Source organism: Cetorhinus maximus, chromosome 17 (genome assembly GCF_964194155.1).
Source record: "Cetorhinus maximus chromosome 17, sCetMax3.hap1.1, whole genome shotgun sequence".
Taxonomy (NCBI): domain Eukaryota; kingdom Metazoa; phylum Chordata; class Chondrichthyes; order Lamniformes; family Cetorhinidae; genus Cetorhinus; species Cetorhinus maximus.
In genome coordinates, this window is record NC_135895.1 from 44,323,716 (window position 1) to 44,580,772 (window position 257,057).

General features: G+C 40.9%; 3 protein-coding genes across 9 annotated transcripts in view; 2 read left to right on the forward strand and 1 right to left on the reverse strand.

Annotated features, from left to right (window-relative positions):
* osbpl9 (oxysterol binding protein-like 9) overlaps positions 1 to 17,222 on the reverse strand; it is a 279,318-nt gene extending 262,096 nt beyond the window's left edge. For all 5 annotated transcript variants that reach the window (XM_078561122.1, XM_078561121.1, XM_078561120.1 and 2 more), the window contains exon 1: positions 16,611 to 17,222. In XM_078561122.1, the coding sequence (XP_078417248.1) occupies positions 16,611 to 16,721 (111 nt within the window). In that variant the 5' untranslated portion in view covers positions 16,722 to 17,222. The remainder of the gene's footprint in view (positions 1 to 16,610) is intronic.
* Positions 17,223 to 32,311: 15,089 nt separating this feature from the next.
* On the forward strand, positions 32,312 to 55,708 carry LOC144692366 (calreticulin-like). Its single transcript, XM_078561129.1, has 9 exons — positions 32,312 to 32,402; positions 34,105 to 34,206; positions 35,363 to 35,566; positions 36,131 to 36,225; positions 44,546 to 44,755; positions 46,889 to 47,002; positions 49,436 to 49,579; positions 49,675 to 49,767; positions 51,879 to 55,708. Exons 1-9 carry the CDS (start codon positions 32,312 to 32,314, stop codon positions 52,005 to 52,007), a joined length of 1,182 nt encoding a protein of 393 aa, XP_078417255.1. The 3' UTR covers positions 52,008 to 55,708.
* A 7,050-nt stretch (positions 55,709 to 62,758) lies between these two features.
* Positions 62,759 to 240,408, forward strand: eps15 (epidermal growth factor receptor pathway substrate 15). 3 transcript variants are annotated; one of them, XM_078561141.1, is made up of 25 exons: positions 62,759 to 62,830; positions 91,021 to 91,062; positions 97,410 to 97,499; positions 102,216 to 102,263; positions 102,420 to 102,515; positions 103,090 to 103,155; positions 103,599 to 103,724; positions 106,318 to 106,377; positions 112,778 to 112,978; positions 114,659 to 114,813; positions 122,505 to 122,652; positions 125,962 to 126,047; positions 146,598 to 146,670; positions 176,181 to 176,342; positions 186,923 to 187,120; positions 191,806 to 192,012; positions 196,239 to 196,328; positions 197,935 to 198,025; positions 207,965 to 208,009; positions 210,221 to 210,366; positions 212,363 to 212,432; positions 214,247 to 214,323; positions 220,512 to 220,674; positions 220,914 to 221,089; positions 239,571 to 240,408. In XM_078561141.1, the coding sequence occupies exons 1-25, from the start codon at positions 62,804 to 62,806 to the stop codon at positions 239,715 to 239,717; spliced, it is 2,790 nt and encodes a 929-aa protein (XP_078417267.1). In that variant the 5' UTR covers positions 62,759 to 62,803; the 3' UTR covers positions 239,718 to 240,408. The 3 variants fall into 3 exon arrangements, with proteins under 3 accessions (XP_078417267.1, XP_078417268.1, XP_078417269.1); XM_078561142.1 differs by having other exon boundaries at positions 220,992 to 221,089; XM_078561143.1 differs by lacking the exons at positions 103,090 to 103,155; positions 103,599 to 103,724.
* Positions 240,409 to 257,057: the final 16,649 nt, after the last annotated feature.

Sequence of the window (257,057 nt, forward strand, 5' to 3'; positions counted from 1 at the left end):
GAGGGAAATCATGTTTAGCAATTTACTGGAGTTCTTTGAAGAAGTAACATATACTGTGGATAAAAGGGAACCGGTGGATGTAATGTACTTATTCAGAAGGCATTTGATAAGGTGCCATGTCAAAGGTTATTGCTGAAAATAAAAGCTCATGGTGTAGGGGGTAACATATTGGCATGGACAGAAGATTGGCTAGCTAACAGGAAACAGGGTGGGCATAAATGGGTCATTTTCTGGTTGGCAAAATGTGATGAGTGATGTGCCACAGGAGTCAGTGCTGGTGCCTCAGCTCTTTACAATTTACATAAATGATTTGGATGAAGGGACCAATGATATGGTCGCTAAATTTTTTTATTCATTCATGGGATGTGAGCTTCGCAGGCTGGGCCAGCATTCATTGCCCATCCCCAATTATCCTTGAGAAGGTAGTGGTAAGTTGCAATCTTGAACCACTGCAGTCCATGTGATGTAGGTACACCCATGGTGCTATTGAGGAGGGAGTTCCAGGACTTTGACCCAGCGACAGTGAAGGAACGGTGATATATTTCCAAGTCAGGATGGTGAGTGGCTTGGAGGGGAATTTCCAGGTGGGGGTGTTCTCATGTGTCTGCTGCCCTTGTCCTTCTAGATGGTAATGGTCATGGGTTTGGAAGTGCTCCCTAAGGAAGCTTGGTGAGTTCCTGCAGCGCATCTTGTAGATGGCACACACTGCTGCATCGGTGGTGGAAGGAGTGAATATTTGTGGTTGGGGTGCCAATCAAGCGGGCTGCTTTATCCTGGATGATTCTGGAGTGTTGTGGGAGCTGCACTCATCCAGGCAAGTGGAGAGTATTCTATCACATGCCTGACTTGAGCCTCGTAGATGGTGGACAGGCTTTGGGCAGTCAGGAGGCAAGTTACTTGCCACAGAATTCCTAGCCTCTGACCTGCTCTTGTAGCCATAGTATTTATATGACTAGTCCAGTTCAGTTTCTGGTCAATGGTAACCCCCTAGGATGTTGATAGTGGGGGATTCAGCAATAGCAATGCCACTGAATGTCAAAGGCTGATGGTTAGATTCTCTCTTGTTGGAGATGGTCATTGCCTGGCACTTTTGTGGCACAAATTTTACTTACTACTTGTCACACCAAGCCTGGATCTTGTCCAGGTCTTGCGGCCTTTGAACATGAACCACTTCAGTATCTGAGGAGTCACCGGTGCTGCTGAACATTGTGTAATCAACAGTGAACATCCCCATTTCTGACCTGATGATGGAAGGAAGATTATTGTTGAAGTAGCTGAAGATGGTTGGGCCTAGGACATAATCCAATTAACAGACGATGACAGAAAAATGGAAAGACATAAGACATAGGAGCAGAAATTAGGCCATTTGGCCCATCGAGTCTGCTCCACCATTCAATCATGGCTGATAAACTTCTCAACCCCATTCTCCCGCCTTCTCCCCGTAACCTTTGATCACCTTACCAATCAAGAACCTATCTATCTCGGTCTTAAATACACTCAATGACCTGGTCTCCACAGCCTTCTGTGGCAATGAATTCCATAGATTCACCACTCTCTGGCTAAAGAAGTTTCTCCTCATCTCTGTTCTAAAAGGTCTTCCCTTTACTCTGAGGCTGTGCCCTCGGGTCCTAGTCTCTCCTACTAATGAAAACATCTTCCCCACGTCCACTCTATCCAGGCCTTTCAGTATTCTGTAAGTTTCAATCAGATCCCCCCTCATCTTTCTAAACTCCATCGAGTATAGACCCAGAGTCCTCAAATGTTCCTCATATGTTAAGTCTTTCATTCCTGGGATCATTCTCGTGAACCTCCTCTAGACCCTCTCCAGGGCCAGAACATCCTTCCTGAGATACAGGGCCCAAAATTGCTCACAATATTCTAAATGTGGTCTGACCAGAGCCTTATAAAGCCTCAGCAGCACATCCCTGCTTTTATATTCTAGTCCTCTCGAAATAAATGCCAACATTGCATTTGCCTTCCTAACTACCGACTCAACCTGCAAGTTAACCTTGAGAATCCTGCACTAGGACTCCCAAGTCCCTTTGCACTCCAGGTTTCTGAATTCTCTCCCCATTTAGAAAATAATCTATGCCTCTATTCTTCCTACCAAAGTGCATGACCTCACACTTCCCTACGTTGTATTCCATCTGCCACTTCTTTGCCCATTCTCCTAACCTGTCCAAATCCTTCTGCAGCCTCCCCACCTCCTCAATACTATCTGTCCCTCCACCTATCTTTGTATCATCTGCAAACTTAGCCAGGATGCCCTCAGTTCCTTCATCTAGATCATTAATGTATAAAGTGAAAAGTTGTGGTCCCAACACTGACCCCTGCGGAACTCCACTAGTCACCGGCTGCCATCCCGAGAAGGACCCCCTTATCCCCGCTCTCTGCCTCCTGCCAGACAGCCAATCTTCTATCCAAACAGTAAAAGAATTGAGGGATAGAAAAGTAGGAAAAGTAACAAAAGTATACAATCACAGAACAAAATGGAAGTGGGAGAGAAAACTGAAGGAGTAATTTGAAAGTAAGCCAAAATTACATTTATCTTGTATTCTCACTTGTTGCATATAAAAATGTACAGGAACAGACAAAAATGACAGAGAGGGATGAATCAGTTGATCCATTGGACGTGTCTCATAATGCAACTGAGCATCATGATCCCCAACACCCCTCAACCTTCATCACCAGCAATGTAATCTGATGATGAGAGAGGCAAAAGCAATTACAAATCCTAACTTAATTTACAGAAATAAAAATCTGAGAAATTCCTCTCCAAGGCAATAAAAAAAAGTTCAACACGATTGCAATGACCATGACACACAATGCGCAACACTCCACCTACTTTTTGTGATATCAGCTATAGCTAGGATATTGTCCAACTACATCTCAGTTTTCTCCTCTTTCTCATGAAAGGTCATGGATCTGAAAAGTTAGCTCTGTTTTTCTCTCTCTAGATGCTGCCTGACTCCGAGTATTTCCAGAATTTTCTGTTTTATTTCAGAATATCAGCCAGCCCCCTTTGAATGCTTGCTGTAAATCTGCACAAGTTGTGAAAATACTCTAGGTAGATGAAACCGCACCTCCCCTCTTTCGCTCCTAACTCTAAGGTTCGGCCTGAACCCATCCAGGTGGAGCAAACGGTGGGCAATGCTCATAACTCTTCCGTTTAATAGTTTATTGCAACATGGATAAACTTACAAACCTCAGTATCTTGCTCCCTTAACTTAGATCAGTATCATACTTGTTCTGACCGATGCAGTTGGTAAAGCGAAGTTATTTAAAAATCCCAGAGGGAAACTTTAAACAACTGTCATAACCTATAATTTTAAGTATTATGTTTGAGATGCGACTCTAAAATGCAGGATCAGACCACCAGTTCGAGGTTTTACTTTAAACTAAAGGAAACATTTTATTAATTTACACAGGTTAAAATAGATATACACAAGGCTACAAATTACTGTCATAACTTTTAATAAATTCCCAAACTAATCTCCATTAAGGCAACAGCAACCCATAGACTTAACCAAACACCAGGCAAAGCATTTTCAACTTACAAATTCAAAATGAGGTTCTTTCTCTTGGTTCCTGTGGAGCCAGTTGGAGGCTTGCAGCTACCTTTTGATCTCACATTGCCTCTGCTCTGCACACCCGAAAACTACTGAAGTTATACCTAGCAGCCCCAATGAATGTTAATTCTCATTATATCAACAACCTCTGAACTAAACCTCTCTAACATTAAAACCCTTTCATTGTACCAACTCTATATTAAACATATTGCTTTGTAGCCGCTAGAAAGTCATCAGTTTTCACCCCACTTCTTGAATTCTCTATTCAAAAAATGCAAATGCACGCTATCTCTCTTACATATCAAAACTAGAAACCCATCAAAGCACCCAGACTAGCTGGCTTTAATCCAATTAAGACACACCCACAGACTAAACCTCTATTTTAAAAGAAAAATATTCTCCAAACTATTATATACATTAATAACTTCATGACATATTCACAAACACTCTTCCCAAAACTTCTGAGCTGCACTCACACTTAACCCTTGAATTGCTGACACTGAAAAGTTGCTGCTTCTGTTCCAGCTGTTCCTTTAGCATAGTTGTCACGTTTTAGTTCATCCAATTCTCTCATTAAACTTAAATATATTTGCCAAGGGCTTTATACTGTGCAGTGTTGCCACTGCTGCAGCTCCTGCTTTTACTGTCATCTGCTTCGGCTGTTACTGCTATCTGCTACCACTACTACTTTTACTACTAAACATACATTTCTTAAAGCTACCAAAAAAAAAAATCACACCCATGACAATGATTGCCAAATTGCCTCTCCAAATCGGTGCCTTCTTACATTTTGCAGCAATCTTATATCCTGCCTCATGAATAGACCATTAACATATGAAGATGGTTTCAACAGGGGAAGATTCTGGTCACCATATCAGCTAGGATTTGCTCTAATCGAAAGGTTCCCTGAGATGAGCATTTCCAAGGAATATGGGTGCACATTCAGACACAGTGGCTCCAAATCTGTAGGTATTATTTACAGTTCTACAGTTTGTAGACACATGCCCATTGCATGGTCTGCTGGCTTCATCAGCTATCTCTTGACTAATATATTTAAAAAGTTATTCATTGGTGTCTGTCAGGTTTGAAAAGGACCCATGAAATGCTGGGAGGTGCAGTTTGGCCAATTTCTGAAGACTGTCCATTACAAACAGCCTTTTTAGAGTACCTTTTTGGGCTTTTAAATGTTGGCTTTTTAAAAATTGAATGCATTCTTACTGAAGGACAAGTTACAGGACTCCACCCCCAAGTTACTTATGTCTGACTCCTCAGATCATCTGTCACTTTTAAACCACTTTTCCTTGGTGAAGCTCTTGCTGAGCCAAGACCTCACACAATAGTTTTCACTCAGCTTTTAAAATTAAACGTATTCTTGATGACGGACCGGCTACAATACTTCCTGATATCTAATCTAGTACTATGCTTACGCAAGTTATGAACAACAGAAGTTGGCCTTGCCAGGAACACCCCATCCTATGAACAAATGATAAAAAAGGCACGCCCCCTGGTTCTGCCTAACCTATCTAATTCAAAGTCCAGTCCCTTCCTTATTTTAAAGATTTCAATCAATTCTCTCCAAAATGCACACTTTTCCAGAGTAAAAGTCAAAGTCTATGGCACTAACAAAGGACTTTTAAGCTCAGTATTAACCTCCTATGGTCATGGCTAAAATTTTTCCAGGACCTAAATATCACCCACAATGTGAGGAACCTAAAACTGCCCACCGTATTCAAATTGAGTCTGAACCAAGATCTTCTACAAGACAATTGATTTGTTTTATATTGTTCTCAATTGTGTTTTTAAATTTTGCGTATCAATAGGGAAATCTAAAAGAAAATTGGGATAAGGTGATAACAGAAAATGTTTGACTGATCATGAGTTTGTGAAATTAGAAGCTGTGAAGGTGCATTTCATACAGAATTATAGGTTATGTACATAACTTTGAAACATCATTGGATGTCAACAAATACAATGTCAGCAAATACATATTTCTTAATCTGGGTTAATAATATTTAACTGTACACTGATGCACAAAACTTTACAGAAAGAGTTTAAAAATTTAAAGCTGACCTTTGACTAGTCATTACAACATACCTCAAGAAGTAAACTGTAACATTGTAAAGAATTCAAAAGACGTAAAACCAAAGAATTGATTCTCAATAAGTTATAATGTACCAGGCTTTACCAGGCAAGAAAAGCCCTGATGTGGTTAGTTAATATTAACAATACCAATTTCCAATGCTGTTGCAAAACACAATTTTGACTCCCCATCCTGTTGTCAATCATACATTTTTCCAATCTCCTCATAACATACATTTTCAATCTATCATCCCATCCAAAAAGATACCTGCTAGGACCTCAAAAAATATTTTATTTAAATACTGATTAAACAGAAATACCGTGTATCGCAGCATTTAAGTTGACCTGGTGCATAAGACAATCCCTGTTTTTGAACACCAATATGCTGGTTTAGTCCTATACTATGTATACAACCCCCATTTTTCAGCTAATAAACACATGTTTAGGATGTCAGGAAGATAGACACAGATACCACTATTTTACAATAAATTGTGTGTGTGTGTGTGTGTGTGTGTGTGTGAGTGAGTGAGAGACTTAATTGGATTAAAGGCAGCTGGTCTGAAGGCTTTGATGTGTTAGATGATAAACTGGGTTTGAAATGTTAAGTAGGTAAACATGGGGGAAGTTTAGAATGTCAGGTCTAAAAGAACATTTGCATTTTTAAATAAACCAAATTAGATTGTTTTTAGAGGGGTGAAATGTGTCACCTAGCCAGGTGAAGTTCAGAAACAGTGTATTTATTTTTCCCAAAAGATTAAAATTGATACTTTGATAAATTTTTATTATCAGGGAGATAAAGTCCAAAGACATAGTGAAACAATGGGAATTTGCATTCAAAGGGGAAAATATGCATGAAGGAGAGAAGGCTGTGTGTGAAGGTCTAACAAGTATGAAAAGCCTTCAGCATCTACGCCTCAAGCTGCTGTCCACAACGAACTGAAGTTAAGAAAACTCACTTTGAATTGGATAGTTCAGGGTATCATGTTTCTTTGCCTGCATCTTTTAAAATCTGTGTGTCTTACTGTTGCCTTAACAGAGGTGTAACTGGGAGATTTAGAAGTTATAATAGTAACTTGTAGACATATGTATGTGTTTAAAATCATTTCTCTCATTAATAGATGTTTAATCTAGTTTTGCAAAAACCCATAAGGCTCAGTGGTCTTATTACTACTGAATTCAAAGCCCACATCTCGAAACATACTAATTGCAAAAATGGATTGTGGCAGTTGTCTCAAGTTTCCCTCTGGGATTTGAACTCAGCATTTACCATCGGCTGTGTCATAACAAGGATTATACTTGCATTAACAGTCAGCCTCAACTTTTCACTTAGAAATACATGTTTAGGGTTATATTTACCTTATAAGTTGGCACATGGGATCAAACAGACAATATGGACTGTGTTACCAAGAAGATGTGGTAGTTTAAGACACACCCAAACAGAGTAGACTCCACATAGCAACCAATGAACAGAAATTCTCTCTCATTTCAAAATGGCAACCACTCAACCTTTCATCCTCGGCATTCAAGTCAACCCCAGTTTTTGGGAGGATTTTTCATCGATTCAAAGGTCAACCCATATGCCGCAATCTACAGTATTAAGCAGTGATAAAGAGAAATTATATTAAAGTGTGATTTTGCTACCTCTCCCCCGTGCATGTTTCAAATCCTGCTTTCATTACTAGGCTAATTATTTTCTGATGAGTAACATTTCATTTTGGTGAAAATTATTTGATATTGGAACACAAACAAAATGTACGTATTTTATGGACAATTGTTCTAAACCACTATACGGCAAAATGCTGGATGAAAATGATGAATTTTTCAGCTACAGTTCCTCAAATTGCCATTAGCAATGTTAATCTTTTAACTAATCTCAACATTAGTCACAGAAAAAAAAAAGTGTTTGAAAGAGGAATTTTTCTTTCAATGTAAATGCAAATTGCAGTGCTTCTCAATATTTGATGCCCCGCTAATCTTAGTTCCATTAATTTTTTTTAATCTCAGCTACATTGTTGAAAGATTGCATTAACCAGAAGGAATCATTAAGCAAGAATATAGAATTGGAACTTTATAGAAACATAGAAAATAGGAGTAGGTCATTCAGCCCCTCAAGCCTGCTCCGCCATTCAATATGATTACGGCTGATCCTTTATCTCGGCATCATACTCCCGCTCTCCCCATGCCCCTTGATGCCTTTAGAGTCTAGAAATCTATTTCCTTCTTAAATATATTCAGTGACTTGGCCTCCACATCCCACTGTGGTAGAGAATTCCATAGGTTCACCCTCAGTGAAGAGGTTTCTCCTCATCTCAGTCCTAAATGGCCTACCCCGTATCCTGAGACTGTGACCCCTTGCTCTAGATCCCCCAGCCAGAGGAAATATCCTCCCTGCATACAGTCTGTCTATCCCTGTCAGAATTTTATATATGTTTCAATGAGACCTCTCATTCTTCTAAACTCCTTTGAATACACACCTAGTCAGCCCAATCTCTCCTCATACAACAATCCGGCCATCCCAAGTCTGGTGAACCTTCGCTGCAATCACTCAATGCAGGTATATCCTTTCTTAGGTAAGGAGACCAAGACTGCACACAATACTCCAGGTATGGTCTCACCAAGGCCCTGTATAGCTGCAGTAAAACATCCTTGCTCCTGTACTCAAGTCCTCTTGCAATGAAGGCCAACATACCATTTGCCTTCTATGCAAAACATAAGCTACCAAAAAATTCCAATGCAACTATTACTTGCAGAAAACAGCCAATATTAATTAAGTTATAATCTGGTGTATGGAAATAAAAAGAGCTAAATATTTTTTTTAAATTGGGACATCTTAATTCTGCATGGATAACAAGACACAGTCTATAGCTTCTTCTCATGTTTTTGCTCTCAGAAAGCACTAACTTTTATTTTGCTGTTAACACCTACTCTGGGCCAATGCTTTGTGTCTTTAATACTACCATTACCACTCTCTTTTTGGCTTTTGTTCCATTACATCTTTATCATTTAATCTCCCCCACCCTCTAACCTATTCCTGACCTTCTCTTTTGCTCTACCTGCCCCTCCCCACTTTTTCCACAGCATGAAACCCATCATCTTTCTACCTCTCTTTAGTTCCAAAGAGTCATATTGGACTCCAAACATTAACTCGGTTTCTTTCTTCACAGATGCTGCCAGACCTGTTTTCCAGCACTTTGTTTTTATTTCAGGTCCTCAGCATCTGCAGTATCTTGCTTTTATTATAGACAGTTACCCATGTTTGTTTAATAAAGCCAGAAAACAAGAGATAGGGCTATAATATTTAGCTGGAGAAATAGTAAATGAGGGATAATTAGCTTAAAAGGTCGGTTTGGGCTAACTCAGAGATAATTAGCTTAAAGGGCGGTTTGAGGATAGCCCAGAGCAGGCTATGTTGTTACGGAGGTGGGTGGAGCTTAGGAAGGCTCTCTGGTTCCAGTTCATCTGGGTATTTTCTGGGAGAGGTTTTTAGTTGCAGTTTGAACCTCATGTGGTTTGCTGCTCACTAAGAGAAGTTAACCAAAATAAATATAGTTCGATAGACCTGCCTGGTGAGGCTTAACCTCAGTTTGAGTCTTGTCAGGAGCAGAAGCTTTAAGATTGTCTAGTTTGAAGCTTGTGGAAAAATAGAGCCATAGAGTCATGGAGGTCTACCACTCAGAAAAAGACCCTTCGGCCCATCAAGTCTGCACCAGTCAAACAACTACCTAACTATTCTAATCCCATTTTCCAGCACTAGGCCCATAGCCTTGTATGCCATGGCATCACAAGTACACATCCAAATACTTCTTAAATGTTATGAGGGTTTCTGCCTCTTTCAGGCAGTGAGTTCCAGATTCCTGGGTGAAAAAATTCTTCCTCACATCCCCTCTAAACCTCCTCCACCAAGGGGAAAAGTTCCTTTCCTGTCTACCCTATCTATGCCCCTCAATTCTATACACCTCAATCATGTCCCCCCTCAATCTCCTCTGCTCCAGGGAAAATAACCCCAGTCTATCCAATCTCTCCTCATAACTAAAACTCTCCAGCCCAGGCAACAGGCTGGTAAATCTCCTCTGCACTCTCTCTAATGCAATCACATCCTTCCAATAATGTGGATTCCATAACTGCACTCAATACTCTAGCTGTGGCCTAACCAACATTTTATACAGTTCCAGCATAACTTCCCTGCCATATTCTATGCCTCGGTTAATAAAGGCAAGTATCCCTTATGTCGTCTTAACCACCTTATCTACCTGTCCCGCTACCTTAAGGGAGCGGTGGACATGCACACCAAGGTCCCTCTGATCCTCGGCACTTCCCAGGGTCCTACCATTCATGTGTATTCCTGTGCCTTGTTTGTCCTGCCCAAGTGTAAGCCTCACAATGTCTTATTGCAAAAGTAGGTAACCAGCCTATTAGCTTGGAAGTATTGGAAAAATAACCAGAACAAAGGACTGAGTCAAGTCCACAGTCAAGAGAAGACAAATAAAAGTTTCATCTCCGAAATAGCTGCAGCTGAGGAAAATTCTCCCGAGAACTGTGACATACATACAGAAGTAATTAACTTTAAGATTGATGTGTCTGATAACAGAATTCTTGGCAGAAGTAGGAAGTAAACTTGAGCATATAACATATATAGTTATAAACCATATTGTGAAGTTAATAGTGCATGTTTTAAGTCTTTTTACATACACAATTCAAGTTGTTTTGTTTAAAAAGTGAAATCCTGTGACATAGTTTGTTGGTTAAAACAAGGTATTCGGATTTCTCGTTAAATGTTAACGGTCCATAACCGGATTGTAACACTCAAAAAAGTAATGGCAAGCTTAGTCCAAACTGCTGCAGTCCTCATGTTGATGAAACCTACAATGGCATTAAGTAGGTAATTCCAGTACTTTGATCCAGCAATGATATAAAAATAGAAGTATATGTCCACATCAAGATGATGTGACATGGAGGCAGTATTGTTCCTGTGATATTTCTACTCTTGTCCTTCTTGGTGGTAGAGGTTGCAAGGCTGGAGGTCGGTGTTGAAGTAAGACTGGCGAGTTGTTAAAACACACTCTGTAGATAGTATATCCTGCAGCTACAGTGCACCAATGATGGAAGTGATGGTTATTTTGTTCAGACGCAGGGGCTGTTGAGTTTTCATTGTATTGCTGAGGCTGCACCCATGCAAGTAGAGTGTATACCATCAAACAGGTAACTTGAATTTTGAAGCATTAAGCCCTTTGTTACCCACCCTCTGCCCTGCTCTTCAAGCTATGGTGTTGATAATGCTAATGTAGTTTTAAAAAAATGGTGATGGCATTAAGGAGGGGGCAGGAAGTTCAGACTTTTCAACAACAACTTGTTTTTATATATCACTGTTAATACAGTCATACATCCAACAGCGATTCAAAAGAGTCATAAGGAGATTTTAGGACAGATTACCAAAAGCTCTGTAATGGGTAGGTTTAAGCAATACCTTAAAGCAGCAGAGCTGGAGCTCTAGTTAGGAGATTCCAGAGTTTAAGACCTAGACAGCAAAAGGCACAGCTGCCAATGGTGAGAGAAAAAGGAGTCAAGGATGCACAAGAGACCAAAATTGGAGGAATATGAGTTCTCAGAGCGTTTTGGTGCTGGAGAAGATTACAGAGATAAAAAGGGATGAGGCTATGGAGGGATTTGAAAAAAGGTGAGAATTTTAAAGTTTGGTGTTGCTGCACTGCGAATCAATGTAGATTAGCGAGCGCAGGGGTGATGAGTGAATTGGAACTCAGTGCAAGTCAGGATTCAGGCTGCGGTTTTTGGAAGCGATAAAACTTGTGGAGAATGGATGATAGGAGATTGACCGGCACAGAATGTTACTGAATCAAATGCAGATTTTTAATTGAAAGTTTCACTTGGTAGAATAGCAATTATATTGATGGTTTCACTTGTGTGATAAAGTAGGGTATTTGTACCAGCTGATGGAAAAATAAGACTTCATTAAAATTATTTGTAAGTGATGTCAATTAAATTCTTATCAGGGATGAGAGTGGCCGAACACGATAATGGTCTGAAAATTAGTGGCTGAAGCCAAAATAGTCTAAATTTTTTTGTGACAATGAATCATGTACACATTATAGCACAAAGTGGCAAAGTAACTGCAGTGTGAGGGGACAGGAAATTACAGCACTTTTTAATCATTTGTGGTGAAATGCAGATCCTCTAGGCCACTTCAAATGGGTGGAATTGTAAAAGTACCATGAGGTGAGCAGTTACGAACACCTCACAAAAGATCCAACTATCTTAGTCTTGAGAAGTTTAAAATCACTGGAAGATTAGGTATTTATGCTTGCACTGAGATTTCAGTAGTTAAATATTATATTCAAAGCACAATCTCACTTACTGGAAAACAATTTAATCCATGCTTAGAAATTGTGAAAGTGGGGGTAGAGAAGGAGGAAAAGATAAAAGTTCCCTCTCTCCCACCCTTGATGTTCCTCCAGCATGGATTTTTTTCTTTGGAGGAGCAGCAAACAGGAGAGAGGGAACCTGTGATTGGAGGAGCTGGAGCAGCAAACGAGGGAGAGACAGGATCTGTGATTGGAAAAGCAGTTCTGTTTCTCCAGCACTTGCTGCTCTTCCAATCACAACGCTGCAGTCAATCCTGCTCTTACCAACTGACAGAGGTGCGATTTTTTTTTAAGCCCCTTACTAGCCCCAAACGTCAGAACATATATTTAAAATGACAGATTTCCAAAACGTCATGTCAGAAATCAACCAAATCATGGAAATTTCTCATACCCGTCTGAGTTACATTTTAACTTTCATATAATTATGTAATGCATAATTGTCACAGAGGGAATAAGAAAAATGTCTAAATACTAGCTGTTGTAATGAGCATTGGATTTGCAAAGGCTTAAGGTACTGAGCTCAGAACTACAACATTTTTGAATCCCCAAGCAAACTATTAGGTTTAGTTATAAGCAATGCCTTTTATGTGTATTGTCATGGCCCCTGCGCTTTTGGGGAAAAAAAACTATATTTCATGTTGGGGTGGTGATCCCTTTAAGAACACGGTTTCTCTGGAAGATGATTTCTTGTAAAAAGCAATTGCTTCCAGTAACAGATCATGTGACCAAGCTGCCTGTGAGATAAATGATAGCAAAAAAAGGTAAATAAGTAGTAAATTACAGGTGGGTGCTTCTTTTTTCAAACTATTTAGTTCTGAACAAACTGGTTGCAAAGAGCATATCTTTCGAGCTGAATTCAGTTGAACTCTATGTGCTGGCTAAAATGCTTTAAACCTTTTGTTAACTGAAGGATTCTAACAATGAGTTGGACTTCTGGGATAGCCAAGCTGAGAAGAGAGTGCACCAGAGTATGTGCAATCCTTGGTGCAATACTCCAGAGTTAAAAAACATTAGATCCAAGTGAGCTCTGACCAGAGGTGGCTATGCTTAAGATGCTAGCGATGCCTGCGTTGAACTGATGCATAAATGTGAGACGGTTGGGGGAGATCTGAAGGGAAAACCTTGCCAGAAGTAAGCAGAAGGCCCCTGAAGTCTCAACCCTTATACGAATCTTTCAGACAGCACTCAGAACAAGTGCTTAACCCTGCATTTTCTGATAAATATTTAACATGAGGTTTTTGGGGGTGTAAGTCAAATGGATATAGAAGGAAATTCGAGTTAAGAAGTTTGTTTGAGTATAAATAACTGTGTTCATTGTATTTTTAATATCTTTAACGGTTCTGACTAGTTAAGATAGAGCATTGTTATTAGTGCTCATGTTCTTTGATTTTTTGTAGTAAAATTCTTTTTTTTTTAAAAACAGTGAACCCTGTGGCGTCATTATTTTAGTCAATACCTGGGTTTTCAAATTTCCAAAGCAAGTTACTGATCTCTACCAAGATCATGACAATAAGTTTAGGTTCTATTGCGTTTATTGTATACTGAATAATTCTGTGATACTTGATTTTCAATGTTTAGAACATTACTGATTTCAGGAATAAATTAGAAATAAGAATCTCTCTTCTAACAATAGACCGACAAGATGCAATAGCCTGACAAGATGCAATAGGATTTGGTAACACAAGTGAAAGAATAATTTAAATGTTCAGCATCTTCAAAAAAAAAATGGAGGAATAGAAATATTTAGGGTACAGAATCATGAAATAGCCAAAGAAAGGTAAATGGTATTCTGGACTTTAAACAGATATCCATAAAATAGAAAAAGCAATGAAGAATTTATACAAGATGTTGGTTAGCCCACAACTGGAATAATCATGTTGTTCTGGGCATACTATTACACAAAGGAGATTAAAGCCAAAAACCTAACAGTGAACATTTAGTCGAATTATACCCGGTATTTGATGTTAATTATATAGAAGTACTCGAGTGTATTTTTTTACTTTAGTAAAAGTATGAAAATTATGAATTAGTAGTTAGAAGTATCGCTGAAAAAACAAAGCTGGATGTCTGTCAGAAGAATGAGAGAACCAAATAGATACTTGAAAATTAACTTTAAATGGTAAATTGAAAGAGCAAGAAAAATAGACAGCTTCAGTTAAATAAGCTACGACTGGCATAGCCACAATATGCCAAATGGTCTTTGGGTACTGTAAATTCTACGATTCCTCAATGGCTGCTGCTTTCTACACAGTTGGCCATCCTTCGTCTTCCATTGCATCTTCACTGCAGGACTTACTTGCGAATCTACTTCTAGCTGTCGCAATAGTCATTATATCTTCTCTCATGCCAGCAGTGTGCCCAGTTCCATCTTCAATGCCCTCCTAGGCCCATCACACATGGTGGAGTCATTCTTCACTGATATATCATTCATAGCAGCTGCTCAATGGCTGAACACTGAAATTTATACACACAGATGGGAATATATTTTAACTGTTTCCCGTACCCAAAATTATATTAAGTTTAGGGAAAGAGAAGCATATGTAACCTCAAGTATTTCACCCACCCCAAACTCAAAGTAATGTGCATCACTACATTTTCATCTTTGATCATGGACTATTTTAATCAGGGTCGCACTGGTTCACATCAGTAGGCAGGGGAAAATCAAATTGAGAGTCTGATATCAAAATGTAGACTGTTTCATTTGGCTGTCTCTTCCAATAGCAGAATTCTTCCTAGGGAGGCACTGGGATTGTTAATGTGTTTGCTGCGAGATCCAATAATTAATATTTGGTGAAAGGGAGTTTTGAGGGTGCATGTGTGTTTTATGCAATTTCAAAGAATTACTGCGAAGTGAGTTTTGTTGGGAATGCAAATGCATGTTTTCTTACTGAACAAGCAATTACTGCTAAGTGGTAGTAGAGTTCGTGAATATAGTTTGAGAAACTGTAATTATTGCTCCATGAAGGGATGTGAATGCCCCTCTCCAAGATATCATACATGAGCATGGAAGCATATTATCTATCATTCATTGTCTACTGTAGAACAGCGCAGGGCTGCCATTACTGGTGTGGGTTTACTTGGCTTGAAAGCTGCTCAGCATATGCTGCTGCATTTACACTGCTCCAATTCCAAAGCTTCCAACTGGTTTTAATTGATATCCACACAATTGTGTTAGACTTCACTGCTTTTCTAACTTTTGCTGCATCTCTCTTACAAAATTTGGGAACATTCTGATAGATATGCATTTCTTTTTCTGACTTTTCCTTTTGTTCCGGCTCAACAAATGTCACGTTCACATTGCACAGGTTGCTTTAAGAGTATTTGCAAATACTTGGGGATTACTGAGTGTGCTTTTTGAGGTTGTCACCTTAACACTAGATGCTGCCTCATTGTTCTCATTTCATCACGTAAAACTGCATTCACTGTCATCTACAGATAACATACCAAATCAAAAATTTTTCAAACCATTAACAGATAGATTTATATTGTGCACACACAACTGCACCCAAGTGTTTACTTCTCCACATGAGCAGAAACATAAACTGAAGAGTGATCATTTGTGCTCACCTTCAACCAGATCAAGAGCATGAAGCCAAGAAATAGAAAGTCGCCTGTCTTTTCTAGCCAATAATAAAAGCCAGGCATAAAGTAATAATTTTAAATAAGACTAATAATATGGCATAATTCTTGACTCAAAGTTGCAAATATTTTAGTGTTTTCTAAGAACAAGAGCAAAGCACAGTTCTACACGCCCCACAAATAAAAACTCTTCCTTTATTTAACCTTTCAAAAGGTTTGGATTTAGCAGTTTTAATTGAGTATTTTTTCCCTCAAATAATGATTCGCACTGGAAAACTTGCAAACGAGGTTATCGCTAAATTAGATGTCGAGTGGATTACTACAACGTTTTCATGAACGAATATTGATCAAACTTTGCTTTTGCTTTGGGAGGTGCCTCAATTCAATTGCTATGCGTTCATGGACAAAGGAAACAAGGTTTGGCAAAGGTTTTAGGATAATTAATGGGTCCGTGTAATAACCGACTAAGCCGCGTATCTCTACCACATCTTAAAATGTGTAATGCAGGCCAGGCACTCAAAAAGAACCAAGCACCAAAATTCCTGTTTGATTATGTGACTCTACCGAAGCTCTGCACAGTGTATTGCACACCGAGAAGAATCCTACCACTGTCTGTCAAGGCTGCAACCGCTCATTTGAAGCGCCACCGTTACCACAGCACCGACTAATCTAGCCTGCCAACGACTGACCCTTCAACCTAAAGTCCCACCCTTCTTCCACACGCTGATTGGTCACCGACGTTCAATTGACAGGCCAACTTTACGGAGCGTTAAAGTTAATTGGTTAATTCCGCCGTCACACGCTCTCTAGCCCAGCCCACGAGGGGCGGGGCCTTTTTCCAGCCGCTATCAAGTTTGTGTGTCGCCCTCCGTGAAGGGGGTGAGGGAGAGAGAGAGAGAGAAAGAGAGACACACACACAAGAAAAAAGCCTGACTGAGTGCACAATATCCAGCAGCTCATAGCTTCGGCCCTTCGAGGTCGTTATGGCAGCTCCAGCTCCACTCACCGTGTAGTAAGAGAGTAAGCCAGCGTTATAGTCCAACACGAACCAGCGGTACTGCCATCCTTTCATGACGTTGGTCCATTTGCTGAGAGGTCCTTCCATGATGGACGCCATCTTCAGGGAATGAAAACAAACCCAGCGCTACGTCAGCGCTGGTTGCTCATTGGAAAAAGATCTGGGCTTGGGGGAGGAGACTGAGAATTTAATATGGCTTGATTTTTTTTAAAATGGGGCTAGGTTTACATCCTCATCAGTTTATACACTTTTTTGTTGTTGTTGATCTATTTTAACGAATCTCACTCTAGAATTAACCCCATCACTCACGTTTTAACCTCTCGACTGTTAACAAACTCGACAAAACTTCCGTGGAGAAAGCAGAGCTCATTTGGGCGCTATTTCAACTCATTCAAACTCCATCCACTTAAAAGCTGGAGCCTATTTATAATGTTTCAGGTCGACGGTTCGGAATTAATTAAGGTCGATGGCCTGAAAAAAATGTACCCAGATTTTCGGGGTTTATTGCAGATTTCCAGCACTGCAGTTTTTTTCCACAAAACTTCCGTCTCCCAGAGGACTAAATTTGCTGGTTCATATCCTCTACATCAGTCCTGCAATGAAACAAACAAATATTAACTGCTCAACTACCAGGAGTCGGTAATTTAAAAATCTGAATTGCCACATCAGACCCCTGAAACAATAACATTTTAAAAAAACGGTATCTGTGCTCACTTAAGGTTGTTGACAACTCTGGAAGCAAGAATTGTGCTTCAGGATTACAGATTGAGAAATGTTATAGATCATCAAGAAAAGATTAACATTCCAATGTCCTGTTCAACCTTTTGGCTAAAACCAAGTGGCAGGAGAGAGACCATAATGATGGTCGCTTCTGCATATGTGTAAGTGTTATTTTTGTGGGTATCATTTCTTTTAGTAGGGGGTTTCAACAAAGATTTTGGCCTTTTTGCCCTTTGGTATTGGAAGCTCTTCTGTGGTTGTTTGTTCTCCTTTGAAGGGACTTAAGTGCCTAACGTTGGGAACTTAAAGAGGTGATGGTTGCAACCAGTCAAGCCCCAAACAAGGGGGTACATAACACCGTTAGGGTGGCGGTAAAAGACAGCGAAGGAGGTACATCCATTGACCGTGCCTACTTCATCAAGAGAATCCTTTTGGAGTCCTGTCAATTTGAAGCTGCGGAGATTTACTGTCTGTAGGACTTCCCCAGAGAGAACATTGAGGAACTCAAGAGGGATTACAAAGGTTGGAGAACCATGAAACCCCTCTTTGAGCCCCTGACACACTGGTGGGAAGCAATCAAAGAATACAGCAAGAGGTTTTTCATCCTCAAAGGTGTCCAGAAGCCTAGAAAGGAACAGAGAGAAATGTCCCAACTCCAGAAAAACATGCAGAACCTGCTCCGGCTGCAGTCGATGGGGATCAATGTCAAGGAGGAACTCCAAGAGGTGAAGAGCCAGCAAGCCTCGGTCTTTGCCTTGGAGGCCTCCAAGATCATCTTCTGTCCAGAGTCCACTCTGAGGAGCAGGATGAGATGTTTTCACGTTTCTTCTTCCAAAAGGTACACAGAGAGAGCTCTGTGATCAGCAGCCTGAAGGAAGAAGACGGCTCAGTAAAGCCATTGCAGTCCAACATTTTGGGGATCAGCAAATCCTTTTATGCCGGATTGTATGACGTGTACCCCACAGACAGCACGGCCTCCCAGTCCTTCCTGTCCCTATCATGCAGGTCTTAAACAACAGTACACGGGAGAGTCTGGACAAACCATTAGCTCCTGATGAATTGACTAATGCCCTTGAGTCCTTCGAGAAGAATAAGACTCCCCGAAGCGACGGCTTACTGGCTGAGTTGTATTTGGCTCTGTGGGACTGGACCAGCCCAGACCTGCTAGAAGTGTGTGAGAGTATGCTTCTAGCAGGCAGCATATCAGAATCCATGAGGAAAGGCATCATCACCCTCATCTACAAGCGGAAGGGGGAAAAGGAGGAAATTAGAAATTGGCGACCCATCTCACTGTTGAATATGCACTATAAGATTCTGTCCAAGGTCATCGCCAGTCGGGTCAAGTCTGTTCTGGAGTTGGTGATCCACCCTGACAAGACCTACGCTGTACCCAGCAGGAAGATCAGCCTTACACTGCTCAGGGATACGATTGACTATGCACGGGACAAGAGAGCGGACACCTGCCTCATCAGCCTGGATCAGGAGAAGGCTTTTGACAGAGTATCACACATCTACATGGTGGATGTGCTCTCCAGAATGGGTTTTGGGGACGGGATCTGCAACTGGATCCAACTGCTCTACATGAACATCAGTAGCACGGTTTTAGTCAACAGGTGGGAATCAGAAAGCTTTCCAATTAAATCTGGAGTCAGGCAGGGCTGCCCTCTCTCCCCTGCCCTGTTTGTGTGTTCCATAGAACCCTTTGCTGAGTCCATCAGGAAGGATCTGGGCATAAGAGGAGTGACAATCCCAGGCAGTGGAGGCACTCAGATCAAAGTCTCCCTGTACATGGACGATGTCACCATCTTCTGCTCTGATCCACTGTCAGTGCACAGACTGATCAACATCTGCAACCAGTTTGAACTGGCCTCAAGAGCCAAGGTAAATCATGGCAAGAGCGAGGCCTTGTTTTTTTGGGAACTTGGCCGACCAATCCTTTATCCCCTTCACCGTCAGGTCAGACTGCCTGAAGTGCTGGGGATATGGTTTGGAGGGACAGGGCATGCGTGAGAAACTGGAAGGAGCGAGTGGCTATGGTGAAAAGAAAACTGGGCTTGTGGGAGCGACGCTTCCTTTCCATTGCAGGTAAGAACCGGGTCATCACTTGTGAGGCGCTCTCAGTGTTGCTGTACATGGCACAGGTCAGGCCCATTCTTCACTCCTGCGCAGTGGCGATTAAGCCATCTTTCACTTTATCTGGAGGTCAAAAATGGATCATGTTCGCAGGGACAGGATGTACAAGCCTCTAGTTAAAGGGGGAAAAATACGTGCCCAACATCGCCCTCATCCTGATGGCCACCTTTGTGTGTGGCTGCATCAAGCTGTGCGTAGATCCTTGGTATGCAAACACCAAGTGTCACTATGTGCTGAGGCTCTACCTGTCCCTGGTGTTGCAAAGGATGGGTCTGGCCGTGCTGCTGCTCCAAGTATTTGGACCACCTGTCCCTCATGGAAAAATTTATGCAGAGAAACACTTTTGACCACAAGTCCATTAGGCAGTGGTCAGCATGTAATGTCCTAGAGGCCCTGTGGGAAAAGGAGATGGTGGACCCTGTCAGATGGTTCCCCGAGCACACTGTCAAAGTCATTTGGCAGAATACCACATCACCAGAACTTTCCAACAAGCACTAAGATGTAGCTTGGCTGGTGGTGAGAAAGACCCTCCCTGTCAGATCCTTCCAACATGCCAGGGGTCTCACCCCCTCTGCGCGTTGCCCTCGAGGTGGCTGTGGTGGGGAAGAGACCGTTGTTCACCTCCTTGTGGTATGTGCCTTTGCAAAGAAGGTCTGGAGAAAGATGCAGTGGTTTTAGTTGAGGTTCATCCCGAGCAGTTCTGTGACACAAGACTTTGTGTGCTCTATGGACTGTTCCCAGGGACACACACCGAGACAAACATCAACTTCAGCTGAGGATCATCAACTCAGTGAAAGACTCTGTTTGGTCTGCCCGAAACTTGTTGGTCTTCCAGTGCAAAGAGTTGTCCCCAACCAAGTGTTGCAGACTGGCAGATTCCAAGGTCCAGGACTACGTGCTGAAGGATGCACTAAAGCTTGGGGCAGTCGCTGCAAAGGCGCAATGGGGTAAGATCTCTGCCTAGGACCTTTCAGCCAGAGTGCACCGAGGGGCTGGGAATTGTATAGACCCGTCGGGCTGTATGAGTCACATTGAATGTATGCAGTGAATACTACATGTATCACAATTGTATTGAAGCACCTCAGAGTGCAACATGATCTATGTAGATAACTTGAATACCATTGCACTGTCTGACTGTCTGTAATGACCATGTTGAAATGTCCGTTGTTCATTGATTGTATTGAAACACCTCATGGTCTGTGTGAAAAAGTTGAATATGATTGCACGTTTTGTGATGGCCGTTTTGAAATTCTTTATAATGTTCTTTCAGATATTTTGTGAATAAAGTATATTTTTCCAAAATAAAATATAGGAAATTCTAGATAAATAGTGCATAATTGAATATTTTGAAGTCACAAAATGTATTGATGAGATGCAAATGGTTCTATATATTAATTTTCAGAAAGTATTTGATAAATTATCATATAAGAGACATGTTATGAAATTTAAGATGGACTCGCCAATCATCTACTTTGACATTCCACATGGGAAGTCAAGACCAAGTGTAGAGAATGAGAAGTACAGGAGAAGGCGGTGGAGCTCAGAAAGTTGTCATCTCTTTCAGCAGACTTGGATTCTAAAATATCATCAATGTTGGGTAGGCTGCCTTTTCCTCAATCAGTCTTTATTTCTTTGTTTACAAAAGGAAAAGGGTACACATTTCGTCACCATGCCTCAAATTTGCTCTGTTGGGATTTGCATGAAGCACCCTTTCCGTCACCCTGGTCATCCATTTGTTCTCAATGGGGTTTAAAATTGGTGGGGCATCTTGGCTGCCCCAATTATGCTCAAGGCCAGACACCACATTTAGGCAGATCTTTAAATGGACAAGCAACATGGCTACAGGTAGGTTGAAACAGGCATACAGCTGCTTAAATATGCAAATCAGAATTCCACACTGATTGCAAAATTAAGATACAACAGAAACAACTTACATTTATTCAGAACCTTTAACGTAGTAAACTGTCCTAAGGTGCCTCACAGGAGCGTTATAAACAAAATTTGACACTGAGCCACATAAGGAGATATTAGGGCAGATGATTAAAATCTTGATCAAAGAGATAGATTTTAAGGAGTACCTTAAAGGAGGAAAGAGATGTAGAGAGGTATGTGAAGGAAACTCCAAAGCTTAGGCCCATGGCAGCTGATGGAATGACTGCCCATGCTGGCGTGATTAAAATGGGGCATGTATAAAAGGGCAGAGTTCGAGGAGTGTGGATATCTGAGTGTTGTGTGGCTGTGGGGGTTACAGAGGTGGGGAAGGGCAAGGCCATGGAGGAAATTGACAGAAAAGATGAGAATTTTAAAATTGCAGCACTGCTTAACCGGGAACCAGTAGATCAGCGAGCACAGGGATAATGGGTGTACAGGACTTGGTGTGGGTTAGGATGTGGGCTGCAGAGTTTTGGATAGCCTCAAATCTATGGTGGGTGAAAGATGGGAGGCCAAACAGGAGTGTGCTGAAATAGTCAAATTCAGGGTAACAAGGACATGGACATAGGTTATAAGTGGGTAAAGCATGTGATGTGCACACTCAGCATACGTGTTGCAGACATGAAGCAGCCTAACCAATGGATCTTAAAGGGACTGCTGGAGACCACTCAAAAAATGCTTAGAAAATTTTGAGTTTTATTTTTGTGAGTTCAAAAGTAGGTGTGCACTTCTGGGCCAACAAAAAACCTCTGGCCTACTGTTGGCCGATTTGAGGTTTCTCCTAAGATTGCTTTCCCTTTGACCTACTAGCCTAGCTTAGGGGCTGTTTGATTTTCTACCCTCCTTCCCCAATAAACTGCTGTGGGCACACATTTGAGGTCTGAAGCCAATGTTTGGTTGGGTCCTCAGGCTGACACAGACTAGTTCATGGATTATTCACTCCACTGACTTTGCTCCCATTTTGGCTATTTCACCACATTCACAGAGTATGTGCTGCTTATTTTTCCTTCCACTTACACACTGGGAATGCAGGGTGGAGAAAGAGCCTGGAAGATAACATATTTGAAACTTATAAACAACAAGAGAAAATGTTCAGAGGCACACTGATTACAGTAGCATCAACAAAATAAAAATAAGTTCACTACAATGAAGAAAGAAACTTTACTCTTCCTCAGTAACAGTTGCATTTCCCTCAATTTTTTTTAAGTTTCAAATAATTACCTTACTCCTGCCTTCCAGTTCCAACTCCCTGTTTTGGAGCTGGAAAGAAGAAACTGTTTTAAACAAGTTTTCATTAACTGCTTAAGAAGAAAGAAATCAAAGGAAGCATGATTGGGTGACAGGAAGGGTAGGAGACAGGAGAAAAGGGCCAAATGAAGAAACAAACAAGAAGTAATGGGCTAGTGTAAAGCACATACAAAGCAAATCAACAAAACTTAATAGCCATGCACACAATAACCGTGGTGGGAAGTTTTATAATGGTAAGCTACTTAGAAGTACAGAGTGCCAGAGCCAATGAAAGCCTTGAAGCTATCAAAACCAAGTGATTCATAAAAAATTCAAATGCAGAATTTCAGAGGTTTATAGCATAAACAACAAAGCTTATCTGTCGAATAGCTATGTTAAAATTATACGAATAATCTTGGATTAGGCTGGAATTGTTTAGGTGGTGGATAATTTGAAAGGTAACAGCAGCTTCCAGTACTTTAGAAAGTACTGATGTAGGTTAATGGGGTTGGTAGTTAGAAAGTTAACAGTCACCTTTATTAGGAATTGGGTGAACTATTTCCCGGTGTCATCTGACGAGGAACGAGAGATAGAGTCAGGAATAAAAGAGGTTCAAGATCTAAGATGTGAAGAACTTGTATAGAACAATACAGGAGGCTTCACATTGACATTGCCACCCTAAGTGAAACACAATATGCAGGAGAAGGCCAGCTGAAGAGCAAGACTGTGGGTACTTTTTCTGAAAGGGCCTTGCAGAGGAGGAATGACACCTCCATGGGATGGGCTTCGTCATCAAACATGAGATTGTCTGGCATCTCAGTGACACCTTTTGTGGGATAAGCAAGGGTCTCATAACTGTCCAGCTCACCCTAATGAAGAATCAGCATGCCATGATCATCAGCGCATATTCTCCTACACATAAAGCAACAGATGAGGCAAGGGAGGGATTCTGTACCTATCTCAAGCAATCTCTAGCCCAAGCCCTGGCAGGTGGTACACTGGTTCTCAGCAGTCTCAACACTGGGGTCAGGAAGGATGTAACTCTCGAAGGGTTTGATTGGCATGGATAAAGTAGGGAAAGCAAACTCTAATAGAATCCTCCTCTTGGCAGAATATCTAGAATGCGACCTTGTAATAACCAACACACTGTTCCACCAGTGGGACAAGCACAAGTCCTCATGGTAACACCCAAAGTCCAAACCCTGAGTAGCTGCTCGACTACATGATCATTCAAGCAAGAGACCACAAAGATGTCCACATTACCCGCCAAATGATAGGTACTGATGACTGCTGGACCAATCACTACCATACCTGATCTCCATCTCAGCCTGGCCCCAAAGAACAGAGGCAACAGAAGCAATTTTGCAAGGAAATTAACATCAGAGGCCTCAAAGATCCCAGCAAGGAGGTCATTCTCAGTCACCACCTAACTGCCAATGTCTCAACATCCAGCCACCAGTGTGTTCATAGTTAAAAACAAAAAACTGCAGATGCTGGAAATCCAAAACAAAAATAAAAATACCTGGAAAAACTCAGCAGGTCTGGCAGCATCTGCGGAGAGGAACACAGTTAACGTTTCGAGTCCATATGACTCTTCAACAGAACTAAGTAAAAATAGAAAAGAAGTGAAATATAAGCTGGCTTAAAGGTGGGGGGGGGGGTGGTGGAGAGGGGGTGGGGGACAGGTAGAGCGAGATAGAGGGCCAGTGATAGTTGGAGATAGCCAAAAGTTGTCATAGACAAAAGGACAAAGAGGTGTTGAAGGTGGTGATATTATCTAAGGAATGTGCTAATTAAGGGTAGAAAGCAGGACAAGCAAGGTACAGATAGCCCTAGTGGGGGTGGGGTGAAGGGAAGGGATCGAAATAGGCTAAAAGGTAGAGATAAAACAATGGATGGAAATACATTTAAAAATAATGGAAATAGGTGGGAAAATGGGTACCTGCATGGGCCCCAGTTATGCCTGTCTCTTTATGGGGTATGTGGAACATTCCTTGTTCCAGTCCTACTCCGGCCCCCTCCCACAACTCTTTCTCCAGTACATTGATGTTTGCTTCAGTGCTGCTTCATACTCTTGTCTGGACCTGGAAAAATTTTATTAATTTTGCTTCCAATTTTCACCCCTCCATCATTTTCACATGGTCCATCTTTGACACTTCCCTTCCCTTGCTTGACCTCTCTGTCTCAATTTCTGGTGATAGACTGTCCACCAATATTCATTACAAGCCTACCGAGTCCCACAGCTACCTCGACTACAGCTCCTCACACCCCGCTTCCTGTAAGGACTCCATCCCATTCTCTCAGTTCCTTCACCTCCGTCGCATCTGTTCTGATGATGCCACTTTCAAAAACAGTTCCTCTGACATGTCTTCCTTCTTCCTTAACCAAGGTTTTCCACCCACAGTGGTTGACAGGGCCCTCAACTGTGTCCGGCCCATCTCCCACGCATCCGCCCTCACACCTTCCCCTGCTTCCCGGAACCATGATACGGTTCCCCTTGTCCTCACTTATCACCCCACCAGCCTCCGTATTCAAACAATCGTCCTCTGCCATTTCCGCCAACTCCAGCATGATGCCACCACCAAACACATCTTCCCTTCACCCCCCCCCAGTGGCATTCCACAGGGATCGTTCTCTCCAGGACACCCTGGTCCACTCCTCCATCACCCCCTACACCTCAACCCCCTCCCACGGCACCTTCCCATGCAACCGCAGAAGGTGCAACACCTGCCCCTTTACTTCCCCTCCTCACCGTCCAAGGGCCCAAACACTCCTTTCAAGTGAAGCAGCATTTCACTTGCACTTCCCTCAATTTAGTCTACTGCATTCATTGCTCCCAATGCGGTTTCCTCTACATTGGAGAGACCAAACGCAGACTGGGTGATCGCTTTGCGAAACACCTTTGGTCTGTCCACAAGCATGACCCAGACCTCCCTGTCGCTTGCCATTTCAACACTCCACCCTGCTCTCATGCCCACATGTCCGTCCTTGGCCTGCTGCATTGTTCCAGTGAAGCTCAACGCAAACTGGAGGAACAGCACCTCATCTTCTGACTAGGCACTTTACAGCCTTCCGGACTGAATATTGAGTTCAACAATTTTAGATCATGAACTCTCTCCTCCATCCCCACCCCCTTTCCGACCCCCCTTTTTTTTCCCCAATAATTTATATAGATTTTTCTTTTCCCACCTATTTCAATTATTTTTAAATGTATTTCCATCCATTGTTTTATCTCTACCTTTTAGCCTATTTCGATCCCTTCCCTTCACCCCACCCCCACTAGGGCTATCTGTACCTTGCTTGTCCTGCTTTCTACCCTTAATTAGCACATTCCTTAGATAATATCACCACCTTCAACACCTCTTTGTCCTTTTGTCTATGACATCTTTTGGCAATCTCCACCTATCACTGGCCCTCTATCCAGCTCTACCCTCCCCCACCACTTAAACCAGCTTATATTTCACCACTTTTCTATTTTTACTTAGTTCTGTTGAAGAGTCATACAGACTCGAAACGTTAACTGTGTTTATCTCCACAGATGCTGCCAGCCCTGTTGAGTTTTTCCAAGTATTTTTATTTTTGTAGTGTGTTCATAGTGTCTGGTCTAACCTAAAGTTCACCATTACAAGCACCTGTGAAGAGGTTCTTGGTGTCTCTACCAGGAAACATTGTGATTTGTTCGACGAAAACAACCAAGAGATACAGTACCTACTCGAGCGTAAGTGCAAAGCTTTCACAGGCTACAAACTTCATCACATCCCAAGAGGAAAGCAGCTGTCCCACAGGCATCTGAAGGTAATGGTACAGCATAAGACAAATAACATAAAAAAAAAATGGTAGGTAGAAAGAGCGCAGGAAATACAACACCCCATAGACAGCAATGACATGCGTGGATTCTTCAGCGCTGTCAAGATGATCTATGGGCCAAGCACTCAAGGACCCATTATGCAGAGGGCCAAGCAAGGAGGGGACAGAGAGACTATTAGTGCTCATTGGAGAGAACATTTTAAGAACTCCTCAACTGAGACTCCATCTTTGACTTCAATTTCATTCCTCAATATCTCATCCAGCTCAGTTTCAACACTATCCCAGTCCAGAGTGAAACTTCTTGAACAGGTGGAATCCCCAACAAAATTCTGAAACCTGGTGGAGATACAGTCCTAGCATGGCTGCACAACCTCATATCCCTCATCTGGGAAGAAGAGTGAATGCCAGCGGCTTTGAACACTGATCATGACTGTATTCAATAGGGAAGACAAGTCTGATTGCAGTAACTACAGAGGACTCTCCCTGATATTTGCCACAAGGAAGACCATTACAAGGATCCTCCTCAATCGCCTCCTCCCAGTAGCCATAGAGTTCCTTCCAGAGTGCAGTTTTCAGCCATCGGGAGACACCACAGACATGATCTTCACTGCACGGCAAATCCAAGAAAAATGCAAGGAACAGCACCAGCCATTCTACATGACCTTTTTCAGCCTCACAAAAGCCTCTGACACTGTCAACCAGGAAAGCTTATGGAATATCCTCTTCAAATTTGGCTGTCATCAGATATTTGTCACCATTGTCTGCCTATTATACAACTACATGTAAACTGTGATTCTCACCAATGGTCCACATTTGCGAGGATCTCACCATTGATCTTAATTGCTGGAGGAGTTGTGCTGTTGGAGCTGGTTGGACATTAGTTTTCTGGGTGTTTAGTGAAAGTCCAGTTTTCTCATATGGTTTGGAGGAGACATCAATGACCTGGAGCTTAGTTTCTGAGTGAATGTATATACAAGCATTGTCTGCATACTGGAGGTCAATGAGTGAAGTTGGAATGATTTTGGTTTTGGATTGAAGGCATAGGTTGAAGAGATTCCTGTCTTTCCTTAAACTATCTCCACACTTGTGGGTAGTTTGCTGGAGGTCAGGTGCAGTATGCAGTGAGGAAGATAGAGAAGAGAGTTGGTGCGATGACACAGCTTATTTGACCCCAGTTTTCACTGAGATGTGCGATCTCACTGTGCAAACAATCCATAGGCATGGAGGTAATTGACACAAAATACAGGAATCCATGACTTGTGACGACCAAAATGGAAACGGTTAATTTGGGAAGGCACCAAACACATTGAGAGGCTTCATTGGGAACATGCAGAGGTGAAATTGAGGTGTCAGAGAAAACACACAAACCTCCAACAACTAATCCACCAGACCCTTCAAGCACCGCCTTGTTATGGCACAACTGATAGTAAATGATGAGCTGCTCAAATCCCAAAGGGAAACTTGAAACAACTGCCACAACTGTTTTGCAATTTGTATAATTTTCGAGATGTGTATCTTGAATTCAGTAGTAATAAGACCACCGAGTCTTATAGGTTTCTTACAAAACTAAATTAAACCTTTATTAATAGAAGAAATTATTTTAAGTACATACATAAGAACTAGGAGCAGGAGTAGGCAATTCAGCCCCTTGAGCCTGCCCCGCCATCCAATACGATCATGGCTGATCTCATTTTAGCCTCAACTCCAATTTCCCGTCCTCTCCCCATAACCTTTCAACACATTACTAATTAAAAATTTGTCTATCTCCTCCTTAATTTTATTCAGCGTCCCGGCATCCACTGCACTCTGAGGTAGTAAATTTCATAGATGCATGACCCTTTGAGAAAAATAATTCCTCCTCATCTCTGATTTAAACCTACCACCCCTTAGCCTAAAACTATGGCCTCTCATTCTAGAATGCCCCACAAGGGGAAATATCTGCTCTACGTCTACTTTGTCTATCCCCTGTAGCATCTTATATACCTCAATTAGACCTCCTCTCATCCTTCTAAACTGTAGCGAGTATAGGCCTAAACTGCTCAATCTCTCCTCATAAGACAAGCTGCGCATCTCTGGAATCAACCTCTGAACCGCCCCAATGCAACGACATCCTTCCTCAAGTAAGGGGGCCAAAACTGTGCACAGTGCTCCAGGTGCGGTCTCACCAATGCCTTGTACAGTTGCAACAACACTTCCCTATTTTTATACTCTATTCCTTTAGCAATAAATGCCAAAATTCCATTTGCCTTCCTTATTACCTGCCGTACCTGCACACTAGTTTTCAGCGATTCATGCACAAGGACACCCAGATCCCTCTGCACTGAAATATTCTGAAGTTTCTCTCAATTTAAATAATAAGTCGCCTTTTTATTCTTCCGACCAAAATGGATAACCTCACACTTATCCACATTAAACTCCATCTGCCAAATTTTGGCCCATTCACCTAACCTAACCTGTCCATATCCATTTTTAAATTTCTTATTTCTTCATTGCAACTTACTTTCCCACCTATTTTGGTGTCATCTGCAAATTTAGCTATAGTACCTTCTATCCCTGAGTCCAAGTCATTAATATAGATTGTAAATAGTTGGGGCCCAAGGACCGAACCCTGTGGCAACCCACTAGTTACAGCTTGCCATCCAGAAAAAGACCCATTTATCACAACTCTCTGCTTTCTGTTGGTTAGCCAATCCTCCATCCAAGCTAATATATTATCCCTAACTCCGTTTGATCTTATCTTGTGTATTAATCTTTTGTGCGGCACCTTATCAAAGGCATTCTGGAAGTCCAGATATACTACATCTACAGGATCCCCATTATCCACTTTGCTTGTCACATCTTCAAAGAACTCTAGCAAATTAGTCAAACACAATTTATTCTTCATAAAACCATGCTGACTCTGATGGATTGTATTTTGACTTTCCAAATGCTCCATTACTACTTCCTTAATAATGGATTCCAACAATTTCCCAATGACAGACGTTATCCTAACTGGTCTATAGTTTCCTACCTTCTGCCTCTCCCCCTTTTTGAACAAGGGTGTTATATTAGCGTTTTTCCAATCCACTGGAACCTTTCCAGAATCCGGGGAATTTTGGAATATTAAAGCCAATGCATCCACTATCTCCACTGCCACTTACTTTAAGACTCTGGGATGTAGGCCATCAGGTCCTGGGGACTTGTCACCCTTTAATCCCAATAGTTTGCTCAGTACTTTTTCTCTAGTGATGGCGATTGTTTTAAGTTCCTCCTTCTCTATACCCTCTGCACTACCTGTTACTATTGGGTGGTACTAGTGTCCTCCGGCGTGAAAACATGAATCTACAAATTACTACTATGATAACTTCTAAATCCTCTAGTTAATCTACTTCCCAGTTACACTTTCATTAAGGCAACAGTAAGACACACAGATTTTAAAAGACCCTGGCAAAGAAACACAATACCCTGAGCAATCCAATTTAAAGTGAGTTTTCTTGACTTCAGTTCTTTGTAGACAGCAGCTTGAGATGCTGGGGTTTTTTCACGCTTGTTTTATATCTTAGAATGCCTGCCCTTATGCACAACCTTCGCTCCTTTATACATACCTTCTCCTTGTTTCACTATGTCTTTGGACTTTATCTCTCTAATAATAAAATCCATCAAAGTACCAATTTTACCAGTAATCTTTGGGAAAAATAAACACACTATTTCTTAACTTCTCCTGGCTAGGTGAAACATTTCACCCCTCCTTTGAAATCAATCTAGTCTGGTTTATTTAAAAATGTAAATGTTCTCTACATCTATGTCTACCGATTTAACATTTCAAACCTAGCTTATCTTCTGTTACATAAAAGCCTTCAGACCAGTTGCCTTTAATTTAATTAAGTCACACACACACACACACACACACAGACATAGACACAGACCTCACTATTACTCTACAATAAATTCCAATAATATTATGAAAATTATTATATCTTCCTGACAACCTGCCCTCCATGCAGTAGAGTGTGCAGATTGCACATTGGATTTATCAGCCACCTCAGAACCCATGAAGGTGGAGTAGAATTAACATATGAACTAGGAGCTGGAATAGACCACCCGGCCTGTCAAGCCTGCCCCATCATTCAATAAGATCATGGCTGATTTGATTGTAAGCTCCTGCCTACCATCAATAACCTTTCACCCCCGGTTAATCAAGAATCCATCTAGCTCTGCCTTAAAATATTCAAAGACTCTGCTTCCACAGCCTTTTGAGGAAGAGAGTTCCAAAGACTCATGACTCTCAGAGAAAAAAATTTCTCCTCGTCTCTTTCTTAAATGAACGACCCCTTATTTTTAAACCGTGACCCCTAGTTTTGAGATTCTCCCACAACAGGAAACATCCTCTCCACATCCACCCTGTCAAGACCTCTCACGATCTTAAAGGCTTCGATCAAGTCACCTCTTACTCTTCTAAATTCCAATGGATACAAGCCAAACAAATCATCCTCCCGAGGGACTGCCTAAGAGGAAGAAGAAGATATATATCATTTAGAACTAAGGTCAGGCACCACATCTGGATGCAGGGCAGGGTGAGGAGTTGGTAACAGCTTTAGGACTTGCAGAAGCAACATAAGAGCTCATTTGGATAAAAAAAGAAGCCAGTAGGTCATCAGGACTCAAGGCAGGAAGACTTGGCAGAGCATGAAGAATCATAACAAGGAGATACAACAGACAACTGAGCCCTAGGAAAGGTATGAATTTCAGAACTGGGATAGCAGATTATAGTGCCTTTAATGCAATAAAACATCCCCAGGCTCTTCACAGAAGCATGATAAAGCAGTGTGACACCTTGACATATAAGAAAATATTAAATCAGATGACCAAAGGCTTGGTCAAAGAGAAAGGTTTCAAGGGGGTGTCTTAAAGGAGGAAAGTGAGGTTAGAGAGGTAGAGATAAAAATAAATACTGAACAGTCTTTGGAACTCCCTGAATCCTGGAACTCCCCTCCTAACAGCACTGTGGGTGTACCTGCACCACATGGACTGCAATGGTTCAAGATAAATAAATGGAAGATAAATCATTGCAAGTGATTCCAGAGGCTGGAATAGCCATAGAGCATGGAGTCTTGAGGCAAGAGAGGATTAGGATGGTGGGGGGAGAGAGATCGTGGTAGGGAGAACTAAACAATGAAATATTTTCACCTGCCTGCTGTACTGCCACCATGATAGTTTGTTTTTTTCTGTACATGTTCCCCCAATGCAGGAGAGCTAGCAGGCTATCAAACTGTTTGGAACATGATAGCCAATTCCCATTCACCATTTACACAGTGGTCTCAATAAAGCCATCAGGAGCTGTAACCCAAGCTTGACCCAGTGGTGCCATGGTCAATCACAGCAATTCTCTTACTACCTCAGGGATGAAATCAACCAGTGCCACACAAGGATTGACCTTGGGACATTGCTGATTTGTGTGTATCAATAACTTTAATTCCAGGTAATTGGGATATGGGGGAATGATACAAATTCCTTGTGCTTTATAATTTATTATCAGGGCTTTTGCACATGTATGTTATTAATGCCTTTTTAGTTACTAATTTCATGTATGAAAAATGTTGCTTTAATTTTGAAAAAGGTCATGCCTCTCTCTCAGGGTCTCTGTGAACCTGGCAATTACTTCACAGAGCCCAGCTTCCTCCTCATTGGCTGCTGGCTGTCTCGCCGTCAGATAACATTGTTCACCCAATGGCTTGTATTAATTTAACTGCTGGGCAGCAATTTTATTGTCGGGCCAAACGGCAATTTTCTATCGTTAACAAACAGAGAACGTGAAGCTTAAACCCTTGACCGGCTCTGAATAACGACGGGAAGAAACAAACAACACAACGAAACAACCTAATAAAAGTGACATGAAGGTAGCCATCCTACTGCTGGTGGCTTTAGCCGCCCAGTCGCTGGCAGAGCCCCTGATCTACCTGAAAGAAGAGTTCGCAGATGGCGGTAAGCGGCAGAGTTTGCGCATTAGGGAAGAGGTGAAAGGCACAGTTTGGCTGGGCGGAGGCACAGCTTGGTTCATTGGGCGAGGTTAATGATAACGAGCATTTAATGCCAAACGTTCATTCCTGCCCCAAGTTTATTTTAAAACCGGTTATTCCCTTGACGTTTGCATTCTTAGAACCCGAATGAGTTATTCTTCCACGCCCCCACAAGACTCATCAAGAACTGCTGTGATTGACCATGGCACCACTGGGTCAAGGTGAAATTTTGTATGTATGCTAAGTGGTACAGTGGGTCCATTAAAGGTACAGTGGGCACCTTTAATTTTCCGATCATTTGGTACAATCCATTTTCCAAGCCAGGAAAATTCTGCTAATGAAATAAGAATAATTTTTTTCAGGTGAGTCCAGAATAAAAAGTCCAGTGGTGTGTTCCTTCAGAGAGGTTAGCTGTCTGAAATTGATAACAAAAACAGAATTACCTGGAAAAACTCAGCAGGTCTAGCAGCGTCGGTGGAGAAGAAAACAGTTGACTTTCGAGTCCTCATGACCCTTCGGTAGAACTGAAGTATAGTTAGGAGAGAGGTGAAATATAAGCTGGTCTAAGGTGGGGGGCGGGGGGAGAGAGAAGTTGAGGGTGGGGTGGTTGTAGGGATCAAACACCAGGAGAGAAATGGAAAGCAATGAAGGTGAACAGGGCAGAAGAGACAGGCGGAAATCCTGTCGGAGAACAGAGCAGTACTTCTTCCTGGTGATCCACTTTTCCAGTAGTGCTGACTTCCAGTTGGGAGAAACCAGTAGAGATGAATCAGTTTTAGAGGAGGCACTGGTACAGAAGTTCAGATGTTCCAGTAGAAAACAATATAGATGAAGGCCAGGCAATTTAAAACCTGGACAGGGCTCTGTTCCTGGTGCTGCTCTGTTGACGAAAGATGGCAGACTGCCTGGATTTAGCTTCACAGGGCAATATTACAGATTCTAGCAATTTGGGGGAGGGGGGGTCATGTGACAACTCCCACTTCTTCCCCTTGGTTTGTCCAAAGGACATAGCTTCCTGGTCTGGAGTCTTGAGATGGTAAATGTTGCATCCATTAACAAGTTTCAGTGGTTTCAGGGCCCCTTTGTTCTCACAGACATATTGTCTCTGTTGGCCAGAGCTCTGCCTTAGAAATGCAAAGGATCTTTGTGCATTTCCTTGGAATTTGATTTCTGTAGTCACAGGGGACATTAAGACCTCTATAGAGATAACAAGATTCTTGCTGTTTTTTTGAAGCCCAAAAATTCCTTTTGTGCACGGCCATAGCTATTATATATATATCTGGGTATGACATCTAATACCTGAATTTAAAATGAAATTGCTCCCAAAATTAGTTAATTTAAGAGTGACAGCACAGGTCATTACAACCTAAAAGGGTGGAGAGGGGCCAATAGTCAATAAGCCTGGTGGTTGCAGCAGTAATGCATTAGGCTTTGTGGACAACCATTTTTTAAAACAGCCTTCATTCTTGGGCCAGTTACACTGGTCTTACCAGAAGTTTAGTTTTCTCCATCAGGTAGGCTGCAACATCAGAAAAGGAATTTATTATAGTACCTAATTTTAACTTATTACAACCATTATCCAGTTTCAAAGCTTTCTCAATCATGTAATAATATATGTATAGTTTTTTAAGAAGCTTTGTGTTGCATTTCCATTTTTCCCTTTGCAGATGCTTGGGAAAACAGATGGGTAGAATCAAAACACAGGTCTGACTATGGTAAATTCATACTCCATACTGGAAAGTTTTATGGCGATTCTGAGAAGGACAAAGGTAAATACTGAAAATAGATTAAGCAACAATGAATGTACATTAACTCATTTCCCTAATCTGCCTACAGTTTTCCCCTTCCATTCTTTTCTCCCTACCCATAATGATGGTGTGTATAGTACATGTGCAACAATCCTTTGGTCTCTACCCATATTGATTCTGTAGCTCTCCTTCCTATGTTAATATTGCCTTTCTTTCTCCTTTCTTATATATTTACTTCCTAAAAATATTATAGCCCACTTTATATTTGTTCATATTTAATGCTGCTGCTTTTCCCATGATACTTTGATCAAACATGCTTCCTGCTTATAACTGGTTGATTTGATTTTGTTCTCTTGTACTTTTATTCATTCTGCATATTATTCATCTTTTATATATCAATCTAATCTAATTCTAATTTTTTTTTCTTTTTTTTTTCTAATTGTTTTTTATTTGCCCTGCTCCTTTCTTTCCTAGTTTAAATGGCATGAGTTTCCTTCCTATTAAGATGTAGTGTATCCTTGCAGAATAGCTCCATCTTCCCCAGAGCTGGTGCCAGTGTACCACAAAATGGAAACCTTTTTTCACTCCTCTAGCCACATGTTGAGTTCTCTAATCTTCAATCCTTTCCTCTTCTAGCACACGGTGGGGGAAGTAATCCAGAATATTCTGTTCCAAAATCCACTGCCTAAATTTCTTTTGCAAAAATGTCATGCCTTTCCTCTATCTTTGACTCTACAAGGACCACATTGACTGTTCCCCTGCTCCCTCTGTAATCTTTTCCAGCTCTTCTGAAATGTTCCATGCCCTAACACCAGGGAGGCAACAAGTTCTGATTTTCCAATGATAACAACATCCACCACAGACATTCCTACACAAAAACCTATTTTTTTTAAAGACAGAATAACAAATGCCTTAAGTTCTGTGCCTCCAGCCTTCATTTTGGAGTTTGTGCAGTTACATGACCTGTTTTTTACTTACGGCCTTCTCCACACATCACCGCCAGCCCCTCCCCCAGACAGCTTTTCACGTGCTACCTCGGACAGTTAAGGTTATACAACAAAACTCACCCCAATGTGGCAGCTGTCTAGGAATGGCTATTTTAGTTAAAGTCCTTGTACTAAATTTTTGGTCTGCCCTCCAAAGGATCTGAAAATATATACTTTATTTCTCCTCCTAGGAATCCAGACAAGTCAGGATGCCAAGTTCTATGCAAGGTCGATTAAATTTGAACAATTCAACAATGAAGGACAAACATTAGTCATACAATTCACTGTAAAACATGAACAAAATATTGACTGTGGTGGTGGATACATTAAGCTCTTTCCTGCTAATCTGAACCAGGAAGATATGTCTGGAAATTCTCCTTATTATGTAATGTTTGGTAAGTGGTAACAACAAATCAACTGATTCCCACTCTTCAAAATGGTACTATTTAATATGTCACTGGATCTACCTTAAGTTCATCAAACATGAGTGCAACTATAAAAATAAATTAGGTGCCCTTCATCAGAACATTCCCTGTTAGGGAAGGTGAATGAAAAGGAAGACGTAGAAAGGATCGTTTTTTTAAGAGCAGGTTGGAAAAATAGGGAGTTTTTTTTCATTACGTTTAATTTGGATTAAAATTGATCTAAACTAATGTAAATCTGAGACAATTTAGTTAACAGAAGTTTGGTGGTAAGCATTTATGCGTATTTCTATAGCATTAGGGTATATAGCATTGGGCTTCTCCATGACTTGGGGCTGGAATTTCCTGTGGCAGCATAATCAGAAAGTTATGCTAGCATTGATACAAAATTCACGCCAATTTCCCAACAGTAATTGGTGCTGAAATTTGCTGCCAATCGCTAGCTTATGGCAGAATGTGAAAATCAGTGTTTTTCTGAAAGCTTATAATTTATTTAAGAACTCAATAGTAAAGTCCTAATATTATTACATTCCTTAGGTCCTGATATTTGCGGACCAGAAACTAAAAAGGTTCATGTGATCTTCAACTACAAAGGAAAATACCATTTGATTAAAAAAGATATCAGATGCAAGGTAATTATTTTTTCAAACAACGCTAAGCTTGAGTTTTACAAACTGGTAGGTATGTAGAATAAACATGCGAACACAAGAAATAAAAATAGGAGTAAAGCATACTCCACCATTCAATATGATCGTAACTGATCTTAGGCTTCTACTCCACCTTCCTGCCTGCTCCCCGTATTCCTTGGTTCCCCGACAGACCAAAAGTCTGTCTATTCCAGTCTTATGGGATGGAGCATCCACAACCCTCTGAAATAGAGAATTCCAAGATTCTCCTGATCCTGGTCCTAAACTGTCAGTCCCTTATTGTGCCTCATGTTTTAGATTCCCTGACCAACATTTAACCTACCAAGCCTCTTCGGGATTTTGTATGGTTCAATGAGATTGTGTCTCATTCTTCTAAACTTCAGAGAATATAGACCCAATTTATTCGACCTCTTGTCATAGGACAAGCCCTTCATCCCAGGGACCAATTTAGCGAACCTTCACTATACTGCCTCCAATATAAGTATATCCTTCCTTAAATATGGAAACAGAAACTGCACATAGTATTCCAGATGTGATTTGACCAAAGTCCAGTAGCAAGACTTCTTCATTCCTGTACTCCAATCCCCTTGCCATAAAGGGCAACATGCCAATTGCCTTCCTAAATGCTTGTTGTATCTGCATGCTAACTTTCTCCATTCCTTGTATGAGCACACCCAGTAAGGGGAGGTGGTGGCATAGTGATGTCACTGGACTAGTAATCCAGAGGCCCAAGCTCTGGGGCATGAGTTCAAATCCCACCATGGCAGCTGGTGGAATTTAAATTAAATTAATAAATCTGGAATTAATGGTAATGGTGACCATGAAACCATTGTCAATTGTCATAAAAATCCATCTTTTTCATGAATGTCCTTACCTGGTCTGGCCTACATGTGACTCCAAACCCACAGCAATGTGGTTGACTCTTAAGTGCCCTCTAAAATGGCCTAGCATGCCACTCAGTTGTATCAAACTACTACAAAGTAACTCCTTCCTAACAGCACTGTGGGTGTACCTATACTACATGGGCTGTAGCGGTCCATCACCTTCTCAAGGGCAGCCAGGGATGGGTAGTAAATGCTGGCCTAGCAAGCAACACCCCACATCCCATAAAAGAATAAATTTTTAAAAACACCCAAGTCTCTCTGAACATCAACAAGTTTCACACCTTTTAAAAAATATTCTGCTTTTCTATTCTTACAAAGTGAATAACTTCACACTTCACCACATTATACTCCACCTGCCATCTTGTTGCCCACTCACTTAATCTGTCAATATCTCTTTGTGGCCTCTCTGTGTCCTCCCCACAGCTGACCTTTCCACCTAGTTTTGTATTGTCAGCAAACTTAGATACATTGCTCTTTGTCTCTTCATCTAAGTTATTAATATGGATTGTAAATATCTAAGGCCCCAGCACTGATCCTTGTGACACTCCACTAGTCACAGCCTATCAATCTGAAATGACCCAATTTAAACCCCTCTTTGCCTCCTATCTGTTAAACAATTCTCTATCCATGCTAATATATTACCCCTAACTCCATGAGCCCTTATCTTGCCTATTTACCAACATCTGGCACCTTATCGAATGCCTATTGGTTCCCCGTTTTCTGCCCTACTAAATCCTCAAAAAACTCTAATAATGCATTGGGAGTGAAATCCACCTTTCAAGGTAATGTAAAGCAAATGGTAGTGAATCGTCAGCTTGTTTTACATTTGACCCATTGGTGTTTTCCATTGAATTCATTGGAAAGATAAATTGAGTGGAGTGTAAATGGGCTATTGATTCACTACTACCATGGCAAATTTCACCCCATTATGTTTTGCACAATTAGTGATTGATGTTACTCACTATTAATCAATTTAGGGTGTTTTGTTTAGCTGTTGACTTAAAATTTTACACTGAGATTGCTTCACATTGTAGGATTAAGGTATGCCAAGAATGGAATTTTGTTTGCATTGTTCTTCATTTTTGCTTAATTTATAAATTATAATTTTAAATATCACACCTCCAAAATAGAGGTTAAAAGTCAGGATATTTGTTTGTGGGCAAGGTCTTTTGTTCACTGCCACAATAATTTGTTGAAGGTATAAAGTACATTGGCACTGTAATATTTTGATTGATAAAGTGTCAAGGAATATGCCTGCAAGAACATTTCTGTAATCCCAATTTGGCCAGGCTGTTGGAGGGTGGTACTTGTTTCTAATGAAGAAAATCAATTTAAGTTAATCATTTTGAACCTAGAGTGCAATGTAAAAAAATCCTTTCTGTGCAATCTAACAATCCTTTCTGATTGAAATGATCAAACAATGGAAACCCAGAAGACCATGTTTTTTGTAGTCCTCATAATCAACTCAGATAATCCTTATTTAACTTTGGTAAAAGATTGGTATTGTTTAGCTGATCACTGTCAGGCTGGATTTCAAAACAAGTGTTTATTCTTGAAAGAAATTCAGTTGTGTTTTTTTTTAAAAAAGCACATTTGTGACTGAGCATTTGTTTCTCCTGGAGGGGGCACTCTGATAAGATTATGATTGTATTTTCTTTAAAGGCTATTTTGTTTTTGTTGTGCAACATGATTGCTTATTCTGGGAGTACTTCATCTCGAGTGTCACACTGTTTCCAGACATCCAGCACTGTATTGTGTATAACTTGTGTATGTCATTAACTCTAAGTAATTATTAGAAACTTGCTTAATAATTTAGCCTGTTAAAAAGTGTCTGCTAAACTGATGTTAAAAGAGGCTTCTCTAAAGAAGATGGTGAGTCACTTCTGGTTACTCCTGTGCAGTTTCCAGCAATTAATGCCTCAGACCTTGAATCAAGTTGCTCAGCACCCTTTGACAGGAAATTAAACCAAGAAGGGGGGACTAGGAACTTTTTATTGACTAAAATTTTTTATTTTATTATTTGTTCATGGGATGTGGGCAATGCAAGGCCAGCATTTATTGCTTATCCCTAATTGCTCTTGTTCAGAGGACATTTAAGACAGTCACATGTAGGCCAGACCAGGTAAGGACAATAAATTTCCTCCCCTAAAGGACATTAATGAACCAGATGGGTTTTTACGACAATGGTTTCAGGGTCATCATCAGACTTTTAATTCCAGATTTTTATTGAACTCAAATTCCATTATCTGCCATGGTGGGATTCGAACCCAGGTCCCCGGAGTATTACCCTGGGTCTCTGGATTACCAGTCTAGTGACAATACCACAATGCCACCACCTCTCTCATTGTTCTCAAGTTTTAGCAGTTTTGCTTTTTAAACATTTAGTAAATCGTTTGCTTCTAAAATAACTTGGTATATGCATATTTTTTTCTTGCAGCACACTTCTATGTTTATGTTTGCAAATAGTATGGTAGTTTCCACAATGTAAGTAGGAGCCAGGTGACTTAGTGCCTTAGCATACTGTCTTCCAGATCTGAGTTTTAATTTAGTCCAAACCAATAAGGTGAATTCAACTCTGCTGGCTAAATGGTTCTGTCTAAAACTAGTTATGGCCAAGTTCCTACCCAATTGCAATTCAATAGAGATCCACCATTCTAAACTTGCAGTTTCTCTTGGGCATAACAATAGCTATTTTGGGGAAATGGAAAATCCACTCGGGTAGGGTGGAGCTTTGCTTGAAATCAACAATGCTCTGTCTGATCCAGGATTGCTTGGCTCTGATGGGAAGTTTCCAGATACAAAATAATTATATTCCTGATCTTTCATTTTGAGCATAAGTCAATAAAAGAATTGATTTGTGCAGAGAAGTTTGACTTGCCTTTTTTAAAATGTCTCAGAAATCTTTGTCCATTATGGTGGTTGTTACATTTGTATCTTCGCACAATTGCTTCGGAGAATAATACGAAGCAGTGGAAGGATTTGCAGGCAGATTGACAAGCTGTGACATGAATGCTGTTTTCATTGTCATAACCATATTTATACTATTCAATGGCATGATTAGTCCTATACAGTATCATGGGCTTCTATGACCCAAACAATGAGGAGGGTTACCCACATCCACCAGATGCATGTATACTGCTGGATGTCAACACAGAATTCATAAGACCATAAGATGTAGGAGCAGGAGTAGGCCATTCGGCCCATTGAGTCTGCTCCATCATTCAATGAGATCAAGGCTGATCTGTTATTCCTCAACTCCACTTTCCTGCCTTTTGCTCATAACCCTTGATTCCCTTACTGATTAAAAATCTGTCTATCTTAGCCTTGAATGTACTTAACAACCCAGCCCCTACAGCTCTCTGCGGTAAAGAATTCCACAGATTCACTACCTTCTGAGAGAAGAAATTCCTCCTCATCTGTGTCTTAAATGGACGACCCCTTACTCTGATATTATGTCTCTGGTCCTACACTCTGTCACAAGGGGAAACAACCTCTCAGCATCTACCCTGTCAAGCTACCTGAGAATCTTTTATGTTTCAATAAGGTCGCCTCTCATTCTTCTAGACTCCAGTTAGTACAGGCCCAACCTACTCAACCTCTCCTCATGAGAAAATCCCTCCATACTCGGGATCAACCTAGTGAACCTTCTCTGGACTACCTCAATGCCAGTATATCTTTCCTTAGATAAGGAGACCAAAAACTGTTCACAGTATTCTAGGCGTGGCCTAACTAGCGCCTTGTATAGTTTTAGCAAGGCTTCTCTATTTTTATACTCCATTCCCTTTGAAATAAAGGCCAACATTCCATTTGCTTTCCCTTTTACCTGCTGAACTTGTTTGCTAGTTTTTTGTGATTCATGCACAAGGACCCTCAAATCCCTCTGTGCTGCAGCTTTCTGCAGTCTTTCTCTGTTTAAATAATATTCAGCTCCTCTATTCTTCCTGCCAAAGTGCATAACCTCACACTTTTTCCCCCATCTTTCAAGTTTTTGCCCACTAGCTTAACCTAGACTCTTTGTGTTATCCTCACCGCTTGGCTTCCCACCTATTTTTGTCATCCGCAAGCTCGGCAATAGTGCATTCACTTCGTTCATCCAAGACTTTATATATATTGTATATAATTTTAGCCTCAGCACTGATCCCCGTGGCACTCCACGAGATACAGGTTGCCATCCTGAAAATGCCCCCCCTTTTTCCAACTCTGTCTTTTAGTTAGCCAATCCTCTATCCATACTAATATACTACCCCAACACCATGGGCTCTTATGTTATTAAATAGCCTTATGTGCAGTACCTCATCAAACGTCTTTTGGAAATCCAAGTATATGACATCTACCGGTTCCCATTTATCTATCCTGCTTTGTTACCTCCTCAACAAATTCTAATAAATTTGTCAGGCATGATTTCCCCTTCATGAAGCCATGCTGACTCTGCTTGTTTATATTATGCATTTCTAAATGCTCTGCTATTACATCCTTTATAATAGACACTAAAATTTTCCCAATGATGGATGCTAAGCTAACTGGCCTATAGTTACCTGTTTTTTGTTTCCCCTCCCTTTTTGAATTAGGGTGTTACATTGGCAGTTTTCCAATCCTCTGGGACTTTTCCAGAATCTAAGGATTCTTGGAAGATTACTACCAGTGCATCCACTATCTGTGTAGCCACTTCTTTTAATATCCTATGATGCAACCCATCAGGTCCAGAGGACTTATCAGCCTTTAGCCTCATTAGTTTCCCTAGTACTTCTTTCTCTTGTGATAGTTATTGTATTTATTTCCTCCCTGCCCCCTCCCTCCACACACTTTTGCCCCTTGATTATTTAGCAAAGTATTTATTCAACTCCTCTGTCATTTCCTGGTTCCCCATTATTATTTCCCCAGCTTCATTCTCTAAGGGGCCTATGTTCACTTTGGCTTCTCTCTCTTCCTTTTGTGCTCTTACTGTTCTTTTTTATATTACTTTCTAGTTTACTGTCAAAGTTTATTTACTCCTTCTTTATTATTTTTTTGTCATCTTTTGTTGGTTTTTAAAACTTTCCCAATCCCCTGGCTTACCACTAATCTTTGCCACATTGTATGTTTTTTCTTTCAATTTGATGCTATCCTTAACTTGCTTGGTTAACCATGGTTGGTTTATCCCCTTCCTAGAATCCTTCTTCCTCACTGGGATATACCTTTTGTTGTGAGTCATGACTTATTTTCTTAAACGTCTGCCATTGTTCATCAACTGTCTTTTCTGCTAAACTCCTTTCCCAGTCCACTCCAACCAACTCTGCCTTCATTCCTTTGTAATTACCCTTATTTAAGTTTAGCACAGTTGTTTCCGACCCAAGTTTCTCAGTTTCAAACTGAATGCTAAATTCCACCATATTATGGTCATTGTTTCCTAGGGGATCTTTTACTCTGAGAACATTTATTAAACTTGCTTCATTACACATAACCAGATTCAAAATAGCCTGACCCCTGCTTGGATCCACAACATATTGTTCTAGGAAACGGTCCCGAATACACTCTATGAATTCTTGCTTGTGGCTACTTCTGCCAATTCGATTTTCCCAATCTACATGAAGATTAAAGTCACCCATGTTAAATGTACTGCCTTTTTTACATATCCCCATTATCTCCTGATTTATTTTCTATCCTACAGTATAGCTACTGTTCGGGGGCCTATAGACTACTCCCACCAGTGTTGTCTTCCCCTTGTTATTCCTTACCTTCACCCATATTGATTCTACGTTTTCTGATCCAAGATCATTTCTTGTTATTGTACTTATTCCATCTCGTACTAACAAAGCTACCCCACCACCCTTTCCTTCCTGCCTGTCCTTTCGAAAAGTCACATACCCTTGAATATTTAGTTCCCAGCTTTGATCTCTTTGTAACCATTTCTCTGTAATGGCTATAAGATCATACCCATTAAGCTCTTTTTGTGCCGTTAAATAATTTACTTTGTTCCAAATACTACATGCATTTAAGTAAAGAGCCATTAATTTAGGCCTTTTACCATTTTTTCCCCCTTTGACCCTATTTGCTGCTTTTTTTTGTTTGTACACTCTGTCCCTTCCTGTTACACCATGCAATGCTGCCATATCCTTTTGCTTTGTAAGCCTACATATCCCCTCTCCAAACCTCCCCTCCCACCCCTGCCGCCGGCCTCTATTTAGTTTAAAGCCCTCTGTACAGTCCTAGTTATTCGATTTGCCAGGACACTGGTCCCAGCACGGTTCAAGTGAAGCCCACCCCACTGAAACAGCTCCCTTCTGCCCCAGTACTGGTGCCAGTGCCCCATGAACTGAAACCCATTCCTCCCGCACCAATCTTTGAGCCACGCATTTAGCTCCTTGAGTTTATTTACCCTATGCCAGTTTGCCTGTGACTCAGGTAGTAATCCTGAGATTACTACCTTGGAGGTTCTGCTTTTTAATTTAGCTCCTAACTGTTCAAATTCTTTCAGCAGAACCTCCTTCCTAGTCGTATCAATGTCATTGGTACCAACGTGGATGACAACAACTGGATCCCTCCCCTTCCACTCCAAGTTCCTCTCCAACCCTGAGTAGATGTTGTTAACCCTGGCACTGAGCAAGCAACTCAGCCTTCAGGACTCATGCTCACAGCTGCAGAGAACAGTATCTATCCCCCTAATTATACTATCCTGTACCACTACTATGTTCCTATATCGTCCCCCCGTTTGAATGTCTCCCTGTACCATGGTGCCATGGTCAGTTTGCTCATCCTCCCTGCAGTCCCCGCTCTTCGCCACACAGCTTGCAAGAAGCTCGTAACTGTTGGACAATTGCAGGAGCCGAGGCTCCTCAAACGCTACCCCCTGGGTCCCCATACTTGCCTCACCAGCAGTCGCACCCTTTGTCCCTGATCACAGACCAAATTTGAATTACCTAATTTGAGGGGTGTGACTGCCTCCTGGAACAAAGTGTCCAAGTAACTTTTCCCCTCCTTGACGTGGTGCAATGTCTGCAGCTCGGACTCCAGCTCCTCAACTCCAAAGTTCCTTGAGCTGCAAACAATTAACTATAGATGTGTTTGCTCTGGATCACCTATGTGTCCAGTAGATCCCACATGCTGCAGCCGCAACACATCACCCATCCTGCCATCACTATTGTATTTTACTTTATTTATTAATTAATTACTGTAGTATCCCTGCTCTTTATACTTTATTGAAATTAATTTTCAGAGCTGGAGTTTCCACTCACCTGGATTGCCTGGGGCAGTGTTCAAACCCCCTCCTTTTCAACCTGGAGACAGATAATTCTACTACTAAGCCAAACAATTTTGATTTGCTAGAAGTGGTAAATTAGTAAATGAAAGGAAACATTTTCTGATTATTTTGCAGTTGAGGGGTGGAATTTGATCATTGAAGAAGTCATTTCTTTTTTTGAATTGAAATAACATTTTGCCCATAGGACGATGAATACACACATCTCTACACCCTAATAGTTCATTCTGATAACACTTATGAAGTAAAGATTGATAACAAAAAAGTTGAATCTGGGACTCTGGAGGATGACTGGGACCTACTGCCTCCTAAAACAATGAAGGACCCAAATGCTGAGAAACCTGAAGACTGGGATGATCGGGAGAAGGTTAATGACCCTGATGATGTGAAACCAGAAGTAAGTGGGCATCACAAACTCTGAAGAATTTAAATAATTTATAACTACCTTAGTGGCATTTTTTAAAAATTGCATAGATTTAACAGGATTCCAGTGAGTAAGCCACTCGGATTTTGAATGCTATACCTGATAATTGTGTTAAAGTTTCCCTATGCACAGAGCTTAGAAATCATGGATGGGCCGTGTGAGCAAGATCAGGACATGAAGAACCATTCAAGGCTCCTCCGCTTCCTGTTGTCACTTTGGTCCTTTCAAGGGTCTCTTGGTAACTTCTCAGCTCCTCAGGCAGTCTTAGTTCTTACATCTGGCAATGTCTTGATTTTATTCTTGTTCTCATTCTTGTTTTCAAACCCCTCCATGACCCATCTCCATCTCTGTAACTCCTCCATCTCTACAGTTCTCTGAGATTTCTGTACTCCTCTATTTTGGCCTCTTGTGCACCCCCACCCCCCATTTCCTTTGTTCCATTACTGGTGGCCATGCCTTCAGTTGCTTAATCTCAGGAATTCCTTCCCTAAGGCGCTCTGCCTCCCCACCTCGAAGTAACTCCTTAAAACCTACCTCTTTGACTAAGCTTTTGGTCATTTGTTATATATCTATAAGCGCCTCAGTATCAAATTTTGTCTGAAAACACTACTGTGAAGCACCTTGGAAAACTTTACTATGTTAAAGGCTCCATGTCAATGCAAGTTGTTGTTGTCTCTTTGTCTACATTTATTGTTTAATTGCGCCAGAACTAAGGGAATGTTAATTGGAGCCAGTCTTGGGATTTACATTGCTAAACATGATTCTTCTATCCATATGTTGGACTTATACCTAATTATTTCATGGGTGCATCCAGTTTTGGACCCTTCACATAGAAAAGCCCTGGAGAAAGTTCAGAATTGGCCATTAAATTGGTACCTAACTTAAAAGCCTACAGCTATCACAATAGGCACAGATTTTTATTTTGCAAAAATAAAGACTTTTAGGAGATTTGATATGAAGTATTTGAAAATAACAGAACTAGGCTTTTATCTATGAATAGGCTATTTGAATTATGTTGGAGAGAAATAGGTAACATGCATAAATTACATTAGCATAGAACAAGGCTCGATATTAGTATGCTCTCAGAGGTTATCATTAATGTTACTGGCTTGTGCAGTGAGTGCATATTTGATACAAGCATTCAAAAGGGAGCTGAACGAATTTTTGGTTGAGGTTGATATTGTTGATCACAGATGGTCAACAATAGCAAGCTGTTTTAATATATGGTGATAGAAGGATGCAGCTACAAAACTGTTTTGCTCAGCAAGTGGTAAATATCCATTCCTGAAAAATTCTTGGTGCTAATGAGATTTATTCCTGGGTGGAATTTTGCAACCCCCTGCCCACCCCAGAAATAGGTTGGCAGGTGGTGGGGCAAGGGGTGTAAAATTAGGAGGCACAACAGGGGTGCTGTGCCTGTCACCTACCCACCCCCACTGGTATTTTAACAGCAGTGGGCAGGCATCAGATAGCATGCATTGGCCACTTAAGGGTCTCCGCCTGTCATATTTTACCAGTGCGGTGGGGGGGGTGTCCATGCCACGTGGCGAGGCCTTGCTACATAATGGGGAAGGGATCTCTCCTGGTCGGATGCCCTGTAACCAACAGAAGCCTCCCCCAACAATGTCAGTACCCCACAACTGCTTCGCTGGGGCTGCCAGACCGGCCATGGCAGAACACCCCACTCACCACCTAACCTGGCACCTGTGCCGATTGTTGTTGGAGACTGCTTGTAGTCCCGGCAGTGGCTGCTACTCCCAGTGATGTTACTGAGACAGGAGAGCTGTTCTGGGAGTGAGGACTTCCAGATGGGGTGGACGTATCGCCCTGAGCCAATTATCGACCCAACGACTGTAAAATCAGCTCAGGGCTTCCAGCCACACTGAGGCAGGCTTGCCGCCACCTTATAAGTTGGGGTGGGGCCTCTGCCTCTGTGTAATATTCCACCCACTATTTGAGAAGTGCTTTGTAATCAGGCGAAGGAAATCTAGGCATTTCCTTTACATCTAAAAACCTTAGGCTCTGGAGATGCTTTCAGAAAGTAAATATACATTTTTTCACCTTCTTTCCAATTTTCCTCTTTCTCGCTTAAAAACAAAAATTGAGGCCTGGGAAAAGGCAAAAACCATTCCAGATCCTGATGCCAAGAAACCTGATGACTGGAATGATGTGATGGATGGTGAATGGGAGCCTCCTATGATTCAGAATCCAGAATATAAGGTGAAAATTGAAAATGTGATTTTATTTTTCATGGCGTATATTTCTTTCATGTTACTCTATGTTTAAATTATTTTGCTTATGATAACTTGTTTTCTAGTTTATGGATGCATGTGTCTCCAGCAATTGAAACATTGCACAAGGAGAAATTAGATGTTAGACAATCTTAGGCCATAAATGTATGGCGGTGTTAACATCCACGTAGAGACCAAAACTTTGATATTTGAACTTCCAGTGAAGGACTGAAAGGATCACATGTCAAGATTTCAAGTTTTAAGACTTTGACTGCAACCAATAAACTAAAAGCAACATTGACTAAACAATATTTCAGTAGGTAACTTATACTCTAAACTACAGAAAAAAAACCCATTTAAATTTTACCACAATGAAAATTTCACTGCCACAGTTATATTTCGCTCTGTTCCTTAAATGGACACTTATTCTCCAGGAACCGGTCCAAAGCTATCCTTAGCTCCTTTATCATTTTCCAGCTAGATAACTTCTACTCCTTGGACTGGGATGAATTGGAGATTCCCCCACCTATTGTCAAAGATAGCAAAATCTTCTAGCTTCATTTAAAAACTCATGAATTTAATCTCTTCAGTCTGACCGTGAGCTCCCACCCACATCTTGCTTGGTGAACAAGAGAGATTTGCTGCCTCCATCTCTCTGCGCATGCTTTCTCTCTGATTCTTGCAGACTTACCCTGTCTGAGAGATTCAGGGATATTTTTAGAAAAACATACAATGGCTTCCTATGGACTCTTCCCTTCTCGAAGCCCATCTCCATGGCGACATGAATCAATTGGGCCTTGTATCCAGGTAGAAATTCTAATTAGCTATCCTCTAGACCCCAAACTTCATTCTATATTGGAATTAAATAGACAGTTTAAGGTATAACTATTTATAAAACCAGACTACCCTAACACCTCCATGGGATTTGGAGACTGACAGTCCCCCTGCCATCAGCACAGCTGATCTGGTAATTGTTTACAGATGTGAATATTGTGCACCTTCTTCCTGACAAAACAACCTGCCCCAACCCTGCCCTTAACCTTTAACAACATACTTGTTGGGCTATTCAGAACAGGTCACATGACCCTTTCATTACTCCATTTTACCCTAAAAGAGACAGTCCCAAATCATAACAATCTTACAAACTTCATATTTGTAACAGGTGTTTTCCAGGAAAATATTTTCATCGCTGAATTAGTCAAGCTATGAAACATTTATTCCAGAAAGCCAACAAATTTATATCGGGATGTATGAATTAAAAATGTAAAGTGCATTCCTCTGGAAAGTTTACTGTATCTTAACCAACCCCATAATGCTTACTAGAGAGTAAATTGGCTAACTTTGAAGGCTCCCAGGCTTGTGGAATGACCACATTCCACAAGCTGCAGCAGACATACTGTAGTTGTGGCAAGTGAACCCACCCCTATTTATGCCAAAGGTACTTATGGATTGATGGTAAACAAGATCAAACTTGTGATGATCTTATGGTACCCACTTTCATTGTCTAGACTTGTGATGAAACATTACCATTTGGATAAGGCACCAGGTGCAAAAGTTTACTATGAAGCCAATAGGAAATAGCATCTTAGGAGAAAATGGGGGACACCTGAGAAGCTAGGAGGGTAGAAAATGCACTTACAGCATCCTCTGGAGGTGTCAGCTGTGGCTCAGTTCATAGCACCCTCGCCTTTGAGTCAGAAGGTTGTGGGTTCATGTCCCACTCCCGGAAAAAAAAAAGAAACAAAAAACCCAAGAACTGTGAATGTACTCGAAAGAGTTACAAGGGACTGCTGCACCAATCTGCGAGGTTTCAGCTGTGGCTCAGTTCATAGCACCCTCGCCTTTGAATCAGAGGGTTGTGGGTTCATGTCCCACTCCCGGAAACCAAGAACTGTGAATGTACTCGAAAGAGTTACATGCGATCTGTTGATAACTCGAAAGAGTTACAGCATCCTCTGGAGGAAACTAATCTCTGACAATTTCACCTCTTCATCTCAAAATTGCTTCTCTCCTCACTCAATTTAGTGCAATTTGGGTTCAGATTAGCAAGGTCTGGATCAGTCAGGAACATATTTAGCATTTCGCAAAAGAAATTCCAGCAAACTACTGCTCAGTAGAATAGCAAGCGTGTTTTAGCCTTGGACTGGTAGGATTACTTGATAATTGTTAATCAGTTGAATGACTAGCTTTTCAACAATACAGTGCCCAGCATGATATTTTTCCTTCTCAAGGACTCTGTAAAGGTGAGTGTTACTAGGTTTTTCTTCCTCATTCTCCCTTTTGGATAAACATTCAGTTTGTAAACAATATAGCACAATGCATTAATAGGAAAGAATTTGTTTAATTTCTAATTGTGCTTGTTGCGATTGTCTTAATGGTCAAATGAACCTCAAATTAATTTTAAAAAATACCTTGTGCTCAGGGTGAATGGAAATCTCATCAGATTAACAACGCTAACTTCAAAGGAAATTGGGTCCATCCAGAAATTGATAATCCCGAATACACACCAGATGCCAACATGTACCAATATAATAATATCGGTGTTCTTGGCCTTGATCTGTGGCAGGTATGTATGTTGAGGGTCAAGGTAGTGATACTTTATTGAAGTGAGCCAAACGTAAATTATACATTGTAAATTTTCTAACTTTTTGTCTGTCATAGGTGAAATCTGGAACAATCTTTGACAATTTCCTTATTACAAATGATGTAAAATATGCTGAGGAATATGGCAATCAAACATGGGGAATAACTAAGGTAGTTGATTAATTTATTTCGAAAGATCTTTTGCCAGTGCCTGAATGCCATCAAAAACACCAGCAACTTGCATTTATGCCGCCTTTAATGTTATAAAATGTCCCAAGGTACTTCACAGAAATGTAATTGGACAAAAGTTGACATCAAGACAAAGAAGGGAGACAGTAGGACATGTGACCAAAAGCTTGGTCAGGGAGCTAGATTTTGAGGAAAGAGAAGCAAAGAGCTTTAAGGGAGGGAATTCCAGAGCTTAGAGGTTAGACCAGTAAAGACATGGCTACCAATGGTGGGATGAAGGAAGTTGGAGATGTGCAAAGGTCAAAATTGGAGGAGCACAGGATTCTGTATAGAAGATTTTGGGGATGGAGGAAGTTGCACAATTATATCCCAGTATTATACTCATCACATAATACTATTATGTTTCAAGTCAAATGTCATAATAAATATTAATGGCTCTGGCTCCATGCCATATTACCTCAATAGCTCAATTTGTACTGAATTCTCCTTGCTGAAAATACATTAACACACCTGAGTTAAAAGCATTAATTCAAGCAGTTTAGATGAAAAACCGATGAACTTTTCAGTTTAATTGTAATTCAACTGCAGCAACTTCTGTTGCGATAAATCTTGACAGCATTGTTTTAGCTGTTGTGTTTTAAATATATTGGGATGTAATGTGTTGATAACAAGATAAGTTTGAATTTATCGTACGCTGTCCAATATACAAAAGCAATGTTTGATGAGCAGATTTGTATTCCTCTAAAAGCTGTTCTTGTATGACAGATCAATCTGGCTGCATCTCCTTAAACTGAGATTGACCATTAGTCTCCGGCTGGGTAAATCAGTGCATTTAAGGCCCAGGACCCAACCTCCCCTGTTTACATTTCCATTAAGCAAAAGCAGAGATTATAAATTTGGTGGTAGATTGTAAGGCACACTGTGTGCCTCCGTTGAAACCAGAACAAGGTAAGTTGGCAATTGATATTTCCAATCGATGCTTGACAGTAGGACAACCTGGTGTTCATGATTAAGTGTGATGCTTAAACATCAGATCATATTTAGAACAAGTATATAGAGTGACTCCACTGTCTGATTTATAGAGCCTCCAAACACATGACTCTTGCCCTCAAGTTATAGATATTTATCCTGAATGTTATGGCACAGCTGATGGTAAATACTGAGCTGCTCAAGTCCCAAAGGGAAACTTGAAACAACTGCCACAACTGATTTGCAATTTTTATAAATTTCGAGATGCGTGCCTTGAATTCAGTAGTAATAAGACTACCAAGGCTTATAGGTTTCTTACAAGACTAAATTAAACCTTTATTAATAGAAGAAATGATTTTAAGCATGCACACAGATCTGTAAATTACTACCACGATAACTTCTAAATCCCCCCTGGTTAATCTAACTCCCAGTTACATTTTTGTTAAGGCAACAGTAAGACACGTAGATTTTAAAAGACCCAGGCAAACACGATACCCTTAACAATCCAATTCAAAGTGAATTTTCTTAACTTCAGTTCTTTGTAGACAGCAGCTTCAGGCTTAAATGCTAGAGGCTTTTCACATGTTTTAGATCTTAGAATTCCTTTCCTTACACACAATCTTTGCTCCTTTATACATATTTTCCCCATTTGAATGCAAATTCCCATTGTTTCACTACATCTTTGTAATAATAATACCTACACCTTTCTAATAAAAATCTCTCATAGTACCAATTTTACCAGTAATCTTTGGGAAAAATAAACACACTGTTTCTTAACTTCTGCTGGCTAGGTGTAATATTTAACTTCCTCTTTTGAATTCAATGCAGTCTGGTTTATTTAAAAATGCAAGTGGTTCCCTTTAAAGCCTTCAGACCAGCTGCCTTTAATTCAACACACAGATACACATACACACCTCTCCGCTACAATAACATTACGACAATTATTTTATCTCCCTGACATGAACTACAAAACTCCTGGAGTATAAACACCTGATGCATGTGTGTTGGCAAGACATAAACCTTGGACAGCTGCATTTTTGATTTTGATTGTAACTGGCATTTGTTTTTAAACTACATAATGCAAAGGGTTTCACAAGGTAACACATTTTGCTGTTTTATAATAGGTTGGTGAGAAGAAAATGAGAGAAAAACAGGAAAAAGAAAAGAAGGAAAGAACGGAGAAGGAAGAGGGAGAAGAAAAAGAGGAAAAACAAGAAGATGGGGCAATGGATACACATAAATATGAATTGTAAACCTCTAAAACACGTTGAATGTTCAGCTAGACAATTTGTCTACTTTTAGAATGTTCATCCTGTTCCAAAAGGATAGCTCCAACAATTGCACTGTTGTACCTTCATAAACAAATGTGTCTTAAAGGTGAAAGGGTAGCATTATTTTCTCAATATATATTGCACTATAATATTGGTGGGAATTTGCAGCAAATGCAAGAGCATAAGGTATGAAAATTAATTAATGTACAATGTTAAATATCACAGTTTTGGTTTAGGATGTAATTTAGTATTAACTTGTGGTTATTGGACTGATATTCAGAAGCTCATTGGATTAGATAGTTTCTTTGTGGTCAGTCTGCCTATGTAATACCTATCAAAGTGCCAACCTTGCTATCACATTGCTGGCTCAATTGACAAATTTGCTGCCCAATATGAAACTGACCCTAATAGTCCATAAAGCTCTAGGTTTGTCTGTACAAGGTTTGTACACTCAATAGAGGTGCTAATATTGGTCCAGGAGAAATCAGTGAGGGCTCCGGGGCTCACCAATACTATCAAACTCCTACCAGAAAGGGTATGTTTTCAGCCAATTGGATTTTGATGCCAAGGACTATACATAAATGTAGGATAAATGCTCTAAGAAATGCCTTAAATGTGTCCTTAAAAAGTGGTTAAACTTTATACCACAAAGGGAAAGGCTTAATACTAATTAAATCACAGTGGCTCAGACAAATAAAACTTCCCTTACTAAATCAAGCCATCAAACCCACAGGCCTGGAGAAGGCACATTAAGATGGCCTGCTCTATCTGTACTTGTGCGAGACCCCTTATTAGAAAGGACCTGAAGAGCTTGGAAATCATTGAGTAACCTGGCATATCTTGGAGCAACACCAACTAGCGCTGACCTTGGAGAAAGCTGTGTTGAGAGATCTAGCGATCTCTGTGGCCAGAACTTTACCACTGCAATGATGTCAAATTGTCTAAGCAGCCAATTGCATTAAAGAATTTTCATGATCAGAAAATTTTCATGAAAACCAGGAAATGAAAAGCACAAATTAAAAACTTCACTGAAATAAAATATTTTTAAAATTTAAAAGTCTAGTTTAAAAAAATTCAGAAATTATTTATAATGGAGAAATTTAACATCATTCCACTAATTTTCAAGGTCAGATTGGTTGTTCAACAGCAGCTATTATTCAGATTGCCATTAAAAACCCAATTATGCCTCACTGAACATGGTTTAACTTTTTATGAGATTTCGAAAGGTGATATTAGAGCAGCATAGGGGAGTGCGCAAAAGTTTTCAAGTTAATCAATTGATTTTTCTGATTGCTGGCTTGCTGTGGTGGTGGTGGGGTGCAGGAGTGATGCCAGAGCAGTAAATGGTGGAGAACAGCCTCAGCATTTCCATGTTAATCTGTTTACACATTAAATTCTGAAGTTGCAATTAGTTTCAGAGGGGTTATGAGATCTTCTGATGCCAGATTTTAAAATAGAATTAAGAGGATTTGGAAATTGTGGATGTTTACGATAGTATTTTGGCACTAAATTTTATGTTTTTGTTCCTTGGTTTAGTTCTCATTCTTGTCCTTATATTCCCACCGCTTAGTGCTAGTGCATTCCTGCAATTGCAATTTGCCCACCGATATGCAATGGTCAGTATAACAGCTAAAAGTGAAGCCAGAACTGCCTCACTATGTTGAATGTAAATTTAACATCTCTTTACAAAAAATGAAAAAAAACCAGCAGACAGTAATATTACCAAAAGTTGTTCCTGTGTGCAGATCATTTTTCAAACATAATCTCAATAATTAATGTTTAATTTCAAAACAGAGGCAGAAAGTATCAAACTCAAAAAGCCAGCAAGGGCTCAGATTATTGGCAAGGGTTCTGAGGTTTTTTAAAGTAATTTCCTTTTGTTAAACTTGAAGAAACTATTTTAGTGAGGAGAAATTAAGTTAAAAAATACTCAGAACAGAAGTTCCTGCTCGCAAACAGTAAGTAACTTAATGACAAGTAATTGCAAGGTCAGAGAGAGTTACAGATATTAAGATCGTATAGCTTTATCAGCCAGATATGTGAAACACTGAATTGTGAGTTTAAGGGAGAGGAGATTGAAACCAGCTAATTCAGACACAACTACCAGCAGAAGAAGACTACCCAGGAGCAGAAGATTCAAGAAAAATTGAAAGCAGCTCTACACATGGAGGTATATCACCCTCATGTCTCAGACAGCTAACACCAACCTCCCAGAAGAAAGTGAGTTAACTGGTTCATTCACGGTAATTCAAAAGGACAAGGTCATATAAGTTGTAAAAATATTGCTAGTTGCGAACACAGGCCTGAATTTTGCCGATTGAGTGAAAGGCCCGACAATGCCAGTAAATGTATATTGCCGGTGGCCGGCGGGCCTTTTCTCTCAATCTTATAGGCGGCAGCCATTTAAGCCTTTTCAGGATGCCATCCACCCCTGAGAGCTGCTGGCCCAATCAGAGGTCTGGCAGCTCAGCAGCGCCACCAGAAGTGGTGGCCATTGCTAAGGCAGACAGGGGCTATGCAGCAAAAAAATATTTTTGAAAATTCCAGGGCTGAGTACTGGAGGCAAAACCCCTGTGGGAATATTGTTGGGGCTATGGGGACTGTAACCCTTTTTGCTTTGGCATGGTAAAATGGCTCTTAATAAGGCTTTTATATATGTAAATTGGCTCTCGCCTCCTTCGGGCAGGCAGCATGTCTGATTTCAGTCCTGCTGTCAGTAAAATTATCCGATGTCAGGAAATGGTCATGGAGCCGATCCAATGCGGCTCCCTGCTACTTTACCAGTGACCTCCCACCTCCCAGGGGCCAGTAAAATTCAGCCCAATGAAGTTGAATCCATTCTGTGGACTAGCGATCTAATGTCATAACTTGTCTACTATCTTCGGAAACTTTTAAAATTAATTTTCAGGATGTGGATGTCACTGGGAAAGCTGGCATTTATTGTCCATCCCTATTTGCCCTGAACATGGTGATGGACTAGCTTCCTGAAATACTGCAAGCAGTTTTATATGATATCAGAGGGCAGGTAAGAGTCACCAACACATATAGATTAGACAAGTAAGGAAGGTAATTTTTGTTCTCTAAAGTACATAGGTGAACCAGTTGGGTTTTTAGGACAGCGCGACATCTTCATGGTCACGTTTACTGATTCCATCTTTTTATTTGCATATTTTGGAAACTGAATTTAAATTCTCAAATTGTCATACTGAAATCTGAACTTCCATTCTCTGCGTTATTTAAGTACACTTGCCTCTCATAACAACCTGTACACAATTCTACTCCCAAATTAATGCCAATCAATTTCAGACTGATCTCAACTGTAAGTTCATGATCAGCAAGTAGCTAATGCTGAATTACCATGATCTAACTGAATTACCTTTGTAACCTCTTATTTATTTTGTTAACTAACCCTATCGCCTTGCTCCACGCTTGCTGAATGATGCACTAAAGCTTGGGCAACCACAGCAGAGGTGCAACGGGGAAAGGTTGTTGTCTAAGGCCTTTCAACTGTAGTACGCCGAGGGCCTGGAATCTGTATATAACCCTCGGGCTATATTCCGAACATGTAATGTACATTGTAAATATCTAGAGTATTACAATTGTTTTGATGCAAATGTTTTGTGGAAAATACTGTATGGAGACAAGTTGAATTTCATTGTACTTTCTGTAGTTTTGAAGTAACAAAGTTTTATGAATTTAATGAATAAAATATATTTTTGGAAAAGAAACAAGTTGTTTACAGCACAGAAATAGGTCATTTGGTACAATGGGTCCATACCTGTGTTTATGCTCCACAAGGCTCTTCCTATCCTTCTTCATTTAACCCCCTCAATATATCCCCCTAATCCTTTCTCTCTCTTGTGCTGATCTAGCTTCCCTTTGAAGGAACTTATACTATTTGTCACAATTATTACCTGGAGCAGTGAATTCCACATTCTAACCACTCTGAGTAAAGAAACTTCTCTTGAATTGCCAGTTGGATTTATTTATGACTTTTATATTCATGGTTCTAACATATCTCATGTCAACAAACATAGCGTAGGTGAAGGTCCCTCGTTCTAAAAGTGTCTGTGCTAGCAAACCCCAAGAAACATCACAATGATATGCAAATACTTGAATAAAGATTTTGCTGGAAGGTTTCCGAAGCACAGCATGTAATACCTTGTATGATACAGCATGAAAGAAGGCATGCATCAGGGTGATCAGAATCCAGTGGTGTCTGTTTGGAATGTCACCAATTATTTCTCAGATTCTGGCAAATCCACATAGGAACTTCCATGGAGATTTGTCTTGTCAGGAACTGGGTCATTTCTAAGGCAGACATCAAGTTGTGCCAACTGATGTAAGGCCATGTGCATCTACCTTGCAGCAGAGGGCTTGCAGTTGCAAGGACAGTAATACTCAGCATATGGCTTGAAACTTAATTGCACCTTCTTGCTGCCCTGTGCAATGATGCCATGGATTGGCACAAAGAGTAGCCCTTCTTGTAAGCAACTGATACAACATCACCTCAGCTCAGCTCTCATCAAACAAGAGTCAGGTGCTTAATGGTCTATTATTTTTCTATAGAATCATTCCCACACCTAGGGCAGTCTTTCCCTTCAAATTCAGTTTGAGGGTGAGCAACTCGTGTCTCAAACCAGTGTCCTCAACTTATATAAGGGCAATTACAGAGGTATGAGGAAGGAGTTGTGTAAAGCCGGCTGGGAAAATAGACTAAGGGGAAGGTCAGTGGATGAGCAGTAGCAGATATTTAAGCAGATATTTCGCAAAGCTCAGCAAAAATTTACCCTTGTCAAAAGGCAGGACTCGATGAGAAGGATGAACCACCTGTGGTTAACAAAGGTTGTCAAGGAGAGTATCCAATCAAAAACTAAGGCATACAAAGCAGCGGAAACTAGTGGTAGACCAGAGAATTGGGAATTTTTTAGTCATCCGCTGCTGGTTCCTAAAAAGCTAATAAAGAGGACAAAAATTGATTATGAAAGTAAATTGACGAGAAATATAAAAACAAACAGCAAGAGCTTCTATGGATATATAAAAAGAGTGGTCAAAGTGAGCGTGGGACCCTTGGAAGATGCGACTGAAGAATTGATATTAGGGAACAGGGAATGGCAGATAACTTGAACCAATGTTTTGCATCAGTCTTTATGGTGGAGGACACTATAAACATCCCAAAGATGTCAGATAAGTAAGGAGCTAATGGGAGGACAGATCTTGTATCAGTCTCTAGCATGAGGAACAAAGTATTTGAGAAACTAATGGGACTAAAGGCAGACAAGTTGCTAGGACATGATGGCCTGCATCCAAGGGCTTTAAAGGAAATGGCTGCAGATATAGTGGAGGCATTGGTCGAAATATTCCAGAACTCGCTGAATTCCAGGAGGGTCCCAGCAGATTGGAAAACCGCTAATGTGAGGTCCCTGTTCAAGAAGGGAGGGAGACAAAAAGCAGGAAATTATAGGCCAATCAGCCTAACATCTGTCATTGGGAAAATGCTAGAGTCCATTATTAAGGAAGAAATAGCAAGACATTTAGAAAAGCTTAATGCAATCAAACAGTGTCAACATGGTTTTGTGGAAGGGAAAACATGTTTGATGAATTTGCTAGAGTTCTTTGAGGATATAACAAGGGGAACCGGTAGATGTAGTGTATTTGGATTTCCAAAATGCATTCGATAAGGTGCCACATAAAAAGTTATTGCACAAGATAGGAGCTCACGGTATTGGGGGTAATCTATTAGCATTGATTGAGGATTGGTTAACACACAGAAGACAGAGAGTTGGGATTATTGGGTCTTTTTCAGGTTGGAAAGACGTAACTAGTGGAGTGCCACAAGGATCAGTCCTAGGGCCTCAATTATTTACTATCTATATTAATGATTTGGAGGAGGGGGCAGAATGTAATGTACCCAAATTTGCTGATGATACAAAAATAGGTGGGAGGGCATGTTGTGATGAGGACAAGGAATCTGCAAGGGGATATAGATGGGTTGAGTGAGTGAGCAAAAACTTGGCAGATGGAGTTTAATGTAGGAAAGTGTGAAGTCATGCACTTTGGTAGGAAGAATCAAAAGGCAGACTATTATTTAAATGGAGAGAGACTCCAGAAAAGTGCAGCACAGAGGGATCTGGGTGTTTTTGAGCATGAAACACAAAAAGTTAGCATGCAGGTGCAGCAAGTAATTAAGAAGGCAAATGCCTGAACTTTTAGGGGATTGGAGTTTAAAAATTGGGAAGTCTTGTTACAATTGTACAGGGTGTTAGTGAGGCCTTACCTGGATTAGTGTGTACAGTTTTGGTCCCTGTATTTAACAAAGGATATACTGGCATTGGAGGCAGTTCAAAAGAGATTCACAGGCTGATTCCTGGGATGAAGGGGTTGACTTATCAAGAACAGTTAAACAGGTTAGGCCCTGATTCATTAGAGTTTAGAAGAATGAGGGGTGATCTTATTGAGATGTACAAGATTCCAAGGAGGCTTGACAGGGTAGCTGTGGAGAAGATGTTTCCACTAGTAGGAGAATCTCGAACGAGGGGACATAGTTACAGAATAAGGGGACACTCATTTAAAATGGAAATGTGAAGGAATTTCTTCTCTCAGAGGGTAGTGAATGTCTGGAATTCTCTACCTCAGAGAGCTGTGGAGGCTAGATCACTGAAAGTATTTAAAGAGAAGGTGGATAGATTTTTGAAGTAGCAAGGAGTTGAGGGCTACGAGGAGCTGGCACGAAAGAGGAGTTGATCTGTCTGGGCAGATCAGCCATGATCTTATTGAATGGTGGGGCAGGCTTGAGGGGCCAAATGGCCTAATCCTGCTCCTATTTCATATGTTCTAATGTTGGGCTGTCACTTCCTAATGCCAGTTGACTGAATTTTTCACCAGTATTGCGATGCCTTTGATTCTTCCCACCCCTTTATAATTCACTTACACATAATTTTCTTCTCTAACTCCTGGTGTCATTTCTAGACCTGACTTATTTATTTACAATGTTAATGTAACTATATAAATTCATTCATTATGAGCACAGACTCTACTAGAGCCTGCTTGAAGCCAGCACAATTGGAGTAGAAACAGGGACACAGGGTAGAACAGTTAATGTGCCAAAGTAATGTGTCAGATAGCGCAGGGATGTAGATTCCTACTTGATTCCCTGCATATGAACTTCCTGGGTTTATCAAGGCAGGTTATTGGGTAAATATAATGCAAAAAGAGACAAAATCAGGGAAGTTCATCCTGGAGTACTCCATCAACACCTCCTGCGTTATTTAGAACTATGTGAGTAATTTGTTTATTTAATGGTTCAAGTATTTGGACATGACCCAAGGAGATTGAACTGGGGAGAATAAATACAAGTTTTAAAATGGAGGAAACTTGGGAGTAGGGAAGAACTGTATTTTCTTGACCTAGTGTTCCTGCACAGTGCTACCCCAAGTGACCGTAGCATGGCTGTGAAAGGCTGCTGACAGTGGGGGAGACTGCAAATGGCCTTACAGGATGCCCTAGAGCAACTCTTGGCCTAGAAGGCCTGGCTTTGGACTTCACCTTGGCATGGGTGACAGCAGTCTGAGCTGACTGGCAGACAGACAACAGCAGGGGCATTGGTGCTGCTGTGATTCCCCCCAGGTTGTGCCTCAGCAATCCTAGTAATCTGTTGGAACACAGATTATCGGACTGCTTTGAGAGGATTTGAGCTCTCGTATCTGTAGCCACAATGGCAGCAGTCTGAGCCTGCATGACGACAAACTGAGACTCCATGGCCTCAGTCTGAGCTTCCACTGAGCACTCAGATGTTGGGTGGCTTTTGCTTGGGCTGTAATGGAAGCTGAGACATTGGTCATCAGGCACTGTATCATGGTTGGGTCCACAAGTGTTCTCATTGAGTTGGCCACTACTTTCACAGTGAAAGAGAAGGGTTCCAAACTCTGTGTAAAGCCCTGTGTCAATTTGGAGCTGGACTCTCCCATGCTCTTTGACAGTGACTGCAGGCTTTCCATCAGTTTTTTCCTGTACGCTGTCCCATAGAAACTATCCTTTGGTAACAGAATTTGTGTGTGATCTCACCTCTGGCAAGCCAGCACCTGCACCTTTCGCCCCTTCCTTGCCACAGGTCACTCCTACCTGGTGACTCACAATGTGCAGATACTGCCACTATGCTACCTGGTAAAGTGTCTGTACTGTCAGTACCTGAGCTAGTGTCTGTGGGTGAACAATCAAGTGATAGTGTTTCATCATCATGTGTTCTGTTCTTCCTAGCCTTTATGCCTGACCAGGTATGGATCTTGGGTATCTGAAAGGAAGGGGGTGGCAGAAGAAGTGCATGCTTAGGCCAACTGCAGCTTGTATATCAGAAGAGATTGTGGGATGACAGGGGAGTGGGATTTGAAAAGGTAGAATAAGCAGGAACATACCGTCATCTTCTGTGATTTCAGTTTGTTCTTGGTCTTGGCCTCAGTGACAGCCGCCCCAATTATGGCAACCTCCATCTCCTACATGAGGCTAAGGATATGCAGCCCTACCTGTGCCCCGTCGGTTAACTGCCGCTGCAGGTTATGTACCATTTTGACCCACTTCCCTCTCTCTTGAAGAGCAATGAGTGTGGAGAAAAGAGTTTGGGTAATGTGTCTATCATTGTTGAATAGGTAGCAACATATACAAGCTGTGAGGTGTGGCTATGAGGCTTGTAGTGGTGCTAGGTGTATGAGGGTGAGGCGAAGCAATGTATGTGATGTGCTTGATAGATATTGTTGGTGGATAAGTCGGCGGGGTGTGGTGAATTGAGCAATGTCTGAGGTTAATGGATCAATTGTAAGGATATGGCATTTGAAAGTGAATTCAGTGACCTTTGACCACTTGTGCGATTAAGCATCTTGCATCACTGTATCCAGGTCTTAGAATAATACTATGTGCATTGATTCCTAAAGCTATGTGCATCCATTTCATTCTAACTGTTTATCTGGAGGGCCCCCTGTGGCTACAAGACATCTGTCCTCCTGTCCACCTCCTGCACCAGGGCCTCGAGTGCTACATCAGAAAATCTGAGAGCCCGCACTCTACTGTGTCATGTCATTTTCACTCGTCGTGTACACTTTTCTACAATTAGGCCAGTATCTGCTGTAGCCAGAATGCACCTCTGTTTTAAGAGGTACAAATTGGCTTTAAATAGCGCCGGTTAGCTTTAAGTGGTATAAAAACAAAAAATGCTGGAAATATTCAGCAGTTTTGGCAGCACTGGTGGAGAAGGAAAGTTAATGTTTCAGGTCAATGACTCTTTGTCAAAACATTCTGATGAAGGGTCATCAACTTAAACATTAAATCTGTTTCTCTTTCCACAGATACTGCCAGATCAGCTGAGTTTTTTTCAGTATTATCCATTTTTATTTCAGATTTCCATCATCTGCAGTACTTTACTTATATACTAGTTTTAAGTGGGACTAGCGTTGTACAAGTTTAGACTTCCTACTAGGGCATGCAGCCACTCAACAGCATGTTCAGGGCTGGGCTACGTGCCACAATTATTTAAATTAGCAGGCAGCACCAAGTTTGAATGCTACATGTATTACTTTAGAATGGACATAGGTTAATGAGTTTTGTGATCCATGTCTATTAAGATTTTAGCTAAACTTTGAAGTTTAATTTCTGTTTTTACGTAGACAAATGTGGCAGCAAGGTCCCACAAACAGCAAAGATAACTCGTTAATTTCTTTCAGAGATAAATATTTGCCAGGTCACCTTACCTACTTTTCTTCAATTACAGACATAAATTTCCTTACATCTGCTTCAACAACCTGATAGAACCTTGGCTTATCATCTCATCCAAAAGATTGCAATTCCAACAATACAGAACTTCCTCAGTATTACACTGGCATGTCAGCCTAAATGATACAATCAAATTCTTGGACCAACAACCTTTTGACTCAGAGGGCCAGGATGCTGCCACTATCAAGATGGCACAGGAGAAAACTTTTTATTTATTTGTCCATGGGATGTGGGCATCACTGGTAAGGCCAGCATTTATTGCCTATCCTTGCTTGCTCTTGAGAAGGTGGTGTTGATTCACCTTCTGAAACCACTATAGTCCAAGTGGTGAAAGTATTCTTCCAAAGCTATTAGGAAGGAAGTTCCAGGAGTTTGACCCAGTGGTGATGAAGGGATGGCAGTATACCTCTATAAATCAGGATAGTGTGTAACTTGCAGTGGAACTAGGAGGCTGAAGTGTTTCCAAGTGCCTTAGCTGCTGCCCTTGTCCTTCCAGGAGGGCCTGAGTTTGGAAGCTGATGTCAAAGGAATCTTGGTAAGCTGCTACAGTTTATCTTGTAGATGGTACACACGTGGTGCACCTGCCAAGGGAGTGAATGTTTAAGATGGTGGATAGGGTGCCAGTCAAGTGGGCTATTTTGTTCTGAACGGTGTTGAACTTCTTGGGTGGTGTAGAAGCTGCCCTCATCCAGGCAAATGGAGAACATCCTATCACACTCCTGACTTGTGCTGTAGAGATGGTGAGCAGACTTTGGGGGGTGAGGTGAGACATATGACAGAACGAAAGATTGAGAGATAAAGGTCCACCTGGCTTGCTCTTAAGAACTGAAATGGGCAGCTAGAATGGGGCGGGGGTATTGATGTTTTTTTTTTAGTTTTCATTTGTTTGTGAGCAAGCTGCATGCTTAACCTCCTGAAGTGATGTATTCCATCTGAAAATCCAGCGCCAGGTTTTATTTGTGATCCTAAAGTTCACGAACTTTTTTCAGTGCATGATGGGCTAAAGTGTAGGAAACAGCATGGCGGGGCAGTTTACACTCACTCAGGTAAAAACTGGGCCTTCTCCTTTAAAACATTGGCGTTATCACAGCGTTTGCGATGATTTATGATGGGGAATAAGGAGTGGGCGCGGAAGGAATGCGGTCCCGGTGGTTGAGAGGAACTGAGTGTTTATTCTGTAAAGCTCGCCTTGCGGTGGGGCTGGTGCGCGGGCAGCGACAACCGGGAAAGAAGAAACAAACCTGTGGGCGTAGTTGGTGGGAAACTGCGATTTAGCTGAGGGTTTGGAGGAATTGCCGGGCCTACATCACCCCGCTGGGCAAAGACAAGTGTGGGTGGGTGGTTACTTTACTGCAACTGTGGGAGGGCGAGACCGGCAACATTTAAACTGTATCAGGAACATGTTACACTGATTTGACTTTAATGTGACACTTCATAAATAAATGTCTCATTTAGGGGAAACGGCAATGTATTCGCATCCAGATCTGATGTCCGATTACTGGTGTTTTTTATTTCCTTGGCTCTTTCTCATTATATTTACGCCGAGCTTCAAGCCCAGACTTTATTTACCACATAAATAGTGCATTACACAGGTTGAGGCTTCGCCCTGCTAAAACACTGCTTTATGGTGAGCAGTGCTTTCGGAGCAGATTGCCTGAAATGTTACTATCGCTATGTCAAATGATATCACAGATAGAATCACAGAATGATTACAGCACAGAACCAGGCAATTTGGCCTGTTGTGTTCATCTGCAAGAGCAATAACTCAGTCAGTCCTATTCTCCTCTTTCCCTATAGCCCTGCAATTTTGTTCTCTTTAGCTAATTATGCAATATCTTCGTGAAAGCCGTGGTTGAATCTGCCTCCATCACCTTATCAGCTGTGACACACGGCAATTAGGCACCCTTTGGCCCTAGGCTGAACTGCAGAAGATCACAGAGGAATCTTTGACCCAGAGATGTGATATACAGACCCACCAGCATGTCGATGTGCCCTGGTGACCGTTAACCAGGTCCCAGCTATGGGTAAAATCTAGCCACTGCCTCGTGGGTCTGGCTTGGGAGAGTCAAAGCTACTGGAGTGGAGCCCTATAGGCAGCAGGTGACCCTTTTAAGCAAGCAACTTCTGCAAATGAATGGTCTCCAGATGTAGGGGCTCCCACTCTTCCTCTTCAGGGCATAAGGTTGAGAGGGAGATGCAGATTCTGGGCAAGTCTGGGTCTCCAAATCCTGCCCAGCTACGCAGACAAAAAATCAAATAGAATACTTCATCTTTGCTCTCACTTCCTGTATGGCACATAGATTTTGAACAGATCTCGCAACTGAAGAATAGGCATCCATGAGGTACTGTGAGCCATCAGCAGCAGCAGCAGAATTGTATACAACCACAATCTGTAACCTTATGGCCTGGCATATCCCCCACTCTACCATTACCATAAAGCTATAATACAGGACTACTTGCATGCCAAACAGCGTAAGCAACAAGCGATAGACAGAGCTAAGCGATCCCACAACCGTTGGATCAGATCCAAGCTCTGCAGTCTTGCCACATCCAGTCATGAATGATGGTGGACAATTAAACAACTCACTGGAGCTGGAGACTTCACAAATATCCCCTTCCTCAATGATAGGTGAGCCCAGCACATCAGCGCAAAAGATAAGGCTGAAACATCTGCAAAAATCTTCAGCCAGAAGTGCTGAGTGGATTGTCCATCTCCACCTCCTTTGGAGCTCCCTAGCATCACAAATGCCAATCTTCAGCCAATTCGATTCACTCCACGTGATATTAAGAAACAGCTGAAGGCACTGGATACTGCAAAGGCTATGGGTCCTGACAACATTCCAGCAATAATATTGAAGACTTGTGCTCCAGAACTTGCCACCCCCCTAGCAAAGCTGTTCCAGTACAGATAAAACACTGGCATCCACCTGGCAATGTGGAAAATTGCTCAGGTATGTCCTGTACATAAAAAACAGGACAAATCTAATACAATCGGACAAATCTAATCCAGTCAATTACCGCCCTATCAGTCTACTCACGATCATCAATAAAGTAATGGAACAGGTCATCAACAGTGCTATCAAGCGGCACTTGATTAGCAATAACCTGCTCATTGATGCTCAGTTTGGGTTCCGCCAGTGCCACTCAGTTGCTGACCTCATACAACCTTGGCTCAAACATGACAAAAAAGGCTGAATTCCAGAGGTGAGGTGAGAGTGACTGTCCTTGACATCAAGGCAGCATTTGACCAAGTATGACATCAAGGAGCCCTAGCAAAACTGGAGTTGATGGAAATCAGAGGGAAACCTCTCCACTGGTTGGAGTCATATCTAGCATAAAGAAAGATGGTGGTGGTTGTTGCAGGTCAGTCACCTCATTCCAGAACATTACTGCAGGAATTCCTCAAGGGAGTGTCCTCGGCCCAAACATGTTCGGCTGCTTCATCAATGACCTTCCTTCCATCATAAAGTTAGAAGTGGGGATGTTCGCGAATGATTGCACAATGTTCAGCACTATTCGTGACTCAACAGATACAGAAGCAGCCCATGTCCAAATGCCAGAAGACATTTCTAGGCTTGGGCTGACAAGTGACAAGTAACGTTCGTGCCACACAATTGCCAGGCAAAGACCATCTTCAACAAGACAGAAACTAACATCGCCCCTTGACATTCAATGGCATTACCATTGCTGAATCCTCCACTATCAACACCCTGGTGGTTACCATTGACCAGAAACCTAACTGGGATAACCATATACATACTGTGGCTACAAACACAAGTCAGAGGCTAGGAATCCTGTGGCAAGGGCAAGTAACTCACCTCCTGAACCCCCCCCCCAAAACCTGATCACCATCTACAAGGCACAAGTCAGGAGTGTGATTGAATACTCTCCACTTGCCTGGATGTGTGCAGCTCCAACAAAACTCAAGAAACTTGACACCGTCCAGGACAAAGCAGCCCGCTTGACTGGCACCCCCCCAACAAGAATTCACTCCCTCCACCACCGACGCACAGTAGCAGCATCTGCAGGAACATGCCAAGTCTCTTCAGACAGCACCTTCCAAACCAATTACTGCTATCATCTAGAAGGACAGGAGCAGCAGATGCATGACAAAACCAACACCTGGAAGTTCCCCTCCAAGCCACACACCATCCTGACTTGGAAATATATCGCCGTTCCTTCACTGACGTTGGGTCAAAATTCTGGAACTCCCTCCCTAAAAGAACTATGGATGTACCTACACCACATGGACTGCAGCGGTTCAAGCAGGCAGATCACCACCACCTTCTCAAGGGTACTTAGGGATGGGCAGTAAATGCTGGCCTACACCCAATGAATGAATATTAAAAAACAACCTTGTGCCTTTCCAGAAATGGCTTCTTCAGCCATACAAAGAAGTGTAACATCTCATCTCGCCTCCCCAAAGTTTTGAGGCTGTATTCTCATCATCTCCCGCAGATGACAGGATGCCAATCTGACATTCTTGGGATGTGCATTCCAGATCTTCAACATTATTTTGTAATGTGTTTTTCCTCCTATTGCCTTTGGTTCTTTTGCCGTTCACCTTAAATCATTGTCCTTTGGTTCTTGACCCTTCGGCCGGTGCAGACAGCTTCTCCCTATCTGTCCAGACTCCTCATGATTTTGAAGACTGCTATCAAATCTCTGCTTAATCTTCTCTTCTAAAAGCACAACAGCCCCAGCTTCTCTAATCTATCCTCATAACTGAAGTCCCTCATCCCTGGAACCATTCTTGTAAATCTTTTCTGTACTCTCTCTGATGCCTTCACCTACTTCCTAAAGTGCAGTGTCCAGAATTGGACACTACTCCAGTTCAGGCCGAACCAATGTTTTATAAAGGTTCACTATAATTTTCTTGCTTTTGTATTCTAAGCCCAGGATCTCATATGCCTTTTTAACTGCTTCCTCAATTTGCCCTGCCAACTTCAATGATTTGTGCGCATAAACTCCCAGGTTTCCTTTGCTCCTGTACCCATTTTAGAATTGTACCCTTTATTTTATATTGCTTCTCCTCATTCTTCTTCCCAAAATTAATCACTTCACACTTCTTTGCTATAAATTTAATTTGTCATGTGTTTGCCTATCTTTTTTGAAGTCCGTCTCCATTCTCCTCACAGTTCACAATACTTCCAACTCTGGTGGCATCTGCAAATTTTGATATTGTGCCCTGGACAAGTCTAGTCCTTTAGATCAAGAAAAGCAGTAGTCCTAGTACCAACCTCTGGGGAACCCCACTATATCCCTACCTCCTGTCCGGAAAACAACTGTTCACCATTACTCTGTTTCCTGTCACTCAGCCAAATGTCTCTTTTTTTCCATGGGCTTCAACTTTGCTGACAAGCCTGTTAAATGGCACTTTATCAAACATCTTTTGGAAGTCCATATGCTTTACACAGGAGCATTATATCAAGTATTGCACAGTGTTTTCTGTTGTGTTCTTTTGGGGTCACAAATTGAATTGCTGTTAAGTGAACATAGGGTGAGGTGAGAATTTGACGTGTTCAGGCTACAAGTCAGACCTTGGCTTTCTCCTTGTTTGAAAAGTGTGACAGGTAAAAACATTCAGGAGTTGGAGATATTCTGATTCTGTTGACAGTTAAGGTTTTTTTAACATATAAAATGACCTCCTTTCTCTTTGCACTGAGAAAAAAATTGTAACATAGATACATCGTAGCCTATTGATTCTGGGAGACCAAAACACCACCTGAATCCTGCATACGTAGCACATGATTTCTGGGCATGAAGGTTGATTATGTTAGAAATTCAGAGGACTTTGTGAACGTTGAAATTTAAGATTTACGCAGTTTATTACAATCTCACTTTGGTCAAGCAGTCACTGTTATATTTTTGTTCTGTACATCTTTTTGGCCTTTTTGCCATTTAGTTTGTATCTTCTGTTATTGTCAAAACAATTGCCATTTATATTTTGCCTTGCCACTTTTTTTTTTTGCCTTTTGAGTCTGTTTGATGCTTATGCCAATATTTTACTACATTGGAATAAGTAGTGTTCGTTAAGTCATCTGACAGGAAGAGCGTTATTGTTTTCTAGGCTGACCCACCTCTTTTAAATGCAACATTAGATATCACCATTATACAAAAAATATTCATACGTGGCCTGAGATTGTAAGTACCCATCTATAGTTTTAGATACTAAATGATAACATTGTGACACAGCAGGGGTTTGAGGGGAAAAAACTTGCATTTATATAGCACCTTTCATAACCACCAAATGTTCCATAGTACTTACACAACTAATGAAGTGCTTCTGGAAGTTTAGTGATGTTCTAATGTAGGAGACGGAGCAGCCAGTAGTCACACAGCGAGCTCCCACTGCGATGTGATAATAGCTTGATAGTTTAGTTTTGTGATATTGATTGAAGGATAAATATTGACCAGAATACCGGGGATAACCTCCCTGCTCTTCGAAATAGTGCCATGGGATCTTTTATGTTCACCTGAGAGGTCAGACGGGTCCTTGGTTTGATGCATCATCAGAAAGACGACACCTCCAACAGTGCAGCACGCACTCAATACTGCATTGGATGTGAACCTGGATTGTTAAACCCCCTGCTAACTTGGAGGTCAGAGTGGCAGCAACTGTGACATGACTTACTTTGATGCTGTTGTGAAAAGATGTGATGTGAAAGATTAGGCTAGCTTTGTTATTATATAATCTGCTTCTGTCCTTTCTTGTGATTTTGCTCATCTAAATCTCTGTATGGTATGTTGCCATGCAGTCCTGACCCAGCATTGAATTTCAGTATACCATACAATCTCCTGCCTTTAATGCAGATTGACAGCTAGTATCTCAGTTAGCAAGATGATCCAGGATAGTGTTGCTGTAGGGAGAAGTTTTCCGCTAGTTAGTCATCTTTCAATATCTTACCTGCCAGTGTTGTTACAAGATTTCATGAAGTGTAATAAATAAGTTTTGTCCTTTTATTATTTTGTAACATCTAGCCTTATCTATTGATTTACTTTTAGATTTGTACTCTGTTCCTTCCTGCCGTGGTCTGTTTATCATTTCCCACATTAATACCTCCCTCTCTTGCCTTGTCTCTACTCTTGAATTTACCACGTTTTCCTAAATTTGATCCCTTGCCCCCCCAATATTTAGGTTAAAACCCTCTCTACTTCCCTAGTTATGCGGCTCGTAAGAACACCGGCCCCAGCATGGTTCAGGTGTAGACCATCCCAATGGTACAGCCTCCACTTTCCTCAGCACTGGTGCCCACAAGCCATAACTCACTTCTCCCACACCAGTCTTTAAGCCTTCTCTCATCTAGAGTTATCTCTCTAATCTTATTTGCCTTATGCAAATTTGCCTTCTAGAGATTGTTACCTTTGATGTTCTGCTTCTTAATTTGGTGCCTAGCTCCTCATACTGATTATGCAGAACCTCCTTCCTTATCATGTCCCTATGCCATTGGCACTACATTACCATGACAACTGGATCCTCCCCCTCCCACTCTGAGTTCCTCTCCAGCCCTGAGCAGATTTTCCGAACCCTGGCACCGGGCAGGTAACAGCCGTCTGGACTCTTATTCTTTGCTGCAGAAAATTGTGTCAATCCCCCTCACTGTACTGTCCCCTATTACCATCACATTGCTTTTTGCTCCCCGCTTGAATAGCTTCCTGTACCATGGTGCCATGGCCAGTCAGCTCATCCATCTTGCAGACCTTGCTTTTGTCCACACAGGTTGTGAGCACCTCAAACCTGTTTGACAATCGCAAAGTCTGAAGCTCCTACACTACTGTCTGCTCGATCCCTTTATCTACCTCACTGCCAGTCACATCCTCCTGTCCCTCACTGCTGACCAAAACAGACGACCCTATTCTAGGAGGTATGACCGTCTTCTGGAAAAAAGTGACCAGGTAGTTTTCCCCCTCCCTTACATTGCACAGCGTCTGCAGTGTGGCTTCCAGATCAGTATTCCTGATTCGGAATCCCTCTAGCTGCTTACACTTTCTGCAGGTGTGTTTGTCCTGGATTGCTTTGGTGTCCATAGGGTCCCACATTCCACAGCTGCAACATAACACCTGTCCTGCCAGTGTTACTTATGTTATTTAGTTAATTTAAACTAATTACTTTCTGAATTAACTTAGAATAATTCCTATGTATCTAGAATTTACTGTGCTTATTAAATGCTTGCACCATGTACAACTAAAAGTTATACTTAATTACACAGGTATGTGTGTTAGGTATTTTAATTATTTTATTTTTAAATTATCTTAAACTTTTAGTTCTTATATTTATAGATATACTTAAACTCTTGTGTCCTAAGCTAGCTATTAATATACTGTCCCTTACACCAAGCAGTTACTGGCCAATCAGTTTAGTAGTTTCCTGGGATGCCACGGTTGTATTTTTTAATTCAGTTTCTTCAGCAGTGGAAATGGTTTTTAGACTCACGCTGCTCTTTCCTCTTGCACTGTTTTCAGACTCCGCTGCTCTCTCCTGTCTCGCTGCTTTCAGACTCCCGCTACTCTCTGCTCTCACGCTGTTTTCAGACTCCCACTGCTCTCACCTCTTGTGCTGTTTTCAGACTCCTGTGCTCTCTCCTTGGGGATAGGCAGGAGTGGGGAGTTGAGGCCACAATCAGATCAGCCATGATCTTATTGAATGATGGAGCAGGCTTGAGGGGCCAAATGGCCAACTCCTGCTCCTGATTCATATGTTTGCATGTTTACTGCATGTGTACTTGCCTTTGGAGAAGGAAACAGCCTACATTTCAAGTTGATGACCTTTTGTCAGGAAGTATCTGAGAATTTTGCTTTCCTATCTTTAGACTAGATTGCTGTGTCCCTGGAGGGAAATTTAGAAGTAGTTCCCTTGCGGTTTCTGCTCTTTGTTGATGGTAAAGGTTAGAGGGCTGTTAGATATTGTTGAAGTAAGCTTGATGAGTTGTTGTAGTGTTTTCTATAGATAGTTGCTTCAAGCAGGTGAGTGAGGCAGAATGGCTCCACATTTTTTCTGACTCCTCGTTTGCTCGCAACGGATTTGTAAAAAAGAATATGGTTGCCACTTCAGTGAGTGTTTAACTGTTTACGTGCTGTGACTGTAAAAAAAACTTAGGCATCCTTGAGTTTTTAAAAAGAAAAGAGGATAGTATTTATTCTACTTAACTCGGTCTAAGAAAAACAATAAAAATGCTCCAACTTTCATGTACACGCACGTACCAGTAAGTTACAGAGTGAGAGGTTAGATTAAGTGATATTTTAAAGTCCAATAAAGGCTAATGTTATATGGATCTCATAGGTTGATGACTTGGATGGATCCAGGCTAAGCTCAGTGATCCCTCAGGATTTGTCATTGAAGCAGTTTAAAGATATTGGTGGAGACAGCAGCTGCTGGATTAATGTTTTAAAAATCTCTATCTGTGGCATGTGGATAGTCAAAAAGCAGACAGGGTTGAGCTTGCAGGATGGTTGAAGAGAGGGGGAGAGAGAGGGTGTTGACTCGGGGACCTTCTGTTCTGTTCGTCTCCAGACTGGCTTATTTCCCCTGGTTCTTGGAGTAATAAGGTTTGTTATCTGAAGTCAGTTTGGATCATGAGACCACATGATCAATACCTCTCTTGTCCACACAAATAATTCAAAGTCAGTAACCATTGCTACACAATGTGGAATGCATGGTAGCTGTTCACACCTGTTATGATGCATTGGTTTCTCTGCAGCTCTCTTTATTAAGTATCAAGCTTAGAGACAGTGAGTCTCGGAGCCAATGGATTTTGAGTTTGGGAAGTGCACAGACAAGAAGAGGTGTAAATTCGACAAGTGGTTTCATTTCCAGCATGCCCATTCAAGGGAGGGCACCCCACCTGTGGTCATTAATTAAAAACTTTCCGGAGACTTGAGATAATTCTGAGTCTGTGCAGAAATTAATGTACTTTTAACACAAAGAATAAAACGTTTATTAAACAAGAAAAAATGAACTATATTACACCAGACAAAAAGGTTGTAAAGATTTCAATACAAACCTCGGGAAATGATTCAAATCACACCTATTCCTCCACCCCTTTACATATACATACAAATTCATAAAGATAACACAATTTACAAATTACCTGACTCTCGGCAGTCTTCTTAGCAACTGCTGTTTTAGTCTTTAAACTCAACCGGTGGTTTTCAGTCAGTGAATACATAAAGTAATTTTTGATATAAAGCATGACTTTGCAAATAGTACATAGTGGAGGAAGTGGATATTGAGTTCAGTGGCAGGGACATCAATCTAGATTTTTGTCATGGTCAGATTAACCAATAAAGAATAATTGCTCCAGCCCAGTAGAAGCTAGCATGCCTAATGAATGACGAGCGATTACAACACGGCACAATGGCAAAAGACAAGGAGTGTCCTGGGTGCAGAACAGGGACATGCCTCACATATCTTATTGTGTGAATCATTATTCTCAGCAAGCAATGTGAAGTCAAAGTATCACTTGCAACTGCTGGACAAAAACCCAGCAACTGCCCCAAGATGTGCTATGCCTGACGAATTCATGCCAAAATTCCAAACTTTAGTGAAAGAAAAAGACTTCAAAGTTTCACACTGAATGATGGCAGATTGTTATGACCAGCTGATGTTAATACTGGACAAGTCAGACCCCAGAGTGAAACTTGGCTTGATAGATCCTAACTTTTATTTTGTTTTAGAAACCATGGAGGGCAGTTACTGAACACATGCTAATGTACTTTTAACACAAATAATAAAACGTTTATTAAACAAGAAAAAATGAACTATTTTACACCAGACAAAAAGGTTGTAAATATTTCAAAACAAACCTCAGTAAATGATTCAAATCACACCTATTCCTCCACTCCTTTACAGATACATACAAATTCATAAAGATAACACAATTTACAATATCTATCTTATACTCTAATATTCAGGGTAAGTATGAACTAATGTGAACTAATAGGTGAACTGTGGTCGGACACACCACACCCCAAAATGAGTGACAGATGTTACCATTGGATTTCTCATCAACCCACCCCTCCCACAGATGCTTGTTACACTGTGAGCCAACTGGCCTTTCTGAAACTCTGTCTTTCTCTCAAGGGCTTCCAATCTCCACACTTGGAATTATTTGGAACTCACCTTGGAATTATTTCCTAAATGTCGCTTCCACTCGAGCGCCTTCAACAAGGATCCACCTCCAGGTTTTCAATCTTGCTTTCCGATGTCCCCTTTTCCGTGGATTTGCGCATACACCTGAGCTTCACCTTCACCTTCCAAGCACAATTTCAGCTATTCAGCCATGCCAAGCAGAGCACCATTGCTCCAAAGACTCTCAGCTGCCTCCTCAGATCTTCAAGCTTCTCCTGAGCTCACTTTGCTTTAAGTCTGCTCCACGCAGCTTTCTTTTTAACTTGGAGCCAGTTGCCCTGCTCCTTTCTCTCAACTTTGTTCGACAGGATCTATTTATGATCTCTGTCCTTGTCCTTTACCTAGGACTGTCTTCTGGGATTTGTTTCTGACCCATGTCTTTATCACTGCCTTGGGACCTTCTTCTGGGAGCTTCTCCCGATGTCCTGCTCCGTGGGACACCTTCTCTCGAATGGCGCTCCTCTTCAGGACACCTGACCTCCAATTTTGTGCTCTTTCACTTTTCCTCCTTTTTTTTGCGCAGGCGCGCAGGACCAGCTGCCAACTTAAAAGAATTTTTAAAAATGAACTGTGCATTTGCACAGTTCCCAGCCTGAAGACTGTGAAATCAGCAACTGCGCATGTGTGGCCATTCTACAGACGGCGCATGCACAGAAGTCCCGAAGCCGGCTGGGAACTGTAGTTCCCACACTCCAATTTAAACTTAAGGTAAGCTTTTTTCCTCTTGGGGGTTTTTCACAAGATATTTAAGTAAATGCACACATGAAGTACATTTGCAATATTGTATATATAACATCTCCCAATAAAATTTGTTTATGCAGCTAAAATGGTGCCACTTTAGCCATGTCTCTGGCTGGTCAGTGGTTTTTCTCTGGACAACACTGCTGTAAGTTAATAGCCATAAACCTTTCAGCTGTTCATTCCTATTCACTTCACTCTTTCATTTCTGTCACAGTGCCTCTACTGCACATTTCATCTGTCTTTTTAGGAAATAAAGTTGTATGACATGGGGGAGACGGTTGCATAGTGGTAATATCACTGGACTAGTAATCCAGAGGCCCAGGCTAATATTCTGGGGACGCGGGTTCAAATCCCACCAAGACAGCTGGTGGAATTTAAGTTCAAATAATTAATAAATCTGGAATTAAAAGCTAGATGGTGACCATGAAACCATTGTTGATGGTCTTAAAAACCCATCTGATTCATTGATGTCCTCCAGGGAAGGAAATTTGCTGTCCTTACCTGGTCTTGCCTAAATGTGACTCCAGACCCCCACAGGTATGGTTGACTGTTAAATGCCCTCTGAAATGCCCTAGCAAGCCACTCAGTTGTACTAAACTGCTACAAAGTCAAAAAGGAATGAGACCGGATGGATTACCCAGCATCGACCTAGGAAACAGAAATGACAATGGCATACCCAGCCATGTCGACTCTGCAAAGTCCTCCTTAATAATACTGGAGGCTTGTGCCAAAATTGGGAGAACTGTCCCACAGACTAGTCCAGCAGCCTGATATACTCATACTCACCAAATCATACATTGCAGGCAATGTCCCAGAAAATACCTTCACCATCCTTGGATATGTCCTGTTCCACTGGCAGGACAGATCCACCAAAAGTGGCGGCATAGTCAGGAGGGAGTTGCCTTGGGAGTCCTCAACGTTGACTCTAGATGCCTTCAAGTCTCGTAGCATCAGGTCAAACATTTACCGCCCCTCTCAGATGATGAATCAATATTCTTCCATGTTGAACATCAATTGGAAGATGTATTGAGGTTGGGGGACTTCATGTCCATCAGCAGGAGTGGTTTGGTAGTACTACTACTGACCGAGCTGACCAAGTCCTGAAGGGCGTGGATGTTAGACTGGGCCTGCAGGAGGTGGTGAGGGAACCAACAAGAGAGAAAAAAATGACCTCATCCTCAAAAACCTACCTGTCGTAGATGCATCTGTCCATGACTGTATTGGTAGGAGTGATGACCACACAGTCCTTGTGGAGACAAAGCTCCGTCTTCACATTGAGGATACCCTCCATCGTGTTGTGTGTGGCACTACCCCTTACCAAATGAGATAGATTTAAAACAGATCTAGCAACTCAGAACTGGGCATCCATGAGGTCCTATGAACCATTGGAATTGTATTCAACCACAATCTGTAACCTCATGGCCCAGCATATCCCACACTTCGTCATCACCATCAAGCTGGGGGGGGGTTAAACCTGGTTCATTAAAAAGTGCAGGAGGGCATGCCAGGAGCAACTCCAGGCATACCTAAAAATGAGGTGTCATTTGTCTGGTGAAGCTACAGAGCAGGACTACTTGTATGGCAAACAGCTGGAGCAGCATGCGATTGGCAGAGCGAAGTGTTCCCATAATCAGTGGATCAGATCAAAGATTTGCAGTCCTGTCTCCAGTCATGAATGGTGGTGGATAATTAAGCAGTTAACTGGAGGAAGAAGAGACTCCACAAATAACCGCATCCTTGATGATGAGGGAGCCCAACACATCAGTGCAACAGTGTTTAGCTATAATTACTAAATGGATGATGTACCTTGGCCTTTTCCTGAGACCCCCAACATCACAGATGCAAGTCTTCAGCCAATTCAATTTACTTTTGATAGCAAGAAATGGCTGAAGATATTGGATACTGCAAAGACTGTGGGCTCTGACAACATTACGGCAGTAGTACAGAAGATTGTGCTTGAGAACTAGCTGCACCCCCCAGCCCAGTTGTTCTAGTACAACACTGGCATCCGCCCAACAATGTGGAAGATTGTCCCGTTATGACCTGTCCACAAAAAAGCAAGACAAATTGAAACCAGCTAATTACCGCTCCATCAGTCTACTCTTGATCAAGAGGAAAGTGATGGAAGAGGTCATCAACAGTGGTATTAAGTGGCACGTGCACAGTACTAACCTGCTCACTGACGCTCAGTTTGGGTTCTGCCGGGGCCACTCAGCTCTTGTTCTCATTAAAATCTTGGCCAAACATGGACAAAAAAGCTGAACTCAAGAGGGGAGGTGAGAGCGATTGTCTTTGACATCCATCCAGTTTGACCAAGTTGTGGCATCAAGGAGCCCCAGCAAAACTGAACTCAATGGAAATTGGGGGAAAACTCTCCACTGGCTGGCATCATACCAAGCACAAAGGAAGATGGTTGTGGTTGGTGGAGGTCAATCATCTCAGTCCGGGACATCACTGAAGAGTTCCTCAGGGATGTGTCTTAGGCCCAACTATCTTCTGCTGCTTCATCAATGACCTTCCATCATAAGGTCAGAAATGGGGATTTTCGCTGATGATTGCACAGTGTTCAGTACCATTTTCAACTCTTCAGATACTGAAGCAGTATGTGTCCATATGCAGCAAGACCTGGACAACATTCAGGCTTGGTAAGTGGCAAGTAACATTCATATCACAAAAGTGCCAGGCACCAACTATCTCCAACAAGAAAGCAGTTAACCATTTCCCCATGATATTTAATGGCATTAACATTGCTGAATCACCCATCATCAACATGCTGAGGTTATCATTTGCCAGAAACTTAACTGGGCCAGCCATATAAATACTGTGGCTACAGGTAGCATTTCAGAGGTAGTGAATTCTATGCTGAGGAACTCACTTTCTGGCTCCCCAAAGTCTGTCCACCATCTCCAAGGCACAAGTCAGGAGTGTGATGGAACACTCTCCAGTTGTTTGGATGAGTGCAGCTCCCACAACAGTTGAAGCTCGACATCTCCCAGGGCAAAGCAGCCCACCTGATTAGCACCCCATCCACCACCTTAAACATTCACTCCCTTCACCACCAACGCACAATGGAAGCAGTGTACACCATCTACAAGGTGCACTGCAGGAACTCATCAAGGCTCATTAGGGAGCACCTTCCAAACCCGCAACCTCTACCACCTAGAAGGACAAGAGCAGCAGATGCACGGATACACTGCCTGCAAATTCCCCTCCCAAGTCACCCCAGTCCTGAATTGGAACTGTATACCGTTCCTTCATTGTTGCTGGGTCAAAATACTGGAACTCCCTTCCCAACAGCAATGTGGGTGTACCTACACCACATGGGCTGCAGAGGTTCAAGAAGGTGGCTCACTGCCACCTTCTCAAGGGCAATTAGGCCTAGCCAATGACACCCACATCCTGAGAAACAATTAAAAAACATTGTCTAATTTTTTACTTCAGTTGAAAATCTGATGATTCACTCTTGTTAGCACTAAATTCTTTCCTGAGTATTTATGTTGTTTAATTCAAATTGGTGGATAAATCATCTTTTTAACCAAAGAAAAGCATCTTTGAATTGTTAGGAGTAGACTCTAATTGATTGTGAACCTTCAGGCAAAGTTCAATTCCGGCCATTGTGCTATTATGTAAACTGTTGAAACCAAGGATTGTATTGTCAACATGTGTTATCCTGTACAGAATTGATCCAGTATGTTTTCAGTGCATTAGACTGTAGAGCACCACAGTGTTCAGTGAATAGTGTTCAGAATTTCCCAACATTAAATATTTTGAGGGCAGAGATTTGCTGATTGAAAAGAATAGTAAAAAAGAATTGATTACAGTTTAGCTGTGATTGAGAAACTTTTCTAATAATAGATCTGGTGCTGCACTGTTTGTGAGTTATTCAAATATAGTATCAGATGGGGGCATGGTGAAGCAAATATGCCTAAAACTATCTGAAGAAGGCTAAGATGCTTGAATTAGAGATTGAATTTACCTTGGTTGGATTTGTGCTTGCATTAAAACATGATTTTCCAAGCTGCTGTTTTTCTGCTGTTGATTAGTGTACTTCATTCTTGACACAGCGAAAAAAAAGACTTGCATTTATATTGCACCTTTCACAACTGCAGGACGTCCCAAAGCGCTTTACAGCCAATGAAGTGCTTTTGAAGTGTAGTTACTGTTGTAATGCAGGCAGTGCGACAGCCAATATGCACACAGCAAGCTCCACAGACAGCAATGTGATGATGTCCAGATAATCTGTATTTGCAAAGTTGATTGAGGGATAAATATTGGCCAGGATACCAATATAAACCCCCTGCCCTTCAGCATGGTTCCATGGAATCTTTTATATCCACCTGAGAGTTCTGACAGAGCCTCTGTTTAATGTCTCATCCAAAAGACAAAGAGGGAATGAAGGAGACGAAATGAACAGAGAGAGGCACAGACAGGGAGAGAGGACTGGGTTTGGAAGAAGAATATAGAAGCCAAGAGTTGATGATAAACTTGTATAAAACCTTAATTGGTTCTCAGTCAGAGAACTATGCAGTTTTGGACTCCATACTATTGGCAATGTTATTGTGCCTTTAGCGGGGTAAACACAGAGAGTTAGGATACTGCCTGGTACGAGAAAATATAAACACAAACTTGAACAATTGAGATATTTTGTTAGCGCAGTGCAGATTATGACATAATAAAATAAAAGAGAGTGGTTGTTGAGACAGAAATTATGTCAACATTCAAAATTAAATTGGACGGGTGAAGGGATATGGATTGGGTAATGGTGATCAGGACAATTTGCTGACATGGGAGGTCAAAGTTTTTCTACTTCTATCCATTATTAAAGACAGCATCATGGAGATAGTTCCAGGGTCACCTCAGCATCTTCTCCAAGTGTCTGATATTATGAGAGGGCCTCAGGCTATTTGCAATCGATATTAAAGAATTAGATGAAGAGACAGAGTAAAGTATCTAAGTTTGCTGATGATACAAAGATAGATGGAATGGTATGCTGTGGAGAAGACACGGAAAGGTTGTAAAGAGATATAGACAGGTTAATTGAGTGGGCAGCATGATGGTAGATGGAGAATAATGGAGGGAAGTGTGAAGTTATTCACTTTGCTTGTAATAATAGAAAAGCATAATTTTTAAAAGGTGAGAAACTTGTAAGTGTTGATGTTCGAGGAGACTTGGGTTTGTTTGTATAAGGAACGCAGAAGTTAGCATGCATGCACAGCAAGCAATTAGGAAGACAAATGGCATGTTGGCCTTTATTGGAAGGGGATTAGAATATAGGAATAAGGAAGTCTTGCTACAATTATACATGGTTTTGGTGAGACTGTATTTGGAGTACTGTGTGCAGTTTTGGTCTCCACATTTAAGAAAGGATATACTTGCACTGGAGGCAGTAAGGCAAAAGTTCATTAAATTGGTTCCTGGGATGAGGGGGTTGTCCTATGATGAGAGGCTGAGTAAACTGAAACATAGGAACATAGAAAAAAGGAGCAGGAGTAGGTCATTTGGCCCTTCACGCCTGCTCCGCCATTCAGAATGATCATGGCTGATCCTCTATCTCAGCACCGTACTCCCGCGCACTCCCCATACCGCTTGACGCATTTAGAGTGCAGAAATCTATCAATTTTCTTCTTACATATATTCAGTGACTTGGCCTCCACAGCCTACTGTAGAGAATTCCATAGGTTCACCACCTTCTGAGTGAAAAAGTTCCTCCTTATCTCAGTCCTAAATGGTCTACCCCATATCCTGAGACTGTCACCCCTTGTTCTAGACCCCTAGCCAGAGGAAATATAATCCCTGCATCCAGTAGGTCCATCCCTGTCAGAATTTTATATGTTTCAACAAGATCTCCTCTCACTTTTCTAAACTCCAGTGAATACAGGCTTAGTTGGCCCAATCCTTTCTCATATAACAATCCTGCCATCCCAGGAATCAGTCTGGTGAACCTTCGCTGCACTCCCTCTATGGCAAGTATATCCTTTCTTCGGTAAGGAGACCAAAATTGCACAATACTCCAGATGTGGTCTCACCAAGGCCCAGTACTGCTGCAGTAAGATATCCTTGCTTCTGTACTCAAGTCCTCTTGCAATGAAGGCCAACATACCATTTGCCTTCTTAACTGCTTGCTGCACCTGCATGCTTGCTTTCAGTGACTGGTGTATAAGGACACCTAGGTCCCTTTGTACATTTCCCAATCTATCATCATTTAAATAATACTCTGCCATTCTGTTTTTCCTACCGAAGTGGATAACTCCACACTTGTCCATGTTCTAGTGCATCTGCCATGTATTTGCCCACTCACTCAACCTGTCTAAATCGCCTTAAAGCCTTTTAAAACCCTCCTCATCACTGACATTCCCACCAAGTTTTGTGTTGTCAGCAAACTTGGAAATATTACATTTGGTTTCCTCATCCGAATCATTGATATATATTGTGAATAGCTGGGGCACAAGCACTGAATCCTGTGATACCCCACTAGTCACTGCCTGCCACTCCGAAAAAGGCACATTTGTTCTTACTCTCTGTTTCCTGTCTGCTAACCAATTCTCAATCCGTGCCAATATATTATCCCCAATCCCATGTGCTTTAATTTTACACACTAACCTCTTATGTGGGACTTTATCAAGAGCTTTCTGAAAATCCAAATACACCACATCCACTGGTTCTCCCTTATCTATTCTGCTAGCTATGTCCTCAAAAAACTTCAGTTGGTTTGTCAAGCATGATTTCCTTTTCATAAATCCATGTTGTCTTTGTCTAATCCCGTTGATATTTTCCAAGTGTCCTGTTATCACATCCTTTATAATAGACTTTATTCTCTGGAGTTTAGAAGAATGAGAGGTGACCTCATTGAAATATACAAGATTCTGAAGGGATTCGATAGGGTGGATGCTGAGAGATTGTCTCTACTGGTCAGGGAATGCAAAACATGAGGACACAGTCTCAGGATAAGGGGCTGATCATTTTGGACTTGAGATGAGGAGAAATTACGTCATTGAAAGGGTTGTGAATCTTTGAAATTTTCGACCCCAGAGGGTTGTGGGTGCCCTATCGTTGAACACTAGGATAGACAGATTTTTGGTTTCAGGGAATGAAATGATATGGGTAGTGGGCAGGAAAGTGGAGTTGAAGCCTAGGATCAGCAGTGATAGTATTGAATGGAGGTACAAGTTTGCTGGGCCATGTGGTCTACTCCTCCTATTTCTTCGTGTTCTTGTGAGTGACTCACTCAATTATTGTAATCGTGATGAATATCTTGTGTCTTTTAAATCTGTGCTTGATAATTCCAGTGGATATAAAAAGAATTCAAACTAAGCAAACAAAACATACCAGGCAGAATGCAGTGATAGGTTTTCAGAGAGGTCAGTCTGGTGCAAGGTAAATTAAAGCTAAATACAAGAGGTATTAAAAGGAATCCTATAATAACACTTCTTTAAAATTGACATGCGCAGCATTATATTTTCAGATTTGTAATATTAGTATATAATTAGTGAAACAATTGAGTATCGTAATTTGGCTCCAAAAGCCAGTTGTGTGCCTTTTTCTTCTATCCCTGTCCCTGAACAACCAACTCATGAAAATATTCCCTTGCTAGATTGCTGCTTATGCAGTCTGAATTTTGGTGTTAGTTTATTATGATTAAATTTCCAGTTCTGCCCCTTTAACGGCCAAATGTTTGGTTCCAGCTCCTATAGTTATTCTCTTTCATTGAATTCTAAGCAGCTTGGTCAGTTGCTTTAGTCATCAACTAGTGCCCATATTTGTGTATGTGGAATGGTGGTGGAGAGAAAGTGGGGAGGGAGGAGTTGGATTTCTTTACAGTTGAGTTGGGTCCAAGATAACATGCCTGGCAATGGAAGATTGCTAATTAATCAATCTTCCTTGGCAGTCTTAGTAATCTGATAACTGAGTCAGATAAGTCTGCGATACTCTTAAGGTCCTGTTTGTGATTAGACAGACAAATTCATAGTGCAGGTCAATAACACGGTTGTAAAAAATAGAAAACTGGTCTGGCAGCATCTTTGGAGAGAGAAACAAGAGTTAATGTTTCAGATTGATGACCTTTCATCATAACTCCAGCATTTGCAGTATTTTGCTTTTGAAAAAAGATAGAATCTGAAGTTGATTGCTGATTAAAATAAGTAGGGGATAGGTTGGATAATATATGAAGAAACTTATTGTGAGAGACAGCAGATTTATGTTTTTGGGTTGTGTGATACATCATTTCTTTATAAACCATCTTATCTTGTTTGCCTGTCATTGTTTTATGCAAATCTTCGATTCTATACGAATATTCTTATATCATTATTTGAAAAGCATTTTTTCCATCTCTTTTCACTCCACTAGAGTTTGTGAGAGGTAACATTGGAGATTTTCTTTTTTACCACCTGGGTATTAAAGGTCATCTGAGCACAGTGCAGAAAGAGAAATCTGATGAGTGATGTTGTGGAGGTGAAGTAGACTTCTTGATAATGAGTAAGATTTGGCTTCGGGCTAAGCAGTACACCAAAGTTGGACATCATCGAATTTGGTCTAAGCAAATAACCAGGGAGTAAGATGAGTTGGGCACCGGGTATATTGTTTTTGACTGCCATGTGGAGGTATAGAGCAGAGGAGGATGCAGGTGACAAATCACCCTGAGACACATTTGCGCCATCTCAGGAGCCATGGAAGATCTCTGACTCACCCTTTTCTCATGATAATGGTGTTGTAGCTTGTGAGCGACTCACTAAAATATTGTAATCAAGATAAGTACTTTGTTTTCATTTGACATCCCTGGTCCTATTTCTCCTATTTGTTGGTTCCCATGAAGAGTTTGTAGAGATCAGAGGGGCAACTTGATGCAGTCTATATCTGAAAGCCATTATACTGACAAATGATTTAGTGAAAAAAGGTTGGATAATTCTCTGCAATAATCCTAACAACAACTAAGTATAATGCATGTTGTTCAGAACAATTCACAAGCATAAAGCTAATTTTAAGAAGTTGTAAATGGATGTATTCCTTTGTATCCTCTGTTACTGAAATTGTTAATACGAGCATTTGAATACACTGTTGGTTAATTATGTCCTTAGACACTAGTACTAAAATAATAAGAAATCAAGATGGTTAAGTGTTCTACTCCAGAAAGCCAGTTGGTGAAGGATAGGACTGGAGTCAATCTTTACACACTTCAATATTTATATACAGAGTTACATTGCAAGCATACATCTCCTTAACCCAGCCACCAGCATTTTAGTTTATGTCTATTTATGCAGGGCTCAAGTGAGTGGCCAGTTAATGCCCACTACCTGCATGCAATTAAACACAATTAATGCACATCTAACAATAAGCCTCCACTTATTTTTTGAAGTAGCCCACTCTTTGGTGAAGTTGGCTTTTTATTGCAATTCAACATGATCCAAGTTTTTATAAATATAAGTATGTCATATTGACTCTTCCTTACTGCATCTGTCTGCATCCACTGAAACTAGATTAAGACTGCCCAAACTTGCCTATAGTGGGAACCCTTAGAGCCAGCAAATAGGAGATATTCACCTGATTATTCTGGCTGGATTTGAGCCCTGCTTCCAGAGGTAAAAGGCATTATTCAGCTCCCTTATATTGACAGTGAGGGCAAATATTCTCTCAAATATTAGCTGATTTAAATACTTGAAATAACTTTTATTAAATCAGTATTTAGTGAAGTACTTTTCTATAAATGACTTGTACTTTTAAGGAAGAAAGGAGGAAGAACTTGCATTTATATTATATTTTTGACATTGTTAGGACATCCCAAAACACTGTACAAATAAAGAAGTGCATTTGAGATACAGTCGCTGTTGTAATGCAGGGAAAGTGCCAGCTAATCTGTGCATTATCACGTCCTAGAAATACTGAGATGTATGATGTGTTTATCTGTTTTATCAATGTTCTTAAATGGGGGATAAATATTGGCCAGGATACAGGGAGAATTCCTCTGCTCACCTTTGAGTAGGTTCATTGATGGGGAGGTGGCATAGTGATATTTTCACTGGACAAGTAATCCTGAGGATGATGCTCGAATCCCACCGTGGCAGATGTTGGAATTTGAATTCAATTAAAAGCCTAATGATGACCATGAAACCATTGTTCATTGGCGTAAAAACCCATCTGGTTCACTAATGCCCTTTAGGGAAGGAAATCTGCCATCCTTACCTAGTCTGGCTTACATGTGACTGAGTGGTTGAATCTTAAATACCTTCTGAAATGGCCTAGCAAGCCACTCGGTTGTATCAAACTGCTACAGAAAATTGGATAAGGAATGAAACCAGGCGGACCGCCCAGCATCGACCTAGGCATGGGAAACGACAATGGCAAACTCAGCCCTGCAAAGTTGACCCTGCAAAGTCGTCCTTAGTAACTAAAATTTGGAGAGCTGTCTCACAGACGAGTTAAGAAACAGCCTGACATGGTCATACTAACAGAATCTTACCTTACAGATAATGTCCTGGACACCACTATCACAATCCCTGGGTATGTCCTGTCCCACTAGCAGGACAGACCCAGCAGAGGTGGCAGCACAGTGGTATACAGTCGGGAGGGAATTACCCTGGGAGTCTTCAACATCAACTCCATACCCCATGAAGTCTCATGATGGCATCAGGTCAAACATGGGCAAGGAAACCTCCTTGTACTACACACACACACACCCCCAGCTGGTGAATCAGTGCTCCTCCATGTTGACCACCATGAGGGTGACAAGGGCATAGAATGTACTCTGGGTGGGGGACTTCAATGTCCATCACCAAGAGTGGCTTGACACCACTACAGACTGAGCTGGCCGAATCCTAAAGGACAAGGCTGCTAGACTGGGCATGCAACAGGTGGCCAGGGAAGCAACAAGAGGGAAAAACATACTTGACCTCATCCTCACCAACCTGCCTGCTGCAGATGCATCTGTCCATGACAGTATCTGTAGGAGTGACCACCGCACAGTCCTTATGGAGACTAAGTCCTGTCTTCACATTGAGGGTACCCGCCATCATGCTGTGCGGCTCTAGCACTATGCTAAATGGGAAAAATCTCAAACAGATCTACCAACTCAAAACTGGGCAACCATGAGGCACTGAGAGCCATCAGCAGCAGCAGAACTGTACTCAACCACAATCTGCAACCTCATGGCCCGGCATATCCCCCACTCTACCATGACCACCAAGTCAGAGAATCAACCCTGGTTCAATGAAGAGTGCAGGAAGGCACGCCAGGAGCAGCACCAGGCATACCTAAAAATGAGGGACCAGCCTGGTGAAGCTACAACACAGAACTACTTGTGTGCCAAACAGTATAAGCGGCAAGTGATAGACAGAGCTAAGCATTCCACAACCACTGGATCAGATCTAAGCTTTGTAGTCCTGCCACATCCAGTCAGCAATGGTGGTGGACAATTAAGCAACTCACTGGAGGAGGAAGCTCCACAAATATCCCCATCCTCAATGATGGGGGAGCCCAGCACATCCAGTGCAAAAGATAAGGCTGAAGTCTTTGCAACAATCTTCAGCCAGAAGTGCTGAGTAGATGATCCATCTCGGCCTCCTCTGGAAGTCTCCAGCATCACAGATGCCAGTCTTCAGCCAATTTGATTCACTCCACATGATATTAAGAAACGGCTGAAGACGCTGGATATTGATGAAGCTATAACACAGGACCACTTGTGTGCCAAACAGCATAAGCAGCAAGGGATGGACAGAGCTAAGCTAAGCGATTCCACAACCAACAGATAAAATCTAAGCCTTGACGATATTCTGGCAATAGTACTGAAGACATGTGCTCCAGAATGTGCTGCATCCCTAGCCAAGCTGTTCAAGTACAGCTACAACACTAGCATCTACCCAGAGATATGGAAGATTGCCCTGGTATGCCCTGTACACAAAAAGCAGGACAAATCCAACCTGGCCAATTACCGCCCCATCAGCCTACTCTTGATCATCAGTAAAATGATGGAAAAGGTCATCAACAGTGCTATCAAGCGGCACTTGCTTAGCAATAACCTGTCACTGATGCTCAGTTTGGGTTCCAGCAGAGTACTCGGTTCCTGACCTCATTACAGCCTTGGTTCAAACATGGATGAAAGAGCTGAACTCCAGGGGTGAGGTGAGAGTGACTGACCTTGACATCAAGACAGCATTTGATCAAATGTGGTATCATGGAGCCTTAGCAAAACTGGAGTCAATGGGAATCAGGGAAAAAAACTCTCTGCTGGCTGGAGTCATACCTAGCACAAAGGAAGATGGTTGTAGTTGTTGGAGGCCAATCACCTCAGTTCAAGGATATCACTGCAGGAGATCCTCAGGTAATGTCCTAGGCTCAATCATCTCCAGCTGCTTCATCGATGACTTCCTTCCGTCATAAGGTCAAAAGTGGGGATGTTCCCTGATGATTGCATGATGTTCACCATTCGCAACTCCTCAGATACCGAGGCAGTCCATGTCCAAATGCAGCAAGACCTGGACAATATCTGGGTTTGGGCAGACAAGTGACAAGTAACCTTCGTGCCAGACGAGCTAAAACCATCTTCAACGAGAGAAACTAACCATTGCCCCCTGACATTCAGTGCCATTACCATCGCCGAATCTCCCACTATCAACATCCTACAGGGTTTCCATTGACCAGAAACTTAACTGGACTAGCCATATAAATATTGTGGCTAAAAGAGCAGGTCAGAGACTAGGAATCTTGCAGAGGGTAACTCAGCTCCTGACTCCCCAAAGCCTGTCCACCATCTTCAAGGCACAAGTCAGGAGTGTGATGGAATGCTCTCCACTTGCCTGGATGAATGCAGCTCCAACAACACTCGAGAAGTTTGACAGCATCCAGGACAAAGCAGCCCGCTTGGTTGGCAACCCATCCACAAACATTCATCCCCTCCACCACCGACACACACTAGCAGCAGTTTGTACCATCTACAAGATGCACTGCAGGAATTCACCAAGGCTCCTTGGGCAGCACCTTCCAAACCCACGACAGCTATCATCTAGAAGGACAAGGGCAGCAGACACATGAGAACACCACCACCTGCAAGTTCTCCTCCAAGCTACTCACCACCCTGACTTGGAAATATATCGCCGTTCCTTCGCTGTGGATGGGTCAAAATCCTGGAACTCTCCTCCTAATAGCACTGTGGGTGTGCCTACACCACATGGACTGCAGGGGTTCAAGAAGGCAGCTCACCACCACTTTCTCAAGGGCAATTCGGGATGGACAATAAATGCTGGCCTAGCTAGCGACGCCCACATCCCATGAATGTATGAAAAAAAACTTTGGAGTGGGGGCTTGAGCTATGACCTTCTGAGTCAGGCAAGAGGTCTACAAGGCTGATTCTTTTTTGTGAAAATATTATTTGTGACTTCCTTTTTCTTTTCCTCACCCTCCTACTGGAGGAGAAGAAAAGAAATGTTTGCTTAGCCTAGCCAGGAATGAGTCTAAAGTTTAAAACATTTTTCCAGTAACATAATTTTATCTGAGTGGTTGGTGTTGCTCTTCATTACTTTGGGGCAGCCTACAAAAGATTGCATTGTTTAAATGCAATGCTATTTTATAACTTTGTGAGGGAGCATGCAGGAAATAACATTTGTGAAAAAAATTAAGTTAACCAAAGTTTAGCAAGTATTCTGCACTTCGTGAAAATTTAATGTTCACACTGTGCTTTGCTTTTGTCATTGAAGCAAGCCCCAATTTCTTTTGTTCAACTTGTCAACCATTGTTATAATTTTCTTTGCTATGCCTCAGCTGTCTAGTTCCTAAGCTCTGGAATTCCCCGCCTAAGACTCTCCATTTCTGTACCCCTCTCTCCTCCTTTAAAGTGCTCCTTAAAACTTTTCGACCAAATTTGGTCACCTGCCCTCATTCAGTTGACCGGTTGTCTGATTTTATACAGGGCAGTCCAGTTATTAGCTGGTCTGCCCCTTATCCAATGCTGGATTGTTTCATCCCTGGTGTACTCTAAGGTTAGGAATGAAGAATCATTTAAAGAGGCATGCAACTAAAGTAATCATACAAAAACAAAAATACCTGGAAAAACTCAGCAGGTCTGGCAGCATCTACGGAGAGGAACACAGTTAACGTTTCGAGTCCCAGTGACTCTTCAACAGTTCTGTTGTCTGCTGCCAGACCTGCTGAGTTTTTCCAGGTATTTTTGTTTTTGTTTTGGATTTCCAGCATCCGCAGTTTTTTGCTTTTATCTAAAGTAATCTGGTCTCATCAATGGTTTTCACTTGAAATTAAGAAATTATATTCATAAACATGGGTATTTCTCGTGAATTTTTTAGTCGTGGGCTTGTGGATGGGAGGCCTGTGATGAGATCGCCATCATGCGTTTAACGTCTCTCCCCACAGCCACAGCGCTGCTGGTCTGGCATCCAGTACTCTTGGCCTCCGGCAGTGGCCACACTTGTCCTAATATCTCCTTCTGCAGTCAAGCGTCAATTTTTGTCTGATAATGCTTCTGTGAAGTGCCTTAGTGCATTTTACTATTTTAAAGGTGCTACATAAATGTAAGTTGATTTTGTAATGATTTGTGTTATTAAATCTTGATTCTCTTCTGTCCTTGTGGATGTGACTGCATATTCAGGGCTCCATATAATAAAGGGAATGCATGTAACTGGGCTATCATTCATGTTCTATCGAGATGTGTTTTATGCTATGATTGATACAGTGGTGCCTTTGAGTGTGGGTAATTTAGAATGAGGCCTATTATCATTTGCCTGGGACATTTTCTTGGGAGTTCTTCAGGTAAGTGTTCTCATCCTAGCTATCTTCACATACTTCATCAATAGTAGTTCCTCCACCTTAAGGTCAGGAATGGGGCTGTTAGTTGATGATTCCGTAATGTTCAGCTATTTTCACAACTGCTCTGATAATGAAGCACCCATGCAAGCACAGGACACGAATAACCTCCAAACTTATACCACTTAAATCTACCAGCTTTACCTGGGCTGACAAATTGTAGGTAATATTTGAGCCACTTATGTTCCACATAATTACCATTTTATGTAAGAGAAAATCCAGCCATCTTCCTTTGCCCTTAATGACATGATGAGTGCTGAATTCTCTACCATCATTGATTTGGGATTATCAGTGGACAAGAAACTTAATGGGACTAGCCATTTCAGCAAATAAATACAAGAGTGGGCATTGTTGCTTAAAGCCCAGCACCCGTCAAGGTTAGAACAATTCACTTGATCAGTGCCTTTGCACTGGATCTCATAACGAAGTACCCGCATCGTTGGCATGCTAGGGCTGCACAATGCACAATTTACTGGATGTACTGCACTAAATCGTAAAGGTTATTTCAACAACACCTTCCCACCCTGCGACCTTTATTACCAAGAAGGGCAAAAGCAGCAATGTTGTCTAAGTTCATCTCCATGTTCTCCTCCAAGTAATGTCATCCTGACTTGGACATTTTCCACTGATCCATCATTGATGGTTGCTCATTTTCCTGGAAGCCCTACCTTTTTCATTTTCATTATTGTTTTCCTTTCATATTAACGTTTGACTTTTCCAGGAACTGTTTGTACTGGAAGTTGGAAAACAGCTGATTTTGGGCTCTGAGAAGCCTTTCTCTAAGCCACCAGGGCTGACCTGTTCTGTGGATGCATACTGTTTCAGCATGTGCGCATAAATAGTGAATCCTAGTTTATAAGGCAGAATATTATCTCTCTTCCAATCTCTAGCTGGGAACTGTTTGTGTAGGTATGTGAGCTGAGAATTCAGGTTCTCAGTTACACTGAATGATGCTAATTGAAATCTTTGAAACAATAGGAGCATTAGATTGCATGTGAAGGTTACCCTGCCTGGGCAAGATTTTCTTTTATTGTCCTTTTACTCCCACATTGCAAGTCAACCTAATTCTTCTATCAGCAACAATCCCCCCAAAAAATCCTTACAAAATATTAGTTTTGACTTTATCCATTATAGTCCCCTTAATGGCAGTGGATTCCCATTGACTTATACTCCAAATCTTACAATTTATTTTGATGACTTTGTCCATATCTCTTCACTGAAAGCCGTCCTGTCATATCACTATGTTGGATAAATTGCAGCCTCTAACTCAGGCCAAAATTCCCTTCTACACACACCCATACTTGTTTCCATCAGCATCTGGTACTGACAATGTTTTGGGAATCTAGTTAACATGTCTTCATTTGCTAACACAAATCAGTGCGAGCAGGCTCCCTTTGCACCCCTATCAAGCACCTCAGGAGCCCTGTGGCTAATGCCCTAAATAGGTCTCATCTCACTTAAGAGGGCCCCAACACTAATGGCGTAGATTGGTGTCTTGGTACATTGGAGTTGTGAACTTTTGTGAGAACAGGAGTTTGTAATCAGGGCTGTGAGCACTTTGTGTACAAAGTTGGGGAGTGGAGACTTTCTTGTGCATTAGCCACCGAACATAAGTGAGAAAAGATGGGTGGGGGAAGAACAAGGATCAGGCACAGAAGGAGAAAGAAGAAAATATGAAGGGTAGGGCAGTGGTAATGTCACTGGACTAGTAACCCAGAGGCCCAAGCTAATGCTCTGGGGATATGGCTTTGAATCCCACCACAACAACTGGTGGAATTTGAATTCAATTAATAAAACCTGGAGCATAAAGCTAGTCTCAATAATGCTGACCAAGATAACTACCATCGATTATTGTCAAAACCCATCTGGTTCACTAATGTCTTTAGGAAGGAAATTCTACCACCCTTACCTGGTCTGGTTTACAAGTGACTTCAGACCACAGCAGTGTGGTTAAATCTTACCTGCCCTCTGAAATGACCTAGCAAGCCACTTAGTTCAAGGGCAGTTAGGGATGGGCAACACGTGTTGGCCTTGTCAGCGACACCCATATTCCCATAAAAGAATAAAGAAAAAAAGTGCACCCACAGTTGCTCATTCATAAGAGATTTGAGTCGAGTTTTGATGGCTCTCTGTTGGTTGAGAAGCCTGCTGACATTTGTGAAAAATGGCCACTTGTACAAAGAATATGTGCATATGGCTTGAATTCAGCAAGAGTTGCTACTTTGAGGATGGAAGGGATAATATAGGGAAAATTGGACTTGAGATTTAAAAGAAAAGATAATCTATTGAATTATTTGTCTTTTGATATTAAATTTATGCTAGAAATGTGTTGAGTCATGATAAGTAAGTTCAATGGTTTTGCCTATTGAGTAAACATGTATCAACAATGGAAAATCAAATATTTCAGGAATCAAGAATGGTAACTTTTAGCAGTAAACAACTGGTTATATCAATTTTTTTCATAACTAGCCTCCAGTATTTTTGAAAATGTTGGTGTTGATTATCATACATTGTTTTTAACTTTAGTAATTAAGATCAGAATGCTTATTGTTTTTTATTCCTTTACAGCTTTCGAGTGGAAATCCTTTATATGAAAAGTATTATCGTCAGGTAAATTAAGCTTTACTTCGTATTCAGAGCACATGACAATAACTTTTGTAAGTCTTTGGACACATTTAACTGCATTGACTATTCTAAAAAATAATGTTACAATAAACATTTGAATGCTTTGTAAATGAAAAAAGGCTGTTTACTCAAAGGTGTAAACTAAACCATGATTTTAGTAAAAGGTTTCAAAATTATTGTTTTGTAAGCAAACAATGTTACAGTCTGCATAGATGGTTTCAGAGATCTACATAGTTCTATTCTTTCTATGTTTATTTTTCTCTCCTTATCCTAATAGAAGGTACTATTCAAGTGGTGGTACATTTTTACAGTTGGTGTAGCTTTTGGTAACTTGCCCAAATAACTGCATCATACATGTGTTTAAATCATGAATAGTAGCAACCTATTCAACCATGGAGAACATCTGCAGAGCCCAACCCTTCTTGCTACATATCCAAATATATGCACTTTTTAGCAGGGGTCAGTGGAGAGCAATCATGAGTGGAAAATCTGCCTGATTATTTTTTACCACCTCTGTGGGCTAAGGGTATTAAGTTAAATTCTATTACACAGCATAGATTCATCCGGTGATGCCAGTGATTGGAAATAAGTTATGAAGTGAGACATGAGACACTGGGACCATTTTCATTGGAGCAGAGAAAGCTAAGAGGAGAATTAAGAAGTTTCTAAAAAATTATGTTGAGATGTGATTGAGTGAAACGGAAAGCCTATTTTGTCTTGCTGGAGAGATGATGATGAAGAGTCAAGACTGTCACCAGAAGAGTGAACAACAAGTTTAAGAGATTTCTTTATGCAGACGGCTGGTGGAACATGGACTGCTTTGACAGCGATTGAGGCAGAGACCAATGGGGTTATAGGGAGCAACCAAGCATTGGGATTAGTTCTGCTCTAGCAAACAGTTGGCACAAACACAATTAAATGGTCAAATGGCTCTTTCTGGGCTGTATGCCACTATGGTACTCCTGCCTCAACTGTGATCAGCTGATTCATGTATCAGGTGCTACTTTTATTGAATTGGAGGAACTCTGCTATTCATTTTTGATGAATGATCCATCAGTCTGAGCTAAAATGCCACAACCTTTTTGTCCTATGTGTTCTTCGCAATGGAGCTCCCACAAGAAAGTTATATTGATTTTAGATATGGTTAATTATTCTTGATTAAATACCTGTAATAATTGAGGACAAGAGACAAAAATTAGTCATAGAAGCAACTTCAAAAACAACTTCGTTATGAAGCCCTTAACAAAAGACTTAACCAGATTTTTAATATGCTGGTCATGATGTATTTCAGGTCCCTGATACTCATTATTCTGGTGACCTGACAAATTTGACATTGTCTTCTTAATTAGCGTAGCCACACCTCTAAGCTTGCAATAAGTGTTTGATTATTTGATGCACTCGGAATTTGAAGATCCCCTTTGTTTTGTATGCATGGAGTTGAGGCCCCAGCACTGATCCCTGTGGCACACCGCTCGTCACATCCTGCCAACCAGAAACAGACCCATTTATGCCAAATCTCTGCTTCCTGTTAGCTAGCCAATCTTCTATCCATGCCAATATGTTACCCCCTATACCATGAGCTTTTATTTCCTGCAATAATCTTTGATGTGGCACTTTATCAAATGCCATCTGGAAATCTAAGTATAGTACATCCACTAGTTCCCCTATATCCACAGCACATGTGACTCCTTCAAAGAACTCCAATAAATTGGTTAAACATGATTTTCCTTTTACAAAATCATGTTGACTCTGCCTGATTGCCTTGAATTTTTCTAAATGTCCTGCTATAACATCTTTAATAATAGCTTCTAACATTTTCCCTATGACAGATGTTAAGCTAACTGGCCTGTATTTTCCTGTTTTCTGTCTCCCTCCCTTTTTGAATAAAGGAGTTACATTTGCTATTTTCCAATCTAATGGAACTTACCCTGAATCTAGGGAATTTTGGAAAATTAAAACTAATGGATTAACGATCTACCTTAGGGTGAAGTCCATTCAGACCTGGGGATTTGTCAGTCCACAGCCCCAATAATTTGCTTATTACCACTTCCCTGGTGACTAACTCATCCCCTGACTTCCCTAAGCCTGTCCATCATCTACAAGGCACAAGCCAGGAGTGTGATGGAATGCTCTCCACTTGCCTGGATGAGTGTGGCTCCAACAACACTCAAGAAGCTCGACACCAGAAGCCGGCTTGATTGGCACCCCATTCACCACCTTAAACATTCATTCCCTCCGCCACTGACGCACAGTGGCAGCTGTGTATACCATATACAAGTTGCACTGCAGAAACTCACCAAGGCTCCTTCAACAGCACCTTCCAAACCCAAGACCTCTACCACCTAGAAGGACAAGGGCAGCAGATGCATGGGAACACCACCAGCTGCAATGTCCCCTCCAAGCCACATGCCATCCTGGCTTGGAAATATGTCACTGTTCCTCCACTGCCACTGAGTCAAAACCCTGGAACTCCCTTTCTAACAGCACTGCGGATGTACCTACGCCACATGGATTGCTGTGGTTCAAGAAGGCAGCTCACCATCACCTTCTCAAGGGCAATTAGGGATGGGCGATAAATGTTGGCCTAGGTAGTGATGCCCGCATCCTGTGAACAAATACATTAAAAAAAATGTTCTCTCTTAAGTTTTTTCTATAACAAGAGAGTCAGGAAGACAGAATTACAATAGTTTTTAATTAGTGCCTATTAGATCACCATACAGTTCGCTGATACAGAGAAGGTACACAACAGTTTATTTTGGTACGTAAATGATCAGATATTTAGGGTTTGTGTTTTTTAAGTTAACCTGATATAACCTGATGTTAAATAATCTGAGAAGAATTGAAATCAGCAACTAAATTTATGCATACAGGATTTAATTATTAGATTCTTACAAATTTTAATTTTGATGTGAAGGATTAGAGGAAAAATGTTTGACCCCCAGGCGGGATATCTGAAGTTGACAAACAGCATCTGCCATTCTTGCTTGATTATGCTCAGGTTTTCACTTGAGGGGGTCAGAGCTGTGGGGGGTCAGGGGTCGTGGGGGAAAGAAACATGAAAATTAGTGCAAATGGAAAATAGTTCAAACTATGAATGAAAAGCCAGAAACCATTCAGATACTCCATGATCCTGTCAGCACTCTCGCAGAAATCTATTCACCTGTTGTATTGCAAAAACATAACAGGCCATAGCTTCCAAGCTCCCCAGCTGCGGATTAGGGGTGGGGGAGGGGGGTGTGGTATCCCATAGATCCGCTGGGGAATCCCCTTCGGAAGTTCACAGGTAAGGTTTACACCGCATTGCCCGGAAGCGCAAGCCTCCCCTGGGAAATTGCCCTGCACTGGGAACAATCCTAAAATGTGAGTTAAATCACAGATTTCGGATGGTTCCGACTGGGTTGCACCGATAGTTACCCAGAAAACACTAGAAGAATTAAAACCACTTCTAACTTCTGGTAACTATTGTACAGACCCAGACTAACCCCCAGGGGACTCCCCTGTACCCACCCCCCCATGGGACTTCCCATGTCCGACCCCCCAGGGGTCTCCCCCCACCTTCCGACTACCCCAACCAAGGGACTGCTCAAACCTTTCGGACCCACCAGGGGTCTTTCCTCACCCCCCAACTACCCCACCTAAGGGATTCCCCCAACCTGCAATGGACTCTTCCCCCACCCCCCCGGCAGTCCCAACCCAACCCGACCTGATCTGACGCCTGACATCCCCCCCCCCCCCCCCCCCAACCGGCATGACCCAGGGAGAGCAAACAAATTCAGCTCAGGTTCTCAACCTTGATCATTGTCAGTGACCTCCCTTAGAGACTGTGTATACATGTAGACATTGGGTGGGTACAGAGGATTTGACTTGGCTGTGGAATCTCCTGGGAATATGCAGTCTCGAGGTTTGCAAATAAAGGATGGCTGCTTGGGATATTGGAATGCTAATGCATTGAACTGTACCATTTATCTGACACAAAAATAATTTAAAATATTTGCAAACTAATTCCTGCATCCTTTTTCCTTAGTAAAATGCCTACAGCATATATCTGATGGGGCCTTAATTTGAAAATGTTTAGTTTACAGTAACCTCTTGTGTAATTGTTGACACTATTTTAGTTCCTTATTGGATGATTACCACAATAATTTCTTTCTTCACTGCTTCTGTTTTTAGTTGCTGCTTTTCATTGAACAGTGTTTTTTTCTGTTCTAAGGTCTCATTTTGAATTTCCTTCATTTTGGAGATTAGTAAGGAGTTTCCAACATTAACTCAAAACAGTACAGACAGACAAGAACTTTGCCATATATCTCCCCAGACCTTTCTAATAAGGGATGACTTCTGGAAAAGAAGTTGACATTTATCTGAGAGCAGTGTAGTTTACCTAGTCTCAAATGTTCAGAAACAAAAATTTCGTTTATATTTATTATCTCTAAGTTTTTCCTTTAAATTAATTTTGTATGATATGCTTCAATTGGCATTTATTTTACAGGAGCAGCTGGCTAATAGAAGTGTTGTGTATTGGTATACTATTGGTAGTGGGGAAAATTCTAGAGTCCATTATAAAAGATTTAATAGCTGAGCATGTGGAAAACAGTGGCAGAATCGGACAGAGTCAGCATGGATTTACGAAAGGGAAATCATGCTTGACAAATCTACTGGAATTTTTCGAGGATGTAACTAGTAGAGTTGATGAGGGGGAGCCAGTGGATGTGGTTTATTTGGACTTTCAGAAGGCTTTCGACAAAGTCCCACATAAGAGATTGGCGTGTAAAATTAAAGCGCATGGGATTGGGGGTAGTGTATTGAGATGGATAGAAAACTGGTTGGCAGACAGGAAACAAAGAGCAGGAATAAACGGGTCTTTTTCCGAATGGCAGGCAGTGACTAGTGGAGTACCGCAGGGATTAGTGCTGGGACGCCAGCTATTCACAATATATATATTAATAATTTAGATGAAGGAATTAAACGTAATATCTCCAGACTTGCAGATGACACAAAGCTGGGTGGGAAGGTGAGCTGTGAGGAGGATGCAGAGATGCCTCACTGTGATTTGGACAAGCTGAGTGAGTGGGCAAATGCATGGCAGATGCAGTATAATGTGGATAAATGTGAGGTTATCCATTTTGGTAGCAAAAACAGGAAGGCAAATTATTATCTGAATGGCTATAAATTGAGAGAGGGGAATGTGCAACGAGACCTGGGTGTCCTTGTACAGCAATCGCTGAAGGTAAACATGCAGGTGCAGCAGGCGGTAAAGAAGGCAAATGGTATGTTGGCCTTCATAGCCAGAGGATTCAAATACAGGAACAGGGATGTCTTGCTGCAATTGGTGAGACCATGCCTGGAATATTGTGTGCAGTTTTGGTCTCCTTATCTGAGGAAGGATGTACTATAGAGGGAGTGCAGCGAAGGTTTACCCGACTGATTCCTGTGATGACATATGAGGAGAGATTGAGTCGATTAGGATTATATTCACTGGAGTTCAGAAGAATGAGGGGGGATCTCATAGAAACCTATAAAATTCTAACAGGATTAGACAGGGTAGATGCAGGAAGGATGTTCCCGATGGTGGGGGAGTCCAGAACCAGGGGTCACAGTTTGAGGATATGGGGTAGACCATTTAGGGCTGAGATGAGGAGAAATTTCTTCACCCAGAGAGTGGTGAGCCTGTGGAATTCGTTACCACAGAAAGTAGCTGAGACCAAAGCATTGTATGTTTTCAAGAAGGAGTTAGATATAGCTCTTGGGACGAAAGGGATCAAAGGGTATGGAGAGAAAGCGGGAGCAGGCTATTGAGTTGGATGATCAGCCATGATCATAATGAATGGCGGAGCAGGCTTGAAGGGCCGAATGGCCTACTCCTGCTCTTAGTTTCTATGTTTCTATGTTTATGTTGGCTTCCTATGATGGCACATTCTCCTTTGTTCACACTTGCAGCTATATAAGACCATGTGTATTTTGTTACCTTTTCTTTCCCTTCCCCCCCCCCCCAGTTTTTATTTACTTCTCCCCTCTTAGTCTGCAACAGCATTATATGCTTGAAAGAGTTGATAGGTGACTGACACCAAGACTTTGGCCAACATTACCCTGCAACTCTACTGGCAAGTGGGTGAGCATGACCAGGGCTAACTCGCCTTAAAGAATTTTATTTTTCAGTTTTTTGTCTTGCAGCTTATTGTCTTGGAGATGAGTGCACAGCTTCACTTTTGGTGCTTCTTCCAAGTTCAGGCACTGTTCTTACCACCAAGGGACATTCTGTTTTAAACATGTGTGTAGAATAGAGCAGAACAATTCCATGCTTAAAACTTCCAGTGTTCTGTCTTTCACTTCTACAGATTGATACAGTGAATGGTGGAAGAGTCGGAGCAGCAGAAGCTGCCTCATTTTTAAAAAGGTCTGGCCTATCTGACCTCGTGCTTGGAAAGGTACAGCTTTCTTTTTGTTATCGTTCTGGTTCCTGTGCTGAACTTAAATCGTTGATGAATGGAGTTTCATAATCTGTACGTCCCATAGTACTGAAACAAGTAAATTATTCATTTTAGTAAATAGTTGTAGTATTGTAATATTAAACCTTTAAAAAATTCTGTTTGCCATTTTCCCTTCTAAATTTCCATCTTGTTCCCTGTTTGTCATTTCCCTATTTTATCTGGACTAACTTTATTCTCTCCTACCTGGTTTACCTACATTCATCCTATTATAGCTCCTTTTGAGTAATCTGTAGAATTTAAAACTTGCTTTTCTTGTTCAGTCTTCCACTTGAGGTGTTGCTTTTAATATGTTGTGAACCAGAATGTCAAATCCCACTGATCATCATATTATTTAGCTTTACCCCATTCAATGAATAATTATTGCCTTAGATTTTGCTGGAGCAGGGCACTTGGAAATGTGCTCCATAAGTTAGATTTTCTCCATCGCCCTTCAGCTCAAATTATTTGCGCATAATTTGAGGAAAGTGCAAACTGATAAAGGGGAATGAGAATTTTAAATTTTGAACTTTGCTTACAACAGTTTACTACCTTTAGGAATTAGGTTCCACAGTTTAAATTGTTCCCTTTCTGGGCCAGAGAGGTTGAGTGGTATTGCAGAAACATAAGAACATGAGAAATATGAGCAGAAATTAGCCCCTTTGACCCTACTCTGCCATTCAGTAAGATCTTGGCTGATCCACCTCAACTCCACCTCCCTGCATTGTTTTCATATCTTTTAATTCCCTTAATACCTAAAAATCTATCCACCCCTGTCTTGAATAAATTGTCTTGAATATACTCAAGGACTGAGCATCCACAGCTTTCTGGGGTAGAATTCCAAATATTCACAACTCTTTGAAGAAATGTCTTCTCATCTCAGTCCTAAATGGCCTTTGCCTTACTTTGAGACAATGCCTCATGTTCTAGATTCCCAAGCCAGTGGAAACATTTTCTCAGCACCTTCCCTGTCAAGCCCCTTAAGAATTTTGTATGTTTTCAATTAGATGACCTCTCATTCTTCTAAACTCCAGGGAACATTCACCTCTCAGGAACCAGTTTAGTGAACCTTCATTGCACTCCCTCAAGGGCAATATGTCCTTCCTTGCTTGAGGAACCAAAACTGCACACAGTACTCCAGGTGTGGTCTCACCATTGCCCTGTATGATTGTAATAAAACCTATTTACTCTTATACTCCAATCTCTTTGTAACAAAAGCTAACATAGCATTTGCCTCCCAGTAGGTTACTGTAACTGCGTGTCAATTTTCTCTGATTCATGTGCAAGAATGCCCAGGTCTCTCTCAGTGGAAACATTTTCCAGTCTCTCCATTCAAAAATACTCTGCTTTTTTCATTTTTCCTACCAAAGTGAATAACTTTATATTTGGCCATGGAGAAACATAAATCTCCTCATTAAAAATATACTTGCACTACTAAGTAGCAGTCTTGAATTTCTGCAGCGGGCTTAATTAGGAGTTAATGAGCAAATGCAGCAATTTCATGAAAAAAAACTGAGGAGCTGGTGTTTTCACGAGACTATTTTGCATGCCTGTTTGTTTTGTTTTGAGCTAGCATCCCCCTGTACCTGTAGCATCTTCCTGTTCGTGTGTATGAATTTACATTAAAAATGCTAGTTCATTCTTGTTTGCTCTTAAAATAATGAATTGTCTTTTTAAGCGGGTGAATTGGATGCAAGATGTGAATTAACTGCATATATTAAATGATCTTTCATGTCACTGTGCACATAATCCAGAGGAAATGTCATCAGGTGGTGACAATCTTCATGTTAAAACCATGCATTCTGCTTTTATTTTCACAATTCCATTATAAGTAATATGCTCACATTTATAAGGAAAACTGCTTATGTTGCACTGTAAGTATATACTCTTACTAGTGGTGATTATGCAGCACCTCCATTAATGGAAAGGTGTTAACATACCATGACGAGTTTATGCCAGTTTCCATTTTTTTAATTAACTCTGAGATGTGGGTGTCACTGGCATTTATTGCCCATCACTAATTGCCCATGTTTCTTGACAACTGATTGGCTTGCTAGGCCTTTCAGAGGGCTGTTAAGAGTCAACCACATTGCTATGGCTCTGGAATCACATAGAGGAGAGAACATGTAAAGATAGCAGATTCCGCCCCCCCCCCCAAAAAGACATTAATGAACCATTTGGATTTACAATAATCTGGCAGTGACATGGTCACCATTACTGATGCTAACTTTTTATTTCAGATTTATGCAATTCACTGAATTTAAATTCCCCAGCTGCTATGGTGTGATATGAACTGATCTCTCTGGATCATTAACCAAGGCCTCTGGATTACCAGTCCCAAAACATGATCATTGTGCTACCATTCCCATTTATAAATGTGGATGTGGGGTGAATTTTCATTCCGAAAGTGGGGACCAGTTACAGGTCCTGACCACTCATGGCGTATTCCACAACTATTTTTAAAGGAATGGCTAATCGAAAGCCAGGGAATGGGCTCACCGTCCAATAAGGGATGGCCAATGGGCTCCAAAGATTGGAGGGCTAATGGGGGGCCTACCATACTCTCAGTTCGGCAACCCCTCAGGCTAAGGTGGTGCTGCCGATCTGAAGATGGAAAGCGAGAGGGAGTAGGCCAGGTAGTTTTTATTTTTTAAACAACCACTACCTCCATGGGACAGCCAGTGGCTGCAACTGTGGCCTTGCAGTCATTCCAGTGCAGGGGTGTGGTGGTTCCTGGTGGATTCAGGCACAGCCACCTTTCCTGACCTGAGCCCACTATGTTGGCTTTGGCTGTGATCCAGGCCAATGTCGGCTTCCCATATGGAATGGGGCCATAATAAACTCCATAATTAAATTAATTTGCTCTAAACTGGCTACCCGCTTCTTACAGGCGGGTAGTTGTTTGTGACCCAACCTGGCGTCTCTGAAATGGCTTGTGGTGGCGCTGCACTGACATAATGGCAGGAGTGCCAAATTGTTGGCCCGCTCACCTCCAATCCTGACCCTGACTTTGAAATTTCAGACCACGAATTTATAATGGAATAAGTCCAGTGTTTGCAGGTGCAAGTTTTTTAATATTCCTGGTCAATCTCCATGATGTTGCATGCAGTAAGTCAGAGAATATGAATTGTATTTGTGTGTACTTAAATAAACTAGGGAAGAAATGGAGGAAAAAGTACAAAAGTTTAACAGAAAAATGATTAGTGCTAGAGGACTGAACAACACCAAATGCAATTATAATATAAAAGCAAAATACTGCGGATGCTGGAAATTTGAAAGAAAGAACAGAAAATGCTGGAAAAACTCAGCAGGTCTGACAGCATCCGTGGAGAGAAAAACAGAGTTTATGTTTCGAGACCAAATGCAATTCCTATTTTCAAAAATGGAGATAAACCCCTCCCGGGATCTAAAGACCAGGCATCAGTGGTGGGAAAGATGCTAGAATCATTGCTAAAATAAGACGGCAAAACACCTAGCAACAGAGAATATAATGAAAGAAAAGTTAGCATAAATTTCTAAAAGGAAGGTCATGTTTAACTATGCTTACTGAATAATTTCATGAAATAACAGAACAGACAAGAACAATGCAGTGGATGTGATACACCTAGACTTTCACAAGACCTTTGATTTATCAGAACATGAGGAGTCAGGGGCTGGGGAGCAGAATTGATTGAAAATTGGCTGTAAAGCAGATAACAGAGTAAGATTTGACTGGCAGTCTGAGAGTAGGAACTAGTGTCTATGATGATCTGTGCTGGGATCATTTCTGTTCACTATGTACGTAAATCATTTGGACTCAAAATTGGAGGTAGGGCATTGAAATTTCCAGATGATACCAAACTGGGCAGCGTGAATAACGTAGAGGACTACAGCAGTTATATGGGATGATATAAACAGACTTGCTGAGTGAGCAGATAAAATGGTAAATGAAATTCAATATGTCCAAGTATAAGGTCTTTCGTCTTGGTAGGAGGCATAAGGGGCCGCTTGTTTGTTAACATGGCTACTTTTTCATCAATTTTTCCTCTTTTATATCTGTCATCTTCACTTGCCTTTTTTTCCATTTATTTCTTTCTGTCTGCTCTTGTTACTTTTTGTTTCTATCGCCAAGTGTGGACTATCAGAAGTTCTGTTTCCATACCCCTTTTTTGTCTATCGTCTATCCAATTTACATTTGATGCTTTGCTATCAAAATAATGCGAATGTGGATTCGCCTTGCTCTTAAGTGGACTGCTTAATCAATACAATAAGTATTGTATGGAATCAATAGCGGCCTTATTATACTTCCTTAGACTGCAAGTATATCATAACTGTCTCTTTATAATCCTCTGCTGTATCATGTCTGAACCAACTTGAGGGTATCCTACCTTTTTGCTATTTTATTCTGATTGTAGCTTTGTATGGATGACTAATAAAGATCCCAAAGTCAAAGGCAAAAAGAATAGCATGGCCTAAAGTATATTTAGTTTTTAGGTCACTTTTGATAAAATGTATTGGTAAAATTCGTTGACTGAATTTTGCCTTATTTTTCTGAACTTTACTGTAGTTTTCCGAAGGTTGCAGGTTGCAGAATACTGTTATAGTAATTGTGAATACCAATCAATAGACTGTAGTAACATTTAAAAGATCCTAGGAAAATGTGCAATGTATTTAATCTACCAATTGCGTATTTTTCAGATATGGGATTTAGCTGATGCGGATGGAAAGGGGTTTTTAAACAAACAGGTATTTTTGTTTAGATTTTAAATTCAGAAAAATTTTAACTGCTGCTGGATTTACTTAGTATTGTACAATAGCATGTATCCTTAGAACTGTTGCAACTTGACTGTTTTGATCATACGATGAGTCAATTTATTTAATTGTTCATTTTATTTTCTTTAGGAATTTTTTGTTGCCTTAAGGCTTGTAGGCTGTGCACAAAATGGACTTGAGGTTTCTCTGAACAATTTGCACCTTGCTGCCCCAGCACCAAAATTTGTAAGTAAATTCATTTATTATATTCTTTGTAATCTGAAATGGCAGCAGAGTTTTGACCTTTTGGCTCCCGTTCAGGAATTCAGCCTGGAATTTACATGTTCTCATTTCATTCAAAGGGGAACTAATGCAGTAAGTATCTTTTAGTGTCTGAGTACTGTTCTTAAATTCAGTCCAGACTGATGGAATGTAAACTTGCTTCTTTTTCTTGTCTCTCTTTCTCTCTCAGCTATTCTTTCTCTCTCGTCCTTTCCCCCACGTTTCCATCCCTTTGCCCTACCCACCTTTTCCCCATCATGCTCTTCTCTCCCTCATCCTGTCCTTCCCTCCTGAATCTCTTCCTTTCCCCCCGTCTCCTCCATTGCCTCCTACATCAAAAAAGTCTTTGTTTCAAATGATCATGATTTTTGGTCCCTCTCCAAACTTCCAAACTAATTATGCATTAAGGAGCTAAAGCAAGAGAGTCATGAGATTGATTTATTTTTGCAGAACAAAATGAGGATATTGTTGACTTGACTTTTGTTCTACCAAGATCACTGCAAATCTTAATTATGAACCTTGTCATTTTTATTTTTAGAATGATAGAAACAGTCCATTACCGACTAGTGGCTCAGCACCTATTGATGTTCCCTGGGCTGTGAAGGTACTGCATTTTAAATGTTGAGTTTTAACATAGGCCTCTTTTGAGATTTTTGACTATCTAATAAAAGACCTGTGACTGAAAGTGGGATGTGCTTGACAAATTATCTTTTAAGAATAATTTTTAAAAATAAAATGCTACATGCATCGAGTAGAGGTTTCGGTGATTAGGTTTTTAATTTTCTTTCTGGAAATCTCTCCAATATTCCATTGTTAATACCTAGAAATTTATAAAACAGTTACTAAAATTGTGAACATTTCCAACCCTTAGAGTTTTTGTATGTGAAATATCAAACTTGTGAATTAAGTTGTTTTCCTTTAAATGCCTTCAGTTATAACATTGTAAATAGTTTTAGTTAAAATATGAATGTAAATTGACATTTGTAAAAAAAAAAGAGTTCTTGATTTATAGTTATTAACTTATATATATTAATTTATGAATTGCAGTTGGAAGAAAAGGCAAAGTATGATATAATTTTTGACAGCCTTAATCCTGTGAATGGTTTCCTGTCTGGTGATAAAGTGAAACCAGTGCTTCTCAATTCTAAGCTTCCTGTGGATGTCCTGGGAAGGGTAAGAGCAATATAATGCTTGCATATTGTGTAACAGTCTAAAGGTAATTCGGGTTATGTGCTATTTGTTGCTGGAGAACCATAGAACAGTACACATAGAAGGAGGCCATTCAGTCCAACAAATCTAAGCGGCTTCTTTGAAGAGCAATCCGGTTAGTGCTACTCCGCTGCTATTTCCTGATATATCCCTGAAACATTTTCTCCTTCACGTACTTATCCAATTCCCATTTGAAGGGTATTATTGAATGTGTATCTACTACCTTATCAAACAGTGTGTTCCAACTGCTAACCACTTGTTGTATAAAAAGATGATTTCCCGCATGTTGCCTCTGCTTCTTTTACCAGTCACTTTGAATCTCTGTCCTCTGGTTATCAACCCTTCAGCCATTGAAAACAGTTTCTCTTTATTTGCTCTATCTAAACCCTTTGATATTTGAAACACCTCTATCAAATTTCCTCTTAGTGTCTCTATTTAAGGAGAACAACCCCAGCTTCTCTAGTCGATGCATGTAACTATAATCTGTCATCCCTGAAACCATTCTAATAAATCTCTCGCGTACCCCTTTCAAAGCCTTCATGTTCTCCCTGAAATGGGGTGCCCAAATTGGGCATAATACTCCAGCTGGAGCCCAACTAGCATTTTATGTAGGTTTAGCATAACTTCCTGGCTTTTGTACTCTGTGTCGCTATTTATAATGTGCAGGATCCCATATATTTTATTAACTTGTCCTGCCATCTTCAGAGATTTGTACACAAATGCCCCCAGTCTCTCTTTTTGTACCTCCTTTAAAATTATACTAGTTAGCATGTATTGTTTCTCCTCATTCTTCCTACCAAAATATGTCAACTCACGCTCTTCTGCATTGAATTTCACCTGGTATGTGTTAACCCATTCCGTCTGTGTCTCCTTGAAGTCTATTACTATCTTCCTTATTGTTTACTAGACTTCCAAGTTTCGTGTCAACTGCAAATTTTGAAATTGTACATTTGTTGTAGGAAATAATCACACCAAAACTTGCATATTTGAATTATGGCGGCCGTGATATTGCCACTATCATGCTGTTGTGAAGTGTTCTTGGATGTGCATCAGTGCAAAATTGGCAGTATAACTTGGATATCAAATTCTGACTAGTCCAAAGCCTAGCTATATGAGGTTCCTCTTTGGAAAGCATCTGATACTGGTTTTAGTTCACATCAGCTGCAGTATAACTCCAGCAGAATGTGAAGCCAAATTTTAAACCTGCTGTGTCAGTTCCAGAACTCTTAAATCCTTATGTATGAAATACTTTTAATATATGAGAGAACATGCTCATACTTTTAAAAAAATCTTTCATGGGATATGGGCATTGCTGGTTAGGCCAGCATTCGTTTCGCATCTCTAGTTGCCCTGAGAAGGTGCTGGTGGCTGCCTTCTTGAACCTTTGCAATCCAAGTGGTGTGGGTGCACCCACAATGCTGTTAGGGAGGGAGTTCCGGGATTTTGATCCAGTGACAGCGAAGGAATGGTGATATAATTTCAAGTCTTGATAGTGTCTGGCTTGGATGGGAACTTGGCAGGTAGTGGTGTTGTCTGCTGCCCTTGTCCTTCTAGGCGCTGTTGAGGGAGGCTTGATGAGTTGCTTCAGTGCATCTTGTATATGGTACACACTGTTGCACCATACATTGGTGGTGAAGGGAGTGAGTGTTTAAGGTGGTGGATAGGATGCCAGTCAAGTGGGTTGCATTGTCCTAGATGGTGTCAAGCTCACAACAAGATTTCTTGCACGCACCTGCAACCATGCCTTAAACACGTTTACATTTAAGCATACTGAATTCCCGATTGGATTTTTTGGTGACTGTCTTATATTGTTTGCCTCTTCCCCACAAGAGGAAACATTGTCTCTGTGTCCACTCTGATCAAAACCTTTCATAATTTTCAAGATTACTATTAGGTCACCCCTCAGCCTTATCGTGAGAGAAAGGAGACCCAACCTATCACTCTTTTCCTGGTATTTACACTCATGTATTTCTTGTATTACAGTATCTATGAAACCCGTCACAAAAAAGTCAGAACTTTATACATTCTAAATTTCTAATGACATGATAAGCCTTAATTGCTACCAAATAACCTCTCTGGCACTGAAAATTTTACAAGTGTGGAGTCTCATTTCTTCAGGTTTTAATTATTGTTGGAGATTTCAAAAAAAGAAAAGGTAATTTTAATTTTTCTTGGTCTTATTTATCTCTCTCACTTAATCCCATCTTTCTTTCCCTCTCTTTATTTTGCTTTCTGTAACTGATTTGACATTGGGTTAACTATTCTAACCGTTACTTCCTGGTTCAGATTCTGTGTTGCTTAGAAACAGTCCTTTGATTTGATGGTCCTGTTTCACAGGTTCCAAACTTTTGTCGAAGGCACTGTGCTGGAATAGCTTTCTAATCACTGTAAGTTTGAGTATAAAATTCCATAGAAAGTCAATGAGCGGTGTAATAAACAGCTCACACCATTTGTTCGCAGCTGAGAACAAATTCTGGCCCTGGATAATTTGAGTTAGAAAGAATGTTCAGTATTGAGCTGGTTAAAACCTTACCTTCCTTTTTTAATTGTTTTTTAGGTCTGGGACCTCAGTGATACTGATCGTGATGGATTATTAGACCGAGATGAATTTGCTGTTGTAAGTTGCAAATTAATTGTACAGATATCTGTTTTGGTGCAACAGGCTGTCTGATGATTTTATTTACATATTATAATATATATATATTATATTTACAATATAGAATGTGCAACAAGGCTGTATTGAGTTTAAAAATAGCCTCTGATATCTCACTCAAGTACCCAACATTCTTGGGTCACTATTCATATGCAGTGTGGCCAAGGATATTTCGCTGCTAGGCGCATTAAGTCCAATCATGTCTACACATCGACAGTGATCTTTGAATAGTGAAGGGAAATAGCAACTCTGCAGATCTTGAGTAGTATGGCCAAGTAGTGGTAGTACCACCACCCTAAACCCCATCTCAGCTGAGAGTAGCTAAAGCAGTGCAAAGTGGAATTGAATTTGGGATCTCTGTGGTTTGTATGATTCAGTTATCTGCTTTCTGACATGTGGAAAGTTAAGAATTCTAATATCAAACAGGGAGAACAACTGCCAGTTTATAGTGCCTCCTGATCCTAAAATTTACTATTTCCTTAAAGTTTATTCCAGCATTTGTGTTTTATGGCTGGAATTTATGGTTTGGTTCTTTTGTACTTTAAACGATGCACATGTATCTCTGGGCTAATTTTTGGCAGTAAACGTAAACCCAAGCTTTGGAATATGATTGTAGGGAGGGAGGGAATATGTTTTTCTAATAAAATTTCATAGATTTGACTTGGATATTTATCCACTGATGTTCAGTCATGAATTATTTTATCAGCTCTTGATGCTAAAGATTAAAATTGCATTCCCTGAATAGCTAGACAGTGCCAAATATATGCATGCACTTTTGCCTGCTAGCAGAAGCTAACAGAATTTGAAGTGTATTCCTGTAATTGAGTTTTATGGATTGTACCTCTGTTCTTGTGGAAGTGAAAATCAAGGAATATTTATTTTTAAATTAGAAATGAATGAACTATGTTGTAATTGGTAAGATATGTCTTATTTTCTGCAGTACAATTCACAGCATTTTTGTGTGGTGCAGAAGTTAATAAACTCAGTGCCAGATTATATATAAAAGCAGTTTTCTTCGGTCCTTTGCTCGTTTCCTTGAGATTTAGCGATGTTGCGAATAAATATTACTTGGGTTTTTGATCCGTTTCTACTCGCAGGTTTTTCCTTCTTGCTTTCTTATGACACTGCAGTAGAACCTGGAAACTTTCAGCTTTTTATTTGACAGTTAAAAACAATTTTAATGACATTTTCCTATTTATCATCTGCAAGTTGCACCTTGGTCACATTATCTGTAAACAGGGACAGCTTCCATCAATATCTGCCTTTACCGCTCTAGCCACCATCTTCTAGTTCACACCTGAAAATCACTATCTGACTACTTGGGTCCAGATTTCGAATGAAGAAAAATTTTCTTCAGCTACATACTGACAAAACTAAAGCATTGAAAAGCAGAATACTGCAGATGCTGGAAATCTGAAATAAAAACACAAAATGCTGGAAATACTCAGCAGTTTATGGCAGCATCTGTGGAGACCTTTCATCAGAATTTGGAAAAGTTAGAAATGTAATAGGTTTTGAGCATGGATTGGATGAGACAAGGACAAAAGAAAGGATAGGGTGAAAGATTAGAGAGACTGAAGAAGAGACAGAAGAGTTAGTCTTCAGGGCCAAAGGGAATGGTGATGGGGCAAGAAAAGAAACAAAAGATATGCCTCGACCTGGTGTGGTGCTGACTGAAGCAAAAAAATAGAGAAAAACCAAAATATGCAAAGAAAAGGAAACAAAATGGGTGCTGAGATTATGGTCTGAAATTGTTGAACTCTGTGTTGAGTCCAGAAGGCTGTAAAGTGCCTAATTGAAAGATGAAGTGCTATTCCTTGAATTTCTGCTGATCTTCACTGGAAACAATGCAGTAGGCCAAGGACAGAAATGTCAGCATGAGAGCAAGGTGAAAAATTAAAATGACAGGCCACTGGAAGCTCAGGGTCATGCTTGTGGAGTGAATAGAGGTATTTCATAAACAGGTCACCCAGCCTGTGTTTGGTCTCCCCACTGTAGCAGAGACCATGCTGTGAACAATGAATACAGTAGACTAGATTAGAAGAAGCACAGGTAAATTGCTGCTTCACCTGGGAGGAGTGTTTGGGGTCTTGGACGGTGATGAGAGAGGAGGTAAAAGGGCAGGTGTTACATCTCCTGTGTTTGCATGGGAAGGGAAGAGGTTGTTGTGGGTGACTGAAACATTCCTGTTCAGATTCTTCCAGAAAATACACATTCACCCCTGTTCCTATTCCCCTTGCTGTATACTCTCTTGGGCTCAACAATTGTGCACAATTCCAAATCCCTTTGCTTTGCTGCATTTCTCACCGTCTTCAACAACCACCTTAAACCTAATCCTGTGATTGTGCCTTTGGATGCATTCAGTCCTTCCTACTTGGGTCTGATCCCCAACTATGAAATGACGTAATGTTTAGCTAAGTTAAAGACACTATTTAAATGCATATTATTGTTTGTGTAATATGGAGGTATGGCATCCAAAGTGCATGTAAGAAATGGATTCAACTTGGTTTGCGGGGGAGCAAGTATGGAGTCGTAGCCTGTGCAGGGAAGATGAGCAGAATCCATGCGTGTGTACAGTATGTGGAGCGTTTGTAAATGCTTGCGAGACTTAATGTCAGAAAGTTGAATTGAAGTACAGCACTTGCAGGATTTCAGAAACTGTTGCTTGCCTTGAAAGCTGCAAAGAACATTGTACAAAAAAAAGAGAATATATTAACTGCAGTGGCCAAGGCTGTTTGTTGTTGAACAGTATTTTCTTTCCACCTCTAAGCAGTCAATCTCCTAATGCTCTATCCTTGTTTCTCCTCTTCCTTATCCTCATTCTACCACTTGAAAACCCCATGCCTGCCAATGATGGTCAACTTCTATATGTTTGCTGATGATATTCACTTTTATCAAGCTCCTTGAGTGTTGTTGGAGCTGCACTCATCCATTCAGGTGGAGAATATTCCATCACACCCCTGAATTGTGCCTTGTAGATGGTGGACAGGCTTTGGAGAGTCAGGAGTTGAGTTATTTGCCACAGGATCCCCTGCGCTTGCAACCACAGTATTTGCATGGCTTGTCCAGTTCAGTTTCTGGTCAATGGTAACCTCCAGGATGTTGATAGTGAGGGATTCAGCGATGGTAGATCTATTGAATGTCAAGGAGTGATGGTTAGATTCTCTCTTGTTGGAGATGGTCATTGCATGTAACATTTGTGCCACACAAGTGCCAATCAATGACCATCTCCAACAAGAGAGAATCTAACCATCGCCCATTGACATTCAATGGCATCCCCTCTGTCAACATCCTGGAAGGTTACCATTGACCAGAAACTGAACTGGACTAGCAATATAAATACTGTGGCTACAACAGCAGGTCAGAGGCTAGGGATCCGGCGACGAGTAACTCACTTCCTGATTCCCCAAAGCCTGTCCACCATCTACAAGGCACAAGTCAGGGGTGTGATGGAATACTCTCCACCTGCCTGGATGAGTGCAGCTCCAATAACACTGAAGGAGCTTGATACCATCCAGGACAAAGCAGCCCACCTGATTGGCATCCCATCCACAAATATTCACTCTCTCCACCATCAACGAACAGTGGCAGCAGTGTGTACTGTCTACAAGATGCACTGCAGCAACTCACCAAGGATCCTTAGACATCATATTCCAAACCTATGACTACTACCATCTAAAAGGACAAGGGCAGCAGACACATAGGAACACCACCACCTGGAAGATTCCCTCCAAGCCACTCACCATCCTGACTTGGAAATATATCGCCGTTCCTTCACCGTTGCTGGGTCAAAATCCTGGAACTCCCTCCCTAACAGCACTGTGGGTGTACTTACACCACATATACTGCAGCGGTTCAAGAAGGCAGCCCACCATTACCTTCTCAAGGGTAATTAGGGCTGGGCAATAAATGCTGGCCTGGCCAAAGGTGCCTACATTCCATAAATGAATGAAAAAAAGAAAAACCCATCTGTGGGACAGCTCTCCTAATTTTGGCTTAAGCCCCTGGATGTTAGTGGGGAGGACTTTGCAGCATTGACTGGACTGTGCATACTTTTTTGTCTTTAAATTTGGTGGCTAGGTCAATACGAGTGGCCCATCTGGTGTATTTATTCTTAAAATTTTTCGTAGCAGTTTTGATACAACGGAGTGGGTCACTAGGCCACTTCAGAGGGCAGTTAAGTGTCAGCCACATCACTATAGCTGTGAAGTCATGTATAGGCTTGACCATATCTGATGGCAAATTTCTTTCCCTAAAAGGCACCAGCAAACCGGGGAGGTTTTCACAACAACATGTAGTTTCCTGGTTACCAGTACTGATGTAAGCTTAGTATTCTAGATTTATTTAATTAATTAACTGAATTTAAATTCCCCAGCTGCCTAGATGAGAGTAGCATTCATGTCTCATGATCATTGGTCTGGTAAGATAACTGCTATGCTATCATACCCCATAATGTCATTATTAAGTCAATTCCAAACTTTGTACCTGAGTGTATTTGATTGAAAACGAAAGACTTGTATTTATAGAGCACTTCCCACAACCTCAGGACCAATGTTCACTCTAAACTACAATGGCTACACAGGCCATACAGAAACTTTAAAATCCCCACCCCGGTTGCAAAAATCAACCCCTTTAAATTACCGTCCATACATGGTGGTGCAAAAGAATTTAAAGGGGCCATGCACTTGAAGAAATCATCCACGCATTCAAAGAAAATCATAGGGAACGTTGCTCAGGACGTCCCAAAGCGCTTTACAACCAGTGAAGTACTTGTGAAATGTAGCCACTGTTGTCAAAAACATGGCAGCCACTGAGCCAAGGCTGACATCTCTCAAATTATGACTGTTGAGCTTGACAATTTTACTGTGCAGAGAAAATGGCTTACCGCCATTGCGATGTGTAGCTAATGGACAGTAAACAATTTGGGCATAACGTCTAAAGATAATTTCTGCATTGGTACACCCTGCTTTGTCATGGAGGTTGTGACTGCCGATATTACAACTAAAAATAGAATTGAATTGCAGGCTGAAGGTATTTGTGGTTCACCACATGATGAATTCTGCATCCAAGCTGTGTTGCCTGGTAGCTTGGTGCTTCCCTGTAGAGACTGATGATAATCAAAGGGAAAAACACCAGGGCTGTTTTTGAGATATCTGTACTCCCAGTGTGGAAGTGTTCCATTTCCCCACTGGGTGCTCAGAATTAACCCTACCATCTTCAGAATAACCTTGCACATTTAATGATCTGCTCAAAATCAGCACTGATAGTGGGCTGGAGCATCAAAATAATGTTTTATTACTAATTACTATATTTTTTGTATTTACACTGCCTGACTACACCATGAACCTGGTATCCAATATTGTAGATACCTTCCGCATTGAATATGTGCAGCCCACCGCTTTGCTGTCCACCATGATGGTAATTGTGAAAACTGCCTCAAAATAGAATGCAGCCTAATCAGCTCCTAAAAACTCCAGAAAATATGTTCATTCATTATAAAAAATGGTTATATGGGATGATTGTAATGCTGTAATCTTTGGCTAGTTTCCCCTCAGTTTGATGATATTTCATGCCGTCTATGTAGTTTTCCATCAGGCTATTGTAGTATAGCTGTCACTTATTTAGTTGTCTCTGTGTACCCATATATAGATGTTAAAAGAATATATTTCAGGTGTATCGAGACATGTGGTAGAGAAAAAAGCCAAATATATTTCCTTTATTGGATGCAACCAAGTTTATCCAAGCCATTCATAAAATATTCAAGTTTATAGGATATCACAGCTGTGCCCAGTCTTGTCATATTGATGTGTTTAAGAAGGGGCAAAAGAGACTCAAACTCTCATGCAATTTCTGTTGGGAACACATTGAAATCTAAAATTTGCTGTTAGGAATACAATTGATTGTTCCCTGAATTTTGTTGACTATTTAATTCCCACATATATATATTCCCTTGTGTAGATGTGTGAAAGCAGGCAAGATTCACATTACAGAAATCAAGTAACTCAATGGTCACCATTACACTTCCTTCAGTGAAATAAATGTGGGCTATGATTGTCTAACAACCCTGTTGTAATCTGTGAAATGTATGGATTCTAATTAATATTTTATATTGAGGCATCTGATGAAAGTGCAAGCATTTCTCAGGAGTTTACTAAGGACATAGTTCATGGGTACCATTACAACTTATTTTCTGCCATTCCTGTCCCTGATGTACTAGTTAGATATCATTGTATAAGTATGGCTGTTGTCCTGATTACATCCATAGTTAGGTTTCTTCGTTAGTCTGTGCTTCATTTAGTATTTTTGTGAACTGTAATATAATTGTTTTAATATAATGACTCAGTATAATTTTTCTCTAATAAAGGCCATGTACTTGGTTTACCGTGCTCTTGAGAAGGAACCTGTGCCATTTTCCTTGTCGCCTGCCTTAGTACCACCTTCAAAGAGGAAAAAAGCTAGTGTTCCATCTTCAGTGCCACTCATTCCATCTCCACCTACTTCCAAGGAAAGCCGACAGCCCTTGCCCTCTGTGGGAATTCTACCTTCTAAAACACCAGTTGTCCAGGTAGTACATGTAATAATGGTGTTTTCTTTTCAACACCATTTTTCCTTTGTTGATTTTAACGAAATACATTGTTGATTGTGCAGTTCACAAGAGATTCTGACACATCTCCCCCAAACCAGGTTTGACATGCTTGTATGTTTGCCCTTTGCTTGAAAGCAACTGATATAGAGATGTGCCAGTTTGCAAATTTATTCTGACTTTGGTGTTCAGTGACTGATATTACTTCAAAATTAGAGACAGTATCATTTCTGTTTTGATCCAATTACAAACTTCTGGTGGTTTGTTAACCTAACTTGCGTTAGACCTTACATTGATTTGGATGACTTTTGCCACCTAATTTACAATCCTTATCTCCCACTGTTTGCCAAAAAACCCACAACTTAGGAAAGTTGGAGCAGAATACCAAACGAGAAAGCAGGCTGAACTTCAACAACATTTGTAAGACTCTGGGTATTGTTATATTCCTGATAGCCAGTTGGTGAAGGCAGAATTCAAAGCCAGTCTTTACTTGGGATAGATTATTCAGAGTGAAACATTATAGGGATATACCCCGTTACTCCACTCTTGTGCCATTAAATGTCTCTTTATATGTGCTCAAGTAACCATTCAATCACTGCTTTCCACCTGTATGTCCTTAATTTCAATTTATACAATTAACAGGTATGTGTGATCTTAATCTGTGGCATTTAAGAAGAATTGATTTTAGCACAAAGCTTTTTCTGCTCAAATTTATGCTGGAGTGTGGTCCCACAGGTCTCTGTAACCTTTGAGTGCCCTCCACAAGTATTCATTCTTCCTGAGTGGCCCTCAGTATTGTGTCAGCTGTTCAAATTTGGCAGTTATCGTAGCTGAGCCTGATCTTGTTTACTCACTATTCACTCATGCAAAATTTTATACAAAAAAATGCTGAGGGCAAGTAAGTGTAATGCCGTAAAACTTGGTGTTAGTGTTATCTTGTTTACTGTGCAATCAATGTAGGTAAAGAATAATGTGCTCTTTTTGTCTTAAACTCTCATTTTTGTCTCAAATTGTAAAATGCAAGGGTTTCTAACAGCGTATGTTGTGGATTCCAGGGATAGTTTCACTTGATTTGGATTTCTCCCCAATATAACCCGCTTTCTTTTTGTACAAAACACAATCATAACCTATATGTTGCTGGTGATCCATTTTCAGGCATGGTGCACTATGTCGAGTGATGTATCATCTGAGCCTGGAGGTGTGATTATTTTCATTGTAATAATCTTCACTCAAATATCATCTTTAGCATCATACTCACTGAATTTTCATAATTCAAAGTAAAATCAATATGTTTACACATCCAATAAAACCGTCTTTTGAATCTTTACTTGCCCCATTGCCACCCCTTTTTGCCTTGCATCACCATCCCTTTGCCATTTAATGTCCCCTGCTTTCCATCCCATCATAGACCTTCCCTTTGTTCTTCTGCATCACCTCTTTCTCTCCCTCTGCACTTGCTTAATATCTGTGACATATCTGTTTTTCCCTTTTCTGGCAAAAGGCCATCATTGACACTGTTCTTCTCTCCATAGATACTGCCAAAACTGCTGAGTATTTCTGGCATTAAGATTTCCAGAATCAGCAATATTTTACTTTAGTATAAAGTGTATCATGTGATTTCTGAACTTTGTTAGTTTTAGCAGTGTTTTCTGTTTTTTCCAGGCCGTAAAATGGGTTGTCACACCAACTGACAAAACAACATATGATGAAATCTTCATGAAAACTGACAAAGACCAGGATGGATTTGTCTCTGGGGTAGAGGTCAAAGACTTCTTTCTCACCACGGGTCTACCTCCAGCGACACTGGCTCATATCTGGTAAGTGTTCAGTATGTGTTTAGTGATAATTGTGGTATCTCTTTCATCTACTAATTAGAACTAGTTCTAAATGTCCCTTTGACTTGTTACAGTTTCAGTTTATTTTTAAGAAGTTTTAAATTTTTTTAGTGCTGCAATTAGCCTGATCGTCATTAAGCTTAAGGAGGGCAAAATAAATCATCTGTTCCTGATTACTATTCAGCAAAGTTGTACGTTTCTCAAGATATATTCAACTTGTATGATCTCAGCTTTCCAGGTTACCAACTCTATTGTATTCTTTGTATCAATGTGTTTCATAAATGAATTCATTGTCATGAGCATTAGGTGAAGACAGAATCTGGCTCAGCTGTGAAGTCCTATATAGTAGAATAGTTTGCCAGCGCACTTTATCTGGGTCACACGCAAACAATGAAATCGCCTTCAAGACCTATGTGAAGATAAATGGTAGATGTAATGACTCTTTCTTAGACTTGGTTCCTCTAGTCCAGTGTAGGACAATGGGCAGCAAGACTCGACCAGTGGCCCCAATCCATCACAATCCCTTTCACCCCAGCCCAGGCGGTATCCTGCTTTTGAAGGTCCTCCTTAAATGTCCTCCTTTACTAGGTCTTCTTTGGCCGGCCACCTTCTTTTTCCGCCTGGTGGTGTCCATTCTACTGCCACTCTGACAGGGTGTTAGCCCAGAAGTCGAAGTATGTGTCTTGCCAGTCGCAGTCATCTCTCCATCATGATGTTCCGCAGGTGCTTCTGACCAGCTGTCTGTAGGCCTTCTTCTTGGTGATGCTATCTCCATGTGATGCCCAAAATCTTATGTAGGCAATGCTGGTAAAAGATGTCCAGCTTAAGTGACACCTTTGCTGTTCTCTTCCATGCCTCACTGGCATAGATTGCTGTTGGCACTAATATGGACGTTGAGTCATAGCTTCATGGCCATGTTGATGGTGTTGGATGCCCTGACCTTGTGGAACCGCTGGAAGATCAATGCTGCTTTGCGGATTCTTAAGTGGACATCGATCTCTACATCGACTCCCCTGGATATGTTGCTTCCTAGGTAGGAAAAGTGGTTGACATCCTCCATGTTCTGTTGCCTGATGGTGATGGGAAGGCCTTGCTGCCGTCCAGCCGTCACTGTCCTGGTCTTCTTGCAGCAGATGCGTAGACCAACCTTGGTGCTGCTACTCTCAAGACTGCTGGTCTTGTCTTGGAGCACACACAATTCTTTGACCAGCAAGGCGATGCCGTTTGTGAAATCCAGGTTTATCATCCGGTTTGCCAAAGGATACCCAAGGCTATACCCACACCCACCTTTCTCATGATGAAATCAATAACCAAGAGGGAAAAGAATGGGGAGAGTATGCAGCCTTGCTGTACTCCTGTGATGATGTTGAAGGAGTCTGTGGTGCCCGTGCTGGTCTTGAAGCAGCAGCTGGAGTTGTGGTGCAAGGCTTTGAAGATGTTAATATACTGCTGCAGGATGCCATACTGTTGTGCAATGTACCAGAGTGACTGCCGATGGATGCTATCGAAAGCCTTCTTGAAATCATTGGAGTTGATAACAATTGGCTTCTGATACTGTAGGCTCTGATCTATGATGTCCCTGAGTGTAAAGATCAGCTGGCAGCATGATCTGCCACCTCGGAAGCCTGCCTGTTATTTGCGAAGGGCACTGTTCACTTCAGCTTTCAATCTGTAGAGAAGCACCATGCTGAAGACCTTGCCAGGTACTGACAGTAGTGTTATGCCCCTCCAGTTGTTGCAGTTGCTGATGTTCCCTTTGGCAGTTTGGCAATTACTCCTCATCTCCAGTTGTCAGGGACATCCTCTGCTGTCCAGATCTTGTTGAACAGATCTTTGAGCTTTGTTGTGACGGTATCCTTGCAAATCTTAGTAGCACTGCTGGTTTCTTGTTGATCAACTTGTTCTTCAGGTTCTTGATGGCTTTTTGGACCTCTGACCTGCAATTTCTCCCAGGTTGATGTTCAGGTGCTGAGATGCAGTACTGTCATGCAGTACTGTCATTGAACCCGAATCTAGAGTTGGGGCTAGGCTAGGCTGAGCTGTATCTCATTCAGCAGGAAAAAGAGTGCAACAAGGTTTCCTGTGGCTGCCAAGTCTTTGATGCCTTTAACAAAGAAGTGGTATGTGACATCAGAAGCAATGTTCTCAGAACTGTTCGTTCCAGGCATTTCTGTAGGAATTACAGCATCTACTTTTGTAGATGATGTTAACAGACTTACCTGGGATTTTAATGGATGATAGTTTTAGCTTGATGCAATTCTTTAGAATTGTAGCAAGAATAGAAAGAACTTGTATCTATGTTGTCCCTTTTGTGTATACAAGATGTCCCAAAGTGCTTCACAACTTATGGATAAATTTTGACGTACAGTTAGTATTGTATTGTAGGTTTCTTAAATCCCTCTCCCCTGTCTCTTCAACCTTTACTCCAGCAATAAGAGTGAGGAGCTCATGGACTTCTATGTCACTAAGGTCATGACTTTCCAATCAGTTGCCTCTGTCGCATCCCTCCCTTCCAGTAGCCCACGGGGCCAAACTTCCATTAAAGTTCCCCATGTAAACAAAATATAATTTTTCCCAGTATTATTGTGGGATACTGTGAAGCAGTCTTGTAGGGGCTGTGTGTGTGACTAATTTAATTAGACTGAAGACAGTCAGGCTGCAAGGTTTAAATCATCAAAGGGTTAGGTGTAAAGCAAGCACTTTTGAAGTGGAGATGGGTGAGCTAAGATGGGATACCAGTAGATACAGCATGAATAGGAATTTGCATTAGGAGATAAATGAAGAATGAATTTTTAGCTATTGAATTTCAGAGAGAAAAGGAAGTTTTACAACTGGCAAAGATCATAAATAAATAAAGCAAAGTTATTAAGTTTATTTTTCCTGAAAGTAGTGGCCATAAAGACAATGTGAAAGATTTTAGATTCTGGGAAAGGTAACTTTCAGAAGACAGTTAAGAACACTGGGTTTAAAGATGAAAAGGAAAAAAATGTATTTAAGGAAAGATTAAAAACAATATGAGGTGTGTGGCCATGTGATTTTGAAGAGCATGCTGTCTGAGCAGAGTCCTGTGAAGGAAGCAGCTTCTAGCCACCCCAGAGAAGTGTCTGGTTGTTCCAGAAAGCAAGATTTTGTTACAAGCTTTGGATTTTGATTGTCAAGTGAGAGGGAGAGAGAAGCTGGTGAAATACCTCCCTTATAGCAACAGTAGTTGCCCTTTGGAGGACTGTTGCCTGGAAAAGGGTGTTATTTTGTGAGTCTAGCTAAGTACAAATCTTTTGAGAAATGTTATAAGACTAAATTTAACTGTGTAACTGTAATATTGCATGTTTAAGTTTTATTTTCTTTAATAAATGTTTTAATTTAATATTTAAAATCTCCAAAAATGGTCGTGGAATCTTTACTTCTGACTTCAGTACACATACCCTCTCGGAATAAAAATACAAATTGCAAATTGTTATGATAGTTTGGCTAAGTTTCCCTTTGGGGTTTGGTCAGTCTGGCAGTTACCATCTGCCATATCATAACACCCATCTAAATTTCTCCATGCTGGAGTTTTTCATCTTCAGCTGCTTTAACCATGATGTTCCTGCTATCATAACGTCAGAAATGGGGACGTTCGCTAATGATTGACACAATGTTCAGTGCCATTCATGATCGCTTAAAATCTGAAATAGTTTGTGTCCATTTGCAGCAAGACATGAACAACATTAAGGCTAGGCTGATATGTGGCGCGAATGCACTTGCCACTTGAGTGCCAGGCCAAGAGCATCTCTAACAAGAGAGAATCTAACCATCACCCCTTGACGTTCAATGACATTTCCATCACTGAATCCCCTACAATCATCATCCTGGGGATTACCATTGATCAGAAACTTAACTGAACCAGCCAAATTAATTCTGTGGCTACAGGAGCAGGTCAGAGGCTGGGAGTTCTGTAGTGAGTAACACACCTCCTGACTTCCAAAAGCCTATCCGCCATCTACAAGGTACAAATCAGGAGTGAGATGGAATACTCTCCGCTTGCCTGGATGACCGCAGCTCCAAAGACACTCAAGAAGCTCGACACTATCCAGGGCAAAGCAGCTCACTTGATTGGCACTCCATCCTTTACCTGAAAGATTCACTCTCTCCACTACTGATGCACAGTGGCAGCAATGTGTACGATAGACAAGATGCACCATAGCATCTGCTAAGGCTCAATCAGCAGCACCTTCCAAACCCATGACCCCTACTGCCTAGTAGGGAAGGGTAGCAGACAAATGGGAACACCATTACCTGGAGGTTCCCCTCCCAGTCACACACTATCCTGACTTGGAACTATATTGCCGTTCCTTTACTGTCGCTGGGTCTAAATCCTGGAACTCCGTCCCTAACAACACTGTGGGTGTACCTACACCAGATAGACTGCAGCAGTTCAAGAATATGGCTCACCACCACCTTCTCAAGGGATGGGCAATAAATGCTGACCTTGCCAGTGGCGCTTACATCCCATGGAAGAATTAAAAAACTAAGGATTTCCAGCTTTGTTACATCGCCCTATCTCAGCTCCTGTCTTGTTACCTCCAGACTTGACTATCCCAACGTATTCCACATTCAACCTTCTGTAAACTTGAGGTCATCCAAAATTCTGCTTCTTGGGTCTTGTCTTGCATCAAGTCCTGTTCACCTGTCATCTCTGTGCTTGCTGGCCTACATTGGCCCCCAGTCAGGCAATGTCTTGATTTTAAATTTCTCTTCCCTGTTTTCAAATTCCTCCATGGCCTCGCTCCCCCACTTCCATAATCTCCACAAACCCCTAAGACATCTGTGCTTATCAAATTCTGGCCTTTTTAGCATCCCCAAGTTTATTTGCTCCATCATTGGTGTATGTGCCTTCAGTTGCCTAGGATCTAAGCTCTGGAACTCCCTTTCTATATATCTCCACCTCACATGCCTCCTTTAAGATGCTCCTTGAAACCTACCTTTTTGACCAAGATTCTGTTCACCTTACTTAATATTTTCATATGTGGCCTAGTGCCATATTTTGTTTTATAATCTTCCTGTGAAGTGCCTTGGGAAGTTTTATTATACTAAACATGCTATATAATATAAGATGATGTTGTTGTAGGCAAATCTAGCAGCCAGTTTCCACCCTGCAACATCCCTTGAGCAACAAACGACCAGAGAATCAGTTTTTGCTGATACTCCCGTCTCTGAGTTGGAAAGTGTAGTTTTTGAGTTCTGTTCCAGACAATCATGGTGTATAATGACTGGCCGTGAGGTCTGGGTTGGCATCTATTGGGATACTCACATCCAGCGGATGATGGTGATTTTGCCTCATCTTATGGGTTGTGGGAGGCAATAAATCTTTCCTGTTGTTATGATCTTGGTAGATACCAGTAACTTTTTTTTAAGAGTCAATGTTAAAAATCCCAGTTATTTATGAAGGGAATGAAGTCACAAGATTCCACTGTTTAAAACAAGAAAAAAATTGCTATACAAGAGTCAACAATGTAAACACTAAATACTATCTATCCTAAACCCTAACATCTAGAATTAACACAAATTAAACATGAATTAACAGGCAAATTGTGGTTGAATATAAACTATAATTTGTACATTACATGGCAATACAACTAAGATAGATCATATGAATTGGCTAAACAGTCCACTCAGATTTTTAGTGATCACAGCGAGTCATAAAGTCCTTCAAACTATGACTTCCTGATGAAGAATTTTAGCTCCTCTCCTAAGAGCTAGCCTGACCCCTAGCCAACAGCAGCACACAACCGACCCGAATTTCACAGGCATGGTATTCACCACAAATGGCACATGTCGGTGGAACCTGCTCAGCCCGGCCTGGATGATATAGATCCACCAATGTTATGTTCAAATAACATAAACAGCTGCAGCAACTGTATCTTTGCTTATTCTCAGCATCTGGATCTAGCCTCTTCTTGAGTCTTCCTCAGCTTGTTACTCTGCTCCATTGAACTTAACAACTGCTACTACTGCTGGAATGATCTGTGTCCTTTTATGTCTTTCTGTTTCAATTTCCCAATTTCAGTTTGTTTTTAGTTTCCTTAGAAACTAGGAAGTTGAATTTCATTTCTAGGCTTACCTTTTCTGCTTCCCTTTCAATTTCATTTTCAGTTCAGTTTCTGTTTTGCCTCAAAAACATACAAATCAAATATAAAAATATAGATACCCTCACAATATTTGGAATTAACCACCCACCAGCTGCCATAAAGATGATTCTGGCCATGGAAGCAGTATTTCTGTTGAGGCTTGTCAGACTGCTAATCAGTCTGCAACGCTTTCCAATGTTTCACACTGTTCTTCAAGGGACGAGTGTGAAGATATGAAAACAACAGAAAAGTTACAGTGCAACTGAAGCAGTTAATAATTCTGTCCAAAGTTTGTCTTCACGGTCCACAATCTACACATGCAGTGGAAGATCTTCCTTTGGCCATGTGTGAGATGCAAAATTATGGTGTGAGTGGGTTTTGTGGGAAGAAAAGGGAAATGTTTGCAGGGAATTAGGTGATTTCTGCTGAAGCTCTGAACCATCTGGTGGATCAGTGTTTAATGGGATATGGTTTTTGTCCATTTTAGAGTCAGGGAGTTGGCAGCAACATACTCAGTTTTATGGTGAATAATGTCACTGGAAAAGCCCTTGGGACTACCAGTTTGTCTCCTGAGAACTCAAAACCATTATTGTTAATTTCCTGGTGACTAATTAATGAATATCTTTGAATTCAGAGGAAAGGAACTAAGAAAAACTAAGTGATGACACTATAAGGTCAAATTGAATCTTAACTTATAGACCTGACAGGAAATTGCAACAGTGTCATCTCTGGAAAACTTGGTAATTTGATATTTGAACTATGCATGTCTGCATGGTGGTGTTGACGATTAGCCCGCTAGCCTAGTTTACTGAAGAAGAGTTTTCCACACATCAGACATCTGAAGTTATGACTAAAGCAGCTTAGACAAGATATCGCTGGATCATGTGGAACTCAACTCCCTAGCATGTATCGTCATCTTTGGCAGGGAAGTGGGAAATCATTGTCTTTCCCCTGAGGAAAAATTACACTGAAGCCAGTTTGTTTTTAATGTTTTTCTATGAAATTGTTAATTCATCACCTCTACTCACTTTCACCAGTGAAGGACCAAGCAGCACTATAACTCAATATTCTCTTTCTCAAAACACAACCAAGCTTGGAAGGAATCAGTGATTGTACTGCTGGGTATTTCTCCACAGTTCAAATGGATTTGATGCAAATTTTTCATGGGCCACTGATTAGCGATTGGCACTGCATAGTTTGTGGCTCAGAGGGGTTAAGAAATATATTAAAAATTAATATTTTGACGACTGTGCAGTTAAACTATGTTCATTTTTGTTGCTTCAAGCTTAGTTTAAATGTGCAAAACTATATGACAAAAGCAGAATTTTATGACCCTCCCATCGGCAGGATCTTCCAGTCCAGCCAAAGTCAATGGAATTTTGAAGGGCTCATTGCATTTTTAATGCCCCACCCCCGCAACGACAGGGCCATAAAATTCCACCCATTATTGCAATTTCAACCGTGGGAATTGAAAGTAAAATGACCCAAATCTAAATTAAGTTAATCCTGCTTACTTGATACAAATTAGCAGACCTGTTGAGCTGCCTTAATTTTCTCCCTTCACAGGGCACTCTGTGATACAAATGATTGTGGAAAACTTGCAAAGGAGCAGTTTGCCTTGGCATTACATTTAATAAACCAGAAGATAACAAAAGGCGTTGATCCACCTCAGGTTCTCACAGCAGAGATGATGCCTCCTGACAGTGCACAAAAGGTAAAGAGTTTTTTTGGCATGACTTTAGCACTGCAGTGATGTGACCAGCTTTGAACAGCTCTTATGAGGATGATGTGGGCTAACCTACTTGTTCCAACACTGGCCCTTAACTTCATTTTCAGGATAAATAAAACTAACTGCGCTGATCTGAACAATGATTCAGATTTAGGTATGTCCAAAACAATTCAAATAAAATTATTGTTGAATTCTTATCGTTCTAATCTTGAATCTTGTGATATTTTTGTTGATTTAGGAAAGTGTGCGATTGCATGACTGGTGTAAGGGATTGTGAATATATTAGTGAACAACTGTTACTTCCACTAAAATGCCCCATTCCTGTCATATGATGGTTTCATACATTCTTCTTATACATCTTCTGCCCTTTCCATTTCCTTCCTGCCATATAATGCAAGGCTAAAGGTGGAAACTCAGCAGCCATAAACGAAATGGACATTTCTTTAGAAAATACTTGAGGAATACTTCCTGTTTGAGGAAATGGAAGAAACAAGTTTCATTCAAAAGTGTATCAGTAGAAATATGAAACTGGTGTAATACGTGCTATAAAATTGATTCCAGCAATAATATAGATTGCAAAATTCTTGATGAATAAGAATTTCAAAGCTGATTCTGAGCTGTTACAAGCTTTTTGCATATTTTCTAGATTCTGCTGACTATATAAACAACTCATGATAGTCCCATCCATCTTGCTTTTAATTTTCTGTATTAAAGAAAGCTAACTGCTCTTAATTTGTTTGGTATCCTTGTGAATCATAGAATGTAGAGTTTTGTCACGCAAATGGTAGACATCATGAGTTTATTATGACAAAAAAATTGCTGGGAACACAAGCAAGTCAGTATCTGTCAGAAAGAACAAGACAGGTTAACATTTTGAACAACAGCCCTCCTCAGAACGGAATACTGAGGGGAAACAAGCATCTTAATAGAATCAGAAAGAAAGAGGAGGAGTGAAAAACACGAGTGATGCTGGGGACACAAAAGTAGAAGACACTTTCAAACAAGAAATAGACACATGGAACACACTAATATAATGAATGCTCCCCTTCAAAACAGCAAAAAATGGTGGATTTTTTTTTAAGAAAGGAAAGTCAATCAAGACAGATTTGAAAATATAATCAAAATGCTGGCATTCAGATGCAGCCAAGTGCCGAAGTTACTCAAGTCCATATTAAGAATTGGTATACCCAGCAGAAATATCAAACCCTGTTTCTGAAGCTTCTGCTAAACTTGGCCAAAACACTGTACATTTACAGTGCTTGCACTCTCAACCACTTCCTTTCACAACAAAGAGATTGCTCTTCACTTTCACTTGATTCCATATTCCTGCTCTGACTTTCCTTTGGTCTTATATGCTATTCTGGTCATTCAATTTTAATTCCAGTTTGTGTGCTTTTTTGTTCAGTTTTTAAAAATTTTTTGCATTTTCCAAGGTTAAGTTTCTCATAGCTTTAATTAATTGTAACTTCCTGTTGTGTTTTACCATTTATCTATTGTGTATTTAGAATTATTCCTCGTATTATCTAACAATCTATTGATTTTGTTAATGTTTCCATTTATGATTGTGGTGCTATTTGATTGAGTTTTCCATCCATTCCCTTTCTTCCCTCTTATTCTGACAATGTTTTGTATATCCCTTGATCTTCTGAAGAAGAACACTGTCCAAGACACCAACATTAGTTTGTCTTTCTCCTTTCAAGTGTTAACTGCTGCATGTTTCCAGCATTTTCTATTTTTGTTTGTGATTTTAAATTGTTATATTTTAAAATATGTATTCTTTTGGAAATGTTGTTATTTTGGTAACCTATAAATTAGGAATATTATAGCATAGTAATTCTGTTATTTTAGCTGGTGGTACAACATTTTTCTCCAATTGTTGCACATTGGTTTGGCGGGCAGGAGATTTAATCCTCTTTTCCTGTTGCAATGTCTCAAGAGTAGGGCTCCAGTAAGGGGAGAAAATAAACAGTGGAGGGGAAGAACTTTCTGCAATTAAATAAAAACTTCCACCAGAAATTCTCCTGAAGGAGAAAAGTGTGTTGGTGACAGTCTAATGCTTCCTTTGTCTCAGGGTTCTCTTATTAATTCCTTACTGAATTTCAGGTCACTTTGGACATTAATGTATCTTAGTGAAACAGTATGATTACAAGTAAAAATACATTTTCTGGGTATGTGACTGATTCTTTTGAATAATTGTGTTTTATAGTACTCCTTGTTCTGGAACTTCTGATTCTCATTTTGTTGAGATGCTGCTTGACCCAAAGCAAAAATTCATTAAGAATGTGGTTCTTGGAAGTTTGATTTTCCATAATTAATCCAATTCTGTTTTGTAGCTTTACTAATTCTTGCTAAACCTTTCTTTCTTGCATTCTACTGGCCTCTGCTTTGCTACAGGCTCTATGCCTTTCTCACTGTGCCAGTCATCCTTGCTGCACTGCTTTGATGTCCATAATATGTGAATAACGTTGGAAGCCTATTGTAACACTTCTTCGTTAAAAACGCAAGGTTAGCATTATTATTTACTGTTTAATCTATCACCTTTGTTCATCATCTTTTGGTCATGAAAGCAGACATTTCTTTTTCAGACTGCTCTTTTTTATTCACTTAAGATTTTCATCAAGCACAATTTTGGTAAAAAGTTATTTAATCTACCAAGAAAAGAATTCAAGTTTCACAATCTTCCAAAGGAGTTCCGTGCTAAACTAAACTTTTCTTCCCATTAAACTAAATAATCTGTTATTGTTTTGAATTAACACATTAACTAACAAGATTAAAGAACAGTGCTACGGGTGCAGGGAGAACTGGCAGAGGACAGCATTAATAAACTCTTGTTCAGACTGGACAAACTCTTGCCCAGTTTCTCTGTGCTTCCAGTTAGCATTAGGGTCATGTGTAGGATATCTAACATTGTTATAGTTGTCTTTGGTTACAACCAATTGTTGTGCTGCTTCATTGGCAAACAGATACATGTACTTTAATCTGGTGCACAGAATTAAAGTATACATGTCATTTGGTAGGTCATCCCATTGGATTTGATGCCTGATGGTGTTGTTGAGCCAATTTTGGTCACTTTGTGTTGGTTGATATGTTGGAGCAGCAGACTGTTTGTTGGGTGAGTTCAGACCCAGAATTATGCCTTAGAAAGTTGATTTTACATAAGTTCTTATTAAGCTACAAAATGATAATTTATTTCATGGATGAACTAAAGTATTGAACTTAAACCTGTTTATAACTTAAATGCTGTGAAGTGTTAGAAGTTAGATGCTTAAATAACCTAAAACTTGCTTTTCACAGAATGGAGCAACCCTGAACACTATAACTGACTTTTCAGCCATCAAAGAACTTGATTCTATACACAATGAAATTGCTGATCTTCACAGGTAAACAAAATGTTGTCACTTTATATATGCAGCTGCATTGTACAAAAGTACCTCCAATGGGCAAAGCTGTGTCAAATTGTGTGATTGTTTAACATTGTAATTATTTGCCATTCTATAAAATAACTCTAAAAGTGATGGCAATTATTCTTTTAGTTCACTTAGGCCTTATATTATAATTACTGGTAAATACATTCAAGTACACATTATTGTTTTTAGACTGCAACAGTTCAAGAAGTTGGCTTGCCACCACCATCTTAAGAGCAATTAAGGATGGGCAATAAATACTGGGCTTGCCAGTGATACTCTCATCCCATGAACAAATTAAAAAAAACAACCTCATAATTGTGTGCACAAAGCAAAATGTCACTAAGAGTTGCTGGATCAGCATAGGATATTTTTATTGGCCGACAAAACGCTGCATTCACCCTTTGCCTTCTTCCTTATCACAACCTGCAAAAATTGCAGACCTGTTGAGGAGATGAGAGCATTTTAATGAAGGATCTGCTGTTTGATGATTTTTGACTCTTGAGCATATTTAAAATCAGGTTTTATGAGCACAGTATTTTAGAATAAGTCTTCACAGAATCACAGTGTAGAAGAGGCCCTTTGGTCCACCGAGTCTGCACCGACATGTGAGAAACACCTGACCTACCTACCTAATCCCATTTACCAGCACTTGGCCCATAGCCTTGAATGTTATGATGTGCCAAATATTGTATTGTAAAGCACATTTACAAGTAAAAACTCATGAATTAATTATACAATTAAAAAAATTATTTGTCTCTTCCCCTTTCCCTATTTGTAGTTATGTTTTGCTTGACCCCATCACAACTGAGAAAGGGGAAGTAAACAATCTGTTCAGATGGCTGTGACAGTAACATTGCTTAATCAGTCACCAGGGGAACTTGAGAGCAGTACAAGTTGTTTTAGTTACTAGTACATATTTTTTCACATTTTCTGTTGGGAAACATCTAAATTCCACTAGGCACTGATGACGTCTCCATCTCCAATAGCTCAGCTGAGATCAGGAAAGATGTGGGTGAGTTGTCAGCAAAAACCCCAGTATCCAACAATTGTATTTCCTGGCCCCTGAAAATGTTTAGTACCTTCTGGGTTCCTGTGGTGCTCTATTTTTGCATAAACATAGAGTGATGTTGTTTTGGGCTATCCAGTTTTCTCAGACAGTCTTAAAATAGTTTTATATTTTGTTTGTAAATCCAATCAGAATTTTAATGGCACAGAAGGAGGCCATTCAGCCTATTGTGTCTGCACCAGCTCTCCAAATGAGCATTGTGACCTAGTGCCATTGCCCTGCCTTTTCCCTGTACCCTTGCACATTGTTTCTATTCAAATAATCATCTAATGTCCTTTGAATGCCTCGATTGAACCTGCCTTCACCACACTTCTAGGCAGTGCATTCCAGACTCGAACCACTTGTTGCGTGAAAATGTTTTTTCTCACGTCACATTTGCTTCTTTAGCAAATCACTTTAAACCTGTGCCCTCTCATTCTTGATCCTTTTACTAGTGGGAACAGCTTCTACCTATCTACTCTGTCCAGGCTCTCATGATTTTGGAACACCTCGATCAAATCTCCTCCTAACCGCCTTCTCTCCAAGGAGAATAGTCCCAATCTCTCCAATCTATCCTCATAGCTGAAGTTTCTCATCCTTGGAACCATTCTTGTAAACCTCTCCAGCACTCTCTAATGTGTTCAGATCTTCCTATAGTGAGGCACCCAGATTTGTACACAATACCCAGATGAGGTCGAATGAGTGTCTTATATAAATTCAGCATAATCTCTCTGCTCTTGTACTCTATGCCCCTATTAATAAAGCCCAGGATACTGTTTGCTTTATTAACTGCGCTCTCCACCTGTCCTGCCACCTTCAATGATCTATGCATGTATACACCCAGGCCTTTGTGCCCCTGCACCTCTTTCAAAATTTCACCCCTTATTTTATATTGTCGGTCCGTGTTCTTCCTACCAAAATGCATCACTTCACACTTCTCAGCAATGAACTTCATATGCCACCTATCTGCCCACTCCACCAACTTGTCTATGTCCTTTTGAAGTTCTACACTGTTCTCCTCACAATTTAAACACTCCGCAAACTTTGAAACTATCCCCTGCACACCAAGATCATTAATATACATCAGGAAAAGCAAGGGTCCCAATAACGACTCCTGGGGACCTCCACTACAAACCTTCCTCCAGCCCGAAAAATATCCACTGACCATTACTCTCTGCTTCCTGTTTCTCGGCTAATTTTGCATCCACGTTGCTACTGTCTCTTTTATTCCATAAGCAGTAACTTTTCTCACAAGTTGGTTGTGTGGCACTGTATCAAATGCCTTTTGAAAGTCCATGTACACCTAATCAACATTGACCTTTTCTGTTAGCTCTTCAAAAAACCCCAGCAAGTTAGTTAAGTACGATTTCCCCTTTAGAAATCCATGCTGGCTCTTCCTTATCAACCCATATTTTTATATGTGACTACTAATTCTACCCCGAATAATTGTTTCTAGAATCTTGCCCACCACTGATGTTAAACTGACTGGCCTGCAATTGTTGGGCTTATCCTTGCAACCTTTTTTGAACAAGGGCATAATTTTTGCAATTCTCCAGTTCTCTGGCACCTCCCCTAGGAGGTCTAGGGGAGGGTCCAGGGAAGACTTAAAAATTGTGGCCAGTGCCCCTGCAATTTCTACTCTCACTTCCTTCAATATCCTTGATGCATCTCGTCCGGTCCTGGTGTCTTGTCAACTTTAAGTACCAACAGTGTATTCAACACTTCCTCCTTATCAATTTTGAACAGTCTCCTCGTCTGTCACCGTATCTTGGGTACCTCCTTGGTAAAGGTGGCTGCAAAGTATTCATTTAATACCTTAGCAAAGGCCCCTTCGTCCATGTGTAAATTCCCTTTTAGGCCCCTAATCGGCCCTACTCCTCCTTTTACCACTCTTTTACTATTTATATGCCTATTGAAGACTTTGGGATTTTTATGCTTTATGCTGGCTGCCAGTCTTTTCTCATAATCCCTCTTCACTTCTCTAATATGCTTTTTCACCTCCCCTCTGAACCTTCTGTCTTCCTCTTGGTTCTCAATTGTATTTTCTACCTGACATCTGTCATAAGCGCACGTTTTCTTCTTTATCTTAATTTCTATCTCCTTTTTCATCCAGGGAGCTCTGGATTTGTTTGCCTTGCCTTTCCCTTTCGATGGAATATACCTTGACTATCTGTACAATGATTGTGTTTTGAAGCTAGCAGATAGAAAGGTACTAAAACCATTTCTGGGTATGTGCTAGATATTCTATATTACATGTTTTTAAAGAAGCAATAAAAAGCTTGTATTTTTATGGAGTCTTTTGTGTGCACAGCATGTCCTAAAGCCCTTCAATTTTGAAGTATAATCATAGTTTTGTAGGCAAACATAGCTAATTTGTGCACAGCAAGATCCTTCAAACAGTAGTGAGATAGCCAATCAATCTTGCCATTTACCAGTCCAAGCCTGAATGTTGTCTCGGTCTTGCTGTATGCGGGCACGGACTGCTGCAGTATCTGAGGAGTTATGAATGATACCAAACATTTTGGAATCATCAGGGAGCATCCCCACTTCTGACCTTATGTTGGAGGAAATTTATTGATGAAACAGCTGAAAATGATTAAGCCCCAGTCACTATCCTCAGGAACCCTGCAATGATGTCCTGAGGCTGAGATGATTGGCCATCAACATTCATAACTTCTTCCTTTGTTCTAGGTATGACTCCAGCCAGTGGAGAGTTTTCCCCTGATTCCTATTGACCTCAATTTTGCTAGGGTTCTTGATGCCATACTCGGTCTAATGCTGCCTTGATGTCAAGGGCAGTCACTGTCACCTCACCTCTGGAATTCAGCTCTTTTGTCCATGTTTCAATCAATGTCATAATGAGAGCTGGAGCTGAGTGGCCCTGGCGGAACCCAAACTAAGCGTTGGTGAGCAGGTTGTTGCTGAGTAAGTGTTGCTTGATAGCACTGTTGATGACATCTTCCAATGCCACTCTTTTGATAAATGGGAAGCAAGGGTGGAAAATCACTAACTGGTTGAGGGCAACATCACTCTAATGAAACATGTCATTGAAGCCAAGCACTCTGCTCTCATTAATAGCGAGAGAGATCTAAGTGAAAAGACCCTGAATACATTAAGAGCTGCCGAAGTAAAGTCCGACAAACTGCCAGGTACTGCGCCATTAACTACTGGTTACAACTTTGCACTTGATGCTGCATTAACATTCCATACTAAGGAACACCTTCAGCGGCAAATGGGCAGGCTCTCTCACACCTGTAAGGAGTTTGGTTTGATTATCAGCTTCAGGAAGACAAGTCAAGGTCCAGAATGTTGCCATATCACCATCAATCAGCATTGATAATGTGACTTTGGAGGTTGCTGATAGCTTCACCTATCTAGGCTCCGCAATCATCAGCAATCTGTCATTCGATGCAGAAGTCTACGTTTACACTGCGAAAGCTGCAGCTGTTATGTCCAAGCTGAGAAAGAGAGTGTGGACCAACAGCAACCTGACTGAACACCAAACAGCGAGCCTGCCAAGCCTGTGTCCTGAGTGCACTCCTCTAAAGTAGTGAGACCTGGACAACATATGCTGGGCGAGAGAAAAGGCTGAACCGTTTCCACCCTTGTTGTCTCAGATGTATCCTTAGGACAAGGTCACATACTCAAGAGGTCCTGGAGCATGTTAATTCCATAAGCATAGATTTAATACTAAGCCAATGATGTCTGTGTAGGGTCTGCACAGAGTACATAGGGAGAAACTGATTCCATTGGTGGAAGGATCGAGAAATAGAGGACATCGATTTAAAGTGATTGTCAAAGCTTCTTTACACAGTGAGTGATTAGGATTTGAAATGCACTCCCTGAGAGTGTGGTGGAAGCAGATTCAATCAAAGCCTTCAAAAGTGAATTGGATAATTGTGTGGAGAGAAAAAATTTACGGGACTATGGGGAAAGGCAGGTGAATAGGGCTGGGTGAGTTTCTCTAGCAGAGAGCTGGCATGGATATGACAGCTAAATGACCAGTGCTGTAACCATTCTATGATTCTATTCTATGATTGATTCAATCCTCATTTACCATTCAATTCATGCACACTCTCATACTTCCTGCAGGAGTCACTGGTTAATGATCAGTTGTGAGAGTTTTGTCAGCATAGATTGGAGATAGAACCTAGTCTATAAGGTTCGCACATTTCGTGTCAGCTCACAAAGCCATTAGCAGCCTTGTAACTAATACTTTAGCCCAACTACAAGCTACTTTACTTATTAACTTCAAAGTTGAGGTGTCAGCTGTGGCTCAGTTCATAGCACCCTCGCCTTTGAATCAGAGGGTTGTGGGTTCATGTCCCACTCCCGGAAACCAAGAACTGTGATTGTACTCAAAAGAGTTGCAATCTGTGACTGTTGATAACTCGAAAGAATTTTTTAACTTCAAAGTGCTGCTAAAATGATGTTTTTTGTAAAATGATTTTAACTTCCAAAAATTAATTGTCATTTCATTGTTTGCTTTTGGGTGCTTTCTGTTTTTTTAAAAAAAAAACTTTGTCAGAGTTTTTCTGTGTCTAGTTCTCTATCTTTATCTCACATGCATGCTCTTGCTCTCACTGTCACATGTGCCTGGTTGTTCTTTCTTTCTTTGCAATTGTGCTGCAACAGTCTCATTTGACAACAAAGCAAATCAATGTAATAAATTAAGTGCATAATTTGCATTGAAACATAATCCCTGAGCCATTTTGCACATCTTTACCAAATGCAGCTATATCGGCCATTCATTTCATGCTTGATAGTCAAACCTTTCTATATAAGGTGCCCGTGCCAATATTGTCACACTTCTCAGGACTCTCTGTGCTAACTTCAGGAAAAAAATGCTATTATAGAATTTTTTCAAGCAGTATGCAAAAGTGAACGTTTTGAATGAATTCTGGGTCTGGGGACCCTGGTTTGAAAATGTATGATTTAGCCATGATGAATAGGAGTAGGAATAAGAACTAGTCTATTTCAACACAGAGTTTACTAGTGAGTTTCTCATGAGAATGAATTGCTTCTTCTTTTAGGGAAATGAATAAAATTTATTCCAGTAAGATGACCACTTGAATTTGTGAAAAGTCAATATCTTGTAAACATAACAAAGTATGTATTTTACCCAGTGATTGATTAACCAGTTTGGTCACCAAGGTGTCTGACACAAACAGAAGGCAATCACCATGCTTGATTCTCCAAGAGTTTAAACAGATAGTGTTTCTATTTGAGTGTGTGCTCTCCTTGTAAGGACTCACCCAGTAACCCAAATCCAGAGAGCTTAGATACAGATTTGCAAAGACAAGATTTGGGAGCAACCCCCCCCCCCCACCCCCACAGATCTACGCAAAGATACTAATGATGCTTAATCAGCTAAAAGTTAGCAGTTTATAAATTCACTTACAGGTTCATGTGGAACTAAATGAAAAGGATCCTTGCTCCCAGTGACATTTAGCCCTTTAGATCCTATTACTAAGCCACGCTAATTGGTCAGACACTAAAGAGGTGTCAGCTGTGGCTCAGTTCATAGCACCCTCGCCTTTGAATCAGAGGGTTGTGGGTTCATGTCCCACTCCCGGAAACCAAGAACTGTGATTGTACTCAAAAGAGTTGCAATCTGTGATTGTTGATAACTCGAAAGAGTATCACTAATTGAGCCCTCACTAAGTGAACTGCAGGCACCAGAAGAAACATGATGATTAGTGTAGATGATGACTACAGGATTTAAATGTGAGTGTATTACAATCATTCTCCTGAACACCGCCTAAATAAGCTCATACTGTGCCCCTTAAAACAGATGAACTAGCTGAACCTTGACACAACAGCTATTGGAAAGCATTTCCTGAAGGCTGAACAAAAATATCCTATCTCCAGGGTTTGGTGCCAATCATTATTAGGTTGCAGAAAGGTCCCTAAACTTTCACTGTAATATTGGTAAGTGGGACTAGTTAGAAAGTGGCTTATAATACTGTTTTGATGATCTGTAAATTGAAGGATAGGGTTTTAAATCCCCATTGACACTATATGGGAGAAGTTGTATCTGTGTTACAGTTAGACCATAAAAGAGACACTTTGTGGTAATGGGTGCTCTATCTTGGGGAGAGTGGAATAGGCACAACCTCCACAGCTGAACTTTTGTCCATCGTTTACTGAACAATGATTGCTACAGCAATGATCTAGTGGTCTTGCCCTCCTGACAGGAAAGGGAATGTGCAGATTAGTGGCAGCAGTTCATAGGTGTTGTCTTTTTTTGGATTTATACTGCACGTTTTCTTGGGTTTAGCATTACCTACCATTCCTATAAGTGGACCTACATTTCCTACAAACCAGAACTTGTCTTCACATGCCTAATATACACTGGTTATTTGAATGCTTCATGAATTAAAATTCAACAAAAATAAAAATACATTTTTTTCATCACCAGTGTCTTAAGTCTTCTTGAGTGGCATTAGTTTGGCATCAAGTGAAATATTTGCAATTATTTTTCCTAATAACTTCCTATGTCATTAATGTTGAGGTCATTGGGTGGCTTTTCCACATTTATCATTAGAATTACCAGGTTGGTAATGCCGTACAACTAAGCAGGCTAAGTATAGAAAGTTCAGACATGATGTGACAAAGGACTTAAGAGAGGCAAAGAGAGAGTATGAGAAGAGACTGGCAGCTAACTGGAAAGGGAATTCAAAAGTCTTCTATAAGCATATAAATAATAAAAGGATGGTAAAGGGAGGTATGGAGCTGATCAAGGACCAAAAGGGTGTTCTACTCAAGGAGGCAGAGGGCATGACTGAGGTACTAAATGAGTACTTTGCATCTGTCTTTACTAAGGAAGATGATGCTGCCAAAATCATGGTGAAAGAAGAGGTAGTTAAAATACTGGATGGGCTAAAAATTGATAGAGAGGAAATATTAGAAAGGCTGGCTGCGCCTAAAGTTGATAAGTCACCAGAATGCATCTGTGGATACTATGGGAAGTAAGGGTGGAAACCGTGGAAATAATGGCCATAATCTTCCAATCCTCTGTAGATACAGGGATTGTATAAAATGACTGGGGAAATGCAAATGTTTACACCCTTGTTCAAAGAAGGGTGTAAAGATAAACCAAGCAACTACGTGTCAGTCAATTTAACTTCAATGCTGGGAAAGCGTTTAGGAATGATAACCCAGGACAAAATTAAAAGTCATTTGGACAAGTCTGGATTAATTAAGGCAAGCCAGCATGGATTTGTTAAAGACAAATTTTTAATGAAGTAATGGAGAGGGTTCATGAGGGCAATGTGGGTGATGTGTATATCGTCTTCCACAAGGCATTTGATAATTTGCCACATAGCTGGCTGGCCAGCAAATTTGAAGCCCATGGAATAAAAAGAACAATGGCAGCAAGGATACAAAGTTGGCTGAGTGACAGAAAGCAGAGTTTAGTGCTGAACGGTTGTTTTTTGGTCGGGAGGAAAGTATACAGTGGGATTCCGCAGGGATTAGCACTAGGACCAGAGTTTTTCTTGATATATATATTTATGAATAAGACTTGTGTGTACAGGGCACAATTTTGAAATTTGTAGATGACATAAAAGTTGGAAATATTGTGAAGAGGACAATGATGGACTTTAAGAGGACATAGGCAGGCTGGTGAATTGGATGAACACATGGCAGATGAAATTTAAACAAGGTATAGATAATGAAGTGATGCATTTTGGTAGGAAGAATAAGGAGGGGAAATATAAACTAAAGGATACAATGCTAAAGGGGGTGCAATAAAAGAGGGATCTCGGGGTGCATGTGCACAAATCATTGAAGATAACAGATCAGGTTATGAAAGTGGTAAAAAGGTATACAGGACCCTGGGTTTGATAAACAGGGGCAGTGGTCAATTTTTTTTTTCGAGGGCTCTTTTTGAGATTTTCTCAAGGGTTGCTTTTTAATTTTCAGGGACTCCTTTTTTTCATTCTCATTAACTCCATTATTTGGTGATGCAGTCACATTAACTTTATTTGTGTTGAATTTTTTCAGTGTTTCCTTTTTTTAGGTAGATAAGATAGCACAAATACCAAACAAGCTAATAGCTCATCCAATTTCAAGCCAAGAAGTAAGCAGGTCAAAATAGTATGCTAACCATATGTCAGTGCTATAATGTCATGTCCTATTGCCCATCTGAATTACCCTTGAGAAGTTGGTGGTGAGCCACTGCCTTGAATATATCTGAGTGCCTTGCTAGGCCATTTCAGAGGGAAATTAAGAGTCAACCACATTGATTTGGGTTTGGAATCACTTATAAGCCAGACAAGGTAAGGATAATTTTGTTCCCTGAAGGACATTAGTGCATCATATTTTTTATTAACAACAATCCAGTTTATTTAATTAACTGAGTTTAAGTTCTCTTGCGGGAAAGGAATTCTTGTCTCCTGATCGTTGATTCAGGTCTCTGGATTACTAGCCGAGTAGGGTGACCACTCCGCTACTGCTCTCCATCATGAACTGAACTAATGGGTATTAAGATGATTGGCAAAAGAACCTAAAGCAACATGAGGATAAACCTTTTTATGCAGTGAGTGGTTAGGATCTGGAATGCTCTACCTGAGCATGTGATGGAGGCAGATTCAATTATGGCTTTCAAAAAGGAATTGATTAAGCACCTGAAAGGAAAAGGATTCCAGGACTACAGGGATTTGGAATGTGCAGTTTGAGGTATGCAGTGTAACTAATTTCCCAGTATTGTTCGGTCAGGTGTACTTCCTTTTAGCTTCTAACAATCTTCAATCAGAAGAAAATCTAGATGACATATTGGAAAAGCTTTAATCAGGTAACATCTATAGTAGTGTTTTTTTAAACAGTAGCCATGTGTAAGAGAGGAGCAAAAAACAATTTACTGATTACAAAACAAAAACAGAAATACCTGGAAAAACTCAGCAGGTCTGGCAGCATCGGCGGAGAAGAACAAAGTTGACATTTTGAGTCCTCATGACCCTTCAACATGAGGACTCGAAACGTCAACTTTGTTCTTCTCTGCCGATCCTGCCAGACCTGCTGAGTTTTTCCAGGTATTTCTGTTTTTGTTTTGGATTTCCAACATCCGCAGTTTTTTGTTTTTATTACTGATTACAAGTTGTAGTTTTTCTTTACTCTGTTAACTTCAACAGGTATATTTTGTTAATTGAATGACTGGTGTTAAAATGAGAAGGGGAGAGACAGTCTTGATTAACAACAATAGTTCAACTAACTTTGAATCCAAGTAATTCTTACCTGTGTTTTGTTGATTGTTAGAAATGGTAAATGCTAATTGCTTATGACTGTGAAACCTGATCTAATTACCGAAACCTATATGTAAGTGAGAGAGACCATCTTTCCTCATTCTTAGTTGATTACAAAAATCAAGTCAGTCAGATTTTGACATTAAACAAAGCCTTTTTGAAAGAAATAGGAAGGATGTGAAGGAGGGTAACGCATTAAGGTGAAGGGAGGTGTGATCTCTTACCACCTTCTCTTGGAAGAAGCAGTGGAAATGGGAGGAAGTGGATACAGGAGTAAAGATGAGGCTCATGACAGCAAAGCAAGGGAGAGGTGAGGAAACAGATTAGTATGAAAGGGGAAGCTAATACTAAGGTTTTTTTTTTGCTTAGTTTCTGTTCAAACTCATTTGTACACCAATGAACATAAAATCTTCTGTGAAGTAGCACAATTGGGCAGAATTTTAGAATGTAATTTTTAAAAAGAAATTCCATTAAAAATGCTCCTTGATATATTTGGGAGTGGTAAACTGGTGCAGTTTTATTAATACAGATGAAATCACAAATGATAAGCATTTTTAATCAGTGTCTGGTCCACAGATCTCAGTAGCTGGATTTTAAATAATTGAAAAAAACTTATTTAAAATAAAATCTACACAGAACTATTTACTAGTTATATTGTTGTACAGTAGTCAGTTTCTTCACAAACCTTTTTTTTAAAAAAACATATGAAATGTGCCTATTAGTGTCCTTTGTGCCTAACAAAAAGCTTAATTTTGAGAGTGTCCTCGAAGGCCTGCAAATAGGTGCAATTAGCGGAAACTTGCTACAGTGATTAACTTGATCTGGGGCCTGACCAGTTTTGTTGGTGACGCCAGCTTCCGGCACAATGTTTGTTAAACAAGTGCAAAAGATTGCAGAAGCTTGATTTGTGCTGGACATAATTTGTGCTTGAAATTCCTTTCACTTTCTTTGGTTTGTCCGATTCTGGGTGAATAGCGTAGATGAACCCAGCACAACCGAGTGGAAATTCTGGGCCCTTGTGTCTGCACACACTTTGTGTCTGCAAATGGTGACCTCTCATTATTTTATAAATTCCTATGACCTTATTTACAGTAAAAACTATCTATGTAACTTATTGCTCAGTAATTGCAAAATCTGGCTGCAGGACGTTGCTGTACTATTGCTCAAATTTCATAACAATTAAAATTTCAAACAATTACCTATATCATAATAACATGATTAAATATATTTATTTATTTATCTTTTGTATTTTTTTAATACTTTCATTCAAATTTTACTTGCAAGCCTCTGCCTTTCCCTAAAGCTTGGGCTTGCCAGCAGAGCTATGAGGCTTTGAGCTGAATTTAGATTATGAGTCTGAACATCTAAAGTTCAATCAGTTAACCAAACTGATGAAATCATTTCCCAAGTTTCTAGTAGTTTCCAATCAGTTGTTTTACACAATTCTTTGGGGGAAAAAAATTGAAACATGACTTCCTTAATCTTGTACTCCAACTGCCTTGCCGTAAAGGCCAACATACCATTTGCCCTCTTAATTGCTTGCATGTTAACTTCCTGTGTTTCATGTACAAGGACACCCAAATCCCTCTGAATGCCAACATTTAAAAGTTCACCATTGCTAAAAAATCTGATTTTCAATTCTTCCTTTAAAGTGAAAACCTCACATTTCCCCACATGATACTCCATCTGTCACCTTCTTGCCCACTCACTTAACCCACCTGTATCACTTTGTTGACTCTTTGTGTCCGCTTCATAGCTTGCTTTTTCACTAAGCTTTGCATCATTAACAAACTTGGATATGTTACACTTGGTCCCTTCATATAAGTCATTAATGTAGATTGTAAATAACTGAGGCCCCAGCATTGATCTTTGCAACATCCTACTAGCAACAGCCTGCCAACCTGTTTAATCCTACCCTCATTTCTGTTTTTAACCAATCCTCTATCCAATGCTAATATATCACTACAAAATGCTTGAGGCTCATACAACAACCTTTCATGTGGCATCTTACTGAATGTCTTTTGAAAATCCAAATATACTCCATCCACTGGGTCCCTTTATCTACCCTGCTAGCTACATCTTTACAAAACTCCTAACAGATTTGCCAAGCAGTTTCCCTTTCATAAAACCATGTTGACTCTGTCTAAATCATATTACAATTTTCTAAGTGTCCTGTTATCACCTCCTTAAAAATAGACTCCAGCATTTTCCTGATGGCTGATGTCAGGCTAACTGGCTTGTAATTCCTTATTTTCTCTCTCCCTTATTTCTTGAATAGAGGTGCTACATTTGAATCTACTGGGACTAATCCAGAATTTAGAGAATTCTGAAAGATCACAATTAGGGTTGACAACAAATGTTGACCTTGCCAGTTACACCCACATTCTGTAAAAGCATCTAAACAAAGTGCATCCATTATCTTTGCAGCCACTGCTTTTAGAACCCTAGTTATATAGATCATCAGGTCCAGAGCATTTGTTGGCTTTTCATCCCATTAATTTATGTAAGACCTTTTTTTCGCTAATGTTCATTACCGTTCTTCACTGTCATTAGACCCTTTGCTCCCCATTATTGCTGGTATGTTTTTTGTGTCTTATACAGTGAAGACAAGCACTCAATATTTGATTAACATCTCTGCCAATTTTTTACTCGCCAGTATAATTTCTGCTGTTTCAGCCTCTAAGGTGCCAACCTTTACTTTTGTTAGACTCTACCATACTTGTAGAGGCTCTTACAATCAGTTTGTATATTTCTTGAAATTTTACTCCTATTTTCTCTCTCTTTTATCAATTTTTTGGTAAATCTTTGCTGGTTTCTATAATTCTCCCAAACTTTAGACTTATTATCCATCTTGGCATTATCATTTTTTAATTTAATATTATCCTTCACCTCATTAGTTAACCAACTGTTGGATAACTTTTCCTGAGGAGTTTTTATTGCCTAATGGGATGTGTATTTGTTGGGAATTATGAATTTTTAAAAAAATGTCCACCATTGCTTGATGATTGTCATACTTTTTAATATTATATATAAATATAATTTCCAGATCTACTTTAGCCAACCTCAATGTCTATGTAGCTGGCTTTGTTTGAGTTTAATACTCTAGTTATGGACTTTAGTATGTCATACCCAAACTTGATGTAAAATTCATCATATCAAGATTGCTTCCCCACAGGATTCTTTGCAATGAGATTACTAATTAACTTTGCCTCGTAATACAAAGCAAGATCTAAAACAGCCTCTTCTGTGGTTGGTTCCACAATGTATCCTTCTAGGAAACTGCCTCAAATGTATTCATTGAACATGTCCTTCAGATTACTTTTGCCAATTTGATTTCTTCAGGCTTGAGGGGTCAAATGGCTTACTCCAGCTTCTATTTCGTATGTTTGTAATTAGGGATGGGCAATAAATGCTGGCCTAGCCTGCGATGTCCACATCCTGTGAATGAACAAAAAATATGTTTTTATCGTTTTTCTCTGAATTGACCTTATTCACTGATGCACTAGTGAGTATAGAAATGGGAGATTAGACCAGATGAATGTGTGGCTGGAGAGATGGTGCTGGAGGGAGGGCTTTAGATTTCTGGGACATTGGGACCGTTTCTGGGGGCGGTGGGACCTGTACAAGGCGGATGGGTTGCACCTGAACTGGAATGGGACCAACATTCTTGCAGGGAGGTTTGCTAGTGCTTTTGGGGAGGGTTTAAATTAATTTGGCAGGGGATAGGATCCTGAGAGGAGGTGCAGCAGGGGGAGATACACAGCCAAAATTAGAAGAGAGAGCAAGTGAATCTGGAAGGCATTGAAATTATAGGCCAGTTAAGGCACAAGGGAGTTTGGCAAGGTTGGATGGTATTTATTTTAATGCAAGGAGTCTGACGAATAAGGCAGATGAGTTGAGGGCACAAATTAACACATGGAAGTATGATGTCATTGCTGTCACAGAGACATAGTTGAGAGAGGGGCAGGATTGGCAGCTCAGTATTCCAGGATATAGGGTCTTCAGGTGAGACAGGAAGGAGGTAAAAGAGGAGAGGGTATCGCAATATTGATCAAGGAATCAATTACAGCAGTAAGGAGGGATGACATCTTAGAAGGCTCCTCAAATGAAGCCATATGGGTGGAACTTAAAAACAAAAAAGGAGCAATCACATTGCTGGGAGTGTACTATAGGTCACCAAACAGCCAGAGAGAAATAGAAGAGCAGATATGTAGGCAAATTTCAGAGAAGTGTAAAAATAATAGGGTAGTGATAGTGGTGGCTTTCAACTTTCCCAACATTAACTGGGTTAGTCATAGTGCAATAGGTTTAGAGGGAGCGGAATTCTTAAAATGCATCCAGGAGAGCTTTTTAAGACAGTACGTAGAAGGTCTTACAAGAGAGGGGGCGGTCCTGGACTTAATTTTAGGGAATGAAGCTGGACAAGTAGTAGAGGTAATAGTGGGGGAGCATTTTGTAGTTAGTGATCATAACTCCATTAGATTCAAGGTTGTTATGGAAAAGGACAAGGATGGGCCAGAAATCAGAGTTCTAAATTGAGGGAAGGCCAATTTTAATAAGATCAGATACGATTTGGCCAGAGTGGACTGGGAGCAGCTACGTTTAGGTAAACCTACGTCAGAGCAGTGGGACTCATTCAAGAAGGAAATAGGGAGAGTACAGGGCCAACATATTCCAGTAAAGACAAAGGGCGGGACCAACAAATCCAGGGAACCCTGGATGTCGAGGGATATACAGGATTGGATAAAGTGAAAAAGGGAGGCTTATGGCAGATACCAAGGTCTCAAAACAGCAGAAGCCCGAGGGGAGCATAGAATGTGTAGGGGGAACTTAAAAAGGAAATTAGGAGAGCAAAAAGGGGGGCATGAGAAAACATTGACAGGTAAAATAAAGGAAAATCCAAAGTTATTTTACAAGTACATTAAGATAAGAGGATAACTAGGGAAAGGATAGGGCCCATTAAGGACCATAGTGGTAATTTGTGTGTGGGGCCGGAAGACGTAGGTAGGGTTCTAAATGAATACTCTGTGTCGGCGTTCACAAGTGAGAAGGACGACATGGGTATGGAAATCAGGCAGAAGGACTGTGATATAATTAAAGAAATTAGCATAGAAAGAGAGGAGGTTCCAAATGGTCTGGCAGGCTTAAAAGTAGATAAATCTCCAGGTTCGGATGAAATATATCCCAGGCTGTTGAGTGAGGTAAGGGAGGAAATAGCAGGGGCGCTGGAATAAATTTTCAATACCTCTCTGGCCACAGGAGAGAAGCCAGAGGACTGGAGGACAGCCAATGTGGTACTGTTATTCAAGCAGGGAGGAAGGGATAAACCAGAGAACCACAGGCCAGTCAGTCTAACCTCAGTAGTGGGGAAACTATTGGAAGTAATTCTGAGGGACAGAATCTAATCTAAACTTGGAGAGGCAGGGATTAGTCAAGGACGGTCAGGATGGATTTGTTAAGGAGAGGTCATGTCTGACCAATTTGATTGAATTTTTCGAAGAGGTGACCAGGTGTGTAGATGAGGGCAATGCATTTGACGTAGTCTACTTGGACTTCAAGGCTTTTGATAAGGCCCTGCATGGGGGACTAATAACAAAGGTAAGAGCCCATGGGATCCAAGGCAGTTTGGCAAATTGGATCCAGAATTGGAGGGGTGTTTTTGTGACTGGATGCCTGTGTCCAGTGGGGTTCCACAGGGATCGGTGTTGGGTCCCTTGCTGTTTGTGGTATATATAAACGATTTAGACTTGAATGTAGGAGGGTTGATCAGTAAGTTTGTGGATGACATGAAAATTGGTGGGGTGGTAAATAGTGAGGAAGATAACCTTGGATCACAGGAGGATATAGACGGGCTGGTCAGATGGGCTGATCAGTGGCAAATGGAATTTAATCTGGATAAGTGTGAGGTGATGCACTTGGTCAGGACAAACAAGGCAAGGGAATACACGATGAATGGTAGGATCCTGGGAAGTACCGAGGATCAGAGGGGCCTTGGTGTGCATGTCCACCGGTTCCTTAAGGTAGCGGGACAGATACTTAAGGTGGTTAAGAAGGCATATGGGATACTTGCCTCTATTAGTCAGGGCATAGAATATAAGAGCAGGGAGGTTATGCTGGAACTGTATAAAATGCTGGTTAGGCCACACCTAGAGTATTGCGTGCAGTTCTGGAATCCGCATTATAGGAAGGATGTGATTGCACTAGAGAGAGTGCAGAGGAGATTTACCAGGATGTTGCCTGGGCTGGAGAGTTTCAGTTATGAGGAGAGATTGGATAGACTGGGGTTAATTTCCCTGGAGCAGAGAAGATTGAGGGGGGGACATGATTGAGGTGTATAAAATTATGAGGGGCATAGATAGGGTAGACAGGAAGGAACCTTTCCCCTTGGTGGAGGGATCAATAACCAGGGAGCATAGATTTAGGGTAAGGGGCAGGAGGTTTAGAGGGGATGTGAGGAAAAGATTTTTCACCCAGAGGGTGGTGGGAATCTGGAACTCACTGCCTGAAAGGGTGGTCGAAGCAGAAACCCTCATAACATTTAAGAAGTATTTGGATGTGCGCTTGCGATGCCATGGCATACAAGGCTGTGGGCCTAGTGTTGGAAAATGTGATTAGAATAGTTAGGTACTTGTTTGACTGGTGCAAACTTGATAGGCTGAAGGGCCTTTTTCTGTGCTGTAGACCTCTATGACTCTATGACTATGATGCACTATTACCATTGGCCTCTATGTCCCTCCCTGTTATGCTCTGTTTTTCTTTCCCCAAATTGCTACACTGCAACTTGGCCTTGAATTTGACCTTTAAATTTATAAATTTCCCCTCACTTGAAGGCTACCCTCACTCCCTGGGTTCATTCCCTAGTCTCTGCTGAAGTAGCTGATCTGCAAGGGTGGTGCAATTTGTTTTCAGCTGTCATCAATTGGGGAGTGAAAAATGAATTGTGTTTCCTGTTTTTGATCACCTTGCTTTTCTCCCTTGTTGAGGTGTGTGCATGCAGATGCTCGGTGAGGACACGGTTTGGCTTAACTATGAAGACTTCTGCAGTTACATAGCCTAGTGATATTTACTGTTGAGGTTTGCACAATAAAAATGGCTTCCAGGATATTGTTTCAGAGAACTGTACAAGTGCAAGAGCACCTTCCGGAATGAATTGGGAAAAAAGTTTTTTTTAAACTCAGAATGAAAAGTTGCATTTGTATGCTATACTTCAGCTTCACATATATTTCTAAATTTAGGTTCATAATTTGCTCCAGGCAAGCTGAAAGTACTGCATTAACTGTAATCTGATGATTCTTGAGTGGTTTTCCTAACCTCAGGCTGATTTGTTTCAAAAATCCATAACTAAATCTTTTGAAGTAAAAATTATGAATCTGCCAGGTTTGTCACTGCTTTGATATTTATTACAGAACTAATGAGAAATGATTAAAAAAATGTAATCCTGTCTCTTGAAAATGTTAGCCATTAATTATTTAATCACTGTAAAATATTGAAGTTAGGCTGCAGTGCCCCTTTATGAAAGGAGTAATGACATACTGTTAATGTAATGGTGTGAATCCCTCAGGAATTTGGACAGGGAACTATAAATAAAGGCCTTTAGAATTTCAACTAAAGCAAGAATACATTGCTCTCCTTTCTGACATGTAGTATGTATCTGTTTTATTGAATTCTCATAGTTGTTTTCAAAGCTTCCATGGCCTTGCCCCTCCCTATTTCTGTAATCTCCCCTAGCCCCACAATCCTATGAGATATCTGTGCTCCTCCAATTCTGGCTTCTTGTGCATTCCCAGCCATAATTGCTCCACCATTGGTGGGTATGCCTTCAGTTGCCTAGGCCTCAAGCTCTGAAATGCCCTCCCGACACCTCTCCGCCTCTCTACCTCGCTTTCCCCCCTTAAGACATTTTTAAAAACTTACCTCTTTGACCAAGCTTTTGGTCATCTGACCCAATATCTCCTTTTGTATCTTGGTGTCATATTTTGTTTTATAATGCTCCTATGAAGCACCTTGAGACAGTTCATTATGGTAAAGGCACTATTTAAACATAAGCTGTTGTTGAATTGCTTCCTGTAAATTCAAGTAAATTTTTCCAACTGAAAATTGTGACATATGATCGATCTAAAATACTTAAGTTGGTGATACTAATTATTACCTTTTTAAAATAAATTAAAATTTACTGTTCTTAACTGACTGATGGTTCATCTAAAGTCAACTCTGTAGACCAATTGTTTTATTGAAACACTAATTAATTGTAATTTAATTGTGAGGATCTACATAATAAATACCCTCATCATTTTGATTTGACAACTGATGGATGAATTGTCCAGGAAAATCTTTAACTGCAGTAGTCAATAATGTATGGAACATCAATTCAAGTTTAAACCATCAGATCATTTTACGACTTGAAGAAATTCTAAAGAGCTTTGTTGAGTGCACATCAGAGTCTAGAACCTAAAGATAAATGGTTTGTAAGCACTGTGGCAGCCTCTAAACCAGAGGCTTTAAGATAATCATAAGTAAAATTTGCATGTGGAACTCAAGATTTGTGAATGAATGCTAATGCATTGATTTAATAGTGACTAAAATAGACCTGAGACCTTAATTTAGTACCTGTACTTCCATTTTGTTTCCTGTACTTAGTCTTTAACAGTCTTTAATTTATTCTTATTGACTCATAACCTTCTTCAATTGATCTGTTTGTTTCCTCACTCTTCTGCTGCTTCCTTGGCTAGTATAAGTCACCCTCATGCACTGCCACACAGGGTTGGTAGCCTCCTGCTATTTATATATTCAGTTTCCTCAGCAAGCAGCACTTGTAGTGTAATTAAACAGGGATGCACACGAGGAATTGTCTATTTAAACTATTCTAAAAGCCCAATCAAGCATCTCGTGAGAAGATCAGGGAACCATCCCCCAAAATCTCCTCCTGCTACCCCCCACACCTCCTCCAACACCACCCTATGAATAGTGAATGAAATGAATGATTAATTAAATCCAGCATGGAGTGTCTCTCAGGCTGGGGAATTTTTCACGTGACTGCTATTTCCTGGTACCTGAACTGATTCTGTAGAATCTGAAACCCTTGTCTGCATACACGGTGAGGGAGGGCAGGCTTGCAGCTGTTGGAGAACATCAGCCTTTGCTGATTATATCATGCAGGTCTGCAGTTGTAGGATTCACTCTCAGCACTCAGTGGATCTGCATTTGATTTTGAACCCCATGTTTGTAATGTTACGGTCAGTGCCAAGTTAGAATGAATCAGAATGTGCTGTAAAGATGATGCGAGTGGTAAGAGATTGTTTGAAATCTCCACGGCATCGCTCTCCACCCAACGAACGGTGAGTCTGAAAACTGTCAGGTTATTGGTGTTGGCGTGGTGGTGGGGGTGGCGGGGGGTGGGGGAGGTTGCGGGGGAGTTGGGAGGTGGAAGATGAAAAAATGTGTTGTGAGGTAGGAATGATAACTGATAGGTCAAAAAATAATCGTCAGCCATGTCTGTGCACTGGGGACATATTTCTAAATGAAATCATGCAAATATTATCCTGTTTGTGAAATTCCCACATTATAGGTATAGGTGGAGGAATTAATATACAGTGCATGAAAGCCACAGTGCCAATTATTTGTATATGTTGTATACTTTAACTGTCTACCAATTTAGGACTTTCAATAAAGTGCTGATTTTGTGTGGTCAAAATCAGTTATTAAAAAGGAAATAATGCAGAAATGTTTCATTTTGTCAGATTCTGAAGGTCATTTTTGTTTTTTTAAAAAACAGATTAATAGTAAAAGTACATTGTACCATATATTAATTTATCGGCAGCAGCAAAAGTGTGTGTATAACAGTAGTTTAAAATTTAGTGTTTTAACAGTGAATAATAATGTTATTTAATGGTGGGATGATCTTTAGCCCCTCCTCTTCCTCTAAACTCTAGTTTTGATTAGCTGACAGCTCCCTAGCAACAGTGACATTTGTGGTGAGAAAACGTCTCATTGATTTTTGCCTCTGTGTTTTACAAAACCCACTTCTGAGAGCAGACATTTTCATTCTTCACTGAAATTTGGCTTTCTGCTCATAGTTTAAAACAAGGTATACTGAAATCCAAACCAGGACCTTCAAGCATTAGCTCGCTGTCTGAAGATGCATTTGAAGGGCGAGTCAGGGTTTGGGAGCTGGTTGGCTGTTCCTGTTGTCGCCGATGTCCTTAAATATACCTGCCTTGTCTGCTGGTCTTCCAGGGAGAAAAGCAGTGTGGAAGTGGAAATCAAAGAAAAGGAGGAGGCCATAAAGCAGCGAACGAGTGAGGTCCAGGTGAGTGTTAATTGCAGCAGTTTATTTTTTAATTAAAGGATCAGCACCTGCAAAGTCATCTTGCCCTTGCTGTATTTTTCTGGCTATTTTTCAAGAGCTGAGATTTTGCCAATTTTACTAACAGTGAAAGATTTTAATTACAGTATCAGTCAGTTACATCATGCAGAATTTTACTGAAGGCACGCAGTAGCTATTTTTCATAAAAGCAAAATTGTATTACCGTTGGACAAAATATAATTGTCATAGTTTTGTATTACATTTACTGATAGACAATTTAAAATGTGTTAAGCAGTGTTTGAAAATATGTGACTGAAAATAAAGAACCATTTTTAGCACAATGACATTTTAGTTTGCACACGATTAGTCTGAAGTAAAAAGACCTTTTACACTTAAACATTATGTTGTGCATATTTTTGCCTAAGATGTTGATACGCAGATTTGATATTTAATTTATTGCCCAACGCTGCTAATCATGTTCCTTGTGACTTAGTCCATCCAGTCCCAGGGTGCTTGCAGCCGTGACTGTAAATTGATCAGTAAAGAATTTAGACGGCAGTTTCTTCAAATTGCAAGTTGTATTTGCCCTCGTTGCTAAGTGGCCTTGATGGAGGAATTAGCTTAACTGGACAGATGATGGTAGAGAACAAACGGTCTACTTTTGTTTTGCCAGCTTTTAATATAAACTTAGCAGATATTCATAACCATCATGATTAGCTCTAATGTCTTGCTCTAAATCCTCTCCCTGGGTAATAGAGACAGAACATTATAACATCAGCATCATACATGATTACAATGGCATGACATCATGGCTCATTCATAAAATGTATCAGTATTCATGTTATGTTGTGGCATTTAGATCAAAATAAATCGGCACATTCTACCTGTGATAACATTTTAGGAGGTCAGTGAGCAAATATTAATTTTCTTTCTGTAACATGCTAATCTTTTGAGGTTTGCAGCATAACATTATAGCTACAGAAATTAGTACAGTTTTTAATTTGCCATCCTGCTCTTTTCTGTGTTTTCTTTTATGTTGAGCTATATTTTTGTTTGGATGCACATCAACTTTGATGTGCTTGCTTTTTAAAATTATTGTTTATTATTGCGATCTAGATAGGCAGAAATAATATTTGATTTTAATTTTGATATTTTGTTTCTTACTGTATATTTTGAAAAATATGCAGTGATGGACAGGGTAAGCTGTAGAAAATAGCACCACTTGTCACTGCTGCAAAGGCAACATATTTCTTCAACGGTTACAGTAGGTAAAGGAAATACCAAGTAACATAGTGACAATCATTAAATTTGATCGATGTTGGAATAATGTTAGGTCACTTAAAGAGCTTCTGTATGTTTTGTCAAGTCGGTTGCCCAAGTGGTTTGAATGTACATAATTGTTCTGTTTTAAATGCACTATAATATAGATTGCAGCATAAAAATTGATCCAGCATATAAGATGACCCCAAAAATTGTGTTTTTGCATATACTTGGCATACAAGTCACTTTTTCAGTCATGACATGCTATACTCAAGTTTGTAGTCAGTGTCAATTTTTCACCTCATACATATAAGTTTTACTTACCTTATAACTGGGTGCGAGGGATCAAGTAGGCGATATGGGCTGTGTTGTGAAGATGTGCAGCAGACCCCGTGTGGTGAATGATGAAGAGAAATGAGTTTTCCATAAAAATGAATGAAGTATGAAGCTGGTTTCAAGCTAAAAGTTGCAACATTTGTTAACCCGTCAGAAACTGCTGCAGTGAGGGAATTTGGTGTTAGTTAGAAACTGGTGTGAAAATGGAAGAAAAAAGAATCTGCTCTGAAGAGGATGCCAAAGACCAAATGCACTATGAGAACAGGGACCATCCACTGGCCTAATCTTGAGAAGCATGTATCAGAATGGGTCCTCTAAAATCATCAGAATGGTTTTATCATCACCAAAAATGCAAAGCAGTAATATAGTAATAATGCAATACGCACCTAAGTTGGCCAATTCAAATCCTGTTTCCAGCAAAGATTTCAGAGCAACAGCTAGTTGATGTAGCCACTTTATGAAACAAAAATGTCTTGTGTTGCAGCAGGAGACCAAGATCACTCAGAAGCTATCAAAAGACCTTAATGTCAAAATTACTAGATTACAGTGAATCACCAACAGACAACAGCAAAAACATGAGTACCCATAAAGCCACATTGAAAATTTGGATGAACTGCCCATGGTTTTCAATATACCTAGCAATTGCACTGTGGAGTGGAAGGTTTGAAAACATTCTAATGAAAACAACAGGACATAAGAAGACAAGATTCACGGTGGCATTAGCCTGCATGGCTGTTGGAATGACATTAAACCCTATGATAATTTTCAAATGTAAAACCATGCCGAAAATCAAGTTCCCTGCAATTTTTATGCGTGCTCATGACAACGGTTGAATGTATGAGGATGGAGTGAAGTTATGGATTGATCATGTGTGGAATATGCATCTAGTGGTCTACATAAAAAATGTGGCTTATTACCATGGGACATGTTCAGGTCTCATATAACTAATGAGGTCAAGAGGCGCTGGCGAATAAATAGCACCCACGTTGCAGTCCTATCAGGGAGTCTAACGTCCGTAGTTCAACCTTTGGATTGTGCTTCAACAAGGCTTTCAAGGATCATGTTCATGCCGAATGGAATAGGTGGATGGTTGATGGACAAAAAACCTTCACAAAGAATGGAAATATGCGTGCTGCCCCGCTTGATGTTTTGTAGTTTCATCACCAAATTGTGAGATGTTATTAGTGCACAAACTATCATCATTCCACGTTCAAAAAATGTGGAATATCCAATTGAATGGATGGAGAAGTTGATGATTTGTGGAGGGATGATTCTGAAATTGAGAGCGCCACATCTGATGCAGAGTGGGATCCTTCCAATAATATCATAGCCAAAGTGACTCAGAATGAATTGGATGAACTCTTTGCATCAGATGCTGAACACAATGAATTTGATGGGTTTTAACACCGCTTCATTGTACAATTAATTTATTCAAAAAACCAGGTCATATTAATGCAATTTAAATTACTGGTGTTATGTTTTCATTCACATTTTATACTCAGCATATAAGTCGACCTCTGTTTTTGGAGGCTTCAAAGGTCGATTTGTACGCTGACACCTATGGTAACGACGGGTTATGAAACGGAGACCAGATATTTTCACACAATGTAAGAAAATTATTCCCAGGTTACATTTCAAGTCGAATATTACTCTTTGTCAGAAATTCTTCAGAGTTCTGAAAAAGAATCATAGTGACTCGATATGTTAACTTCGTTTCTCTCTCCACGGATGCTGCCAGATCCGCTGAGTATCTCTAGCACTTTCTGTTTTTATTTCAGATTTCCAGAATCCGAAGAATTTTGCTTTTATTCAAAATTGAAGAGACCTGGAAATAGTTGCTTACCCCATCTCTTTAGTCAGGAAGGTGTATGGTGCAGGGCAACATGAGGAAAGGAAGAAATATATCCTTGTACATACTTGTGAATGTTACATATTGTTTCTCATGAATAGTTTGGAATTCAAAGCATGGTTGTGACATTCAGCTGCTAAAGTAATTGCTCAGGTATTCCATGTGGGAATCCAAGTACTTGTGGCTGCCTGTAATTGTAGCTGAGATCAATTACAGATTAGTAAATTGCTTGTACATTTAAGCTCCAGATCACTGGCTTTTTTTTAAAAAAAGATATCTTGAACTTTGAAGTGTAAAGGATGTGAACTAAAGTTTTATTTAAATAAATATGCAAGAGGGAGATGCAGTGTATAGCCGACAACTGCCTGCTTCCAGTGCAGACGTCATTGCCCCCATTCATGTGGTGAGGTAGAAAATAACTTTCTGTGCCTACAAGAACTGTAGAGGTCTGGCATATCTACTAAAAGCAAAGAAAAATAGAGCTGCATTTACATCCCAAAGCACTTCACATCCAATAAATTATCTATAGAAGTGTAGTCATTTTTATAACTTAAGGAATGCAGTAGCTAATCTTCACACAGCAAGGTTCCATGAACAGCAGTGACATAAATGACAAGATTATTTGTTTTAATGATCCTGGTTGAGGAATAAATGTTGACTAGGAAGGGTTTTGCTGCTCTACAGATAGTGCCATGAGATAATGCCTTTACATCCATCCAAGTGGACAGATGGGGCCTCAGATTAACGTCTCACCTGAAAAGTGACACTTCCAATAGTGCTGAAGTCTTTAGAATGGGGCTTGCACCCAGTATATTCTGACTCCAAAACGATGGTGCCACCACTGCACCACTACCATTGCAAGTTCCAATCCCATTTTTCTTGTAGGAGTGTGAGGTTTTATAAGATGGTTATGTTTTAAACTATCTCTTTTAATTCAAGGTACAATGGAGTAGTGACCTCATACTAGTTCTGCCGGTGATAAATCTATGTGACTTGATTGCCATGAGGAACGGGGACCCAAGGCAAGTCCTACTGATACTCAAGTTTGTTTTTCTTCTTTCTTTGGCTGTGGGTGTCACTTGCCCATCCCTAATTGCCCTTGAACTGAGTGGCTTGTGAGACCATTTCAAAGGGTAGTTAAAAGTCAACCACATTGCGGTGGATCTGGAGTCACATATTGGCTAGTCCTGGTAAGGCTGGCAGATTTCCTTCCCTAAAGGACATTAGTGAACTAGATGTAACAATCAATGATTGTTGTCATGGTCACCATTACCGAGGCTTGTTTTATATTCCAGATTTTTATTTATTGAATTTAAATTTTACCAGCTGCCCTGGTTGGATTTGAACTTATGTTCCTAGAGCATTAGCCTGGGCCTATGGATCACTAGTCCAATGACATTACCACACCACCACCATATCCCCGCTAAAGTGCCAACTTTCACACCTGAACACAAGAAGGAGCAGCTGGCCTTGCTGCGGGAAGATTTACTGATCCAGACACCCTGTATAGAGAGTGAGTGAGTCTGGGGGAGAGAGACAGACAGGAAAATAGCAGCTGCTGAGAACAGCAGGGGAAACAGTTGTTCTCCATTAGCCACCAGGCCAGATGCTGGTGGGAGCTCATTCTCTGGTTAAAGAGACAGGACCTCTAGAGTTTTAAGGACACTGGAAGATTCACCCTGAAGTGGCTGGGAGAAGAAGTCAGCAGAACTAATATTGTATTTACTTTTTGTATGCCTCGCATGAAGCCATTGAGTTTAAATTTTCACAAAAAAACTGTTACGATCCTTGTAGAGACCGATAACTTTTAAAAAGACATGAATTTCCCAGTAAGGAATTGCATAACAAGATTTCTTGTTTTAAGACTTTTACTGTAACAAACTGAAATCAATATCAACTAAACATGACTTAGTAGGCAACAAATACACTAAACTACAGAAAGGGTGCTTCCTCATTAACTAATTAACACAACCAAAAACCCTATATCTTGTCTATACATAGGAAGTAGGAGCAGGAGTAAGCCTTCAGCCCCGCAAGTCTGCTCCACCATTCAATTAGAACATGGCTGATCTTCTACCTCAACACTATTTTCCTGCATTATTTCCATATCCCTTGATGTCTTTACTATCTATAAATCTATCGATCTCTGTCTTGAACATACTCAATGACTGAGCCTCCACAGCCTTCTGAAGTAGAGAATGCCAAACATTTAGTACCCTCTGAGTGAAGAAATTCCTCCTCATCTCAGTCCTAAATGACCCACCTCTTATTCTGGGACTGCATCCCCTGGTTCTAGACTCCCCAGCCAGGGAAACATTCTTCCTGTATCTGTTTTGTCGAGCCCTGGAAGCCACACTCTCAGCAGATATGTAGCCTTGTAGAAGGAGTTCCAAACTCATCCCAGCTATTCAGCAGGCTCTCTTTGCCCTGTTCCTCCAGGCCGAGTTGTCCAGTGTACTTTGAAAGCCTCTTCATTCAATCTCCTGAGTATCATCAAACCTCTTTCAATTTGTACAATTCTCATCTCTTCAACAGGGAATCAGTTCTTAGGAGCAGGAGTAGTCCATTCGGCCCTTTGAGCCTGCTCCGCCATTCAATAAATTCATGACTGAACTGGTTGTGGCCTCAACTTCACTTTCCTGTTTGCCTCCCATAAGCCTTGACTCTTGTCTATCAAAAATGTCTGTCTAACTCTGCCTTGAATAAATTCAGTGACCCAGCCTTCGCTGCTCTCTGGGGAAGAGAATTCCACATACTAATGACACTGAGAGAAAAAAATTCTCCTCATCTCAGTCTTAAAAGGGAAACCTGTTATTCTTAAACTGCTACCCTAGTTCTAGTCTCTCCTACAAGTGGAAACATCCTCCTGGCATCTACCCTGTCAAGTCCCCTCAAGATCCTGTATGTTTCAATAAGATTGCCTCTTGTTCTTCTAAACTCCAAAGGGTATAGGCCCAATCTGTTCAATCTTTCTTCAAACGATAAACCCTTTATCCCAGGGATGAGTTGAGTGAATCTTCTCTGTACTGTTTTTAATGCAATTATATCTTTTTTCAAATAAGGAGACCAAAACTGTACACAGTATTCCAGATGTGGTCTCACAGGCCCTGTCTAGCTTCATTAAAACTTCCCTATTTTTATATTCAATTCTGCTTGCAATAAAAGCCAACATTCCATTTGCCTTCCTAATAACTTACTGTACCTGCATACTAATGTTTTGTGATTTATATACCAGAGCACCCAGATCCCTCTGTATCATCGAGTTCTGCAATCTCTCTCCATTTAAATAGTATACTGCTTTTCCGTTCTTCCTGCCAAAGCAGACAAGTTCACATTTCCCAACGTTTTGCCAATCACCTAACCTATCTATACCCTCTTGCAGACTCTCTACCTTCTCTTGACAACTTACCTTCCTACCTGTCTTGGTGTCATCGGCAAATTTGGCTACCATACATTCAGCCCCTTCATCCAAATCATTGATGTAGATTGTAAAACTGAAAGAAAAACAGAAAATTCCAAAACACTGAGGTCAGTCAGCTTCTGTATTCTGCATTCTCCTTGGGGGTGAAGCCGAATGCAGTCTTTCCCTCTGCTTGGCATAGCAGCAGCTGTTTTTAGTCTTCCTCTCCAGGTGTCTCTGTCTCTTTGAGAGTCTGTACCCTAAAAAGGACACGCCCCTCTTTTGACTCGAGGTGTGAAAACTGGGACTTGAATTTCTAAGGGTCTCTGTCCTCAGGATAACCAAATCGCATAAGTCTGTCTCTAGGCTAAGTTCAATATGATTTCACCATCTCCCATTCTAGAACATCCTGTTTTACCTTAAATTAAAAGAGAGTTTAAAACAGTTTTAATACTTATAAAGCCTCACATTCGTATCAAAGCAAACTGAACTGTGATCCCAAAGCAGAAAATTTTAAGATCCAATATAATATAAAAGAGTAGAACTTATTTAATCTTAAGCTTGAAACAGTATTCTTGGCTGTGGGCTTTTATTCAGGGCTTTCTTTCAGGTGCAATTTGTTTTGAGTGGTCAGCTAGTTGGGATCATTCCCTCCCTATCTCAAAGGGTGTGCATTGTATTTGCTACAATATAATTACAGATGGAAAAAGGTAATTTGCTCCATTTTAGTTCATCCATCCAATAGAACCCTACCTTTCCATATTATAAACTACCTAGTAAACCTCTATAAGATCACATAGGAACAGGAATATGCCATTCGACCCATTGCGCCTGCTCTTCCATTCAATTAGATCATGGCTGATAATCTACCACAATGCCAACTTCCCTATCTCCATATCCCTTGATGTTATTAGCCTCCAGAAATCTATTGATTTTTGTTTTGAACATGCTCAATGATTGAGCTTACACAGCCTTCTGGGGTAGAGAATTCCAAAGATTTACCACCTTCCTAGTGAAGAAATTCTTCCTCATCTCAGCATTAAATGGCGTACCCCTTATCCTGAGATTATGTTTTAGACTCACCAGCCAGGGGAAACGTCTATTGACATCCACCCTGTCATACCTATAAGAAGTTTGTAAGTTTCAGTGCGGCCACTCCTCATTCTTCGGGGCAGGGACACTGTGGAGTGTCGCATCAGGGAATGGGGTGGGGGTTGGTGAACTCCTCACTCTGGATGCTCCTGAAAAACCCAAATTTCAGAAGTCTTTCCCAATAACTCAGATATTTGACGCTAGTATCAGCCTAATGACCCTTCTCTGCAATGCTTCCAACACTAGAATCTGTGTTCTTGTTCGGAACTTGACACAGTACGTGTGATGTGGTCTGATATGAGCCCTGTATACTCTATTCATGGCTTCCTTTGACTTGAATTAGCTCTATCATTCAACATTCTAGCTGCTTTCTTGATCATTTCTCTGTAACGGTTGGCCTAGTTGATTGTCAGGTCCACTAGTCGGGCCTCTTTTGCTTTCTTTACAGAGACTAACTGACCTCAAATGTTTTGGCATTTTCTGTTTTTGTTTTAGATTTCCAGCATTTGCAGTATTTTGTTTTTAAAGCTTTTTTTCAAAATTTCAAGTTTTTTTAATGTTAATGAAACCAAAAATAATTCAGTAACACAACTATCCTCTTGCAAATTTTCTTGTATCATGCATTTCTCTAACCACCAAGACAGACACATTATTTGTTCCTGGATTGAGAAGTGGAGAATGAAAACAGCCTAGGCTGTCTCACTGAATTTTCCCTTGCACTCTGAAGAAGCACACCACTGCTCAGTATCTCCATGCATGATAGATGGCACATCTGAGTTGGATACCCTTTGTTATGTAGGGAATGACTGGTGTGAATCCATGTCTTGCATTATAAAGCACAACACATTAGAGTGCTGAGAAGTTGTCTCATCATGCATTTAAATCTTCTGGACAATTTATCATCATTTTTAAAAATTGCCTTATTCTAGTGTCAAGTGGCGAATTGCACATTTTTGGCTTTCACAAGGTTGCCATTGAAAATACTAGAAATGTCTCTGTGAGTTATCTTGAGAAATTTGTGATGCTTTTACATTCCAATAAATATTCCAGCAGTAGTTTTTTGAGAATTTAGTTTTAAGAGATTTTGAAAGTTTAGTTTATCAAGATTTCAAATTAAGTATTTTATGAAAATGAGTTCTGATGCCCAATAAGATTTTGTTGTATAGAAACAAAAGAATCAAAATTCCAGTTTTTTAAAATTAGGGTTATTATCAATTGTTAACCCTTTTACTTTCTTGGATGCCTATGAGCTTATTTATTCAAAACACAAGTAGTTATATATTTGGTTTACATCTAAAGGAAATTACTGAATCTTGCACTTCAACCAAACCTGAGTTTGCCTGATAAATTATTTTCTAGGTGTTTCTTTCCGAATAACTCATGTTTTCAACACTAGGAATTCACCTCAGCTCTTTTGCACTCCCTGCAGTGCTAGAATATGGTCTCCCTTGTTTCTTGTGGACTGTAACTTGACAGTACCTAAGTTTGACAGGAGCATTGTATAGTTTCTATTGTTTTGTCTCTGTCAATCAATATTCTATCAGCTTCGTTGATTGCTGGTTGAACTAAGTGAGTGTCAAGTCTAGTAAAGAAATTAGAGTAAAATGGAGAGAGATTCCTTCAAAGAAATCGCCTCCATCTGTTTCACCATGACACTGCATTACCTTTGACTCCAGATTTATATCAGAACTACTTAGCATCAGTGCAAATTGAAGCAGCTGTGCAGTGAGACTGCAATTGTAATTTTTTTTTGCACCTGAAAGTTTGTTTTAGGTTAAGAAATTGTGGCAATTGAAAGGATTGACATTGATGCTATTCCTCTGGTAATGAGGCAATCGAGCCACAAATTAAGCATGCTAGTGGATAAATATGGATGCTGAAATCCAATTTTCTCTTTGTACTACAACACAAATACATCTTTTGCTGAAGATCGTAGGAGGAAACTGCAAGGTTTATGATATTCGTATCAATCATGCTGTCATGGTAATTTGGGATGGTGACTGATTAGCGGGTTGACTGCATATTCTGAACTTAATTTTAGATAGCATGCCTCTGTTACTATATTAATATATCCATTAAATAATGTCTCATTCACTGGTTACTGTACCTGTGACAACTGTTTTGTAAATTCAGAGGGTTTCAAATGATTTCCTTAAAAGAATAGCAAGCTTAAGTTAATGACAAAGCTAATCTTATTTCAAGCAAAATTTTGGACATGTTGAATGTATTTAAATTAGTTTTCTCATTTGCCTGTAGCATTGGTTTTGCTGCTGTAGCCTTTTGTTCATTCATGATAATCAAGGTTGGCATTTTGTACAGTTTCTATAAGTGTGTAGTTGGATTAGCACCACCTACTGCATTCTTGTGGCTCTTGCTCCCTTACTTACGTGAACTGATCAGATTTGCCAAGCGGTGGGTTGGTGGTGAAATTGTAGGATGGGATTTGCAGTTTCTGTGATGCTTTGCCGTCATTCTTTCTAGTCTTGCTTCTTAATGTTACTGGATATATTATACCCAAATTTCTCCTAATGTAGGCAAATATCTTTCTCTCTGGCTGAATGTCACACGCAACCCTTATCCTCCCAGCTCCTGACTCATGTCTTCTCTATTCTGTCTCCCATTCCTGATCACTTTGACTTTTGCTATTAGACCTCCCAGCTGTGACGTGACTGAACTCCTGTGTGTCAAGGTCTGTGCACATGCTCATAGCTCCTTTTCGTCCATTGTTCCCATCAAGTCTCACACTTGAACTGATGGCTACCTTCTAATTGAATCCCTCACCTGCAATCTTTCCTTACACTCTGATTGTTTATGCCAGTGTACAATACTGTGCGTTTTGTACAGTATAATCAATTAACAACTGGTGCAGAGTTCACTGCTGGAAAAAATGCTTTTAATATTTTAATCTTTATTGCAGGATGAATGAAAACTCCAGCCCCTATTCAACTATGCCCCTTCCCCCTTAAATCTTACAGGCACTGTCTTCCCTCTTTTGTTATCAGTTTCCAGGCTATCACAATAACCCCAGACCCACGTGTCCCCTCTCTGCTGCAATTCCACCCATGCCTCCCACCAGTGACACATATTCCAACACCCCTCATAATTCTCCTGGAGCCTAGAGCTTCCCTCGCAGTATTCCCAGATCAATGGACTGCTTGCCATAATCCTTCACATCAAAATCATTCTACATCTGTCAAATCTCAAGATGCCAACTACTCCCTATTACCATTACATGCCTCTTGTCTACATGGAATCACTTCTCTATCATCTTGATAGCGTCAACAGGGTATCCTTTAATTTGCCTGAGCAACACTGCAGATAAGCTAGTAATCAATAAAACCTTACATCACACTGCGGCTGCCATAATTTTTGCATCACATATAACATTAAAGCTAGATAAGCATTCATTTCAAGAATGCAAGGGGATTGATATGTGGACTTGTAGGAGCAGATGGCTAGACTTTAGTAGCGAGATATCATATTGTGGCACATTCATGTTAATGTTACTGCTCAGAGACAGCGTAGCCTCTGACTTGCTGTGAGCATCACCATATTGTTGTTCCTATCTAATTTGTATTATTTGATCTTGTTGTGGAGTGTCGCGGAGACTTATGGCTGCCTCATTCAGTTCAAGCACAGTTAGAAGATTTGGGGGTCGATGGGATTGATGGAAATAAATGGACTGCAGTGGGAAAGGAGGAGAAGAGAGGTAAAAACTGGTGGGATTAGGGGAGGGGTAAAAAGAGATTGAGGAAGGTGGGAGAGTAGTGGATAACAGAGGAATGAGAGGAGGGGGAGAGGTAAAGAGAAGAGAGAAGAACAATTGAGAAAAGGGGGGATTTCGTTCAGAAGAGGGGTGGAGAAGAAGAGACAGCAAGTAGGTGAGGTTGAGGGCAAAGATAAGAGAGGATGGGGAAAGACAAAGTAGAAGAGGGAAAACACAAAAATTATGTTGGTGATTAGAAATCAGACGTCCAGAGTGGGTATGAAATGTTCTTTGTGGTGGAGGAGTGGCGCTCTGGTCTAGCTGGCCAGAAATTATGGTTAGGCAGAGCGTAGGCAGGTAGGCCATGCTACTGACAATACTTTCCAGCCAACAGTGGAGAGAGCTAGTCTAAATTTGAGAAGTGAATCAGGGCATGTAGATAAGTGGAAGAAAGATGCAATTAAGGCAGAGTTTGCTGCCATATCTGCCAGTGTGACATGCTGTGGTCAAATGTCCACAATCAGTCTTTTAAGAACACTGTTACAAATTGGAGTAACTGGTATTGTAGATTAATGTTGACACTTTGAAAATTGTGTTTTCGCTCATAGACTACATCTGACAGGGTAATTTTCAGTGAATTTTGAAGTGGAATGCTGCAGCCCACTCAGTGATCCTAATATATAAAATTGATATCTAATCACAATGAGTGTTCCGTATCAAAATTTGTGGTTCTTCAGCTGTGCTCTCTAGTAATTGCTGTCTTTATCAGAAATATATGTCATATATCTGCACTTCTACTGTGCCCACTAAAAAGTCAAAGTGAAGGATGCAAAATAAGTATTTCAAATCTGAATATATTCAATTAATTTTTCAAAAATAGCTTGCCTCACTGCAGGCTTTCTTTGTTGTTGGCTGGAGATTTGGAAATATAGACGGACACCTTAGTAACTGATGTCAAACTGTGCCACTTGCAGCTCGACATACAAATTGATTCAGAAATAGAGTCACCTGTCAAAATGTCTTATACATGCATTATAGACTTCATTACCCTTTTCCTATTATATTTGATTATCCATCAGCTGTAACTCAGTTCTTTGTGAATGTATAAAGTGAGTGAAAGTAGATGACTAAATATTTAAGTCTTCCTTCTGTAATGAGGATTGAATTAAAGGACATTGCATTTCTTAGCCGAGGCATAGAATATAAGAGCAGGGCGGTTATGCTGGAACTGTATAAAATGCTGGTTAGGCCACACCAAGAGTATTGCGTGCAGTTCTGGAATCCGCATTATAGGAAGGATGTGATTGCAGTAGAGGGAGTGCAGAGGAGATTTACCAGGATGTTGCCTGGACTGGAGAGTTTTAGTTATGAGGAGAGATTGGATAGACTGGGGTTATTTTCCCTGAAGCAGAGGAGATTGAGGGGGGACATGATTGAGGTGTATAAAATTATGAGGGGCATGGATAGGGTAGACAGGAAGGAACCTTTCCCCTTGGTGGAGGGATCAATAACCAGGGGGCATAGATTTAAGATAAGGGGCAGGAGGATTAGAGGGGATGTAAGGAAGAATTTTTTCACCCAGAGGGTGGTAGGAATCTGGAACTCACTGCCTGAAAGGGTGGTAGAGGCAGAAACCCTCATAACATTTAAGAAGTATTTGGATGTGCACTTGCAATGCCATGGCATACAAGGCTATGGGCCTAGTGCTGGAAAATGGGATTAGAATTGTTAGGTACTTGTTTGACTGGCACAGACTCGATGGGCCGAAGGGCCTTTTTCTATGCTGTAGACCTCTATGACTATGACTTAACGCACTAAACCATATAAATAATGTAAATATTTTGTAAATAAATTACAGTGTCTCAGTCCTGTTTGCTCTGAGTTGCATGAAAAGTATTGAAACTTCTGTGCAAATAATTTACATTATAATAGATGGACATTAAATAATGAGCTTCATGCAATGCAGTCAGAATGTTTTTACATAATTTGGAGTCTGTGGAATGATTTATTTAAAAGATTCACAATGTTGTTTGTTTTTAGAGAAATTGATTTAATTACAGTTTTTTTTAAATAGCTGCACCAGAAAACTATTTCAGTCTGCAATTCAGGTGCATTAGTGACTTCATTCTAATCGGGAATTAGAACTTCAGATTTGAAAGCTGAAGTAGAACTGACAATTTATCAAACTTCTCTTGCAGCTGAATTTTTCACGCTGTTCTTTCATCTCAATGAAACAATCAATTTATTGAGCTGCATTTGAAAGGCTGTTAATTTCTAACAATGTCGGTAGTATTACAAATTGAATTTTTATTTAGAAAAGGATTCAGCCATTCTTCGAGCATAGCTTAAAACTGACCAGTTGATTCAAAATACCCATCTTAGTTGAACTTACCAACCTCTGTAATTGAAAAATATTTTATAAGTTGGTGTTGATAGGCCATTGGCCCAATTGACTGTTAGCTCCAGAATTTCTATCATGATTCTTTGCTCAATGAATTCCTGATCTCAGATTTTTCTACATGGGAATGTACTGTGCAGAGGCTTGAGCTGCTCTTTTTGTACCCTTTTATAGGCATTTACAATACAACATCGGTAGAGGTATGGGAAATAGTTTGTTTGGGTTTCAGCTTCAAAGCAGGTACAGTCTGAATTTGCATTTCTTTGAGTTAAAAATTCATATTTCTCATTGTATTAACATTTGAAAGTTATATTTTTCATTAAGCTTTCTATACTGGACCTTGATCCATAGAATTTGAAACATTTTGTATTCAACCACCTTCAGTGCTCCTCCAGGGCGTAAGCTGCCATAGAGTGTATGCATATTGCTTCCATGTTCCACATAACCAACCTGGCATCTTTATCAATCAAAAGGGATTCCACTCAACGTTCAGCTGGTTTTCAACAGCAGGAAAGCAAATCTTGCAGGTCTGTGCCTGGTTCCCTGGCAGCAGTCATGATTCATCCATCTTGCACCAATCCTCTGTGTCACCTTTATTCCAACCAGGCCACAGATTGAAGGATTGTTTGCTCCAGGCATGGCACTTGACTTCTGTCAACAGCCTAGGTACAGCTTCAGCACTGGCATATGAGAACTGTGCCACCACCTTTATGTGTAATCCCAACCTCTAATCTGGTGTTTGCAAGCATCAGAACAAGTGACAGCACTAGGCCACTTCTTCCTCAAGTGCCAGAGGTATCTCCAAACCTTAAGTTGAAATGAAACAGATGGACAAGGGTTAGCCTTGGGTGAAGGAAGTGCTAAGAGAGATGAATGGCTGATGAAAGAATCTGCAGTTTGCCGTACACTGTTTGGCTGAGGTTTTAAGTAAGAAGGGAAGAAGATAAGCTGTGAAGAAATCCTGTATGATTGCCCTTTAGTGTTGCCAATTGTCACAGCCTATGACTCTCCACCCATGATTTCCAGCACGTTTTCTTCAAACAAAATGCAAAAATCAACTTATGACCTCCATGTTTCTTGAGATGAGGTTAGATTTTAACCAAATCTTTGCCAGACAGTGGAAAGTAAAAGATAAGTATTAGGGCAGAATATTTGAAAAATCAATGTACAGTAGCTTTTCAAAGCATGTAGAATTATATCTCTCATCATTTGGGTGATTTCTTGATCACCTGTCTCTTCCCTTTACACTTAAAGTAACCCTTATTTGCCTTATCTCATTTCAAGTGCTGAAGACGTCAAGACATCTCTGCTACTTGAGGAAGAGGTGGCCAGCCTAATGCTGATGTACATCACTCATTCTGAGCTATAACAATTTTGCATGGTTTTGGGGAAGGGGGAAGGGTGGTGAAGGGTTGTCTGTTATAAAAGTACTGACTATTTTGAGCAGTAACTTTTTATTAGACTATTAATTCACTGTGTGTGTACCAATGTTCCCTCTAAGCAGTTGAGAAAGTGCTGCATAGGGAACAAACGAGCTGTGCACAAGCAACAGTTCCTTTAAGATTCACTCTTATGCATCCATGCATCAATCTTAAAGGGACCATGCAGTAAGCCAGCTGTGCACACAAAACTGAAGTTAATAGGGAACATTGGTGTGTATTGCACTCTTATAGTAGCTAATGTCCTCCAAATTGTGCACCAGAAGTTTTTTAAAAAAGTCATTTTAATCAGTCATGCTTGTACATGGAGGGTGGAAAAAAGGAGGGGAGAGAAGAGTGGGACGAGAAAGGGTGGTGGAATGGAGAGAGAGGAGGAGATTGTGGATTTAAATTGGGGAAAGAATAGCAAAGAATGAGTAGGAAAGGAGGGGAAGAGAGATGGAGAAGAAGTTAAGGACAGGGGGTCAGTTGGACAGATACAAGCAAGTGCTCATTGAAGGTTTCTGGATCATTCACAATGGCCAAACTGTTCCAGAGCTACATGTGGAATGGACAGGTTAGTAACATGAATCTTGGGGCGTATTAAGGACTAAGCTCATGCTGGGCCCTGTCAATCACATTTTTCTAGAACAATTTTGTTATTCTTTTTCCACCTCGATTCCCCGGTTGGTTGTGTACTAGGGATTTTAATGTTTGTATTTAATTTATAGTGGTGCACAGTAGCCTCAGGATCAGGGCTGTGTTGAGCGTGAATCAATAGCTACACATATCTGCGTGGATCCTCTCCACGGTGATGCAGCAGTAGGACCTCGATTCTCTCTTGATTCTATATCAGCAGCTCTTGTCCTTGGGAGAATTGAAGCATTTATGTGCCCTGTCCTTGTCCTGAGATTGTTGATGGGAGTATTTTCTTTTGGAACTCTGGTAGTGGAGAATAAATAAATAATTCAATATTACCTGAGGTTTGGACACTAGCAGGGCCAAGAGCCAGGGTGGCAGTCTCACCATAAATAAACAGACTGCTGCAACAAGGTTGAAAAATGAGAAAATTTTGGAAAATTATGGTTAGAACATCTGTAACGTTTTCACCTACTTCCTTTAAAACCCAATGTTGGAATCCATTTAGTCCTAGGGATTCGTCACTCTTTAGTGCTATTGTTTCCTTCATTGCTATCATTTTGCATACGTTAATTTTGGTGAATCTCTGCCCCTACTTCAATATTAGTCTCCCCGGGATGTCTGACTAATCCCTTCCCTGACTAATCACGGATACAAAGTAATTGTTCAACATACATTTCCTTATTTTTATTGACAATATCACAATGATCAGTTTTTAATGGGGTCCACGTTGCTCCTGACCACCTTCTTTTTCCTAAAATAATTATAAAAATTTTCATGTTAGTTTTGATGTGCCTTGCAAGTTTCTTTTCATACTCCCCTTTTGTAGCTCTTACTATCTCTTTTTGTCCCCATTTGATCTTTTTTTCTTTTCTCGTTGCCTGTGCTTTTTTTTTGCATTTTCGTATGTGTTTTTTCTTTTTTTTAATGTTATTTCTTACCTTTTTGTCCCCCATGGTTGCCTCTTGCCTCTTACCTCTTTCATTGCCTGAGCAGTTTAAAATGGACTTCACACAACCCTTCAGCAGGAGAAGTTGCTCCAATAAAGGACAATGCAAACACACTTTCTCTAAATTGATATATTTATATAAATAACTTTGTTTCCATGTGCAATGCTATTGTAACTTTACATTTTCACATTTAAAATCAAAACTGTGTAAATTGCCATGCTATAATTACACCCTGTTGTCAGTGGTGATGGTGTAGCATCTCAGTTTTGTGTCTCCCATCCCTAAGTCTATCCCAATGTAAAATTCAAATTTTCCAACCAAATTCTCAATTTGCCTAAATTTTGCTGAATTATTATGAAAAACAAGGTTAGAACGTTTGACATGGGGACTGCATTATGACTGTTTCCTTGATCCAATTTTCCATGCCCATTACCTAATTTCTTATCGTTTTCACTCTTGTTTGTCACCTGGGAAAATGACGACTTATATACTAAAATCCTTGCAACTGTCCACAATAACCGCCAATCTTTTATAATGGAAACTGCCTAACTAAACTTATCACACTGTAATTGTACTCTGAAGACACTGTGGTGCTTGCAGAGGGAAGAGTGCCTATCATTAAACCAAAGCTAACACAAGGTCATTTCCATTATTAATGTTTCACATGAATTTATATTAGAAAATTTGACAAAAAGATGTGAAAGAATGTGACAAAATATAAGGTATTGTATACAAGAAGTTCTTGCAAACATAGATTTTAATAAGATGAATCAATTTAATGTCAAATATAATTTCTTTTAAAATGTTGAATATCTTGCTTTTGCTGCATGATGACATAGTTGTTTACAACAGAAGCTGAAAATCTGTAAATAACATTACAGTTTGTGAGAAGAATAAACGATGGGAGCAGCCTAGAGTCATAACACACCCACTCACTTTTCCAGAACCGCTTTATCCAATTCAGGGTGGTGGGGAGTCAGAGCCTATCCTGACAGGCAGTGGGCGCTAGACGGGGTACACCCAGGATAGAAAGCCAGTACATCGAGTCATAATACAATTAAACACAACCTAAGTTCCAAGTCTCCACCACATCACAGGGAAAGACTTAAGCAGAAACCTTTACGACTACTGTACAAGATGGGAAAGAAGAATGAAAAGTTACCATTCCCTTACCGGTCCAGGTTTTGGGAGCTGATTCCTTGTTTTCTCAGTTAGTGATTGGTATGTAATCCACTAAAGGAGGAATGGATACAGCTCACTTGACCTGCCAGTTGTGAAGTCTTTATTATCTGCATTGGTGCCTTTATTGGTATTCCTATTGAATGCCAGGCCTAAACCTATCTCCACTCCCTTCCTAATTAGGAGCTGCTATTTCAGTAATTTGTACCTCAAACTTAATTCCTGGAAATAAAATTTTTATAAAGGGACCAGTTTTCTACTCCTTATAAAGATTCTGCTGTAACATCTTTTAGCATTGGATTAAATGTGCTGGAATATTGCAGACATTTTTTTAATGATATTGGGGGTTTTCATTCATTTGAATGCTATATTGTACCGACATATGGATTATGAATGATTAATATTTGGCTGAAGTGTACTGGTTTATCAAATTCAGAGACACTACTTCAAAATTGTCCTGTGGCTTTTATGTAAGCTGCTTATGCATAAACCAAAATGCATTTCTCTGTCTATATAATGTAGAGGGATGTGTAATAGAAGCCACACCTATTTTAGACAATATTTACTGTTAAAATATATTTACTAAAACTGTAAGAATGCCATTCTTTGAGTTTCTGTAACAAATAAGACTTGCTTACAAAAAATAATTGACAAACAATTATAATAATATGAAGCTATTGAAGATTATTGATAACTGGCAAGCTTACTAGCCTTAAGTAATATCGAAAGGCTACTGCTTTGCACGTAAAGTCCTTCACACACACTTTTTAAGTCTGATATGTATTTTGAAAATATTATACTTGTCTGTAATAGCAATCTGTTTTTATCAAAGCTTTGTTCTTAAAAAGACATTTTGAATGAACTATAACTGGCAGAGGTAAAAGATAGTTAACTGAATAGATTATAAAGGATCAAATTTGGTCTATTTTTGTATTAAAAACAAAAATTGTTGGAAAAACTCAGCAGGTCTGGCAGCATCTGTGGAGAGAGAAACAGAGTTAAAGTTTTGGGTCTGTATGACTCTTCAGAGCTGCTTTTGTATCCTTTTTTAATTAATAATTCTATTATTGGGCATTTGCCTACCCTCTGAACCTGCTGTGCTGTCTATCCAACATCTATGCTAACAGCTTTCAATATCACATTTTTCATTGCTTTTGATGTAATCTGAAGAAAAGCATCAAAAGACAGGCTATTCTAGTTTGCTATGTGAAATGTCAAAATTATATCTCGGGTTTCAGTTAGCATTTTTTAAGTTTCTGAAATTATACACAAATAAATCCTTTTTTCTATCATGTAGCATTTGCCAACCTCTTTTATGTATTGGCCTGACTTTGGAATGTAATTGTACTGCAGGGTGCTTTCATATTTTATATGAGAGCAGTTTTCTGAAAGTTGAAGGTACATTACAACTCCTCGAAAAACATTTATAAAATGTTTTTCCTGAACACTTGGGCTTTTGACCTTTTAGAAGTAGGATTAAAATAATTAAGTTCAAATGGTAGAATGCACCTATATATAAAATTAAAAATGATATTCCATTTCAATGTATGGCACTACAATCCTTGGGTTATATTACAGTAAAATGAAAGCAGAGTACATAAATAGTGTTGCAATGACAATTGGCTGCTGTGTGCCTTTGGGGAGATGGAAGAGAGAAGCTTACATTTAATTGCAATACTCGTAGAGAAGAACAAAATGCATTAATTTGCCAAACTAAATGAGATTTCAGTTTGTTTACAAACAAATACATGACGTTCACTACCTAATACAAAGGAAGCAAATACTGAGGATGCTAAAACTCTGAAATAAAAATAGAAAATGCTGGAAATACTCAGGAAATGTTCTGGCAGCGTCTGTGGAGAGACAGAGAGTTACCTTTAAGGTCATTGATGTATTTCAGCGCTGACAAAAGTTAGAGATGCAACAGATTTTAGCAAGTACAGAGGCGCAGAGGAAGGTGTTGGTGGGAGAGCAGGAGACATTTAAATTTTTTATGTTCTTTCACAAGATGTGGGCATCGCGGGTGAGGCCAGCATTTATTGCCCATCCCTAATTGCCCTTAGGGTGGTGGTGAGCTGCCTTCTTGAACCGCTGCTGTCCATGTGGTGTCAGTACGCCCACAGTGCTGTTGGAAGGGAGTTCCTGGATTTTGATCCAGTGACAGTGAAGGAATGGCAATATAGTTCCAAGTCAGGATGGTGTGTGGCTTGGAGGGAAAATTGTTGGTGGTAGTGTTCACATGCGTCTGCTTCCCTTGTGCTTCTAGGTGGTAGAGGTCACGGGTGTGCTGTTGAGGCACCCTTGGTGAGTTACTGCAGTGCGTCCTGTGTATAGTACACACTGCTGCTACTGTGCGTGAGTAGTGGGGGGGGAACGTTTAGGTTGGTGGATGGGATGTCGATCAAGAGGACTGTTTAGTCCTGGGTGGTGTTGAGCTTCTTGAGTGTTATTGGGCTGCATTCATCCAGGCAAATGGAGAGTACATAGGAACATTCATAGGAACATAGGACTTAGGAGCAGGAGCAGGCCATTCGGCCTTTCGAGCCTACTTCACCATTCAATAAGATAATGGCTGATGTGGTTGTGGTCTCAGCTCCACTTTCCTGTCTGCACTCCTTAACTCTTGATTCCTTTGTCTAACAAAAATCTATCTAACTCAGCCTTGAATAAATTTAAAGACCCAGCCTCCATTACCTTCTGGGGGAAAGAATTCCACACTCTAATGACACTCTGAGAGAAAAACATTCTCCTCACTTCTGTCCCTGAATTCCATGGAGTATTCCATCGCACTCCTGACTGGTGCCTTGTAGATGGTGGAAAGACTTTGGGAAGTCAGAAGGTGAGTTACTTGCCTCAAAATTCCCAACCTCAGACCTGCTTTTGTCACAACAGTATTTATATGGCTAGTCCTGTTTCTGCTCAATGGTAACCCCATTGGATGTTGATAGTGAGTGATTCAGCGACGGTATTGCCATTGAACATAAAGGGGCGATGGTTAAATTTTGTTGGAGGTGGTCATTACTTGGGACTTGTGAGTCACTTGCCACTTATTAGGCCAAGCCTGAATGTTGTCCAGTCTTGCTGCATATGGACATGGACTGCTTCATTATCTGAGGAGTTGCGAATGGTACTGAACATTAAATATTGCTGAAAAGAGAGATATGTCACCAAAGCTTTTCAGCTTGCACTCATCCGGACAAAAGCAAGAGTGCCAAATTTCAAAGGGAGCAACAGTTTATACTGCAGGAGAACAGGATGCTGATTGGTTGGCAATTCGACTCTGGTCGAGGCATTGCCTTGGAGTATGCACCAGGGAACTATAGGCTTCCCAGGTTCCTGGGTAATTCAGTAAAGGTGCAAGGATTAAACATATTTCTTTTGTTTGCAGAGAACAGGTTCCTGAGTATGAATGTATAGCAAGCGTAAGTGAGGCATATTACGAGATTGACTGATCATTTATTTATTCATTTTTTTTCTTTATTCATTCATGGGATGTGGGCGTTGGTGGCAAAGCCAGCACTAGATACCATCCCTAATTGGCCGTGAGCGCACTTAAGAGTCAACCACATTGCTGTGGGTCTAGAATCACATGTAGGCCAGACCAGGTAAGGATGGCTGATTTCCTCCCCTAAAGGACATTAGTGAACCAGATGGGTTTATTTTTTTATGACAATTGATGATAATTTCATGGTTGGAATTACTGAGACTAGCGTTCAATCCCAGATTTTTAACTAAATGAATTTTTAAAATCCCACTAGCTGCCATGGTGGTATTTGAACCCGTGTTCCCAGAGCATTGGCCAAGGCCTCTGGATTACTAGCCCAGTGACATTACCATCATGCCACCATCTCCCCTAAATCTCCCTTAAATTGGCTGTTAGTATAAGTGTTAGCGCACTTAGTATTGTTTAGCAAGTCCTGCCCAGTTGCAGAATAACATCTAACAGATGTTTTGTTTTGGCTTTTGCAAGCGTGGTCTGGTTGAGTATGGTCTGTCTATTATGAACAACAAAAGCTGCACGCTGTTTGATGTGATCACCCAATCATTAGGACTGTGGCCTGCGTACCTGATAAAGCACTGACACTGAAACTCATGCATGACGTTGCTCAATTGTGTAGTGGGCAAAATGTCTTTTTGGACTGATAGCAGCTTCCTGTTGGTAGAAAATACCATTTGCGTAACCATGCATAGCAGTATTCAAGTTCTGTACTGCCAAGCCACTGTCTGTGCTGAACATTGTGCAATCATCAACAAACATCCACACGTGTGACCTTATGATGAAGGGAAGGTCATTGATGAACCAGCTGAAGATGGTTGGGCCTTGGATACTACCCAGGAGAATTCCTGCAGCGATGTCCTGGGACTGAGATGATAGACCTCCAACAATCACAACCATCTTCCTTTGTGCTAGTGTGATGAAAGTATATTAATTTTCATAATATTTTTCTGGTTTATTGTGAAGTAGGTTTATGGGGGTAAGTATAGTTGTATCTGTCTGTGATTTAATTACATTTAGAGTCCAGTAGACTGCAAGTTTGAAATCATCAAAAGAATCTAGGTGCTTGACATGCTAATAAGTAAACATGGATGCTGGTTTAGCATGTAAGGTGTGAAGAGAATTTGCATTTTTAGATAAATGAAGGGATTTAGATTTAAAAGGAATCTTAGCCTGTTTACATCTAGCCAGATAAGCAAGGATAAGGAGTGTGTTTCTTTTTCGCAAAGGTTACTGACAATATTGGCAACATGAAAGTTTTTATATTATGCAGAAGATACAATTTCAAAGACAGGCCTCTGGATTACTACAATAGAATTTACATATTAAAAAGAGAGAAACATATATAAAGGAGAATGAAAGGATATGTGGGAGAAGGCCATGTAAGATCTAACAGGAGTTAGAAATAGCCTTAATGAAGCCTCCAACCATTTGTGCATAAGTCTGCTATATAACGAGACTGCAGTTGGGGGAAAACCATTTGGAATACCATTGTCAAGTGGGTATTGTGTTAACCTGCTGGTTCTGTTTTAAATCTAAAATCTATTTTGGACTGTTGCCTTAAAGTGGGTGTAACTGGGGGTCAGGTTAATTAGGAATTTTAGGAGTTATTATAGTAGTAAGTAATTGTAACCATATGTAGGGCTTTAAACTAAACAAGTGGGGTGAGGGATCAAGCTTGATTAGAGGTGGCAATTCAAGGTGTAGAGTCAAGACAGGAGAACAGAACAGTAATATAAAAAATGAGGGTCAGAGAATGGCAGGAAGGGACAGAGAGAAATAACCTAAGAATACATCAACAATCAAGACTAGATGTTACAAAGGTGACAAAACTGAAGGCTCTCTATCTGAATGCCCATAACATTCATAACAAAGTAAATGAATTGATGGCCCACATTGAAATAAATAAATATGATCTCATAGCAGTTACGGAGATGTGGCTGCAGGACAACAAAGATTGGGTCCTTAATATTGAGGGGTACATGACATTCAAGAAGAATAGGAAGCTAGGTAAAGGTGGAGGGGTAGCACTGTTAATCGAAGAGGGCATTGGTGCAATAGTTAGAGATGACCTTGGTTCAGGAGATCAGTATATAGAATTGGTTTGGGTGGAGATGAGGAATAGTAGGGGGAAAAAGTTATTAATGGGAGTGGTCTATAGGCCCCCTAACAGTAGCTGCAGTGTAGGACAAAGCATTCAAGAGAAAATATTGTGTGCTTCTGATAAAGGGACGGCAATAATCATGGGTAATTTTAATCTACACATAAACAGGAAAAATCAGATTGACAGTAGTAGTCTGGATGAGGAGTTCATAGAAGACTTTTGAGATATTTTCTTAGAGCAGCATGCTCTGGAACCAACCAGAGAGCAGGCTATATTAGACTTGGTATTGTGTAATGTGACAGTTAATTAATGACCTCAGTAAAGGCACCCCTAGGTAGCAGCAACCACAATATGATTGAATTTTATATCCAGTTTGAAAGGTAGAAGAATGGGTCTAAGACTAGTATCTTAAACTTAAATAAGGGCAACTATGTGGGGTTGAAAGCTGAGCTAGCTGAAGTGAACTGGGAAACTAGGCTAGAGGATAGATCAATAGAGAAGCAGTTGCAGACATTTAAGGGAATATTTCAAAGTATTCAGAATAAGTACATTCCTATTATAAAGAAAAATTCTAAGGGGAGGACCCAACGTTCGTGGTTAACTAAAGAAGTTAAGGAAAGTATCAAACTTTAGGAAAAAACATTCAACTCCACAAAGGTGAGTGGCGGGACAGATGATTGGTCAGAATATAACGAACAGCAGAGAATGGCTAAAAGGTTAACCCGGAGAAAGAAATTAGAACATGAGGGGAAGCTAGTTATAAATGTAAAAAATGATAACAAGAGTTTCTACAGGTATTTAAAAAGGAAAAGAGTAAGTAAAGTGAGTACTGGTCCTCTAGAGAATGACAGTGGGGAGTTAATAGTAGGTAATAAGGAAATGGTGGAAGAAATGAACAAATATTTTGCTTCTGTGTTCACTCTAGAGGATACAAAAAACGTTCCAGTAATAGCTGCAAATCAGGAGATGAAAGGGAGAGAGGAACTTGGTGAATTTGAAATCATTCGGGGAACGATACTGAGCAAATTGATGGAGCTGTGGGCGGTCCCGATGGACTACATCCTAGGGCCTTGAAAGAGGTGGTTAATGAGGTAGTTGATGTGCTGGTGTTAATTTTCCAAAATTCGCTAGATCCTGGAAAGGTTCCATCAGACTGGAAAGTAGCAAATATAACCCCTCTACTCAAGAAGGGAGGAAGGCAGAAAACAGGAAACTATAGGCCAGTTAGCTTGACATCTGTTGTGGGGAAGTTGTTAGAATCGATCATTAAGGAGGTTATAGCTGGGCACGTAGAAGAACTCAAGGCAATTGGGAAGAGTCAGCATGGTTTTGTGAAAGGAAAATCATGTTTAACCAATTTATTGGAGTTTTTGGAAGGAATAACATGTGCAGTGAATAAAGGGGAGCCTGTAGATGTACTGTACTTGGTTTTCCAGAAAGCATTTGATAAGGTGCCACATCAAAGGTTATTATGGAAAATAAAAGCGCATGGTGTAGGGGGTAACATATTATCATGGATAGAAGATTGGCTGGTTGGCAGAAAGCAGAGAGTATGCATAAATGAGTCTTTTTCGGATTGGCAGGATGTGATGAGTGGAGTCCCACAGTAGTCTGTGCTGGGGCCTCAACCTTTTACGATTCACATCAATGACTTAGATGAGGGGAACGAAGACATGGTAGCTAAATTTGCAGTTAACACAAAGATAGGTTGGAAAGTATGTTGTGAAGAGGACATGAGATTGCAGATGGATATAATAGGTTGAGTGACTGGGCAAAGATCTGGCAAATGGAGGTTAATGTGGGAAAATGTAAAGTTGTTCACTTTGGCAGGAAGAATAAAAAAGCAGAGTATTACTTAAATGAAGAATGGCTGCATACTTCTGAGATGCAGAGGGATCTAGGTGTTCTAGTACATGAGTCACAAAAAGTTAGTGTGTCAGGTACAGCAAGTAATTAAGAAGGCTAATGGAATACTATCCTTTATTATGAGAGGGATTGAACATAAAAGTAAGGATGTTATGCTTCAGTTATACAGAGCATTGGTGAGACCGCACCTCGAATATTGTGTGCATTTTTGGTCTCCTTATTTAAGGAAGGATGTAAATGCATTGGAGGCGGTTCAGAGGAGGTTTACTAGATTGATACCTAGAATGAGTGGGTTGTCTTATGAGGAAAGGTTGGACAGAATGGGCTTGTTTCCACTGGAGTTTAGAAGAGTGAGGGGTGATTTGATTGAAGTATACAAGATCCTGAATGGTGTTGACAAGGTGGACGTCAAGAGGGATGTTTCCTCTTGTGGGTGAGTCCAGAACTAGGGGGCACTATTTTAAAATTAGGTGTTGCTCTTTTAGGACAGAGATGAGGAGAAATTTTTTCTCTGAGGTTTATGCGACTTTGGAACTCTCTGCCTCAGAACACAGAATCACACAGTGCAGAAGAGGCCCTTCGGCTCATCGAGTCTCCACCGACATGTGAGAAACACGTGACCTACCTATCTAATCCCATTTACCAGCACTTGGCCCATAGCCTTGAATGTTATGACGTGCCAAGTGCTCATCCAGGTACTTCTTAAAGGATGTGAGGCAACCTGCCTCCACCACCCTCCCAAGCAGCGTATTCCAGACCGTCACCACCCTCTGGGTAAAAAGGTTTTTCCTCACATCTCCCCTAAACCTCCTGCCCCTCACCTTGAACTTGGGTCCCCTCGTGACTGACCCTTCAACTAAGAGGAACAGCTGCTCCCTATCCACCCTGTCCATGCCCCTCATAATCTTGTACACCTCGATCAGGCCACCCCTCAGTCTTCTCTGCTCCAACGAAAACAACCCAAGTCTATTCAACCTCTCCTCATAACTTAAAGTTTCATCCCATGCCACATCTTGATGAATCTCCTCTGCACCCTCTCCAGTGCAATCACATCCTTCCTATAATGTGGCGACCAGAACTGCACACAGTACTCCAGCTGTGGCCTCACCAAGGTTCTATACAACTCCAACATGACCTCCCTACTTTTGTAATCTATGACTCGATTGATAAAGGCAAGTGTCCCAAATGCCTTTTTCACCACCCCACTAACATGCCCCTCCATCTTCAGAGATCTATGGACACACACGCCAAGGTCCCTTTGTTCCTCAGAACTTCCTAGTGTCATGCTGTTCATTGAATACTTCCTTGTCAAATTATTCCTTCCAAAGTGTATCACCATACACTTTTCAGGGTTAAATTCCATCTGCCACTTATCTGCCCATTTGACCATCCCATCTATATCTTCCTGTAGCCCAAGACACTCAACCTCACTGTTAACCACCCGGCCAATCTTTGTGTCATCCGCAAACTTACTAATCCTACCCCCCACAGTCATCTATGTCGTTTATATAAATGACAAATAATAGGGGACCCAGCACAGATCCCTGTGGTATGCCACTGGTCATGGGCTTCCAGTCACTAAAGCAGCCTTCTGTCATCACCCTCAGTCTAAGCCAATTTTGAATCCACCTTTTCAAATTACCCTGTATCCCATGTGCATTTGCCTTTTTTATAAGTCTCCCATGTGGGACCTTGTCAAAGGCTTAGCTGAAATCCATATAAACTACATCAACTGCACTACTCTCATCTACACACCTGGTCACCTCCTCAAAAAATTCAATCAAATTTGTTAAGCATGACTTCCCTCTGACAAAGCCATGCTGACTATCCCTGATCAAACCTTGCCTCTCCAAGTGGAGATTGATTCTCTCCTTCAGAATTTTCTCCAAAAGTTTCCCTACCACTGACGTGAGACTCACTGGCCTGTAGTTCCCTGGCTTATCTCTACAACCCTTCTTAAATAGTGGAACCACATTAGCTGTTCTCCAGTCCTTTGTCACCTCTCCTGTGGCTAGAGAGGAATAAAAAATTTGTGTCAGAGCCCCTGCGATCTCCTCCCTTGCCTCCCTCAGCAGTCTGGGACACAGCATCCTAACCTGGAGATTTGTCCACTTTTAAGCCTGCCAACACCTCCAATACCTTGTCACTCCCTATATCAATTTGCTCAAGAACCTTGCAATCTCTCTCCCCGAGTTCCATACCTTCATCCTCATTCTCTTGGGTGAAGACGGATGTGAAGTATTCGTTCGACACTCTACCGATGTCCTCTGGCTTCACCCATAGATTGCCGCCTTGGTCCCTAATGGACCCTACTCTTTCCCTGGTTATCCTCTTCCCATTGATATACTTATAGACGGTGGAGCCGGGGTCATTGAAAATTTTTAAGGCAGAGGTAGATAGATTCTTGTTAGGCAAGGGAAGCAAAGGTTATCAGGGGTAGGTGGGAATGTGAAAATCGAAACACAAGACAGGCATGATCTTATTGAAAGGCGGAGCAGGCTCGAGGGGCCGAATGGCCTACTCCTGTTCCTATTTCTTATGTCCTTGTGTATGTGCTTGAAATCTTTTATTTTGTTAAAAAATATTTTAATTTAATTTCTAAAATTTCTAAAGGTCTTGCTGGACTTATTACTTCTGAATTCAGCTCATACATCTCATAATAAATGCAAATTGCAAAATCATTGTGATAGAATGACTTGGTCCACCTGGGACGCATCATCTGGCACGTCATAACGTGGAATGACTCCAACCAATGAAGAGCTTTCCCCTTGATTCTCATTGACTTCAGTTTTGCCAGGGCTCCTTAATGCCACACTTGGTGAAATGCTGCCTTTATGTCAAGGCCACCTCTGGAATTCAACTCTTTTGTCCACTTTTGGACTAAGGCTGTAATGAGGTCTGGAGCTGAGTGGCCCTGGTGAACCCAAACTCAGCATCAGTAAGCAGGTTATTGTTGCATAAGTGCCGCTTGATAGCACTGTCAAGGACACCCTCCATCACTTTGCTGATGATTGAGAGGAGGATGATAGGGCGGTAATTGGCAGATAAGATTTGTCCTGCTTTTTGTGAACAGGACATATCAAGGCAATTTCCCACATTGTCAGGTAAATGCCAGCGTTGTAGTTATCTTGGAACAGCTTAGCTAGGGGCGATGCTAAATGACAAAAAGGATGCTGGTGATTTTTGAAAAAAATGGGTGCAGTGATTATGATCTGGAATTATTGAACTAATTATTTAATCTGGAAGGCTGTAAAATGCCTAACCAAGTGTAAGGAGGCTGAGGGCAGAGTGGGACTGGGACGGAGAATAAAAATGACAAGTGACTGGAAGCTCAGGCAGACCGAGCGGAGTTGTTCAGTAATTTGATCACCCAATCTGCATTTGGTCTTGCTAATGTAGAGACCAGTGCAGTGAATACAATATACTGAATTGAAAAAAGCACAAGTAAATTGCCATTTCATCGGGAAAGGAATGTTTGGAGCTCTTGAAGGTGGAAGAAGAGTAGGTGAAAAGGCAAGCATTGCATTTCCCATGCTCACAATTTGTTATGCTCCTGTGAAGCGCTTTGGGACATCTTATTACCTTAAAGGTGCAATATAAATGTAAGTTGTTGTGGTTTCATAGAATTATCCAGCAATAAAGGAGGCCACTCAGCCCAAAGTTGTATCATACCTTATGGGTTTTCAAGAAACTGCTCTAGGTAGTGAAATTCAATTTCTGTTGAGATTACAATAGTCATTTACATATACATTAAACATGTATATTCAATTTTTTTGTTGATAAATTGTGTTTTCATTCTAAGTGAATACTCTGTCTCCAGGATCTCCAAGATGAAGTTGATAAAGAGAGCACAAATCTCCAAAAGTTACAAGAACAGAGGCAACAAGTACAGCAAGTGCTCAGTGGCTTGGATCAACAGAAAAACCAACTGGAGGAGGAACTTAATGACGTCAGACAGAAGTGTACTGAAGAGACACAGCTGGTAGGGCCTAGTTGTTTGTGAATGTAATAATGTGAGTGATTGACCTCATCCCCATAGCCCAGGGCTGGGGGACCTTTTTCTTATCAAGGGCCACTCAAACATAGACAATATCAGTTGCGGGCCCCTCACATATAAAAACCAACTTAATTTATTTTTTTCTAAGTGAGAGTACAGAAATGTTCATCTCACCCACTGCTTTAATGCAATGGCTGAGTTTGCTTTTCCTTAATGAGTAGCACAGCTTCTACTGCTGAAATTCAGCTCAATCTTTTGCTTGCTTCCCTTTCCCATTCTCTCTCTCTCTCCCACTCCTTTCCCACTTTGTCTATATCGATCTTTCTCTCCCTTTTCCCACTCTATCTCTTTCTCTCTCTTTCCTTTCCCACTCTGTTTGCCTGTGTGTCTCTCTCTCTCCCTCTCCTTTCCCACTTTGTCCCGGATGTCCAGCTCTCTTTCTCCCCTGCCCCGGGTTCACCAGCCAACCAGCAGCCAGCAGCTTCCCGCCCCTGCCCTGCGCTCCTGTTCCCAGAACTCAGGCCTCGCTCTCTGCCCACAGCCTGGGCCTCAGGTGACTGTGGCCGAGGTTCAGGCATCAGAACATGGTAACAGCTGGCCCAGAGTGCAGCGCGTGGGGGGTGGGGCCAGATTTTGAAATCTCCCCGTGGGCCGCAGGTTCCCCAGCCCTGCTATAGCCCCTATGCCAAATTAGTGCCAACTCATGCCAGTCTATGCTCCCACCCTTTGTCCTTATGCCTTCTAAGCCAACTCACCCATTATCCACCATGGGCAGGCCTCAGGAGCCATGCTGAGATGAAAAAAAACTAAAGTTCTAAATGTCTATAGCAGACTTCACCATATTTAAAAAACACTCTAATTGATAACAGTTAAGTCCCTTCAAGCACGTAATCCCCTATAAAACAAACATTTCCTTCAAGTACTTCATCGCATATGAAAGCAAACATTTGTATTCATAGCTCTACATCAAAGACAGTTAATCTAGTTATAACCTGTTGATGCTGTCAATCAAACTGAATTTACAGGCCCTCCATTGTGACAATGATAGGTTGTGGAAGCAATCAAGCAGCACTAATCCTATAATGATAAGGCTTATGTCAGCAAACAATGAAATAGCAAGCACTGAAATTTTTTCAACTGTAGCTAGATGGATTTTTTTTAAGGGCCTGGGGATTTAAATGATTTTACAGCTGGACAGCTCCTCCGAGGCAATCATTTTTTGCACACATTTATGTCTACTCTTAACAAACCCAAAGAGAACCCTACCCCTCCAAAAGGATACCATACCTCCCCAGATAATTTCAGCAGCTTTTGACCTTTACCTCAAACGTCTAAAATCCATGGGTTGTGTTTTGGAAATCCCAGTAACGAATATTGCATCTGTTCTATGGCAACTACACTTTACATATGCAGCAGCCTCCACGAATCATCGATGTGCAAAGTACAGCCTGCCATTCCTCCATTCCCCTTGGTCCATTTCCCTCCACCGTAGAAAATGGTGGGTGCCGAGTTCGGGGTCGGGACTTTTGGAATCTGGGCTCTGGTGCCATTTTGGAAGGCGCGGAGCCCTTCCATACTTATGAAAATTCTGGCCTTTATGTCTGAAATACACTTTTTTTCACTGAACATTAACATTCGTAAGTTAAAAGATTGTGCTCTGGCACAGAGCCACTTCTTCATTTTGGACATCCAGTGTCTAATTGATATTTCCAAGTTAACAATGGTACAACCAACTGCTGGATATAGCTCCCTTCATTATATTCCAATAATGTACCTCTAGTGCTCCTAGTGCACCTTTTGACACCTTCGTTTACTGCACTAGTTATCTTTACTTGCCTTTTGAGCCACATTAACAATTTAGTACTAAGTTATGCAACAGTTTTATATAGTGGGTTCTACCCAATAGAACATCGATTGACATTGTGAAAAATCATTTCATACAGAACCCTGACTGCCATCCTGAAATATATTCTTGCATGGATGTTTGAACCCAGGCTGAACCAAGCTATTCACAACCTTGACTCCATCACAAAAACTGGCTACTTCCACCCAACTTCACCCCCACTGCTCCTGCCTAAACCCATATGCTGCTGAAACTCATATCCATGCCTTTTAACCTCCATACATTCCAGTGCCTTTCTTAGTAAGCTTTCATTTTCTGTAAACTTTAGCTCTTCCCAAACTCAGCTGCCCTTATCCAATGCTACACCAAGTCATGTTCACACATTCCTATCCCAATGGCCTACACTGGCTCCTGGTCCTCCAATATCTCCGATTACAACTACTCACCCTCATGTTTAAATCGCTTTATGGATTTTACTATCGAAATACAACACACTCCAGCCCTAAAATCCCCTTCAGAATGCTCCATTCTTCTGACTTTGACCTCTTGAATATCCCCACCCTTTGTTCTATCATCGGTGGCTATGCCTTCAACCACTTGGGAATTCCTCCCTAAATCTCTCCCTTCTCATTGATTTAAGATCCTCCTTAAATAATCACCTTTGCCTCTTTCAATGTCTCATTCTGCATTGTGACATCCATTTCTGACCAATTACACCTCTGTGATGCCAGTGGTATATAAATATTGCTATTACTGATTACACAAACTTGGGTTACATTCACAGATGTTAATAGGGATTAATAAAGTAGATTAACCTTTTAAATATTGTACATCTAAGTGCATTCCTTTGTGTTATCTGTACGAACACTGATGATGAATAATCATGTTGAATACTTTTGCAATCAGATTTTATAGAAATAAGTTCTTTAGGTATTTTAATTAAAATGTAAGTTTCTGATTGTGGTCTTGTTTGCCAGATAATCTTTAAATCAGTACAGTAATTTTAGTGAAAATTAGGCAAAGATTGTCTGATGGGATTTAGTGGATTAAACTGGTTTCTTGACATTTAGAATTAGTGATTGGTTATTTCACAAATTCCATTCTAATATATGGTGACAGGTACAGTTGGCAAGATTTTGCAAATTAGCAATTACAGTATTCTGATATAATTAATTTATTTTTCATTTGTCACTCAAGTACCCAAAACTGTGGTATACTTTTATTTAATCATAAGACAGCACAGATTTCCCAAATTAATTCTGCTCCGCACCAAGTACTGACTTAAGAATGAGAATGTTCAAGTGATTTAATGACTTGATGGATAAGTGTACAAATCATCTATACCACAGAAGGGTATACTTTTGCTTTTTACCAGTGTTTCTTGAAATTGAGGAGTAATACTAAGCAGCATACAGACACTTTCTCACAAGAAGAGGAGAAGTTACGAGATTACAGATTCTTGTCACAGGAATATAAATGATAGCAGTGGTTATATAAAAGCAAAATACTACAGATGCTGGAAATCTGAAACAAAAACAAAAATAGCTGGAAAAACTCAGCAGGTCTGACAGCATCTATGGAGAGGAAGACAGAGTTGATACGAGTCATATCTTCCTCTCCACAGATGCTGTCAGCAGTGGTTATATGTTTTAATCATTGATTGCGCAGCTCAGTCCTGAAATGAAAATGGAATCACAGTAGGACGTAAACTTCTGGGAGCACCCTTATTATTCAGTAGGCTGAAAGCATGAGAGCTGTGATGGAATTGTACGTTAGCTGCCAATACTGAGAGTGAGACAGAGGGTTGAGGCATTTTCAGACAAATTTTAGATTTCACATTCTCCCATAGTGAATAGAATATACCAATACAGTAGTTGCAAGAAATTTGGTCCTTTATGTTGAGTATTTTAGCAGTTTTTTAAAAGAATGTTAAGCACCCACCTAAGATCATTGTGGAAATATTCACCCACCTCCCTTCCTTAAAAGGGCAACATTATCATGTGAAGAATATAACGTTGTTAAGGTGATCAAATATGATGAATTTAATTCAAAGTAAACCAACAAATCTTAAATATTTTTGTATTGCGTTATAAGCAGCTAGTTTCAATATGTACCCATTTAAATGTATTTTACATGGCTTTTTTTAACAAAGCTTTAACTTGTCCTCCCACTTTTTAAGATTTGAACATCCCAACCCTGTGTATTAGCTCAAAGTGTTAGCAAAATGATAGTTTTACTCTGGTGAAATCATCTGTTGTGTGTCCCAAAAGAAGGATGTACAGAAAATGCTGGAAGTTTTATGGAGAGCAAGAAATGTGTAATATCATGACAGGGCATTTGGAAAAATACAAGGCAATCAGGCAAAGTCAACATGGTTTTGTGAAAGGGAAATCATGTTTAACCAATTTATTGGAGTTCTTTGAAGGAGTCACATGTGCTGTGGATAAAGGGGAACTAGTGGATGCACAGCACTTAGATTTCCAGAAGGCATTTGATAAGATGCTACATCAAAGATTATTGTGGAAAATAAAAGCTCATGGAGTAGGGGGTAACATATTGGCATGATTAGAAGATTGGCTAGCTAACAGGAAACAAAGTGTACCCATGAATGGGTCATTTTTTGGTTGGCAGGATGTAATGAATGGTGTGCCACAGGGATCAGTGCTGAGGCTTCAACTTTTTACAATTTATATAAATGACTTGCATGAAGGGACCGAAGGTATGGTTGCTAAATTTGCTGATGACAAAGATAGGTAGGAAAGTAAGTTGTGAAGAGGACACACAGAGGCTACAAAGTGACCATTTAAATGAGTGGGCAAAGATCTGGCAAATAGAGTATAATGTGGGAAAATGTGAAATTCTCCATTTTGGCAGGAAGAATAAAAAAAGCATATTATCTAAATGGTGAGAGATTGCAGAGCTCTGAAATGCAGAGGGATCTGGGTGTCCTAGTGCATGAATCACAAAAGGCTAAAATGCAGGTACAGCAAGTAATTAGAAAAGCTAATAGAATGTTATTGATTATTGCGAGAACTGAATATAAAAGTAGGGAGATTATGCTTCAGTTGTATAGGACACTGGTGAGACCACACTTGGAGTATTGTGTGCACTACTGGTCTCCTTATTTAAAGATGGAAGTAAATGCATTAGAAGCAGTTCAGAGAAGGTTTAATAAACTAATACCAGGAAGGGGTGAGTTGTCTTATGAGGAAACATTGGACAGGCTACGCTTGTATTCGCTGGAGTTTAGAAGAGTAAGAGGCAACTTGATTGAAACATATAAGATCCTGAGGGGTCTTGACAGGGTGGATGTGGAAAGGATATTTCCTCTTGTGGGAGAATCTAGAACTAGGGATCACTGTTTAAAAATAAGGGGTCACCGATTTAAGAGACAGAGATGAGAAAAAAAAGTTGTCTCAGAGGGTAGTGAATCTTTGGAACTCCTTCCTTCAAAAGGCAGTGAAAGCACAGTCTTTTATATTTTCAAGGCAAAGCTGGATAGGTTCTTGATTAACAAGGGGGTGAAAGGTTACTGGGGTAGATGAGAGGTTACAGTCAGATCAGCCATGATCTTATTGAATGGCAGAGAAGGCTCAAAGGGCCAAGTAACCTACTCCTGCTCCTAACCCGTATATTCGTATGTAAATCATGCAGAACCTTAGAAAAATTATAGTGGACAGACTGCTTCATGTGACTGGACTTGTTCAGATCCAGCAGGGGACACAATGATGAGGCAAGTGAGGTGTTTTTAAGGCTGAGAGGTAAACAATATTCTGCAAATGCTTGCCGTAAAGGTTAGCTGACTTCCTTCAATTGGCTTTCCTGGTCATTCAAGGAAAGACTGAACATTTCTTCCTGTATTTCAGGCCCAAAATATAGTTTTTGTAGATTTGGGTAACGGCCCAGATCTCCCGTGGAGTGGCAATCATCGCTGGATTGCCGCTCGACTCGAACTTTTCCTCGAGCTGCTCTGCATTTCTTGCTGGGTCTTCCAAGCCCTGCTTCTCCAGAAATGCGGAATGCAGCATCCCTTGAAGAGCTCCATCGCAGTGCTGTAGCGTTGGGGGATGTGAGACACCCACTTTTTACAACACTACCCGCCTTATGGTGAGTTTAAATGTCCAGTGTGAATATTGGTGAATGGGCAAATGGTTGTATGAGTAATTGGGTAGGGAGGTAGGTGGGTAAGGTGGCAGATGGGTGAGGTGGTGGGAGGGGTAGTCGGGTCAGGTTGGGGGGAAGACTTCTGTGGAGCCGTGATGTGGATTTTGAGTCGTATGTCTGGTCTCCGACAATCCGGAGAATAGAAGATCTGGGCCAACATGTTTTGGTTTGATGTATATCAATGTGCTAAAATATACCAAGTTCTAATAATAATTTTTTTGATGCTTATTGGTTAACAAATGATCAATCAGCTCATAAATTATTCAAACAGAATCAGTATCAAGTTGACCTGGGTGTCAATTTTGAAAGGAAAGAGAAATGATAATGCAAGTTCTGACAGTCATTTAAATGGCTGTTAATGATCAGGGTGGAAGAACAGCTGTAACTGAACAAAAATATCTTATCAATTTCTTTTTGAATTTGTTTCAAGGATTGTGAACTAATGCCAGTTTTAAACTGCGTTGAATTAACCTGTGTGTGTTCTATGCAGTAAAGTAACTTCAGATCGGTTACAATATTTTATTTCAATCCATGGGACCTTGTTGAGAAATTAATCTTATTATACAATTATATGTTACGATCCCCATAGAGACCAATAACTTTTAAAAAGTGATATGGGGCCAAATTTTCCTGTCTGTGTATTGTCAGAGAACAGATGTACAACCGAAGATGCATGTCAGGACCCTGCAGAAGTCCTGGCGCACTGACCTACGTGGGAATTGCCTGGGAAGTTTCAACTTCCGATGAGCAATTCCCCTGCTCCCCAGAACCCTCCACAAAGGTGTCTGACCTTGAGTTAAGAGCCGGACACTTCGGATAGTTCTGCTGTACTTAAATGAAATGTCATACAGATTAAAACCTCGCATAATTTGTGGTTAACTTCAGAACTGATGCCCTACACTTACACTGAAACCCTCCAGCCACCTGACCACATCCCACCACCATCTGACATGCTCCTGACCCGACCCGACTACCCCTCTGATCTCCCAACTGCGTCCCCGAGGAGATCTGACTACCCCCCACCGCCCAACTACCTACCGACCAGACCTGACTACCCCCCCACACCTGACTAGTCCCTGACCGGACACCCTGCGATCAAAGGGAGTGGCAATAGGACAAGTGTGTGCTGTTCTTCAAGCTCACTTTGAGTTTCATTGGAAGGTTAGTGTGAGAGCAAGGTGGAGAGTTAAATTACAGATAACTAGAAACTCAGGGTCACGCCTGTGGAGTGAATGGAGGTGTTTTGAAAAATGGTCACTCAATCTGCATTAGGTTTCCCTGGTGTAAAACAGAACATGCTGTGATCAGCGAACATAGTATACTAAAATGAAAGAAATACATGAAAATTTCTGTTTCACCTGGAAGGAATGTTTGGGGCCTTAAACAGTGAGGAGAGAGGAGGTAAAAGGGCAGGTCTTGCATCTCCTATACTTGCATGGAAAGGAGCCATGGGATGTTGAGGGGTGTTGGGGGTGCCCAACAGGGTGCCATGGAGGCAACAGTCCCTTTGTTGAAGATGCCCATGGTGGTGGCGTCATGCAGGAGGTGGTGGAGGATGATTTGTTGAATGTGGAAGCTGGTGGTTTGGAAGATGAGGACAAAGGGAAATCTATTGTGGTTCTGGGAGGGAGGGGAAGGGGTGAGAGCATTAGTTTAGGAAATGGGATACACCCAGTCGAGGGCCATGTCAAGCAATGGTGTGGGGAATCCTTGGTTGAGGAAAAAACAGTTGTGATATAATTAAATCAATTAGCATTGAAAGGGAGGAGGTTCTAAGTGGTCTGGCAGGCTTAAAAGTAGATAAATCTCCAGGCCCGGATGAAATATATCCCAGGCTGTTGAGTGAGGCAAAGGAGGAGATAGCAGGGGCGCTGGTAATAATTTTCAATACCTCTCTGGCCACAGGAGAGGTGCCAGAGGACTGGTGGACTGCCAATGTGGTACCGTTATTCAAGAAGGGAGGAAGGGATAAACCAGAGAACTACAGGCCAGTCAGTCTAACCTCAGTAGTGGGGAAACTATTGGAAGCAATTCTGAGGGACAGAATCTAATCTACACTTAGAGAGGCAGGGATTAATCAAGGACAGTCAGCATGGTTTTGTTAAGGGGAGGTCATGTCTGACCAATTTGTTTGAATTTTTCGAAGAGATGACCAGGTGTGTAGATGAGATCAATGCATTTGACGTAGTCTACTTGGACTTCAGCAAGGCTTTTTCTAAGGTCCTGCATAGGAGACTGATAACAAAGGTAAGAGCCCATGGGATCCAAGGCAATTTGGCAAGTTGGATCCAGAATTGGCTGAGGGGCAGGAAGCAGAGGGTGATGGTCAAGGGGTGTTTTTGTGACTGGATGCCCGTATCCAGTGGGGTTCCACAGGGATCGGTGTTGGTCCCTTGCTGTTTGTGGTATATATAAACGATTTAGACTTGAATATAGGAGGGTTGATCAGTAAGTTCACAGATTACACGAAAATTGGTGGGGTGGTAAATAGTGAGGAGGATAGCCTTAGATTACAGGAGGAAATAGATGGGCTGGTCAGATGGGCTGATCAGTGGCAAATGGAATTTAATCCTGATAAGTGTGAGGTGATGTACTTGGGCAGGACAAACAAGGCACGGGAATACATGATGAATGGTAGGACCCTGGGAAGTACCGAGGATCAGAGGGACCCCTTGGTTTGCATGTCCACTGGTTCCTTAAGGTAACGGGACAGGTAGATAAGGTAGTTAAGAAGACATATGGGATACTTGCCTTTATTAGCCAAGGCATAGAATATAAGAGCAGGGAGGTTATGCTGGAATTGTATAAAATGCTGGTTAGGCCACAGCTAGAGTATTGCGTGCAGTTCTGGAATCCGTATTTCAGGAAGGGTGTGATTGCACTAGAGAGAGTGCAGAGGAGATTTACCAGGATGTTGCCTGGGCTGGAGAGTTTTAGTTATGAGAGGATAGACTGGGGTTATTTTCCCTGGAGCAGAGGAGATTGAGGGGGGACATGATTGAGGCGTATAAAATTATGAGGGCATAGATAGGGTAGACAGGAGGGAACTTTTCCCCTTGGTGGAGGGATCAATAAGCAGGGGGAATAGATTTAGGGTAAGGGGCAGGAGGATTAGAGGGGATGTGAGGAAGAATTTTTTCACCCAGAGGGTGGTGGGAATCTGGAACTCACTGCCTGAAAGGGTGGTAGAGGCAGATGCCCTCATAAAATTTAAGAAGTATTTGGATATGCACTTGCATGGTGTACAAGGCCTAGTGCTGGAAAATGGGATTAGAATAGTTAGGTACTTGTTTGACCGGCGCAGACTCGATGGGCCGAAGGGTCTTTTTCTGTGATGTAGACCTCTATGACTCTATAAAAAGCAAGACATTTCAGAAGCACTGGCATGGAAGGTAGAACCTTCACACAGATGCAATGGAGGTGGAGTGATTGGGAGAATGTCAGAATTTTTACAGGAAGTGTTGTATGAAGAAATGTAGTTGAGCTAACTGTGGGGAATCAGTGAATATTTGTTGATAGCCTATCCACAGAAATGGAGGCAAGGAAAGGAAGGGAAGAGTCAGAGTGGAACCATGTGGAAGGTGAGAGAAGGATGGAAATTGGAAGCCAAGTTGACTAAAATTTTCAGTTCCAATTGAGAACAGGAAATGCGCCAATACTGTCATCAATGTACCTGAAAAAGATATGAAGGAGTGGGCCAGAGTAGTATGAGGAATGTTCCACATACCCCACAGAAAGACAGACATGGCTAGGACCCATAGCAACGCGTTTTATTTGGAAGAAGTGAGTGGAGTTAGTGCTAAGTGTTGTTCAATGTGAGAACAAGTTCAGCCAGGCGAAGGGTGTGGTAAATGGCGGCAGGTAGAGCCTCTGTTCGAGGAAGAAGTGGAGAGCTCTCAGACTGTCCTGGTGGGGAATGGAGGTGTAGACAAAGATGACATCGATGGTGAAAAGGAGAGGGTTAGGGCTAGGAAACTGGAAACTGTTAAAGTGACGGGGGCATTGAGAGAGTCATATTCTTTAAGTAGGAAGAAACCAGACGAGTGGAAAAGTATAAATGAGAAAGGAAGCAATCAGTTCACTGGAGCATAAACAGGCTGAAATAATAGGTCTATCTGTGTGCGGATCATGGGAAGGAGGGAGAAGTGGACTGTTCGGGATGTGGGGACTATGAGGCTGGAGGACATGGGAGGGAGATCTCCAAAGGAAATGAAGTCAGTGACAGACCTGGAGAAGATGGCGTGAGGTTCAGTGATGTGGTCATGGACCCGTGGAGTTAGGGGGACATGTCGGAGAGTTGCCACTTGGGTCTCTGCAAGGTAGAGGCTGGTTCGCCAGACGAGCAGCATCACCCTTGACAGCAGGGTAGGACCTAACAGAATGGAATGCAGCAAGTTCACAGGGAGACAGGTTAGAGTGAGTAAAGGGAACAGAAAAATTGAGACTGTCAATGTCATGCTGGCAGTTCTCATTGAGAAGATCCAAGAGAGGGTAAGAGGTATGTTTGTGGTATTCACTAGACTTATATGTTCATATTTATTGTTTACTTTGGTTTCAGATCTCATCACTAAAGACTGAAATTTCAGATCAGGAGACCCAGATATTGTCTTGTGAGGAGGAGCTCATCAAAGCACAGGAGGAGCTGATCCGACTTCACCAGGAGACAGCAGAACTGCGGGAACGTATGGAGGCCAGCCAAACCCAGTTGATGCCTGTGCAGAATTCTCTTCAGGCATCCCACCATGAAATTAACCAGGTAAATGGGTTATTGCTTGTACACATCATACCAGATTATTTTATCACGTCTGCGAGGTAGGGCTTTTTGCAATTATATTGAAGTTCTTTTCGTTCTGCTGCAATATCAGACATGCTAGCAAAATTAATAAACTGTGAGAATTTCATATAGTGCAACATAATTTTATAAAATAAGTTTACCCTTTATTGCTTTATTTATGAGCCACCTTTGAAACTGACATTAAGTGATCTTTGAAGATGGGTAATCTCTTTTTCATAATTCATATCTAAATCATTGCTTATTATTAGCCAATACAAGAAGGTTTCCTTATCGCATCAATTTGGGTGCCATGTTTTCGGTCTTTTATACTAGAAATTTTCTCTGGTTCAATATTGTTTACCACCCCCGTAAGGAGACCTTGCATCTCCTACGATCTGAAGTGCATCTTTCTTACCTAGTATCTAGCTAAGCAAAGGAAAGACAAGGATGCTCTAGATGTGGGTGTTGCTGTCAAGGACAGCATTAATTGCCATACTTAGTTGCCCTGAAAATGGGATGGTGGATCTTTTTGAAAAGCTATAAATTATTGTAGAACTTTGATATGCCTGAGTTCAAATCATAAAGTGGCCGCCATGAAATTTGAACTCAAATTCTCAGGATAATTAGCCCAGGCCTCTCAAATACAAGTCCGATAACGTAAACTCTACACTATTGTAAGCTTTTCTTATACCAGTGACTGGAATACATCATATGCCATCATGTTAATTCTCCTCCTGTGGAAAAGCAAACTTAATGTACGTTCTATCAAACTGAGACTCGGGCTCTAATTCAATTGCTAATTTAAATAAAACGTGTAACAGAGCAAAATAATACATAAATCAGTAAATCATACATGTTACTACCCTTCTTGATGTATAACATAATAAAGATGCCGTTCACACTCACTTTATATAAACTTTAAAATAGAAATTTATTTCTTACCAGTGAAGCATGAAGCAGTTTCACAATTGACCTAGTTTCTCTTCTGGTCACCAAAATTCTAAATATACAACTTTTCTACTGGCTGCCAAAGATGAAAACACACTTTACTGGCATCAAGCCAACTGACGTGGTCATTCAATATTCTTTGAAGATATAGTGAAATAAAAGGTAATTGATAACTCTGTATATCCTAATTAAATTAGATCAACAGCCATTCAAGGGTTACTAATTACTTGGAATGTTTCTCTATCCAAGAACAGTTGTCACTTTCACTAAAACATGGAAACTTCTCATAGCCTAACTCTCTGTAAATGAAGTGTTAGGCTGGGCATATTGAATAGAAGAGCACCTAAGCAACAGGGAGTCATGGAATACTGATCAGGAGCAACATATCTTGCTGAAGATAGCTAGCCATATTCTAAAACTATTTTATTCAAAAACTAATGTAGGATTACATATCTGGCCATGAGCATCCTTATTCATCATTTTTGTATGCTTGTGAAAAATATGAAATTAGTATTAGTTTGATAGCACTTAGAAGATTCACTGCTCATTCAGAATTTGAACACATACTGTCGAATGATACTTCAGTCCAATATTAACGGGTTTCTTGTCAGACTGTTTTCTTTGAAATAAGAAAGAAAAAAAGACTTGCATTTATATAACACTTCTTACTGGATGTCTCAAAGCGTTTTATAGCCAATGAAGCACTTTTTAAACTGTAGTCACGGTTGTATTGTAGGAATGAGACATAAACAAAGGTACTATCAGCCTGTGTTGGTGGTCAGAAAATGTTTCATGGCATTTTTTGAAGAAGCGCAGTAAGGGCTCCTCTTACTGTTCTGGCCAACATTCAGTTCTCAACTGAAACTACTGAAATAGATTAATTGAACATTTGTCACATTGCTGTTTGTGGGACCATATTGTGCATAATCTGAGTGTCACATTTCCTACAAAACAACAATCGCAAAACTTCAAAAAGTAATTCATTGGCTGTAAAGTGCTTTGTCTCTTCATAAGGAGCTGAGCAGTGCTTTAGAAATAAGTGTTTAGACAGGGCTGGTGCAACCACATGGCAAACCAGGCGGTTGCCTAGGGCAGCAAAATTTGGGGGGTGGCAAAAAACTGAACTGAAACTACGTAGAGCTATAAAATGATATGAACAGCTTTCCACGAGTGTCCAAAGTTTCCACAAGTGCATACGAAACTCTGGAATTTTCTGAAGCAACTCTTTCACTGCCCCGCCCAGCTCCCACGCATGCTTGTTAAATCTTAAATGACATAAATCCCATCCCCTCTGTGCTTGCTGATCCATCAATTACAGCCTCCTCTTCCCCTCCATGCCCACTGATTCACCAATCAAAACCTCTCCTTCTGCTCCATGCTTGCTGATCCGCCAATGATATCTTCCCCTTTCCCCGCTCTGCACCCACCCCAGGTGATTTCTGATCTTCCAATCATAGCCTCCTGTTTCCTGCCATGTGCTCGCTGACCATCCAACCATAGCATTCCCTTTCCATTTCCCCTTTCGCACATGCTCACTGATCCTCCAATCACGGTTCTCCCCCTTTCCCACCGCTCATGCCAGTTACCTAAAGTTGCACATTTTCAACCAATCAGTAAGCTCCTGGGTGATCTCATAGCGACACGTGACAGGGCCTCACGAGTGGTGTGAGAATATGCAAATCTAGTGAACAGCGCCAAGAGAGCAGGAATTGTGGGTGGCTGAGAGTGGAGCGAGGGCAGGTAATGGATAACAACTACTCATGAGTCTGACGATTTTTTGCAGTTGTGTGCGTGTGGGACTGAGGGGAAACAAGTGTTAGTGTCATTTTACTGTATTCATTTTAAAAAGTTAAGTGGTGGTGGGGTGGTACAAGGCTGAAGGTTCACCTAGGGCACCTAATACTCTTGCACCGGCCCTATATTTAGGTATTGCATCATTTGATTCTAAACCTTTGCATGGATCATTAATTGATTTTATACCTTGTTGACTTACAATGAAAATTGTTCTTTTCTGTTTTTACTGTTGTATACTGCTATAAATGAAGCTGGATTTTATTGTGATGTTTGCCTCATTGAAAATGAATGATATATTGGGCAAAAGTTGCTGTGTTACTTTCTAGTTGTGTTGTTTCTAACATGAAAACTGTTGTCCAAAATCTCTTCATTTTCTAGTATTCAGAGTAGTTTAATTGTTAGTTCAGCTATTTAGATGGCAGTTGCTTAGTGAATATAAGTTCTGAATGCTATATATATATAAAATACATAGTTTTTGATAAAAATAATGAATTTAAACTTGTACTAAAACTGTTGTCAGATCAAGCAATTAAAAGAAGCAGTCAAAGCCTCTCAAAAATGTGCACTTCATAGTAGGGTTTGGACTAAAGAATGTTTGAAATGCTCTCCTGTTGTCATATGGACACAGCTTTGAAGTGTTTCTAGTCAGAAAATAATCTCTTAGAGCACTAATAAAATTCAAGTGAGTTGAAGTCAGTCTGTTTCAAATCAGTGTGACTGAATAGCATAAATGGAATTTGAATGCTGTCTTAAAAGATTTGTGTGTAATCTGGATGATTGATTCACTCGATTTTGGGGCTGTTCCACCTATCTTCTGTTTTCAAGACATTCGAGTGATTATTATTACTCAATTCTTCTTAGATTGTAGTCTGATTAATTTTCTAGATGGCGTTAAGGGCTTTGTATACAAGTAACCATGCCATACCAGACCCAAGACCTGATCTGTCACTAAATGGAAAAGTCGTGGACATAACAGTCATCTGTGATGTTGACAAACCCCTATGATAAATAGTACTATACAGATGCATGCAGTTCTAACCTGGGTCATCATCTCTTTCTTTGGATAAACTCAACACTGACACCTTGAGTACTATTGTGTGTCCCTTCATAAAGGCCAATTCATTGTGGGTGAGTTCCATAGTTTATTTTTGTGCTGCTGCTGATTACACTAAAATTACAAAAACAGACCCAGTTTATATGGAAGAGATGAATTAAACACTATATTTAATTCCTGCATTTCATATTCAGTAAATGATAACCCATTCTTCAAAGTTTTCAGTGTGGTTATATACAGTGCTGCAGGAGCAGCTGACATGAGTTTGCATTTTATACTTTCTTCAACAAATTTTGATTTAGTTGCTATTTAAAATCATGCTGTTTCTGGCTTTGCAGTTTTGAAAACCATCTGTATAAAAACCTGTTTCCTTTTCCTTGTGGCTTGAGTATGTACAACAATCTGTTCAGCTAAATAGAAAGAAAGTTTACATTTAAAGCTCGCCACAAAAGAATTTCTTTGTAGTGTAAATAATTTAATGGTCATGTGTGTACTTACCTACTTTTTAAAGCTGCTTGCCGATCAGAAAATGGACAACTTATTTCTTGGATTCAGTATTATTTAATTTGTTCAGTGACTCTTGGTCAAAAACAGCTGGGAATGGTATCCAGATGTTTGTATAAATTGTCAAGATCTAGATAATTTACTTGAGCTGTACACAATTTCCATTATGATTTGATAATACTGGTATTTCCTAAAAAATAATGTGTCTCTATTGCATACATAAAATGATATATACTTCATGCCCGTGGCTCCATATCATGCGTACTGCACTTTAGATACTTTTTAAAGTTTGAATTTGAGTGCCTCAGATTGTCTGGCATTTGTATCTTAGACATGTCATGTGATTGCTTGAGTTTTTTATTCAAAGGCAAAATCCAAGCTGTCTGAGCTACAAGAATCTAAGGAAAGCTTCAACAATCAACTGAGTTGGCGGAGTCTTGTGCAACCTGCCCTTGTCAATGGTGGTGTTGAGCAGTATGAGCTCAACAACAGTGTCACTGAGTCTACTGACCACAAGGAAAATACTGAGAGGCAAAGCCCACTGGAGAAGGAATCAATTATCACTGAGACTGTGGTAAGACATTGCAAATACTAATGATTTCAAGTATTTAAAATCATTTTGATTCTAAATGTAAAATTTGTACTGTCAATCTTTTATCTGCTCTAACCGATTACTTTTTTTGATTCTTTCATGGGATGTGAGCATTGCTGGCTAGGCCAGCATTTGTTACTCACCCCTTGATTGCCCTTGAGAAGGCAGTGGGGAACAACTTTCTTGAATCGCTGCAGTCATCTGGTGTAGGTACACCCACAGTGCTGTTAGGAAGGGAATTCCAAAATGTTGACCCAGCAACAGTGAAGGAACTGTGATGTAGTTCCAAGTCAGGATGGTGTGTGGCTTGGAGAGGGGAACTTGCAGGTGGTGGTGTTCCCTTTCTTCTGCTGCCCTTGTCCTTCTAGATGGTAGAAGTCAGGGTTTGGAAGGTGCTGTTGAAGGAGTCATAGAACCATAGAAAGTTACAGCACAGAAAGAAGCCGTTCGGCCCATCTTGTCCATGCCAGCTCAAGGACACCCAGGTGCCCTTTCTAATCCCACCTTCCTGCACCCGGCCCATAGCCCTGCAGCTTACAGCACTTCAGGTGCAGATCCAGGTACTTTTTAAAAGAGTTTAGAGTTTCTGCCTCTACCACCAACTTGGGCAGCGAATTCCAGACACCCACTACCCACTGTGTAAAAAAGTTCTTCCTCATGTCCTCCCTACACCTTCTGCCACTTATCTTGAATCTATGTCCTCTGGTTCTAAAATTCTCCACCAAGGGAAACAATTTTATCCTGTACACTCTCTCTATTCCCTCATAATTTTGAACACCTCAATCAAGTCACCTCTCAGCCTTCTTTGCTCTAAGGAAAATAACCCCAACCTATCCAATCTCTCCTCGTAGCTACACTTTTCTAACCCTGGCAATATTCTTGTAAACCTCCTCTCCACTCTCTCCAGAGCTATTACATCCTTCCTGTAATGTGGTGACCAGAACTGCACACAATACTACAGTTGTGGCCTCACCAGTGTTTTATACAATTCCAACATTATATCCTTACTTTTCTATTCTATACCTCTGCCAATGAAGGAGAGCATTCCATATGCCTTCTTTACAACCTTGTCTACTTGAACTGCTGCCTTCAGGGGCCTGTGTACTTGTATGCCAAGATCTCTCACTTCATCTACCCCTCTTAGTATATTCCCATTTATTGTGTAATCCCTGTAACTGTTTGACCTCCCTAAATGTATGACCTCACACTTCTCTATGTTAAAATCCATCTGCCACTTTACTGCCCACTCCACCAACCCATCTATATTGTTTTGGAGATTATGGCTATCCTCTGCACTATCCACTACTCGGCCAATCTTTGTGAGTTGCTGCAGTGCACCTTGTGTATGACACAAACTGCTGCCACTGTACATCGGTGTCGGAGGGAGTGAGTGTTTAAAGTGGTGGATAGGGTTCCGATTAAGCAGGCTGCTTTGTCCAGGATGTTGTTGAGCTTCTGGAGTATTATTGGAGTCACATTCATCTAGACAAGTGGAGAATATCTCATTGCATTCCTGACTTGTGCTTTGTAGATGGTGGGCAGGTTTTGGGAGTAAGGAGGTGAGTTAGTCACTGCAGAATTCCCAACCTCTTACCTGCTCTTATAGCTAAATTATGTATATGGCTAGCCCAGTTAAGTTTCTGGTCAATAGTAACCCCCAGGATGCTGGTAGTGGTGGTTTCAGTGATGGTAATGCTGTTGAAAGTCATGGGGAGATGGTTAGATTCTCTATTGTTGGAGATAGTCATTGCCTGACACTTGTGTGGTGCAAATGTTGTTTGCCATCTAACAGCCCAAGCCTGAACATTGACCAAGTCTTGCTGCATATGGACACAAACTGTTTCAGTTTCTGAGGAGTCGTGAATGATACTGAACATGGTCCAATTATCAGCAAACAGCCCCAATTCTGACCTTATTGATGGAGGGAAGGCCATTGATGAAGCAACTGAAAAGATGGTTGGGCCTAGATCTCTACTCTGACAACCTGCTGCAGTGATTTCCTGGGACTGAGATGATTGTCTCCAATAACTACGACCATCTTACTTTGTGCTAGGTATGACTCCAACCAGTGGAGAATTTTCCCCCGAATTCCCATTGAGCTCAATTTTGCTAGAGGTCCTCGATGCCACACTTGGTCAAATGCTGTCTTGATGTCAAGGGCATTCACTCTGTCACAGTCACAGGTTGCTGATCCTGATGTGTAGAACGTTGGTATATCAAATAATTGGAATATGAGTTCAAGGATGTGAATGCCTATCCTCAATTATCACATGTTGAATTCGAGTTTTTAAGCAAAGTCACCAAGAGAAATTTTAGTTGAAGGCTGAATACTTCACAACAAGGAGGGATGGGAGGGAGAAATTGAGAGTTTAACCTTGATCTCTCTGGCTGCCAGTTACAATCAGTCAAAGTCCGTTTCTCTAGTTATGTTGCTCTCCTTATCATTGCTGTTTGGATCAAGGAACTTAAAATAGGCACCAAAAATGGGAGTGGAAAATTAGTGCTATTTAATTTTGAAAGAAAGAGTTCAAGAGTACAAGTAGTTGGCCTATGATCTACACCTGTTACACAAAATAATGCTGGGGTGTGGTGGTCAATTTGATTAATTTGTCTTGCTTTCTTACGAACAGAGGCAGCATTTGGGTCAAGGAACCTAATCCTGCACAAACTTTATTATTCTAGAAACTGTAGAACTGTTTCCAATTTTCCAATACTGTGTGCAAGACTAAGAAACAAATGTTCCACAAGCCCTGTCTAAAAGAGAAATTGATCATCATAAAAATGTCATTGCCCCAACTCTCCATCTCCCTCCAATGACAGTGCTATCACCATTACTCTCAGTCAGCCTGTTGTGGCAGCTGGGATAGGGAAAAGATCCATTGACTTTTTTAAAAACCTGGTTGGCCAAACATCCAATCCATTGTAGCCATACACTAACCCGCTCAAATTGGCAGGTGCTACATCCAGTCATGATTTGGTGATAATGTAACTCTCCAGAAAGATGAGAGGAGAGGAAGGACAAAGAGGGGAATCACAAAAACATGCGGCCTGGTATGTGTTTTCAGGATTCATATCAAAGACTGCAGATGATTTGTTGAAACTAATAGGATATATATACATGTTTGACCAAATCTTCAATAAAATCATACTGGACCCAAATGCTTAAATTTGTTCAGGAAAAAAACCAGAAATTATAAAGATGAAATTCTGACTTTGATGGTATCATGATTTAGACATTGAATTCAGCCCCATTTCTTACCATGAATGATGATATATAACAAAAACCTTGAGTGAACATTTGACCTAACATAGTGGAGCCTGAATGCTGAACTCCATCGAAACCTTTATTGGATTTATTAGTAACTACTGTATTTTTATGACCCCTATTTTTGGATTCCCCCATGCAGAAATATCTTTGTCTATCCTATCAGACCCCTTCATTATTTTAAAGATCTTTGTTAGGTCACCCTTCAGCCTTTTCATTTCTGAAGAAAAGAGCCCCAGCCAATTCAGTATTTCCTGATCATCACCATCTCTCGGTTCTGGTATCATACTTGAAAATTTTGCAGCTTTTCCAGTATCTCTGTATCCTTTCTGTAATATGCACAGTACTCTTTTAAGTGTGGTCTAGCCAACATAGTTTATAAGTTTAACATAACTTCACTGCTTTCCAATTGTATTTCTCTAGGAATCAACCCCAGTAGCTTATTTGCATTTTCTACAACCTTGTTAATCTGCATTAGTTTTGCAATTTAAAATTAATTTAGGATATGCATTTTGTTACTGCCAGAAAGTACTGAAGATGGCGTTATTAAATGTAGGTATGACCTCCAATGCCCAATCAACTACACTTCAGTGCAGTTGATTATGTGTGCAGCACTTTTAGGGTATTTCTGCCAGACTATACTATATAAATGCACGTTCAGTTTTTTTTCAATTAAATGTATGACTCAGGAAATCAGGGAAATGATACAGCTTCATTTTGATTTTTGCAATGAGTTGTTTGTGTTTTGTCTGTTTTATCTATTTGTATTATTCCCATTCTCTCTCTCTCTTCTGGGCAATAGAAAGTTAGAAATTACTTTTGGTGATGAACCCTTAACATTTTTGTATAATAGTTTCTATTTTAATAGAAAATGAACCCATTTATTTTAATTGATGACTATTTCAGCTTTCAACAATATATTTGTCAAAAAATGTTTTTCTAGGTCAACAAAAGCATTGATGAATCTATCCCAAACACTGTAGAGATGAAGACAGAACAGGCTGAAATTCAACAACCAAGTCTTGCAGAAAAGGTAGGTTTGGCAATTTGCATTTTCTTGCACAAAACTGTACTGTTGTTTAAATTAAATAAAATGGAAAGGTGGGTGGGTGGATGTCTGCAGGCTTGATTTCTGCCTTGAATAGGAAATGCAGTTTTGATCTGCAGTATTGATGTTGTCTGTTTTTTTCCTTTCCTTTCTCCCCCTTCAGGTCCTCACATTCATTTGAAATATTCCATTGCTACAAAGTGCACCATCTTGTGGTTGTGCTAAAATTGGTTAAATTTGAAAGTGATCTTGCAGTTGAGATTCAAACCGCATCTTAGTTGTCAGTGTTATGCGGCGATGCACTGCGTAGGTTTTTAATTATCAGAAAATATATTGAATTGTCATTGAAATTGTCTTGGGCAGTTGATTATTCTTCTGCAAAATTGAATATTTCTCAGCTGTAATATTTCTAATACATTTTAGGTTTGAAGTAAGCTTGAAGAATTTTCATTGATTAAATAACACTTGTTGCTTCTTAAGGTAGAATTTGATTATTATCAATTCGTTCTGGATATCGAATGTAGCTAGCTAGGATTTTTGATGATTGTGATACAAGTTGAAGGGAAGCAAGTGCTCTAATGGCCTGGATTTTGCAGTTGGCATGATGGTGAAAGTGTAAGCATTCAGCACCATTACTCCTTTAAAACTGACTGCAACTTCTTCAGTGCACACATGATAGTCGAATGCAAAAATCCAGAAGTTGCTATCAGTGACTCAGAGGTTCACCATAAGTGCACTGTTGAAAGTTCCCCCAGACTGCAATCAAGCAGAAATCAATGAACTGACAAAAACTTGTCCTTTTACGCTATAAAAACAGAAAATGCTGGAAAAACTCAGCAGGTCTGACAGCATCTGTGGAGAAAGAAACAGAGTTAACGTTTTTAGTCCATTGACTTGATGACTCTGAAGAAGTCATACAGACTAGAAACGTAACTCTGTTTCTCTCTCCACAGATGCTGCCAGACCTGCTGAGTTTTTCCAGCATTTTCTGTTTTTAGTTCAAATTTCCAGCAGCAGCAGTATTTTCCTTTTACACTATTAGTCTTGCTGTAAAAGTTATACCTTGTTGACTGAAGTATAACTACATTTTTAATGGTGTATTAAGTTTATAATTACTGCTGAACACTGTCCCTGAAAAACTAATTTTATATTTGTGCAATGTTAAATTTCTCCATTACGATAAAAATAAATTCATTTTTTCTTTAAAGTTGGCTATTTTAGCTTCCACCATAATCCCATGTGCATGTCCCAATCATTTACTTAGCTCTGTAAAAGTCTAATTAAAAATGAAAGTTCATTGCATTTTACTTCCTGATTTGCTATCTGTAAGAATACTTCATTGTGATTGGCTGCTTACCCTGCTTGATGACATCAATTTTGTTGGACGCCTAGAGATCCCCTTGACTTAAAGCCAGATTCAAAAGATGCTGGGAAAGGGGGGATCCATACTATGTAGATCACATAATCTATGTGGACAGCTTTCTCCGAGGTCAGCAATAAGTGTCATTGCTGTGTTGCTGACTACAAAATCCAGGCCAAAATTAATTAGTATGTACATTTATGCATGAATACTTATTTTTAATTCTTGCAGGAAGACCCTTTTGATCTGAAAGCTACTGAATATTCTAACACTATTCCAGACCCAAACCTGGATTTCTTTCAGACAGATCCTTTCACTGGAAGTGAGTTCAAGTTTTTATATTTTGTTTTCCTTTTGAGTTTTGAAACCTATTATCCTCTTCACACAGTTTCAAAAAAGGGTCATATGAATAGATATTCAATAATTTTAGATTAGATTTATCAGTGTATCTGTCCTATTTTCATAAGCAGAGGTCAAATTAGATTTTGTAAGAAAAAGTGTGGGAAACTAAAACTTCTCAGACTGACTTTAAAATCCACACATTCCTAAATTAATTGAGATTTAAGATGGGCAATAATCCTGTTTTTTGTTGGCTTGGGTTACAGTTACACTACATCAGCTCATTGGCTGAAAAGTGCTTGTGGACATCCTAAAGTCATGTAAGCCAATATATAACTCCAAGTTTGTTCTTCCTATTATTAGTCTGAGACCAGTAACTTTAGGGTCTGAAGTGCATGATACAATATATGCTGTGAGCTGTGCCCTATACTCTGCCAGGTGAAAGGCTGCGGGTGTATGCAGAGCTCTGGTTCTCCAGTAGTTATTTTTATAATGTTATCTGAGGCTGTTCACTTTATTTTAACCTGAGAAGACTCAATACTAAGTTTGTAAATTATCCAGTTATACTCAGTTCATTGGGAGGCTCAAATAATGGATCTTGCACTTCTTGGCTTTAGTACATTCAGGAATTGGCTTTCAACATATATTGCTGCTATTATGTTGATACCTGGCCTGAAAATAGAACTGTAGCCTTCATATTGCCAAACACAGATTATTCTCAGATATATCACATTAATTCCACTTTAAATGATTATCATATTATTTTGATGCTATGAGAAAATCTGCGTAATTAATTCACTACACAAGATTTTTAATTGATTGATTACACAAGACATTTTCATAGCATCAAAATAATATAATCATTTAAAGTGTAATGAATGTGATGTGTATGAGACGTTTAATTAAATGGAAATTTTGATTTGATTGATGATTTGTTCAATTATCAGATGGAGAAAGTACCACCATCTAAATAAACAAATACCAGAAAAAATTGTATCTGTGTGCTTCGAGAACACAGCTTCATCCCTATAAAACTGACTTATAAAATTTATAACAAAAATATTTTGAGGAAAAAAAACTTGTATCTTACACATAAAGTTTCCTATTGTGTGCTGGAAATCATAAAGAAATTTCCCAGCTTTTTTTCAGATATTCTGAAATATAACATCAACATAAGCTTATGTTATGTTTTACACTGTACTTGGGTATTTTGCCTGAATGAAGAGGCTGAACCATCAGTCAGTCAAGCCAATTAACTCCTTGAATGCATCAGTCTCGATGTGTAGCAGTGCATTGCAACGTTTTGGACTTTCTCCTGTCCTTGTAAGTTAATAAAATGGCAGGAAGCTAAACTAGCTAGTGACCCATCAGAGGGTCTATAAAAGAGACAGGCTTTTCAAACCGCGTGATCAGTAAGCAGCGCGCAAGGAGACAAACGATGACGCTGGAGTGAGACTGAGAGAGTAGCGAATTAGGTTCACGTGTTTAGTTCTGCTAAGTCTTTTTCAAGTTTTAACTATAGATTAGGAATCAAGATCTGATATAGAACTAACCTTAAAGTAAATTAGATCAGCTTAAGTAGAGAACTGACTGGAGTGCTAGTTATCTGTCAATCACCTGAAAGCAGTTGGTTCAAGTGATGTTAATTACTGTAGCAGGAAGCTAAATTAGCTAGTGACTCATCAGAGGATCTATAAGAGAGACAGGCTTTTCAAACCACATGATCAGTAAGGGGCGCACAAGAAGACACGACGATGTTGGAGTGAAATGGAGACTGAGTAGAAAATTAGGTTCATGTGGGAATTCGGTGCATGGGAGAAAGAGTTGTGGTATACATAGGGATTATTCCAAATTAATTATGTGAGTAATTAAATTAACTAAATAATATAAGTAACAATGGCAGGACAGGTGTTATGTTGCAGCTGTGGAATGTTGGGGGTTTGGACACCAAGATGACGCAGGACAAACACATCTGCAGAAAATGTAAGCAGCTAAAGGAATCCAGGATCAGGATTATTGATCTGGAAGCCGAACTGCAGACACTGCGCAACATAAGGGAGGGGGAGAAATACCTGGACACTTTGTTCCAGAAGATGATCACGCCTCTTAGAATAGGGTCGTCTGTTTTGGACAGCAGTGAGGGAAAGGAGGATGTGACCGTGAGTGAGGCAGGTAATGGGACCGAATAGACAGTAGTGGAGGAGCCTCAGACTTTGCAATTGTCAAATAGGTTTGAGGTGCTCACAAGCTGTGTGGACAAAAGCGCGGTCTGATGAGTGGGGTAAGCAAACAGGGATATAGTGGTAGTAGGGGATGGTATAGTGAGGGGAATTGACACTGTTCTCTGCAGAGAGCGAGAGTCCAGAAGGCTGTGTTGCCTGCCTGGTGCCAGGGTCCAGGACATCTGCTCAGGGCTGGAGAGGAACTTGCAGTGGGAGGGGGAGGACCCAGTTGTTGTGGTCCATGTAGGTACCAACAACAGAGGCAGAACAAGGAAGGAGGCTATTTTTACTTAGTTCTGTTGAAGAGTCATACGGACTCGAAACGTTAACTGTATTCCTCTCCGCAGATGCTGCCAGACCTGCTGAGTTTTTCCAGGTATTTTTATTTTTGTTTTGGATTTCCAGCATCCGCAGTTTTTTGCTTTTATCTAAGGAGGTTCTGCATAGTCAGTATGAGAAGCTAGGTATCAAATTAAGAAGTAGAACCTCAAAGGTAATAACCTCTGGATTATTATATGAGCCATGTGCAAATTAGCAGAGGGCAATTAAGGTTAGATGAATGCATGGCTCAAAGACTGGTGTAGGGGAAGTGGGTTCCAGTTTGTGAGGCACTGGCACCAGTACTGGGGAAAGTGGGGGCTGTACCGTTGGGACGATCTACATCTGAATTGTGCTGGGACAAGTGTTCTTGCAAATTGCATAACTAGGGAATTAGAGAGGTCTTTAAACTAAACAGGGGGGGTGGGGAGGGTGAGTGATCAAGCTTGGGTAGTTGTGGCAAATCAAGGGGTAGGTTTAAGACAGGAGACCGTAATAGTAATAAGGGAAATAAAGGTCATAGAATAGAAAGAAGGGGCAGAGAGATAGAGCCTAAGAATACCCCAGTAGTCAAGAATAGATGTTACAAAGATAGCAAAAAGACAAAACTAAAGGCTCTGTATCTGAATGTGCATAGCATTCATAACAAAGTAAATTAATTGATAGCGCACATTGAAGTAGATAAATATGATCTGATAGCCATTACATAGACATGGCTACAGGATGACAAAGATTGGGTCCTGAATATTGAGAGGTATATGACATTCAAGAAGAATAGGAAGCTGGGTAAAGGTGGAGGGGTAGCACTGTTGATCAAGGATGGCATTTGTGCAATAGTTAGAGGTGACCTTAGTTCAGATCATCAGGATGTAGAATCGATTTGGGTGGAGATGAGGAATAGTAGGGAAAGAAGTCACTAGTGGGAGTGGTCGACAGGCCCCCTAACAGTAACCACAATGTAGGACAAAGTATACAAGAAAAAATATTGGGTGCTTGTGATAAAGAGACAGCAATAATGATGGTTGATTTTAATCTACATGTAAACTGGAAAAATCAGATTGACAGTAGTAGTCTGGATGAGGAGTTCATAAAATGCTTTTGAGATATTTTCTTTGAGCAGCATATTTTGGAACCAACCAGAGAGCAGGCTATATTAGACTTGGTATTGTATAATGTGACAAGATTAATTAATGACCTTCGGGTAAAGGCACCCCTCGGTAGCAGCAACCATAATACGATTGAATCTTACATCTAGTTTGAAAGGGAGAAGAGTGGGTCTTAGACTAGTATTTTAAACTTAGATAAGGGCAACTATGTGGGCATGAAATCTGAGCTAGCCAAAGTGAACTGGGATACTAGGCTGGGGGATAGATCAATAGAGAAGCAGTGGCAGACATTTAGGGGAATATTTCAAAATACTCAGAATAAGTATATTCTTACTACAAAGAAAAATTCTAAAGGGAGGTCCCACGATCCGTGGTTAACTAAAGAAGTTAAGGAAAGCATCAAACTTAGGGGAAAAGCATATAACTGTGCAAAAATGAGCGGCAGGTCAGATGATTGGTCAGAATATAAAGAATGGCAGAAAATGACTAAAAGGTTAATCAGGAGTAAGAATTAAGAGTATGAGAAGAAGCTAGCTAGAAATGTAAAAATGGATAGCAAGAGTTTCTATGGGTATTTAGAAAGAGAAAGAGTAAGTGAAGTGAGTGTTGGTAAATGTGTTGGAGGCGGTTCAGAGGGGTTTACCAGATTGATACTAGATTGATAGGGCGCAGAATGTTTTCTGGGTGGGGGACTTGAATGTCCATCACCAAGAGTGGCTCGATAGCACCAATACTGACTGAGCTGACTGAATTCTAAATGACATAGCTGCTAGACTGGGTCTGCGGCAGGTGGTGAGGGAACCAACAAGAGGGAAAAACATACTTGACCTCATCCTCACCAACCTGCCTGGCATAGATGTATTTGTCCATGACAGTATAGGTAGGAGTGACCACCGCACAATCATTGTGGAGACGAAGTCCCGCCTTCACATTGAGGATACCCTCCATTGTGTTGTGTGGCACTACCACCGTGCTAAATGGGATAGATTTCGAACAGATCTAGCAACTCAAGACTGGGCATCCATGAGGTGCTATGGGCCATCAGCAGCAGCAGATTTGTACTCGAATACAATCTGTAACCTCATGGCCTGGCATATCCCCTACTCTACCATTACCATCAAGCCAGCAGATCAACCCTCGTTCAATGAAGAGTGCAGGAGGGCATGCCAGGAGCAGCACCAGGCATACCTAAAAACGAGGTGTCAACCCAGTGAAGCTATAAAACAGGACTTCTTGTGTGCCAAACAGCATAAGCAGCAAGTGATAGACAGAGCTAAGTGATGCCACAGCCAACGGATCAGATCTAAGCCCTGCAGTCCTGCCACATCCAATCATGAATGGTGGTGGACAATTAAACAACTCAGTGGAGGAGGTGGCTCTACAAATATCCCCATCCTCAATGATGGAGGAGCCCAGCACAGCAATGCAAAAGATAAGTCTGAAGCATTCGCAACAATCTTCAGCCAGAAGTGCCAAGTGGATGATCCATCTTGGCCTCCTCCGGAGGTCCCCAGCATCACAAATGCCAGTCTTCAGCCAATTCGGTTCACTCCATGTGATATCAAGAAACGGCTGAATGCACTGGATACTGCAAAGGCTGTGGGTGCTGACAACATTCCGGCAATAGTACTGAAACCTGGTGCTTCAGAACTTGCCGCGCTCCTAGCCAAGCTGTTCCAGTACAGCTATAACACTGGCATCTACCTGGCTATGTGGAAAATTGCCCAGGTATGTCCTGTACACAAAAAGAAGGACAGATCCAACCCAGCCAATTACCGCCCTATCAGTCTACTCTCCATCATCAGTAAAGTAATGAAGGGGTCATCAACAATGCTATCAAGCGGCACTTGCTCAGCAATAACCTACTCACTGATGCCCAGTTTGAGTTCTGCCAGGGCCATTCAGCTCCTGACCTCGTTACAGCCTTGGTTCAAGCATGGACAAAAGAGCTGAACTCCCAATGTGAGGTGAGAGTGTCTGCCCTTGACATCAAGGCAGCATTTGACCGTGTGGCAACAAGGAGCCCTAGCAAAACTGGAGTCAATGGGAAACACGGGAAAAACTCTCTGCTGTTGGAGTCATACCTAGCATAAAGGAAGATGGCTGTGGTTGTTGGAGGTCAATCATCTCAATTCCAGGACATCACTGCAGGAGTTCCTCAGGGTAGCGTCCTAGGGCTAACCATCTTCAACTGCTTCATCAATGACCTTTCTTCCTTCATAAAGTCAGAAGTGGGGTTGTTTGTGCGATCATCAGCAAGGTTCAGCACCATTTGCAACTCCTCAGCTACTGAAGCAGTTCATGCCCAAATGCAGCAAGACCTGGACAATATCCAGGCTTGGGCTGACAAGTGGCAAGTAACATTTGCACCACACAAGTGTGAGGCAATGACCATCTCCAACAAGAGAGAATCCAATCATCGCCCCTTGATGTTCAATGGTATTACCATCACTGAATCCCCCACTATCAACATCCTGGGAGTTACCATTGACCAGAAACTGAACTGAACTAGCCATATAAATACTGTGGCTACAAGAGCAGGTCAGAGGCTAGGAATCGTGCGATGAATAACTCCTCACCTGACTCTCCAAAGCCTGTCCACCATCTGCAAGGCACAAGTCAGGAGTGTAATGGAATGCTCCCCAATTGCCTGGATGAATGCAGCTCCAACAACACTGAAGAAGCTGGAAACTGTCCAGGACAAAGCAGTCTGCTTGATTGGTACCACATCAGCAAACATTCACTCACTCCACCACCGACGCACAGTAGCAGCAGTGTATACAACGTACTGCAGGAATTCACCAAGGCTTCTTAGACAGCACCTTTCAAGCCCACAACTACTACCACCTAGAAGGACAAGGGCAGCAGATAGATGGGAATACCACCGCCTGGAAGTTCCCCTCCAAGCCACTCAGCATCCTGACTTGGAAATATATTGCCGTTCCTTCACTGTTGCTGGGTCCTGGAACTCCCTTCCTAACAGCACTGTTGGTGTACCTACACCACATGGACTCTAGCGGTTCAAGATGGCAGCTCACCTCCACCTTCTCAAGGGCAACTAGGGATGGGCAATAAATGCTGGCCCAGCCAGCGAAGCCCACATCCTGTGAATGAATAATAAAAACAAATTGGGTTTGCCCTTTTAGGACAGAGACGAGGAGAAATATTTTCTCCCTGAGGGTTGTGTGACTTTGGAACTCCCTGCCTCTGAAGGTAGTGGGGGAGGGGGTCATTGAATATTTTTAAGGCAGAGGTAGATGGATTCTTGTTAGGCAAGGGAAGCAAAGGTTATCGGGCGTAGATGGGAATGTGGATTTCGAAACACAAACAAATCAGCCCTGATCTTAGTGAGGGTCAAAGGGCTGAATGGCCTACTTCTCCTACTTCGTATGTTCTGAGACACAGCAAGATATTGAGAGCTGAGAAATTAAAAACAATATAGGTGGAATAGGTTAACAAAGGGGTTAAAATACTCTCGATGGAATGTATTTCTAATATAATGTGATAATTAGCATATTTTTTGGATGAAGCAGCTTTTTCATGGATGTTCATGATGCACTGTTTTATGCAGGTGACATGATTTAACAATTTACCCACAGTTTAGAAATAAAGTGTAAGGTCATGTTCTCAAGACACAAAGGGCGGAATCGTCCCAGATTTGCACTAAGTGCAGTAGCGGGCGGGTAACATGACGTTTTACCCGCTGGCCACGATGGTGGGTTTTTACTCCGTGTCGTCCCGAACCCACCACATTACTTATGAATTCCTGGAAAACATGCTGTTTCCATGGTGGGCGGGCTCTTCTTCACCCACCATGCCATCACCTCACCGCTTCATCACGCCAGGCACCATATTTAAAGTCCAGCCGCGTGCACACATCTCAGTGCTTCCAGCCCATGACTACTACTACTAGATGTCCACGAAAGGCAAAAAATCTGTGGCCCCCAGGTATAATGACGATCACTGGAGTGCCATTTGGACACCATGGAGGCCCGCCGTGATGTCCTCTACCCCCGCTCTGGCTGTAGGATGGGCAGTGGCATCACCAATCTAGCATGGCAGGCGATGGCAGCAGTGGTCAGTGCCAATGCTGCACAGAAGAGGTTGGCCATCCAATGTAGATAGAGGATGAATGATCTCATCCGTGCAGCCAGGGTATGGCAACAATCCCATCAATCTAAACTCACACACTCAAGCCCATCACACATTCACTGGCACCTCACTCACTGCCAGCTCAAGGGACATCACCACCTATTCTCACACACACACCCTCACATGTCCATCAGGCCTCATCTCCTCTGTAGACTGCTTCCTCAGCCCTCACCATCTTGAGGCCACTTGCACAGATCAACATGTGCCCCCACACGCACCCTGGGATACCTTCTTTCCCCAGTACAGCTCTTGTCCTGCAACCTCTTCCCCTGCCTGAGGCCACTTCTGCCCCTTCCCCAAGCAAGCCATAGCCCTAGCCCTGCTGTCATTGAAATCATATGGCTGATCTGGTAGGTAGAGACCTACCCGTGAGCCCCCCTAAAAGTGATGTGGTGCTATCTGTGAAGTCTGGCGCTGATGACTGTGAGTGCTGACCGAAGCAAGTTCGGCAACAAACCTTGAAGTCCCGAGTGAAGTGCAGCCTGCCAGGTGCACGTTGCTTATGTGCTGTTGTGAAACACATCGGCATGTTTAACTGCCGATGCAGGCAGACAATTTGGCGGGCGGAGGGGTGCAGGGAATGAGTCCAGCGGGCAGGCCTATTAATGATATGCTGATGTATTACAATGAGGTTCCCGATGTCTGATGGCGGGTAATGTGACCCGCCATTGGCGGGCTGAGTGGACAATCGCAAACTGGTTTCTTGCCATCGTGAAACCGATTGCACCATATTGTCCGCTCGCCACCAAACACACACAACGCAGGCACAGAAAATCCCGGCCAAAGTATAATACTTGTCAATCATCTCTTAATGACACATGATCGGAGAACATTGTACACTATACTGATGAGCTCAGCTATCGACCAGGCCTTTCAACACTGCTAATGCTTGCACCACCTACACTTGAGTTAGCACATCGAGGAAAGCCTCTGTAACCATGGCATTTGCCAGAACAATCATTTTGGTACCAGCAATAGACAACCGTTTGGAGCTGGGGCTGAACGCATATGTCAAAATCAGTTAGAAACCCAAGAAAAGTACACAGCTTTTGGATGTACAATAATTCAGTCTCCCATATACAAAATTCATGACCTCTTTTCTTATCTCCATCCTTTCACTCCTTTCCCTGACTTTTGCACTGCCTCTCCATTCCCCCCAATAATTTCCTTTCCCAAACCTTCTCCCTTCCCTCCTTTTTCAAATCCTCCATTCATCCTTTTCCCCCTTCTTCCCTTTCTCCCCAACCATTTCCTCTTTCCACTGTGCTTTTCATGCCCTCCCCACCCGCCCATCCCTGCACCGGCATGTAACACCTTCACCTGCACTTCAGCCAACAATATGTCAGAGTTAAGTTCACTGAACTCCACCCTGCTAATTATTTTTTAAAAGTAAATACAATTGAATATTCAAGATGAGATTATTGTACAGCTCTAACTGGAGTATTATTTTAATATAATCTTTAGTCAAGGAAATGTGTTGCATAACAAAATTGGCTCCCCAAAGCCTGTCCACCATCTATAAGGCACAAGTCAGGAGTGTGATGGAATACTGTCCACTTGCCTGGATGAATACAGCTACAACAACACTCAAGAAGCTTGACACCATCCAGGACAAAGCAACCCAATTGATTGGCACCCCTTCCACAAACATTCACTCCCTCCACCACCAACGCACAGCAGCAGCAGTGTGTACCATCCAGAAGATGCACTGCAGAACCTCACCAAAGCTCCTTAGGCAGCACCTTCCTAATCCATGACCATTGCCACCTAGAAGGACAAGGGCAGCAGATACATGGGAACACCACCACCTGGAAGTTCCCCTCCAAGTCACTCACCATCCTGACTTGGAAATATATCGCCGTTCCTTCACTGTCGCTGGGTCAAAATCCTGGAACTCCCTCCCTAACAGCACTGTGGGTGTACCTACACCACAGGGACTGGTTCAAGAAGGCAGCTCACCACCACCTTCTCAAGGGAAACTAGAGTTGGGGAATAAATGCTGGCCTAGCCAGTGACGCCCACATCCGTAAATTTAAAAAACAGCATCATTTCTGTTAATCCTTTACTGATATATGAGTGTGTTTGTTTTTTTCTTAATATGCTTTTATTCAATTATTTTTGAAGGTGACCCCTTTAAAGATGATCCATTTGGAAAAGTTGATATTGCAGGTAAGAAGAGCATTCAGTGGTACATGTCAATTGAAAGCAGTTTCAGCATGCTCTGCCTACATTAGTACAAAGCTGATTTTAACTCTCAACTTTTTAGTCGTAGTGGGAAGCAGACATATGGGAATGGCAGTCCTTGAAAAAAATTTAGCATGAGGCCTTCCGCTGTGGCGAGAGGCTTGGAGCATCAAGCATATCGGGTTAGGAGTAATGTTACTACTTAATGACATTGAGCCTTTTGTCCAGCCATCAGTTGGCAGAAGTTCAGATATGTAAAGTAACATTTAAATTTTCTTAGCATGAAATCAGATAATATGTCAGCAGTACAAATTCTAATTATGAGTTGCTCCTTTTATTTCTGCTTCCCCCGTCCCAACAAACATCAACAACTTGCATTTATGTAGCACATTTAACATAGCAAAGCTTCCCTAGACACTTAACAAGAGCGTTTTCAAAAAAAAAAAGATTTGACATTTAGTCACAGAAGGAGATATCAGGATAGGTGACCAAAAGCTTAGGCAAAGAGAGAGGTTTTAGCGAGCATCTCAAAGGAGCAGAGAGAGTTTAAGCATCTGAAAGAGTTAGAGAGGGAATATCAAAGCTCAGATTCAAGACACCTGATAGCAATGTCGCCATTGGTGAAGCGATTAAAATGGAATGCTCAAGATGCCAGAATTGGAGGAATGCAGAGATCTTGAAGGCTTGTAGTGCTGTAGGAGCTACAGAGATTAAGAGGGGCAAGGGCATGGAACTATTTGAAAGTGAGATGAGGATTTTAAAATTGAAACTTTGTTGGATTTGCAACCCTGTGAATCATCAGCTTAATCTTCACAGATTTTCCTGCTAGAATTCTGGTAGGAATTCAGCCAAGTAAAGTGATAATTACTTCATGTCTTGTCCATTGTTACTGCTTCACTCGAACACAACGGTCTGTGGATTCAACTTTGCACTCTCAAGTTTTTTGTTGATTTTTAAAACATGCATTTTTACTGATATATTTTCAAATCCCTCCATTACAGATTAAATCCTGAAAGTCACTCTGTAACTAGGGGTGATTCAAACATTAACTGTTCCTTACCTCCCTAAAGCACCTGGATTCTCCTCAGCAACATTTAAAACTGGCTGGGAACATAAACTTGCGGAGAATTGGGGCAGACTGGCATCTTACTCACTCCAGCATATTGCACCACCTGTTGTACATTTGGGAGATCTCCAGTTTTTAACTAATTTGAATAAATGGAAATGTTGATGAATTTTCCATCTGTCTCTTTGAAAAAAAATCATTTATCTCCTTTTCTGAATGGGTGGGGCAACATAACTATAAATAACATGTTCTCAAAACAGAGTATAGAATTTTACTGTAATCTGTCCTGAAGATGTTGATTTACCTTGGCATGTAGTCCCATGAGTGCCAATAATCTACTTAAACCCTATTAAAGTGACTATCTTCATGTGTGTGACTCAGTAGGCCATTTCTCATTTCAGACGCAGTGTAGGGGAGTGCGGTATGAGGCAAGGGGACAGTAGCAGCCAAGTCACATCATATATATCTAATGTCCTAAAGCAGATATTTTCCAACAAAGTTGTGGGGTATCATTGGATCATGATCAGGAACAGAAACCAAGGCTGACTTTACTTTTCTCACTTCTTAGCCTAAGAGCATAAGGTTAGTTGCTGAAGACAGACCAGGATAAAATCTCTAACCATTCTCAGTGTTCCATGTGGTATGTAAAATGGCTTCTGTCTCAATCCTTTACTCACAAAAGAATGACTCAGAGGTCATAGGACTGAGGTCACATGACTATGGCAAGCCACAGTACACAACAGGCAACCGTGCACAAAGACATTTCTCCAAGCACTCAATTATATAGTTTAGTACAACATCATATTTATATCCAGGATATCAGAAATTTTATAAACTTGTTTTGAAGTGCATAAAGTTAACATTTTAGATCTGCTACCAGTTTACTGCTTTTTTTTACTCTTTTGGATGCAACCTATCAAGTACTAATGACTCCCATTTTTGATAGGCTTTCTTAGTTATGCTATGAAGCAGATAGTCTCAATTACTTGCCGCTTATGTTCAGAGTAATTTTGTCCTGTATTTCTGTAAATATTTCTTGTCTATGAAACAACTAAACTGAGGTTTATTGAAATCATCAGCTCTATGATTTTCAGATATTTTCCTCAGTCATTTGTACAATATCATTGCAGATCCTTTTGGAGGAGATCCCTTTAAAGGCACAGATCCTTTTGCAGATGCTTCTGATAACTTCTTTCAACAGTCTTCAAGTGACCCATTTACATCCACTGAGTCTGATCCATTCAGTGCTACAATATGCAACAATAATGTGGAATCAGTAAGTATGGAAATAAGTTATGTACACAATAGTGCATATTTTGCTTTATTAAATATAAAGTACCTAATGTAACAATGATTCTGTAGGCAGCCAGGAGAATTACGAAAGTTCAAATTTTTAATCTTGTAGCCTTTGTGCACAAGTTCCTAACTTTGGCCATGTCATTGGGAAAATTGTAGGGCAGAAGCTGCTCCATGGAGAGGGAATTAAGTCTGAGGAAAGGTCACCCCATGTCTCTCGCATGCCTGTTAGTGGTTGGTTAAAATATAGGCAGAGGGCTAGAATTATTTAAAAATTAGTTCCTAATGTTAAGTAGAAGATTATTAATGATAGTGACCATGTTAATGTATCCTACAAGAATTTCTACACAGTGCTGTACAAGATATTGCAAAAATGTTCATTATGCTTAACTATTGTTCCAAAATGGATCATTTGATGTACACGCAGCCAAAATTAAGTCCTTAGTCTGTACTGAATTTGTAGGGTGTATCCTCAGTATTGGATGAAGTACTGTGATTGATCTTAAAGCCCTTGGTACCAAAATTAGCCAAAGTTTCTGCCCCTGATAACTATCCAGTGAGTCATACTAATAAAGACAAGTGTCTGGGTGTAAGGTGAGGACAGGAACAGATTTATACCTCCCATGATCAAATAAACTACTGTCAGCTGAAGAATTATCAGTTGTGTGAGGTATTAAGAGAGCTTCTGTGACCTGAGGGATCATACCCAGCACACCTTCAGAATGTTTTGCAACAATTAATGCAAAAAGAAGCCTTCAATCAACATATATAATTATATTAACCTTTTATCCACGCATATTTTAAGATTATATTTCTTATTTGTTTTCCAATCCGCTATATGGTACATTTATTCCAACTGAGAGGGTGGGAAGATTAGTAACCACCTATTGGAGGTGCACGGATGATGTGTGTTTGATCTCCCCACTTCCCCATGTAGGCAGGTTTCTGGTTTTCACTAGATTCCTCTCCAGATACTTCAAATGAGAATAGGAACTTGTCTTCCATAAAGTTTTAGGCCTGAACCCATTTCTATCTACTTCAAAGCGCATCTATGCCGCTTAGCCACAAATACAAGATTTCCACAGTAAAGTCAATTATTTTTAGAGGTTCATTGTTGAAGTGAATTCTTCTAATATAAACAAAACATTATTATACTATTTATATATTTGAATTTCAGGTTTAAACTGACAAAAGCAGTTCTGTTTTTATGTTGAGTACTTTGGGAGATTAAATTCTGATTTCATGAAAGTTCTGGTCTGTTTGAAAAATCCGGGCAGAGCAAAAATGTTGTTTTAATCCACATTCTGCTAGTCCAATCTGCGCCCCAAACAATTTGGAATAACTAATAATTAATAGAATAATTTCACACTTTAGGAAAGATATGAAGGCATTAAAGAGAGTATAGAAAAGATTCACAAGATTGGTTCTGGGGCTGAGGTATTTTAGTTATGTATATAGATTGGACAAGTTGGGACTGTTTTCCTCAGAGAAGGCAAAGAGGAGGATATCTCTTCCTCCTTTATGAAATAAAGATATTCAGAATCATGATGGGTCTGGACAGAGTAGATAGAGAGAAACTGTTCCCACTGGTGGAAAGAACGAGAACGCACAGATTTAAGGTAATTGGCAAAAGAAACAATGGCAACATGAGGAGAAATGTTTCCACTCGGTGAGTGTTTTAGATCTGGAATGCGCTGCCTGATAGTGTGATAGGAGCAGGTTCAATCGAAGCATTCCAGGGGAAATCGGATTTTTTTTTTAAAAAGGAAGAATGTTCAGGGTTACTGGGAAAATGGCACCAGGTGAATTACTCACTCGGAGAACCAGCACAGACACGACTGGCCAAAAGGTCTCCTATTGCGCTGTAACAGTTCTGTCATTCTGTATATGAGGTGGCATTTTGTTTCTGAATTCACACACGTGTGCATAAAACCAGATCATTCAAAATGATCGTACTTATATATGTTTGATTTTAGACTGAAACATTGAAAGCCAATGATCCATTTGCTCCTGGTGGTGGTACAGTCTCATCCACTGTTGAAACAGGTGAGAAATTTAATTCTGGTAATACACATGCAAATATCCATCCTATACTATTTACATGGTTATAAATAACAAACACACTCATGCAGATATAAACACGAATAGACCTCTAGATTGTTGTTTACAGGGAGCCTCAGATGATCTGTTACTGCCATCTTCATGGTGTCACCATGAGTTTACTGTTGCTCTCACACTGATTTACATCTTAGACTTGAGTAATTTGACCGAGGTTTATAAAATCATTAGGGAACCAAATTGTGTAAAGGTGGCCCAATTATTTTAACTGGATAGGCTAAGGAGGAAAGGGGGCCATGCTTACAAGGTATACAGGGACAGCATTAGGTTGGATATTAGGCAGTTCTTCTTTTCTCAGAGAATGGTGGACTGGCAGAACAGGTTGCCAGCTTATGCAGCAAGTGCTGATTCACTGAGTTACTTCAAGTGAAAGCTGAACTTGTTACTGGCTGGGGCCATAGATAGGTATCCTTTATCACAAATCAGGAACTTGATATCCTAGAATGTTTTGATTGCCAAATGGGGTCATAAATAAATGTTACAGATTTTTCCCTCTATAACTTGCCTGGGTTTTTATCTTTTTCTCACCTCTCCCAAGAAATTACACAGCTCTGGTTGGGTAGGGAGTGTCTACATTATGGTGCAAATGTATCACAATTGTACAGGACAGGCGAGATAACCAGTGGATCTTTTCCTTACGGCGTTTTTGAATGTTCCAGATCTTAGTGACAGAGAAAGAGTGCAAAGTTTCACACCATGGTGGCAGATCTTTAAATAATGCAGTATATTCCCTATATTGTAAGTAGGATATTTTCTACTAAAGTTGGGACTTGTGGCTAAACAGTGTTAATGACACCCACATAAAACAAACTACCCACCCACTGGCAGGAACTTCAACTTACATACTCTCAAATATGCTGTAGGGACTCCCTCTTCCTTCTCATCCACCCGCATCCCGATTCCCAGGTCCAACTAACTCCAGAGTTCATTATCAAACAAGCTGCCTCAACCTTCTGAACTGCTTCCGGTTCAAGCACTGGCATCCTATGATACCTGAATTTTTGAATGCACACTTGGAAACAAAGTGGAACCAAAATTTACAGTGATTCTATAAAATAATCATTTAAGTGCATACTTAAAGGTATAATTAAGCGCACAATGGCTTTATTAAATTTGAATGTAAAAGAAAAAGCTTGCATTTATTTGGCTCCTTTCACAGCCTCACAACGTCTCAAAACACTTTACAGCCATTAAGTACTTTTGGAGTGCAGTCACTGTCACAGGAAACAGAGCCTACTCGTGCTCAGCATGGTCCCATGAACAGCAATATTAGAACCATCAGATAGCCTCTTTCTGGTTGAGGGATAAATAGTACACCTAAATGCACAATGGCCTTAAGAAATATCTATGCAATATACACATTCATAAAATAGATGTGAATGTACACTTTAATGTGTAATGATGTCATTAAATGTTCAATGTGAATGTACAATTGAATGTACGATGACTTAAAAGTGTGTGAATATATTTTCCTGTGATTCAAATTTTCAAAAAGAAAAAGGTTTTAAAGCTTTAATTCTATCTTTTTCAACAAAGTTATTATTTAATAGTGAACATCAATCTCTACCAATTGCTTTCAGCAAATCTCAACCATTTGGAGAAAACTCTGCAGAGCCTTCTAGACCTGATTTGTTTCTATGTATTGTACTTCACTGTTGCTGGTGTGACTGACATTTTGAAATGAAGCCGACTGTAATGAAACTTAACATTTTTAATGATTATGTTATATTTCTGTGTTCCAGTTACTGATCCTTTTGTCTCAATGTTTGGAAACGATTCATTTGGAAGTGGTTTTGCTGATTTTAATACATTATCACAGGTAATTATAAATGTAATGCAGAATGGATACTTGGAACATTTTCTTGTTATTTTTAATCTTTTGTTTTACAAAATTCCCATGTCCTACAGTTGCTGCTGTTGCTTTGTTATTATGCTTTAGAAAGTAAGCTTGATGGAATGTTGAAATAAAAACAAAAAATGCTGGAAACACTTAGCAGGTTTGGCAGCATCTATGGAGAGAGAAACAAAGCTAACGTTTCAGGTTAATGAAAGGCCACAGGCTTAAAACTTTAACTCTGTTTCTCCCTTCACAGATGCTGCCAGACCTGCTAAGTTTTTTCAATATTTTCTGTTTTTAGTTCAGATTTCCAGCATCCGCAGTATTTTGCTTTTGTATCGATGGCTTGTTGGGTTGGTTTCACCGTTGGGAACAGTGAAGCCTCAAACATGACTGATTTGGCCCCCTTTTTGCCCATGTTTAGCTTTAGAATTTTTTTCAGTGAAGGAGTACACTGCTTGGTGCATATCTGATTTATGAATAATTGCATTGGTGATAATGAGGTGGTGCTTCATACTTGAAAAAAGCCTGAAGGAAAATAATGAATATAAGTACTTGAAACTACATTCTAACTTGGCATTCTGAAGAAACTCTACAATAAAAACAGAAAGTGATGGAAATATTCATCAGGTCTCCCAGCATCTCTGGAGATAGAAACAGAAACAGAGCTTCAGGTCATTGACCTTTCCTCAGAATTAGAGAAAATTAAAGATGTAACAGGTTTTAAGCAAGAACAGAGGCAGTAAAAGGAAGTTGCTGAAAGAACAAAAGACAATGCCCTGAAAAGGTGGAGGACAAGAGAGATTAAATGGAAAAAACGATGATGGTGTAACCTCTTGTCCCATCACCACCTCTTTTGCCTTGGGTCAGTTGGTAGCTTTTTGCCTCTGAATGAGTAGGTTGCGGGTTCAATTTCCATTCAAACGAACATAGGAACATACAAATTAGGAGCAGGAATAGGCCATTTGGCCCCATGACCCTACTCTGCCATTTGATAAGATCATGGCTGATCTGACAGTGGCCTCAACTCTACTTTCCTGTCTACCCCCTGTACCCTTTTACTCCCTTTCTATCTAACTCAGTCTTAAAAATATTCAGTGACCCTGCCTCCACTACTCTCTGGGGAAGAGAATTCTACACACTAACGACCCTCAGAGAAAAAATTTCTCCTCAGCTCTGTCTTAAATGGGCGACCCCTTATTTGTAAACTGTGTCCTAGTTCTAGTCTCTCCCACAAGGGGAAACATCCTCTCAGCATCCATCCTGTCAAGTCCCCTGAGTATCTTATATGTTTCACTAAGATCACCTCTCATGTTTCTAAACTCCAGTGGATGCAGGGTCAACCTATCCAACCTTTCCTCATAAGATAACTCTTTCATCCCAGGAGTCAGTCGAGTGAACCTTCTCTGAAGTGCTTCCAATGCAATTATATCCTTTCTTAAGTAAGGAGACCAAAACTGTATACATAACTCCAAATGTAGAATCACCAACACCCTGTACAACTGTAACAAAACTTTAACACTTCTATATTCCATTCCCTTTGCAATAACTAACAACTCCACTTGCCTTCCGAGCCACTTGCTGTACTTGCATACTAGCTTTTTATGGTTCATGTCCCAGGACACCCAGATCCCAGAGTTCTGCAGTCTCTCTCCATTTAAATGATATAACCTTTTTTGTTCTTCCTGCCAAAGTGGACAACCTCACATTTTCTCACATTATACTCCACCTGTCAAATTTTTGCGCACTCATTTGACCTTTTTTAAAATTCATTAACGGGATATGGGCATCGCTGGCTGGCCCAGCATTTACTTCCCATCCCTAATTGCCCTTGAGAAGGTGGTGGTGAGCTGCCTTCTTGAACTGCTGCAGTCCATACAAAGGGAGATCAATATCCCCTTGCAGACTCCTTGGTTCCCCTCTTCACAACTTGCTCTCCTTCTTAGCTTTGTGTCATCAGTAAATTTAGCAACCAGACATCTGGTCTCTTCATCCAAGTTATAGATAGAGATTGTAAATAGTTGAGGCCCCAGGACTGATCCCTGTGGCACTCCACTAGTTACAGCTTGCCAACCCGAAAAGAAGCCATTTATCTCTACTCTATCCATACTAATATGTTACCCCCAACACTATGAGCTCTTATTTTGTAGTAACCTTATGTGGCACCTTATCAAATGCCTTTTGGAAATCCAAGTACACCACATCTACAGGCTCCCCATTATCCATTGTTTGTTACTTCCTCAAAGAACTCAAATAAGTTAGTCAAACATGATTTCCCTTTCACAAAATCATGTTGACTCTGCCGAATTGCATTAAGATTTTCTAAGTGCCCTGCTATAACCTCCTTAATAATAGCTTCTAGCATTTTCCCTATGACAGATGTTAGACTAGCTGACCTGTAGTTTTTTGTTTTCTGTCCCCCTCCTTTCTTGAATAGAGGAGTTACATTCACTATGTTCCAATCTGATCATACCTTTTCAGACTAGAGAATTTTAGAAAATTACAACCAATGCATGTACTATCCCAGCAGCCACTTCTTTTAAGACCCTAGAATACAGCCATTGGGCCTGGGGACTCATCAGCCTTTAGTTGTAATAGTTTCCTCAGAACCCATTTCCTGGTGATTGTAATTGTTTTTTTTTTCCTCCCTCCCTTTCATCTCTTGATTTACAGGTATTTCTGGGAATCCATTTTTGTCTTCTACATTAAATACAGGCACAAAATATCTGTTGAAAGCTTCCACCAATTCCTTATTTCCCATTATTAATTCCCCAGACTCACTCCCTAGAGGACCAATGCTCCCTTTAATTAGTCTTTTCCTTTTTAAATACTTGTAGGAACTCTCACTATCTGTTTTTATATTTCTAGCCAACTTTCTCTCATCTAATTTCTCCCTCATTATTTTTTTAGTCATTCATGCTGGTTTTTAAATTCTGTCCTACCACTAATCCTCAGAGTTGTATGCTTTTTCTTTCAATACTATCTTTAACTTCCTGAGTTAGCCATAGATGGTGCATCCTACTCCTGGAGTCTTTCTCACTAGAATGTAGCTTGGCTGAGTGTTATGAAATATTTACTTAAATGTCTGCCACTGCATCTCTACTGACCTATCTCTTAACCTAATTTCCCAGTTCATTTTACCCAGCTCTATATTCATACCCTTGTAATTGCCTTAATTTACATTTAAATCACTAGTCTTAGACACACTCTTCTCTCCCTCAAACCGAATGCGAAATTCAATCATGTTGTGATCACTGCTACTGAGAAGCTCCTTTACTTTGAGGTTATTAATTAATCCTGCCTCATTGCAGATTACCAGGTCTAGAATAGCCTGCTCTCTGGTTAGCTCTAGAAAGTGCTGCTCTAAGAAATTGTCTTGAAACCACTCATCTACCAGGCTAGCTTTGCCAATCTGATTCACCTAATCTATATGTAGATTAAAATCACCCATGATTATTGCCATACCTCTGTTACAAGTCCCCATTATTTCTTCCTACAGTGTAGATTATGGGGGTCTATGAACCACTCCCACAAGTGACTTCTTACCTTTGCTATTTCTTAGCTCTACCCAAACTGATTCGACACCTTGACTTTAGAACTAAGGTCATCTCTCACTATTGTCCTAATGCCATCCTTAATTCACAGAGCTACCCCATCACCTATTTCTAACTTCTTGTCCTTCCAAAATGTCACATACCCTTGAATATTCAGTCCCAGCCTTGATCACCTTGCAGCCACGTCTCTGAAATGGCTATCGGGTCAGACATATTTATTTATATTTGTACTGACAGTTCATCCAGTTTGTCACAAATGCTATGTGCCTTTAATTCTGTCTTTTTATTTTTTTTTTGCAGACTCTTGCCTTATCAGCTGGCGCACTCTTACATTTGTATGTTCTGTTCCTTCCTGCCATGTTCTGATTATTATTCTTATTGCTAACTTGCTCTATTGCCTTGACCTTTCCCTTTAATTTACCATACCCTCCCTTCCCCACCCCCTCCCCCTAACTATTGAGTTTAAAACCCTCTCTGCCATCCTCGTCATACTGCTCCCCACAACACTGGTCCCAGCATGGTTCAGGTGAAGACCGTCCCAATGGTACAGCTCCCACTTTCCCCACTACTGGTGCCAGGGCCTCATGAATTGAAACCCATTCTTTCCATACCAATCTTTGAGCCACGCATTCAACTGCCTAATCTTATTTAACCTATGCCAATTTGCTTGTGGCTCTGGTAATAATCCTGAGATCATCTCTTCGCTAGCCCTGAGCAGCTGTTCCGAAGCCTAGTACCAGGCAGGCAACACAGCTTTCTGAACTCTCGCTCTTGCCTACAGAGAACTGTGTCTATCTCCCTGACTATTCTGTCACCTACTACCCCTACATTTCCATTTACTACCCCCACATTAATAGCCTTCTATACCATGGTGCCATGGTCAGTTTGCTCATTCATTCCACAGCCCCAGCTCTCAAATATACAAGCTTAAAGAATCTCAAACCTGATGGGCAATTGCAAGGGTTGAGGCTCCTCCACTTCTGCATTCTCGATCCCTTTATCTACCTTGCTTGCAGGCACACTTCCCTGTCCCTGATCACTGACAGAATCAGAAGATCCTAGCATAAGGGTTGTGACTGCCTTCTGGAATAAAGTGTCCAGGCAACTTTCCCCCTCCCTGCTGCATTGCAGAATCTATAGGCTCGGCCTCCTGCTCACTGACTCTGAGCCAAAGTTCCTTGAGCTGCAGACATGGTTGCCATGGATCACACGAGTGTTAACCAAGCCCACATGCAGCAGCTGCAACACATCATCTGCCCTTATTGCATTTTAATTAACTGGCTAATTATTTTCTTAATTTTTAAAATTAAGTTAATGCCTCTCCTCACTGCCACTTACTGTACTAACTTAAACCTTAGTAATACAATAAACCTTACCATTTAAGAATAAACTAAAACAGTAGACTCACCAGTTTCATGCTTTCCTTCAGCTAGCATTTCTTAATTAATTATAAGGTAGCTACTTAGGGGTTATTTAAAAACTTACGGTATTCTAATTTCCAGTTCTTCACAGACACTCCCTAGAAAGTAGTTACTCACCAACCAACAACTTATGGCTTTCCTATGATGTCACTATTTGCTTTTTTCCATCTCCAAACTCCATCAATGCATGCCAATTCCTGAAGGGTAAGGGCCCTGCTGCCCTTCCAGGTGAATGAAATCTTCGAGCCTGGGTCTGAATTCATTCCATCCTCAGTAGTTTTCTCGCAGGTCTGTCGCTGCCACCACCTCTGCCAACTCCCTCCAAGTGAAACTTGAGCACAAAAATCTTAACTGACATTCCAGTGCAGTACTGAAGGAGTGCTGCTGTGTCAAGTGCTGACTTTCGGATGAGACATTTGACTAAGGTCCTGTCTGTTCTCTCAGATGGATGTGAAAGATCACATGGCACTATTTCACAGAAGAGCCAGTGTTCTGCCGACATTTCACATTGGAAAAACAGATTATCTAGTCGTTATCACACTACTGTTGTGGGATCTTACTGTGCACAAATTTGTTGCTGTGTTTCCTACAATAGAACATTGACTACACTTCCAAAGTAGCTCACGTCCAGAGAATGAATTAAATAAAAAGGTCTAACTTGAGAAGCAAAATGAAGAAGGGATTGCAGATGTGCAACATCGGTAGCTAGACTTTGAAGTTTCTCCAAAAAATAAAGATGCAATTCATTATCCTTTCTATGTAATCAATAAACCCCGAACACCAACTAGGTTGGGAGGCCTCTGGTTCAGGCACTTTGCAGGGTTTGTCTGACATAGACTTCCCTTTGGTTGTAAACACAGATATTAAAAATAGAAGACACACAGTCAGTCAGGTTTTTGAAAATGGAAAGCTTCAAGGGCAGTTGGTTCAGCAATGGCCTCAAGACCATTAGAATGCGAGAAGTTGGAAGTTACTTTGTTTAAGTCAGTCATATTGACTCACTGATGTGGAGAAGCAGAGTGTGTTCAATCCTTTGTATTAAATCACAAAGACAAGTTGTACTGATTTGAATTCTTTGGACATTTGTACAAGCTCTTTGTTGCTGTATTACACCCACAGGACGTCCTTCACAGCCATAAGCTTTACATCACTGGTAACATTCTTCATTCTGTTTTCTCTCTGAATATGCATTCAGTCCGACCATGCAGACCCATTCAGTTCTGCTGCAGGAACAGACCACAATAATGATGCCTTTGGAAAAAATGGATTCACAGATGAACCTACAAAAATTGAAGAGGTTCCTCCAGCACTACCACCAAAAGTTGGCACTCCAACAAGACCCCCTCCACCACCACCTGGTAAGTGAATAGGATGACTTCAAAAAGTGGTAGAGTTTTGTTTCAAATACTAATTCTGTTTATTTTAATTATTCAGAAAGGGTTAATCATGCGTCCTTTGTTCACCGTAGGGAATTTCCTTTTTTCTAAATTTACAATGATGCTTTCCTCCATCAGATTTTAACTGATTTGAAAGTTATCCACTTCAACTCTTTCGCGTCAAGATATTTAATATTTTTGTATTTTTATTTTAAATGTAGGTAAAAGACTTTCCCTTGTAAAGTCAGAATTATCCGACTCCTTCAAGTTAAATGATCCTTTCCATCCGTTTAATTCAGGGAATTCATTCCATAAAGAAAATCATCTTGATCCATTTGCTCCTACCTCTCCAAGTAAAGATATAGGAGACAACACAAATTTTGCAAACTTCAATGCTGTAAGTGTGTTTGTTTGTTTGTATGTGTTGATAATTTGCTCTGAGTTACAAAAATCATGTATCTTTAAGAGATTTTGTTTAGGTAAATATGGCAAGATGGCATTCCTGCCACTGATTGGGAATCTTGTGCTGTAACAAGTGGCAGAACATCCATTCTTATCCATGTTGCCCAGAATGCATGTTGTTCATCTTGTCAATGTTGTCAGTGGAGAGGTTTTAATTGAAAATTCGCTGCATCTGTTATGATCCTGAACCAGACCCTCAAATTTATGTTACGGTCTGGCTAGAGGCCAGTAAGCTTTTTAAAGTAGACAAAGTTTGAGATCCCATGTATTTGCTAAAGGAATAAAGCCACAGGACTCCACGGCTTTTGAACAAACAATATAAACTCAAAATGAACTGCACTATACAAAGTCAGAAAAGTAAAACAATTCACAATATCTATCTTATACTCTAACATTAAGAATTAACATGAGGTAAATATGAAATAGCAGGCAAACTGTGGTCAAACACACCACACTGCACAATAAATGACAGATGTGATCAGACAGATCCAACAGATTTCTCACCAACCCACCCAGACATCAGTGCTCACTATGAGTTACACAATCTTGTTAAAATCCTGGCTCTCTTATGAACAATTGCAAGCCTTCATTCTTCCCTTTCGAAAATCTAGCCTCGGAATTTCCTGCAAAAGTCACTTCGACTCGGACTGTCTTAACAACTGCTTACCTCCCAGAGTTTCACTGTTGCTTCCCGGGGCTATGTTCCCCTGGATTCCTGAGTCTGCACTCCAGCACCGATTCACAAACACAACTCCAGCTCTTCAGCCACGCCATGCAGAAGACCACTGCTGCAAAGGGTTACCTTTGCTCCCGTAACCCACAGCACGGAGTCACCGACCTTCCACTGCCTTTTCAGCTCTCCAGTGCTTCTCCCGAACCCTCGCCACCTAGAGCCAGCCAACCCGGCTCCTCAGGGCAGCACTTTAGCTGCATGGAATTCCTTCCTCTACTGCTGACACTCTCTGACTAAAACTCACTGACTTTTGAACTGCTCTTCACTGACTCTTGAACTGATCTGGGTGACCTATCAAAACATTCCAAGAGGATCCTGCCCTTGTTGCTAGTCAGGATCAAATGTAACAAGTATGGGAACATCCTGTGCCCTGAATGTTACAATTTCCACAGGTGTTAGCTTACAAAGCCCACAGGGACAAAAAAATGATTTTATGACACATTTTGAACAGGAAAGGAGAGAATTTAGGAGAGCCGGTCAGCTCAGGACACCCTTGAAAATTTTACTTCGAGCAGCTTTTCAACGTTTTCAGAGGCCTAAGCATGTTTTCCGTCTGTCCCAGAGGCTGTGGAGGCCTCTTGACCTGAGGAAACTTAGAGTCATTAAGGCACAAAGTGAGGCTATTTGGCCCATTGAATCCATGCTGGCTCTCTGTAGAGTAATCAGGTCAGTCCCATTTCCAAACTCTATCCTCATAGCCCTACAGCTTTATTTCACCCAAGGGGCTATTCGGTTTCCTTTGAAATTGTTGATCGTCTCTGCCTCCACCATCTTTGTGGGCAACAAGTTCCAGGTGATTACCTCTCCCTGCGTAAAAAAGTTCTTTGTCACGTTCCTCTTCTCTCTTGCCCAAAATCTAAATCTCTTGTCCCCTAAACCTTGTACCAGCAGCTAATGGGAACAATTTTTCTTTATTTACCTTGTCTAATAATGTCATAATCTTGCACACCTCTATCAGAACTTCTCTCAACCTCCTTTGCTTCAAGGAGAACAATCCCAGATTCACCAGCATAATCATGTAGCTAGATTTCCTCATCCCTGGAACCATTCTGGTAAATCTTCTCTGCACCCTCACATCCTTCCTAAAGTGTGATGACCAGAACTAGATGCAATATTTGTAACTATATAACTATGTAATTATATAACTTTATAAAGGTTCAGCATAACTTCCCTGCTTTTGCACTCAATACCTCTATTTGTGAAATCCAAGATCCTGTATGATTTGTTAACTGCCACCTTCATAGATCCATTTACATCAGCCCCCATGTCCCTCAGCCTCTGCACACCCTTAGAACTGTGCCATTAACTTTGCCCTCCTGCCAAAATACATCACCTCGCACTTCTCTGTATTAAATTCCATATGCTACTTGTCTGCTCAAATTGCTAACCTATCTCTGCCCTGTTGCAGTCAATTGGTATCATCCTCATTGGGCCATAACTTCCGAGCTCCCCAGTGTCAGGTTGGGGGGGGATCCCCAAAGATGTGCTTGGGGAATCCCTCTTGCATTTCCACGGCAATTGCCCAGAAGTGCCACCTTCCTCTGGACAATTGCACTGCGTTGGGAACCATCCAAAAATGTGGCTTAAATCGCAAACTTTGCATTGTTCCGCCCAGGTTATACCAATAGTTACTCAGAAAAAGTTAGAAGAATTAACACCTCTTCTGATTTCTGGGGATCTATTGTAAAGACCCAGACCAACGCCACAGGACTGCACCCCCCCCCTCCCCACCAACCACCCCTGGTCTCCGACAACCCCCCACCCGATCTCCGGAGCTATACTTCACTGGCGAGGAGTCTTTCGATGCAGGCCCAATGCAACTCCGGTGAATGGAAGGGTCAGTGTAATTTCAACACCTCTTAAGTGTGCATTTATTTCTTCTAATTTCTGCAGGCCAGCACTTTCTGACGCTAGCTGTAAGTTATGGCCCATTGATTACTAGTGATATTGCCGCTGGACTAGAGACCCAGAGTAATGCTTTGGGGACAGTTTCAAATCCCACCATGGCAGATGATGGAATTTGAATTCAATAAAAATCTGGAATTAAAAGTCTAATGATGACCATGAAACCATTGTTGATTGTTGTAAAAACCCATCTGGTTCCCAAATGTCCTTTAGGGAAGGAAATCTGTCGTCCTTACCTGGTCTGGCCTACATGTGACTCCAGACTCTCAGCAATGTGGTTGACTCTTAAATGCCCTCTGAAATGGCCTAGCAAGCCACTCAGCAAAGACACAAAAAAGGAATGAACCAGTAAAAAGGGAACCAGACGGACCACCCGGCATTGACCTAGGCACCGAAAAAAACAATGGCAATCGCAGCCCTACAGACCCTGCAAAGTCCTCCTTACTAACATCTGGGGGCTAATGCCAAAATTGGGAGAGCTCTCTCTCACAGACTAGTCAAGCAACAGCCTGACATAGTCATCCTCACGGAAGTATACCATACAGATAATGTCCCAGACTCCACCACCACCATCCCTGGGTATGTTCTGTCCTACCGGCAAGACACACCTAGTGGAGGTGGCAGCACAGTGGTATACAGTCAGAAGGGAGTTCCCCTGGGAATCCTCAACATCGACTCTGGACCCCATGAAGCCTCATGGCATCAGGTCAAACTTGGGCAAGGAAACCTCCTGCTGATTACCAAGTACCGCCCTCCCTCAGCTGATGAATCAGTGCTCCTCCATGTTGAACATCACTTGGAGGAAGCACTGAGGGTGGCAAGGGCGCAGAATGTTCTCTGGGTGAGGGACTTCAATGTCCATCACCAAGATTGACTCGGTAGCACCACTACTGACTGAGCTGGCCGAGTCCTAAATGACATAGCTGCTATACTGGGTCTGCGGCAGGTGGTGAGGGAACCAACAAGAGGGTAAAACATACTTGAACTCATCCTCACCAACCTGCCTGACGCAGATGCATCTATCCATGACAGTATTGGTTGGAGTGACCATTGCACAGTCATTGTGGAGACGAAGTCCCGCCTTCACATTGAGGATACCCTCCATTGTGTTGTGTGGCACCACCACCGTGCTAAATGGGATAGATTTTGAACAGATCTAGCAACTCAAGACTGGACATCCATGAGGCGCTGTGGGCCATCAGCAGTAGCAGAATTGTACTCGAACACAATCTGTAACCTCATGGCTTGGCATATCTCCCACTCTACCATTACCATCAAGCCTGTGGATCAACCCTGATTCAATGAAATGTGCAGGAGGGCATGCCAGGAGCAGCACCAGGCATACCTAAAAATGAGGTGTCAACCTGCTGAAGCTATAAAACAGGACTATTTGCATGCCAAACAGCATAAGCAGCAAGTGATAGATAGAGCTAAGCGATCCCACAACCAACAGATCAGATCTAAGCTCTGCAGTCCTGTCACATCCAATCATGAATGGTGGTGGACAATTAAACAACTCACTGGAGTAGGTGGCTCCACAAATATCCCCATCCTCAATGATGGAGGAGCCCAGCACAGCAGTGCAAAAGATAAGGCTGAAGCATTCGCAACAATCTTCAGCCAGAAGTGCCGAGTGGATGATCCACCTCGGCCTTCTCCGGAGGTCCTCAGCATCACAGATGCCAGTCTTCAGCCAATTCGATCACTCCACATGATATCAAGAAACGGCTGAAGGCACTGGATACTGCAAAGGCTATGGGCCCTGACAACATTCCAGCAAAAGTACTGAAGACTTGTGCTCCAGAACTTGCCTCGCCCCTAGCCAAGCTGTTCCAGTACAGCAACAACACTGGCATCTACCCAGCTATGTGGAAAATTGCACAGGTATGTCCTGTACACAAAAAGCAGAACAAATCCAACATGGCCAATTACCGCCCTATCAGTCTACTCTTCATCATCAGTAAAGTAATGGAAGGGGTCATCAACAGTGCTATCAAGTGGCACTTGCTCAGCAATAACCTGCTCACTGATACCCAGTTTGGGTTCCGCCAGGGCCACTCAGCTCCTGACCTCGTTACAACCTTGGTTCAAACATGGACAAAAGAGCTGAACTCCCGAGGTGAGGTGAGAGTGACTGGCCTTGACATCAAGGCAGCATTTGACTGAGTCTGGCATCAAGGAGCCCTAGCAAAACTCAAGTCAATGGGAATCAGGGGGAAAACTCTCCAATGGTTGGAGTCATACCTAGCACAAAGGAAGATGGTTGTGGTTGTTGGAGGTCAGTCATCTCAGCTCCAGGACATCATTGCAGGAGTTCCTCAGGGTAGTGTACTCGGCCCAACGATCTTCAGCTGCATCAATGACCTTCCTTCCTTCAATAGGTCAGAAGTGGAGATGTTCGCTGATGATTGCACAATGTTCAGCACCATTTGCGACTCCTCAGACACTGAAGCAGTCCATGCTCAAATGCAGCAAGACCAGGACAATATCCAGACTTGGGTTGACAAGTGGCAAGTAACATTTGTGCCACACAAGTAGCAGGCAATGACCATCTCCAACAGGAGAGAATCCAACCATTGCCCCTTGATGTTCAATGGCATTACCATCATTGAATCCCCCACTATCAATATCCTGGGGGGGGTTACCATTGACCAGAAACTGAACTGGAATGGCCATATAAATACCATGGCTACAAGAGCAGATCCGAGGCTAGGAATTGTGCGATGAGTAACTCACCTCCTGACTCCCCAAAGCCTGTCCACCATCTACAAGGCACAAGTCAGGAATGTGATGGAATACCCCCCAATTGCCTGGATGAGTGCAGCTCCTACAACACTGAAGAAGCTGGACACTGTCCAGGACAAAGCAATCTGCTTGATTGGCACCACATCAACAAACATTCACTCCCTCCACCGCTGACGCACAGTAGCAGCAGTGTGTACCATCTACAAAATGCACTGCAGGAATTCGCCAAGGCTCCTTAGACAGCATCTTCCAAACCCACGACCACCACCACCTAGAAGGACAAGGGCAGCAGATAGTTGGGAACACCATCACCTGGAAATTCCCCTCCAAGGCATTCACCATCCTGACTTGGAAATATATCGCTGTTCCTTCACTGTCGCTGGGTCAAAATCCTGGAACTCCCTAACAGCACTGTGGGTGTACTTACACCACATGAACTACAGCGGTTCAAGAGGCAGTTCACCACCACCACATCAAGGGCAACTAGGGATGGGCAATAAATGCTGCCCCAGCCAGCGAAGCCCACATCCCGTGAATGAATAAAAAAAAGACTTGGTATCGTTGGCAAATTATGAACTTTTACTCTGTCTTCCAATATCCAAGTCATTTACATACATATCAAAAAAGAAGTGTTCCTAGCACTGACCCTGAGGGAACACCACTATTCCATCCTCTAGCCTGAAAAACAATCCTTTATCACAACTCACTGATTTCTGTCCTTAAACCAATTTTTTATTGAAGTTGACACTGACTTTCCTATTCCATGAGCCTCAATTTTGTTAACTAGCTTTTTATGTGTTTTTTTTGTTAGACACTGTCTTAAAATCTCTTTAGACAACATCCTCTGTGTTCCCTTCATCAACCTTCTCTAATACTTTATCAAAAAAATTCAAATAGATTAATCAAACACACGATCTGTCTTTTACAAATCCATGATGGCTCTCCTTATTTAACTCAAACCTCTCCAAGTGCCTGTTAATTTTATTTCTGAATTCAAAATAATCTTTCTGTACTGCCTTCCCAAGTGCGATAAAAACTTTATCATTGAGATATCTTCATTGCTTTCCTCTACCAGTCTCTTCACCAAATGACTTTTCATCCTTGATGATTTCAACCTCTATCTCAACTCATCATGTTTCTTTTCCCTTTTATCCTCCCTAAATCTCTCCCCCCATGTAAACTCCCCAACCCTTGTCCTTGCCATCTCACACGGCCTTGCTTGTCCCATTATATCAATTACAGATTAGGCCATCTCTGATAATTTCCTTGTATCACTTACCGCCCACATCCCCCCCTCCTTGCTCCAAATGTACCTGGAAAAAAATATCCCCCAATTGACTTACGACTACACACACTTTCAAAGTCCCAACCATCTAGCCTTTGGCCCTCCATTCATCACAACATTCCTGCAGCTGTTGATTTACTCAACCACTTCCTCACCTCCACCTTTGTCCTAGTCTTTTTTATTCTTTCATAGGATCTCAGTGTTGCTAGCAAGGCCAGCATTTGTTCACCATCCCTAATTACCCTGGCTTGCTAGGCCATTTCAGAGGGCAGTTAAGAATTATCATTTTGCTGCGGGTCTGGAGTCACATTTAGGCCAGACCGGATAAGGATGGCAGATTATTGCCGCAGTGGGATTTGAACCCATGCCCCCAGAGTATGGGCCTCTGGATTACTAGTTCTGTGACTTTACCGCCACACTATCATCTCCCCCTAGTCCCCAATAAAACCATCACCCTCTCTCACCTTGGCCATTCCCCTGGTAAAACCCTCATTTCCACTCCCTCAAGTCCAAGGGACGCAGACTGGAAAAGATATGGTGGGCAACTTGTTTAACCATCCACCGCCAGATCGGCTGGGCCACTTAAAACACTACCAGTTCTTATCCTCTTCTACTAACACTGCTCGCTATTGTAGGATCATCCTGAAAAACAAAGATAACCTTGCCTGTCGAACCCCCTGCTTGCTTATTTTCTGTACTGCCAACTGTCTTCTTAAACCCCTCTCCTCCATCCCGTTCCCAGTCACCTCTCCAGCCGCTCAACTCTCCGAGATAACTGGGTTATTCTAATTCCAACCTCTTGTGCATTCCCGATATTAATTGCACCACCGTTGGTGGTCATGCCTTCAATTGCCTAGACCCCAACCTCTGGAATACCCTCCCTACGCCTCTCTACCTTGCTTTCCTCCTTCAAAACACTCCTTGAAATCTACCTCTGACCAAGTTCTTGGTCATCTGACCTAATATCTCCTATGTGATTCAAGGTGAAACAACAGGAAGACCATAAGACATAGGAGCAGAAGTAGGCCATTCGGCCCATCGAGTCTGCTCCGCCAATCAATGAGATCATGGCTGATCTGATAAACCTCAACTCCACTTTCCTGCCTTTTCCCCATAACCTTTGATTCCCTTGCTGATTAAAAATCTGTCTATCTCAGCCTTGAATATACTTAACGGCCCAGCTTATACAGCCCTCTGTGGTAAAGAATTCCACGGATTCACTGCCCTCTGAAAGAAGAAATTCCTCCTCATCTGTCTTAAATGGGCAATCCCTTACTCTGAGATTATGCCCTCTGATCCTAGACTCTCACACAAGGGGAAACAACCCCTCAGCATCTACCCTGTTAAGCCCCCTTAGAATCTTACATGTTTCAATAAGGTCGCCTTTCATTCTTCTAAACTCCAATGAGTACAGGTCCAACCTACTCAACCTCTCCTCTTAAGAAAATCCCTCCATACCTGGGATCAAGCTAGTGAACCTTCTCTGGACTGCCTCAAGTGGTGAGGATTCAGCCATAAAGAAGACAGCACATTTTAAAAAGGAGGTAGATTGAGTACACAGGGTGGGTGGGACATGGGGGAGATTAGGAAGAAGTGTTTAGCCCTGATAAAACAGCTCTCATGGTGTGGGGCAGGCTCGATGTACCAGTTGATCTTTTGTTGTCCGTATGTTTGTTAAAGTTTGGGACTGGAGTGAAAAGGGTTAATGGATTTTAACAGCCTAGAGTTAAAGAAAAAAGATTCTTAAGATTCGTTGTCATACTTGTTTTATAATGCTCCTGTAAAACATCTTGGGATGTTTTATTGTATTAAAGGTGCCCTCTAGATCTAAGTTGTTGTTGATTATTGCTTCTAAAGCCTTACCTGCTACCGATGTTAAACTGACCAACCCACAGTCACGAGGGATGTCCTTACACCTTTTCTTGAACAAGGGTGTCATATTTGCCACTTTCCAATCCTCTGATGCCACCCCTGAATCTACAGAAGATTGGAATATTAAGGCAATGGAATATTATGGCAAGCATTTCTGCAATCTCTACCCCCACTTCCCTTAGCAACATTGGATGCAAGCCAGATCAGACGAATTATCCACTCTTAAGCATAGTTAGCCCTTCTAGTACATCCTGCCGGTCAGCTTTCACTCCATCACCTTCACCATCTCTACTTTTCCTGATATTTGTCAGCACCCTCTTCCTGAGTAAACACTGATACAAAGTATTCATTAAATTGTCTAGTCTTGCCCTGCACTCTTAAGCATATATCACCTTCTTTATCCCTAATAATTCCCACCCTGCCTCTTACTACGCACTTACTATTTGCAAGCTAATAGAAGATTTTTGGGTTATCTTTTATGTTAACTGCCATTCTATTCACATATTCTCTCTTTGTGAGTCTTATTTTCCTCTTCACTTCCCCCCGTCAACTTAGTATTTGGTTTGGTTCTTGCTTGAAGAATTCATCTGACAGGTATCATGCACCCTCTTTTTTTGTTCCATCATATTCTCTATCTCCCTCATTATGCAAAGAGCTCAGGCTTTATTTCCCCTTCCTCTGCCCCTTGCCGGATTGTACTTTAGCATGTATCTGGAACATCTGTTCCTTAAAGGTTAATTATTAATTAATTTATTGTTGATTGTTCTGGTACAGTTTTACCTGACAACCTTTAGTTCCATTTTACCCTGGCTAGATCCTCTCTCATTCCATTGAAGCTAGTCTTCTTCCAACTTAGACATCCTACTTTAGATTGTCCATTGCTCTTCTCCATTGCTAATCTTTACCTTATGTTATGATGATCATTCTTACCCAAATTTTCCCCCATAGACACTGAACACATTTCAAAAATTCCTCCCCCTCCCTTCCCTTTACTCTAACATTACGCAAATAGTGATTCTCCCAATATCACCACTGTATAGTTCTTGCATATCTCTGTGGTTTCCCTGCAGATTTGCTCCTCTATATATCTCTCTCACTATTTGGAGATCTATGGAATACCCCCACTAGCACTTTTTGCTTCTTAACTCTAACCGAATTAATTCTGTCAATGCCCTCTCAAGAACATCCTCTCTTTCCAGCAATATAATATCTTCCTTATTCAATACTACCATCCAACCTCCTTTTTTTATTTCCCAAACTTTCTGAATACTTTGTATCTGTGAATATCAAGTGTCCAGGCCTCACCATTTTAAGCTGCATTTCTGTTATTGCCACTACCTTGTGTTCCTACATCGCTATTTGGGCTTGTGGCTCACCACCTTATTAACCAGACTGTGTGCATTTACATACATGCATTGTAAACTTGCCTTTATATTCTTTATAGTCCTTCTTAGTCTACTATCTAATATGGCACAACTTCCTTCTCTAGTACTAACCAACACATTCACTCCTTTATGCACCTTATTCCTCTTTTCTACTTCTATATGCTGCTGCCCACTTACTGTCAATTTAGCTTAAGCCCTCCCCAACCACATTAATGAACCTCCCTGTGAGGACATTGCTCCCAGACCTGTTGAGGTGCAACCTGTCTTTTTTGAATAGGTGCCTCCTACCCCAGAACTGGTCCCAATGCCCCAAGAGTCTGAAGCCCTCTCTCCCGCACCGTGCCTCAAGCCACACTTTGATCCTCCTTATTTCCCTATTTCTACTCTTGCTGGCACACAGCACTAGGAGTAATCCAGAGATTATTACCTTCGAGGTTCCACTTTTTAACTTCCTCCCAAGCTGCTGAGAGTCTGCCTACAGGACCACCATACCTGCCCTCTCTATGTCATTGGTACCATGGTGTATCATAAATTCTGGTTCACTCCCTTTACCTTGCAGAATATTCTGTACTCTGTCCGTGATGTCCTTTACCCTAGCACCAAGGAGGCAACACACCACGCTAGATTCACGATAACAGTTACAAAAATACCTGTCCGTCTGCTAACTATGGTATCTTTTGTAACAACTACATCTCTACATTTTTCTGTTCCTTCTAGTGCAGTCCCTTGTTTATTGGTGCCATGGTCTGTACTGCACTCCTTCAAGGTGTCGTCACTCTCATCAGTCTCCGAAACTGAGTACCAGTTTAAGAGTGACAGACACCCCAAAGACTCCTGCACTTCCTGCCTCTTCCTACTCTTCTGGCTGGCCATCCATCTACTATCTTGAACACTCGCTGCCTGTGGGGTAGCCACCTCCTGGAACATACACACCAGGGAACTCTCAGTCTCCCTGATACTCAGCAGGGACTCCAGCTGCTCTTCAAGCCTTGAGCTCGAGCTCAAGCAGCTGGAGACATTTTCTACACATTGGCACCCCAAGACGCATGAAGTGTCCTAAAGTTCCCGTATGGTGCAGGAATTGCAAATAACAGGTCTCAGCTGCCCGTCTATAATCGTAAAAAAAACTATTCTCTCTTTTGGAATCTAATTAGTACCTTGTTTAAACTATTAGTTTTATTTAATGCCTCTAGACTTCAGCTCTCAGGTCTCGCTGACTCCTGCTACCTCTCTTGGACTGTTCCTTTTTTTTTTAAATACCAGAACAGCATCTGTTCCCTCACTGCACAAAATTTCCCCTAGTTTAGTACCCTGAAGAAACAGTACTCTATAGAACTGCACTCCATGCTACTTACTCATTGGCAGGGTGGGGAGGTGCTGACGGTAAATTAGAAAAATAGAGAAAGTGAACAGACTGTGCATTTCAGTGTGCAACTGTGCAACATAACTTACGAATCTGGCAACCATAAAAAAAAGTAAACAGTTTGACCTTCAAGGGGAAATCGAGTCTAAAAAGAGTACTTTTGTTTCAAGTATTTTCCAGTTTGTAAACAAAAGTATTAATGAACATATTAATGCTTTGGGAAAGATAGTCAATTTTCTAAGCTGTATGGAGACTCTAGTTAAGTCTCCTTCCCTGTTAGGTTGCTGTGCATATCCCTGTGCACTTCAAGTGAATCTATTGAAATAATTGAATCTAGAACTTTGGAGTTGCATAAACTCAGTCAGGAACCATTCTACCCTGAGAAACTATTGGCCAGCAATACAGATTGCCAGTTTATAGCTAGTGTCCTCCAGATCAGCTGTTAGGCCACTCCAAAGTTATGAATTGGTCCAGCAGAGGCAGCACTTGTATTTGTTGCTAGCTCACTGCTATCTGTGTAGGTGTAAAGGTAAAATGACTGTGATTTTATTATCATATCAGCAGTGCCACTATTGTCAGTGTAAAATACATTAGCGATGTATGAAATACATCACCAGTGTCTTGGCAAATCGTATAACTGGGGCTGTAAATAGGACTTTACACTAATTAATTGGGGGGAGCGTTTAATTGAAGGGAAGTTTAAAAAATCAAAAAGAAATGAGAGAGCAGAGGTGCAAGGTAGTGAAGAGGTGAACGATAATCAAAGTGTGATAGGAAGGAGCAGAAAATACAAGCAGAGAAGTGCAGCAGAAATTAGAACCAGAATGAGTAGTAATGGTAAAAAGTCAAAGCTATGAAGAGAGGCTGGATAGGCTAGGGTTGTTTTCCTTACAGCGGAGAAGGCTGAGAGGGTACCTGATGGAGGTGTGCAAAATTATGAGTGGCATAGATAGGGTAGATGGGAAGAAACTTTTCCCCTTAGCGGAGGTGTCAATAACCAGGGGGCATAGATTTAAGGTGAGGGTCAGGAGGTTTAGTGGGAATTTGAGGAAAATTTTTTTCACCCAGAGGGTGGTTGGAATCTGGAACACACTGCCTGAGAGGGGGTGTTAGAGGCAGGAACCCTCATAACATTTAAGAACTATTTAGATGAGCACTTGAAATGCCATAGCATACAGGGCTACGGGCCAAGTGCTGGAAAATGGGATTAGAATAAATAGGTGCTTGATGGCCAGCATGGACATGATGGGCCAAAGGGCCTGTTTCTGTGCTGTATAACTCTATGATTTTGTTTTTGTCTTGCCACAAAGGTAATAATCTCCAGATTACTATCTGAGCCATGTGCAAATTGACATAGGTAAATAAGATTAGAGAGGTAAATGCGTGGCTCAAAGATAGGTGTGGGAGAAATGGGTTCCAATTCATGGGGCACTGGCACCAGTACTGGGGACTTGTGGGACACTGGCACCAGTACTGTGGAAGGAGAGAGCTGTTCCATTGGGATGGGCTTCATTTGAACCATTCTGGGTCTAGTGGTAATCATATAACTAGGGTTGTAGATGGGACTTTAAACTAATTAGTGAGGGGGGGGGGTTCAATTGAAGGGAAGTTTAAAAAATCAAAAAGAAACGAGAGAGCAGAGGTGCAGGAAGTGAAGAGGTGAACGATAATCAGAGTGTGACAGGAAGGGGCAGAAAATATAAGAAGAATGCAGCAGAAATTAGAACCAGAATGAGTAATAATGGTAAAAAGTCAAAGCTCAAGGCTCTTTACAAATGCTGCGTGCATTCAGATAACAAGATAGATGAGTTGATGGCACAAATAGAAATAAATGACTTGATAACTATTAAAGGTTGCAGGGTGACCAAGACTGGGAACTCAATATTCAAGGACACTTGACATTCCGGAAAAATAGGCAAAAAGGAAATGGAGGTGGGTAGGAATAACAAAGGAAGGTATCAGTGCGGTGGTGAGCAATGATATAGGTATAATAGATCGTGATGTGAAATTAGTTTGGGTGGAAATAAGGAATAGCAAGCGGAAGAAGTCATGGGTGGGAGTCGTCTATAGGCCCCCAAAGAGTTGCCTCACTGTAGGGCAAAGTATAAATTGGGAAATAATGGAGGCATGTAAGAATTGTCATGGGTGAGTTTAATCTACACATTGACTGGAAAAATCAAATTGGTAGGGGTAACATGAAAGACGAATTTGTAGAGTGCATCAGGGATTGTTTCTTAGAGCAATACATTGCAAAACCTACCCAGGAACAGACTATTTTAGATCTAATAATGAGATGGGATTAATAAGAAATATCGTAGTTAATGATCCTCTAGGGGGTAGCGATCACAACATGGTAGAATTTCAAATTCAGTTTGAGGGCGAGCAACTCAGGTCCCAAACCAGTGTTCTCAACTTAAATAAGGGCAATTACAGAGGTATGAAGAAAGAGTCGTCTAAAACGGGCCAGGAAAATAGACTAAGGAGCAGTGGCAGACATTTAAGCAGATATTTCATAACGTTCAGCAAAAATTTATCCTGGTCAAAAAGGAGGACTCAATGAGAAGGATGAACCACCCGTGGTTAACAAAGGTGGTCGAGGAGAGTATTCAATCAAAAATTAAGGCTTATAAAGCGGCAAGTGGTAGGCCAGAGGATTGGGAATTTTTTAGGAACCAGCACTGGATGACTAAAAAGCTAATAAAGAGGGAGAAATTTGATTATGAAAGTAAATTGGTAAGAAATATAAAAACAAACAGCAAGAGCTTGGCAAAAGAGAGTGGCAAAAGTGAGTGTGGGACCTTTGGAGGATGCGACTGGAGAATTGATAATGGGAAACCGGGAAATAGCAGATCACTTAAAACAATATTTTGCATTGGTCTTCACGGTGGAGGACACTATAAACATCCCAAAGATATCAGATAAGCAAGGAGCTAATGGGAGGAAAGATCTTGTAACAGTCTCTATCACGAGGAACAAAGTATTTGAGAAACTAATGGGACTAAAGGCAGACAAGTTGCTAGGACATGATGGCCTGCATCCAAGGGTTTTAAAGGAAGTGGCTGCAGAGATAGTGGAGGCATTGGTTGAAATATTCCAGAACTCACTGGATTCCAGGAAGGTCCCAACGGATTGAAAAACCGCGAATGTGATGCCCGTGTACAAGAAGGGAGGAAGACAAAAAGCAGGAAACTATAGGCCAGTCAGCCTAACATCTGTCATTGGGAAAATGCTAGAACCCATTACTAAGGAAGAAATAGCAGGACATTTAGAAGAGCTTAACGCAATCAAACAGAGTTAACATGGTTCTGTGAAAGGGAAATCATGTTTAACAAATTTGCTAGAGTTCTTTGAGGATATAATAAGCAGAGTTGATAAAGGGGAACCGGTAGATGTAAAGTATTTGGATTTCCATAATGCATTTGATAAGGTGCCACATCATAGGTGCACAAGATAGGAGCTCACGGTATTGGGGGTAATGTATTAGCATGGATTGAGGATTGGTTAACACACAGAAGACAGTCGGGATTAATAGGTCTTTTTCAGGTTGGAAAGACGTAACTAGTGGAGTGCCACAAGGATCAGTCCTTGGGCCTCAATTATTTACTATCTATATTAATGATTTGGAGGAGGGGGCAGAGTGTAATGTATCTAAATTTGCTGACGATACAAAAATAGGTGGGAGGGCATGTTGTGATGAGGACATGAGGAATCTGCAAGGGGACTTGATAGGTTGAGTGAGTGGGCAAAAACTTGGCAGACGGAGTTTAATGTAGGAAAGTGTGAGGTCATACACTTTGGTAGGAAGAATCAAAAGGCAGACTATTATTTAAATGGAGAGAGACTCCAAAGAAGTGCAGCACAGAGGTATCTGGATGTTCTTGTGCATGAAACACAAAAAGTTAGCATGCAAGTGCAGGAAGTAATTAAGAAGGCAAATGGAATTTTGGCCTATATTGCTAGGGGGTTGGAGTTTAAAAATAGGGAAGTCTTTTGACAACTGTACATAGTGTTGGTGAGGCCACATCTAGAGTACTGTGTACAGTTTTGGTCCTTTTATTTATGAAAGGATATACTGGCATTGGAGACAGTTCAAAAGAGATTCACTTGGCTAATTCCTGGAATGAAAGGGTTGACTTATCAAGAACAGCTAATCGGGTTAGGCCGTTATTCATTAGAGTGTAGAAGAATGAGGGGTGATCTTGTTGAAACGTACAAAATTCTGAGGGGGCTTGACAGGATAGATGTTGAGAAGATGTTTCCACTAGTGGGGAATCTCAAACTACGGGACATAGTTCCTGAATAAGAGGACACTCATTTAAAATGGAGATGCGAAGGAATTTCTTCTCTGAGTCATAGAGGTCTACAGCACAAAAAAAGGCCCTTCGGCCCATAGAGTCAGTGCTGGTCAAACAATTACCTAACAATCCTAATCCCATTTTCCAGCACTAGGCCCATTGCCTTGTATGCCATGGCATCGCAAGTGCACATCCAAATACTCCTTAAATGTTACGAAGGTTTCTGCCTCTACTACCCTTTCAGGCAGTGAGTTCCAGATTCCCACCACCCTCTGGGTGAAAAAATTCTTCTCACATACCCTCTAAACCTCCTGCCCTTTACCTTAAATCTATGCCCCCTGGTTATTGATCCCTCCACCAAGAGGAAAAGTTCCTTCCTGTCTACCCCATCTGTGCCCCTCATAATTTTATACACCCCAATCATGTCCCCCCCCAATCTCCTCTGCCCCAGGGAAAATAACGCCAGTCTATCTTATCTCCCTTCATAACAAAACTCTCCAGCCCAGGCAACATCCTGGTAAATCTCCTCTGCAATCTCTCTCATGCAATCACATCCTTCCTATAATGCGGATTCCAGAACTGCACGCAATACCCTACCTGTGGCCTAACCAGTGTTTTATACAGTTCCAGCATAACCTCCCTGCTCTTATATTCTATGCCTTGACTAATAAAGGTAAGTATCCCATATGCCTTCTTAACCACCTTATCTACCTGTCCTGCTACCTTAAGAGACCAGTGGACATGCACACCAAGGTCTCTCTGATCCTCAGTACTTCCCATTCATCGTGCATTCCCATGCCTTGTTTGTCCTGTCCTGTGCATCACCTCACACTTATCTGGATTAAATTCCATTTGCCACTGATCAGCCCATCTATATCCTCCTGTAATCTAAGGCTATCCTCACTATTTACCACCCCACCAATTATCGTGTAATCTGCGAACTTACTGATCAGCCCTCCTACATTCAAGTCTAAATCATTTATATATACCACAAACAGCAAGGGACCCAACACCGATCCCTGTGGAACCCCACTGGACACGGGCATCCATTCACAAAAACACCCCTCAACCATCATCCTCTGCTTCCTGCCAGTCAGCCAGTTCTGGATCCAATTTGCCAAATTGCCTTGGATCCCATGGGCTCTTACCTTCGTTATCAGTCTCCCATGCAGGACCTTATCAAAAGCCTTGCTGAAGTCCAAATAGACTACGTCAAATGCATTGCCCTCATCTCTTCAAAAAATTCAATCAAATTGGTCAGACATGACCTCCCCTTAACAAAACCATGCTGACTGTCCTTGATTAATCCCTGCCTCTCCCAAGTATAGATTAGATTCTGTCCCTCAGAATTGCTTCCAATAGTTTCCCCACTACTGATGTTAGACTGACTGGCCTGTAGTTCCCTGGTTTATCCCTTCTTCTGTTCTTGAATAACGGTACTTTGGCTGTCCTCCAGTCCTCTGGTACCTCTCCTGTGGCCAGAGTGGTATTGAAAATTATTGCCAGCACCCCTGCTATCTCCTCCCTTGCCTCACTCAACAGCCTGGGATACATTTCATCTGGGCCTGGAGATTTATCCACTTTTAAGACCACATAGAACCTCCTCAATTTCTATGCTAATTTCTTTAATTATATCACAGTCCTTCTGCCTGATTTCCACACCCATGTCGTCCCTCTCACTTGTGAACACTGACACAAAGTATTCATTTAGAACCCTACCGACATCTTCCGGCTCCACACAAATTACCACTGTGGTCCTTAGTGGGCCCTACTCTTTTCCCTAGTTACCCTCTTACTCTTAATGTACTTGTAAAATAACTTTGGATTTTCCTTTATTTTACCTGCCAATGTTTTTTCATGCCCCCTTTTTACTCTCCTAATTTCCTTTTTAAGTTCCACCCTACACATTCTATACTCCTCTAGGGCTTCCGCTGTTTTGAGACCTCAGTATCTGCCATAAGCCTCCCTTTTTCTCTTTATCCAATCCTGTATATCTGTCGACATCCGGGGTACCTTGGATTTGTTGGTCCCATCCTTTATCTTTACTGGAATATGTTGGCTCTGTACTCTCCCTATTTCCTTCTTGAATGAGTCCCACTGCTGTGATGCAGGTTTACCCAAAAGTAGCTGCTCCTAGTTCACTTTGGCCAAATCATATCTGATCTTATTAAAATCGGCCATCCCCCAATTTAGAACTGATTTCTGGCCCATCCTTGTCCTTTTCCATAACAACCTTGAATCTAACGGAGTTATGATCACTATCTGCAAAATGCTCCCCCCCCCTGATACCTCTACCACTTGCCTGGCTTCATTCCCTAAAATTAAGTCCAGGACCCCCCCCACCTCTCTTGTAGGACCTTCTACGTACTGGCTTAAAAAGCTCTCCTCGATGCATTTTAAGAATTCAGCTCCCACTAAACTTATCACAGTATGACTAACCCAGTTAATGTTGGGGAAGTTGAAATCCCCCACTATTACTACCCTATTATTTTTACATTTCTCTAAAATTTGCCTACATATCTGCTCTTCTATTTCTCTCTGAGGGTGGTGAATTTCTGGAATTCTCTACCCCAGAGAGTTGTGGAGGCTAGATCACTGAAAGTATTTAAAGAGGAGGTAGATAGATCTTTGAAATATCAGGGACTTAAGGGTTATGAGGAGCTGGCACGAAAGAGGAGTTGAGGCCTGGAGCTGATCAGCCATGATCTTATTGAATGGCGGGGCAGGCTTGAGGGACCGAATGGCTATTCCTGCTCCTATTTCTTATGTTCTACCTGCCATTTGTAAGAAACAGTCTGTATTTTTCTGTTCAGTCCTGTTTTTAATGTTTCAGTACCCCAGTGAGGAAGACCAGATAGAGTGGGCCAAAAGAGAAAGTGAACGAGCAGAGAAGGAGCGACTAGCGAGACTAAATCAACAAGAACAAGAGGATTTGGAACTGGCCATAGCACTCAGTAAATCTGAAATATCTGAAGCATGAATAACGCTGATGTGGTTGGTCTTCATGTTACTGGTCACCATGACTTGCCTAACCAACCCTGTTCTTACTAATGACATTTTATGTAGAAGCTACCTAAAGTAACTTTGACAATACTGGAAATTCTTACCTGAAATTATTAGTTTGTTACTGAAGAGTCTTATACTGGACTTGGATCAGTGTGGTGAAACCTATTAATTCAGAACTATTAAATAACCTTTATTCTGTATATGTAAAAAAAAGTGATGTACAAGCTAAATACTGATGCAAGTCTGTATTAAATGCAATCAATTTAGTTCTAATTATACCACTTTGCATTGTTGGTAGTGGAGCTACCATTTCAGCAGCTTCCTGTTCAAATAATATTGTCCAATAGGATACACAAGCCATTGAACAGCTGTATATATTTACACCTTAGTTACAAAGTAGATTTAAACAATCATAAACTTTTCAAGTGTAGCACATTAACTGTTTCTGTAACCAGCAGTTGCTAACAATGTATAACTGTATAGAGCATCGGTTTCAGGATACTTGCTAAAACTGCTGCTGTAAGTTAAACGTGTGCACTGCTAAACTTTTTACTGGCTTTATTTTTTTAACTTGTCAGTTTATAAATTTTAAGCGATTTTCCTTTTATGTTCATGTGAAATTGCTGACTGCCTGGATAAATAAATAAACATAAATAAAATGTAAACTTATGTGAAGACATTTAATCCATTGGAATGTATAACGCTGAATCCAGATAACTCCATCTGTGCCATTCTATATAGGTCTACGAATTCACAGTTGGTTAAGAAATCACACCTTGGTTTTCCCGGTTTATATTCATTTAATTGAAGCCTCCCATTAAAATAGCTTTTCGGTTCTCACATACCCTTTCTATCATATGGATAAGAGCAATCTGTCTTCCTGCTAATGTTGACCTGGTGATGCCCACACTGATGCTAACTTGCATTTTCATCTGTATTGGAGATGCCTGACTAGAATAATTCATTTTGTAGCTTTCCATCTTCCACAGAATCATCCGGCAGAATCTTCCAGTCCCGCCCGCTGATGGGATTTATCGGTGCCATCGAAGTCAATGGACTTTTGGCTGGCTTGTTTGGGCGGAGCCAGGAAATCTCGGCCATCATCTTCTACATCCAGTACTACGCCACCACTTTTCTCTCTCCAATCTGTCTTTTCTAAACACTTTTCTATAGCTGTTTTGATGTTCCTTGCAAGTTTCTTTGTCTTTGGTTTACATACAACCTATCTATCCTTTATCAGAGTTTTTTAATTCTGAAAGGATTCCCAGTTTTTGAAGGTAGCATTTTCTTTTATCATGCTGCCAGTGACTTTTTTCCAAATTTTTGATGAATTCCCAATTATCATTTCCCAATTACTTGAAGTATGCCAGAGAACATTCCTAACTTTGAGTCTTGAACCATGGCTTTTATTGCCTATATGTTATTCCTCTATGCATTATTTAACCACACGAAAGCAAGTAGTACAGATTTGTCAGAATATTTTCTCTGCTCTTCTGCTGTTACCCCTTGTGCCTGCTCCCAGAACCACAATAAAGTTCCCTTGTCCTCAAGTTCCACCCCACCAGCTTCTCCATTGAATGTACCACCTCCAGGATAATGACATCTTCCCCCTCCCCTTGCAGCTTTCTCAAGGGACCGTTACCTCAGCGGCACCATGGTCTAATCCTCAATCATCCCGAACACCCCCTTCCCTTCTCATGGCATCATCCCAAGAGACGCAACACCTGCCCTTTTATCTCCTCCCTTCTCACCATCCATGGCCCCAAAGCCTCATTCCAGGTGAAACAGTGATTTGCTTGTACTACTTTAAATTTAGTGCACTGTGTTCCCTGCTCACAATGCAGCTGGGGTGACCATTTTGTGGAACAAGTCCATTCAATTATCGGAAGATGGTGGTGTAGTTGGACTAGAAATTCCAGAGACCCAGGCTAATACCCTGGAGGACACTGGTTCAAATCTCACCATGGCAGCTGGTGGAATTTAAATTCAATTAATTAATAAAAATCTGGAATTGAAAGCTAGTCTCAGTAATAGTGCCATTCTTACCTGGTCAGGTCTACATGCGAGTCCAGATGCACATTGTTGTGGTTGGTTCTTAACTACCCTCTGAAATGACCTAGCAAAGCCATTCAGTTCAAGGGCAATTAGGGATGGACAACAAATGCTGGTCTTGCCGGCGACACCCACATCCTATGGCTGTCATTTTAATTCTCGGCTCCACTGCCACTATGACCTGTCTGTCCTCTGCCCCTATTCAGTTTCAATGCAGTGGAATGTATTCAACTTTTGACTAATCTTTCGATTAGGCCCTTTCAGCCTTCAGCATTCCAGCATTGACAGAGTTTGACAATTCCTATTTTTTTTCGGGGCGTGGTGTGTTTTGTATTTTTTTTTTGGATTACAGCTGTTGGTGACAATTCTGCTTTTTCCGATTTACACCTCTGAGCCTATCTTTGTTCCTTTACTTATCCCATTAACATTCCATTTCGCCTTGCACCTCATCCCTCCAGTTATTTAATATCTTCTGCCTTTCACCCTATCACAGACTTTTTCTTTTGTTCACCCACCTCTGTACATGCTTGAAACCTGTTACATCTCTAACCTTCTCCAGTTCTAATGAAAGATCATCAAATTGAAACGTTAACTCTTGTCAGTAAGGGGCACATGAGGAGACAGGTGACTACGCCGGAGTGAGATGGAGACTGACTGAGTAGCGAATTAGGTTCATGTGGGCGCACAGTGGACAGAGGTGTGGCATACATAGGAATTATTCTAAGTTAATTAAGTGAGTAATTAAGTTAACCAAATAACATAAGTAACAATGGCAGGACAGGTGTTATGTTGCAGCTGTGGAATGTGGGAGCTTTTGGATGCCAAGGTAATCCATGACAAACACATCTGCAGAAAGCGTAAGCAGCTAGAGGAATTCCGGATCAGGATTATTGATCCGGAAGCCGAACTACAGACACTGTGCAAGATAAGGGAGGGGGAAAAATACCTGGACACTGTTCTGGAAGATGACCACGACTCTTAGAATAGGGTCGCTGATTTGGTCAGCAGTGGAGGGCAGGATGATGTGACCATGAGTGAGGCAGGTAATGGGACCAAGCAGACAGTAGTGGAGGAGCCTCAGATTTTGCAATTCTCAGACAGGTTTGAGGTGCTCACAACCTGTTGGATGAAAGCAAGGTCTGCAAGGAGGATGAGCAGGCTGGCCATGGCACCATGGTACAGGAAGCCTTTCAAGTGGCGGGAGCAAACAGCAGTGTAGTGGTAGTAGGGGACAGTATAGTGAGGTGGATTGACACTGTTCTCTGCAGCAAAGAGCGAGAGTCCAGAAGGCTGTGTTGCCTGCCCGGTGCCAGAGTTCAGGACATCTGCTCAGGGCTGGAGATGAACTTGCAGTGGGAGAGGGAGGATCCAGTCATTGTGGTCCAAGTAGGTACCAACAACATAGGCAGGACAAGGAAAGAGGTTCTGCATAGTCAGTATTAGAAGCTAGGTATCAAATTAAGAAGTAGAACCTCAAAGGTAATAATCTCTGGATTACTATCTGAGCCATGTGCAAATTGGCATAGGACAAATAAGATTAGAGAGATGAATGCGTGGCTCAAAGACTGGTGTGCGAGAAGTGGGTTCTGGTTCGTGGGGCACAGGCACCAGGATTGGGGTAAGTGGAGGTTGTACTGTTGGGAAGGTCTGCACCTGAACCATGCTGGGACGTGTGTTCATATGAATCACATAACTAGGATAGTAGGGCTTTAAACTAAACAAGGGGAGTGAGTGATCAAGCTTGGGTAGATGTGACGAATCAAGGGGTAGATTCAAAGCAGGAGACCATAATAGTAATATGGGAAATGAGGGTCATAGAATATCAGGAAGGGACAGAGAAATGAAACCTAAGAATATCCCAATAGTCAAGACTAGATGTTACAAAGATTTTAAAAAGGCAAAACTAAAGGTTCTGTATCTGAATGCATGTAGCAATCATAACAAAGAAAATGAATTGATAATGCGCATTGAAGTAAATAAATATGATATGAAAACCATTACGGAGATGTGGCTGAAGGATGACAAGGATTGGGTCCTGAGTATTGAGGGCTATATGATATTCAAGAAGAATAAGAAGGTAGGTAAAGGTGGAGAGGTAGCACTGTTGATCAAGAATGGCATTTCTGCAATAGTTAGAGATGACCTTGGTTCAGGTGATCAGGATGCAGAATCAGTGCGGATGGAGATGAGGAATAGTAGTGGAAAGACGCCACTAATGGGAGTAGTCTGCAGGCCCCCTAACAGTCACCACAATTTAGGGCAAAGTATGCAAGAAGAAATATTGGGTGCTTGTGATAAAGGGACAGCGATAATCATGGGTGATTTTAATCTATACGTAAACTGGAAAAATCAGATTGGCAGTAGTAGCCTGAATGAGGAGTTCATAGAATGCTTTTGAGAGTTTTTTTTTAGAGCAGCATGCTCTGGAACCAACCAGAGAGGTTATATTAGACTTGGTACTGTGTAACGTGACAGGATTAATTAATGACCTCAGAATGAAGGCACCCCTAGGTAATAACAACCACAATAATTTTACATCCAGTTTGAAAGGAAGAAGAATGGGTCTAAGACTAGTATTTTAAACTTAAATATGGGCAACTATGTGGGCATGAAAGCTGAGCTAGCTGAAGTGAGCTGGGATAGTAGGCTAGGGGATAGATCAATAGAGAAGCAGTGGCAGACATTTAAGGGGATATTTCAGAATACTTAGAATAAGTATATTCCTACTATAAAGAAAAATTTCAAGGACAGGACCCACCATCTGTGGTTAACTAAAGAAGTTAAGGAAAGCATCAAACTTAAGGAAACAGCATATAAGTGTGCAAAGATGAGTGACAGGTCAGATGATTGGTCAGAATACAAAGAATGGCAGAGAATGACTAAAAGGTTAATCAGGAGAAAGAAATTAAGTATGAGAAGAAGCTAGCTAGAAATGTAAAAAACAGATAGGAGTTTCTATAGGTATTTAAAAAGGAAAAGAGTAAGTAAAGTGAGTGTTGGTCCTCTTTAGAGACAGAAACAGGTAACATTGTAATGGTGAATAAGAAAATGCAAGACATTAAACAAATACTTTGCAACTCTCTACTAGGAGACACAAAATGTATTCCTGAAATAAAAAGAAACCAAGGGAAGGGTTTAGTGAGGAGGTGGAGCTCAAACAAATCCATATAAATAAAGAAATAATGCTGGGGAAATTAATGGGACCAAGCGACAGATCTCTGAGATCTGACAGCCTGCATCCTAAGGTTTTAAAAGAGTTGGCAGCAGAGATAGTGGTTACATTTGTTTTGAACTCCCAGAATTCCTTAGATTGTGGAACAGTTCTCAAGGGTTGGAAGGTAGCAAATATAACCCTGTCATTTAAGAAGGAAAATGCGGAACTATGGACCAGTTAGCCTAACATCAGTAGTAAGCGAAATGCTAGAACCTATGATAAGGACGATGGTAACAGGGCACTTAGAAAATCCCAATATGGTTAAGCAGAGTCAACATTATGAAAGGGAAATCCCGTTTCACAAATGTCTTGGGAGTTTTTTGAGTACATAACCAATGGAATGGACAGGATGGTACCACAGGATGTAGTTGGAATTTCACAAACAAACATTCAATAAGGTGCCACAAGAGGTTATTACACAAAATTAAAATTTATGGGATTAGGAGTAATAGATTAGCACAAATTGAGGATTGGTTAGTGGACAGAAAACAGAAAATAAGAATAAATGGGATATTTTCAGGTAGGCAGCTAGCTTGTAACTAGTGGGGCACCACAAAGGTCAGTACTTGGGCTGCAGCTATTTACAAACTATATTAATGACTTAGATTAGTGCAATATATTGAAATTTGCTGATGATATAAAGTTAAGTGGGAAAGTAAGCATTAAGAGGCTGCAAAGGGATATAAACAGATTGGATGATTGAGCAAGAACATGGCAGATGGAATACAATGCGCAAAGTGTAAAGTTACCATTTTGGTAAGAAAATATTTTAAATGCAGAATATTTTTGAATGGTGAGAGACTGGGAAATTTTAGTATTCAGAAGGACTGGTGTGTCCTTGTACATGGATCACAGCAAGTTAACATGCAAGTACAGCAAGTAATTAGGAAGGCAAATGGTATGTTATGCTTTTGTTGCGAAGAGATTGGAGTATAAGAGTAAATAAGTTTTACTACAATTTCCTTTTTCTTGTGTTCTTATGTGAAAGCTTCTCCACAGTGACAAGTAATCAAAAAAATTAATGAAATGTTGGCCTTAATCTCAAGGGAGTTGGAATTTAAAAGAAAGGGAGTACTGTTTCATTTGTACCGAGCCTTGGTCAGACTCCTTCCAGAGTACTGCTTTCAAGTTTGGGCACAAAGCATTAGGAACTATATTGACCTTGGAGGGAGTACAATGCAGATTCATCAGTATGATAGCAGGATTTTAAGAGTTAAGTCATGAAGGCAGGTTGAGTTTAGAAGATTTGAGTGGTGATCTAGTCAAGGTGTATAAAATGATAAAGGGATTCAATACTGTAGATATAGGCAAACTATTTCCTTCGGTGAAATGAAAACAAAAGAGCATAATCTCAAAATAAGAGCTTGGCTGTTTAGGAGTGAAATTGGAAACAGATCTTCACACAAGGGGAATGGAAATCTATACTTCTGGGCAAAGGTTATGGATGCTGGCTTTCAATTGAAAGTTCCAAGATCAAGATTGGTAGATGCTTGCTAGCTAAGGGTGCCAAAGGATGTGCAGCAAAGTGGTAAGTGGAGTTGATGTACAGATCAACTTTTAATGGTTGAACAGGCTTGAAGAGTTGAATGGCCTACACCTGCTCTTTTATCCTTAAAAACTGTCTGTTACAAAATGGAGTTTCAAATTTAAAATGGATTCTTTAATACAATCTAGTATTCCTATTTTTTGTGAAATGTCTCAGTATGGGAAGATGATGAAAACTACAAACAATGCTCAATTCACAGAGCTACCATAAATTTATGCAGGGGTGATTCAGTTAATTATCAGTACCCTAGAGGAAAAGATCTTCCTATCACTCCAATTCTGTAGAGCAGACAGAAGGTGACACTACTGCTAAATAGCATTTGAACATAACAGTTAGCCCTGTAATTTGAACAATGTTCAAACCTTATTTTTGATGGAGATTTATACTCTGTCTTCTCTGCATGGTAAGGTTTGCTACCTCAGATAATTTCTCTGGGAAGAAGGAAAACAAACTAACATAGAAATGGGATTTGTCCTAGCGTAGACAAAGACTGGCAGTTCCATAGTAATCGTTTTATCAAGATACACTATATTTTCTTTGAATTGAAAAAATTAAGATGTAAATGTTCAAAATTATATCATATAGTTACTGCTATGTACTAAGTAATAGTATATTTCCTACACAGTTCCAAAAATCCATTAGAATTTTGTCTTGGCCTATGTGTAGTATAGATTTGGAAAGAACTGAAAGTAAGACCACTTTGGGATTGCATTGAAATTAACATCATTTTACGTTCTACAATAGCCTGTGTTATTGGGTGTCACGGTCACATCTTATGCCTGTAAAACCTATTAGGACGATGGACACTTTTTTTAAAAAGAAGCATAAACTATGGACAATTTACTTTAACAAAATGAACTTCAGAGGGTCAAGTGACTTCTTTTGTGGCTTCTGTACAGACAGAGACAGACATGTCTGAACATATATCTGGGAAGTTGCTTAAAATGCAGGTGGCCTTCCCAGGTGCTGATTGACTACCCCTCTTCATTTCAATTGTAGAGATTTAAAATGACAATGACTGCCAGAATTGCTGGCCTCATGAAGATGGAATTTCAATAAAGTGGTTTTGGAGGTTAATCATAGCTGGAATATTGGTAAGATAGCAAACATCCTCCACTGTGTGCCAAATTACATCTGCCATCAAACCATTGTGTGGACAATGGAAAACATTAAAACGGTTGTCACATGATCAAAACTGGCCTATGATAGGAAATGCCTAGAAATGCCTTATTAGTCCACAAGGGCAGGCCAGGGCAGGTAGTCTGGGACCAGCACCTAAGAGGGAGAGATCTCGCCCAGCAAAAGGAAAGAACCCTGCCTTGAAAAGAAAGTCTTCTCAGGCAGTGAGGGGAGGGGGGGGCGGGTGGTGGGGGAGTTGTAGTGGTGGGGTGGGGGTGCTAATTCATTCTACCTGCAGGATTATAACTCTCACTACAGGAACTCGACAACAATTACAACTGAAACCGCCAGAAACTTCCAACCTCTTTTGTCTTAAACCAAGAGAGAATCCTTCAGGGCTGCTATGTTTCAACCACCATCTTAAAGGGAGGAGGTGCAGGAACAGAGGGACCTTGGTGTATATGCACATAGGTCATTGAAGATGGCAGGACATGTTGAGAGCAGTTAATAAAGCATACAGTACCTTAGGCTTTATTAATAGGGGCATTGAGCACAAGAGTAAGGAGGTCATTTTGAACTTGTATAAGACACTAGTTAGGCCTCACCAGGAGTACCGGGTCCAGTTCTGGATGCCACACTTGAAGGATGTGATAGCATTAGAGAGATTACAGAGGAGATTCACAAGAATGATTCCCAGGATGAAGAACTGTAGCTATGAGGATAGATTGGAGAGCTTGGGACTGCTTTCCTTTGAGAAAGGAAGGCTGAGAGAAGACTTGATAGAAGTATTCAAGATCCTGAGGGGTATGGACAGGGTAAATAGTGAGAAACTGTTCCCATTCAAGAGAACATCAAGAACTAGAGGACACAGATTCAAAATAATTGGCAAAAGGAGTAAATGTGATGCCAGGAAAATATTTTTCACCCAGAGGGTGGTTGGAGTTAGGAACAAACTTCCTAAAAGGGTGGTGGAGGCAGGTTTAATCAAGGTATTCAAAAGGGAATTGGATTGCTACCTGAAAAGAAAGAATGTGCAACGTTACGGGGATAAGGCAGGGGAATGGGACTATGTAGAATGCTTTTTCAGAGAGCCAGTGCAGACTTGATAGGCCGAATGGCCTCCTACTGCTCTGTAAAGATTCTGTGATACTGTTAAGGACCGTTTAAGGAAGTGACTTGTTTCTTTTTTACCCTTTTAGTACTCAAAGAGCATGTTACATCTTTGGAAGTCTTGTGTGTGTGTGTGTGTGTGCGCGCGCGCGTCTGTGTATCTTATGTGACTGAGTGGGGACTGAGGGTATTTGTTGTGCTTACATTTCAAGTGTTGCAAAAATTAAATGTTTATCTTTTCTTTTGATTTAAACTTGCAATACGTTCCGTCAAGGCACAAAAACTCAAAAAGAAAAGTCATTCAACCGTGGCTAACAAAGGAAATGAAGGATTATATGAGATTAAAAGAAAGAGTGACCACCGAACAGGAATATGGCCCTGACAATATTCTGGCAACAGCACTGAAGACTTGTGCTCCAGAACTTGCTGTGCCCCTAGCCAAGCTGTTCCAGTACAGCTACAACACTGGCAACTCGGCTTTGTGGAAAATTGCCCAGGTATGTCCTATACACAAAAAGCAGGACAAATCCAGCGCGGCCAATTACCGCCCTGTCAGTCTACTCTCCATCATCAGTAAAGTGGAAGAGGTCATCAACAGTGCTATCAAGCAGCTCTTGCTTAGCAACAACCTGCTCACTGACACCCAGTTTGGGTTCCGCCAGGGCCACTCTGCTCCTGACCTCAATACAGCCTTGGTTCAAACATGGACAAAGAGCTGAACTCCCGAGGTGAGGTGAGAGTGACTGCCCTTGACACTCAAGGCACATTTAAAAGAGTGTGGCATCAAAGGGCCCTAGCAAAACTGGAGTCAATGGGAATCAGGGGGAAAACTCTCCACTGATTGGAGCCATACCTAGCACAAAGAAAGATGATTGCTTGTTGTTGGAGGTCAGTCATCTCAGCTCCAGGGCATCGCTGCAGGAGTTCCTCAGGGTAATGTCCTTGGCCCAACCATCTTCAGCTGCTTCATCAATGACCTTCCTTCCATCATAAGGTCAAAGTGGGGATGTTCACTGATGATTGCACTATGTTCAGCACCATTCGCGACTCCTCAGATACTGAAGCAATCCATGTCCAAATGCAGCAAGACCCGGACAATATCCAGGCTTGGGCTAACAAGTGGCAAGTAATATTCGCACCATACAAATGTCAGGCAATGACCATCTCCAACAAGAGAGAATGCAACCATCGCCCCTTGATGTTCAATGGCATTACCATCACTGAATCACAACACCCTGGGGGTTACCATTGACCAGAAACTGAACTGGACTAGCCATATAAATACTATGACTACAAGAGTAGGTCAGAGGCTAGGAATCGTGCGACGAGTAACTCACCTCCTGACTCCCCAAAGCCTGTTCACCATCTACAAAGCACAAGTCAGGAGTGTGATGGAATACTCCACACTTGCCCGGATGAATGCAGCTCCCACAACACTTAAGGAGCTTGACACTTCAAGGACAAAGTAGCCCACTTGATTGGCACCCCTTCCACAAACATTTGCTTCCTCAACCACCAACGCACAGTAGCAGCAGTGTGTACCATCTACAAAATGCACTGCAGGAATTCACCAAGGCTCCTTCGACAGCACTTTCCAAACCCACGACCACCACCATCTTGAAGGACAAAGGCAGCAGATAGATGGGAACACCACCACCTGGAAGTTCCCCTTCAAGTCATTCACCATCCTGACTTGGAAATATATTGCCGTTCCTTCACTGTCGCTGGGTCAAAACCCTAGGACTCCCTTCCTAACAGCACTGTGGGTGTACCTACACCACATGGACTGCAGCGGTTCAAGAAGGCAGCTAACCAGCAACTTCTCAAGGTCAACTAGGGATGGGCAATAAATGCTGGCCCAGCCAGCGAAGCTCACATCCCATGAATGAATTTTTAAAAAGGCCCATAAAGTTGCCAGATATAGTACTAACATGAGGATTGGGAGGATTTTAGAATACAGCAAAGGAGGACCAAGAAACTGATAAAGGGAGTGTAGGATGTGAATGTAAACCAGCAAAAAATGTAAAAATGGACTGTAAAAGCTTTTATAGGTACCTAAAAAGGAAACATTTTGCTAAGACAAATGTGGGTCTATTACAGGCAGAGTCAGGAGAATTTATAACGGGAATAGAGAAACGGCGGAAAAGCTAAATGATTACTTTGTGTCTGTCTTCACTGAGGATGATACAAGAAATCTCCCAGAATTAGAAACCCAACAGACTAGGGAGAATAAGCTATTGGAGGAAATTAGTATTAGTAAGAAGGTTGTAATGTAGAAATTAATGGGACTGAAGGTTGATAAGTCCTTGGGATCTGATATTCTACATCCCAGTGTCAAAGGAGGTAGCCATGGAGACAGTGGGTGCTTTGGTGATCATTTACCAAAATTCTACAGATACTGGAATGGTTCCTGCAGATTGGAAGGTAGGAAAAGTCACCCCATTATTTAAGCAGGGAGGGAGAGAAAAAATGGGGAACTACAGGCCTGTTAGCCATACATCAGTAGTAGGGAAAATGCTGCAATCTGTTATAAAGGATGTGAACACTTGGATAATAATGATCTGATTCGGCATAGTCAACATGGATTTATAAATGGGATATCATGTTTGACCAACCTGTTGGAGTTTTTTTTGGAAATGTTACAGAATTGATAAAGGGGAGTCAGTGGATGTTATATACTTGGATTTTCAGAAGGCTTTTGATAAAGTTCGCCACGGGAGGTTGGTTAGCAAAATTAAAGCACTTGGGATAGGAAGTATTATACTGGCATGGATTGAGGATTGGCTAATAGGCAAAAAACAGAGAGTAGGAATATATGGGTCATTCTCGCATTAGCAGGCTATGACTAGTGGGGTACCACAAGGAACAGCACTTGGGCCCCAGCTGTTCACAATATATCAATGATTTGGAAGTGGGGACCAAATTTAATATTTCCAAATTTGCAGATGACACAAAGCTAGGTATGAATGTGTGTTGTGAGGGAGATGCAAAGCGGCTTCAAGAGGCTAGTGGCCTCTTGAAGAGCCAAGAACATGACAGATGGAGTATAATGTGAAAAAATGTGAGGTTATCCACTTTGGTAGGAGGAACAGATGTGCAGAGGATTCCTTAAATAGTAAGAAATTAGAAAGTGTAGATGTACAAAGGGACCTGGGTGTCCTCGTCAATAAGTTAATGAAGGCTAATAAACAGGAGGAACAAACAATTAGGAAGGGTAATGGTATGTTTGCCTTTATCTCAAGAGGATTTGAGTGCATGAGGAGCAAAGTCTTGCTTCAATTACATAGAACCTTGGTTAGACTGCACCTGGAATACTGTGTGCAGTTTTGGTCCCCTTACCTTAGGAAGGATATTATTGCCATAGAGGGAGTGCAACTAAGGTTCACCAGACTTGTTCCTGGGATGGCAGGACTGTCCTATGAAGAGTTCAAAGAATGAGAGGTGATCCCATTGAAACCTACAGAATACTTAAAGGAATAGCCAGGGTGGATGCAGTTAAGATGTTTCCCCTGGTTGGGGAGACTAGAACCAGGTGTTATGACACAGCAGTTGGTAAAGGTTGAGTTGTTTAAATTCCAGAGGGAAACATGAACAACTGTCCTAACCTATTTTTTCACTTAGTATATTTGAGATGCAGCTCTGAATTCAGTAATAAGACCACTAAGCCTCAAAAGGTTTATTATATAAAACTAAATTAAACATTTATTAATTTAACAAGAAATTAAACGCATACACATGTCTACACATTACTGCCATAATAACTTATAAACAAATCCTCAAATTAAATCACTCCCAGGCAAATCTTCACCAAGGCAACAATAACCCATAGACTTTAAACAGACACCAGGCAAAGCACATTTGACCTTACAAATTTGAAATGAGGTTCCTTTGCAGATACAGTCTTAGGCTTACAAGCTGGCTAGATCTTACATGCCTATGACTCATACACACAAGCTCCTCTCAGTTTATACCTAGCTTTCCCTTTGAATGTAAATTTTCGATTGTATTACTAGGTTTTTAATTTTACCCCTCTTAACAATACTCCTTTCATTCCACCAATTTTATTAGTAATATAAACACATTGCTTGGTGTCTCCTAGCTAGGTGCAAGATTTTACCAATTCTTTTGAATGGTTTATTCAACAAATGCAAATGTACTCTTTACTTTCTAATCTTATGTTTATCTAATTAACATATCAAACTACTATACATCAAAGCACCCAGCCTAGCTGACTTTAATCCAATTAAGCCACACACAGACACACACATAGACACAGACCCTACTACAAGTCCAATTTAAAATTAATTTCCAATAACATTATAAACATTAATATCCCTCCATGAGACAATAATTTCAAAATAAGGGACAGCCATTTAGGACTGAGATGAGGAGAATTTTGCTTTACTCAGAGGGTTGTGAATCTTTGGGATTCTCTACCCCAGAGTGCTGTGGAAGCTCAGTCACTGAGTATGTTTAAAGTAGAGATTGACAGATTATTAAATACCAATTAAAGGGATATGGGGATAGTGTGGGAAAAAGGCATTGAAGTGGATGATCAGACATGATCATATTGAATGGCAGAGCAGGTGTGACGGGCTTAATGACCTACTCCTGCTCCTATGTTCCTCTGCAAGAAAGCCTGTTTTGGTGTTTTTCTTTACAGTCACAGCTCTCAAGGTGTTAAAACACGCCTCAAAAATACATCTTGTTGCAGTCAGCTGGGAGGCGGGATAAAAGTGGAAATTATCTCATATCTCTCCATCTGTAACACAGGTCACGTTGACATCTTGTGACCGTAATGTCACATGAGACCTATTTAGAACTTTACCAGAAAAAGATTATCTTTCCATCTCTCTGGTTAGTAGCAATGTATTAATTGTTTGCTGGTTTTAAAATGTTGTATCTTCTTACTGATGCAATTTTTTTATAAGTCAGAAATTTGTCAGTTTCAGTAAATGTTTCAGAATTATTTAAAATTGATAATACGCCAAAAAAATTCTCTCTCCATAATCTTCTTGCCTCCATGTCAGGAAACCTTTTAGAGGAGGTCAATGTTGCAGTTTGTTAACACAAGATCACAAGATAAATATGAATGAAAGAGTCCATTCATTCTATCTTAATTGATCCCATCCATAAAGATCTAATAGTCTTCCCATTGCAGGATTGCTAAGTCTCATTGGCGCTGCACTCAGTCAAATGCTGCCTGGATGTTGGTTTCTATGTCTATTGAAACACTCAAAAATAATTTTTCATTATGTTTTTTGTCATAATCTGTGCTTTCTCCAGGTCTTCCTTCGACCAGCATTTTAGTGTTTCTGCATGTGGTTATATTCTTCCTGCAGGTCATTTTACCTTTGCATTTCATTGTAATTAATCTGATAATTTATTTAGAGTCATGATTGTTTAGTTTATATTGCTGATTCATGGTAGACTCCTCATTATTTATGTCCAAGCTGTTAATGATTTCATCGTCTCCTGTGGGTCCTCTCCTGACTGAAGAGTCTGTTGCAGGATCAACATGGATGCCCATAGAACGAACAGTTCATATTGTCATTGTTGGTGCTTGGGGAATTTCTACAGCTGCACCACCTTTGGCCTTCCTCTGGACATGTCAGGTGTTGCAAGTTTGGTGTAGATGGTCTTTGAAACATGCTAAACTAACTTGCTTATGTCCGTTCTGTTGAAGAGTCATACGGACTCGAAACATTAACTGTGTTCCTCTCCGCAGATGCTGTCAGACCTGCTGAGTTTTTCCAGGTATTTTTATTTTTGTTTTGCTGATGTCTGTCTTAATCCTTCATGCACACAGGGGTGCCTTTACAGCTTGTAGAGTGAACGCCTTTAATGCCAACATGTTGCAACAGAATGGTGTAGATTGCCTAATAATTTTGGTTTAGTTTAGGCATTGTCCCATATTGTGGGATAGTTGTCTAAGTTTATTTACTGTATGAATAGTCAGCATCTTTCCCTGTTAGCATAGTACATTTGATTAGAGAGACTACAAAATGCTGCAGTACAGATGGATCTGGATGTCCTTGTACATGAATCACAAAAGGTTAACATGCAGGTACAAGAAGAAATTAGGAAGGCAAATGAAATGTTGACCTTTATTGCAAGGGGGGTGGAGTATAAAAGTAGGGGCATTTTTCTACAGCTGTATATGGCATTGGTGAGACTGCAACTGGAGTACTGTATACAGCTGTATACAGTGTTGGTCTCCTTACTTAAGGAGGAATATATAGCATGAAAGCATAATGCTGCAGATGCTGGAAATCTGAAAAAAAAAACAAAAAATGCTGGAAAAACTCAGCAGATCTGACAGCATCTGTGGAGATAAAGACAGAGTTAACATTTCAAGTCCGCATTACTTTTCTTCAGAGGAATATATAGTACTTGCATTGTAAGCAGTTCAGAGAAGGTTCACTAGGCTGTTTCCTGAGGAAAGGTTGAGGAGGTTGGGCCTCTGCTCATTGGAGTTTAGAAGAATGAGAGATGATCTTATTGAAACATATTAGATTTTGAGGGGGCTTGACAGAGTAGATGCTGGGAGAATGTTTCCTCTCATAGGGCAATCTAGAACTAGGGGGGCACAGTTTAAAAATAAGGGGTCTCCTGTTTAATACAGAGATTAGGAGGAATTTCTTTTCTCAGAGGGTTGTTAGTCTTTGGAATTCTCTTTCACAGAGCACAATGGAGACTGGGTCATTAAATACATTCAAGGCTGAGATAGACAGATTTTTGACCGACAATTTAGTTAAGGGTTAAGGAGGACAGGCGGGAAAGTAGAGTTAAGAGCACAATCAGATCAGCCATGATCTTTTCAAATGGTGGAGCAGGCTTGAGGGGCCAAATGGCCTACTCCTCATTCTTTTGATTTTCTGATTAATCTTACTTCTATGCAATAGGAATGTTTCCGTGGAGACGTAAACTTTTCATCCATTTCAAGAAATGTTGTATGTCGTACTATATATACTGTGATGTGTTTAATTTCCCAGCATGTTTCTTTTGATTACGCACAATTCTAACAGAATTAAAAGTTACTTGTGATGTAATCTCATCTGTGTGTGGCAGCAAGAGCATTGATTTAAACAGTTTACCTTTAAAGATGAATTATTAATGAAGTTTATTAAAATCAACAGGTTTATTGCAAATGTGCAACAAAGTGAAATGATTTCCAGTTTGATGGCCACTGTTGCCACATATGGCAAGCTTTTGAAATCAGCTTTGTTGCTGGTGGTAGAGTGAAAGAGTCCATGCAATAAAATGAGAAAAATCATAGAATCTGTGCCAGGTCTCTGCTAGAGCAATGCAGCAAGTCCCAATCCCCACTTTTCCCCCAGCCTTGTAAATCTTTTCTCTTTATATAATTATCCAATTCTATTTTAAAAGCCATGATTTAACCTCCCTCCACTACACTCTCAGGCAGTGCATTCCAGATCCTAACCATTCACAGCATAAAAAAGTTGATGATCATTTGTGCATGGCCCATATCATCTAGTTACCTGTACACATTTACTAAAACTCATTGCACAAAGGTATCACAGAGTTGAACAGCATGTATCTCCACTGCAATCTTTTCCTCCCCATTAGTATTTTGTTTTTTTGTTTACTCATGGGTGAGGGCGTCATTAGCAAGGCCAGCATTTATTGCCAATCCCTAATTGCCCTTGTGAAAGATGGTGGTGAGGCGCCTTGTCTAACTGCTGCAGTCTGTGGTGTAGATACTCCCACAATGATCTTAAGTAGGGAATTTCAGCATTTGGATCCAGCGACAATAAAGGAACAGTATATTTTTCCAAGTCTAGAAAGCGTGGTGGTGGGGGGGGGGGGGGGGGGGGGGGGGGTGTGCCTGGAAATGGTGCTGTACCCACAAACCTCCTGACCTTACTCTTCTGTGTGGTAGAGGCTTCGGGTTTGGGAGATGCTGTCGAAGAAGCCATGGCAAGTTGTTACAGTGCATCTTGTAGGTGGTACACTCTACAGCCACAGTGCACCAGTGGTGGAGGGAGAGAGTGTTTAGGTGGAGGATGGGGGGGCGCCAATCAAGTGGGCTGCTTTGCTGTGGATGGTGTCGGGTTTACTGAGTGCTGCTGGAGCTGCACTCATCCAAGCAAGTGGGGAGTATTCCATTACACTCTGACTTGTGCCTTATAGATGGTGGAAAGTGTTTGGGGAGTCAGGAGCTGAGTTGCTTGTTGCAGAATACCTAACCTCTGACCTGCTCTTGTAGCCACAGTTTATACGTGGTTGGTTAAGTTTTATCAGCAAGATAT

Coding starts and splice junctions, on each gene's coding strand:
- LOC144692366 (XM_078561129.1), top strand. CDS start 32,312: ATGAAGGTAGCCATCCTACTGCTGGTGGCTTTAGCCGCCCAGTCGCTG. Junction 47,003..49,435: donor TTCAGAATCCAGAATATAAG/GTGAAAATTGAA, acceptor CCTTGTGCTCAG/GGTGAATGGAAATCTCATCA. Junction 49,768..51,878: donor AAACATGGGGAATAACTAAG/GTAGTTGATTAA, acceptor GTTTTATAATAG/GTTGGTGAGAAGAAAATGAG.
- eps15 (XM_078561141.1), top strand. CDS start 62,804: ATGGCGGGGCAGTTTACACTCACTCAG. Junction 126,048..146,597: donor GAAATTGCTGATCTTCACAG/GTAAACAAAATG, acceptor CTGGTCTTCCAG/GGAGAAAAGCAGTGTGGAAG. Junction 212,433..214,246: donor CTCATCCACTGTTGAAACAG/GTGAGAAATTTA, acceptor TCTGTGTTCCAG/TTACTGATCCTTTTGTCTCA.